The sequence below is a fragment of the Heterocephalus glaber genome, unplaced genomic scaffold, assembly GCF_053883595.1.
Source record: "Heterocephalus glaber isolate CG9 unplaced genomic scaffold, H.glaber_assembly_v1.0 deba00001523, whole genome shotgun sequence".
NCBI lineage: Eukaryota > Metazoa > Chordata > Mammalia > Rodentia > Bathyergidae > Heterocephalus > Heterocephalus glaber.
In genome coordinates, this window is record NW_028258327.1 from 23,323,803 (window position 1) to 23,578,734 (window position 254,932).

The 254,932-nt window shown below is 36.1% G+C and overlaps 1 protein-coding gene, 1 long non-coding RNA gene and 1 other non-coding gene across 7 annotated transcripts; 1 reads left to right on the forward strand and 2 right to left on the reverse strand.

The window, feature by feature from the left end:
* Positions 1–31,290: 31,290 nt before the first annotated feature.
* LOC110344992 (uncharacterized) lies at positions 31,291–152,578 on the reverse strand. Its single transcript, XR_015441559.1, has 6 exons — positions 152,420–152,578; positions 130,005–130,182; positions 84,046–84,119; positions 76,518–76,687; positions 42,287–42,350; positions 31,291–31,547 (listed from the first exon to the last, which is right to left on the reverse strand). It is a non-coding gene; the product is annotated as an uncharacterized LOC110344992 (long non-coding RNA).
* A 26-nt stretch (positions 152,579–152,604) lies between these two features.
* Cep162 (centrosomal protein 162) lies at positions 152,605–233,933 on the forward strand. Of its 5 annotated transcripts, none has more exons than XM_004860250.3 (27): positions 152,605–152,911; positions 153,932–154,038; positions 157,481–157,592; positions 161,731–161,874; positions 162,202–162,385; positions 164,543–164,610; positions 184,836–184,954; positions 186,360–186,390; positions 186,847–186,963; positions 191,601–191,792; positions 192,467–192,548; positions 197,476–197,758; positions 198,630–198,888; positions 203,482–203,615; positions 203,918–204,145; positions 204,641–204,781; positions 206,544–206,656; positions 207,624–207,729; positions 210,836–210,962; positions 212,338–212,501; positions 213,293–213,397; positions 216,227–216,439; positions 219,471–220,117; positions 223,676–223,817; positions 225,908–226,006; positions 230,386–230,520; positions 231,537–233,933. In XM_004860250.3, the coding sequence occupies exons 2-27, from the start codon at positions 153,982–153,984 to the stop codon at positions 231,732–231,734; spliced, it is 4,200 nt and encodes a 1,399-aa protein (XP_004860307.2). In that variant the 5' UTR covers positions 152,605–152,911; positions 153,932–153,981; the 3' UTR covers positions 231,735–233,933. The 5 variants fall into 5 exon arrangements, 4 of the variants coding, with proteins under 4 accessions (XP_004860307.2, XP_021096347.2, XP_021096348.2 ...); XM_021240687.2 differs by lacking the exon at positions 152,605–152,911 and adding an exon at positions 152,918–153,637; XR_002388004.2 differs by lacking the exon at positions 231,537–233,933 and having other exon boundaries at positions 223,676–223,830.
* On the reverse strand, positions 223,987–224,093 carry LOC147824999 (U6 spliceosomal RNA). The gene has a single exon (XR_015441610.1). It is a non-coding gene; the product is annotated as a U6 spliceosomal RNA (small nuclear RNA).
* Positions 233,934–254,932: the final 20,999 nt, after the last annotated feature.

The following is a 254,932-nucleotide window of genomic DNA, read 5'->3' on the forward strand; positions in this document are numbered from 1 at the left end:
CTCTTTGTGTTTGTTACATAAAATACAATTCTTTAAAAAATCCCAGTCATTGTCTCTTGCTGCAAATTTAATGAAAAAGAAGTAAACATTTCCTTCTCCAAGTGTTAAAGTTTGTTTCTCCAGTTTCTTTTTGGTGACCTTTCCACCATCTAAAGAATCTCTATAATAAGTAATTATAACCTTGGAAGACCCCATCCCATAGATCACCAGAAACCAAAATATAAGGAAAAAAAGAAAGAAAAGTCAACCACTTGTGGAAACAAAGTTACTTTGAATTTTGAATTTGTTGGGTTTTAAATGATTTCAGCCTCTACTTGTGTGCTCACTTAAAAAATATAGTTGATCATACTGAATTACTCCTGAAATAGAAACACAAACAGTACCTTTGTATATGCATTAAAATTGCAAAGAAAGATCTGCTAATTGTGATTTGAGATAATTTTTTTAATGACCAACTCTGGCCATTTTTTATGACTCCCAAATGAATTTTAGTCTGAAAAGTTTGGAAATCAAGGTGATAATACAACTAATTGCTGCATTAATATTTTACACACCCTTAAATTTTCAGTTTGACATTGGTTACTTTTTATTTTAAAATAAATAAATAATTGACCCCAAGGTCACTGTCAGTGCCAATGGTGTCCCTGTGGGAAGAAAGGCAAGGCACCTGCATAGCTGGCAGACCACCTTTCTCCACTTTTTTTCTGAGACCTGCTCCATTCCCTGAATCAGAGAAATATGGAAGGCAACCTTTGCAACAAAGCATTACTGTGTTTCTTTCCATAAGTGGTACATATATTTTAGCTTTCAAAATAATCTCTTTTTTGGAACAAAAACAATCTTCCTTTTAAATTTATGACCACCTTTAAAGGGCTTGATTGTCAAACTAAAAGTTAGTTAATGTCTTGGCTTCAATAAAATTTGATTAAAGCTGAAAGATATAAGAGTTATAAAATCAGAAAAAAATAGAAAAATAGCATTGGATTTTTAATCTAAATCTCAGCAAGTATCTGGGAAGTAGTATTTTCTAGAAAGAGCCAAATAGTAGTTATCCTTTATGCAATACATAAAAAGTGTTTTGTAATTCCCTTCCCCACCAGGGGAAAAAACATTTTTTAAGTTGAAAAAGTGACAAAAGGATATAGAATACATATTTTGTTAATATTAAAAAACTCAAGAAATCATGTTCTCTAAAAAATATTTGTTAAATAAGCCATTTTGAACATACCCTTAAACATGTATTACAAATGCCTATGCTTGTCAAGTAAATGCTGTATTATTTTAGAAGTTAAAACCAGAATTTAATTGAACACTGAATGAAGAACTGAGACTATTTTTTTTCTTTTGCTTTAATGAACCTATTTAAGTTAGAAAAATCCATCAAATTAAAAACAACCCTCAATTTAGGCCACAGTACAAAAACACCCCCAGACCTCAGGAAATCATCAGGCTCATTCACCTTGACCTTTGGCCTCTCACACATTCTAACATTCAGCTTTCTTCTCTCTGTCCATCTGCTTGAACCATTAGTAAAGTTCTTTTGCAACAGAGGTCACACAAGTAAGCCAGCTGTCATCAGAGCATATTTAAACTCTGCCTCTTAGTTTCCACTGAATCATGTGTTTGCCCACAGGTCTCATTAAATACAGGGAAGGTAGTAGAGCAGTTTCAAAATGCTCTGGGGGAACAAACCATCTATAGAAAAGGGTGGTCCAAAAGCCTTTGCACTAATTTGCTTGTTTGCTTGCTTGCTTGCTTTTCAATCTACAGAGAAACTTCCATAGAATAACAAGATGAGTGGAAAATGTTTGCCAAGTGAATCTCTAGCAAAAAGACAATAGATATATTAAGAAGCAAATCTTTCTTTTAAACATTAAAAGTCTTAAAATTAGTTCTAAATATAATAAAACTACAAAATACTCTTGCACAATCTCCCATTGCTTGATATGATTTAGATAAATGAATCATGAAAATCTCCAGTCTTACTACAAAGAGCCTATTAAAGGAGGATACTCAAGAAAATGGGTTGGATGTAAAGTCAGAATTGTCAAACCTACTGCTTGGAAGTTAATTGAACTGTCTTTAAGGTAACCCAGACAAGCAAATGAAAATGTGTCCACTTCAATACTATTGAAAGGATTAAAACACTGGACTTCCAAGTGAACAGGATATGAAATTTAAAGGTCCATTTTAATGGGGAATGCCAGGAAGCAATTAACACCAGGTAAACCAGGCAAATTAGAGTGGATATCAGGGCATTTGGAGTTCCGTTTTTCATAGGTCCTATATAGATATTTTGGCTAGTCTCCTAAATATCTTTCATTTTTCCTGCCATCAGCCCACTGAAACCAAGGTCAGAATATAAAATCAATCACACTGAATATTAACGAGGGCACACTCTCCTAAAGCCAGCCTATCAACAGAATGATGAGAAACACAAATCAACTAGCAAAGCTAAAGGACTTCACTAGTACATCATTGGAATACTCATTGTATTAACATCTAAATCAATATGGGCTATTCCAAAGGTAAAATTAGCAACAGCATTTCCTGTGTCTCTCTAAATAATACACAGCTTTGATGGATCAAGTCACACCTCTCAGGGTCTCTCTACATTTTGGTCTCTCCCTCCCTCCATTTGCTGGGCTCACTTATGGCTCCTAGCACTTTCTCCATCCAATCACCAGTTATTTTTAGTGAAGAAAGTTATTTCACATAGAAATCTTCTCTGTGTCATACACACTATTTAATTTGAACTCATTTTGTATGTGTACATTATTTTTCTTTATTACTTAAGGGATTCTCAACAGGAATTTTCAGAGGGCAAGGGGACTCTTTCTGTGCCCCTTTCCTCACAATTAAGCTTTTGCCATTTAAAGCTGTATTTGCATCTCTGCAAAAATACACAATGGTGGATGATTCCTTTGCCACAGCAAGCTCTAAATAAATAGCCTTTGCTTTTTCTCATTTGATCTGTATTTGTTTATTCAATACTTTAAAGAAAAAAAACAGCTAACCTGGGTATCCAGTTGTGTCTTGGAAAAAGCACATTGTTTCCAGTCTTTGGGCAATAATTGGACTCATACAAAAAATAAGATTCATACTCATTTCTCTTATCTCCATGAATTTCTATGTGTATCCTTTATCCGCCAAAACCCCAGAGGAAAAAAGGTTACTGACACATCCCATTGACTTGCCACATGCACTCCATTGAGTACAGATTCAGGAACTAGCATTTTGGAGTCAAAATATCCAATGGGAAAAATAAAAGCTTTTATATTCAATACAGACAGTTGTAGTGCTACAGGCCTAGCTGGCTCTAGACAGTAACTACAACAGTTTGCTTGGCTCCTGTAGGTTGAAATGGCTCATACTGTGGCCACAGCTGGTTTTGCATGCTGGCATTTGATTAACAGAATTTAAATACCAGAGTGCCAGGATATCAGATACCTAAATTTGATGAAAAATTCAAGGTACTAAGGTTTCATATTTAGGTACTTTAAATAGCCATTATCAAGTGTTTCATCCATACATGACATTTGGTGGCTCCTGGATTTATCTTGTTATCCACAGATTCCTGGGGTACTTAATACCCCATCTTGTGTATTCTCAAACTAGTGTAAGGTTATTCATTTACATAAAGGCAAGTCTAAATCAAAAAGAGGCATCTGTGACAACCCTTTTAATGTTTTATTTCTCACAAAAGATCTTATCAAAGGAAATCTAGAGGTGTATATTTAAAAATACTAAAGGAAAGTGTCTTTGTCATTTTGCTTGTCACTGAGACACAATATCTGATACCCACAATTTAAAGGTTGAGATGTTTACTTTGGATCATGGTTACATTCCATGGCTAGCTGGCTCCAAGACAGAACAGCATGAGAGGAGAGGCACAGCAGAAGAAATCTGCACATACCACAGTAGCCAAGAAGCAGAAAGAAGTGAGGACTGGGGAAGGGAGATACACCCTCACAGATGACCCTCTTCTCCCAACAAGGCCCCACCTCCCAATAGCAAGTCAGCTATATCACCATCATAATTTAACCACCTTCCACAACATCACCTGTGAGCTCATGAGGCCTTTGGTGGACATTCCAGATCCAAGCCATAAGAGAAAGGAAAATATTCTGATCCATAAACAGTGCCTTCCTTACCTGCAGTAGTAAATGAACAATGATCTGAAGAAATGGCGCTTTTTTAAACTTCTGCTAGACACACTTGAAAGAAGGAAAATATAACCAAAGATGTTTCTCTTAAGAACAAGTTTCCCAATAACTTCAGATAGATGAAAAGCAAAATATTGAGGAAGAACAACATGGCAAACAGCATACCAGACCTTAGTGGACACCTAAGGATGCAATAATTAGAATAACCAATAATGAATCTAGTCAAGACTCTAATAGACAACCTTCACCCATTCCTTACAAAATTGGATTCTTGAGCCAAAAAATATTCCAGCTAAACAGCAGTGAAAGCAGAAAACTGGCACAAATGAAAGAAGCCCTGGGATCCAGGATGGGAGGAGAAAGCAGAGGAATATCAGATAGCATATGTGAAGAAGCCTGCCCTTTCTTTCAGTAATGCTCAGAAAGGTGCCTGATATACCTTAGCCAAAAGAAAAACTGGCACCTATGGTCAATAAAGAGCAACTTCACTGGTATTCCAGGAACACACAGAGAAAAGGAAAAATGAGTAGGTTTAATTATGTAAATAAATTCTAAGGGTAAGAAGACAGCCTTGGGACTTAAATATGGATGATGTAATAATTTCATAGGAAGACAAGTTTATCTCAAATATCTTATTTCATGTAGACATAGAGTTTGTTTTCTTATATGGGGAATGAATAGGGACACTTACCACTTATTTATGGAAATTGGTCCCAAATTAACTTTATTTTTCAGGTTATAAACTCCAGAAGACTAAAACAGATTATTGTCTGTGTCTGCTCTAGAGTTATTAATCATGTTTTTCATTATGGATACAATCCATTTTCATCTGAGAAATTATTTCTGATTTCATTTTTTCAGATCCTCTTTTGTTGCCAATTCGGGGAGTCCAGGTAGTTGAGTTTCAGATTGATCCATCCCATTGCCTCTTGGAGTTGCCTTTGGTGATCCAGAAGTCTGGTTTTGATTCTTGTTTAGGTGTCTTCTGATTTCTATTTTTTGTTGTTGATGATGATCTTTATTGCTAGTATTTAGAATCCTTAGGAATGGCTACTTCTTGATTTGTCTTCCAAGTTTAGTTGCCCTTAGGGTTTTGAGTCTGTAACGGCCCTTAGGCAATCTCAGTCTTGTTATACCAGCAAGGACAACTGATTAGAACAATCACATCACCTTGGCCAAAGTAATACAATCAGTATCAACAATAGTGTCAAACACAGCCCAGAAAATGACAAACTGTGGTAACTGTTTTTTGTTCTTTTTCTTTTCTTTTTTGTTGTTGTTGTTACTTTTGTAGTACCAGGGATTGAACTCAGGACCTTGTGCTTGCAAAGCAGATGCGCCACCACTGAGCTAAATCCCCAGCCCAAATTGTGGTAACTGTTAACCTACCACCTGTGACCACATGAACTAGACTTGTGGTTATATATAAAAATCTAGAATGGCCAGAAACATATGTGCAGTAAATAAGCCCCGAAATATAGCAAATTTTCCCTCTGGGGAGATTTAGAAGAATTGGGGGGTAGAGAAATAGAAGGAGAGGAAAAGGTTAGAGTAAGGCTAGAGGACACAGAAAGATCATGCAAGCTTTGGGAAACTGGTGAAGACAGAAGGAAAAGAGAGAAGGAAGGAACAGAAACAAGAACAGAACAAACTAACAGCAGCAGAAAAACTAGAAACTGTATTCTCACTCCTATAAGAATAAAAATGATAGAGAAAAAAACAGAACAAAAACAGGGACAAGAAAGGTGAAAAATGAAGGAGAAAAGAAAAGAAAAAAAAATCTCTTTCAAGACGTGACTCAGTTGTCACCAGTAGACAATGTGGGTAGCATACAGATCTGTGTCAACTGATCTCAGTGAGCCAACTGTAGTCCACCGAAGTTCAGGCTGGTTTTTAGCTGCAAGACTGTAACTGAGCTCCCTGACCTCCTTGGGGTTTGGACTCTACACGTTCTAACACAGGTTTGAGCCACCCTTTCCCTACAGCAACCAGGTTCTGTTATTAGGTGTTGATCCAACAACTCACCAACCACTGCAGTCTGCTTCACATTTATTGAGTGACTCTTTGCTCTGCCAGTGGGCTTCAATTCTCATCAAGCCTCTTGGAAAGGCCCTCTATCTGTTGGTCACCACTGCAACAATTCCTGGGCTCAGAATGAAGGTCTTCTGGAGCCCTGCACTGTGCTGCTGTCTGGGCAAGGTTCTGGCTGGTGCCTGTGCACTCACGCCACAAACTGATTATTGACCCATATAACTCTGAAATTAAGATTTCTTTTGTCTGTTTTTTCTCTTATTTTTGTTTGGAAAATTGTTTTACTGGAAGAGCTACATTGGCTTTAAATTGTGTGGTTGTGAGTTTGCTTCTATGTATGTTGTATAAATGTTTTGGAACTATGAAAATCAAAACTAGAAAATGACAAGTAACATTAATTCACCTTTGGAGATGCTGAAGGAGTGGCATGTATTATTCTACAGCTACCTATTCTACTCCAGGCCACAAGCTGCAGAGGAACTAGGCATCAGAATGGAATACTTCTTCCTTCATCCACACATTCAGCAAATATTTATTGAACACATATCAGGTGCCAGGAATTGTTCTAGATTCACTGACCAAACCTATAGCTCAGAGATAGACCTGAACTAAATAATGTCCCAATGAATATATACTTTCCCATATAAATAAGAGTTCAAAAAGAAAGAAGCATTTATTATGTGAGAGGTTTTAATAAAAAAAAAAAAAACCAGCATCAAGGAAGGTGCTCCTAAGGAAGAACCATGAACTGTGATCTGCAAGAAGAACAGAATTTAACTATAGTTAAAGGAAAATAAAAAGCTCTTAAAACAAAGAGAAACTGCCACAGAGAGGGCCTGAGATTCCAGAGATATGGACATGCCACTGCAGGTGGAATGAAAAGAGAGATGATATGAGATGAAGCTGGAAGAGAGGAACAAAGAAGCTATGAGGGGTGCAGAGGGGTACATATTTTAGTTATTAAGACCAATATAAATCCACCAGAAAGTTTTAAGCAATGAAGTAACACGATCAGAATTGTTTCTGAAAAACTTTACTCCAAAAACATGACAAGATGAGAATGCAAGAAGAGAAGAAGGTGGAGAACAAATCCAGTGACTACTGAATAGTATAGAAGAGAGAAGTAAGAAGGTTGAAACAGGATGTTATATACATAAATGTTACAGACTTTAAAGAATAGTTGACAGGACTTGTTTATAGACTAGAGGTGAGATTGTGGAAAGTATCCAAGATTAATCTTTGATTTCTGAATTAAGTAATTGAACAGATGGGCATGGGTGTAATTCACTGAGACAGGGGAACACTATAGACAGGGAGCTTGAAGGGAAGATCACAAATTAAATCTTCACTTTGAGGAAGCTTTGCAGTGTCTAAGTAGATAAGCCAAGCAGTAATGATATATGAGTCAGAAGTTCTGATGAGAGTTTCTGCTTGAGAAATAAATTTACAACTTATGGCTGTACTATTTATAAGTAAGAAATCAAGCCACAGGCATGAATTATATTGCTTAGGAAAAAATTTATACAGTTGGAGAAAGAAGCATAGAAGTAAGGCTCCTGAAACTCTACATTGAATGTCTAGATACATAAAGATCAACTTCTAAAAAAGAGGAAAGGTTCAGAGAGGGAAGAGGAAAACCAAAGGAATATAGATGTCAAAGATGGAGTTCCATGGTGTGTTCATGTTTCAAATAGAAAGTTGACCCAAGCTTCCAATGTTTCTGGAAGATTATGTGAGGTGAGGATTCAAAACTTCCCTTTGGATTTAATGACATGGAACCAATAGTGACCACATGCAGAGGTTTTAATTTAAGAAAGAAGCCAGATTGGAGGAGTTCGGAGGTGGTAAGTGATGAAGTTAGGGCCTCCCAATGTGATAGCTTCAAATATTTTCTGTGAAGAAAGTAAACATATACAGAGAGGGGATGATGTAGTCTCATATTGAGCAAAATATAAAATTGGAAGACAAGAATCTTCAAAATACAAAATTAGAGAGAGGAGTTTTGAATGATGATTTACAGCAAAGTAATATCATTTTAGAGGCAGAATATTTCATTGTATTGTGTGAGCTTGTTGAAAATATTGGAAGAGCTTTGCTGGGTATTGTGAAAGAATGACTGGAAAGGAGAAATGTCACAGAGGATGAATTTTGGACCCAGATTGTAGAATATTAACTAAAAAGTTCTTTTATAATCCATTCCAAAGCTTTGGGGAAACAGATAAATTGCCCATCTCATTGTCTTAGAAGGTAGGAGAAGCAGAACCAGCATCAGTGAAGAAAAATACACATATAGGCCAACAGTCACCTCATAAACTACTGACCTTCTTTTTTACAGGACATGATTTTTCCTTAAGTTGGCTGGGGGTTTGAAAAAAAATTGGGCAGAGTCAAGAAACTGGGGAAATATTTATGACCTTCTTGTGTTCTGCCTCAGCCAACAGACAGAATTTCTATCCTCTCTTTCAATGTAGGGGAGAGTTTGGGAAGAAAGATCCCTTTCTTTTCTCCACACCCACCCATAGTCAGTTCTTCCCAGGGAGAGTGCCTTAGCCATTAAAGCTTTATGTCCACTGGGCCCCATTTCAGGGGACAGGATATCTGCACATAATGGGGGAAAACAGCCCCTTTTCTTTATCCATCTCAGCTTTCCTGTTTGCAGTGGGGGAAAAGTGAGAAGGGCATTGGACTAAACATTCTCTTATCTTCAGTTCACCAGTAAGTTGATAGGAGCCTCATTTAGTCCTCCTAGGTTCAACCAATGTTTTTTTATTGGAGTATTTGTCAGTTACTTATATTCATTTACTTGATTATTTTTCCCCATTTGGTTAATTGGCTCTGTGAGTTCCACTAATCAAAGCTTCAAAAGTAGTGATCAAATATATTCTATATAAATAAATTAAATGACAATCTCTCAGAATAAAGACAAAACTATTAGAACTGAAAGGAATATCAAAATCATCTATTACAAATTCCTCATTTTATGAAGAAATTAAATTGTAGCAGAGTATTTTTTCAAGGCACAGGTTGGAAAAAGGCAGTCATGAAATTAGTAGCCAATGTATGAGAAAATTTTACTATTACAAAGAACTGAATGTAAAATCTCTTTATTGGTTAGTAGTTGTGAACAATTTAGCTTCTCTGATACTGTTTTCTTTTTCTAAAAACAGAAGTACAAATCTACCTGCTGGAGCCTGAATATTTGCTCCCAAACTTCATATGATAAAATCCTAACCCTAAGATGATGGTATATATTGAGAGGTAATCAGGCTATCTGCCCTCATGAATGGGATTGGTACATTATAAAAGAAACCAAAAGAGAGCCCCTCTTCTCACTGTGTGAACTAATAAGGGAGGCCTTACAGACACACTGAATCAGCAGGTATCTTGAGCTCAGAATTCTCAGCACTCAGAACTGTGCACAAGAGATTTCTATTGCATATTTGCTCCCCATTTATATTTTATCATAGGCCTCAAAGACACTACCTCATAGTACCATTCTGTGGAATAAAAAATATAGTATTGAAAGTTTTTAGAAAAGTCTATGGCACATAGTAAGTTATTACTTGAAGTTAGTTTTTAATACTAATAACAGCAGCTTCACCATCACCCCCACCTAGTGATTCTTATAGCAAATCCTATCCCACTCCCATGATGATTCACATGAGATTCACACTTTCACTGCAATTTGGGTCAGGTGACACCAGCACAAGTAAAATGAGGTCAAGTGCTTTCTTTTCTAATTTCATTGAATTTTGACTTTTTGTTCCATGAGTAGAAAATAAAAGTGCACTTAGATCTAATATTGTTCTATCATTACATAGAATAGATAAGGAATGTGAATTTGAGTGACTTATTCAAAGCCACCAGGTCTAATTAATCACAAAGCCAAAACTACAATTCCTGGTTCTCAAGCTATTTCTTTTGGTCTGCTTTTTTAATAATAAACATTTTATTTCAATATAATTTTAGATTTAGAGAAACATTATAAAGGTAATGCAGAGAGTTCCCATATACCAAACACCCAGGATCACAATTATTAACATCTTACAATAGTATGGTATGTTTGTCATAATTAATGAGCTAATATTTATATGTCATTATTAAAGCCAAGACTTTATTCATGTTTCCTTAATCTTTACCTAATATCCCATACTTGTTCCAGAATTATATTTAGTCATCATGTCTCCTTATGCCCCTCCTGGTTGTGACAGTCTCTCATGTTTTGTTTTTGAAAACATTGATAGTTTTGAGGAATCTGGAAAGACACAATGAAAAAATCTCTAATTTACTTATTTGATGTTTTCCTCACAGTCTTACTAGGATTATGGGTTTTTGGGAGAAAGGTCTCAGAGTTGAAGTATCATTCTCAATACATGTATCCAGGGTATGGACACTGTTGATGTTAACCTTGATCACTTAGCTAAGATGCTGGTTGTCAGGTTTCTTCAATATAAAAATATCCTCTCCCTCACTCTTCAAATATTGTCCTCTTTAGAAAGAAGCTACTATGTACAGGTCACACTTAAGGAGTGGGGAATTTTTCAGCATGTCCTTGAAGGAAGAGTGTCTCCATAAATTTATATCCCCGATTTATGTACTATTGAATCATTTCCTTATATCACTATGGATACATGGATATTTATTTTATATATTGGGTTATAATCCAATACTGCTTTATTAATTATGTTGCTCAAATTTTCAGCTTTGGCCATTGGGAGCATTTTCAGTTGTTCCTCAATCCATTTGACATACCCCCTTCATCGTGGATTTTTCTTTTCTGAGCACTTCATCTTATACATTCCCAAGGTAATTTTTCTTCCCACATTTCCAACACACTAATACTGTATTTTGATATAGTAGTATATCCACACAGACTTCAACAAGTTAATAAAGTAGGGCATCTATTCAAATTTCTTGAAATTGTTTAACTTCACATATGGTAGCTGATAGAACAACAACAACAAAAACCCAGTGAAAACAAGAGCAACAAAAAAATTCATGAATATGATCCAAAGACATGCCAAGAATTGTACAAGTCTCCAGAAGACTTAAATACTAGGGAGCATCATTTCTGAAAAATGGATTCTGGAATTTGTTTGTGTATAGTTCATAAGAGATCCTGACAGACCTTTCTGCTATCAATAACTTAAAATGCAGGGTAAGATTTAAAGCATCTCTTAAAGTGCATCTATAACTTGCCAAGACATTTTGAGACTCTAGTAACTAAAAGGGAAAGAGGGAATCCAGAGAGATTAGCCAAGAACTAAGAACAACTTGCATTCTAAAGACTGACTCAAGATTAATTTGAGATTTGGTTTTCAAGGCCTACCAAGTTGGAGAAGACAATAAACACCACCACCTACCTCTAATATGTGTAGCTAAAACCCTAATAAGCTATACCAGTGATGGCAAAACTTTTAGAGACAAGTTCCCAAAACTGCAACCTCATTTATCATAAAGTCCCAACACTGTAATTAAACCTCAATACTGAGGCTTTAGTTTAGAAAAAACAACTCAATGTTTATATATTTTTTCTTAAAAGAAAAACAAATAACATGAGTACCATAGGTTGGTGACCACTGAGCTATACCAACCATACTATTGAGAGTTACAAATAAATATATCATTCTTCTGTTTCTTAAGAGGGAGTTAGGGTAATTGTCTCAGGTATTATTTCTGGGACAGAGTAGGAAAAAAACTACTTGAAAATTTATAACAACAACCTTGCCTTACAGACATTATAGCCCTAATTCACTCTACCTTGAAGGTATGAGGGAACTCATATCCAGAATTTAGTTTAAAGTGATTCTAAATGTGTAGTATATCCAGTTGATTGACAGACTAAAAGTACATTATTTTCTGGAGAAATCTACCTTGAAGCCAATTCTCAAATAATTTATTCATATAAAACTCCAAGGAACTGGAAATCATAATTTAGTAGATGCTTATTTTCCCGTATATATTTGTGTGTTGGTGTTATTTATTTTTTTATCATTAATTAGGTTTACTGGTACAATGTAGATATACATGATGATCACATGCATAGTGTGAAATTTGTTCCTGTACATTATATATCTTGATTCTTATTTTTTCTCATTTCTCTCTCCTCCCTTCTACCCTCTTCTCCTTCTTACTTACAAGACCTTTGCTTCCATTTTATCTTTCTCTTCTTGTTTACTTTTTCTTTTCCCTTCCTTCCTTTCCCTCTCCCTGCTCACTGTGCCTCTTTCCATTTGAACATTTTCTTGCTATTTCACAATATCTATTATATATTTTGGTCCTTATTTGCACTTTCAGTTTCTCACACCAGAGAAACAATGTGATATTTACACGTGTCTGATTTACTCACTTAAGAGTATGGACTCTAGGTGCATCCATTTAGCTATAAGTGTATTCATCATTATAGCTGAGCAGTACTCCATTTTATTTTTTAAAAAAAACATCTTCTTTATCCATTCATTGGTTGATGAGCATTTGGATTGTTTCCAAGATTTAGCTATTACAAGCTGTGCTGCTACAAACATGGGTGTGCATATATCCCTGTGGTATGATGTTTTTAATACCTTTGGGAAGATATCAAGAAGGAAGAGCACTGGATCAAATAGAACCAGTAATCCTAGATTTTTGAGGAATCTCCACACTGATTTCCACAGTGCTTGCACCAGTCTATACTCCCACCAACAGTAGAGAAGGGTTCCTTTTTCTCCACAGCCACACTGCATTTGTTATTGGTTGATTTCTTAACAAGTCATTCCTTCTGGAGTGAGATGGAAGCTCAGTATTGTTTTAATTTTCATCTCTTGATTAACTAGTGATGTTGAACTTTTTTCATGTATTTATCAGCCACTTCTACTTCTTCATCTGAGAAATGTGTATTCATCTCAGATGCCACTTTTGTATTGGGTCCTTAAATTTGGGGGAGGGTGATTTTTTTCAGTTCTTTATACATTCTAGATATCAGTCTTTTGTCTGAGAAACTGGCAAAAAAATTTTCCCACTCTGTTGATTGTCTCTTTACTCTGTTGATGATTTCTTTTGCTCTGCTAAAGCTTTTTAATAAGATAAGATCCCAGTTGTTGATTCTTTGTAATATTTCCTGTACAATTAGACTTTTGTTAATAAAGTTTTTGGCTACACCTATGTCTTCAACAGTTCTACCTACTCTATCTGCTAGCAGATTTAGTGTTTCTGCTTTAATATGTAGACCTTTGATCCATTTTGATTTTAGTTTATTACACAGTGAGAAAAATGGGGCTAATTTTAGCCTTCAGCATGTGGAAAGCTAGTTTTCCAATACTATTTATTAAAGAAGCTATCTTTCTTCTAGTGAAGGTGTTTGGCCCCTGTGTCAAAGATAAGGTGGTTGAGTATGTATGGGGTTATTTCTATATCTTCTGTTCTGTTCCAGTGATCCTTGGGTCTGTTTGTTTTTGTTTTTTGGCAGAACCATGCTGTTTTTATCATAGTAGCTCTGTAGTATAATTTCAAGTCAGGGGTTGTGATGCCCTCTGTCTGGCCTTTGTTGCTCAGAATTGTTTTTGCTATTCTAGGTCTCTTCTGGTTCCAAATGAATTTTAGGAATGTTTTCTTTAGTTCTGTGAGGTATGCTATTGGTATTTTGATTGGGATTGCATTAAATCTAACAATTTTGGGAATATGGCCATTTTTACCACATTGGATCTGCTTACTCTGAGACATTTTGTAGTACAATTTTTATATATAGCACATTGTGCACTTTTTGCTTTAGAATAAGAAGGGGTTCCCCAATTGTAACTATTTTTATACGTAAAATTTTTTCCTGGGATGTCTCCCCCCCCCATTAACTTTATTGGTACATTTTAGGTATAAAATACAGTTACATTGATCATTGGGATCTTGTACCATTACATGAGTCTCTTGGTTCTTATTTTTTCCCCCTCCCCTTGCCCTCCCTTCACCTCCTCCACCCTTCCCTATTTGCAAAGACCTTGTTTCCATTTTTTTTCTCTTCTCATATTTTTTTTCTTTCCCTTTTTTCCCTTCCCCTACCCCTCCCAATTCCCATGCTCTTTTAGACCTTTGGTTCCTGTTACACAATATCAGTTATACATTTTTTAAATTATATTAAGATCTGGGAGACATTACGACAGATTTTACAGAATTTAAAAGGATATAGAAAGCATATTACAAAAATCTGTTTTGAAATAAATTTGACAACTTCTAAGAAGTACCTTGGAAGACAAATTAATGAAACTAACTCTGGAGGAAATATAAAATTTGAATAGCACCTATTAAAGAAACTATATTCCTAGCTTGAAAACCTACCTACATGACAACAGCAGGCTCATATACATTTTAACTGATAAATTATATCAAAAAATTAAAGCAGAAAAAAGAAGGAACACTTATCCCCTCATTATAGGAAATCAACATTGTGCTAATACTAACACTGGATAAAGATAATAGAAGAAAAAAGTATGAACATAGAAATGTGTTTAACAAAACAAACTATTAGAACTCAGATCTGGCAGGATGTAGAAAGTGGTTTTGTTATAGGGATGGCAGTGTTGATTCAGCATTGGAAGATCCACCCCCAAAAGTCATCATTTTAACAGAGGAAAGGAAAAAGCCATATGATCCTGTCACTAGTTGGAGAAAAAGTATTGGACTAAATTCTACAGCTGTTCATGGTAAAAGCTATGAGGAGACTAGAAGTAGAACAGAACCTTCTCAACAGATTAAAGACATGTAATCCATACTTCCAGTGATAACACCTTATATGAATGGAGAAGATACAACGCTTTCTCCTTAAGGTGGGGAACAAGGGCAGATATGCCTACTCTTTATCTGTCCATCAAATTTTGAAACCTAGTCCCCACCAAAATAGTCTGGCAATAAAATGACACAATTAGGATAGGACTGGTGAGGTAGAAGCAAACTCTTTATATGTAGATGAAATGATCATCTACAGAGAAAATACTAAGAAATCTCTAGGAGCCCCTAGAACTTGCATTTGAATTTAGCAGGATTAGAAAACACAAGGTATATATAAAAATTCAGGTCTGTGTATACTTGCTATAAATGAAGAATTGGATATTGAAATTTAAAAGTTATGTAGGACTACAAAGAACCTAGAAAAGTTAAAAAAAAAAGTGCTGGAAGATGTTTAGTACCTAATTTTAAGACTTCTTCTAAAACTACAGTCATCAAGGCAGTGTTGGTGTAAGGAAAGACATAGCATTCATTTGAATAAAACAGAAAATCAAGAAATAGAACCACACATGTATGGTCCACTGAGTTTTGAAAGATTATTTAACATTAGCATTTTATAGAATATAAACTCAATTCAAGAGCTGAGGAAGAAATAGTGTTTTCCGCAAACAGCACTAGAACATCTGGTATCCATATATAAAAAATTAACCTCAACCTTTTTTTTCCATACATGAAAGTAACTTGAATGGATCTATGAATCTAAATATGAAAGCCTAAAAGTATGAAACTTTAAGAAGAAATTATAAGGGAAAATGTTTATGAATTCAGGGTATGCAAGAACTACCTAGGATACAAAAGACATGATGTGTAAAAGAAAAAAATTGATAAATGAGATTCCATCAAAATTTAGAACTTTAAATGACATCATTAAAATGAAAAGTAGTCCTTAAACAGACCATATTTACAATGCATATAACCTATGACCAGAATATATAAAGAACTCTTACAGCTCATTATTAGACAAGCCAATTAAAATGTAGACATAAGAAGATGATAAATAGCCAGTAGAGCACAAGGAATGATGTGCAACTCTAGAATCAGAAAAATACTAATCAGTACAATAATAAGATTGAATTATACACTCATTAGGGAGATGAAGTCAAAAATTTTAAAAGCCTTGTCATGACTTTTTCTTTTTGTTGGATTCTCCCCCTTTGAGTTTAATTTGTCATGACCAATAGATTCATTCTGCTGGGTTTCCTGGGGTTGTGATCCTCATTGTCTTTTCCTAGGGTATTGTCTAGAATTTTTTAGAGGGCTGGTTCAGTATTCATGAAGTTCCTGAGGTGCTCTTTATCATGAAAGTATCTTATTTCTCCATCAATTTTGAAAGATAGTTTTGCAGGGTACATCAGTCTGGGTTGGAGGCTGTTTTCCTTTAGGGCTTGAAATACATCACTCCAAGCTCTTCTTGCCTTGAGGGTTTGCATTGAGAAGTCTGCTGTGATTCTGATGGGATTTCCTTTGTATGCGATTTGTTTCTTTTCTCTCACTGCTTCTAGAATTTTATTCTTTTGTTGGATTTCTGGAATCCTACCTATTATATGCCTATGTGTAGATTTTTTTGATTAAGGCTAGCTGGAGTCCTATATGCCTCACTTATCTGTATGTCAAGTTCTTTTCCCCTCCTTGGGAAGTTTTCTGCCATCACTCCTGTGAACAGGTTTTTATGTCATCTGCACTCTCTCCTCTTTCTTCATTGACTCCAATCAGTCTTATGTTATTCTTCTTTGCATCATCTAGCAGCTGCTGGATTGATTTCTCATGTTCCCTTACAATTTTAAAGCAATTTTTCTTTTCCTCCTCACTAATTGCAATCTTATCTTCTGTATGTGAAATTCTATCCTCATATTGGTTCATTCTGCTGTGCAGACTTTCAGTGGAGTTTTTAATCTCTTGGAAATCTGTTTGTATCTGTTTTATGGATTCCATTTGTTTCCTATGTTGGGATTCCATCATGTTCCTCAGATCCTCTATTTTTTTATCTGTGTCCTCTCTAGATTTATTAATCATGTCTTGCACCATGAACAAAATCTTTGCTGTTATCTGAGTAATTATTTCTGATTTCATTTTTCCCAGATCCTCTTTTGTTGCCAGTTCAGAGAGTCCAGGTGGTTGAGTATCAGATTGTTCCATCTTGTTTCCCTTTGGGGTTACTGTAGGTGATCTGGAAGTCTATTTTTGAGGCTTTTTTATGTGTTTTCTCATTTCCATGGCCAGGGGGGGAGGTGCTTCTGGCACCCACATGGCTCACCTTCTTTGCCCTAGGAGCTTGGGATGGCAGTGGGGGAGCTTCCTTCTGGGTTCTGGGACTGGCTGAGCTTCTCTGCCCTAGGAGCCTGGGATGGAGGCGGGGATCTTCCTTCTGGGTGCTGGGACTGGCTGAGCTTCTCTTTTGGGATGTCTTTAAATAGAGTATAAGGCTGTATCAGACTCAAGGGAGTATACACTGGGACGAGACAGCTCCCTAATACATAATGTAAATTTATGTCTACATTTAAACAGAACTCAGACAAATTAATTGATTGTGTCAGCTGAATCCAAACATTACCAGTATGGTCTAATTGTTTTGGTGGTAATATTGCCAATGTTCCAGAAAATATTAACAAGAAGGGGATGTATTTCCAACCCATCCCAGTCTTAACTTTTTGTCACCTGGCTGACTGATGACCCTCCATTTGTCCTCCAGGGTGTCCTCAGGAGCCGCTTTGATGTGGCAGTGATGTATCCAGGGTGTTTTTTCTGTGATCTTTATAGTGGATGGCGTCATTAAAATCACCTGGAAAGGTCCCTCCCAATGTGGCTCCAGAGCCTTAGAGGAATGTCTCTTTATCAGCACCAGATCTCCAGGCTGAAATTTATGGTGGGTGACATCAGGTTGAGGGGCTGGCCTGGCCTCCTGAACTCGATTTTGTAGTTCCTGTTGGATTACCTGGAGGGATTTAAAGAATTTAACAAAGTATGATTTTTACATTCTGATACATTTTCCAAATTTACCCTGAGCAGTAAGGGAGGTGGGCTCCCCAACATAATTTCATAAGGAGTTAACTTTTTTATATAAGGAGTGCACCTAGCCTGCAAGAGGGCCAGCGGGAGGAGGTCTGGCCAGCTTTTTCCAGTTTCTAAAACAAATTTAGTTAATGTTTTTTTAAGGTTTGATTCATCCTTTTCACTTGCCCTGAACTTTGTGGCTGATAGGCACAATGAAGTTTCCAATCAATGTTAAGGGCCTTGGCCACCAATTGAGATAACTTAGCTATGAAGGCTGGGCTATTGTCAGACCCCAGAGTATGGGGGAGGCCAAATCAGGGGATGAGCTCCCGTAACAACTTTTTACTGACTACTGTAGCTGTCTCTCCTTTAGTAGGAAGGCTTTTACCCATCCAGAGTAAGTATCTACCCAAACCAACAGGTACCTATATCTAAGGCTGGGCTTGACTTCAGTAAAATCCAATTTCCAAAATTTCCCAGGATGCTCACCTCGGCATTGGGTTCCCTCACCTCTGGGTATTGTCTTGGCATTTACCTGGGTGCATGTCTGGCACTGAGCACAAACACCCTGGACCATGGCAGCCAGCTTAGGAATTAAGAACCTGGAACTTATCAATTGTCTGAGTTTCTTTTTTCTTAGGTGAGTAAACTGATGTATTTGTTGAATTAGCTGTTGGCCAAGAGCCTGAGGCAAGGAGACTCAGCTGTGGGATGACTCCACCATCCATTTTTATCTTTTATAGCTCCCATCCAGGCATTGTGTTTTTCTTTTTCTGATGAGTAATGTGGCTTAGTTGGCAGATTGGAAAACCCTTTAAGGAGAAGGGTGGGGGCCGTCCCCACTGGTTTTCTGGCAGCCAGTTTAGCAGCTAAATCAGCCTTTTGATTTTTTTATGGCCTCCAGTGTGTTGGGCCTCTCTTGTCCCTTTTAATGTATTATAGCCACTGATTTAGGCTTTCATATGGCTTCTAGTAAAGCTAGGATCTCATGTTTATTTTTGATGTCCTTTTCTCCTGATGTGAGTAGGCCCCATTGTTTATATATCTCTCCATGAACATGTACAGTTGCAAAGGCATACTGACTGTCTGTATAGATATTAACAACCTTTCCCTCACCCAGGTTTAAGGCTTGAGTGAGGGCTATCAACTCTGCTTGTTGGGCTGAAATTTCATGGCCTAGGGCAGTGGCCCATCTCGTTACTCCCTGGACATCTACCACCACCACCCCCACATACCTGACTCATTTTTTGACGAAGCTGCTCTCATCCATGAAGAATGTCTCCTCAGGGTCCTCCAGGGGCACATCCTGCAAATCAGGCCTGGTCATGGTTATGTCCTGGAGGGTCTCCTGGCAGTCATGTAGCAGAGTTGTCAGGTCTGAGGCTGGCAGCAGGGTTGCCCCAGTATCTACCAGGAAGTTGGTTGGTGTGTCCCCAATTTGTGAGACCAAAGTGAACCTAAGAAACGCCATCTTGGCCCGTGAATAAACTCCCCTCACACCCCTCCCCTTATAGAGTGCTAGAATTCCCCACAAGATAGCTGTTTTTCTGACTGCTCACTCTGCTTCTGTAAACACGCTTTATCGCTCTCTGGGAACAGATGGTGTCTAGTGCCTCCCTGTAACCACCGAACCCTGTAGCCACAGAATGTCCTATCTTGACAAGATAGGTGGGCTGAAAAAACTGGGTTGTGAGAGATATTTTGCAGCTGGCTGAAGGACATATTGGCCTCTCCCTGAACTTCTTTGTTTGAGTTACTTATAAAAGCTGTGCTGTCCCCTGCTTCTGGGCTTCACTTCTCCTAGAGGGTGGAGTCCATGTGCATGAATAAACTCCTTTTAGTTTTAACTCCATCTTTGTCCCAGTTTTTGGTTATTTCCTGGCTCGCTTGGCATAATATTTACCCACAAACAAGGGATATCTTTCCATTTTCTGATATCCTCTTCAATTTCCTTTTTCACAGTACTATAGTTTTCAATGTAAATATCTTTTATGTCCTTTGTTAGATTGATTCCTGAGTATTTCAATTTTTTGAAGCTATTGTGACAGGCATAGTTCCCTTAATGTCTCTCTCAGTAAGTTTGTCATTTGTGTACAAAAATGCTATTGATTTTTGAATGTTGACTTTATATCCAGCTACATGACTGAATTTGGTTCAAACTCAAAGTCTTTTGGTAGAGTTTTAGGGGCCTTCTATGTAGAGTATAATGCCATCCTCAAATAATGACAGTCTAACTTCTACCTTTCCTATATTTATTCCTTTTATTTCTTTCTTTTGTCTAATTGCTCTGGCTAATGTTTCCAGAACTATAGTGAACAGTGGTGATAGTAGACATCCTTGTCTTGTTCCTGACTTTAGAGTGAAAGCTTTCAGTTTTTTAACATTTACTATGATATTGGCTATTGGTTTGTCATACATGGATTTTATTAGATTGAGATAAAGATCTCTATTTTAATTTTCTGTAGGGTTTTTTATCTTGAATGGATGTTGGACTTTGTTAAACACTTTTTCTGCATCTACTGAGATAATTATGTGGTTTCTGTCCTGGGCTCTATTAATATGGTGTATTATATTTCTTGATTTGCATAGGTTGAACCATCCCTGCATCCTACTTGGTCATGGTGTGTAATCTTCTTGATTTGCTGCATTATGTTTGCCAGCAACTTATTGAGGATTTTTACATCTATGTTCATTAGGGAGATTGGTCTGTAGTTCTCTTTTTTAGTTGAATCCTTCTCTGGTTTTGGTATCAGGGTAATACTTGCTTCTAGGAATGACTTTGGGAGTATTTCTTCTCTTGTAATTTCATTAAAGAGTTTGAGGAGTAGTGGCATTAGATCTCTAAATTTCTTGTAGAGTTCAGCAGTGAATCCATTGGAACCTGAGCTTTTCTTTGTTGGTAGGTTTTTAATTACCTATTGTTATGGTTTGTGTCTAGATGTCTCCCTAAGCCTCATGTGGTCATAGGATTTTTCAGAGGTGGCTTAATCTAGAGTGTGATCTAGAATTGATTCATGATGCAATACTAGGCTCAAGGGCACTAGGATTAAAGGTGTGAGTGCTACCCACCCTAAGTAACCTGAATAAGATAAAAAGGACAGAAAGACACTGCTAAGTTCCCTTGTTTTTATTACCTTCTGTCTACCATGAACTGTTTCTCCTCAGCAAGACCTGTCTATCAAGCCAACCTGTCTTAGAGCTAGCCAATCATGGACTGAAACCTCTACAAACTGTAAGTTAAATAAACCTTTTCCCCTTTAACTTTGAGTGTTGGGTATTTTTGGCTCAGCAATGAGAGAAAAGTAACTAAGACAGAATTGGTACCAGGAGTTGGGTCATTGTTGTGAGGTTGCCTAGCATTAAGCTTAAAAGCCTTGGAAATCAATTTGGAAAGGTTTTGAGAGACTGACCAAAGAGGCATCCCTGGTACACTCTAAACAAATGTGAGACTCTGGTCAGAGCCCAGAAAATCAGAATACTGATGGAAATGCTGCCAGTTAGGATGAGGTACAGGAGGCTTCTGTTGAGAAGAACTGCATTGGCTGCTGGATCCCAGGCCATGTATGTTGTGTTTTGGCAGGAAGTTGGCCTGCATTTTGCTTGTGTTTAGAGACATTGCCTGGTGGCAGAAAAATTTCAATGCAGTATAGTTTTGGGATGGTGGCATGGTTACTGTTGGGGTCTTTTGGCTGGATCTATGTGGGAAATTAAGAGTAGAGAACCAGCAGCATGATTTGAAGCATTTGACCAGAAGGGAGGCTCCAATGGAGCTGTGGGTTATAAGGATGAAACAGAGGAGAACATGGTTGTTGAGAAAGAACAGGACAATGAAAAAATGACCTGAGAACTTTGCTGAATTGGTTGTTAAGGTAAATGGGAAGCAAGGATTATGATTTTAATAGCTCTCTCCTATTATGATTTTAATGTAGTAATATGATGTTGACACAACATTACAACAATGAGCCATATGCCATAGCCTGAATGTTGGGCTGACTTTGTATTTCCTCTCCCAGGTCAATTAGTCCATGACCTTAATCTCAGCATGCAAAGACTCAGGACATGGGCAAAAGGTAGACAAATGTTCTATCAGAGTGTAATACACATAGCCTCTAGTCAAACTTGCCAATTAAGTCCTTATTCCCAACTGAAACCTCCTGAACCTGGCATTTACTGTCTGTATTCCTATCAGTATTCTGGTATTGTGAGCTTTGACCAGAATCACACATGAAGCTCTGCTTATAGAATTCTAAATTCTCAGGAGCCCACATCACCAAACCTTTCCAAACTCTTCCTGCCAACCAGTTCAAAATGTTTCTAAGCCACATGGCAGGTACAATCACAGCAATAACTCCACTTCTCCAATACCAAATTTTCTGTAATAGTCAGATTGTTATCACTGGAATACAATACCCAACACCCACAACTTAAAGGTTAGAGGTTTAATTTGGCTCACAGTTTCAGAGACTGTCAGTGCAAGGTTGACTGGCACCAAGAAAAGAATGCCATGGTAGAAGAGTGTGGGAAGCAAAATTACTTAGTTCATGGAATCTGAGAAGCAGATCAAGGGAACAGTCCAGAGAGGAAAGAGTGAAAGGTCAGATATAGACCCAAAAGGCCACACCCCATGACTCATCTGGACACACAAAGTGTGCACCTCCAATTTCTCAGGTGAATCCCAAAGCCGATCAAGTTGACACTCAACCCTTACCTCCACAGACATAATACATTATTGTTAACTATTGATTATTAACTATAGTCACCATGAAATGCAATTGATCTCAAAAAACATAATCCTCCTCCCTAACTACAACTGTGTATCATTTAACCAACATTTACACATTTCCACCACCCCAGCTTCTATGAATCACCATTCTATTATCTGCCTCGATGAGTTTAATTGCTTTAGAATCTACCATATGAGATCATGCCATTTTTGTCCTTGGTGTCTGGATTATTTCACTTGACATAATGTTTTCCAGGTTGATCAACATTGTTGCAAATGACCAATATTCTTTTTTGAGGCTGATAGTATTCCATTGTGTATATATATGACATCATCTTTATCCATTCATCTATTGAATCTGTTGTAATCATTTACTATTTTAAAAATTCTCCATGTTAACAAGATCTTAAAATTCCTAATTATACTAAGAAATTGGAATAGTACACTCTTGTTTTGTACATATGTTGGCCTCCTATTAATTATATTTGCCATATATTTTTGGGGGGGTTGGTCTGTCTTTATTTTTTAAAAAAAAACTATTACTGGAATTTTTCAGCAGTGAACTCACATGGTAAACTGCTTCCTCTAAACTTTCTTATTTTACAATATTTTTAGTGCCTATTTAATGGCTTAGGGTGGTAAATTTAAAGTAATGTTTTTATTGCTCAACTATTATAACTTCTTATTAACCAAAGTTTACAAACATGTAGAGGCAAACAAATTTATGATCTCATGGACAATCCACTGATGTTTATTTATTTTATTTTATTTTTATTTTTTGGTACCGGGGATCGAACTCAGGTCCTTGCAATTGTGAGACAGGTGGCAGAACCACTGAGCTAAATCCCCAGCCCCACTGCTATTTATAAATAACATTTTCATAAAACTTTATATTATTTTAGAGACCGACTAAATTATCAGATCTCACAGATCAATATTTTGGGTTGTTGAAAAGAACAAGTAACTAGCTGGGAGCATTGATATTAAAAGAGGCAGGTGAATTTGGGTATATAGATCCCCATCAAATCATGCTGTGATTGCATCCTAATAAACCCATTTTAGGTTGAAAATATCATGAATCAAAAAGCATTTAATATACTAAACCTATGGAATATCATGGCTTAGCAACACAGTATATTTTCAAGTACCCATTGTAGCCCCTGATGATAGCATGGCTGACTTGAGCACTGATGCTTCCAAGCACCAAAAGGATGCTCTGCCTGAGAAAAAAAATTATAAGCTGAAACATTTTGAGTCAGGGACCCTTTGTAGTTCAAAAACAGCCTAAATTCTTCTCCAAGAACACCAATTACACAGGTCAGATTTTAAATGATTGTTCAGTTATAAATTTCTCTAAGAGAAAGTGGCAAAGAGCTAAAAACCACTGAGGGTAAATAGTTACTATGTGTTTGCTATGTGCCAGGCAGTTCACTGAGTATAATTTAAATGTAATAAAATTTCTAAGACAAAGATACAATTGTTGTTATAGATGAAGAAGTTGGGCTTAGGTTAATTAATTTATCCACGGTCAGAAAGTTCTAAGTGACAGAACTAGGATTGAACCCAAATGTATCTTTCAATGATGTTTATTGAAAACTTACTATGTACTACCCTTATGTTAGGTATGGGGAAATCTAAGATGAATAAGACAGACAAGGTTCCTATTTTTGTGTATATGTGTGTTTCTGACAGAGGGAAGCAAATATTAATAAAAATATAAATTTGCAAATATGTGTGTATAATTATTTCAAAAATGAGAGCTATTAATACCTACCTATTTCAGGGTACTAAGATAGAGCCAAAAATATGCATCTAAAATGTACAGAGTGAACAGGGATGCACATACCTAATTACACAAACTACTTCCAGAGTTAAAAGGAACAGAGCCACTGAAAACACAGATTATATTGTTTAAAAGAATGCTGACTGAAAATATTTCAAGGTGGCAATGTTAATTTAAATCATCTTCTAGAAACTATTAAAGAAAAAAGAAGATACATGGATAACCCTAAGAGACTCTAAGACCCAAGACCTACAACAGCTTAGTAAAGCTTCTGTAATCTGTTCTCCTCATTTGGGGCTACTTTCCCTCCCCATCCTGCTCCTTGTCTCTACACCCAATTCATCACTTCATAATAGTCCATCCAAGAAATGATGAGCATAAAAATGGCTCTGGCAGCCTTTCCTGGCAAGGTGAGGGTGGAAAAATAATTTGGTCATTAATGTCAAAGAAATACAGGAGTAAAGAATGATTCTAGTATGGAGTTAAGAAATTTAAGATTTCCATCTCAGCTTCATAATTTGGGAGTAAACTTCTGCACTCCACAATGAAGTCTTACCTCTTGGCAGTTATTAAAGTCCTTTCCCTTGTCAATCAACATCATTTCAATTGAATGCAAGCCATGTGGATTTCATCAGGACCTCTATTATAAATAGAAGATTGAGGAAATTGTTATGTTTGGGTTTAAAACATATACAGTGGATACTCTTTTAAAGAGTGACTCTCCTGTTCTGTACAAGGGAAGAATTTTGTTTTATGCTCTCCAGCTCTTTTATTGTTAGAGTGACAAGGTACAACTGCAGTAATAAACTTTACACTTAGCATAAGGATGATTTCTGACTTGGGTGTTCCATTCATATCTCAATGCCAGAAACCACTGCTGGCACTGCCCAGCAGGAAGCAGAGAGGGTCTGTTGTCCCCTTGAGGTAGCTTAGTTTTTGCAGAGAACTTTATTGAGTTTTACCATATTTGGATTTAAGATTTTTTTCTTCATGTGTGGAATGCCACAATGCCTTTAATTGTTCTTTCAGCAGCACAAAATCTCAGTGAACATCTCCTAAGGAAGGATACTAAATAAACCTGCTGTAAGTCTCTGCCTAATTGTGAGGAGACACCCCATTCCTAACTTAAAGAAATCAGTGGTATCTCTAGATAAATAAACTAACCAATAAGCATTAGCATAAATGTACGTTTGTCTACTCATCTGTATCTTCTCTTATTTCCAAAACTGATTTAAGATGGCTTAAAATAAAAGAACATAAAATATTATGACATTAGCCTTGACATTATTTAGTGTACTTTTATTAAGTCTATGCCAACTAATTTCATAGAATGAACAGCTATCATTGTATTTCTGGATGATGTAATTGTTTTCTTCTAAAATTCTAATTATTTACCTAAATTATTACATGTGTATTGCCTCAATATCTTTCAAAAATAAAATAAATAATAAAAGATCTTAGAATGAAAATTTTCTTTTCCTACCCCTGCCCCAATTCACCTAATTTCTTCTTCTTACTCTTAACTCATTCAAAATAGAATCACTCAGGAATTGCTTATATAACCTTTGTGAGTATCTTTATGCATATTAAATATATATTTAAATTATATTTATGAATATATATATATGAATATACACACAGGCAAAAAACATTTTTTTACTTTGTGCAGTCAATTTAACACCTTGCTTTTCTTCTGTTATACATACATTGAAGGTTTTCCTTCAGTAGTATATAAAAGTTATATCATTTTTTACACTTCAGTAGTATTTCATTCTATAGATGTACTCTAATTTATTTAACTACAGTGGACCCTCAAGTTACGACCAGCCTCACATACAAACAACTTGGGTTGTGACTGGAATTTTAGTTTTAACTTACAAACAAACTCTTGAGTTATGACCCAAATACTGGCTGCCTGTGTGATTGTAAACACAGACTCCATGCCAGAAAAGCATATGTAAGCATATATAAGCATTGGTCTGAGCTCAGAAGCAGGTGTTTGTGGATGTGATTTCAGTAAGTGCTTTATATAATTGCTATAATTACTACTATCAAAATGGCCACAAGAAAGCTAGAAAAATGCTAATGAAAGAAAGGAAGGTAAAAAAAAAAAAAAAGCAATCACAATCAAAAAGAAGAAAATTGTGGAGAAATATGAGAGTGACATCTGTGTGCTAATATGTACAAAATGTTGAAATCCACCATCTCCACAATCTTACAGAGAAAAGATTTGTATAAAGAAGCTAAAAGTATTACTCAAATTAATAAGTAATGATCAACAGTGTTGGATGAGGTAGAAAGGCTATTGTTAGTGTAGATTAAAGAAAGGCAGCTGGTAAATTCAAGCCTATTTGAGTCTATAATTTGTGAAAAAGCTAGGGCTATAAATGCTGATCTCATAAAGGACAATGCATCAATGAGTGATAATGGTGAAACATTTTGTGCCAGTAAGAGGTGATTTCACAATTTTAAAGCTAGAACTGTGGTTGATAGCATAACAAAGCATGGTGAAGCAGCCAGTTCTGATAAATGGGCTACTGAAAATTACATACACCACTTCCAAATGATGACACAGAGAAATGGCTTTTGCTCTCATTAAGTTTTTGAATGTGATAAACCTGGTCTTTTCTGGAAGAAAATTCCCAGGAGAACATACATTACCCAGGAAGAGAAGAAAATGACAGGCCACAAGCCTATGAAGGATAGGCTAACCTTATTGCTATGAGCCAATGTGAGTGGTGACCTCAAGATACAACCTCTCTTGTTTTATCACTCTGAGACTCCTACACTATTCAGAAAACATAAAGTTATAAAGAATAGGCTACAATGTCATGTGGAGATCTAACAAAAATGCCTGAGTAGCAAGAATACTTTTTCTTGAGTGGATCAGGGAATTTTTCTGTCCTACTATTAAGAAATATCTAGAGGACAAAGGTTTACCACTCAAGGCTCTCCTCATCATAGACAAAGCGCCTGTTCACCCATGTGATTTGGAAGAAGAATTGGCTGAAGAATTCCCATGGCTCTCAGTTGAGTTCCTCCTACTTAATACAACTCCCCTACTGCAGCCTGTGGACCAGTAGATTATAGCTGACTTTAAGAACTATACACAAGGAACTATTCCTGAAGTGCATCCAGATGGTCTCAGATACAGATTTAACCCTTAAAGAGTTCTGAAAGGAACATTACAACATCCCTTCCTGTGTGTGGTTAATTTAAAAATCCTGGGCCAATGTCTCTCTATGGACATTGAGATCTGCCTGGAAGAAATTGTGGCCTAAAATTATACAGGAGTGAGACTTTGAAGGCTGTGTAGAGGAGCCTGGGCCTTCAGTTGACACTGTATTTGATCACATTGTCACTATATTAGAGTCCATAGACTTGCAGGTAGACAGTGGTGATGTTGAGGAACTGGTGGAGGAATACTCAGGGGAATTGTCTACAGAGGAAGTTGCTCAGCAACTTCTGGCTGAGCAAACAAGAATGGCAGCTGAGGAGCTTTCTGAAGAGGAGGGGAGTGTCAACAATCAGTGCAGCAAGTTCTTCCTCTGAAATAAAGGAAATCCTGAAAAACTGGACAGAGCTACAAACATTTGTAGAGAAGACCCACCCAGGCAGAGAAAGAAACAATCATAACATTCACTTGCTTAATGACAATGTCAAGTCATACTACAGAATAGTTAAAGACAAGACAGAAACAGCCTTAGACTAGTTTTCAGTTCTGAAAAGATTGACACTTAGTGAGCCAGAAGCAGGTTCTAGTGGACTACAGACTCTCCCAAGGAGAGAAAAGACACCAGAGATCCAGATTCTTGATGTTCTTATGGAAGGAGACTCTCTTTCCAAATAATAACCACTTTCCATTTCATCCTTCCTTCCTGAAACCCAAAGATGTCAACTTGAATGGTGAGTGTAGTAGGAAATTGTTGTTTCTGGTAAATTATGCACATTTTGTAACTTTTTGGTGAATACACTAGAAAAATTATTGGTCTTTCTGCTAAATTATGTACATACCACCCCTTTTATTATTAAAAGGTTAAGAGGTGCTTAGGGAGGTTCACAATGCATTATATTTCCATTATTTCTTATGGGAAAAATAGTCTTGAGTTACAACCAACTTGAATTATAACCAGCCCTTGTAAACAATTATGTCATAAATTAAGGGTTCACTGTAGTCCCTTTTAAATGGACAATAAGTCACCAAATCATGTATTTTTAAAATAATTTATGCATGTATAATTTTGTTAGCTATTGCTGAGTTGCTTTCCATAAGTGTTTATCAATTGATACTCATATCAAGAGATGTAAGCATACTTTCCCCCCACAGATTTGCCATAATGCAGAATTTATATTGGATTGTTTGGTCTTCTTGATGATTTCTAAGAACCTTTGATATATCATATTTTCTTCCATGGTAAGAATTGAATTTTTCCCTATTTTGTTGATTTTCTTTTTACTTTGCTTTAGTGTTTGTTTTATGTTATTTTAATTTTGTACTGGGGATTGAACTCAGGACTTTGTGCTTGCACTTGCGAGGCAGGCGGTGGCACCACTGAGCTAAATTCTGGGCTGTTGTTTTATATTTCCCAGTCAGTCAGAAACCTCTATTTTTCCTTGTACAATTTAATTTCTCAATCTTCTTCTTATGGCTTCTAGATCTTTTCATAGTCATAAAGATCTTCTCTACTCCAAGATTATACATGTTCTGCTGCACTTTCTTCTATTACATTTATAGTTTCAATTTTATATTTAAATTGCTGATCCCTTTTGGAGTTTACACAGTGTATGATGAGAAGTATGAATTAAAACTTATTTTTTTCTATATGGCTACTTTCCCAATATCATTTAATGAAAATTTTATTCTTTGTCATTAATTTGAGATGCATCTTAGATTATTTCATCTATTCCATTGATTTGTCTGCCTGTTCATATGCCAGTTTGATTATTGAAGTTTTAGTAATATATCATCTGGGAGGGATAGTCTATCCTTATTGCTATTTATTTTTAAATTTTTCCTAGTAGTTCTTTTGTTTTGTTTTCATTCAAACATTAGAATGACTTTGTCGAGTTTCAGGAACATATTAAATCTATAAATCACTTCAGCATGTGCTGATGTCTTTTGCAGTTATTGAGGTTTATCTAAGAAAATGATATGACTTTGTATTTGTTCATACCTTTTCTATTCCCTTCAGAAGTACTTTACAGTTTTCTTTATATATCTTTCATATTTGCAAAATATATTTTAAGGTTTTTATATTTATTTGTTCCTACAGAAAATGGGATTTCTGTTGTAGCATCTACATTTATAAGCTGTTTGTTATATGTCAAATATAGTGATAAACACAAAGTACAACACAGAACAAAACAGAAAAGATTACTGACCCTCATGAAGCCTATGGCACTGACAAAGCAATGCTATAAGTAGATAATCACTACAATAACCATGTAATTACCATAATAATAAAGCCCACAAGGGCAAGTACTGTAATTGAGTATAATTGAAACATGATTTAGAATGGGAACTTCAGATAGTTCACTGAAGACATGCTATATTAAGGTCAAAATGACATGGATAAACCTGTCAAATAACATGGATAATTAGTAATACCTGAAAACTTCTTTCATGTTCAGCATGATACCAACTTACAGTGTGTTTTTATATATTTGAGTCTAAATTCTTAAAATAATTAGATATTCAAAGAACAAAAATCTGGGTTACATACCGTCAGTACTCTTCAAAATGCCAGGTTTTAGAAATGATCATCTCAAAATGAAGCACCTCACCTTCTACTAAGGTTACCAGATAAAGAATATACTTATTTAAAAAAATCATTTGTTGTGTATATAAAGTTCAAATTTTACTGATTTCTACATTTTCAGTTCCTAAATCTGACAACCTTAAACTATCACTGAGAAGTAAAAATAAGAACAAATTTTTATATAAGAAAAGCAAAGATATAGAAAACAGTGAAAAGGCATAAATTTTAATATATATTAAAATTAAGCATAGAATGTGCCTCTTTGCAAAATATTCTCACTCTTTAGTTATGTCTGTTGTTTTCCTGTGTTGTTAAGGATACTTATAGAAAATATTTCAATAATAGGTAATAACTTAAAAAAGGAATCCCTAAGGTGTGTGTTTATGTGTGTGTGTGTGTGTGTGTGTGTTTGTGTGTGTAAGCACCAAATTTAGGGAGAAATATAAGGAAAATGAGATGAAATGTTAAAATAAATAAGTAAAACCCAAGAAATTTATAAATTTTCTTAAACCATCCTCTTCTACATAGTAACCTCACTGATTGTGTCCTGGCTCATTAACAAGAGTAGAAAACACCTGTAGGGGGCCAATATTGATGGAAGGCATGAGGAGATGTCTTCAGGCTATTTCTATTAAGAGCATATTTGTTTCTTGATGCATAAAGCACCATCATAGGTATCATGGAAAATGAAACCAAGAGTTAAGAGCTTGTATGTGTTGTATTTGTAAAAAGAGACCACAGGGAAAAGGTGAGGCAGAGAAATTGATAAGGGTAGAGGAGAATGAAGCAGTGAAGAAAAGGGAGATAAATATGGCTGATTTAGAAACTGGATCAGGAATTAAACCAGGCATGTGATTCTATGGGGTGGGACAACCTCCAACAAGCCCACAGCATTTTTTTGCTGGGCCAAAGAGGCAAATTCAGACCACTTGGCTAAAGCTGGCTTCCCTCTAGGAAAGTCTGAATTAAGAGAATTTTTTTCAATAAAATGTAATTTTTATGTTCTTAAGTATATTAGTACATGGACTTCCATAATCATGTAAAAGAATATGTTCTCTAACACAATAAATCTTGTTTACCCTCATAATTTACTTAACATTTTTCACTGATAGGGTCAAAATTAACTGTAGTCCAACCTTATCCAAAACAGTTTTATTAGAGCAATGCAGTTCAGTGTTTTCCTCTGCTTTCCGGCTCTCTTGCTGGCACAGGCCACGGTCACAATCTCGCTGCTTGACACAGCTCCAGTGAAACCGAGACTATGGCTGAAACCCATGACTCCGTCTTTTGCTTTCGCTTTCCTCGGTGGTGATTACCTCGGTGCTGTACTCCCCAGGAAATCACTGAAAGGATAAAAGTCATTATTTCAGAAATGGTTACTAGGCCGGGATTACAGGAAGAAATTGTAAATCCATTTACAGAAAAGCCCCTCACTCATACCTGCATGAGTAGTGGGGATGTGCCATCCATATGCCCTGATTGTACAAAGGGAAATTGGGACATCAACAAATTCATGACGCAGTTACGGCTCTTGGAAATGCTGGGTACTTCCAAGACTCAAACAAATGGTGAGGCCCTGACTACTTTAAGCCCACAAATATTTGCAGCAAAACAGGGATCTCAGTCCATAGAAAATAAAGGAAAGTATGGGCCTGTCCCAACGGCTGAGCCCCCTCCCAATGTAGCTTATAGGTGGAACATTATGATACCCACCAAAAGGAACAAATTCCATACAGCATTTACCCAGATTAGATTTACCCCTCCCATATGACAAATATTGCTTACGAGAGAAGTTAAGGAAAGATGAACAAAAGAAAGGAAAAAATAAGGCGCCCCACTGTCTGGCACCTGGTCACCCTTGGCCAACACCCATGGGGCACACAACAATATCTGACAAAACTTGGCCTAATGAGGTAGCCTGACCTTTCTAAAATGCTTCTTGTTCCTCGAATGTAAATCTGATAAGTTAGCAAGAGTTCACGTAGCACCCGGAGGAGTATTTAGAACTGGGTGGTCTAAAATAGTTTTTAGGTGATATCAGCTTTTCTTTAACTCTGTATGAAGACACACTGTGTATGGACCCATGTGCTTACCAAAGCCTTGTGTAACCAAAACGTATATAAGTAAAGTGATTTTGGTATAACTCAGACAGACAAGCTGAGCTGCTGACCCTCCACTCAGTGTCTATTTCATTCTCTTGTCGCCGACTCCACACCTCCTCACAGGACCTAAACCCGCTGGAGCTGGACTCCGGCATCTTGCTCTCCCTTTTTTTATTCTAAAACGTAGTTATACTCTATTTCACCACTTCTAAGCCTAACCATCCTCTTCTCTGACTCAGCTGTACTTGGGCTACCCCAGAACAAAGTTAAGCATGGAGTCCTTTAAAGAATGGAGAGAAGTCTTTCCTTTCGCCTACCCCTTCCACTTCCCCTTCCCCTTTGCACCTTTTCTTCCAATTTCACATTATCTATTATATAATTTGATCCCTATTTACACTTTCAGTTTCTTACACCAGAGAAACTATTCAGTATTTACACATGTGTGTCCTATTTATTTCACTTAAGAGTATGGCCTCAATGTGCATCCATTTAGCTGTAAATGTCTCTCATTCTTTTCTTTTCTTTGTTTCTTTCTTTTTTTTTTTTTTTTGTGGTACCAGGGATCGAAAATGTCTTTCATTCTTATGCAGAGGAAAGGAAAGAAGGGAGAGAAATAAATATGAGAAAAGGAAAAAATGGAAACAAAGTCATTGTAAATAGGGAGGGGTGGAGGGGTTGAAGGAAGGGCAGGGGAATGGGGAAAAAATAAGAACCAAGATATATTATGTAAAGGTACAAATTTCCAATAATGAATGTCAGCATATTGTATACCTAAGATGTACCAATAAAATTAATGAATGAAAAATAAAAGAATAGAGAGAAATGATACCTGGTTTAAAAAGTCATAACAGCATGTGGTTAAGGTATTTACCAGACTCTCCTGCTGGTTCTCTCCTCCTGGCTACTTGGAATTGAAATTCTCTTTGGTTGGAAATTCTTTCCCCAGATATTACTTAGAATCCCTAAAGTCAAACACATTTTTGATTCAGGAATTTTGGGAAGTCAATATTTTCGAAGTCCCTTCCAGTAGGGGGAATGACTGTTTGCCTCCTTTCATCCAGAAGAGCTAGAGCCAGACACAACACCTCAGGCTGATGAGAGATGCTGAAGCTAAGGACTTATTAAAGATCTTCGTATGCCATCTCTAATGGGTAGTAGTTGCCTGGAGTATGCCAGGAGGAAGATTCCAAAGCATACCCCATTTGCATGAGATCTTCCAAGACATGACACATGTCTTCTGTAGACATTGAAGAGAAGGGACAGAAAGTGGGCTAGTGATGTGCTTTATAAGTCACAAGACTCTACCGGTTGGAGAAAAAAATGAGATTCTAGTATTCACACAGAAACAGAAAATAGGAAGGAGCTATGTCCCACTGACAGGGTATCTGCCCACTTTGGAGGAGGGCCCAGACTCTGAGGACAGAATCATTTTGACTTTTGACTTGGCACATATCTAAAGAGGGACATTTGATTAAAAGAGAAAAAAAATTCTTCTTTATAGGTTCCTGGTGCACAGAGCAATCAAACTAGGGGAAGAGAAATTTTTAGTTATTGAAATTAAGGAAGCCTGCCCCAAGCCAAGACTTTCCACTCCTGTAACAGTTTATGATAATTATGTGGGAAAAATCTACAAAGATGAAAGCAATAAAATCCCTAGTGTCACATGCTGCCCCCTCTTCTCTTCCTTGCTACCATTTGAAGACCTGTGCAAATGTTTGCTTATTGACTTCTCACCTCTGTAGTGTTTCCATTTTCTCTTGGTGCCATTCTCTTCAAATAGAATATATATTACTTAATAAAAGAATGAACAAAAATATCAGGATTTTTTAAAATTTGCAAATTCTAATAAAGAGTAGTGCTCCCTCCAGGCATGGGGCACCAATCTCTGAAATCAGGAATTGGGCTTGCACCTATGACTGATTCTATTGAAATACCACACCATTAATTCAACACAAAGTTATTGTGTGGGTGCAGCTGGTATGGATTGAACTCCAACAACAACACCAAAGCACCACACACTTAGCCCAATCCTCTTGCCACATGGCATCTGTAGTAAGAGGCAGTTGACAAATCACTGGATCTTTTTTCACATGCTGTGCTAATCAGTGTACTCAGTTACTCAGTTACTCAACTCAGTTGAAATCACAGCCATTTCAACACATTTGTTGGAAAGAAAATATGTGTTAAATATCTTTTTTCATTATGAGTTCTCATTTGTTCTTTTGCATTCTTTTAGGATTTCAACATGCTTTGGAGTGTGCAGCAAGGGAAAGAATGAAGAGGAAAAGGTAGAGACTTCATTTGATGCTGAAATCCATCATTGCTGAGTCAGCTAAATCATGCCATAAGTGGATCAAATACATCTCTTTATGGTATAATAGAGTCAGGACTGAGCTTAAAGACCCTGGAAAGTGATAACACAAGAATCACTTGTTAGTATTCAGACTCTGAAGGGCTCTTTTGAGATCCATAGAGTGACTTGAAAAAGAAAGAATCTACTACATGGTTAAAGCAAGAAGAAAAAAAAAGAGATTTGATCACAAATCCTGAAGCACAGATTTGATTTACAGGGACAAACCAAATGTGTGGAGAGATTTTAGGGCTTGAATTTTGGGAATTAGTTTGGAGGTTTTGCCTTTATCTGGCAATTCAAAAACACAATACTACAAATTTATAGGCAAAAGTGCATAAATAGTTTATGTTCTATATTTCTAAATTCTATATTTCTTTAGACTTCTAAACTAACTGTAATCCCTGGAGTCTAATAGTGTCAAATTCTGCTTCAAGTCAAGCAATGGGAGAGGTCTCCTAACTTCTGTCACACTTTTCACAGAAAAAATCTGTACTAACCACTCCCCAGATCTACTTTGCCTCTCCACAAACCAGATACATAACCCTAGAGTTAATCTCTTAGAATGTAAAATTAAGGGCAACTTCAAAGATTTTCCAAGGATTTTATTCAGCTATTACTTTCAGGTATCACTTGTAGATGCAGAGAATACATTGCATAACTCCATTCTAAATAAAGTCAGATCATCATAAACATCATAGTGTCTGGCCCATATTTGATGCCTATTATGCTTATTACAATAGCAATGACCATAATACTCATTATTTTATGAGAATGCCACTATAGCGTGAAAAGTTACCAGTTCATTTTGTAAATTTGAGACCGAAAACTTGTATTTTTTAAAGAATCTCATAGAGTTAGATAGAATAAAATCAACTGTCACCTTGCATGACAAGCTAACCCATCCAGTGCTATTCAACCTCAGCAATGTAAATTTATGTCACATTAAAAGTGACTCCACTAGGGGCTGGGGATTTAGCTCAGTGGTTGCACCGCCTGCCTTGCAAGCAGAAGGATCCGAGTTCGATCCCCGGTACCAAAAAAAAAAAAAAAGTGACTCCACTAAACCAGTGTCAGGGCTTGAAAGTGGCTTTGGCCTTGCTTATTTTCCCCTCTATCTAATTGTATCAGAACTATGTCAGAAATGAAACACCTTTTAGGGTAAAATAGAATAAGAAAAATGTCAACAATTGTATACATACAGAGATGTCAACTAAATTTAGGAAAACAAAATGAAAACCAAATAGCTATGGTCAGCTAGGGAGAAGGGATCATGTCCCTAAGGATACTTCCCTTATGGGGATGGAAATTTGAACATTAGTCATGCTACAGTGAAGCCAGAATGAAAAGGGCAGAGAGTTTTCAGGTGAGGAGCATGGTATCCAACTCTCTGGAGATGAGTGAATGTGTCCACTAAAGAATGGTTTCCATTCTACTTAATATTTTCTGGCTGAAGGAGACAAGTGTTTGGAACTTCTAAATGAAAACATAAAGAGGAGCCTTCCTTGTTTGCATTTAGCAACCTCCCAGAACAATAAGAAGGGATTCTCATCCTGTAGTAGGTGCTCCACTCAGCAGAGACAAGGGAATCCCTGTCAGCAGATTTCAGGCTCTGCTGACACTGAAAGCAGCATAGCCTCCTCTGGGCCATGACCATTAATGTGACAACAGAAAAGGGCAATGCAATCCAATACTGGAGGCACTATAACATACCTCTTTGTGACTCAAAGAAATAGTCTGAGGAAAGTTCTAGAGGGCCAGAGTTCTCATGTAATAGGATTTTTTAAAATGAATTTTATTGGTACATTTTAGGTATATAATGGCATTCATCATTAGAGACTTGCACCTTGACATAATCTCTCGCTTATTTTTTAGCCATTCCCCTGCCCTCCCTTCACCCCTCCATCCCTCCCTATTTACAAAGACTTTGTTTCCATTTTTTGCTGTTCTCATATTAATTCCATTCCCTTCTTTCCATTCCCTGACCCCTACCACTTCCCCTACCCCTTTGCCCCTTTTCTTCCTATTTCACATTATCTACTTTACCTTTTAGTCCTCATTTACACTTTCAGTTTCTCACACAAGAATAAGTGTTTGGTATTTACACATGTATGTCCTACTTATTTCACTTAAGAGTATCACCTCAATGTGCATCCATTTAGCTATAAATGTCCCTAATTTCTCATTTTTTCTGGCTGAGTAGTATTCCATTTTATTTAAAAAAAAAACCCACATTTTCATTATCCAGTCTCCAGTTGATGGGCAATTGGACTGCTTCCAAGTTTCAGCTATTACAAATTGTGCTGCTATAAACATGGGTGCACATATATCACTGTGGTATGATACTTTTAATTCTTTGGGGAAGTTACCCAGCAGGGGAATAGCTGGGTCAAATGGGACTTCCAGTCCTAGTTCTTTGAGGTACCCCCATACTGATTTCCACAGTGGTTGCACCAGTCTACACTCCCACCAGCAGTGGAGTAAGAGTTCCTCTTTCCCTAGAGCCCCATCAACATTTGTTATTGGTTGATTTCATGATGGCAGCCATTCCTTCTGGGGTGAGATGGAATCTCAGCATTGTTTTCATTTGCATCTCTTGAATGACCAGTGATGTTAAACATTTTTTCATATGTTTATTTGCAATATCTACTTCTTTGTCTGAGAAATGTCTGTTCATTTCAGATGCCCATTTTTGGATTGGCTCTTTAAATTTGGGAGGTCTTTTTGTTTTACTTTCTTTATAGACTCTAGATAAAAGATCTTTGTCTGAGGAACAGCAAGTGAAAATTTTTTCCCACATTGTGGGTTGTCTCTTCACTCTGTTGGTGGTTCTCTTGCTGTGCAGAAGCTCTTTAATAAGAAGAGATCCCACTTGTTGAATGTTTGTGCTAGTTCACGGGCAACTGAGTTTTTCTGCATAAAATCTTTTCCTACACCAATGTCTTCAAGCGTTCTACTTAAACTCTGTTCAAGCCAGTTCACTATTTCTGTTTTAATATTTAGATCTTTCATCCATTTCAATTTTAGTTTAGTGCATGGTGAGAGACATAGGTCTAGTTTTAATCTTTGTCAAGTTGAAATCCAATTTTTCCAGCACCATTTGTTAAAGAGGCTATCTTACCTCCAGTGAGGGGGTTTGGATCCTTTGTCAAAGATGAGTCTGGAGTTGTTTCTGCATCTTCTAATCTGTTCCACTGGTCCTCAGGTCTGTTTCTTTGCCAACATCATTCTGTTTTTATCACAGTAGTTTTGTAGTATAGTTTCATGTTGGGAGTTGTGACACCCCCTGTCGTGTCTCTGTTGCATGGAAATGCTTTTGCTATTCTGGGTCTCTTCTTATTTCAAATGAATATTTGAAGTGTTTCCTCACGGTCTGTGAAGTATGCTGCTGGAATTTCAGTTGGGATTACACTGAATCTATATAGTACTTTTGGAAGTATGGACATTTTTCCTTTGTTGATTCTTCCTACCCAGAGCAAGGGATGTCTTTCCATTTTCTGAAATCATATTCAATCTCTCTTTTCAGAGTGCTATTGTTTTCAGAGAAGAGGTCTTTGTTCATTAAGTTGATTCTTAGGTATTTCAGTTTTTTGGATGTTATTGTGAAAGGAATTGTTTGCTCTATTTCTATCTCATTGAGACTTTTATTCATGTAGAGGAATGCTATGGATTTTTGTGTGTTGACCTTGTGTCCAGCTGCTCTATTGAATTTGGTTATTAACTAAAAGACTTTTGGTGGAGTTCTTGGGATCTTCTATATAGAGTATCATGTCATCTGCAAAGAATGACAATTTGACTTCTTCATTTCCTAAATTTATTCCTTTTATTTCTTTCTCTTGTCTAATTGCTATGGCTAATGTTTCCAAAACAGTATTGAACAAGAGTACTGATAGTGGACATCTTTGTCTTTGTTCCTGATTTTACAGTGAAGGATTTCAATGTTGGACCATTTAGTATGGTATTGGCTATTGGTTTTTAATAGATGGTTTTTGTCACATTGAGGTAGATACTGTCTATTCTAATTTTTCATAGGAAAATGCATGTTGGATTTTGTCAAATGTTTTTTCTGCATCTATTGAGATGATCATATGTTATATGTCCTTGGCTCTATTAATATAGTGTATTACATTTATTGATTTGCCAATGTTGAACCATCCCTACATCCCTGGAATGAATCCCACTTGATCAGATTTTATGATCTTCTTGATGATTTTCTGCATTCTATTTGCCAGTATCTTATTAAGGACTTTTGCATCTATGTTCATGAGTGAGATTGGCCTATAGTTCTCTTTTTCGGTTGGGTCTTTCTCTGCTTTGGGGATCAAGGTGATGCTTGCTTCCAGGAATGAATTCAAGAGTATTGCTTCCCTTTCAATTTCATTGAAGAGTTTAAGAGTAGTGGCAGTAATTCCTCTCTAAATGACTTGATGAATTCAGCAGTGAAGTAATCAGAACATGGACATTTCTTCATTGGTAAGTTTTTAATTGCATTTTCAATTTCATTAATTGATATTGGGTCATTTAGAATTTTTAGGTCTTCTTCGTTCAACTTTGGTAATTCATATGTATCTAGGAATCTGTCCATTTCATCTGTGTTTTCCATCTTATTGGCATATAGGTTCTCAAAGTAGGTATTGATCATCCTCTAGACTTCTGCTGGGTCCCTTGTAATTTCACCATTTGCATTCCTAATTGCATGGACTTGGGCCTTTTCTTTCCTTTTGTCTATGGTTGGCTAAGGGTTTGTCAATATTGTTTTTCTTTCCAAGAGCCAACTCAGCTTCATTGATTTTTTGTATCATTCTCTTAGTCTCCACTGCATTGACTTCTGCTCTGATCCTTATTATTTCCTCCCTTATATGAGCTTTGGGTTTGTCCTGCTCTTCTTTTTCTAGAAGCTTGAGGTTCAGCATCAGGTTGTTTAATTGGGCTTGCTCTGTTTTCCTAATGTGAGTATTCACTGCTATGAATTTCCCTCTTAAGACTTTTCATTGTGTCCCATAGATTCGGATATGTTGAATTGTCATTGTCATTTAATTGAAGGAACTGTCTGATTTCTTCTTTAGTTTCCTCTGTGATCCATTGGTTATTCAGAAGTGTGTTGTTCAATTTCCATGTGTTTATGAAATTCATGTAGCTTCTTTTGCTACTGATCTCCAATTTCATCACACTATGGTCTAATAACATACAGGGGATAATGTAATTCCTTTGCACTTAAGTAAACATGTTCTATGAGTGAGAATGTGGTCTATTTTGGAGAATGAACTGTGTGCAGCTGAAAAGAATGTGTATTCTGATTTTGTGGGTAGAATGCTCTGTAAGCATTTGTTAAGTTCATTTGTTCAAGAGTTCAATTGAGTTGAAGTATTTTGTTGCTTGTTTTTTCTCTAGTTGATCTATCTATTTGTGACAGTGGGGTATTGAGGTCCCCCACTACTACTGTATTAGTCCTTATTTGATTTTTCATGTCTGTTAGTATTTGTTTTATATAGTTGGGCACACTAGTGTTTGGTGCATAGACACTTATGATCATCATCTCTTCCTGTTGGATCATTCCTTTACAAGGATGTAGTGTCCTTCTTTCTCTCTCTTAATCAGTGTTGGTTGGAAATTCACTTGATCTGCAAAGAGGATAGGTACTCCTGCTTTTTGGGGGGTTTCTGTTGCATGAAATATTGTTTTCCACCCCTAACTTTCAATCTATGAGTTTCTTTTTGAATTGTGTGTTTCTTGTATGCAGCATATTGTTGGATTTTGCTTTTTGCCCCATTCTGCCAGTCTATTTCTTTTGATTGGTGTATTGAGACCATTAACATTGATGGTTATAACTGGTACATATTGACTTATCATTGTCATGATTTTTTCTTTCTGTTGGATTCTCCCCCTTTGCTTTAATTTCTTGTCGTGTCCAATGGATTCATTCTGCTGGACTTCCTGGGGTTGTGATCCTCATTGTCTTTTCCTACAATATCGTCTAAAATTTTTTGGAGTGCTGGTTTGGTATTCATGAATTTCCTAAGGTGCTCTTTGTCAGGAAAGTATCTTATTTCTCCATCAATTTTGAAAGATAGTTTTTCAGGGTACATCAATCTGGGTTGGAGGCTGTTTTTCTTTAGGGCTTGAAATACATCATTCCAAGCTCATTTTGCCTTGAGGGTTTGAGTTGAGAAGTCTGCTGTGATTCTGATGGGATTTCCTTTGTATGTGATTTGCTTCTTTTCTCTAACTGCTTGTAGAATTTTGTTCTTCTGTTGGGTTTCTGAAATCTTAACAATTACATGCCTATTATATGTGTAGATTAACTATTATATGTATAGATTTTTTTTGATCAAGGCTAGTTGGAGTCCTATATGCCTCACTTATATGAATGTCAAGTTCTTTTCTTATGCTTGGGAAGTTTTCTGCCATCACTTCTGTGAACAGTTTTTTACATCATCTGCACGCTCTCCTATTTCTTCGTTGACTCCAATCAGTCTTATGTTATTCTTCTTTGCATTGTCTAGCAGCTGCTGGATTAATGTCTCATGATTGCTTAGTTTTAAAGAAATTTTTCTTTTCCTGGTCAGTAATTGCAATCCTATCTTCTATATCTGAAATTCTGTCCTCACATTGGCTCATTCTGCTGGATAAACTTTCAATGGAATTTTTAATCTCCTGTAAATCTGTTTGCATCTGTTTTATGGATTCCATTTTTTCCCCTATGTTGGCATTCCATCATGTTCCTCAGCTCCTCTATTTTTTTATCTGTGTTCTCTCCAGATTTATTCATCATGTCTTGCACTATGGGCACAATCTTTGCTGCTATCTGAAATTATTTCTGATTTCATTTTTTCCAAATCCTCTTTTATTGCCAGTTCAGGGAGTCGATGTGGTTGAGTATCAGATTTTTCCATCTCTTTTCCCTTTGGGGTTGCTTTAGGTGATCCAGAAGTTTGGTTTTGAGACTTGTTTATGGGTCTTATCATTTCAGTGGTTGAGGGAAAAGGGTGTGTGCTGCTCTCGCCCGTGCAGGTTACCTGCTGGGCACTGTGGGTGATGGTACGGTGGCCTGAAAGGCTCCTTCTGAGTGCTGAGGGTGTCTCTGCTCCTCAGATCTGGGAGTGGTGGTATGGCAGCCTGGAAGACTCCTCTTCAGCACTGGGCACAGCTCTGCTTCTTGGTACTGGGGGCAGTGGTATAGCAGCCTGGAAGGCTCACATCGTCCTCAGTGTTGGAGGTGGCTCTGCTCCTCACCACTGGAGATGGTGGTATAGTGGCCCAGAAGGCTTACCTCCTCTTCAGCACAGGGAGCACTCTGCTTCTCCATAATAGGATGTTTTGCATTGTAACCAATAGAAACACAATCCACGTTATTGTAATCAAAAGAAAGTTGTTAGCTTATGAAAAATCAAAAGGATTGGTGCTGACTTTGAGCATGGCTAAATATAGGGTTCCAATAAATGGCAGCATTTCTCTCTCTCTCTCTTTCACTTTTATCAAGAAGCATTTTCATGTTAACAAAATATGTACTGGACTCATCATTTGTGTAGCTGGTGTTCCTAAAGAAAAGAAGGATTTGAATGTATCTAGAATTGTTGTGGTCAAGGATTTGAAATACTCTTGAGTTTTCAGTCTGGTTCATGGAACCTACCCCATGGTTTTAGATAGGTGATGTCTTCTGGTTGAATGTAACTGGGATAGGAGCGGACACTTACCTAAGAGATGAGGAAAATAACAAAAAAAAATGTAAATCAACATAGTACAGGCAAAATTGGGTCTTGGAGCTAAATAATTTGAAGATTAACTGCTCATAATAAACAGATTTTAGATGTATCTTACTACCATCTTTGCACCACTTTTACTACAGTATTTTACTAATGATTATCTTAATTCAATGTTCCAGTCAGCATCTACTTGGGTTTCTTCTTGTTGTCCCTAGATCTAAATACTTCTTTTCTGTAAAATTCTTGTATTCACCAAAGCTCTCTTAGATTTAATATACATAATTTTTATTTTCTTTACCATGAGTAATGAAGCTCTAATCTGGCCTTTTTTATGTGAAAGGCAGCTTCAGACTGAAGGCCTTTCTAGTGGCATCTTCCTCTGCTGGGATTGCCCTCTCCTTCATCTCCAAATGGCTAACTACCCCGTCTTTTTTGCCTTTGTGCATCCGGACCAAGCTAGTCTCACCCCAGCCTACTCTCAAGTTTTTCTGCTGATCATTTTTTAAAACATTCACCTGTTCATTAGTTTTCTTATATATTGTTTGATCTTCACTCAAATGTAAGCTCCAAAGTATAAGGATCTCTATTTTATTACAAGAACTCAGAATGTTGCCTACTAAATACTTAGTATCTGATCATAAACACAATCTCACAAAGCATGGAAAGTATGATCAGATTGCTATTAATGTGTTGAAGACTTTAACAATTTGTAATTTAACATTAGATATATGTCCTAAAAATTCCTTGGGGAAAAATTCATTAAACAATTCCTGACTACAGGGAATTTCTCTCTTTGACGCTTAGACCTCAATTTATTATCCTTTTCATGGTCTTATTTCCTTTAAGCTTTTCAATCTCTCTTCTTTTCATCTTGTCAGGAAAACCTCAGGTTCTTTCATTAAGAGTAAAATTTAGCCCTCTCTTTCTCACCTACTTAACTATGGTATACCTTGAAGACTTCATCTTTAACCAAACTAGAAGAGCAAACACAAAATATTATGTTTCTTAATAAAACAATCCCCTTACTTTGAAATGACATTCACTTCCCAAACTTAGAAGTGAGCACTAAGGTTATTGTTCTAAGTACAATTTTCTTCTGCTACACATGTCAGTATATCTGGAAAAGTCAACACCAAAATAGTAATTTAAATGTTGAATATTTAATGACTATTTTGGTCTTCTTGAATCATGTTGTATCAATTAGGGCACTAGAGGAACAGATTTAAATATAGGCTTACAATTGTTGTAAGTCATGTATATAGGATTTACATGGTAGGCTTACAATGGCCGCTTGTGGAGTCAGGGGTAAAAGAATGCAAATAGATCATCTGTGCACTAGAAAGCCAAATGATTCAGTCAAAAGTCAAAGTCCTCACTACTGAGTCCAATGCAAGGTCCTTATTAGAAAACCAAAGGGGGCCTTTCCACTGCTCTCAGCCCAGAGGAAGGGGTTTTTGGGGCCGCCATTCTACTGCTCACAGCCCACAGGTAGGGGCTTCCAGGCCACTGTTCCATGGCTCACAGCCCAGAGGAAGGGCTTCCAGGCTGCCTTTCCAGCACTCCCAGCCAGAACGAAGGGTGTTCCAGGCCATTGTACCACCACTCCCAGCCCAGAGGTAGGGGCTTAAGGGCCACTGTTCCACAGCTCCCAGGCCAGAGGAAGGGGCTTCTGGGTCACTGTTCCACCACTCCCAGCCCAGAGGAGGTGAGCCATGCAGGTGCCAATAGCAACATGGCGCCACCCCCCCCAACAAAATGAGAAGACAGATAAACAAGTCTCAAAACCAGACTTCCAGATCACAAAGGGAAACAAGATGGAACACTCTGATACTCAATCACCTGGACTCCCTGAACTGGAAACAAAAGAGAATCTTGAAAAAATGAAATCAGTAATAATTTCTCAAATAACAGCAGAGATTGTGTCCATAGTGCAAGAAATGGTTAATAAATCTAGACATGAAGAGATAAAAAAAATAGAGGAGCTGAGGAACATGATGGAATCCCAACATAGGAAATAAATGGAATACATAAAACAGATGCAAACAGATTTCCAGGAGATTAAAAACTCCACTGAAAGTTTACAAAGCAGAATGAGCCAATGTGAGAACAGAATTTCAGCTGTAGAAGATAAGATTGCAATTAGTGACCAGGAAAAGAAAAATTGGTTCAGAATTGTAAGGGACCATGAGAAATCAATCCAGCATCTGCTAGACGAAAAGAAGAATAACCTAAGACTGATTGGAGTCAACGAAGAAACAGGAGAGAGTACAGATGACATAATAAAACAGTTCACAGAAGTAATGGCAGAAAGCTCCACAAGCAGGGGGAAAGAACTTGACATACAGATAAGTGAGGCATATAGGACTCCGAATAGCCTTAAACAAAAAAATGTGCACATAGGCATATAATTGTTAAGATTCCAGAAACCCAACAGAAGAACAAAATTCTACAAGCAGTTAGAGAAAAGAAGCAAATCACATACAAAGGAAATCCCATCAGAATCACAGTAGACTTCTCAACGCAAATCCTCAAGGCAAGATGAGCTTGGAATGATGTATTTCAAGCCCTAAAGAAAAACAGCCTCCAACCCAGATTGATGTACCCTGAAAAACTATCTTTCAAAATTGATGGAGAAATAAGATACTTTCCTGACAAAGAGCACCTTAGGAAATTCATGAATACCAAACCAGCACTCCAAAAAATTTTAGACGATATTGTAGGAAAAGACAACGAGGATCACAACCCCAGGAAGTCCAGCAGAATGAATCCATTGGACATGACAAGAAATTAAAGCAAAGGGGGAGAATCCAACAGAAAGAAAAAATCATGACAATGATAAGTCAATATGTACCAGTTATAACCATCAATGTTAATGGTCTCAATACACCAATCAAAAGAAATAGACTGGCAGAATGGGGCAAAAAGCAAAATCCAACAATATGCTGCATACAAGAAACACACTTAATTCAAAAAGAAACTCATAGATTGAAAGTTAGGGGTGGAAAACAATACTTCATGCAACAGAAACCCCCAAAAAAGCAGGAGTACCTATCCTCTTTGCAGATCAAGTGGATTTCAAACCAATACTGATTAAGAGAGAGAAAGAAGGACACTATATATTTGTAAAGGGAATAATCCAACAGGAAGAGATGTTGATCAAAAATATATATGCACCAAACACTAGTGTGCCCAACTATATAAAACAAATACTAACAGACATGAAAAGTCATACATGCATTAATACAATAATAGTGGGGGACCTCAATACCCCACTGTCACAAATAGATAGATCAAGTAGACAAAAAAAGTAATGAAATAATAGAACTCAATCAAACTCTTGAACAAATGAACTTAACAAATGTTTACAGAGCCTTCTACCCCACAAAATCAGAATACACATTCTTTTCAGCTGCACATAGGTTGTTCTGCAAAATAGACCACACACTCTCTGACAGAAAATGTTTAAGTAAGTGCAAAGGAATTGAAGTTATCCCCTGTATATTATCTGACCATAGTGCGATGAAATTGGAGATCAATAGCAAAAGAAACCACAAAAATTTCAAAAACACATGGAAATTGAAGAACACACTTCTGAATAACCAATGGGTAACAGAAAATTAAAGAAGAAATCAGACAGTTCCTTCAATCAAATGACAGTGACAGTACAGGATATCGGAATCTATGGGACACAATGAAAGCACTCTAATGACAGAAATTCATAACAGTGAATACTCACATTAGGAAAACAAAGCGAGCCCAATTAAACAACCTGATGCTGAACCTCAAGCTTCTAGAAAAAGAAGACCAGGACAAACCCAAAGCTCATACAAGGGAGGAAATTATAAAGATCAGAGCAGAAATCATTTCAATGGAGACTAAGAGAATGATAGAAAAAAATCAATGAAGCCAAGAGTTGGTTCTTCAAAAGAATAAACAATATTGACAAAACCATAGCCAATCTTATAAGAAAAAGGAAAGAAAAGGCCCAAATCCATGCAATTAGGAATGCAAATGGTGAAATTACCACAGACCCAGGAGAAATCAAGAGTATCATCAATACCTACTTTGAGAACCTATACGCCAATAAGATGGAAAACACAGAAGAAATAGACAGATTCCTAGACATGTATGAATTACCAAAGTTGAATGAAGAAGATCTAAAAATTCTAAATGACCCAATATTAATCAATGAAATTCAAAATGTAATTAAAAACTTACCAACTAAGAAAAGCCCAGGCTCTGATGGCTTCACTGCTGAATTCTACAACAAATGTAGACAGAAAGTACTGCTACTACTGTTTAAACTCTTCAATGAAATTGAAAGGGAAGCAATACTCTCAAATTCATTCCTGGAAGCAGGCATCACCTTAATCCCCAAAGCAGAGAAAGACCCAACTGAAAAAGAGAACTATAGGCCAATCTCACTCATAAACATAGATGCAAAAGTCCTTAATAGGATACTGGAAAATAGAATACAGAAGATCATCAAGATCATACACCCTGACCAAGTGGGATTCATCCCAGGGATGCAGGGATGGTTCAACATACACAAATCAATCAATGTAATATACTATATCAATAGAGCCAAGGATAAAAACCATATGATTATCTCCATAGATGCAGAAAAAGCATTTGACAAAATCCAATACACATTTATGATAAAAACCCTACAAAAATTGGAATAGATGGTCTCTACCTCAATCTGGTAAAAGCCATCGATAAAAAACCAACAGCCAATATCATACTAAATGTTCAAAAACTGAAATCCTTCACACTAAAATCAGGAACAAAACAAGGATGTCCACTATCACCACTCTTGTTCAATATAGTTCTGGAAACATTAGCCAGGGTAATTAGACAAGAGAAAGAAATAAAAGGAATAAAGATAGGAAATGAAGAAGTCATATTGTTATTATTTGCAGATGATATGATACTCTATATAGAAGACTCTAAGAACTCCACCAAAAGTCTTCTAGACTTAATAACCAAATTCAGTCAAGTAGCTGGACACATGGTCAGCACACAAAAATCAATAGCTTTCCTCTACACAAACAACAGACTCACTGAGAGAGAAATAGGGCAAATAATTCCTTTCAAAATAGCACCCAAAAAACTGAACTACCTAGGAATCAAGCTAACAAAAGAAATCAAAGACCTCTTCTCTGAAAACAATAGCACTCTGAAAAGAGAGATTGAAGACGATATCAGAAAATGGACAGACGTTCCCTGCTGCTAGGCAGGAAGGATCATATAGTGAAAATGGCCATATTCCAAAACTGCAATATAGATTCAATGCAATCCCAATTGAAATTCCAGCAGCATACTTCACGGACCTTGAGAAAACAATACAAAAATTCATTTGGAACAAGAAACCCAGAACAGCAAAAGCAACTCTAGGTAACAGAGACATGGCAGGGGGTATCACAATCCCCAACTTGCAACTATACTAAAAAGCTACTGTGATGCAAACAGCATGGTACTGACAAAGAAACAGACCTGAGGATCAGTGGAACAGATCAGAAGATGCAGAAACAACTCTAGAAACACTCAGCCATCTCATCTTCAATAAAGAAGCCACACACCCTCACTGGTGGAAAGATAGCCTCTTTAATAAATGGTCATGGAAAAACTGGGTTTCAACTTGCCAAAGATTAAAACTAGACCTATGTCTCTCACCATACACTAAACTAAAATTGAAATGGATTAAAGATCTAAATATTAAAATAGAAATGCTGAATTGGCTGGAACACAGGTTAGGTAGAACTCTTGAAGATACTGGTGTAGGAAAAGACTTTATGAATAAAATCTCAGTTGCCTGTGAACTACCACAATCAACAGGTCAGATCTCTTCTCATTAAAAGGATTCTGCACAGCAAGAGAAACCACCAACAGTGTGAAGAGACAACCCACAATGTGGGAAAAAATCTTCACCTGCTTTTCCTCAGACAAAGGTCTACTATCTCGAATCTATATAGAACTTTAAAAAATCAGTCCTCCCAAATTTAAAGACCCAATCCGAAAATGGGCATCTGAAATGAATGGACATTTCTCACACAAAGAATTAGAAATAGCAAATAAATATATGAAAAAATGTTCAACATCACTGGTCATTTGAGAGATGCAAATGAAAACAATGCTGAGATTCCACCTCACTCCAGAAAGAATGGCTGCTATCAAGAAATCAACCAATACCAAATGCTGGAGGGGCTGTGGGGAAAGAGGAACCCTTCTCCATTGCTGGTGGGAGTGTAGACTGGTGCAAACACTGTGGAAATCAGTATGGAGATACCTCAAAGAACTAGGACTGGAAGTCCCATTTGACCCCGCTATTTCACTGCTGGGGATCTTCCCCAAAGAATTAAAAGAATCATACCACAGTGATATATGTGTAACCATGTTTATTGCAGCACAAGTTGTAATAGCTATAACTTGTATGCATCCAAATGCCCATCAACTGGAGACTGGATGAAGAAAATGTGTTTTTTTTTTTATAAAATGGAGTACTACTCAACAATAAAAAATGAGAAATTAGAGACATTTATAGCTAAATGGATGCACACTGAGGTGATAGTCTTAAGTGAAATAAATAGGACACACATGTGTAAATACCAAATAGTTTCTCTAGTGTGAGAAACTGAAAGTGTAAATAAGGACTAAAATGTACAATAGATAATGTGAAATAGGAAGAAAAGGGGAAAAGGGGAAGTGGAAGTAGGAGGGGTAGGGGAAAGGAAAGAAGGGAATGGAATATGAGAAAATGAAGAAATGGAAACAAAGTCTTTGTAAATAGGGAGGGATGGAGGGGTTGAAGGGTGGGCAGGGGAAGGGGGAAATATAAGAACCAAGAGAGATTATGTAAAGGTGCAAATTTCCAATGATGAATGTCATTCTATTGTATACCTAAAATGTACCAATAAAACAATATTTTAAAAAATAAAACCAAAGGGTCTGCACTGGAAGGCTGAAGAGTCTGTGCTGGAAGACTGAAATAATAGGAAACAAATGTCCAAAGGTAATGGTGAAGACCAGAGTTCTTAAGAATCACTAAGACAGAATTTCTTCTTCTTTCCCTTTTTTTTTTTCCTTCCAAGGTATAAGCTTACTGGTTGGTGTCACTCATATCCAGGGAGGGTCTTCCCTCTTCAGTATACAGCTTACAAATCATTCATCCAGATAAATCCAGAACTGTGCTTCGATATTCCACTGGGTATTTCTTAATTCATTCAAGTTGACACCGTGATTAACTGTCACCCACAGAAAAGAGAAATTATATAGTGCTTTCAGGCCATAGAGCATGGTGTGAGAAACTCAGAGACCATCAGTTTCACTGAGTTGAAGAAACAGATTTGAAAATTTGGGGAGAACAAGTCAGCTAGAATTTTGATGATGGAGTACTGAAAGGAGATAACTTTATGCAGAGGGAAGAGAGATTCATGAAAAGGTAAGAATTACAGAGAACGAGTTGGAGATCTGCAGAATTCTCTGGAAATTCCAACTGAATATTGATGTATACATGTGAGGAAACTGCCTAGTGCTGAAGAAAGAACCACAGGAAAGAAATATAAAGAAAAATACTCAGAGTTTACACAGAGCTGGGGTTTGTGTTCCAGTAACCATAGAATGAATCTTCATAATCTACAAGGAATCAGGCAGAGTATTCAAAAAGTCATGGACTCAGCAATGTGTAAGAATTTGGCCTAGACTGAATATGAGTCTAGTCCACCTAAAAAAAAAAAATTAAACAAATCTTGAGTCGATAAATCTTTTTCCAAGTAACAACTATACCCTAGAACAATGCTTAATAATATTTTTAAGAATGTACAAAACCTTTTCAGATGTATAAAACCTGATAAAATTCAGCAGCAGAGCTTACAAATACATAAAAATAATGCATGCATGCACACATGAGCACACACAAGTTTAATGAAGTCCTTCATGCACAAAGAAATTGATACTAAATGAAAAGCTAGTTAGACAGGAGTGAAGAACATCAACAGTGGTAAGAATGGGGATTTTTTTTTCAAAAATGTCTTTAAAAACTGGCTCTTGAAAACAAAAATAATCAACAATGGAACATGTAGAAGTAAAATATATGAAAATAGCACAAATGCTGGGAGAGGAAATGGCAATATGCTGTCATTAGGTTCTTTTACTATATTTGAAGTGGTAAAGCTTTACTCAACGACACTACTACAAAAAATAAAAAACAAGCTATATACCGGAAAAAAGCATAACAACTGACATATTAAAATTTAAAAGAACTCATATAATAACCTAATAAAAATAGATGCAAATTTTGAACACAAATATCACCAAAGAAGATATACCAATAACAAATAAGCACATGAAAAGATACTCATTAGAAATTATGGAGAAGAGAATTAAAACACAATGAAGTGTCACTAATACCTAATAGGATGATAAAACTAAGAAGTTGGCTATGCCAACTGTGGGCAAGATTTGCAATAACTAATCCTCACATATGTGGGTGCTGGGAATAAAAAAAAGAATAGTAAAACCACTTTGGAAAACAGTTTTCAGTTTCTTAAAATATTAAATATAAACCTTCTATATGATCCAGCCATTTCATTCCTAGAAATGTACCCAAAAGAAATGAAGGATTTGTCTTCAAAAGACAGGAGAGAGTTGTGTATGAATGTCCATAGAAGCTTTATTTGCAATTGCCAAAAATTAAATGACCAAATATCCATCAGCAAGTCAGTGAATAAACAACAAAATACTGTTCAGCAATAAAAAGTAATGAATAATTAATATAGTAATATGAATGAATCTCTCAGGTCAAAAATAAAAAGAATATTAAAAATTGTGGAAAATCCAAGCTGGTCTGTAATTACAGAAATCTCATGTATGGATGTCTGAGAATAAGACTTGGGAGGCAAAAAGATTGATTAAAAAGAAAACTTTGAGGGATGAAATATATGTTCATCACCTTGATTATGGTTATAGTGACATGTATGTGTAAAAACTCATCAAATTTTACACTTTAAATACATGCAGTTTATTTTGTTCATTATACTTCAATAAAGTTGTTTCTTAAAACTTCAATCTGTTAAAATAAGAACATTTCTGAGTTATTGAATACTTATGACAACTGAGCATCTTTTCCTGAGATATCAGTGACCTCATTCTGCCAGAGATAAACAGGTTAAAGCTGTGGCTAGTCAGCAATTCCCAGTGAACTTCATTTTCCCACCTGCATGCTTTTTCCCTACATCTGTCCAACAGATCAAGTATGGTTAAGTATATGTTGGCTCCAAGACTTTCTGTACACTGTGCCCCCTTGCACACCCTCAGGCAGGGTGACCACATCATCAAAAGAGAAGGCTGATGCAGCAGATAAGCAGAGAGGACGCAGGAGTATTGCATTCCTCAGGCCCCAGGTGATGGGCTCTTCCACTTCTCTGGTTCCTATCCTAAGTCTGTCACTCTCCACCACCTTCGTCTCTTTGTTTCTCACTACGTTTTAAATTGATTCCATTTACTATGTGATTCACACATCTTCATTTGGTTGTGACTCTCTCTGTGTATGGTCTGTGAGATGACTGCAATGTGTTCTGAGGCTCCCTAGTGGGGTGGACATCACCAAAAGAGTGAGCTTCCCCAAATCTGTCTTGATTCATTTTGTCCTTTGGCCTATTGGACATTAAAATATATTTTACACACACAGTCAATTTCTTTCAAAAATATTCTGCTTTTTCAGATAAACTCCTTGTTAAGGTTTATATGTCCCTCAAGATTCTCTTGGCTTAAAGGCAAGGCTTTTGGTGGGTGATTGGATAATGAAGTCGCTATCCTCATCAGTGGATTTTCTGGAAGGAAGAGGCAGTCACTGGAGGCTTGACCTGGAAGGGTGTATCTCCCTCCTCAGCTCCTTCCTTTGCTCTCTACTTCCTGGCCACATGAAGTGAGCAGAATTCCCTTGCCAAACCCTTCCACCATTTCATTTCTGTCTTGGAGCCAGCTGACCACGGACTGAAAATATGAGCCAAAATAAACCTTAAGTTATGGGTATTGCGTATTTTGTCCCAGAAACAAGAAAAGACTAAGATGTTTCTCAGTGGGAATAATTTTTCTGTGGTGAATTGCTTCTTCATGGGCTGTACCTGAATCATGACTTTGAAAACAGAGAATGTTGGATTCAGATATATACAGTAATACTTTAGTTCATGAAAACCTGTTCATGAACAATTTGGTTCACAAACAAAAGCATTTGGCAAAATTTTGCTTCTCACACACCCCCCATCAGGTGATGAACACAACCACAACCATCTTCCCCAGAATCATGGGGAATTAAGTTGTGAACCAAGGTACCTCTGTATTACCCATACCCTCATTCTGATTACTAAAGTTCTCTGAAACTCATTATTAGTGCTATGGTGTGGATCTGAAACATTCCCCAAAGGGCCATGTGTTAAAGTCTTGGTCCTCAGCATGTGGCATTATTGGGAGGTTGTGGAGCTCATGGGAGATTAGTAGGTTATTAGGAGGCTGTCCTTGAAGGAAACTGTGGGACACCAGTGTGTTCCTCTTTTTCTCTTTCACTTTCTGGCAACGAAGTAAGCAGTTTTCTCCACCTCGTTCTCCGTGCCATGATGTGCTGCCTCTCCACAAACACAAAAGCAACTGGACCAACTGGACATCCAAAACTGTGAGCCAAATAAACCCTGTTTTATAAGTTGATTATCTCAAGTATTTGTTATAGTAATAAAAAGCTGACAAACACAATTAGAAAATCTGTTAGAAGTTTAGATTTCTCAAAGTAAAAATCTATAGAATGGGAAGTACAATCTTTGTCAAGTTGCAATTGCTAAATGACAACATTTTTCTGGTGCCTGGTATGGAGAAGCTTAACACAGAGTACATAATCAAAAACTGTTCACCGTCTTTGTCTTTTCTCCATTTCTCCTGCCTTTGCAAACATTTCTGCTGAGTAGCAATTCTCTCCTTTTCATTTCATCTCCAGAAGTGGGGCATAGCAGCTCAGGCCTGCACACCATGTGCATCACTTTCTGTCTTTAGTTAGCTTCTTCCTCTTCTTTGGACTTTGCCCTTCCACAACTTCTGCCAGGCAGGAAACCATTTCTGCCCACAGTTCTTAACTAAGGCCACTGAGAAAACACTGAGGCCCTGATGTTTTTCCAGGCTCCATTCTCATCCTCTCCTCCTCTCCTCCTCTATGGCTGAGCCAGGTATATTTTGCCTAATCCAAGAATTGAAGGCCCATTAAAGGCCAAGACCAATGGAACAACTGTAGGAAAAAAAGTAACAGAAGACCCTACAGTCAGTTCCAGTACTTCATTATCATTGTGAGATGATTTTCTTACAGACCTTCTAAAGTTCCAATACTTTAGCTAATGCCATCCAAGTACTACACAGAGAAACCCGTCCTAATTATACAGAAGCAACTGACAGGAAATGTTATAATCCTATCTGGAGAAAACTAGCTTAGATAAGGTAAGAGCCACCTCATGATAAATGAATCAAAAGCTTCGGAGAGTTCCATTTTACTAATAAGGTTTTTACCTCCAGGATCGCCTTTCCCTTCAGATACCTACCTCCCATTTTAAAATTTTTTCTCCTACTTAGGTGAGGGAAAGAGCTCATTTGAAGGGAATTTGGTGTTGAAGTTTCTATCCTTGTATGTGCACACTTGCCATTTGTGTTCCATTCTCTCCTTTTTTGTTTTTTTGTTTTTGTTTTTGTTGTTTTGTTGGGGGGTTTTTGGTGGTACCTGGCCTCAAATCCAAGGGCATTCTACCACTAAGCTACATCCCCATACCTTTTTTATTTTTTATTTTGAGACAGGATCTCACTAAATTACCCAGACAGGACTTGAATTTGAAATCCTCCTGCCTCAGCCTACCAAGTGCTGGGATTACAGGGATGCACCACTGTGGTTTATCATCCTTTTTGAGGCAATCAGATTCATGATGTGAAATTGTCAAAAGTGAGGGGTAAATAAACTTTACAAGAGAAGAAGGATTAGGAGAAGGAGGAGAAAAAAAGAAAAGAAATATATATGAAGGTAAACAATTTCCTCAGGAAATAAAATCGTATTAATACATTTTGCCCAAACTTTAAAATTCTCAGGCTCCTTTTGGAAGAGAAAACTCCTCAAGTCAGGAATTGCACACATAACTAGAGACCCATTTCCTTAATGTTTATTTTTTTTCACTGACTAGACTACCTTAGCTTCTAGAGACATAATAAAAGGTTGAGGTACTCTAGACATTAACAAGTTGGTTCAGGTTGTATATTAAAATATTTCTTTAGGAGAGAAGATAGGGTGTTCTACATGAGAAATCACATGTCACAAACTACCCAGTTTCTGGTTAAAATTTTAATAAAACTTGAAGTATGAAAATTGATATAACCTCAACTGTCTCTATGCCTAATACTAATTTAACTCAAAACCAGAAAATAAAAGAAAAATTATAAAAGATATCTGTAAACTTGAGTTTCACATTTTTTACTTGTGGGAACTGAAGAGTTCTTCCTTAATTTAATCTGATAACTTCATTTAACCCAGATTATCTATGCAATATATTTGACAATTAGTTCTCATATTAAGTAACTTACAAACTGAATTTATGTTTTCTCATCTTTTCTTTCTTTTCAAATAAAGTTGTATATATGAACTATACAGCATGGAAGTGAGATGAGATGGGAGGCCAGTCCGACCTCATGAGGTCCTGGGTAGATTTTTAATTCAGTGTACTAGTGATATTCCTTGGCAAACAATGCTCCTGGGCCTAAACAGAAACAGAGGCTCAGTCCAAACAATTCTTACCGACCTATCCATCTCTTTCTGTCTTGCTTTCTGGATATAAAAACAAAAATGAACAAAGGGGAGGACCACTGTCTTTATTCAGTCTAACAGAGACAATGGGACCCCAGAGCTTGAAGGTGAAACTGCATATATCTAGCTGTAGAATCAAGCTGTGTGGCAAATCTAATTGCTTGGACCCCCATCACCACCACTGATTTCAGATTTCAGAGAGCCTTCAGGCCAACATGGTAGCGTTGATACTGCTAATCATTTCAGCCCACTGCAATAGGTATCTACATGCATTTTTCTTAATAGTTGAAACTAAAATGTTGCAAGCTCTTGAAAATTAGCAATCATTACTTTTAAAGTTGAGCATATAACATTGCAGAAAGCTTAGAAGTGAAAAATTAATTTTGTGAGTGAATACTTTGTTTGATAGCCATGCTAGAAGCCAATTGCTTATAGTTGGTTTTTGTTTCTCCACAAGAAAATGTAGGGAAAAAAACTGTTGAATATAGATATGTTTGAGACTCACATGGATTCATTAGTCTGTTAGTAAAAGGGAAAATATATCAAGGGTGAGAGAAATCATAATAATTATTATTAAGCAAAATATGGTTGAGATTGTTAGTCTCTGTGTAGACTTTATTTTCCCATATTGTACATCAAGAGCAGCTTTTTCTCAGCTTCCAACAATCACAAAACAGGTTAAAGAAAATAAGTCAATAGGTTTGGCAAATATGGCAAAAGACACCAAACTACTTTAAGGGAAAATTGTTATAAGACAAATGAAGGCTCAAGGGTATAACTCAGGGGTAGAATGCCTGCCTAGCATGTGTGAGGCCCTGAGTTCAATCATCAGCACTGCAAAAATAAGGAGAAAAAAAAAGACAAATGAAAAGCTGCAATAAGACCACACAAAAAAAAAGAAAAAAGGTAGTACTTCAAATAAGATAATCCAACAGTTGGATGGCTTAACCATTTCCATCTTTCTTTCAAAGAAAGTTTATTTTTCTTCATTCCTTTAACATTTGAATAAAATTCTCAAAACTAGGAAAGTCTTACTGACAGAACCAGGAAAATCTTGTGAAACAAGAGCTTTCTAGATGCTCAGAGGTATTTAATGAAAAGATTTAAATTATGCATCATTTTCAGCATATTGATTGATTTTCACTTACTGTAGTATCTTCCTACATGACTTTTAACACTTATCAAAGAACTATCATGTTTTTTCTTTTCTTTGAGTTGAGATAATTTACCGTGTTTAACACTTTAGGCCAAACATATTTTATTTTAAAGCTTAATTCATGAGAGTTTGGGGAGTTTTTAAACTTTAAATCTTTTAAAGGCAATCTTACAAATAATAAGAAGAGCCACTTTCACAAAATACAGTTAATCTTACATGTATTTTGAGAGTTTGGAAGAAAAGCTTAGCTTTGTAACAATCTTACAAATTTTTATTATTTTCACCCACTCTTAAGGTTTTTTCTTTTTTATAGCTGAGAGTATTAGTAGTACTTGTTCTTTCTAAACTATTCCACTTCATGTTAAAAGAATGTTGATTTGGAATTCGAGATGTGTTTTTTAAGGAAAGGTATAACTTTGAATGACATTTCCTAAACTTTCTACACATCTCTTCCAAAAGTGTTAATCTCACATTCTCCTGGGTCACGTCTTTCCATTTGGAGCCACATCACTAATTTTGATTAGCCAAAGTGCATCTTAAATGGTCTTCTCTTTCAAAAAATACATGTCTTCAAATTAAAAGCAAATCCAAATTCAAAGTTCCAAATTCTATTGATTTTTTTCTCATTTTAAAAGATAAAACATGGTATTCTCTTTGAATAAAAAAATTATTGAAAAAGGAAGCAATAAGTAAAAAGCAAAATAATTATAGCTATTTTTTAAAGTAAAACATTTATAACTAAGAGAAATGCCATCTATATTTGTATTTCTTGCTAGAATTCCATGTTTTCAATTTTATTGTTTTTCAAATATTTTTAATGTTTCATGTAAAAAAAACCATGAAATTTCAAAATAAACAATATACTAAGTTAACTGCTAAACTTCCAGTGTTTGCTGTTATCTCTTGTTTATAGTTCAAATGCAGTAAAACATACCAATTTATGTACTCTGAAGATGATCGTTAAGGTATTTTTTTCAACTTAGCTAAGACTGTTAAGGATAAAAAAGTTTATTTAACATTAACAGGAATACTGACTCCTTGGCATCACAGAGGAAAGGAGGAGCTGTGCAAGGAAGAAAATATGCAGTGGACTCTGAGGAGCAGAACTGGCCATCTCAAATGCTCCATAACTTCCACAGGAAACACATCCTCCCGTGAGCGCGGGCTGAGAGGGGTTGCCCCACGTTATCCCAGCTGCCTCCTAAGCCTCCTATTATTATTGGAAATATCCTAAGCTACCCAGGCACTTTTCCATTTCCCCAGTAGTCTTCTCTGATAAAAGAGATACTCCCCAAAGACTAAAAGAGATCCTGACATTACCAGATACTCTATAAATATAATTTAAATGAATAATATGTAAGAAATGTGAAATATATATTTATGATCCCCTGCCTTTTGGTCCATTTGTGCCTATTACAAAGTAAACTCTCTTTGGGGACAAGAAAATGATATTCTCAGTATCTAGTATGTTATTAGTACATAATTAATTTTAAATAATATCTAAAGTTCTTAAGTTACAGAATAGCACTGTGGAAACAGGCAGTATAGTATAGTGGTTATATATCAGATATAGACAGGCTGGTTTCAAATCCCACCTCCACTTCATGTATGCTTTTGGATAAGCAAGTAAATTTCTTGCTCTCAAAATATTAAAAATGAGAGAAAGAGAAACAGTAATAGCACCTACCTAACCTGGTAGTTGTAAGAATTGAATAAATTAAAATATGAAAAATGTTTAAAACCAAGCACATAGTATTTGCTTTAGTATTATTACTTTTAACATTTATCCCAGGTTTGAAGTCTTCTAAGAAACTTTAGCTTCTAAGATTTTTCAACTTGTTTACTTGCAGTAAAACATAACTTCCTGTTTTTAAGGAAGGAAAGCCTTTTTAAAGTTATAAAAAGACTCAAAGACTTCGTGGACATCAAATAGTTTTTACAAAACAACATTTTGATGAGTTAAGTGTAAAGGAATCAAAAACATACGGATTAAATTTCCTTTATAATTCACATGGGCTTAAAATCAAGAGAAAAGTGCTTAGCAAAACACACTTCGGGTTTGCCAAACCCAGAACACTGAAAAACAGTTCAAGACATTCTCCAGACCCAGAGCAAAACCAGGTCCCCCCATGCACAGTTAAAATCCCCACTCATCTGGACCTCTGAACTCCAAACTACTCCACAGCTTGCCATCTTTGGATCCATCTTCACAAAGGGTAAATTTCCCCAAATTTATGACCAAGTATGCTGCATATCAGCAGTAACACATAAGCAGTTTATAATTTAGAAGACAAACAGGTTATCATCTGAAAATTATTTTCATTTTATTCAAGATCTATAACTATGTATTGCAATGCAATACATAGTTGCATATGCCAAATTTAAGATGTAAATTATGTTATATAAGTAGATATTATATTTTTCTTATTACAGTATAACTATGGGTAAGAGATGACTTGTACATTTGAAAGTACTCAGGACCAAATAATGTTCTAAAAATTATTTTGTGCATACAAGTGTTTTCTAATATTATTTTTGAGAGTATTAATAGCACTCCACCCACACACATTATCAAAATTGAGAAATATAATTGCCTGTCCTAGCTCTTTCCTCATGAATTAGGCCTATGAGATGTTCTATAGCTCTACTTTAAGAAAATTAAAATGTTCCAAATTTTAGATTTCTCCTGAATCAACTTTTTAAACTGAACCCTGTTATAGAGGTTTATAGATGAAGGGGGAAAGCAGCTTGCAATACTAACTGATACTCCAGAAAAGCAGACAGGAATCAAAAGTCCATGTTAATATCAATGACATAATCACATTTAAAGAAGCAACTTAAACACACACACACACACACACAGAGGAAAATATGTAGATGGTTTTCTTTCTGCTAAGTCCTACTACATTTAAGTATTGCCTGTAGTAAGTTAGATCCAATATCATAAGAGTTAATGCATCAGTTAATAAGTTTCTCCATAAATAAGGCAGTAGGCTAAAATCGAATTTTAACATTTCTGAGTATATCCTTTTTTTTTTTAACACTTCAGAGTTCGCAAAAAAAAAAAAAAAGGTATACACACTTCAGCAGTTTGACATACTAATAAATTTCTGGAAGCTAATAGCCACCACTTTGAGCACCTCTTGTAATTGTAGAGGCCAAAAGCAACTTGTATTAATCTCATGCTGTCTCAATAAATTTAGTATTAAAATATTAATGTTTTTCTTTTCTTAATATGCACATTTTTGGCAGACTCTGTATATGCCATAATGGTTCAAAACTGTATATTTTTAGTTTAGTGCATGGTGAGAGCTATAGAAAATAAATGGATTAAAGATCTAAATATTAAAACAGAAACACTAAACCAGTTGGAAGAGAGGTTGGGAAGAACTCTTGAAGACATTGGTGTAGGAAAAGATTTTATGAACAAAACCTCAGTTGTCCATGAACTAGCACAAACAATCAACAAATGGGATCTCTTCTTACTAAAAAGCTTCTGCACAGCAAGAGAAACCACTAACAGTGTGAAGAGACAACCCACAATGTGGGAAAAAATTTTCACCAGCAGTCCCTCAGACAAAGATCTACTATCTCGAATCTATAAAGAGCTTTAAAAAATCAGACCTCCCAAAATTAAAGTCCCAATCCAAAAATGGGCATCTGAAATAAACAGACATTTCTCAGACAAAGAAGTAGAAATAGCAAATAAATACATGAAAAAATGTTCAACATCACTGGTCATTTGAGAGATGCAAATGAAAACAATGCTGAGATTCCATTTCACACCCCCCAAAATGGCTACCATTCTTGAAATTAACAATAACAAATGCTGGAGGGGCTGTGGGGAAAGAGGAACCCTACTCCACTGCTGGTGGGAGGATAGACTGGTCCACCACTGTGGAAATCAGTATGGTGACACCTCAAAGAACTAGGACTGGAAATCCCATTTGACCCAGCTCTTCCTCTGCTGGGTATCTTCCCCCAAGAATTAAAAGAATCATACCACAGTGATATATGTGCACCCATGTTCATAGCAGCACAATTTATGATAGCTAAAACTTGGAAACAACCCAATTGCCCATCAACTGGAGATTGGATAAAGAAACTGTGGGTTTTTAATAAATGGAGTACTACTCAGCCATAAATGAGAAACTAGAGACATTTATAGCTAAATGGATGCACATTGAGGTGATACTCTTTAAGTGAAATAAATAGGACACACGTGTAAATACTGACTAGTTTCTCTAGTGTAAGAAATTGAAAATGTAAATAAAGTCTAAAAGGTATAATAGATAATGTGAAATTGGAAGAAAAGTGGCAAAGGGGAAGGGGAAATGGTAGGGGAAAGGAAGGAAGGGAATGAAATTAATATGAGAAAAGGAAAAAATGGAAACAAAGTCTTTGTAGATAGGGAGGAGTGGAGGGCTTGAAGAGAGGGCAGGGGAATGGGTGAAAAATAAGAACCAAGATGGATTATGTAAAGGTGCAAATTTCCAATGATGAATGTCATTATATTATATATTTTAAATGTACCAATATAATTAATAAAATATATATTTTTTTTAATTAAGGAGGAATATCTTCCAGAAATCTCCTGGCAGTCATCCTCTTGTGTCTCCATCAGGACTGATTCATATGCACACCTCTGGGTCAATCTCTTACAAAAAAGATTCAGCTTGACCTTTCTCATTGGACCCATTGTGTTTCTTTTTAAAATCTGCTTCTGAATTTTATTTTATTTTTGTTTAACTTTTATTAGTACATGTTTGCAATACATAATGATTAATTTATTATAGGGAGTTAGCACATAACACTTCTTACTTATTTTTTTGTGCCCTATTCCTCCCATGCCTCCTTAATCTTTCCACCTCTTACTTCTTTTTTTGTGTCCTATTCCTCCCATGCTTCCTTACTCTTTCCACCTCTTGGACTCCTTCACATGTGCAAGAGCTCTATTTCTGTTTGTTTTTCTTTCATTTTTTAATCCCTCTTCCCTCTTTTCTCTCTCCCCTCTCTCCATTTCTTATTCTTCTTCCTATTAGAAAAAGATCTGCCTTCTTCCTATTACCTATCTTTTATTTTGTTATTTATTTGTATTTTCTATTTCTCATATCAGAGAAACCAGACACATTTAAACTTGTGTGTCTGATTTATTTCACTTAACATTATGGTCTCAAGGTGCATTCATTTACCTACAAATGACTCAACTTTCTTTTTCTTTATTGCAGAGTAGTATTCACACACTATGTGTATGAATACTACTTTTTGTTATTCTCTCATTTGTTGATGGACATTTAGGCCATTTCCAAGATATATCTACTATAAACTGTACTGCTACAAACATGTGTATGCATGTATCACTGTAATATGATGACTTTAAATCTTTCAGGAAGATACCTAGACAATGAATAGCAGGGCTAAATGGAATTTCTTGTTTTAACATTTTGAAGAATATCCATACTAATTTTCATAGTGCTTGTGCCAGTATATATTCCCACCAACAACATGGAACAGTTACTTTTTTCTGCAGCCTTATCATCATTTCTTATTATTTGACTTCTTGATGATATCAGTTTTCTCGGGAGTAAGGAATCTCAAGTGTTGTGCTAATTCACATTTCTCTAATTTTTCTAATGGCAAGCAATGTTGGATATTTTTATGTATTTATTGGTCATTCTCATTTCTTCTGAGAAGTATCTATTCATTTCACTTGCCCATTTTTTGGCTGGTCCTTTTATTTGGAGGAGTGTCTAATGTTTTTGAGTTCTTTATATATTCTAGATGTTAGTCCTCTATCTGAGGAATAGCTGCCAAAAGTATTTTTCCCATTTTATATAGGTTGTCTCTTCATTTTGTTGGTTGTTTCCTTTGCTGTGCAGAAGCCTTTCAATTTGACATGACCTCATTAGTTGATTCTCTGTACTACTTCCTGTGCCATTGGGGTTCTGTTCAGAAAGTCCTTGCCTATGCCTATATCTTCAAGGTTTTATCGCTTTTATTTTCCTGCAGATTTAGTGTTTCTGTTTTAACACTTAGATATTTAATTCATTTTGATTTTAGTTTACTACATGGTGAGATATATAGCTCTGTATTCAATTGTCTGCATGTGGATATCCAGTTTCCCCGCCTCTGTTCATTAAAGAGGTTACCTTTCTTTCAGTGTATGTTTTTGGCACCTTTGTCAAACATCAAATAGCTGAATGTGCCTGGAGTTGCTTTGTACTTCATCTATTCTGTTCCACTGATGCATGTGCCTGTTTTTGTCCCAGTACTATGATGTTTTTATCACCATAGCTCTGCAGTATAACTTCAAATCTGGGATTGTGATGCTTCCTGCTTTGCTTTTGTTGCCCAGGATTGCTTTTGCTATTCTGGGTCTCTTTTGGTTGCATATGTATTTTAGCATTATTTTCTCTAGATCTGTGAGGAATACTGTTGGTATTTTGATTGTGATTGCATTAAATCTATATGTCAGTTTTGGAAATATAGCTATTTTGACAATATTGCTTCTGTCAATCCAGGAACGCAAGAAATCTTTCCATTTTCAGATTCCTTCTTCAACTTCCTTTTTCGGAGTAATGTAATTTTCATTGTAGAGGTCTTTCACTTCCTTGGTTAAGGTAATTCCTAAATATGTAATTTTCCTTGATGCTATTGTGAATAATATTGTTTTCCTGATTTCATTCTGTTCATTATTAGTGTACAGTGTGTTCATTATTAGTGTACAGGAATGCTATTTTTTGTGTTGATTTTGTATCCTGCTACATTGCTGAATTTGGTTATTAATTCTAGCAGTCTTTTGGTGGAAATTTTAGATATTATTTACAGGGGATCATGTCATGCGCAAATAATGATACTCTGATACTTCTTCGTTTCTCACACAAGTCTCTTTTATTTCTTTCTTTGGACTGAGGACTATGTTAAACAGGAGTAGTGATAGTAGCCAACTTTGTTTCTTGATTTCAGAGGGAGAGCTTTTAGTTTTTCCCCATTTAATATGATGTTGGCAGTATGTTTGTCATGAGTGGCGTTTAACACATTGAGATAAGGTCCTTATATACCTATTTTCTTCACTGATTTTTATCATGAATGGGTGTTGCGTTTTTCAAAGGCTTTTTCTGCATCTATTGAGATGATCATGTGTTTCTTCTCCTTTCTTCTGTTTATGTGATGGATTACACTTATATATTTATGTATGCTGAATCATCCTTGAATCCCTGTAGTGAAGCCTACTTGGTCATGATGTATGATCTTTTGATGATTTTTTTGCATTCTGTTTGCCAGTATTTTGTTAATGATTTTTGCACCTATGTTTATAAGAGAGATTGGCCTGTTGTTCTTTTTTTAGGCTGGACTCTTGCTTGGTTTTTGGAATCAGGGTATGCTAGCTTCCAAGGATGACTTTGGGAGTACTCCTCCCTTTCAGTTTCATTAAAGAGTTTGAGGAGTATGTGCATTAGTTATGTCCTGAAGTTCTTACAGAATCTGACAGTGAATCCATCAGGTCCTGCATTTTTCTTAGTAGGTTTTTTTTTTTTATTACTGCTTCAATTTCATTCCCTGTTATTAGATTATTGAGGGTTTTTAAGTCTTGTTGATTCAGTTTTGGTAATTCATATGTATCCAGGAATGTATTCATTCTTTTAGTTCTCCAATCTATTGGCATAAAGTTTTACAAAGTAGGTGTTAATAATCTTTTGCATTTTGGTAGTGTCCACTGTGAACTCAACTTTTTCATATCTAATTGCATTGATTTGCCTATTATTTTCTTATTTTTTTAATTGGCTAAGGGTTTGTCTATTTTTTATTCTTTTGAAGAACCAATACATGAATTCAATACATGAATTCTTCATAATTTTTTTAATCTCTCTCATTGATTTCTGCTTTAATCTTTATAATTTTTTTCCTTGTACTAGCTCTGGATTTGGGTTGTTCTTGTTTATCTAGGATTATTAGGGTTATCATTAGATTATTTATTGGGGCTCAGTTGGTTTTTCTATTCTGGACATTCACAGCTATATATTTCCCTTTTAGGATGGCTTTCATACCCATAAGTTCTTGTATGTTACGCTGCAATTATCATTTAATTCTAGGAACTGCCTTATTTCATCCTTAATTTTTTCTGTGACTCATTGATTATTCAAAAGTTTCTCATTTAATTGTCATGCATTTGGATAATTTCTGTGGTTTCTTTTCCCATTGATTTGGGGTTTCATTTTACTATTTTCTGATAATATGCCTGATAAAATATCAATTGTTTTGTACTAACTTAAACGTGCTTTATTGGCTAGTATGCAGTCTATTTTGGAGAAAGTTCCATATGGTGCCAAGAAAAATGTGTAATCTGTTGTTACTGGGTAGAACAATGTATATATCAAAGTCCATTTGTTCAAAGGTTTGGTTCAACTCTGACATTTCTTTGTTGATTTTCTGTCTTGTTTACCTTTCTATTTGTGATAGTGGTATATTGAGGACTCCCACTATAATTATAAATGGTTGTTTTATTAAGTTGGGTATGCCATTGTTTGGTGCATACATGTTTGTAATTATTTTTCCCTCCTGTTGAATTGTTCCATTAACCAAATTCAGTGCCCTTTTCTGCTTCTTCTGATCAGTTTTGATTTAAAATCCATTTTCTCTGAAAATAAGAGCTACTCTGCTTCTTTTCTGCTTCTTGTTGCATGAAACGTTATTTTCCATTCTCTGATTTTTAGTCAATGAATTTCTTTTTTGAGTTAAATGTGTTTCTTTCAGACAGCATACCATTAGATTTTGTTTCTTGATCTATTCTGCTAATGTGTGTTTTTTGATTAGTGAATTTAGACTATTCACATTGATAGTTATAACTGATAGGTATTGACATTCCTATCATTGTATTATTTTCCTACTGTGGATACCTTTTCTCTTCTAATTATGTTTGTCCTACTTGGTGCATTCATTCCACTGAAATTTTTGCCATTGGTATCTTCACTGTCTCTTTCTAGGATATTCTGGAGAATTTTTTGGAGATGCCATTTTATTGGCCATGAATTTACTTAGGTGCTCTTTAGCATGAAAATATCTTATTTCTAAATCAATTTTAAAAGATAATTTTGGAGAATCTATCAGTCAGTGTTGGAAGTTGTTTTGTTTTAGGGTTTGAAATACTTCAAGTTCTTTTGGCCTGTAAGGTTTGCATTGAGAAATCTGCTATAATTCTAATAGTTTTCCCTTTATAAATGATTTGTTGCTTTTCTCTAACAGCTTTTAAGATTCTATTCTTGTGTTGAATTTCTAGTATTTTGACTATGGTGTTTTGTGAGGTGATTCTTTTCAGATTGTGGCTATTTGGGGTTCTATACACCTCAATTATCTGTTAAATCTTTTTCCAGACGTGAAAAGTTTTCTGCTATTACCTCTGTAACAGGGTTTTTGTGCCCTTTGTACTATCTTCTGATTTTTCACTAATTCCAATTAATCTTAGATTAGTCTTCATTACATCATCCAACAGCTCTTGGTTCCATTTTTCATGTTCTCTTGCTGTTTTTAAGATATCTTTCATTAACTGGTCACTGACAACAGCCTTGTCTTCTACTTCTACATCTTTCCATTGGTCATTTCTGTTGCCCATACTTTTGATAGAATTTGTAACCTCTTGAATTTCTATTAGGACTCTTTTTATAAAGTCTAATTCTATCTATGCTGGTAATTTGTGTTTTGTTTTTTTGTTTGGCTCTGCTAGCTTTTTTTTAAGTGTCTTCTGTAGACTCACTGATCATTTTATTTAATTGCCCCAATGTTTGTTTACTTATATTTTCTGTGAGCTTGCCTAATCCTTTATTGATCTGTTTTGTTATCTTTCCTGATGTCATTTCAAATAATTCTGTAGTGTAGCTTTTGGTTGCCTCAACTTTGACACCCCATGGATCAGCTTTGTGGGACTTGAAAGTTTCTGGAGGCATTTTGTTGGCTTGTCCATTCATGTTTCTATTGGGAGGGAATGTTTATTTGTTGGTTTTCTGTGCTGCTGCCTGTGAGTAGTGGATAGCTTTGCTGCTGGTATGGATACCTCTTTAGTTAATGTCTACTATTCAGAGATATCCTCTGGACATGATTAACTCTTAGCCTTTGCCTCCGTCCCAGGATCCCACCACCTCTGTTTATTGGGAGGGGAGGTTGCAGCTTATTTGGCCCAATAGTTCTTCAGGAATGGGGTACAGTATTATTTATGATCCCTAGGCAACCCAGAAATAGTATACAGAGAAAACCAATTCACAGCAATGACTAGGTCACCTTGACTACAATAATAAAATCAGCATCAGCAATAGCATCCAATACAAACTGGATACTGACAAAGTCTAAGAACCAATAATGTTCCACCCTTAATCACAGAAAAGAGATCTATGATTATAATATATATCACTAAGACAAACTAGATATAAACTACAGTAAATACCTACTAAAGGGAATAACTTTACCGCCAATAACAATAGAACAGTATTCAACAATAATAAGACATAGTTAACTATGTAGAGTCATAAAGCTTAATGGTTATTCTAGTAAAGATAGAGAATATGGGAAATGGGAGTGAGAAAAAACTAAAATTTGAAAAATTAAGTGATGGAAGATGAGAAGGTAATAAAAGTGAAATAAAGGATCCTAGTAAGTAGTAAAGGGAAATTAATAGTATCAGATAAAAGTAACCAAAAAATCAACAAGAAAAAGATGAAATAAGAATAAATAAAGAGGAAATGGAAACTCAGTCAAAAGTTTTCTAGACCTAATTTTCAGATTCAGTAGAGTAGCTGGATACAAGGTCAACACTCAAAAAAAAATAGTCTTCTTATAAACAAATAGCAGACCCATTGAGAGAGAAATTCGGGAAATAATTCCTTTTATAATAGCATCCAAAAAAATGAAATATCTAGGAATCAACCAAACAAAGGAAGCAAAAGACCTCTACACTGAAAACTACAGCACCCTGAAGAAGGAGATCAAAGAAGATATAAGAATATGGAAAGATATCCCTTGTTCCTGGGTAGGAAGAACCAATATAGTGAAAATGGCCATACTTCCAAAACTACTATATAGATTCAATGCAATGCCAATTGAAATCCCAACAATATACTTCACAGAACTAGAGAAAACAATCCAAAAATTCATTTGGAAGCAGAAGAAGCCTAGAATCGGCAACAGAGACAAGGCTGGGGGTATCAAAAGCCCCAACTTGAAACTATACTACAAAGCTACTGTGATAAAAACAGCATGGTACTGACAAAGAAACAGACCTGACGATCAGTGGAATAGATTAGAAGATGAAGAAACAACTCCAGACATACTCAGCCACCTCATCTTTGACAAAGGAGCCAACCACCCTCATCGGAGGAAAGATACCCTATTTAATAGATGGTGTTGGAAAAACTAGATTTCAACCTGTCAGAGATTAAAACTAGACCCATACCTATCACCGTGCACTAAACTAAGATCGAAGTGGATTAAAGATCTAAATGTTAAGTCAGAAACACTAAACTTGCTGGAAGATAAGTTAGGTAGAACTCTTGATGACATTGGCATAGGAAAAGAGTTTATGAACAAATCTTCAGTAGTATGGGAGCTAGCACAAAGAATCAACAACTGGGATCTCATCGTATTAAAAAGCTTCTGCACTGCAAGAGAAACTACCAACAGAGCTAAGAGACAACCTACAATGTGGGAAGAAATATTTAGCAGCTGTAGCTCAGACAAAGGTCTGCTATCGAGAATATATAAAGAACTGAAATAAATCAGACCCCCCAAATTCAAAGACCCAATTCAAAAATGGGTATCTGAAATGAACAGACATTTCTCAGACAAAGAAGTAAAAATAGCAAATAAATATATGAAAAAATGTTCAACATTACTGGTCATTCAAGAGATGCAGATGAAAACAACACTGAGATTCCACCTCAACCCACAAAAATGGCTGCTATCAAGAAATCAACCGATAACAAATGCTGGTGGGGGTGTGGAGAAAAAGGAACCCTTCTGTTGGTGGGAATGTAGATTGGTGCAACCACTGTGGAAATCAGTATGGAGATACCTCAAAGAACTAGGACTACAGGTCCCATTTGACCCAGCTATTCCCCTACTGGGAATCTTCCCCAAAGAATTGAAAGAATCATATCACAGTGATATATGTGCACCTATGTTTATAGAGGCACAGTTTGTAATAGCTAAAGCTTGGAAACAGCCCAAGTGCCCATCGACTGGAAACTGGATAAAGAAGATGTGGTTTGTTTATAAAATGGAGTACTACTCAGCCATAAAGAATGAGAAACTAGAGACATTTATAGCTAAATGGATGCATATTGAGGCCATACTCTTAAGTGAAATAAATAGAACACACGTGTAAATACTGAACAGTTTCTCTAGTGTGAGAAATTGAAAGTGTAAATAAGGATGAAAATGATTAAAATGAATAATTGATAATTTGAAATAAGAAAAGGTCCAAGGGTTTGAGGATGGTGGGAGGGGAAGGGGAAAGCGAAGAAGGGAAAGGAAAAATTATGAGAAAAAAGATGGAATCAAACTCTGTGTAAATAGGGAAGAGTGGAGGGGGTGAAGGGTGCACAGGTAATGGGAGAAAAAATAAGAACTAAGATACATCATATTCTGGTACAAACACCTAATGATAAATGTAAATGTATTTTATACCTAAAATGTACCAATAAATAAATATGTGTGTGTGTGTATATATATATATATATATAGAGAGAGAGAGAGAGAGAGAGAGAGAGAGAGGGAGAGTAAATGGAAGGAAAGAAATTATAGGGAAACAAAATAAAAGAGTGAGAAAAGAAAAGATAGAGAAAAGAAAAAAGATCAAAACAAATTATTATTATTTAATTAAAATTATAATTTAAAAAGGAAATTGGAACTAAAACTTAACCACACACAAAAATAAAACAAGAGAAACAATAAAGGAGAAAAAATGGGTCAAAAATTTGTTCTGTGTATTTCCAACTGAGTGGTTTCTTTCCAAGGCCTGCAGTCTTTGGAAGCCAGCAAGTCAAAGTTCTCTCCACCCCCACTTCTGGGTTTGTAATGTGTCCTCCTTGTTCAAGAGGATCCCCAACTGTAAACCTCAGACTGAAACTGCTATCCAAGCTGAGTCACATCCCCACTCACATTGGTATACCAGGAAACAATCAGACCAACCATCTGCATTGGATGTAGTCAGTAGAGCAGGGGATCAAGCAGAGTTCTGAACAGAATGTTATTGCCTTCAGTTCCCACCACCTCTAAAATTCATACCCACTGAACCTGGCCTCTCACCACAGAATGCAAGTCCTGTGCCTTTTCTGCCCTGAACTTCTCAGGGGATCTCAGGGGATCTATGTCTAGCCCTCACCCTCTCCACATCTCTCATGGCTGTCTCTCACCCAGTCTCTGTGGTAGGGTAACACTTCAGTCCTGGAGTTAAAATGTAGTATAGGTGTTCTGTGACTCAGTCTCACACAATCAACCCCTTCTCCAAATGATGCATGACTAAACTCTCTCTGGCAATATGGCCAGCACTACACTGGATTTCTTCTTCAACTCTATTTTGACATGAAGGCATTCTTGAGGTAAAACTCCACACTAGTTTTGCATTTTACAACAGGCATGGACTTTACATGCAACTAGCTCTGCCGGATTACCCATTATTTTTCCCTGAAGGAGCCAACTCTTCTACGCTTACCTCTTCTCCAGGAAGTTGGCTTCATCTTTAATTGGGTTGGTTGCTTGGTAGTTGCCTCTGTAACCCTATGCTGAGAGAAACCAAGGTGCAGAGCCAGCTAAGGGTTGACAGTTTGTAGTGCAATGATGGTAAGTTCTCCTCTTTGTGGCATGGTGACAGCAGGTCCTTTTCATATTTCTGAGTAAATCTTAAACTAAGATTAGAAGGTAGTAAAACTAATTTAAGACACATTTCTCTATTTTGAAATGTATTCTTTTAAAAATGTTATAAATTACTTAACTAAAAAGACACTGCTGTTAAATGTATTTTTCCTGGTTAAGACTAAGGCAATATGGGTAACCCTTTCTTTTAGGAACCATCAGGTTTTAAGTAGGAAGTTTGCTGCTAAAAGAACTGTCTTAACAAAAAATGTTGATTTTATATGTATATATATTGTCTCTCATGTTTAGGGCTCATTAAAATTTGATAAATATAGACACTGGATGCATTTCACTGGTCTTATAGAAATGTCAATGAAAAACTCAGTACAGGATCTATTATAATCCACACCAGTCCTTACCATCCACATTGCTCTGGTTTGCCCAAGAATGTTTCTAAGGAGTAAAAGATTAGATATCCCACAAATATATTATCTTGGCTCCAAAGGGACTCAGAGGCCCTTGATTATCATAGAAATTGTTCCAGTTGTAAAATAAAATATTATTCTTCAAACAGAAGATTTTATTATGACTCATTCCACTTACTATAAATTTTGATTCTGATTGCCAAAAATGAACCTATCCATAATGTTTGCAAATTTTGTTCTAGTAAAACATGCCAAAATTTTCAAAAATTTCAACCCATAGACAAGAGGACAAATTGAAATTAATGGAAAGACTATATTATAGATAACTTTTAAGACAATGTATTTGAACTAGTTTAATTTTTTGAAATAAATAAAAATAATCTAATAAAATTAGCTTGCAAATGTCTTTTGGGGACAATACTTCAGTAATGTCTATTTCTTATAATTTGTATATATGTAAGAATTTCTAGAATTATTTTATTTGCAAATTATTTTAATCAACATTTTCCAGGAACCTTAATTGTAATGCTAATCACTTAAGAAAAACTTGTTTAGCAAGGAAAAACTTCAGCCCAACCACTGCCTAACCCATCAAATAAATGAAAATTAAATGAATTAAGCTTTATCAAAATTAATGTACATTATGCGAAAGAAATTCACATGGGTGAAATCTACTCCTAGGTAATTTAAATATTTTCTCTGAAATTTGCTTACATATCATTCATTAATGTTGGTGATTTTGTCTTTACATACTTTACTAAACTTTGGTACAACTTTTGTAAAAAGTTTTTGAAACACTACCCAAATCTCAAGTTCTCACCTTTTACCTGATCCACTGAAGTGAAATTTCTCAGATTCCTACGTGTGATGCCCAGGGAACTCCACTGTCTATTTGCACATGCTTATCCCAGAAATGTGAGAAAATTCTACAGCAGAACCACCCCTGGTTAGTTGGTGTTGAAACAAGTATAGAAATATTTTGTTCTTACATCTTCCATAAATCTCTGTGAAAGGTTCCAGACTCAGTTACCTATAATGTAACTATCTCTATAACACACCCTTGTTTTGTTTTCCCTTTTCCATTTTACTGTACCTGTCCTATATGTCTGCTCCTGGGATCACTTTCAAGTCAACTACCTATCTGGCAAGATGTTGCCTAACAGTTTGTCTTACAAACACTGTTTTTATTTTACAAATGGAACAATTTGGTGCTTAGAAATAGAAATTTCTATTTCTAATAATTTTTTATTTCTATTTAGTAATTGGAATATTTCTATTTTTTCATTTTTGACATCCATTTGCATTTTAATCTTTAATAAAGTTGAAAATTTAGTAATGATGAAATGAATTATGAAGGTGCCAGAAAATTAGACCTAGTAGTAGTTTGGGGTCTTTGTAAACTCCTAGATAAAAACAGAGAGAGAGAGAGAGATAGTTTTACAAAAAAGGTAAGCAAGGTATCTTAACATCAAGATACATGCAAGTAGAGACAAACCACAAGTAGGCACAAAATATGACTGTTAGCATTTTTGTGGGAGAAATCAGAGGGCTACAACAAGGCGTTTCACTAATTCAAGAAAAAAGAGAAAAGGTATTCACCTTAAAGTGCAGCAGGACAAGTCAAGGAGAAAGCAGAAATTCCATCAGTATTCAATGCAATCTACCTGTGTGCATTCTCAAAAGAGACCAAGCAGATCCTTTCAGGACAGGACTTCACAATAAGGAAAACCTGCTGGGAGTGGAATCAAATTGAGAAGGACAGGGACAATGGAGATAATGGAAAGGAAAGATTCAGATAAAGGGTAGGAGTGGAAAAGAGCAACAAAGTCAAAGACAGCATGAATGCTACGTGAAAATAGCAAAGTGTGCTCAGCAAAGTTAGAAAATACAGCTGAACCAAACCACCTACTAAAGTTACAGGAAACAATTCACATGAAAAGAAGCAGCAGAAAAGTATTAAGGTAAAATTCCACAGAAAGCTATTAATAAGAAAATAGAAAATAAAGAAATAGAATCACACTTCTATAAATAATTACAACATTCCAGAAACATACGTAAAAAATCAAAATTACAATATTTCAAAATGAGCTAAGAAACACTGAGTAATATGACAATGTGTTTATCAGAGAACATAAATCAGAAGTAGAAAAATGCATGAAGAACATGACAGAATTAAAGAAAAAATTTAAAATAAAAAAACTATTTTACAAATGAAGACTAAATCATAATTATCACAAAAATAAATAAACATATGTCACATTAACAGAATGAAGGATAAAAATCACACAATCATCTCAGTAGGTGCAGAAAAATCATTTAACAAAATGCAACACAGTTTCATGATAGAAACTCTCCACAAATTAGGTATAAAGAGAATGCATTCCAACAAAAGGAAGACCAAGTATGATAAATCCATAGCTAATATCATATTCAGTCATGAAAAGCTAAAAGCTTTTCTTCTAACCCCAGAAACAAACGGGTGCTGACTCCACTTCTGTTCAACATAGAATTGGAAATCCTAGCCAGATCAATTAAGGAAATAAAAGGCATCTAATTTAGAACTGAAGAAGCAAAATTGTCTGTTTGCAGATGACATAACCTTATATAAAGAGAAAATCCCGAAAATGCCACAAAAAACTATGAGTATTAATTAATGAATTTAGGAAAGCTTCAGACACAAAGCCAACATGCAAAACTCCAGTTGGAATTATATTCACTAACAACAAACTATCCAAAAAGAAATTAAGAAAAAGTCCTATTAACAATAGCATCAAAAATAATAAAAATACTTAGTAATTAATTTAACCAGGAAAGCTAAAGTACTGTACATTTCATCAGTACTAAAACACTGATGAAAGAAATTGAAAATAGAAATAAATGGAAAGAGATCCCATGTTCACAGATTAGAAGAACTAATATTGCTAAAATGTCTGCACTATCCCGTGAGCTATAAATTTAATACTATCTTTACCAAAACTCCAGTGACATTCTACACAGAAACAGAAAAAATTCTAAAATTCATATGGTGTCACAAATAGCCTGATTTCAAAATAAACTATAATTACAATAAAAGAATATAATACTGGCATAAAAATTGACATATAGATAAATGCAATATAGAGCTCAGAAATAAATTCATGTACCCCTTGTCAACTGATCTTTAACAGGTGCCAAGAATGCACAATCAGGAGAGTGTAGTATTTTCAGCAAATGATGTGAAGAAAACTGGATATACACATCAAAAAAATGAAATGGACCCTTATCTCAGCCCATATGGAGAAATCAAAGTAGATTAAATACTTAAATGTACAACTTGAAACTATTAAACTATTAGAAGAAAACATGGGACAAAGTTTCTTGACTTTGATGTGGGAAATAGTTTTTTGGTCATGACAAAAAAGCACAGGCTTCAAGAGCAGAAATAAATAAATTGGATTTCATCAAACTAAAGAGATTCTACACAATGAAGGAACCAATTAAAAGAGTGAAAAGTCAACTTACAGAATGGGAGAAAAAACTTGCCAATTATACATCTGATAAAGCATTAATATTGAAAATGTACAATGAATTCAAACAACTCCCTAATAGAAAACAAATAATCCAATTAAAACATGAGAAAAGAACCTGAATATTCATGGCTCAAAAGAAGAGATAAAAAGGGCCACCTGGTATATGAATTGTACTAGACATCACTAGTCATCAGGAACATGCAAGTCAAAATATGATGAGATACATTCTCACATTTGTTGGGATGTCTATTATTAGAAAAACAAAATATAAGGCTTTGTAAAAATATAGAGAAAATTGAACCCTGGTACATGGTTGGCAGTAATATAAACTGATATAGACATTATAAAAAACAGTATGGAAGCTCCTCAAAAAATTAAAAACAGCTTTTCATATAGTACAGCAATCCTATTTCTGTGTATATATGCAAAGAAAATGATACCAATATCTCAAAGAGACATCTATATTCTCACATTCATTGCAGTATTATTCATAATAACCAAGATATGGAAACAATCTATATGTTCATCAATAGGTAAGTAAACAAAAAAAATATGAAAAACCCCAACTTTAAAGACCCAATCCAAATACAGGCATCTGAAATGGATACTTCTCAAATGAAGTAGAAATGGCAAATAAATATATGTAAAAATGTTCAACATCTCTGCTCATTCGAGAGATGCACATTAAAACAATCCTGATTCCATCTCACTGCAGAAAGAATGCCTACTGTCAATAAATCAACCAATAACTAATGCTGGTAGGACTATGGGGGGAAAAGGAAACTTTCTTCATTATTGGTGGGTGCAATCACTGTGGAAATCAGTGTGGAGATTTCTCAAAAAATTAGGACTACAGGTTCCATTTGACTCAGTTATTCCCCTTCTTGGTATCTTCCTGAAAGAGTTAATAGCATCATACCACAGAGATATATGCACATCCATGTTTATTGCAGCACAGTTTGTAATGGCTAAATCTCAGAAAGAGCCCAAATGTGCATCAACCGATGAATCAGTAAAAAGATGTGGTTTTCTTATACAATACAGTACTACTCTGCCATAAAGAAGGATAAACGAGATATTTCTAGGTAAATGGATGCACCCTGAGACCATACTCTTAAATGAAATAAATTGGACACACATGTTCCAATACCACATTGTTTCTCTGCTGTGAGGAACTAAAAGGGTAAATATGGACCAAAATATATAATAGATATTGTGAAATAGGAAGAAAATGTTCAAATGAGAAGGGGAACTAGGGAGGTTGGAGGGGGAAAGGGAGGATGAAAAAAGTAAAAAAGGAGAAGAGAAGGAAAAATGGAAACAAAGCTTTTGTTTAAGGAGGAGATGAGGGGTTGAAGGGAGGAGAGGAAAGGGAGAAAAAAGACGAATAAAGATATATTATGTACAGGTACAAATTCCATATGATGAATGTTATCATTATGCATATCTAAAATGTCCCAATAAAATTAATTTTTAAAAATGATATCATGTTGTATACCTAATACATACAATTTTTATTTGTTATTTAAACAGCAATAAATCTAAGGAAAAAGTCAACAAACACAACAACAATGCCTTTATAGAAATCAGTGAAAACTTTCAAAAGCCAAAAGTAAATGAAAAGTGGGGAGAGAATATGAAGTTGTTTAAAGCTTGGGGGGATGAAAATGTTCTAGAGCTGGATAATGATGGTGGTAGAGGATTCATAACACTGTAGATGTATTTAATGCTATTTAGTTGTACACTTAAAATGTTTAAACGACATATCTAATATTACATACATTATTTTATCTCAACTTAAAAAGTGAAGACTATTAAAGTAAATGAGGAAAAAAGAGAAAATGACAAATATTGATGGTAGTCCAGCAATCCTCAAAAAAACACAAGAAAATAAACAAATATAAATGCTATGATTCAAGGAAATTTTCCTAAAATTAAAAAAGAAACAATATATTAGAACACAAAACCTGAGAATATTGACCTATACAAGCAATATATACACATAATTTAGTAAAATTAATAGGCTTTATAAAACAGGAAAAAATTATTTTTCATCTATGCAAAATTAGTACATGACTTACATGACAGTTTTTAAAAAGTAGATTATCATCAGGGCTTTTCAAAAATGTTTTAATTGACAAACAAGAATTGTATGTACAAGTATTTACAGTTAACAGCATGATGGCTTAATACATGTATTTACTATGGACAGACTAAATCTATTTAATTAACATATGCATTACCTAACATACTTTGTCATTTTTTATGATGTGAACATTGAAATCTACTCTCTTCCCAATTTTTTAAGACTATAATACCTTGTTATATTGTTACACTTTGATAACTACATTGTAAGATTGATCTCCTGAATTCATATGCTGTAATCATCATCTCCCCAATCTCACTTACCACAGACTCTAGTAACTGCCATTCTAGTCTTTGCTTCAATGAATTCAACACTTTTGGATTCCACGTGTAAATGAGCTCATGCAGTATTTGCTTCACGTGCCTGCTTTATTTCACTTAACATAAATGTCTCCCAAGTTCGTCCATGTTGCCATAAATGACAAGATTTCTTTCTGTATTTGACAGCAGCACATTAATGCCAATAAACAATGAAGCCAACACACAAAGACACATAAGGGAAGAAAATGAAAAATGCATAAATGCCATAGCCTTTAAAAAGTAATCAACCTGTAGGAACTCAGGAAATGTCATTCTCATTGGTCCTTCCTCTGGAATTTACTAGAGAACAAGCTTCAGACAACTGAAATGACTAAGGGGACACTGACAGAAAAATTAGGGGGATCATTAGATGTACATTAGATTAACTCATAGAATTAATTAATGCAAAAGGTATTCTAGACTTTAATGACTGTCCAATATGGAAATATAAATATTGCACAATTCTATAAAAATAGGGGAAGAATGGAGACAGCGTATGAAAACATATCTGACCTCTTTCAGATATCAAATAGAATCTCTTAATTTTGTTATTCTGGGACCGTTGTATATATAACTTTAAAAAACAATAGAAAGTGAGTATTCTGGAACATTCTATTACATCACTTTTTAAATCCATGGGAACCAGGATTCTCAGTGTAGATGGAAAAAAAAACACAGATGTAGTATGGAAAAGGAAAGTAAAATCATAAATTAGAATGAATTTACTGTGATAAAAACTAGAATCCATGTCAAATGCAAGTCCAATGAGTAATTATGGAGCCTGGATTTTGTCCTTTATATCCCATTTCTTACAAATACTGGGTCATCAGAGAAAAATGGCTGATTCTAGGTCTGGAGTGAGAATTGTGCAGGACAATTGGCAATATTTGGACATACTAGAATTCAAAAAGGACCATTCTGTAAAGTCAAAAGATTTCAGAGGCAAATTGGAAGAAGCTCACGTTGACCAATGATAGCACAAAATAAAGTATTACGGAGAATAAAATTAACAATTCCTTTAAATCTATCAAAATTTTTTGTGTATTAAATACTTTTATTGGTACATTGTAGGTATACAACACAATTACATTTCTCACTGGGAATTGTACCTTTACATAATGGATCTTCGTTCTTATTTTTTCCCCATTCCTAGCCCTCCCTTCATGCCCTCCACCTTTCCCTATTTAGAAAGACTTTATTTCCATTTTTTCCATTTCTCATCATTTTTCCTTTCCCTTCTTTCCTTTCCCCTGCCCCTCCCACTACCCCTACCCCTTTGGACCTTTTCTTCCTATTTTACATTATCGATTATTCATTCTAATCATTGGTACATTTTAGGTATACAATATAATGACATTGATCATTGGAAATTTGCACCTTTACATAGTCTCTCTTGGTTCTTATTTTTCACCCTTGCCAGCCCTCTTGTCAGCCCCTCCATTCCTCCCTATTTACAAAGATTTTGTTCCTATTTTTCCATTTTCTCATATTAATCCCATTCCCTTCTATCCTTTCCCCTAGCCCTCACACTTCCTTCCCCTTTGCCCCTTTTCTTCCTATTTCACATTACCTATTATACATTTAGTCCTTATTTACACTTTCAGTTTCTCACACCAGAGAAACTGTTCAGTATTTATACATGTCCTATTTATTTCACTTAAGAGTATTGCCTCAATGTGCATCCACTTAGCTATAAATGTCTCTAATTTCTCATTTTTTATGGCTGAGTAGTACTCCATTTTACTAAAAAACCACATTTTCTTTATCCAGTCTCCAGTTGATGGGCATTTGGGCTGTTTCCAAGTTTTAGCTATTACAGACTGTGCTGCTATGAACATGGGCGCACATATATAACTGTGGTATGATTCTTTTAATTCTTTGGGGAAGATCCCCAACAGTGGAATAGTGGGGTCAAATGGGACTTCCAGTCCTAGTTCTTTGAGGTATCGCCACACTGATTTCCACAGTGGTTGCACCAGTCTACACTCCCACCAGCAGTAGAGCAGGGTTTGTCTTTCCCCACAGCCCCGCCAGCATTTGTTATTGGTTGATTTCATGATAGCAGCCATTCTTTCTGGAGTGAAGTGGAATCTCAGCATTGTTTTCATTTGCATCTCTTGAATGACCAGTGATGTTGAACATTTTTTCATGTAGTTATTTGCTATTTCTACTTCTTTGTCTGAGAAATGTCTGTTCATTTCAGATGCCCATTTTTGGATTGGCTCTTTAAATTTGGGAGGTCTGATCTTTTTAAGTTCTTTATAGATTCGAGACAGTAGACCTTTGTCTGAGGAAGAGCAGGTGAAGATTTTTTCGCACATTGTGGGTTGTCTCTTCACACTGCTGGTGGTTTCTCTTGCTGTGCAGAAGCTTTTTAATAAGAAGAGATCCCATTTGTTGATTGTTTGTGCTAGTTCACGGGCAACTGAGGTTTTGTTCATAAAATCTTTTCCTACACCGATGTCTTCAAGGGTTCTACCTAACCTCTGTTCCAACTGGTTCAGAGTTTCTATTTTAATATTTAGATCTTTAATCCATTTTGATTTTAGTTTAGTGCGTGGTGAGAGATACAGGTCTAGTTTTAATCTTTGGCAAGTTGAAGCCCAATTTTTCCAGCACCATTTATTAAAGAGGCTATCTTTCCTCCAGTGAGGGTGTTTGGCTCCTTTGTCAAAGATGAGATGGTTGAGGGTGTCTGGCGTTGTTTCTGCATCTTCTAATCTGTTCCACTGGTCCTCAAGTCTGTTTCTTTGCCAGTTCCATGCTGTTTTTATCACAGTAGATTTGTAGTAGAGTTGCAGGTTGGGGATTGTGATACGCCCTACAATGTCTCTGTTACCTAGAATTGCTTTTGCTATTCTGGGTCTCTTCTTATTCCAAATGAATTTTTGGATTGTTTTCTCGAGGTCTATGAAGTATGCTGCTGGGATCTCAATTGGAATTGCATTAAATCTAGATAGCAGTTTTGGAAGTATGGCCATTTTCACTATATTAATCCTTCCTACCCAGGAGCAGGGGATGTCTGTCCATTTTCGATATCATCTTCAATCTCTCTTTTCAGAGTGCCATAGTTTTCTGAGAAGAGGTCTTTGATTTCTTTCATTAGGATGATTCCTAGGTACTTCAGTTTTTTGGATGCTATTGTGAAAGGAATTATTTGCCCTATTTCTCTCTCAGTGAGTCTGTCACTGGTGTAGAGGAAAGCTATTGATTTTTGTGTGTTGACCTTGTAACCAGCTACTTGACTGAATTTGGTTATTAAGTCTAGAAGACTTTTGGTGGAATTCTTGGGGTCTTCTATATAGAGTATCATGTCATCTGCAAAGAATGACAATTTGACTTCTTTATTACCTATCTTTATTCCTTTTATTTCTTTCTCTTGTCTAATAGCCGTGGCTAATGTTTCCAGAACTATATTGAACAAGAGTGGTGATAGTGGACATCCTTGTCTTGTTCCTGACTTTAGTGTGAAGGATTTCAGTTTTTGACCATTTAGTATGATATTGGCTGTTGGTTTTTCATAGATGGCTTCTATCAGTTTGAGGTAGAGACCATCTATTCCAATTTTTTGTAGGGCTTTTATCATAAATGCATATTGGATTTTGTCAAATCCTTTTTCTGCATCTATGGAGATAATCATATGGTTTTTGTCCTTGGCTCTATTGATATAGTGTATTACATTGATTGATTTTCATATATTGAACCATCCCTGCATCCCTGGGATGAATCCCACTTGATCGGGATGTATGATCTTCTTGATGATCTTCTGCATTCTGTTTGCCAGTATCTTATTAAGGATTTTTGCATCTATGTTCATTAGTGAGATTGGCCTATAGTTCTCTTTTTCAGTTGGGTCTTTCTCTGCTTTCGGGATCAAGGTGATGCTTGCTTCCAGGAATGCATTTGGGAGTATTGCTTCCCTTTCAATTTCATTGAAGAGTTTAAACAGTAGTGGCAGCAGTTCCTCTCTAAATGTCTTGTAGAAACCAGCAGTGAAGCCATCAGGGCTGGGCTTTTCTTAGTTGATAAGTTTTTAATTGCATTTTCAATTTCATTGGTTGATATTGGGTGTTCAGAATTTTTAGGTCTTCTTCACTCACCTTTGGTAATTCGTATGTATCTAGGAATCTGTCCATTTCTTCTGTGTTGTCCATCTTATTGGCGTAGAGATTCTGGAAGTAGGTACTGATGATCCTCTGGATTTCTGCTGGGTCTGTTGTAAGTTCACCCTTTTCATTCCTAATTTCAAGGATTTGGGCCTTTTCTTTCCTTTTTCTGACAAGGGTGGTTAAAGGTTTGTCAATTTTGTTGATTGTTTTGAAGAACCAACTCTTGGCTTCATTGATTTTTTGTATCATTCTCTTAGTCTCCATTGCATTGATTTCTCCTCTGATCTTTACAATTTCCTCCCTTGTATGAGTTTTGGGGTTGTCCTGCTCTTCTTTTTCTAGAAGCTTGAGGTTCAGCATCAGGTTGTTTAATTGGGCTCATTCTGTTTTCCTAATATGCGTGTTCACTGCTATGAATTTCCCTCATAAGACTGCTTTCATTGTGTCCCATAGATTCTGGTATGTTGTATTGTCATTGTCATTTAATTGAAGGAACTGTCTGATGTCTTCTTTAATTTCCTCTGAGACCCACTGGTTATTCAGAAGTGTGTTGTTCAATTTCCACGTGTTTATGAAATGTTTTGAGTTTCTTTTGCTATGGATCTCCAATTTCATCGCACTATGGTCTGATAATATACAAGGGATAACTTCAATTCCTTTGCACTTCCTTAAACATGTTTTATGTGTGAGTATGTGGTCTATTTTGGAGAATGACCCATGTGCAGCTGAGAAGTATGTGTATTCCAATTTTGTGGGGTGGAACACTCTGTAAACATCTGTTACGTTCATTTGTTCAAGAGTTCAATTGAGTTCTAGTATTTCATTACTTATTTTTTGTCTAGTTGATCTATCTATTTGTGACAGTGGGGTGTTGAGGTCCCCCACTACAATTGTATTAGTGCATATATGACTTTTCATGTCTGTTAGTATTTCTTTTATATAGTTGGGTGCACTAGTGTTTGGTGCATAGATATTTATGATTGTCATCTCTTCCTCTTGGATTCTTCCCTTTACAAGGATGTAGTGTCCTTCTTCGTCTCTCTTAATCAGTGTTGGTTTGAAATCTACTTGATCTGCCAAGAGGATAGCTACTCTTGCTTTTTTTTGGGTTCCTGTCGCATGCGGTATTGTTTTCCACCCTTTAACTTTCAGTCTATGAGTTTCCTTTTGAATGAAGTGTGTTTCTTGGATGCAGCATATTGTTGGATTTTGCTTCTTGACCCATTCTGCCAGTCTGTTTCTTTTGATTGGTGAATTGAGACCATTAACTGTGATGGTTATAACTGAAACATATTGACTTGTCATTGCCATGACTTTTTCTTTTTGTTGGGTTCTCCCCCTTTACATTGAATTTCTTGTCATGCCAGATGGGTTCATTCTGCTTTGCTTCCTGGGGTTGTGATCCTCAATGTCTGTTCCTAGGATATTGTGTAAAATTCTTTGGAGTGCTGGTTTGGTATTCACAAAGTTCCTAAAGTGCTCTTTGTCATGAAAGTATCTTATTTCTCCATCCATTTTGAAAGATAGTTTTGCAGGGTACATCAATCTGGGTTGGAGGCTGTTTTCCTTTAGGGCTTGGAATATGTCACTCCAAGCTCTTCTTGCCTTGATGGTTTGTGTTGAGAAGTCTGCTGTGATTCTGATGGGCTTTCCTTTGTATGTGATTTGTTTCTTTTCTCTCACTGCTTGGAGAACATTGTTCTTCTGTTGTGTTTCTGGAATCTTAACAATTATATGCCTATGTGTAGATTCTTTTTGATCAAGGCTATTTGGAGTCCTACATGTCTCACTTATCTGTATGTCAAGCTCTTTTCCCCTGCTTAGGAAGTTTTCTGCCATTATTTCTGTGAAGAGATTTTTTATGTCATCTCCACTCTCTCTTGTTTCTTCATTGAGCCCAATCAGTCTTATGTTATTTTTTTTTGCATCATCTAGCAGCTGCTGGATTGATTTCTCATGTTCCCTTATAATTTTGAAGCAATTTTTCTTTTCCTGGTCACTAATTGCAATCTTATCTTCTATATCTGAAATTCTGTCGTCACATTGGCTCATTCTGCTGTGTAGACTTTCAACGGAGTTTTTCATGTCCTGGAAATCTATTTGCATCTGTTTTATGGATTCCATTTGTTTCTTATGTTGGGATTCCATCATGTTCCTGAGCTCCTCTCTAGATTTTTTAATCATGTCTTGCACTAGGGGCACAATTTCTCCTGTTATCTGAGAAATTATTTCTGATTTCATTTTTTCCAGATCCCCTTTTGTGGCCAGTTCAGTGGGTCCAGGTGGTTGAGTATCAGAGGGTTCCATCTCATTTCCCTTTGGGGTTGCTGTAGGTGATCTGGAAGTCTGGTTTTGAGACTTATTTACGTGCTTTCTCATTTCGACTGGGGTGGGGGCCTGTTAGCACCTGCACGGATTACCTCCTCTGAGCTGGGTGAGGTGGGATAGGGGCCAGGAGCAGCGGTAGGGATGGTGACCCAAAAGCCCTTTCCTGTGGGCTGGGAGCAGCCGGAGGGATGGTGGCCGGGAAGCCCCTTCCTCTGGACCAGGAGCAGTGGGACTCAGTACCTTGGTCTGGTGGTCTGGTGTCCTCTGTGTCTTGTAGTATGGAATCAGGTGGCTGCCTGTCTGAATCGGGGTGATTTGGTGTCTTCTTCAGGACTCAGGACCTCCGCAGGGCGTGCACAGACCCGCCTGTCTGCAGCGGGCTGATTTGGCATGTGTTCCGTGCAACTGGGGACCTCGGTAGGGTGTGGCCAGACCTGCCTGTCTTGGGCGTCTTCTGCGGGACTCAGGAACTCGGTAGAGTGTGCACAGACCTGCTGGTCTGCAGCGGGCTGATTCAGCGTGTTCTGTGTGACTCAGGACCTAGATAGGGCATGGGCAGACCTGCCTGTCTGCAGCAGGGTGATTAGGCATCTTCTCTATCAAATATTTTTAAATCCAAAAGTTTTCAAGGACATTAAACTAAAACTAATTGGTCATCTTTTGAGAATGACTGAAAACCACTTTATATAATCTTGAAAATTGAATAAGTAAAAAAATCAAATATTTATACTTGCCTCTACTTTAGGAACTGTATTACTAGATAATCAAATAGGAGATGAGAGGAAACATTGTCTTATGGAATTATACCAGCTAATAAATAAAAATGAAGCAAGAGATTATATTACCTTTTTTGCAACCCTGGTAAATTAATGTATGTGTGTTTTGAATAATAACTGTTGTAAACGTTTAAAAAGAGCAAATAACAGACATTACATGCCTCCTGATGAAAGCTTAAAGTTTTGCCAAAGGGACTGAACTTGAATCCAACTGAGTGTCTGGATCCTGCTACAAATTTGCAGGAAAGACAAAGCATAGCAAAACATATGGAACTTCACCATAAGTAGGGAGTCAGCAAAATCCACACTGTTGACTCTGGAAGGTCAAACCTTCTGGATTTTCCATAGATACACTGTAAGAAAGAGAAAGAAATGACAAAAAAACAAATACCTTGTAGATTAAAAGAGGTATAAAAGATACAGTAAGTTTTCTTTTTAATAAGCAAGACTGAACTACATAGTATTTAAGGAAATCCACTGTGAAAAATCCATAAGGAACTGCTTACTGTGCACACCAATATCACAGTACTCTGCAAGCAGGGTTCTGCTATGACTGGGACAGATTTTTGGGAGTACTTCTGGAGAGGCTGCCAATATTCACTTATTAAAATCAGCGCTGGTTAGAAAACTGCCTTATAATAATTTTCTAAACTATATATTTGTTTTGCATGTTTTTGTGTAGCTTTGTTTTATTTTACCTAAAAAGTAATAAAATATAAGCATATCTCATTTCAAATATAACTTATATATCTACATTAAAGGTACATTTTGTAGGCAGGAATACTTCTTAAATGAGTCATGTATAGTTTTCTAACCCACTACACAGGGCCTAGAGTTCTTAAAATAATATATAAAATATTCTTAATATTGAAAAACAGTGTATTAGACCTTTTTTGTTACCTTGTGGTCAGAATACAATAGATACCATTTATTAAGAATTCACCAGAGCTTGGCTGTGTGAGCAGGCAGAGCAGGTGCGGGCTAAGTGCACCCTGCTGAGTCCAGCTAGCTCTGCCCACTTTCGACCAGGAGACCAAGCCAGAGACCAAACTGGTAACCAAGCTGGTGAGGACCCCCAGGCATGTCCACCATCCTCCAGCTTGGCCGCCCTCCCCCAGATGCCACCCCCCAACCACCACCACCACCACCACCACCCACAAACACACACACACACACACACACACACACACACCCGCCTCTTGGCTGTACAGCTTCTTGGATCCACACTACAGAGGCACAGGGGGTCATAAAGGCTATTGTCCTGAGCTGCAGAAGGGAACAACAGAGAGAGGGCCTCTCTCAGCCTCCCTGATGAAGACTGAAGCCCACTGGGAAAGTGAAGAGAATCTCTGCAATAAAGGGACACCAGAGCACTGTGCTTGGTAATTTGAGGGATCATCACCTCCCATCAGAACCTGGACTATCTTCAGGAGAAAGGCAGCTGGAACCTGCAGTAGAACCTTTCAGAGTTCAACCCTGCAGGAGGTCAGGGAGCTCAGCTTGGGACTTGCAGCCAGAAATCTGCCTGAATCTCATGAGTCTGTGACTAGCTTACTGAGAGTCATTGACATAACTGCACACTGCTGCCCACGTTGTCTATTGTGACAGCAGAGACATACCCTGAAGGAGGCCCTTCGTTTTTATCTTTTACTTGTTATTTTCAAAATTACTGCTATTTATTTTGCTCTTATCTTTAATTTCTTTCTTCTTTGCTACTCTTTTAAAATTTTTACTTTTCTTTTTTCTTTCTTTTCTTTCTCCCTCTCTCTGCCTTGGTCCCTTGCTGTCCCACATTGTTCTTCATCTCCCTTTGTGTTCCTGTTCTGCTCCTAGTTCATATTTCTTCTTTATCATTCTATTCTTCTCTTTCCTTCTCTTGCCTGTGCCATCTGGCCTAACTGCCAATCTTCCCCTACCCTTTTACATACATATTCCTCCCTCCCCAACTCCTTCTAACTCCCCATCCTGAAGGGTAAAGTTGCTATAATGAAGAGTTTATTCACCATAAACATATGTTGGGTTGGTCCTTGATTTTGATTTAATTTACACAGTTAAAGGTGATAGATTAATAACTACCACAAATTGTCATTTTCTAAGAGGTACTTGATGTTATGGTGTTGCTGATTGTATCACTTGCGCTAAGGTGTTGTGATTGATCTAATCAGTTGTCCTTCCTGGTATAATGAAAATGAGACAGCCTCAGAGTCATTAGAGACTCAAAACCTAAAGACCAGCTATATCTGGAAGACACCTCTGAGAAGCAATCATTCCATAAGTGTTCTAAATACATCAGAAAGATAAGCAACTTGAAAGTATCAACCCAGGAATTAAACCAAGGACAGTACCAAAAACAAAAATAAGAAGACATTTAAGTAAGGCACAACCTCAGACTTCCAACCCACAAAAGGCAAATTCTGGGGGAAATAAGGTGGAAAAGTGTGATAATCAACCACCTGGACACCCTGAACTGATAGCACAGGAAGTAACAAAACAGATGAATGAGGCTCTAGAAAAATTCAAAACAGAAATAATTTCCCAGGTAACTACAGAGATGGTGAGCAGGGTGAAAGACATGATTACAGGCTCTAGAACAGAAACAGGTAAAAAAAATAGATGAGCTCAGAAACAAGCTGGAAGTCATGAATGCCCAGCATAAGAAAGAAATGGAAACCATGATCACCCAACATAAAAAAGAAATGGAATCCATGAAACAGATTCAAACAGATATTCAAGAGATTAAAAACTCCATTGAAAACATGCAGAGCAGATTAAGGGAATCTGAAGATAGAATATCAGATATAGAAGACAGGATTGAAGTTAAGGTCCATGAAAACAAAGATTTCTTCAAAATAGTAAGGAACCACGGAAATCAATTCAGCAGGTGCTAGATGATGCAAAGAAGAATAACATAAGACTGATAGGAGTCCACAAAAAAACAGGAGAAAGTACAATTGACACAAAAAACTGTTCACAGAAGTAATAGTAGAAAACTTCCAAGACAGAGGTGGAGAATTGGACCTACAGATAAGTGAAGCATATAAAACTCCAGCTAGCCATGATCAAAAAAATCTACACATAGACATATAATAGTCAAGATCCCAGAAAACCAACAGAGGAACAAAATCTTACAGACAGTTAGAGAAAGAAACAAATCACTTACAAAGGAAAGCCCATCAGAATCACGGCAGACTTCTCAACACAAACCCTCAAATCAAGGAGAGCCTAGAGTGAAATATTTCAAACCCAAAAAGAAAATAACTTCCTGCAAAATTATCTTTCAAAATCAATGGGGAAATTAGATACTTCCACAACAAACAACTGAGATATTTCATGAACACCAAACCAGCACACCAAACAATTGTCAGCAATATCCTAGAAAAAGACAATGAAGGTCACAACTCCATGAGGCTCAACCGAGGAAGCCACCAGGCAAGGTAAGAAACTAAAGGGAAAGGGGGAAAAAATAAGAAATAAAGGAGCCAACAAGAGCAAAACATCATGACAAGGATGAGTCAATATCTATCAATTATAACTCTCAATGCTAATGGCCTCAATTCACCAATCAAAAGAAATAGACTGGCAGAATGGATTAAGAAGCAAAATCCAGCAATATGCTGTAGACGAGAAACACACCTAACTCAAAAAGAAATTCATAAACTGAAAGTAAAAGCATGGAAAACAGTTCTCTACATGACAGGAACCCAGAAAAAAGCAGGGGTAGCAATCTTATTTGCAGATAGGGTAGATTTCAAACCAAAACTAATTAAGAGAGACAATGATGGTCACTACATCCTTGTGAAGGGAACAATCCAAGAGGAAGAGATGACAATCCTAAATATATATGCACCAAATATGAATGCTTCCAACTATACAAAACAAATATTAATGGACATGAAAAACCAAATAAGCACTAGGACAATTGTAGTGGAGGAACTCAATACCCCACTATCTCAAATAGACAGATCATCTAGACAAAAAATTAACAACAAAATTTTAGAACTGAACCAAGCTGTTGAATAAATGGACTTAATAGATGTTTACAGAGTGTTCCACCCCATAAATTCAGAATACACATTCTTTTCAGCTACACACAGGTCATTTTCCAAAATAGACCACATGCTAGCTCATAGGACATGTCTAAGTAAAAGTAAGAGAACTGAAGTTACCCCCTGTATATTATCAGACCATAATGCAATACAACTGGAGGTCAATAACATAAGAAATCACAAAACTCCCACAAACACCTGGAAATTGAATAACACCCTCTTGAACAACCAATGGGTCACAGAGGAAATTAAAGGATAAATTATATAGTTTCTACAAGTAAATGATAATGCCAAGACAACATACAGGAATCTACAGGACACAATGAAAGCAGTTCTACAAGGGAAATTCATAGCAGTGAATGCCCATATTAGGAAAACAGAGAGAACTTAGATAAATAAACTAATGCAGAACCTCAAGCTCCTAGAAAAAGAAGAGCATAACAAACCCAAAACTTGTACAAGAAAGGAAATTATAAAGATCAGAGCAGAAATCAATGCAGTGGAGACTAAGAGAATGATACAAAACATTAATGAATCAAAGGGTTGGTTTTTCAAAAGAATAAATAAAATCAATAAACCGTTAGCCAACCATATCAAAAAAAAAGAAAGAAAAGGCTAAAATCCATCCAATTAAGAATGAAAAAGGGGAAGTAAAGACAGACCCAGCAGAACCCCAGATGATCATCAATATCTACTTCCAGTACCTGTACTCTAATAAAATGGAAAACACAGAAGAAATGGACAGATTCCTAGATACATATGAATTACCAAAGTTAAATGAAGAAGATATAGAAATTCTAAACATCCCAATTACAATGAGTGAAATTGAAAATGTAATAAAAAATTTACCAACAAAGAAAAGCCCAGGTCCTGATGGCTTCACTGCTGAATTCTACAAGACATTTAAAGAAGAACTATTGACATTATGCTTTAAACTCATCAAGGAAATTGAAAGGTAAGCAAGGCTTCCAAATTCCTTCCTGGAAGCAAGTGTTACTTTGATTCCAAAACCAGGGAAAGACCCAACCCAAAAAGAGAACTACAGGCCAATCTCCCTAATGAACATAGATGTAAAAATCCTCAACAAGATACTGGCAAATAGAATATAGACGGTCATCAAGAAGATCATACACCCTGACCAAGTCGGATTTATCCCAGGGATGCAAGGATGGTTCAACATTCGTAAATCAATAAATGTAATACACTATATCAACAGAGTCAAGGACAAAACCCATATGATTATCTCAATAGATGCATAAAAGGCATTTGACAAAACCCAATACCCATTCATGATAAAAACGCTACAGAAAATTGGAATAGAAGGTCTTTATCTCAATGTGATTAAGGCTGTTTATGAAAAACCAAAAGCCAACATCATACTAAATAATCAAAACCTGAAAACTTTCATGCTAAAATTAGGAACAAGACAAGGATGCCCACTGTCACCACTCCTGTTCAATATAGTTCTGGAAACATTAACCACAGCAATTAGAAAAGAGAAAGAAATAAAAGGAATAAAGATAGGAAAGGAAGAAGTGAAACTGTCATTATTTGCTGATGATATGATACTTTACATAGAAGACCCAAAAAACTCGGTCAAAAGTCTTCTAGATCTAATTGACAGATTCAGCAGAGTAGCTGAATATAAGGTCAACACTCAAAAAACAATAGTCTTCTTATAGCAGACTTACAGAGAGAGAAATTTGGGAAACAATTCCTTTTACAATAGCATCCAAAAAAATGAAATATCTAGGAATCAACCTAACAAAGGAAGCAAAAGACCTCTACACTGAAAACTACAGCACTCTGAAAAAGGAGGTCAAGGAGGATATAAGAAAATGAAAAGAAATCCCTTGTTCCTGGGTAGGAAGAACCAATATAGTGAAAATGGCCATACTTCCAAAACTACTATATAGATTCAATGCAATGCCAACTGAAATTCCAAAAATATACTTCACAGAACTAGAGAAAACAATTCAAAAATTCATTTGGAACCAGAAGAGACCTAGAATAGCAAAACCAATTCTAGGCAACAGAGACATGGCTGGGAGTATCACAATCCCCAACTTGAAACTATACTACAAAGCTACTGTGATCAAAACACCATGGTACTGGTAAAGAAACAGACCCGAGAATCAGTGGAAAAGATTAGAAGATGCACACACAACTCAAGACATACTCAGCCACCTCATCTTTGACAAAGGAGCCAACCACCTTCATTGGAGGAAAGATAGCCTACTTAATAAATAATGTTGGAAAAACTGGATTTCAACCTGCCAAAGATGAAAACTAGACCCATACCTATTACCATCCACTGAACTAAGATCAAAGTGGATTAAAGATCTAAATATTAAGACAACACACTAAACTTGCTGGAACATAAGTTAGGTAGAACTGTTGAAGACATTGGCACAGGAAAAGACTTTATGAACAAAACCTCAGTAGCATGGGAACTAGCACAAAAAATCAACAACTGGGATCTCATCTTATGAAAAAGCTTCTGCACTGCAAAAGAAACCAACAGAGCTAACAGACAACCTACAATCTGGGGAAAAAATTTTAGCAGCTGTACCTCAGACAAAGTTCTATTATCTAGAATATATAAAGAATTGAAAAAAATCAGACCCCCAAATTCAAAGACCCAATTCAAAAATGGGCATCTGAAATGAACAGACATTTCTCAGACAAAGAAGTAAAAGCAGCAAATAAATACATGAAAAAGTGTTCAACATCACAGGTCATTTGAGAGATGCAGATGAAAACAACACTGAGATTCTACCTTACCCCAGAAAGAATGGCTGCTATCAAGAAATCAGCCAATAACAAATGCTGGCAGGATGTGGGGAAAAAGGAACCCTTCCCCACTGCTGGTGGGAGTGTAGACTGGTGCAACCACTGTGGAAATCAGTATGGAGATACCTCAAAGAACTAGGACTAGAAGTCCCATTTGACCCAGCTATTCCCCTGCTGGGTATCTCCTCAAAAGAATTAAAAGTATCATATCACAGTGATATATGTGCACCCATATTTATACAGTTTGTAATAGCTAAAGCTTGGAAACACCCCAAGTGCCAATCAACTAGAAACTGGATAAAGATAATGTGGGGTTATTTTATAAAGTGGAGTATTACTCAGCCATAAAGAATGAGAAACTAGAGACATTTATAGCTACATGGATGCATATTGACGCCATACTCATAAGTGAAATAAATAGGATGCACATGTGTAAATACCAAATAGTTTCTCTAGTGTGAGAAAATGAAAGTGTAAATAAGGATTAAAATGATTAAAACGAATAATTGATAATTTGAAATAGAAAAAGGTCCAAAGGTATAGGGGTGGTGGGAAGGGGAGGGGAAAGGAAAGAAGGGAAAGGAAAAATTATGAGAAAGAAAAAAATGGAAACCAAATCTATGTAAATAGGGAAGGGTGGAGGGGGTGAAGGGCACACAGGTAATGGGGAAAAAAATAAGAACCAAGATACATCATGTACAGGTACAAGCACCCAACGGTAGATGTAAATGTATTGTATACCTAATATGTACCAATAAAAGAATTTTTAAAAAAAGAATTCACCATATAGTAGGTACTGTGCCAAATACTTTACATGAATTGTCTCAATTAATCCTCCGTATGACCTTGAAAATAGTGTAATTATACTAAGGACTATTTCAGGTAAGGAGACTGAAGCTTAGAAAAGTTTAGTCCTATGCCTTAGGTCCCCTAACTCCAGTGACACATCTAGAATTTGAACCTAAAAGTAGGATTTTAGAGTTAAGTTTTTACCTCCAAAACTGATGTTCAATAAATACTGCCTAATAGTTTTTATAAAAGTAAAACATATCTTTTTTTTCTTGACTACTTACTTTCTGTTCATTGCATCATTCTAGACAAAAAAATCAATTGTTTGTAGTTGACTGAATAAATTATACCAAATTAATATAAACATTGTATTATATCACATTAATCTGACAATACATTAAATCAACATTTGGTAATTTTTGAGAAGAACCATAATTCCCACATACAGTGAGTATTTAGGTCTGGCAGTCAAAAAACAGAAAAGAAAGAAACTCCATTCCCAAATTTATGAATCTTGGGGGTCATTTATTTTCCAACAGCCTGCTTCCTCACCAGCTGTTTAAATTTCCCAGTGACTCTCTCAACTGATACTAAATAAGCAATATGATATCATACAGTGATCAGAAGAACCAATGACCATGTTGATCATTAAAGGAAATTTAAATGGTAAAAAATTAATAAAATATTGTTCTGCTTTGGTTCCATTTTATACATTGTTTCAGTGTTAATATCAATCTTTGACACAAAAGGTTTTCACAGTTTCAGATTATGGAGGTGTATAGGAAATCAGTATTGCATAGGAAAATTAATGTAATTATTTTATGAAATTAATGAACATAACACTTTTGAGTGGGAGCATATTAAAAAGTTGTTATACTCAAAACAACACCATTCATTCAATTTACCCTTATGTGTTCCAAGAACAACTCATACAGACAAAATTACTGAATTAGGAATAACCACAGAGGCATGAAGACTGCTGAAATATTTTGATTTGCTGGTGCCTAAAGATAGAGTTAACAACATTACTGCAAAAGGTAACTCAAGGACTTATGAATGTCAATCCAACTTCTTCATTTAACAAACATCTGATGCTTTGTCTAGTTATGTTAAAGAGGGAGAGTAAGAGAGAAAAGTCAGTGATAAGAAAAATTTCACTCCAATAAAAGCCATAATTGAAATTGTGGGTCAAACTGCAATATCTGAATTTCAATACAATGTATTACTTTAATAAAATAGCACACAAATACTACATTTCAGAATCTCAGTTAATTTTAAGGGCACTTAGAAATTATACACTTAAACTTTGATTTTTTATTTTAAAATGGGGTCTCACTGCGTAGTTTAGGCTGGCCTTGCACTCACTACATACCCCAGGCTGGCCTCAAACTCAGAGATCCTCCTGCCTCAGACTCCCAAGTGCTGGGATTACAAGCATGTGCCACCATGCCTGGCTATACAGTTAAACTTTGAAATCCACATAAGTATCAAATGGTCTTTATTTCACAATGAAGTGGTTATAGTTACCTTATCTGTTTGGTATGCTTTTCAAATGTTATTACTAATTTCATTAGAAACAAATTTGTTGCTATTACTTCTACTGGGTTATAACCACTAATGCTGTGTGAATTTTGTTACTGCTACTATTTCCAGATTCTGGAGTAGTTTAAAAATGTACTTATCTGAAAATATCAATCTACCCATCTGTTATCCCTTTTTCTTTGATTCTCTTTTCTTTTTTCTCTTTCTTTTTTTCTTTTCATCTACTAAACAATAATTATCAACTGCTTATAGTGTCCTAAAACCTACATTAGATAGACACAACATGGGCTTGTGTCCTCCTTATGTCTAGAAAGACAGAAAAACAAATACCCAGGTGACTATCCTAAAATATAATACTTGCAAAATAAGACTAAACACTAGGCAGCCTAGGAGCTTGAGGACTGGCAGGTGACACGGAGAGCAATACTTTGAACATCAGCGTGACCAACAATGAGGAAAACTGCTCCAAAGCCAGAAAGTAGAATCAAATTTTTTTTCCATAAGATTGTCTGCAGCCAGACATGTTTCCTTCCAAAGCCCCTGACTCATTGCTCTCCTGAGCTTGTCTTCCCTATTTAAAGCACCACTTCAAAAAATGTTGCCCTTAACGCTCTAAGATCAGGAAATTGACAACTCACAAAGCAGTCTGCTGGCACCAGTGCTCAAAGGAACAGGCCCTAAAAGCAGAGGCTCTATTTGTTAGCCCAAACACAACTTTGTTATAATCCCTCTTTGCCTTCTGTGCTTCTGTAATACAGCCCTTCTTCGATTACAAAACACTTTGAAGATCACACCTTCTCCCATTACTTGTCTTCCACATAAAATGCCCACAGATGTGAGACTGTTAGAATGTGTGAGAACTGCAGTTGATAACTTATAAACCAATACTTTCTCTGGTTTGAAATGTTAGGATTCAGTGACCTGAGAAGGCCTATTGCTGCAGGAGCAGCCCCTACTGACTACAAGAAGTATTGTAAAAGGGAGTGAAAAGCCGACAGGCCTGATAGCAACACTCAACACTTACTATCTAATGATAAGCCATTATTGACTGACGTTCTATGATTGACATAAGGGGACTGAGATTACACATTCAAGTGGTCAAAGTAATTGTCTTTTTTAATTTTAAAATTAATACATTTAACAATTCAACCTCTTCTAGAACAATAAAAACAAAAGGAATTGTGGCCTTAACATCTTGGAGATGTTCTGATTTTTTTATTTTGTTTTGTTGTTGTATCTTCTCTCAATGTGGTCAAATCAGTTTGTGTAATGGAATGTAACAAGAATGGAATGACACACACAAAGAAACGCCTAAAGAGACCTTGTTCTTGCATGAGGACATATGATAATGTAAAATTGGCAATTTTCCCGAATATGTCTATAGATTCAGCATAGTATTAATCAGAACACAAATAAAATTCCTTAATAAATATAAGTTGATTCTTAAATTCATCTGTAAAAGGATACACAAGGTATATTTTATCTGATATACCAAATGTCAAACACAATATAAAATTACAGTAACCAAAACATTACGGTACTAGCAAAGTAAATGTACTAAAACAGATCCAGGTGTTTCAGGGAATATATAATTTGATAAAGGGTCTTATAAACCAATTAGAAGAGGATTAGATGTGTGATGTTGAGATAAGTGGACATAATGCCTACCTTAAGATATATACAAGAATAAATTACAGAAGGGGTAAGAATCTAAGCAAATGTAGTAATAAAAGCAACAGAAGAATATGTACGATAACATTTTTGTGATACTAGGAGAAGGTAGGCTTTCCAAAAACCAACATAAAACTAGCCACAGTTTCAGGCTCCAAAAACATGCATTATCTTACAAGTTTATTTAACATGTCCCTAGTTTATATTCCTCCTGTTCAGTTCTGATCTCTGTATGGTTATTAACACATATGTTGCTATTGTGACTAATTGGGCACCTTTTAGTATTCTTTTTTCTATCTTTTCTTTTCTTTGCAATAGAAAAAATGAGGCACATAGAAATGAAATTACTTTGCTAACAAGTATGAAGCCATGGAGACATTTTCAGGAGTTCAGGAGCATTAAATGTCTTTTCAAATACTTGGACTTCATCAAACCAGTTCAAAATTCACAGACACCACCTAGAGCATCTAGGTGTCTGGGGCTTATTTTCAATACCACAACAACTACAAAAATAAACACCAAGGAGAAAAAACTAAATCCTCTTCCTTCCTGGAGAAAGAAGAGGTGAAAGATAACAAATTTCTCTGCAAGAGAACACATTTAAAGCTAATATGAACAGGCACATTAATGACCATGATGATGTTGGAAGAAAACAATTTTAAATGCCTAAAACTTCACTGTCGGAACCTGGTATAATCTGCTGAAGAAGCCACTACTTGCAATTTAATGTTCCAGTAATTGTTCCATAAAAAGACCCTTGAGCCACTGTATGAAGGAAATGGTCTAGACAGCCACATTCCAAGAATGTGCCCTTGTGTGTGTAGCTGATTGAGTTTACACTCTCCTCCTGATTCACAAAGAGGAGCCAGTGTGCCAGTGGGCCCAGGGCCAGAATGTGGGTGGTTAAATAAGTGCTTTTGGAGGGAGTGGTGTTCTGGCAACCACATCACCACACCAGCTGATCAACAAATGCAGAAGTTCTGAATGAAATTGGACAAGAAGACAAATTGGACATGCTCTTTCCAATATGTGAAGAGTGGGCATCCACCAAATTTCAAAAGTTTTCCAGACTGTCAAATTTCCAGGCAATTCTGACTATCAGTGTTTCTCTGTGAACTTCACATGGGGAAGACTTGTCGATACCAATTATATATAGGAATTTTGCAACTATGCACACACTACTATATTTTCTAAACTACCTTGGCTGCACTTACATAATTACCGCTATATTCCATTTATTGTCAGATGGGAGGGCAGAAAATGGGGACAGGAAATAATCTAGATGTTTCTAATAGATTTTCAATACATTAGAGAAAAAGAGCCTCCTGCCAAAATATTTTCCTTAATTCATTATAAAAGAACCTTATATATCACTTCTTTCATGAAGAATTTCATTACTTAATGAAAAACAGTTGGCAATTTCTCCCACACCCAAATCTGTTCAGATTCATTCCCCATGATTATCTGTTTGCTTTAACACAGTGTGATTAAAAGAATGTATTATTTGCCTATGAGTAATGTGTTTTATATTTAAAATGTTTAATCTCATAATAGCTCTATATTTTTCATATTGAAGCCTAAATTTTAGAGAATAAAATTATGAAAGTGTGGATATAAAAATTTCCTTACAATCTATATTTTTTCTAGCAATAATGCTACTATTACCAGCTTCAGTAACACAAAGTTCTTTTCTCCATCAGGCAGAAGAAATGATTAAATTTTGAATAACATGATTTGGCAGCTTGCCTCAAGCTGGTACTGAAAGAGGAGAGAGCCAAACAACCAAGCAGAGCTTATCTTTTGCAATTATGCCTTTTGTCCTCAGGCCATTGCCCCTCATTCCCTTCTTTTTCACATATTTCTCCCTTGTCTTGTGGTAGACATTACTATTATGCATTGATATCAGCTTCTCCTTTATTTCCAAGAACGCAAGAAATTATACTTCCTGCCTCCGGAAATTAGGCATGGTCATGTGACTAGTGAGTAAAAAATATGAACATAAGTAATGAAAAAAGGAAAGTGAGAAATGGCCCCTATAGCTAAAATTATTCTGAACATAGACTTTGTCCTGCTCAATCTCTAACTTTCAATAATCCTGATGACATCAGTGTATTTCCCTTACACCTACAGTTACCCAAGGATAAATTGTACACTATATCCATTTTTTCAGAGATGCATAACCACTAGGTATCAGACAAATGAGAGACAGATGGATAGATAAACAGACACATGGATATAAAAATGCAGAAAGATATTTATTACAGGGAATCTGGCTTAAGCAAGAATAAAGCTGATTAAGCAGTCTTTGAAAAGTTACTATCTACAGCTGATGCTGGATCTTGAAGTCCTCAGGAAAAGGACATGGCTACAAAGTGGAAAGAAATAAGAACAAATTGAAACCACAAGCACAAGATAGAATCACCCCCCACCAAAACACCTGAAATCCACGCCAGTTCTTGTTTCCTCTGACCTGGATAATAACATTGAGGTAAACAGAATAACAGAACCCAAAGAAGTCTTAATCCCTGAAACCTGTGAATATGTTCTATATGTACCAATGAGAAATTAGAGTTTCAGATGGAATTAAAAACAACTAGGTTGATTTGAAATGTGAGAGTGATATTTTACTTAAGTAAATGATAGAAACTGTCTCAGTTTCATTTAATCTAAAAGGGGAGCTGAAATGTACAGCATGTGAGTCTGGTTTGAGTAAAAGTTTAACTTTTAGAAATAGAATCATATATAATCCCAAGCAATAGCCTGAACAATTAATTACTTGTTGGTGGAAATCAACTAACCTTAGGATAAAGTGCATATCCTGATTTATCTAGGTGGTTCGATGTAATTACAGGATTCCTTGAACATAGAATAGGGAGGCAGAAGAGTCAGGGTCAGAGCAACGACCCATAGGAAAAACTCCATCAGCCATTGTTGCCTTTGAAGACAGAAGAAGAGAACATGAGCCAAAGAATGTGAGAAGTCTCTAGAAGCTGGAAAAAGCAAAGAAAATGGCTGCACTTCTATAAAGCCTCTAGATATGAAGGTACCTCTGCAGACTTGATCGTATCCTAATGAGATACATGACAAACATGTCTAGCCTGTAGGGCTATAAGATAATAAGCCTCCCTGATTGTGATCATTTGTTATAGCAGGAACAGAAACCTAATTTAAGTGTTCTGCTGAAACCAGACCCTCCTTCCCAGAACTGTACATCTGTAGCAGAAGTTGGAAGATCCAGAATTCAGTACAGGAGTTTCAGGCCCAACTTCTAATTCATGATGAGGTAAGACCACAAATAAGCTATCATATGCAAGAGCTACAAAAGACCTGCTGCTTCTCTGCCACTTTCCAAATCTCCCAAGAATCTCACCATTCTGAGAAATTTGGTTTAACCTAATTAAATTGACACATTATTAAGCCATCACTGATCTCTTCGATGCCATTTCTTTGCTTCCTTTTTTTGGAGAAAATTAATATCAAATTGATTGATTTTGAAATTTATTTTTCATTTTGTTTTAATTTTTTGATACAGGTCATACTTTGTAGCTCAGTCTGGCCTTGAATTCAAGATCCTCCTTCCTCAGCCTCTCAAGTACTGTCATTACAGGTGTAACATTAAAATGTTTAAATAGATTCAGTGTATTTTCTTTAGAACATATGTACAAAACAAAAATAATTACTCATGACTTTAGTGTACTATGTGTAAATATTAATATGTATTTTTCATATAAATTTACTTGTTCAGTTACTTTAAACAGATAAACTTTGACTAAGCTAACATCAGGTTCCTAAAGAAGAACTATGAAGTTTCATATTGGGCATTTTATGAAAATGCATGGGCTCCTGCAAACTGTCACTATTCCATATTTTTTTTAATTACTGAAAGATCCAGTATGCCCATATTGCAGTGTGGGAAGTAAGTTCTTAAATAGAGGAAGTATTTCTAGGTTCTAGTACACGCTCCAATCTGACTGGATCTTGAAAAAATTATCTTATTTCTCTGAAATTTTAATTTCCTTATCTGTAAAATAGAAATTATTTCATCAGATATCTTTAATCCTATGAAACTCATAACTAAATTATCTGTGATTTTATGAAGCCAAAGGAAATATAGTAGAGTTGTTCCAATGCTCGACATATTCAGCCTCTGTCAATGAATAAAACAACCATGAGAGTAAACAGATCAATAGCAGCCATCAATATCTATTTTTAAGAACTTATTTGAGAAGAATCAGTAAAACCCCTGAACAAGATAAGGTTGCAGTACTCACTTGAGGCAATCATAAGCCTTTCTAAAATGTGGAAAGGAAACTAACTCTTCCTTAAGCTGAAAAAAGGCATAAGAGGACCAGATATGTAGTAGATCAAAAGAATGAACTCTTTGAATCTTCATTGTTTTACCCTGAGCCATACTGGCCTCAGTCGGGTATGTGCTTTTCTGATCCACTGTCTGAAAAATGCAAATTTGACTGCAAAATGTATTAAGAATGTAACTTATTTGCCATATGTGTTATCTGAAAGAAAGAAAAAAATAAAAACTGCTGTGAAAACATTAAAAAAAAGTTTGACTGCATTAGAAAAGTAAGACACAAAAGGATAATTATTTTCCCCCCTAAACTCCTCTCCTAAACATAAGCGCTCCAAAAGTCCCCTTTACCAGATGGCTAACCCAGCTGAGGGAAAACAGCCAACTTGATTTCAAAATGTGAGGATGATTTTTTATTTAAATGAAAGATAGATACCGTCTCAACTTCGTTATGTTTAAGAGGGGAGCTCAAATGCTCAGCATGTGGGTCTGGTTTGAGTAAAAGTTTGTCTTTTTTGAATAGAAATCATATGTAATCCCAAGCAGTGGCCTGAACCATTTGCTAATACTAATTGTTGTCGGTTGAAAGCAGAGTAGAGGATTGTTAAAAGTCTTCCCTGGCAGAAACCTGATCTGTGGAAATGTACTTCACAGGAACTGTGATGAGGTTTGCAGCTGGCAGAAGGGTATGACAATGTGGCCACATGCGTCTCCATCTTCACTTTGGCAACAGAATTGAAACTCATATGAAATGACTCAGGGAGGGAGATGATGGCCCAAAACTCAGATCTGGCATTCTTTTCCTCCCTAACCCCACCCCAGGCCCCGATTTGGCAACAAAAACTGAAGCGGGTGTATGTACCATTTCTAAGAACATATACTTTTCAAAAATTTTATTATTCAATGATGTGGCTATTTTGAACTATATTTAATATAAGCACATTGAAGGCATAACATTGGCAAGTTAGAAAAACACCAAGTAAGGCCAGATATACAAACTGACTTGATGTTTTAGTTTAAAACACCAGCACCACATTGAAAGGTCTGTTATGAGCCAATTCACAGCAAACACAAAAACAGTTTACCTGTTATCCCAGGTACATAAAAATTATTGCCCTTTGCAATTATTATTAACTAATCCACATAGGATTAGTTAAAACATTAACATTGTTAGTTAAAACATTAAATTACAAAAGTAAACCTTTGATCTTATTATTAGACATGACAATATTTGAGAATTCAGTAACGTTCTACAAGTTACAATATTAACTATCTTGTGTTTTAAATTGTTGTGGGACATGTAAAATTGTTATAAGTTATTGGGACATTCTTTTTAAATTCAGCTTTTGTTCACTACTATAAAGAAATTTTCCCCACCACCCACAATCAACACTGGAAAAACTAGGTATGAACCTGTCATTCCAGCTTTATTGAGCATTACTGTGCCTTCTTCCAGATCATGGGCAGAGATATCTGAGCACAGTTCATTTGAAATAATCAGTATTTAATATTATGTAGCTATTCTACATGTACTTTAGAGACTAAAGAGTTATGCATATCTTAGCTATCCATACAATTATTAAGCATTTATTTAATAAATATAAACATCTGCACATTTTCCTTTCACATTTATTAAAATTAGACCTCCCAATAGTCTTATTTTTCAACCAAACTTTCACTATCACAATTTCACAGATAAGGAAACACAGGCCCCAAAATCCTGAGCAGAAATGGGGCTCCACACCATGCCTTGTGACTATGTGATAAGAAGAAAGTCACAATTATACATCCTGATTTGGGAAAGGTTCAAAATAATCCAATTCATGAAAGAGATCTAAAGTAATTTACATTTTTCTCTTGTATTGAAAGAAAAATCTCTATGGTTTATTAGTCAAAGGTATTGAAAATTATAGCTTGTTGTCACTGGCTTATAAAATAAACATCTGGATACCTGAGTAGAGCTCTTTAGCTCTAAACTTTTATGAGAAAAATATTTTATTTTCAAGTTAACGTGTTTTTAACCACATATTTCAAACACATTATACTGTCTAAGTTTTATCTAATAATATATTGTAGTCTTTAAGCAATTTTATGAAAATAGCTCCTTAATTTATCTTGAAAATAACTTCCTATTTCTATATAACAGGTAATCCTACTAATAAACCAGTGGTTTGTAAACAGTCATTTGGGAAATTTTTTAGATTTTGGAGCTTGGCTCCCATTTCTAGAGATTCTGATTTAATTTCTCTGGACTATAGCTTAGGCATCAGAATTTTTTATCATTCCCTAGGTGATTCTAATGAGCAGCCACAATTGAGACTCACTAGATGCTCACAAACTGAGAAATACTCCAAGCAATACCAAGTTTATTGGGTAAGGCTTTGTCTTGGGTTACATCCCTCTAGTCTTTTCTCTTTTTTCTTTTTTAGAATAAAGTTTTTTTGTTTTTTTGGTTTTTTAGTACAGGGGATCGAACTCCAGACCTTGCAAGGGGCAGGCGGCAGAAACATTGAGCTAAATCCCCGGCCCAGAATAAAGTTTTTTTAGAATAAGTAAAATTACTACTCTTTAAATATTGGCTTCCAAACCAATAGTTAAATGAATACAGTATGGAATATCCCGAGACTTTCAATGGGATGCGTTGTATTTTAAATTGTCTTTGAGAAATTTTACTTTTAGAAAAACAACTCATCTTACAAGCAGGAAACATAATCTGCAACTCTTACTGCCTCTGATAAAAATATTAGTAATCTGAAAAATATTTGTATGTCCTAGAAAACACAACACACATGTACAAATTTATTTCTCCAAGTAAACTGTCATTATTCTTGAATCGATACATAGTATTTCTGTGAGTTCACTGGTCTTGTGTGTTACAATGAAGTTAGCTCCTTGGCAGCTGTACAAGAGAGGCCAAGTCCCTTGATATGGCTGACAAGATCCTGTGGATTCTGGCTCCTGCCTGCCCCTGTCTCCATTCCTAAACAATCTTCTCACTTGCTCCTTCTCCTTAGTCCTCCACTCTCAGCTGTTTTTACTCTGAGAGGCCATCACCTCACAGACTGCCTGTGCTGCACTAAGCCCACTGGGCTATCATTGCTTAATGCATTCTTAGCTCCATCTCTACATTGTAAGCTTCATGTGGGAGGATCCTATGTCATAAGTATCTTATATTGTTAACACTTGGAACCTAGCAGATATTTACAAAAACTTTGACCTCCTGAAATGATTGGTGTCCAAAATCTATCTGCTTTCTAGTACCTTTTCCAAGTTCAGTCATGGAAGATTGTAATGTAGATACCTGATCTAATGAACCACAACTATAGTATGACTTGAACATCCAGGCTTGAATCCATTTGTTAAATCGTTCAAAGAAAGAGAAGAACATAGAAGTGTCTATGTCTTCAGACAGCACCGGTATATTAAAATACTGAAGTTAATTTATATTATTAAATTTGCCATTTTAAGCTCTTTCCTGGTAAGGGGATATTAAATGATCATTTATACCAAGAAGTAATTTGTACCAATAAACAGCTACTCAGCACCTTTACCCTTATCCTAGACTAACACTGTTAGCTGACTGCCATAATGATACCCCAAGATGATATTTTCTAACTTTTGCAGTTAGATGCAATTGTATGATGCTTACCAATGATCTATGAGTAGGAATGATAGGAACCCCTTCCAGTTCTGACCCATAAAAATGTGTGACCACACAGAATCTTATGATAGTACTTGTTCTTTTTCTCTTCCAGTAGCTTGATGACAATTCAAGAAGAGCCACAAGAGAGAAGGAAATTGCATCACTGAAACACCATCAGAGGAAACATGCCTGTGTGATTTCACATGAGTGTGAGCAAGCACTAAATGTCCACTGTGCTAAGCAACTGAGATGTGGGGGATGTCAGTTAGTAACGGTGCTAACAAACAAGTGGCATTGGTTCCTTTATCAAATTGATGTCCACACAATATTAATGCAGAAAAACAAATGTTGATGCTGCCACTGTTGTCCAGGAGAATCAGTACCTGGGCATCCTCAATATGATCCCACTTGGAACTGGCTTCTCACCAAGGGAACATTCATTCCCCCATCAGAGCATCTCCTCAGCTCTGACCCACCAGTTACCATTTTGAGCATCCATTATGTGTGTACTGTGCTACTTGATCTTTCATATATCATCTCATCACTAAAACCACAAAACTCCACAAGGCAGGTATCATTACCCTCCCTGTACATGGGAAGAGACAAAGCACAAAGTTACCAGCTGGTGGGTGGCAGAATCTAAATTCATACTCGCTCTTCTCAATTCAAACTCACCAGTGACAGCTCAGCTTAGCTCACCTCAGCTCAGCTCAGCTCTACACTGACCTATACTCATCCTATGTCCTTGCTCCCATTTTATTTTATTTTTTTCCATTTTAGAATTTTCCTTGGAGTGATTGTTTATAGGAAGGGCAATGTGAGAAACTCTCCTCTGTGGAAGCCAAGCCTTTTCACTGAGACCAGAGTGGGTGGAGGATGTGTAACTGGCCTCCACATTTAATACTTGGAACACATTTTTTCCATGGAAAAAATATTATGCAGAGATGTTTCATGTTTCAAAATGTATGCAAAAGCACTTTTCAAACCATCAAGAAGTATATAATATGCCTATAAGGAATTACTATTCTGCAGTACATTAGCACTGTAATTCCAACACTTTGTGGATTAAATAGCCTTTTGTAAAGTAGTTTGAGAATTTAACCACTGAGTGTTACATTGTCTCAAAGGAAAAATACATTCCAATAGCTAAACAACTGACTTGCAACAGAGTTTTGGAACTCAATCTATTTATAAACTGCAAACTGCCTGGATTAACATGAAGAGGACACATCATCACCATCTTCATCAAGTATTATTTATTAAGGATAGTGTATGGGGTGAAGACTTCAGGGTAAAGAAAAAAAGAAGGGAAGTGTTAATCTAATTTTTAAACAGCTAAAATTCCACATCTCTCCTTGTGAATGAACTCAAGCTGTTCTAAACTTCCTTCTCATCTCTCTTCTCACTTCCTTCCCCATTTTCACTTATCTTTTACTCTTTTTCTCTCAACTTTCCTCTTTTTATGCATATTTACTCAATATTTTTTCATGTATTAAGCACACTCTTTTCAGAGGTTGACTATACTCCCAGACTCCAGCCACTCCAGTGTGAACCTTCATTACTTCTCTTTTGAGCTGCTCTACACTTGTCCTCACCAGTTTTCCAGCCTCTGTGTCTCCCTCCTGTCATCCAGTGAAAATACTGTGGCCGAATCAGTGTTCTTCCAGGACAATATATTGTGCCACTGATACTTTTTGCTCATGGAATGTGGAAATTCTTCACATTGCATTTGGAGGCCCCTACAAAACCTGGGTCTGTAACACATCCCTAGGTAAGCTCTCTTACTTGTATCCTCTTAGGTCAAATTGATCTGCATGTTACTCCCCAAACATGTTTCCTTATAATTTACTATACTGCCTTTCTCTACAGAGCCCCTCAAATCACTAGTATGCAATTCCATGCATCCTTCAATGCACCCCTCAAAGCCCACTTAGTTTCAGAGTGTTCACTTATCTCCTCAGCTACAGATCCTTTATTGCTTCTTTGGAGAAGAACCAATGTCTGTTGAACACCTTTTATACATTAGATACAGTGCTGGGCACTTTTCATGTAGAATTCTATTAAGTATTCACAAAGTGATTACAAATTTCCCCACTATTCAGACATGGAAACCAACAGAAAAAGGATGTGCTTTAAGTCAAGAAATGGCAGAGCCTGGTAGTTAGCTCAGTGGTTCTGCCGCCTGCCTCGAAAGCAGAAGGTCCTGAATTTAATCCCTGGTACCAAACAAACAAACAAACAAAAATTAGGGCCAGGGATTTAGCTCAGTGGTTCGAGCTCCTGCCTGGCAAACACAAGTTCCTGAGTTTGATCCCCAGTACCACGAAAGAAAACTGCAAAGCCCATGTTTGCCTCCTTCCACCAAGCCTTACTGCCTCTTTTACTATTTCTCTTACAGCAAGGAGTGAAATATAACATATGTACTCATTAATGTCTCCATAATATCAAAGATAATTTCAGGTCAGAAAATTAGTTTCAAACATATTGCATCCTGGAGTACCTACAGTCATTACCTGAATAGTAGAAATTTAATGTGACATTAATGTTAAAGTGCCCCAGGGCATGACACTGAGGGGGTTAAATCAAAAACCCTGTCTTGGGCTGCGGATTTAGCTCAGTGGTTCTGCCACCTGCCTCACAAGTACAAGGTCCTGAGTTCGATCCCTGATACCAAAAACAAAAACCAAAACCCTGTCTTGTTGCCATATGCAACACCTCATCAGGAAACAACCATGGAATCATATGTCCACAGACACATTAATACAAAGAATCAAGTATGGGATTCTTACCAATATAATTCTCTAAAGAGATTCTGAACTGAACAGAAACTAGAATAATTGGCTCTTATTGTTTACATCTGGCAAAGTTTGAGAAGAATGGGATATTGACTATCAGCAGATCCTGAAAATATTTTGTTTATTTGTTTAGATATTCAAAGTGAGCCATTTGCCAAGTCTGAAGACCCAAGTACAAGACTGGGACACAAACAAATGTTTCTTCTCAGCCAGTAATAGCTTCTAATACCAGCTGGAACCCTACACCAGTTAAGAAAGAAACAAATATGCCTTTTGCTTTCCTTCTAAAATCTCAAAGCTTATAAATCTGGGATCTGTTGTGTATGGAGAAGAGAGTTCCAAAACTGGAGATTCTCCATAAAACTCAAACTCCCTGGCAACTGAGACTTCAGATCATAGAGACAATCAGAGCTCATGTTTATTCTGATCTCAGTGGCCCAGGAACAAAATTAAAATTGCTATTAGCTCTGAAAGACCCTCACTGTAATTCAATTTAGGGTTCAGTTCAACCCTGTAAATTACTGTGATATTTTTATTGATACCATGAAAATGTACCCTCGATTCTCTATTGTCAGAAAAGCATGTTGTTGAAACACTTAAAATGCCTTGGCACACTTTAAAAGTGCTTTTTACAATGGAGACATGAAATTAATGGTGCATTTCAGTCAACACATCCAGCACAACCCACTTTCTTTCCCCTTCCTCAAAGCCACAGAATAAAACAAAGTAGGTCCAAATGAATCCTCTGAACATGACTCTAATGGTAATAACATCTGGGTAGTAAGGGATGGAAATCAGGGGTACGATCTCTTCCCATATCGTAATGTACACATGAACAACATTAAGCTAATTTTTTATCATCAGATTTTACTTTTCAGTGAAGTTTGAATTACCAACTCTTACCATTTCATTTCTACAAGGGAGTTTGGTAGTTTACCTCCCATCTCTAGCTTTCCAAATCTTTCTCTTGGAAGGTTCTACTCTGCAACTTTCTCTGCCCCTTCTTTCCATGCCCCCATTCAGAAAGCTTCATATCCAACAAGAATTCTCACCACTTCACCAGCAGCAGTTTTTCTAAACCCTGTATTATCCTAACCACACAACAGTTTCCAGCCATCAAGCACATAATCTTAGTTGCACATTAGCCTGAAACACCCCCCCCAGGTTATCTTATCCACAACATGTGCAAATATTACCTCATTCATCCTTGTGCTGGTTCCAGAGATTAACCCCCAAACTGTCATGATAAATGTACAATTTAAAAAATAGTTTCCTCAAACTTTATTTTGTCTGTCTTACTTTAAACTTCATCCCTTGTTATGACGTGGCTACTAGAACTTGTCATCTTTTATACTTTGTCATTTCCAAACATTAGAGCCAAATATGATGTCATATGTTGTGGTAGCACAGCGCTTATCTAAAGGAAAAAGCTTACCCAGGGCTTTTAATAATGTTTTTATTTGTTATAATAACACGGAGAGTACAAGTTGGAAAATATATTTTTAAGGGAAACCAATCATTCGGATTTTATCCTTTAATCATGAATAAGAGTCTTTAAATATCTCAAAAGAAAGATAAATTCTATTCCTCAGACAGATTAGGTATTGATCAGTAGAGATTTTATTCATCAGTCTTCAATACTGACAAAATCTATTAGTCAAGCCACAATTTTTTGTCACTTTGACATAAGAATTATGTATTATACAAAGTGTTTCAAAACAGTGAAAGATTTTGTTCCTATCCAAAATAATTAAATATTTAATCATTTTAAGGGAAAATAAAATAGCACTAAGATTCTCCCATTTATAATTATCACTAGTTGCATGATATTTAAATGCATGAATGGAAGATTGTGTCATGGAAAACATAATGGATTTGAAAGCAGAAGACCAAGGCACAGATCTAGTTAAAATGATATTGGGCAAATCTCTTACTTTTCTTCACTTATTAGAGATAGTCAATTCTAACTCAAAGTGCTTGGGGACCATTGAACAAAGAATTTATGTGAAAATGCTTACAATTCCTAAAGAACTATCCAAATATATCCTCTCTGCCAATTTTTACTCCCCACTTAAATGTTAAAGTTACTACAGCTGGTGCTAGACTCCATGTGTACTTGTGTATCCTTGTCTCCCAGCATTGACTGCACTGCACAATAATTACATCCCCCTCCCACTGGTCTGCAAGCTTCTTCAATTCAATTCCTCTTTATATCTCAGGATGCTGGGGCAGTTCTGGTACATACACCTTTTGAATGATGTACCTATGAAATGAATACTGACTTCAGACCCCCATTTTTTAATTAATTCATTTCCCATTTTCCCTTTTATAATGAAAGCCCAAGGCTGTTGTCTTTGCCTCACTGCTAAACTGTCTACACAAAATAACCTTAATTTTTGTTACCTTGTAAACTTTCCTCTACTTCTATCTTTCCATGCAGTTTCTCCTTAGTCACAATGAGGAAATCAGTAGTATAACTGAAGAAGTGACCTCAAGTAGGAAATTTATCTGAAGTCTTAGAAACTAATCTTTAAAATTCATAAAATTTTAAATGGAAATCTGTAACTCTATTTAATAAAAATAATATTCTAAATATTTGAGAAAAATTGGTGCTCTGTGAAAATAGGTCAAATTTGTCTTGTGCATTCAAAAACCCAATAATTTTCAATAATTGGCTGAACAAAGGAATAGAAAAAACCTATATTAAAAGTTTTATTGATATGTTAAATATAAGGATGAAATTTGACCTCACAAATAAAGCCAATGTAAATGCATATTGTGAGCAAATCATTACCATCAAATAAGTGAACTAAAAAGTCCAGAAAACATTGCCATTGTGTGTGGATATTGAAGAAGATGATATACAGTATATTAGGGTAAGCTGGTTTTTATATTTAAATCACCTGGAGATGTGTTTTGTTTAAAACAGGGTCTTATTTATCCATCACTAAGCCTCATAACAGTATTTTTAAAAAATTCCAATGTTCTCCTACTGTGCAGCTAGTGTTGAGATTTTCTGAAGCATTCTTAAGATCGAGAATACAGGAGGAAGCATAACTGGAAGGAATGAAGAACAAATTATTTTCTGGAAGTTAAATTCCAAAAGCCGACCTAACTTCACTATCAGAATTCAGACGCCTAACTCCAAAAGATGGAATAGCTTTCAGACACAGACTTTACTGTATCCTAATCTATCTTAATCAGGGTCATTGATATAGCCAAGACATGATGTTTCTGTTAAAATGAGGTACTGATCTTCAGTGGAAGCACAGGAAAGAGAATCGCTATTGATCACTATTGACAGAACAAGGATAGCGCTATTAAACAGAGAGCAACTCTTTCCTACAAACACGCCCTCCAGTGGAGGAGCCATCATCCTTGGGTAAGTAAGGCAGTGTGAAACACATGATTCTTAGATTTAAAATTAATTAGTCTTAGATTTTAAATTTTAAAATGACCTCTGGGTAAATTCTGGCTCTGTCACTTGTTAGCTGTATGATCTTATATAACTACCTTAACAACTCACTTAACTTCTCTGACCTTCATAACTTCATCTGCAAAATACTTTTATCATGTATTAGTGTAAACCCATGTAAATTAACACAATGCCTGGCATGTAGTAAGAGCTCAATGCTGAAAGATATTGTAATTATTAGCCACTATAGCTGTTGATAATATAGTCTTTGGAATTATTCAATTTACACTCTTTCTTTTGTTTTCATACTCACCAAGAAACTAATTATAATTTTGTTTCCCATAAAGATGGAAAAAAATGTAATTATTACTGACCAAAAGTGGCTGTTCTATGAAATAGTTCTGTCTCATCAGAAATTAAAAATTTGGAATTATTGTTCTTATATATTAGTCTTGTGAATAAGATTAGTGATTTTGTGAATAGGATTAGTGATTTTCCCATAATTAAATTACTATACTTATTTTAACACCAAATGTTTTTCCCTAGTGTTGGAAACTAGCTCCTGGGATACAGAAATCCTACCAGAGACTTCTTTCAATGCAATACCACTGGGCCTATCCCAGGCAGTGACCCTTCTCTTTCTTATTGCCTACTTCTCCAAACTGCAATACAGGGGCTTAAATTTTTGTTTCATTGTTTTGTTTTTAAAAAATTAGATGATCACAATAAAATAGAGAACTAATTAAGATTTGGGAGGACTAATTTGAAAGTATAAACTGCAAAGCACTGTTAGGTGTTATTTATCCAAAACATTGAATTATTGATTGTCTAGTACCTGTCAGGCATTGTAGTAGGCATTATGCAATACAGAAAACTGAACCTTCACTTCACTCTGATAGGAAGAAACAAGTAACAAAAATAAATAGATTCTTGTAATATGATCCAAGTACTGTGAAGAAAAACAAATTACACTAAGGGGGAGTTACAGTGTGGAGGGGGAAGACCAAGTGATATGATATTATTTGACCTGAAACAAGTGAAATAAGAAGCCAAGCAGATAGATATAGAAGTAAAAGAATAGACATGTGCAAAGTATTTGGGGAAGGGATTGGTGTAGGACTTAACATGCTGATAAACTATTAGTCTTTTTTAGGAAGTGAAAAAAAAACTATATCATTCTGAGCATTTTATGACAGTGGGGCCTTGTAAAAGAGTCAAGAAAAAGACTGAGAAAATGATAAGGGAACATGATAACCCCATGTACTGGATCTTGGGAAGCTATCATAGTTGGAGAAGAGATGGCACACAAAATGAAACAAAAATGTCTTACTTTAATCTTTTCCCCTTTTCTCACAATCAATGTATACCTGTCCCAGAGACCATTGGATGCTCATCCTAGGGAGGTAAAAATTGGAATATCAGGAGAATAGTGCAAGCAGGAGGAAAGGATGGGCACAAAAGTAAGAAAATGCCAAATGATTATCACAAAGAGAAAAGATCTTGGCTAATGAGATTCAAATGGATCTTCATTTACAAATGTACAAATTGCAGAATATCTGAGTTATATTTGAGGGGTTTGGGTTTGATTTTTTTTTGAGAAAGGCAGAATTCTTACATTGTTCAATTCTATTTGGTGTATTTTTATCTGTACCCTTATGAACACAATCAATATTTTTTCCTCAAGTAGATAATATCTTGTAGAATTTTAGTTAACTTTAATAACTTCAGGAGATGTATCAGTCCACTTTCCACTGGTATAGTATAATATTTGAGAATGAATGACTTATAAAGGAGAGAGATTTATTTAGCTCACAGTTTGGGTGGAAAAAAGTTCAAACAGTATGAAGTGTCATTGGCTCTGGTGAGGGGCTCATGACAAATGGTGTCATGGTAGGAACACATGGAAGAGATCACATGGTGAGATAGGAACCAAAAGACTAGGGAAGGGTCTGTTTTGCTCTTTTATAACAACCTTCTCTCAAGAACTAACCCATGAAAACTACCTTAATCTCTTCTAAAGGCAGGACCCCAATGACCTAATTACCTCCCACTAGGCCCCACCTTTTAAAGCCTCACCACTTCTTACCATCACACTAGAAAACAAACTTCTAACACATAAACCCTTGGGAAATAAACTATATCCAAGCCACAGCAGTAGTAGCTTTTTATGAATGATGTGTGAAGCATTTGAAATAGTTTTTCTCAAAAATATCATTGAATATGTTTCATTTCTGCCTAATAGGTAAAAGATTGTATGCATTCTACATGTTATGTATTATTGTCATAATTTTGTGATGTTAGCCTTTGCATATCAAAAGGAAGTCAACATCTCCTTGATAAAATGCAAAATAGCATTATTGATGAAGAAAACTCTTTTTTTTAAAAAAAGAAGCTTGTACATTTCTTTTATTGCCATGTTGTTTTCTATCTAATAGGTAGAAATAATTCTGGCTGAGAAGAAGATAAGATGAATGAAACTTCTATGTATCTCTCAGTCATCTCTTTTTTGGAGATTGCAGACTCTGAAGAATGGTTCCGTTCTCCCACAATTAACAAACACAAAAGTTTGCATTCAGTTTTAGAGGTTGATGGAACTCTAGTAGTTCGTCTATGTGTTGCAGATCCAAAGTCAAGTATTCTGCCGTAAAAGATTTCAGAGTTGTCCATGGTAGGTTCATGAGTCTCACACTATGGAGCAGATTCATATCACCTAACTTATGAGCATTTCCTAGATTCCAGTTGTAGATAAAGTTACATTAATCTTTACCTGTAAGAGAGGAAAGACTGGACACTCCATAACTGAGATAATTCTTCCTAAGAAAAACAATTAGGGACAACAAACCCTATAGTGGTCATGAATTTGGAAAGTAATGCAAACTTGCAGGACCATTTTGGCAAGATGTACATTTGCTTCACAAAACAATATGAATGTTAGGTGTATTTTATTGTATTTAATAATTATAAGCCCTGAAGTTGATAGAAAGTTTCAGAATATAAAAATATTACATCTATGCAAGTGATAGATAAATTTTATTTCTAAAGACTAGAACATCAAGAGTCTGGAATATGTCTTTTCTCTTTAACCTACATCAATAAGAACAGCAGGCTGATTTTTTCACTGGTCCTTACTTGTTGCTTCTAATATGTAGCTAAATCTGAAGGGACATAGTTAGAACTAGAGAAAAATATTCTGACATCATAGATTTTTACTTCCCTGCAAAGGATTCTGTTCTCATACACTCTTGTGACCTTATGGAAATGAGAACCATGAAAATATTTTCTGGCTTGAGGGTTAATCTATAGTTCACTTTCTCCAATGTGATCCACCAAAGACCAGATGGGATTCTAAAATGAACTAGGTTTTAACTACAAAGCACCCTTGTAGCCTGAGGCAGGAGAAGGCATTACAAATATGTATGCTATGTGGAAGTCCCAGTGGGATTCCATTAAAGAGCCTGTCATGAAGAGCATGTCTACTCTGGGAAGCAAACCATTCTGAGATTCTCAATTCACTCTGAGCGCTGACCTTGTAGCATGAGCAAGGAGGACAATTTGAACCATCTGTAGAGGATACAGTTCAAGGAAGGTTGCAATGCTTTTGCCACATGGCTTTATGGTCATGGCCCCAGACCATTCCCACCTCCAAGCTTGTAAGATATGCTCTCTAAAGGTGATGACTTAGCCTTCTACCCATTGTGATGGATAAACATGAGCTTTGGAATCACTTAGTCCTGGCTTGAATTCTGGCTCTACTATTTCCCAGCTGCTTAACTTTAAGCAAGATACTGAACCTCTAAGCTCCAGTCTACTCATTTGTAAAAAGGGAATAATTATGCCTAGCATTGTAGGCTATTACAAGTATTGAGTGAGAAAGCAGTATAGGGATGCAATGTAGTTAAGAGCTCTACATTCTGTCAGCTTCAGATTCCTCATCTATAAAATGAGAATAACGAAGTGCTTTCATAATCTTTATGAAGATTCAGTGAGTGAATATATGTAAAGGGCTTCAGTCAGTTTGATACAAATTAAATGCTCAATAAATGTTCATATTATTCGATAATGCACTAAAGATATTTACCAGAATGGAGTGATAAAGTAGGAGCTCAAAAATAGTAAAATTATTACCTTTTATTTTATTCCTGAACACAAACTCTTTTTATATTGTTCTACAAATAAATTAAGAATGCTTAGCATTTTTAAAATCATTTCTTTTCAAATGCCCTAAAGCTTTTCACACCATGTCTAGACTGCCTCTACCAAATGCAGTACATGTCAGTTCTCCATATAAAATATAGGCTAAAGGAAAGAATACCCATCTGGGATCAAATATGTATAGTGGAAAATTTTGGCAATGTCTACCAAAACATGTGCTGGTATTTCTTGAAATCTCAACAAGAAAAGAAGTTTTTAGTCACCAATGAAAGATTTGTACAGTATTAGACTCAAAATAGCAATTTTCATCCTGCAGCCAGCACACTTTAAAGAGGAGAAAGCCCATTTGTATACACTACCATGAAAATGATTCCAGGTGCAATGAGCTCTCAAGATTTATATTACTCAACTCTTAATTTATTTCCTTTAATCCACCTGATTTTTCCCAGCTTCTCAATTACCAGCCACATGTTTTGCAATAAAGACTGTGGTAACACCAAACTTTCAAATTAGATGTTGTTAGTGCATTTCCTCAGTGTCCAACAGAAAAACAATGTTTTTAACAATCATTTCTCTTGTGATATTTTCATAGAGGAAAAAATAAGAACCTAATGCCTAATCTTGGTCTTCTTCCTGAGACTTTCCAGTATTCACAGTTACTAGAAAACAGGGTTTTCCAGTTTTGTTGTTAAGTTCACTCCCTGTATTTCAAAACACAGCTAGGAGATGCACTGAAATTCCAAAGCTCCTATCTCAGAGGTGTGGTACAAACAAGGAGCACAAGGTGGAGGCAGCTAATTAAAACAAAAGTCCATTACAATTACATACAGATACATTCTTTGAAAAAATGATAATATACGAATAATGTCTATGGGGTGTTATGGTATCATGTTGTCTGTTTTAAAAAAATGATATGAATCCATGCAGATAAGCTTAAGAAAAAGAATGAAAATCTCAGTGAACAAAAGCTCAAACTTGGTGACTAAAAATTAATCTTTTTACAGGTAGAAAGAAACTTTCAAAAGTTCTTTTCATTAGCTTGCTTACTTATGCTTCTTCACATGCAAAAATGACTTCTTAAAAGTAATTAAGGAGACAGAGATAACTATGCATACAGAATAATGCCTATTATGGTTGTTTTAAATTATAGCTATAGAAAATAAACTGTGAAAGCTCCACCAAATTGATACTACTAATGCTTTCCTTTAAGATGTGTGAGTAAGACTTCATTAGACTGGAAAGGTAATATGTGAAAATTTTACAAGAAAAACAATTAAATGACTTTTCCTTTTAATATTAATACTAATTTATAACTTCCTCTTTAAAAAATTTTAAAAAGTATTTATTCTACACCATCTGTTGTCACTGAAAACTGCAGAAGAAGCCATTTTGTTATCATCTCTGTGATGTTTCAGAGGCTTTGGATATATAAGCAGCAGTCACTTTTCATTGTGCAATCTGTGATGATGATTTATTTTTTTAAAACACAACATCCATCTTAGCAATTTTTCACACTGTGTGTATGTGGTGTCCACATCAACATCAGACAGAGCAAACATGCCTTATGAGCAGAGGTTAAAAGATCAATAAATCATTTCATGAGCAATGTACATTAAAACTATCCTTCATGTATATTATTGCCTTGATGTTGTCTTTACCTTTGCTACAGCTTAGCTTCTATTTCTCTTCCTTTCTCTTTAATATGAGTCCCAGTGTTTTGATGTCATGTGTTTTGCCTTATTCGGCCATTTGGAGTACAGGTGTGCCACTGTGTTTGTGATGGAGTGTTGCTATTCCAGAGTGCCCCATCCAAAACACAACCCCACACATGTAATCCACACTCAAGGATGAGTCAACCATTGCATTTGCTCTGGTGCTTAAGAGAACTCCTTACTACCTCTATAGAATGTAGAATTAGTAACATACACAATAGTTAAAGAATAATGGTGAACTTTAAAAGACCTCAGGCTTCCTCCAGGAATTTTCAAGGAAGAATTTTTCTGTGTGCATCCTACTAGAGTTACAATCAATATTGTCAGATTGCAAAGGTCTTTCCTTAGCAAACCATTTTAGAAACTGCCTTAGGTTTCCTTAGAAACCACCCTATATGTGCTTCATAACCACTTTCAAAATGGAAACATTCTACAATACAGTTAAATGATTTTTGAAGTCAGAACAAAAAGCTTGAAGGAATTTCTTGCAATAAAAGTACTCCCCTAAATTCTGGTCAAGATTGTATTGAGCCCAACAAACATATAACAAAATTCATATTTCCTTGAAAATGTTTCAGTTTCTTAATATATTAAGGAAGTGACCACTTTCAAAAAGCTTTCAACAACAAAGAGAACAGCCTGGTTTGGGGGCTTAATCTGGGTATTATTTTCAAGGCACATTTTGGAAGAGTGGTCTGTTGGAAGCTTGTCTCTGCCAGTGCTTATTTCTTAAACTGGTGCAGTTAAGAGGTGATTAGTGGGAGGAAAAAAAAGAGACGCTGAAAGAATGGGAATCAATGGAAGGACAGGTGTCATAGTCTTTGTACTCTCCTTCAGCATTTGCACAAACCTTTCCATGGTGGTGAATTTGGTGCTATGTGGGTGGCTGGCTAAAGTCAAATGCTCAGCTGCTGTGACTCCCAGGGCACTGACAGACTGTCTCCTCCACTTCAAAACTCTCCCATGATGAGTTTCTAACCCTTTAAACAAAAAAACCTGAGCACCATATGAGGATTTAAAAAGTGCTATCTAACAATACAAGGACTTTATGAACCACATTCATGGTCACTCTGTTGAGTGGCTTAGTTTGTTCTATTGTTTCAGTTGTGAAAAACCATCTTCCAGTCTGTATCCTTTAATAAAAGAATAGCCTCAAACTAATACACATCTTGAGCAGAGGAGAGTATAAACCATTTAGTTTACAAACCATCTAGCCCAAACTTCTTAGAAGATGGAAAAGTTAACATGTGTGAAAATACTTTATAAATTGAAAAATTCTCCCTAGAATTAATGTTTTTTTATTTTGAAGATAGGGAAACCTATGACTAGAAAGTTATGATTTTCTATTATACCTTGGATTATACCTGGAAAATCAATTTTAATACTTTTATGAAGTTATAATTATGCAGTTAATATATATATGTATACATATCATGTTTAGAATGTATTTAGAATAAGTTAATGAGTTTCATGATTTCTATTTTAACTCCATATATATACACACATATATATACATATATATATACATATATATATTGAATTAGAATTCAGGACTTAATTTAAATAGTTGATCTTACCAGCAATGCAAGATGACACTTTAAACAAAGAGTTTGTCAACCACAGAAACATTTCTGTATAGGAGTTTCTGCAGCCAATATTATATATTTCACAAGACAGACACATTTTGTACTAGTGTTTTCCTCAGATAAAAATGAGAGTACAATATAAAATTTTTAATATTTTAATACCGGAAGCCTCTTGAAACTTTTGTCTACAAGTATCTGTAGTCAGACAGCAGACATGTATAGTGGAACCATCTAATTGCATGGTCAAATTCAAGGATCCCTAGATTGACAGAGCCACAGTGGCACTGAGAAGCAAGTGCCAGGTCCCCTTCTCACATGGCAACAAACAGGCAAAGGACAAAGACAGAACTGCTTAACCAGTTTGGTCTTAAATCAGGTGCTTGATGCTGCCATAGCCTTTGAGCCTATTACTGATGCTCTCGGCTTTGTATAAGCAGAGATGAAACAATCATTCATTAACTCTGGATGCCCCAACAGCACCCTCAATGGATCTGGGACTATACACAAAAACAGGGAACAGCCCAAACAGTCCTGGCTAACAAGTGGAATCTGGTAGAGTTACAGAACTTGCTGGTATGTCGGCTGAGCCCACCATACTCCCTCACTCTTCCTCCTACATATCCAGAATGTCTCCCACCCTCCCTACAGACTGTAGGAGTTCCTGGTCCAAGCATACTCCAGCCCCTCCACTAAAACTTGCTCACACATCTGCCTCAGCTGCTCATGACATATTAAAGAATCAGAGTGTTGATAAGTGAAGTTGAAAAACTCAGGAAAAAACCAGAAAGTTTATCTTCTACCTAAGAAACATTAAATGCCTTAAGATTTCCCTCTTTGTAGCTTCTCCACAGTTTTAACCATGGACATAGGAAATGAAATAAGTAAGAATTTGGAGTGATTTTCAAGTTATCAAATGAATGTGAAATGTAAAACAATCCCTACATTTTAAATAGTGAAGCTGAAATACAGGACACTTTAGTGTCTTCCAAAGCACTGAAGATGCCAGATGGGCTGTGTCTTATATTTCAGTACCACATCCTCTTTTTATTTGTTTTCCTTTACAATGTAGTGAGGCTGGACACGCATAATGTCACTTATTTGAGCACGTCAAGAGCTTTTGATGTCAACTGTTGGCACATCAGCCACTCCCACCTTCTAGGTCAGATTTTGCTTGGTATTTGCCAGGCTAACATCTGACACAATGATCCCAAAAATCAAGTAGCAGAACTGATACTGACTTTATTTCTTAACCCTGCCTGGGGAGTGAATGTCTACCCATATGTTTATGCCCATGATTCTCTTACATTTTAATATCCAAAGAAAAAGACTGCAGTTAAGTTAGTCCAGTATCCATTTTCATAAGTAACAGTGTGTCCTGATTTCCCTTCTAACTCCTAAGAGGGATGGAAACTGTTTAATACAGGGCACAAACACTACTAGAGAGCGAATATCTCTCTCAGTGTGGTGCTTAGGATAAACATACATTCACATACTGTTTATTATACTTCAGAAATCATAAAAAAGTTTAGTGTGGGGAAAATTTTTCTAGCTGTATTTAGAGAGTGACCTGAGATGTGGGAAAGTTGTCTATTGCTTATGTTTTCTTTTTTCACCACTTTTGAATTCTTTGAGGCTCTACTTCCCCTGAGCTAAGTAGAGATTGCCACCCACCTTGGCTCTTCCTGCTTCTGCCCCAACAGAACTTCTTTGTTGTTTTATCTAATCAGATTCAGAGGCCTTGCTATGGTTGGCCCACTTGGACTTTTCAAGGCGGTTATATTTCTTATTTCCCAGGCTTCAGAAGGACTAAAAATAACTGGGTGAAAATCTGAAAGGCAAAGCTACTCAATCTGCCAGCATTATAAGGAGATAGGATCAGGCATAACAAAAAAACTGTATATCTGTTCTTCTGAGACAGTTAAAGCAAACGTATGTCTGATGCTAGTTTGGTGGCTAGAGCGTCAGATTATTTCTTATCCATATTTAACACATTGATTTTTTTTTCTTATTTCTGTCCACTAAAATATCCATATTAATACGTATGCTTGCAAACCATCTCAAAAATGAAACTTCCCTAAAGCCATTGTGGCCTCTGCCTTTGTGCATCTAATATTTTTTTAAATGAGTACATTTTAAATGATACCAAAGGAACATGTTCTATTCAAATGGCCAATATTGCCATGTATATACTTAAAGTTGCTTCTTACATTTTAGCCTCATGTTAATTCTTCTATTATTCAGCATAGAATCTCATCAAGAAACTTAAACAGCATATGTCCCTAACTTTCATTATGAAGGATTTTCTAATCAAGACAAACAGTCTTCTTTTCATGAGGCACTGCCGGTAGAAAAACCCATTTCTATGTTTTCTAAAGATGGATTATGCCCATGAAACATGGGTGAGGAAACATCTGTCATACATGAAAGATAAAATATATCTGGCTTTGCTTTTTCATGTCTTATATTTTAGAGCCATAAAAAATTAAGAGACTGCATAAGGGGGAAAAGTTCAAAAAAAAAGAGTTTGTACCATTAACTTTTTGAAGGCATCAGAGGAGATATAGAATTTCAGTTCTGAACTTAGAAATATGTGAAACTAGAGATTATGAAAATAAATATTTAGCCATATTCCTAGTTGTCTTTTTGTAAAGTTAACAGTTTCATACTGAATTGAAAGCAAACAAACAGTGGTGAATTAAGAACTTTGTTCAAACTGCTTTCTTTGTCATGTTCACAGTAATAAACCTGTCTTACAAAACTAAGCAATAAAAATAGATTAAAGACTTTCCAGGATAGTACTAAAAAGTCTCACTGTTATTGGAAAGTATTTGCATGCAAAGTGCAAATTGTAATGTCATCTTAAATATGAAAGAAAGAAAGAAAGAAAGAAAGGAAAGAAAGAAAGCAAACCCAGTCATCGAGTTTGCCGAAGTGCTTCCCATATCTGAGCTAAGTTTCAATCAATAGGTAAGAATAATAAAACTGACTTTAGTGGAGAGCAGGAAGATAATGAGTAAGACTGTCAGTCATCTACAGGAATACGAAAGACATCACTTCCAATGTATTTGGAGCTTCTCATACTGAATGGCAGAATCACTGGTAGAGAATCTGTGTTTATTTTTCCAATTCTGATCATTTTTAAGCACCATTAGTGCAAGTGAAGTGTGAGCTCTGGTTAGTCATAGCTCTCTAGGGCCTATAAGTTGCTGTCACACAACAGGTACTCATGAAATATATGTTGAATAATTAAGTGAGTGATTGTATGAACAGCCTGAGTAGATATGGCCTTATTCCCAGTAATACTTTAAGTGAGAAATAGGAAAAACATGCACAACTTTTTGTTAGCATTGTCAACATTTTAATTTCTTTCTCAACTCAAAAACTTTTCAATCTAAATCTTTGCAAAGAATTAAATCAAAAATTCAAGCCATCATCTGAAAAACTGAAGCCTTCTTCTGTTTAGAATTACTTAATCGAGGAAAATTTTTGGATTAAAAGAAAAAAAGGATAAACAGATTAGCAGGGAGCAAGAAATTTCTTTGAGGAATTTTATGAGTGATACAAAGTGGAATGAAGAGAAGAATATATGGCATAAAGGTTCACAAGCAACTGACAAAATTTTACAAATGAAAATAGTCTAGTGTCCATTTTTTGCCTGGTTTAGTAGCTTATTGTCATTCCAAATGCTTGCTTTGTTAAAAAAAAAATGCTTTTAAAGCAGAAAAATTTGCTCCAGCCATGTTAAGTGTTTGGGGACAAAAGGACAAACAGTTTTGCAAAATATTTCCATGTGTCCACCCTTGTTCACAGATTATTAATTAGGAATAGTTTGAAAATATTTCATGCAGCTCAAACTGTTTTGAAATGGGATCTTCTCACACACAAGAATTTTAAAACACTATTTCCATGATAAAGAAAAGACATAGTTTCCCAAACATATTAAATGATTTCACATATTCAAAATCTCTCTTTTGTGTATATGTATATATCTCTTCTATAAAAGATATCTGTACACACAGATTTGATTTTGAATGCAAAGGATAAAAAGGAGAAAGTGGAAAGGCACTGCAAAAAGCATGTGCTAACTGAAATCATTTTAAATATCTAGGGGAATAAATAAGACCCATTTTTTAAATTTTCCAAGCACATTCTACTGTCAAGTACATTAGCAATGCTATCTTGTATTTTAACAATCCCAAGAAATACAGTTCTCCCAATTACATGTGCATTAATTCTCAGTAGATGAAGTAATTTAAAACTCAAGCTACACAACTATGTAACATAAATAGGATTTTTACCATGTTCTGGTGACAATCATTGTTTGCAAAATAGGTTGGTGGTTTTTAAATTGTATTCCATGTTTAGCAGAACATTTTTGGATACAAGGTTATGGTTTAGATATCACCCATGTGATAGTTAATCTTGATTGTCAACTTGAATGGCTTGAGAGATGGCTTGGAGATTAGTAAAGCACACTTTTGGATGTGTCTGGGTGGGCCATGGAGACATGACCCTGGCAATCCTATCTGGTCCCTGGCCCTTTCCTCTCAGGCTCTTCCCAACTCTCTGATTCCCAGATGTCATGAGCTGAGCCCCTTTTCTCTGCCACACTCTTGCACCACTATGTCTCTGCATTAGAGACAGCCAATAATACACTAAAATCTCTGAAACTGTAAGCCAAAATAAACCTCACTTCTTTTAAGTTGCAGGAGTCATATATTTTGTCCTAGCAATGGGAAAGCTGACCTATACACCCTGCATCCACCACCCTCCAAAACACACGTATGCATACATACACAAGCACGCTTTAAAAACATGTCTGTATGACTCCATTTATTTACTTTTGTTTTATATTAGGGTGAGTGAAAGTATAAGAAAGTATAAATGGAATGGATTGTGTGTTATCATTCCCATCAGAATCACTGTACTTGATTTATTTAAAAGGCAATGGTCATAATCAGATGGAGATATTCAAATGTGCTTTGGGCTATGGAGAAAAGCTGTTAGAGCATGGGAGAGATGTTTATGCCAACGTACTGGGGACTCAACATGGTTCTGGCACCCCAGATTAGGTGGAGTGTACTGAGACAGCACCCTTGGCATGGACATTGATGTTTTCATGATGGGCAGTGGTAGCTATGTACCTACTCCCTGTGGCTTTACAGGGGCCAGAGTAGCAGAAGAGGATCAAGGCATTCCCACTGGTGAGTAAAAGTAAGGAACTGAGGGACATTTTGGAGGAAAGTTATGTGGAATCTACTGGGTAGATAGAGATATATACATTACATCTGGAGCCTTGGATTCTCAGGAAATGCCTCAAGTGCTATCTGGGGAACACAGGTAAGGCTCAGCAGGAATACTGCAGCTCTCCATATCTGTTTCTTTTTCTTAACATTTTATTAACATCCATTAATTGTACATCATTAATGGGGATCAATGTGATATAAATCCACATAGTCATTCATGCCTGTTTCAATCAGAGCACCTCTATTTTCAAGTGTTTAATAAATTGAGGATCCATTCAAAACATCATTTAAACATAATCTGCTGTTTAATAAATGTAAATAATAAAACTAAACCACAGTACCTCTCTTTCCTCCAAACTTGAATTTTAATACATTTTCCAAAATTGTATAACAAAATAACCAATAATTAATGAAAGAAGATCTAGAGTAGATTTGAGAGTGGTTACTGTTGATAGTCCTAAGGATTATTTTCTTGAGCAGTCTATGCCTATAATGCTCAAAGACACTTTATCTACTTGAGCAACCTAAAAAGCAGACCATACCTTCTCATCTTTCACATCTTTGCTCAAATTCATCCCTCCATATGTATCTACATTCCGAACATTGCCAGCTGTACAATACGTCAGTATAACAACATAAAGCTATGATTTTCAGTATGTATTATAGCTATTAACTTCTAAAGGCAATAAATTACATGGCAAGTATTGAATTTTTAAATCGATAATTAAAGGTAACAATTTGTATTATTAATATTAACTTATAGGTAACAAAGTACTCATTAATAATGTTCGTTGGTTTTAGGAATGATAGTTTAAAGCAATGGTTCTTCCACAAACTTGATCACTGGTTGTTAGCTAGATGTCTCTTAGATGCCTCTAGGTATCTGAGAGATGGTGAACATGATAATTATACTACCAACATGAACCTAACTTGCTATAAGGAAATTAAACTGAAATAGCCAATTTTGGAAAGAAAAATGATACCACAGTTAAAATGAAAAAATTGTGTGAGGAATAAGTATGCCTAAATTCAGGAAGAAATGTAATTGCTGTATTGTAAAAGGCAGTAATATCTTGTTTTTCCATGCACAAATGTCTTGTTTCATTGTATAAGTTACAACTTTCTTCACGTGCCTGGAAGCTTTGGCACTCCAAGAGTCCTCAGAAATGTATTTTGGTAGGATTTTTTAATCTGGGTTTTTGAGAAATTTTATATTCCATAGTTTTGCTTAGATTCTGTCTTATGTCCTGCCAATGCAGGTGTGAACAGTGCTTTTATAAAACTATTGAAGTGCATTTTTGCTTGAGTACATTAATGATTATTCTAACTCTTTTCCCTACTTCTGTATCTAAATAGGATTTTCATCTTTACTCTGGGCCCCTGTACTTGGTACAGTACACCAAAAATTCAAATGATATATGAATTTCCAGCCTCAGGAAGAAATATTTTGATTCACTATGACTCTGATACAGAAATAAGAATGGAAGGAGGAATAAGTCTCAACCTGCATTTCTGCCATTCTTATTTTGATATTTACTTTATTACTACAGTATTACTTTGAACTCCTTCCACAATATGAATTTTTATTGCAAATATAGCATAACTTATTTTCATTTAACCTATAAATACTTTATATTTGCCAATTGTTCTGTACACTGAATATTTAAAAATATAATGGTCTCACATTAGGAGTTATCCAGGGAATATGCACTCACATGTGAAGTGCAAATGTACTGACAACTTCTCAAAAAATTAAAGTTTTTTTAAAATTATAAGTGTATTTTAAAATAGAAATAAAATATAGAAAACTTTAATTTTATCTCCAGTGACTTATTTCTTAAAAACTAAATCTCAATTTCCATTTCACCCCAGTTACAGTGGCTATCATCAAAAAACAAAAACAAATAATAGATGCTGATGAGAATGTGGAGAAAAAGAAACTTTACACCATTGGTGAAAATATAAACTAAAACAGCCACCATGAAAAATAGTATGGAAGTTCCTCAAAAAGCTGAAAATAGAACTATCCCATAATCCATCTATCCCACTCCCTGGTATATACCCAAGGAAATGATGTCAGCATACAAAAAGGATATTTTCATACCCATGTTTATTGCAGCATTATTCATGATAGCTAGGATATGAAAACAACCTAGATGTCTATCAACAGATCACTAAATAAAGAAAACGTGTTATATATGCACATGGAGTATTACATTTGCAGGAAAATGAAATAAGCCAGACACAGAAAACAAGTATTATATGTTTCTGTCATGTGTGGGGAAAAAAAAGATGACCTGAAAGTAGAAGAGAAACTGTAAGGGACTGAGAAGGAAGACTGGAAGAGGAGAGATGGGAGGAGGGAGAGAGCAAATGTAGGAAGGATGAATACAATTAACACATACATGCATTATGGAACTATCACAATAAATCTTATTAATTTATACAATTAATAACCATTCCTAATTATAATATAAAATGAAATAAAATAAATCCAGGCAAAAATAAATTGCAAGCAAGGGTGATATGTGCTTTGATGTTTTATGTATTAGTCTTAGTAGTTTTATTTTTATCAAGCTTCAGAAGAGATTACATGATCAATACAGATAACTAAAAATATAAAGAAGTATCAAGAAAATAAAAGAAATCAAATACGATCCCCCATATTTGATAATCAGATAATTTTGATTTATGTCTCATGCATTTTTCTACAGGGTTATATATAAATTAATATAAAAGATTTGAATTACAATTCCAAATTTGATATTTGAAATTCTACCATATTCTAACATTTCAGTCTGTAAAGAGTAGGGAGCTTTTCAAGAAAGAAAATTGCTATATGGCCTTGAAAAACTGCCAGAACTAAAAACATTAAACAAACTCAGATTAACAGTATATTCTGGTTGTGTTACCCAGATCTGAAAAAGCTGCTGATCTGAGCCAAAAATATATAAATTTCTTCTAAGGTTCAGATGCTACTGTTCCCAGTAGCCTGTTTGTAATTAGTTTTCTTTCCATTTCCTGTTAGCTCCTGCCAATCCTGCCTCTCCAACCAGTGTGATTCACCAGGCCTGTGACTCCACCACAGGCCAGGCTGGGAGTTCTCAAGCATTTTGCCTTAATCCTCCATGACAGTTGACATCTCTGGTCACTTGACAGTCATATTCCCAATTTTAAAACAAACTCATTAGGTGTTTAGGTTCAAACCAACCATGTTCATGATGGTAACATTTCCAAGCTCCATGAAGTTGCTGTCCACAGTTGAACTGTAGCTGGGACTCTCCCTTGAGAGGATGTCCCCATGAATCGGCCCACTTCTTAGAGCTACCCAAAAAAGTGTATTTTTAAAACTCAGGATTAAATCCATAATGTTAATATTTCTTCTTCACTCCATTTTGCTAAAATAAAATCAAATTTATCTCCTTTAAACGAGTATCAAAACTCAGAAATAACTTCTAAATATGGAAATAAGAATTTCATAGATTTTATTCTCTTTTTTAAAAAATAAAGCATTAATATCCCTGTTCCTCAGGGGAAAAAGAGGAGTACATAAATCATACACCTTTACCTATGTATTGTAAAATACCTTTTTAGAGTAAGTACGTAGCCTAAATGCATTGATTGTGATAAGAAGAAAATGAAATTGCTAATGAAAGTTACTTTATGTCAATTTACATTAACTTACAAGAAAACTGTGGTAAAAAGAGCAAGGCTTCTTCAGGCTTCCCAAAGACCTGAGGACAAGTACCTTATCCTGAAGGTCATCATCAATAGTCATCTTCACTCCATTCTAAAAGACCCTATTCTAGAGCAATACACAATTAGTCAAGATTTTTTAATTCTCCCAAATTCTTCAGGATTAAGACTCAAAATGAAATAATTTTATCCAGATCAAAAGAATCAATTTATTCAGCCAATGACTAGATCCTGGGCAGCAAGAAATTATGAGCAACTTATGTATACATGGAGAAGATTCTATAACTTCCATGACTGTTATTGTATTACCTTAGACATTTGGTCATCATCACTACCACTGAAACTAAAAGAAGTAGTAATGAATCAAAATGTAGTTACACTTGCTTGATAAGAACTTGTTTGCCTGTGCTCAAAGAACAATGTCTTTACCTAAGACACGGGGGTAGGTTTGAAGGTGGTGGCAGCCAGAAAAAGAAAGAAAAACATCGTTCTATACATATGACAAACATTCAAGATGTATTAACACACAAGTTTTAATTTATAAGTCAATCTATGAATAATAAAATTAGACCAACAGACAAGAAAATCATTAGTTTTGTTCCATCTTCAGCTTTCTCAAAGTTAAATGCATTCCTTTAACAAGGCCGTAGTGTTACAGAACAAATGCTACTCTCAATATTGCTGATTATTGGATGTGAAATAATGCAGGTGATGGATTATTCAGGATTTTTCTTCCTTTGGTGCTCACCCTTAGAACCAGATGGCATATGGCAAACAAGGGAAAGGATGGAGTTGGAATTCATTTTGGAACTTGTTAGAAGCATTGGTGAAAGGTCGGGTAGAATTGTAGGAAGTCTCCTTATAGTTTCTTTTTCTTTCAAAGAAATCTTGTTTTTTCATCAATGAGATTTATATGGTGACTAGAAAATGTATGTGTACCTTGACTTTCTTAATAAAGGAATTATTCAAAGAAAGATTTCATGAAAAAATCAAAATGTTTCCCATTTCATATCAAATATTAATTTGTGTTTGTCCTGTTAAAACTGACAATTTGTGTCATTTGTAGGAAAATAGATGCACCCTGAAACCATAATGTTAAGTGAATAAATCAAAATAAATTAGACACACAAGCTTAAATATTGCCTGGTTTCTCTTATATGAAAAACCCAAAGTATAAATAAATTAAAGAGCAAAATAAAAGATAATAGGAAATGGGGAGAGAGAATTTTAGAATTTTTTTTTAAAGACAGGGTCTCACTACATAGTTCAGGCTGGCCTGGAACTCATTATGTAGCCCAGGCTAGCCTCAAACTCATGGCAGTCCCCCTGCCTCAGCCTCCTGAGTGCTAAGATTACAGGCATGCACCATCATGCCCAGCCAGGGAGATAGAACTTTTGAAAAAGGGAAGGGGCCCAAGAAATGGAAAGAGGGGGAGGGAGGGGAGAGAGTGGGAAGGGGATAAAAAGAATTAAGATGTGTATTGTACACCTACCAGCTTTACACGAAGAATGTAGTTACTACATACTATAAACATGTAGTAATAAAAAATAAATTAAATAAATAAAAATTGACTGCATAACTACAAACAAAAAATTAAGTAAAATATTTTTCAGCTAACAGTAAACATGTATATATATATATATATATATATATGTATGTACGTATGTATGTATACAGGTATCTGAATCTGTTTTCATGTCTAAATGACATTTCACATAAAAATTGATAGAATCCTAAAACACTAATGAATTATGTGTAACACAGGTTCAAAGCTCCTTTTTAAAATATACAAAGAATTACTTTAGAATATTTATTACTACTAAGAAAGGAGGATGAATTAAATAATAAAATTTCTGGTGAGAATTTCTCAAATTCCAGGTCCTGATAGGAACTTATCAGTCCCCTACCCCCATTATACCTGATTGGTCAGTGCATGTGAAGAGAGTGATTTTGGATAGGAGCAGGTTGTACTTAGGATCAGTGTGGAGGCTTATAAAACCTGAGAGCCCCCAGATCAGAGAGCAGACCTTCTAAAATAAAACTAACTCAAAAAAGAACACAGAATTGAAGGTAGGGATAATTATAAGGTACTGGGGACTGAATGAGCTACCCTATATACCCAGCCCTTTTAAATTTTTTTAAAATTTTGAGATAGGGTCTTTCTAAATCAGTAAGTTGCCGGGCTGGGCCCAAATTTATGATCCTCCTGCCTCAGACTCTCAGAATGCAGGGATTACAAGGGTGTGCCAATGTCCCCAGCTGAGTTTTGACTTTTAAACAAATAGTCCATGGAAACAAATTCCCCTACTTAGTTGCAGAGTTATCCTTTTATTATTATTTTTTTTCTACCAGGGATGGAACTTGGGACCTTGTGCTTGCGAGGCAGGCGGTGGAACCACTCAGCTAAATCCCTGGCACCTTTTATTATTTTTAAGCCCTTTTAATACCAGCAGTGCCTTCCGAGGCTCCATAATAAAAACAAAAAAATGTCTTTTTATATTCCCCATACTGGAAGAAAAGTACACGATAAATATGATATTAATGGTAATAGATATTGAATTATTGTTTACCACATATGGTAGAGGATGTGCTTCACAAAGAAAAACAACAGTACAATAACCATTGCGTACAGGACATTGTGTACAAGGCACTATTCCAATTTTTCTGTGTCTTAATTCATTTAGACATCACAACACAATGATGTTGATGTTATTGCCCCCATTGAATCAATGAGGAGTTTGAGATGAATGCTGTCACATTTTATTCTATATGTTTTGCATAAGTCAAATTGAAATTTCTGTTGGCTAGGTCCAAGCTCTACCAGGGTTCTTTTGATCCCCTGGTATCTCTGTGGGCTGGGCAGAGCTCAGCTGGCCTTACCCAGTGCTATTGGTAGGTGACACAGGCAGATCACAAGTGCTGAAAACATTGCACTTCAACTCACTGGGAAGGATTCTGGTTGTCCAATGTCAACTCATGAATATGTTAAACTCTTCATTTTAAAAAAATTTTCATAAAGAACATATAACAGAAAGTTTACCAGGTAAGTCACTTTTTATTTACCCACTTAAGTACTGTTAAGTACATTCATATGGCTATGCAACTAATCTCCAGGAATCTTTTCATCTTACAAAACTGAAAATCAGTGCTCATTAAATAACTCCCCATTCTCCCTTATCCCTAGGCCTCCAGCAACCACTATTCTACTCTCTGTCTCTATAAATTTCAGTATTCCAACTATCTCATACAACAATCATACATTATTTGTCTCTTTGTGACTCACTTATTCCTGTTCCACAGTATTTTTGAAATCCTAGCTATGCTAATGAAAAAATATTAACGATCATTTTATAAGTTTTTAAATTATTGTATAAAAAAGAGTATTGACAATGGATCACTTTGTGTTCTTAATACAAAATGTAAATTATTGGGGCTGGGGATTTAGCTCAGTGGTTCCACTGCCTGCTTTGCAAGCGCAATGTCCCAAGTTTGATCCCCGGTACCCAAAAAAAAAAAAAATGTAAATTATTTTAATTTATCGGGATATTTTTCATTTCAGGTAATTTACCAAGAGCAAGAAAAGTTTAAAATCAATACATATTACTTATGACAAGCAAAATACCTATTGATAGATATTGGAGACACACTCTATGCTTTATGAAGTATCTGCTATGTTCCCTAAAAAATATATCCCAAGACACTTCTAAATTTAACTTCACTTATTTTCCTTCTTTTAATAAAGAATACTTTTGTCAATTATAGGCTCTATAAAACTAACTGAAATTAAACATATATTTATATTTCCAATCCAAATGTCATTAATACTTTGCATTTTAAATTTTATTCTTAAAAACTGAGAGCACCAAAGTCAAATAGCCTGATGTTCTTGCAATCCATCATATTATCTTATTCCTACAAATTATTTTTTGATTTACAAATTACAATATATCAGTCATAAATTTTCTTTTTAAAAAGCCAAAAATAAACAAATAAAAAGCCTTCTACAAATAAGTTACAGTTCACAGTTCAAACTTAGCTCAACAAAGCTCCAATTTTCTGCTCTACATTGTCCTTTCATGACCTCTGATGGTCAAAGTGTAAACTGACGTTGGAAATACCAACAAAAATACTACAAATTTCATTTACTTTGTTATTGAAGAATCTTTCCCTTCTTTTTGTTATTTGTTTACCTTGAGAATGTAATAAACCAATTATTCAATAATATAGAAATAATGTTGGGTAATTTCATGCTATTTTAAAGTGTAAAAGAAGCTCTCTTGTTATTCAGCATATAAATCTCTAAATATGTGTGCACTTCACATAAAAGAATGAACATTTTAGTGATATAGCAACTTGCTACTTACTATCGCTACCAGTTCCCAAATGTAAAATGAATAAAGAATAAAGATAAGTTGAAAAATTGTATTAATTTATAAAATGATCACTCTCCTAAATCTCTATATATGTGAACTATGAAGCATAATTTTACATTAAGACCTGAATTACTTATATTTATTTCAATTTAGTTAACAATATTCTGTCTAGGCCTGAATTTTATCCAAAAAGGCACTCCCACATTCAATTTACCTGAGAATATGATCCTAGAAAACAGAAATAATGAATGCAGAGAGTAAAAACAGGGAGGAAAGACAAGCAGAAACAAGAATGCATTCTCAAATGATAACAGCTGTGTCCTGCAAGATATGGCGTTAGCTACCATCCCTTGCTGTTTCAGCTGATTCTAAAACTTTATTGATCATCATCATAATCTCTTTCTTGCACTACTCATTCTGATTTTTCTCACCCTTGGCCAACACCTCAGCTGATCTAAGTAAGGTTTCTTACCTGCTGTAGTGACCCAGACCTTCTTTCTCTAGGTTTGCTTTGCTCTTCTCAGGTGATAGTTGCTGTAACTGTCCATTCAATGTCATCACCTACCACAAAAACACCACTCACTAGAATGGTGGTGGGGCATTTTCAGGGCCCTCCATTTAGCCCTTCCTCTCACAGCAGCTCCACAGATCTAGGAATAAAGGAGATTTTTTTCAATTACAAAGTATTTTGTAATTTTATACATCCTGATTATTCATTTAGACTTTAGGAAAACAATAAGAGGGCCACAGATCCATCGCAGGCCCTATGAGATATAGTTGGTCTAGAACTCAACTTTTACTTATTCTCAACATCCCTCACCCTAACTAGAGAACCATGGTGGCTTTTCATGTCTCCAGGTATTAGTGTCTACTCATATCCATTATCCAACAGTCTTCAAAAAGTCGAACTACTACCTTTTCCTCAGGTAGTATTATTTTGGTTATCCATACATCCTTTTGTAATAGATAGGGAGAAGGTTGACAATTATTCTTGTAATTAGCAGGGTCATTACTCAAGGGCATGCACCCTCCCTTCTAACCAACAAGATCTGGGTCTATGAAATTATACAAATCTATATCCTGAGTCTTTGTCAACATATCTATCCTGGGTACAGGATCTGGATCTTCCATTGTGATAGCTGATGTTAGTATTCTGTTCACCAAATCTTGTTTGTTTTATATACACACAAGTAATCACCCAACCATCCATAGATCTCATGATTTAAAACATCATAATGTATTAGTGATTGCCATGGATTCCTGAACATCAGGGTAGTCTGACTGCTATGATAGACTTCTTCCCATTTCAGTAGTAATTGCAATTCTTTTGTCTCTGGAAGTTCAGTATGGCTGCAAATACAGTCATTTAGAAATCCCATTATCTCACTGATACTCGTTCCTTTGCAGTGTCTCCTGTTAAAAACTGTCACCTGTGGGCCAGGCATTTAGCACAGGGGAGCCACCACCTGCCTTGCAAGCCTAAGGTCCTGAGTTCGATTCCCAGTACCAAAAAAAAAAAACTGTCACAGACATCAAGTTTTACAAAGACGCTGACATCTCCCTCATAAGTAGTTTATCTGCCTTAAAGGGATTTTTTTGGATCCTCCAAGGGATCAGAGTCAGATGTTAGTTTCTAGATATCACATAACAAATCCACTCTAACATTCCCTTCTTTTATGAGACTTCTCATGTCTTCCTTAATTCTAGGCCAAAGTAATCTTAGCATCTCTGCCTCATTTTCCTATTGGCTACCACCACATCACAGGCTTCAAAGAAACACTCCAGCTGAAGTTTATTACCAGCTTCAGGTGTCCTCAATAGGGGTTAAATTCCAAATTATGCCTGAGTATGTATTGCTGTCAATAAAATTTTCCCTACCCACCTTCATTGTATTCCCCCTACCAATCAACACTCTCAAAATCCACTCCTACATGTGTTCCTCTGGTTCTTTTGCTGTATGTAACTTGGGACCTGAAATTTGTATAAACCATTTCCTCCTGAAGAAAGAGTTATATTTCTTTGGATGTTCTGAAACCTTACCAGAGTTACTGGTGAGGAAATAATGAATGGTGGCACAATAGGTCTGAGGGAGAGCAAACATCATCTTGTGAATTTCCTTCATTGTATATGACTCTCTGGATCTTTGTAAGGACCCCCAACAAGCATGGGATGGTCTCTATTAGGAAGGAGAATGTGCCTTCTTGTACCAGTGTGGAGAATTCAGGGAAAACTGAAACTTCAAGATTTTCAGACTTATTCACCCAAATATCCATATGGAGAGTTCAGGGTTCCACTGTTTTCTCCCAGGGCCCAGACCTAGGAAACCCAAAGAGGCTGTGACTACAGTCTTCTTTGCAGCTGTGTCCCTCTTACAATTTGATTCTTGGCCTGACATTCACCACAGACTCTCAACACAGACTCTCCTGCAGTTGCAGAAAATGGTATCCTCAAATGCCAGTAGAGGCCACTGGTATCTATGGTGCTACTTGAGTTGATTTTGGCTGAGCCATTTTTTTTATTTCAAAGCATTAACAGAAATTAATAAAAATCTAGTCATTTCACAATCCTTGTGATTACCATTGCCACCTTGCAATTCAATTATAACAATGATTCCACCTGTATCTCTGCCCAAATAACCTCATGTGGGAACCTTATTAATTACATGCTGCTGCTTATCACCTCCCCATTTCACACCAGAGCTGGGGTCTTTATTGCTATTTGAATGATGAACCATCAGTTCTAAAATCTCATTTGTTATGTTTTAGATCTTAAATGTCCCCCAAAACCTCATGTGTTGAAGGTGTAGTGCCTAGCTGGTGGGGCTGTTGGGAATTGGTGGAAATTTTAGGAGGTGGAGCCTAGTTCAAGACAATAGGTCACTGGGGTTATGCTCTTGAAGGGCATGGTGGAGCACTGACCCCTTCTTCACTCTCATTTTACTTTCCAACTGCTATGAGGTAAGCAACTGTGCACCACCAAGTGCTCCTAATCATGATGTTCTGCCTTACCACAAGGCAGAAACCAAGTGAGCATGGGCTGAAACCTCTGAAACTGTTAAAACAAAGTAAAGCTTTTCTCCTTCTAAGTTAATTGTTTCAGGTATTTTGCCACAGTGATAAAAAATGACTTCCAACCCAATCAAATAGTCTGCTTTCCAATATTTAATTCCAATACTATTTATTTTTCCCAAGGTTCCCCTGAAAACAGAACACGAAGCATAGACATAAATAAAAGAAATCCATTTGGGAATGGGTTGACAAGTAGTACAAGTCACGAATAAGGACAGGGGCATAGAGAGGAGTAATAATGCATTATTAAGTCATTTCTCAGAACTGGTTCTGAATCACATAACGTCCTGAGAAGTCTTATGAATACTTATCAATACTTTTCACCCATTAGTTCAGAGTTACTCATTCACTGACCAATGACCCTGCATTGGTAAAGGATGGGCCCACAGCTTTGAAGTTCCCTACATTTCCAAGGGGCAAACATTGAGTGCTTTATGTTTCCCTTAAGGACCAGAGAAGCCCCAGGGAACAGAAAACATGAGATCCATGTGCAGCCTCAAGGCAGGAACACTGTCGACTTATACTTGGGTGGCACCAGTCAAAGTTTGAGTAGAATTCACTCCAGAAGCAGTGGCTGGAACAAAAGATGAGCCCAAGAAGATGTGAATGTGATGTGCAGGAGGACCCAATAAGTCACAGAGAAACAAAGAGTATCAAACATGAAAATTTGAAATAACGATATAGCAAACATTAGAAAATGATCATATATGTCCTATCTATGTGTAAGACTACAGATTGTGACTAATACTTGTTCCTAACTACAAGATGCACTTTATTTTTCTTCTTTAGGATCTCTTAAGACATCAAAAGAGTGCTATTTTAAAATCCAGAACATTTATAGGAAAAAAAATACAACTTCAAATTTTTACTTTGTCAGCATACTTTAATATAGTAAGCCTAACAATTCTACGAGTCCCATTCAACAAACCATTGATATTGCATATACCCATCAGAAAAAAATTAAGGGAGGCAAACACCCTCAACTTATGCATATTTTAAATTAGTCAACACATTTAAATCTATTAACTCATAGTGTTAGATTATAATTGCTCACTTTTGAGATAAAAAGAAGTTCAAAAGAAGTTTTAATATTTTCCTCTTGTATCAAATGGAACATCTTGCTCTCTACCTCAAATATGTAAAAACGACTTTAGAGACTCAAAAACATAGTCGTAGACAAACATTGTTACACATGTATAGCCCAATAATTTGTCAATAATTAGATGAGTTTAAATTGCATTTAAATGTGCTTTAAAAACCACAATTTGAGCCAGCGGACAGTGAGGACCTTGGCCTCTTGGAGCCAGGCTCCCTCCCTCCTGAGCCTGGACCCCACCTTCTCGGGCCCAGCCCCTCAGGGACCAGATTAGCCACGGGCTCCTGCAGCACACAACCTGCCCTCCCCCACCCCACCTCGCCTCGCCTTTGGTCTCCTGGCTGTGCCACTACCTGGTTCCACAGTACAAAGGCACAGGGGGTCATAAAGGCCATTGTCCTGAGCTCCAGAAGGTAGAACAGAAGTGAACAACACAAAGAGAGCCTCTCTCAAGCTCCTTGATGAAAACTGAAGCCCACTGGAAAAGTGAAGAGAATCTCTGCAATAAAGGCGCACCAGACCACCATACTTGGTAAGTCGGAGGGATCATCACGTCCCATCAGAACCTGGACTATCTTCAGGGGAAGGGCAGCTGGAACCTGCAGTAGAACCTTGCAGAGTTCAACCCTGCAGGAGGACAGGGAGCACAACTTGTGACTAGCAGCCAGAAATCTGCCTGAATCTCCTGGGTGTCCTACTGGCTTGCTGAGATTCATTGACTTATATCTGCACACTGCTCCCCACGTTGTCTACTATAACAGCAGAGACATATCCTGAAAGAGGCTCTTCATTTTTATTTTTTATTTCTTATTTTCAAAATTATTTTTTACTCTTATTGCTAATTTTTAATTTTTTTTCTAGTCTTCAAATTTTTTTTCTTTTTTCTTTATCTCTCTCTCTCTCTCTCTCTCTCTCTCTCTCTCTCTCTCTCTCTCTCTCTCTCTCTCTCTCATTCTCTCACTGCCCCATATTGTTCTTCATCTCATTTTTTGTTCCTGTTCTGGCCCTAATTCGGATTTCTTCTTTATTTTTCTTTTCTTCTCTTTTTCTTTCTCTTGATTGTCATTAGTTTTAAAGGAAAGTAAATACAGTTTCTAAGCTCCCTATTGCTATTAGGTTCTTCTGTTCTCGTCTTTGTTCTTTCACTCTGTCTTTTCCTCTTGTCTTCAACAGTTTTTTAGAGTTTGTGTGATCTTCCTATGTCCTCTGGCCTCACTGCTAACCTTTCCCTATCCTTCTACCTATCCCTCCCTCCCAAACTCCTTCTAACTCCCCAACCCAAAGAGTAAAGTTGCTATATTGAAGAGTTTATTCACTATAAATAAATGTTGGGCTGGTCCTCAATTTTGATTTAATTCACACAGTTAAAGGTGATAGATTAATAACTACCACAAATTGTCATTTTCTAAGCTGTGCTTGATGCTAGGTGTTGCTGATTGTATCACTCGGGCTAAGGTGTTGTGATTGATCTAATCAGTTGTCCTTCCTGGTATAATGAAAATGAGATAGACTCTGAGTCATTACAGACTCAAAACCTAAAGACAAGATATATCTGGAAGACACCTCTGATAAGCAATCATGCCATAAGGATTCTAATACAAGCAATGGGATGCCCTACTGAGGTTGCAAGTCACGCGGAACACGCCGAATCAGCCCGCGCCCTGGCAGCAATCCACTGGACACCACCCCCACCCCACTCCTCTGTACAGCAACCTGGTTCCACACTACAAAGACCCAGAGGACACCGGACCACCAGAACATGGTACTGGGTCCCGCTGCTCCCGGCCCAGAGCTCCTGGTCCAGAGGAAGGGGCTTCCTGGCCACCATCCCTCCCACTACCCCCAGCCCAGAGGAAAGGGCTTTTGGGCCACCTTCTGTCCCACTGCTCCAGTCCCAGAGGAAGGAGTGTCTGGGCCACCATGCCCACTGCTGCTTCCAGCCCCTGTCCCACCTCTCCCAGCTCAGAGGAGGTGATCCTTGCAGGTGCCGACAGCAACCCCTGTCCCCCCAAGTACAACTGAGAAAACATATAAATAAGTCTCAAAATAAGACTTCCAGATCACCTACAGCAACCCCAAAGGGAAAGGAGATGGAACACTCTGATACTCAACCACCTGGACACACTGAACTGGCAACAAAAGAGGACCTGGAAAACATGAAATCAGAAATAATTTCTCAGGTAACAGGAGAAATTGTGCCCTTAGTGCAAGACATGATTAATAAATCTAGAGAGAAGCTAAGGAACACGATGGAATCCCAACATAGGAAACAAATGGAATCCATAAAACAGATGCAAACAGATTTCCAGGAGATCAAAAACTCCATTGAAAGTCTACACAGCAGAATGAGCCAGTGCAAGGACAGAATTTCAGATATAGAAGATAAGATTGCAAGTAATGACCAGGAAAAGAAAAACTGCTTCAAAATTAAAAGGGAACAAGAGAAATCAATCCAGCAGCTGCTGACGATGCAAAGAAGAATAACATAACACTGATTGGAGGCAATGAAGAAACAGGAGAGGGTACAGATGACATAAAAAAAATCCTCACAGAAGTAATGGCAGAAAACATCCCAAGCAGGGGAAAAGAACTTGACATACAGATAAGTGAGGAATACAGGACTCCAAATAGCCTTGATCAAAAAAAAATCTACACACAGGCATAAAATAGTTAAGATTCCACAAACTCAAGGGAAGAACAAAGTTCTACAAGCAGTTAGAGAAAAGAAACAAATCACATACAAAGGAAAGCCCATCAGAATCACAGCAGACTTCTCAACACAAACCATCAAGGCAAGAAGAGCTTGGAGTGACATATTCCAAGCCCTAAAAGAAAACAGCCTCCAACCCAGACTGATGTACCCTGCAAAACTATCTTTCAAAATGGATGGAGAAATAAGATACTTTCATGACAAACAGCACCTTAGGAACTTTGTGAATACCAAACTAGCACTCCAAAAAATTTTACACAATATCCTAGGAACAAAAATTGAGGATCACAACCCCAGGAAGCAAAGCAGAATGAACCCATCTGGCATGACAAGAAATTAAATGTAAAAGGGGAGAACCCAACAAAAAGAAAAAGTCATGGTAATGACAACTCAATATGTTTCAGTTATAGCCATCAATGTTAATGGTCTCAATTCACCAATCAAAAGAAACAGACTGGCAGAATGGGTCAAGAAGCAAAATCCAACAATATGCTGCATCCAAGAAACACACTTCATTCAAAAGGAAACTCATAGACTGAAAGTTAAAGAGGGGAAAACAATACTCCATGTGACAGGAACCTGAAAAAAAGCAGGAGTACCTATCCTCTTGGCAGATCAAGTGGATTTCAAACCAACACTGATTAAGAAAGATGACGAAGGTCACTACCTCCTTGTAAAGGGGACAATCCAACAGGAAGACATGACAATCATAAATATCTATGTACTAAACACTAGTGCACCCAACTATATAAAACAAATACTAACAGACATGAAAAGTCATATATGCACCAATACAATTGTAGTGGGGGACCTCAACACCCCACTGTCACAAATAGATAGATCAACTAGACTAAAAATAAATAATGAAATACTAGAACTCAATCGAACTCTTGAACAAATGAACTTAACAGATGTTTACAGAGTCTTCCACCCCACAAAATTAGAATACACATTTTTCTCAGCTGGACATGGGTCATTCTCCAAAATAGACCACATACTCACACATAGAACATGTTTAAGTAAGTGCAAAGGAATTGAAGTTATCCCCTGTATATGATCAGACCATAGTATGATGAAATTGGAGATCCATAGCAAAAGAAACTCAAAAAATTTCATAAACACGTGGAAATTGAACAACACACTTCTGAATAACCAATGGGTCACAGAGGAAATTAAAGAAGAAATCAGACAGTTCCTTCAATTAAATGACAATGACAATACAACATATTGGAATCTATGAGACACAATGAAAGCTGTCTTATGAAGGAAATTTATAGCAGTGAATATGCATATTAGGAAAACAGAACGAGCCCAATTAAACAACCTGATGCTGAACCTCAAGCTTCTAGAAAAAGAAGAGCAGGACAACCCCAAAGCTCATACAAGGGAAGAAATTATAAAGATCAGAGCAGAAATCAATGCAATGGAGACTAAGAGAACGATACAAAAAATCAATGAGGCCAAGAGTTGGTTCTTCGAAAGAATCAACAAAATTGACAAACCCTTAGCCAACCTTATAAGAAAAAGGAAAGAAAAGGCTCAAATCTATGCAATTAAGAATGTAAAAGGTGAAGCCACAACAGATCCAGCAAAAATCCAGAGGATCATCAATACCTACTTTGAGAACCTGTACTCTAATAAAATGCAAAACACAGAAGAAATGGACAGATCTCTAGATATATATGAATTGCCAAAGTTAAATGAAGAAAATATAGAAATTCTAAACATCCCAATTACAATGAGTGAAATTGAAAATGTAATTAAAAATGTACCAACAAAGAAGAGCCCGGTCCTGATGGCTTCACTGCTGAATTCTACAAGACATTTAGAGAAGAACTATTGCCATTACTCTTTAAACTCATCAGTGATATTGAAAGGGAAGCAATACTTTCAAATTCATTCCTGGAAGCCAGTGTTAATTTGATTCCAAAACCAGGGAAAGACCCAACCCAAAAAGAGAACTACAGGCCAATCTCCGTAATGAACATAGATGCAAAAATCCTCAACAAGATAATGGCAAATAGAATACAGAGGGTCATCAAGAAGATCATACACCCTGACCAAGTTGGATTTATCCCAGGGATGCAAGGATGGTTCAACATTCGTAAATCAATAAATGTAATACACTATATCAACAGAATCAAGGACAAAAACCATATGATTATCTCAATAGATGCAGGAAAGGCATTTGACAAAATCCAACACCCATTCATGATAAACACCCTACAGAAAATTGGAATAGAAGGTCTTTATCTCAATGTGATTAAGGCTATTTATGAAAAACCAACAGCCAAAATCATACTAAATGGTCAAAATCTGAAAACTTTCACACTAAAATCAGGAACAAGACAAGGATGCCCACTATCACCATGCCTGTTCAATATAGTTCTGGAAACATTAGCCACAGCAATTAGAAAAGAGAAAGAAATAAAATGAATAAAGATAAGGAAGAAGTGAAACTGTCATTATTTGCTGATGATATGATATTTACATAGAAGACCCAAAAAACTCTTCCAAAAGACTTCTAGACTTAATTGACAGATTCAGTAGAGTAGCTGGATGCAAGGTCAACACTCATAAAACAATAGCCTTCTTGTACACAAATAACAGACTCACTCCGAGAGAAATCCGGAAAACAATTCCCTTTACAATAGCATGCAAAAAATGAAATATCTAGGAATCAATCTAACAAAGGAAGCAAAAGACCTCTACACTGAAAACTACAGCATTCTGAAAAACAAGATCAAAGAGGACATGAGAAAATGGAAAGATATCCCTTGCTCCTGGGTAGGAAGAACCAATATATTGAAAATGGTCATACTTCCAAAACTGCTATATAGATTTAATTTGATGCCAATTGAAATTCCAATGATATTCTTCACAGAACTAGAGAAAACAATTCAAAAATTCATTTGGAACAAGAAGAGACCTAGAATAAGAAAAGCAATTCTAGGCAACAGAGACATGGCAGGGGCTTTTACAATCCCCAACTTGAAACTATATTACAAAGCTACAGTGATAAAAACATCATGGTACTGGCAAAGAAACAGACTTGAGGATCAGTGGAATAGATTAGAAGATGCACACACAACTCAAGACATACGCAGCCACCTCATCTTTGACAAAGGAGGAAAGATAGCCTTTTTCATAAATGGTGTTCCAAAAACTGGATTTCAACCTGCCAAAGATTAAAACTAGACTCATATATATCACCATGCACTAAACTAAGATCAAAGTAGATTAAAGATCTAAATATTAAAACAGAAACACTAAACCAGCTGGAACATATGTTAGGTAGAACACTTGAAGACACTGGCATAGGAAAAGACTTTATGAACAAAACCTCAGTAGCATGGGAACTAGCACAAACAATCAACAGCTGGGATCTCATCTTATTAAAAAGCTCTGCACTGCAAGAGAAACCACCAACAGAGCTAAAAAACAACCTACAATGTGGGAAAAAAATTTTAGCAGCTATACCTCAGACAAAAGACTGCTATCTAGAGCATATAAAGAACTTTAAAAAGTCAGACCCCCAAATTTATAGACCCAATTCAGAAATGGGCATCTGAAATGAACAGACATTTCTCAGACAAAGAAGTGAAAACAGCAAATAAACATCTGAAACAATGTTCAACATCACTGGTCATTCATGAGATACAGATGAAAACAACAATGAGATTCCATCTCACCCCAGAAAGAATGGCTGCTATCAAGAAATCAACCAATAACAAACGTTGGTGGGGTTGTGGGGAGAAAGGAACCTTTCTCCATTGTTGGTGGGAGTGCAGACTGATTCAACCACTGTGGAAATCAGTAGGGAGATACCTCAAAGGACTAGGATTAGAGGTCCCATTTGACCCAGCTATTCCCCTGCTGGGTATCTTCCCAAAAGAATTAAAAGACTCATACCACAGTGATATATATGTGCACCCATGTTTATAGTGGCACAGTTTGTAATAGCTAAAGCTTGGAAACAGCTCAAGTGCCCATCAACTGGAAACTGGATAAAGATGTGGGGTTTTTTATAAAATGGAGTACTACTGAGCCATAAAGATTGACAAACTAGAGACATTTATAGCTAAATGGATGCATATTGAGGCCACACTCTTAAGCAAAATAAACAAGACACATATGTGTAAATACCGAATAGTTTCTCTGGTGTGAGAAACTGAAAGTGTAAGTAAGGATTACAATAATTAAAACAAATAATTGATACTTCGAAATAGGAAGAAAAGGTCCAAAAGGATAGGGGAAGTGGGTAGGGAAGGGGAAAGGAAAAATTATGAGAAAAGGAAAAAATGGAAACAAACTCTTTGTAAATAGGGAAGTGAGGACAGGGAATGGGGAAAAATAAGAACCAAGATACATCACGTATAGGTACAAGTACCCAATGATAAATGTGTATGTATTGTATGCCTAAAATGTACCAATGAAAGAATTTAAGGAATAAAACCCCACAATTTTATATATGTACACAAAGACAAATGTATATTTATGCTTAACTATAGCTCCAGCCTTCCAGTAATTCATATATATGACATTAATATGTATGTGAATATATATAGAAAATATATGATCATCTTAATTAAGAATTATGATATGAATTTAGAATTATGATCCAGAAGTGCAGATTTAAAAAGCACTCTGTAGTTCTGGGGACATCCTTCAAAGGCCAGAAAAAATGTGAAGGAAGAAGAGTCAAAAACATCCATTGCCTAAATCCCAACCATAGTAACTGTGCTTTTATCTATTTTACTTACAATGAACCCTTGACTTACGAACTCAATTTGGTCTCGAGGGCTGGTTGTAGCTCAATCTGTTTGTAAATGAAGACTATTTTCCCATAAGAAATAATGGAAATATCCATAATGCATTCTGAATCTCACAAAGCACCCTTTAACTAGTTTTTCATAACAACAAAATGTTGTATAATGTGCATAATTTACCAGAAACACCAATAATTTTCCTAGTGTATTCACCAAGAAGTTATAAAATGTGCATAATTTATCAGAAACAACAATTTTATACTGTACTCACCATTCAAGTTGACATCTTTGGCTTGCAAGAAGGGAGGATGAAATGGAAGATGATTATTATTTGGAAGGAGAGTCCCCTTCCACAAGAACATGAGGAATCTGGACCTCTGGTGTCCTTTCTCTTCTTGGGAGAGTCTGTAGCCCACTAGAACCTGCTTCTGGCTCACTAGGTCTCAACCTTTTCAGAACTAAAAATGGGTCTAAGGCTGTCTGTTTCTGTCTTTTCTTTAACATTGTTCAGTAATATGACGTGACATGGTCATTAAGCAAGTGAATGCAATGATTGACTTTTTCTCTGTCTGGGTGGGCCTTCTCTACAAATGTTTGTAGCTCTGTCCATTTTTTCAGGATGCCTTTATCTCAGAAGAACTTTGCTGCACTGATTTTTGACACTCCCCTTCCTCTTTGGAAAGCTCCTCAGCTGCCATTCTCGGTTGCTCAGCCAGAAGTTGATGAATTTCCTCTGTAAACAATTCTCCTGAGTGCTCCTCCACCAGCTCCCTCAACATCACCACTATGGACTCTGCTATAATGACATTGTGATCAACTACAGTGTCAACTGAAGGCTCAGGCTCCTCTACACAGACTTCAAAGTCTCACTCCTTCCTGTATAATTTTAGGCCACACTTTCTTCCAGGCAAATCTCAGTATCCGTAGAGAGACATTGGCCCAGGATTTTTTAATTAACCCCACATAGGAAAGGATGTTGTAATGTTCCTTCCAGAACTCTTTACGGGTTAAATGTGTATCTGAGGCCATCTGGAAGCACTTCAGGAATAGTTCCTTGTGTATAGCTTCTTAAAGTTAGCTATAATTTACTGGTCCATAGGCTGCAGTAGAGGAGTTGTATTAGGTGAGAGTAACTCAACTGAGAGCCATGGGGATTCTTCAGCCAATTCTTCTTCTAAATCTCATGGGTGAACAGGAGCTTTCTCTATGATGAGGAGAGCCTTGAGCGGTAAGCCTTTAACCTCTACATATTTCTTAATAATAAGAAAGAAAGCCTCTTCAATCCACTCAAGAAAATGTACTCATTACCCAGGCTTTTGCGTTCAATCGCCACATAACACCTAGCCTATTCTGCATGACTTTTATGTTTTCTGAATATTCTAGGGGTCTCAGAGTGATAAACCAAGAGAGGGTTTATCTTGAACTCACCAATCACATTGGCACATAGCAATAATGTTATTAGGTTCATAGGCTTGTGGCCTGGCATTTTCTCTTCCTGGGTAATGTATGTTCTCCTGAGCATTTTCTTCCAGAAAACACCAGTTTCTGGCATTTGATGAGAGCAGAAGCCATTTCTTTGTGTCATCATTTTTTGATGTGGTGTATGTAATTTTCAGCAGCCGATCTATCAGCACTGGCTGCTTCACCATGCCTAACTATGTTATAAACCCTAGTTCTACCTTAAAAATTGTGAAATTATCCCATACTTCCATGAAATGTTTCACCATTATCACGCATTGATGGATTATCCTTTATGAGATCAGCATTTATAGCCCTAGCTTTTTCACAAATTATAGACTCAAATAGAGTAGAACCTGCCATCTGCCTTTCTTTTATCTACACTAACAGCCTTTCTACCCCATCTAACACTGTTGGTCAAAACTTACTAATTTGAGTAACACCTTTAGCAACACTAGCTTCCTTATACATATCTTTTCTCTGTAAGATTGTGGAGATGATGGATTTCAACATGCTGTGTATATTAGTGAGATCAGTGACACAAACATCACTCTCATATTTTGCCACAATTACCTTCTTCTTTTTTATTATGATTGCTTTCTTTACTTTCCCTTACTTTATTAGCTTCTTTTCTAGCTTTTGGGGGGCCATTTCGATAGCAGTAATTGTAGCGATTACATAAAACACTGATCAAAATCAGATCCACAGACACCCTGACCTGGGCTCAGACTGATGATTAAGTATGCATACATACGCTTTTCTGGCATCTTTGCTAACAACTGCACAAGCAGCCGGCATTCAGGTTGTAATTCAAGACTTTGGTCATAAATTAAAACTAAAATTCCAGGTTGCAGAAAACAAGCCAAATCAGCCCGCTGCAGACAGGCAGGTCTGTGCACGCCCTAGCGAGGTCCTGAGTCACACAGAACATGCCGAATTAGCCAGCTGCACACAGGAAGATCTGTGCATGCCCTACCCAGGTCCTGAGTTCCCCGGAAGACATCAAATCACCCCGCTGCAGAGAGGCAGCCACCTGGTTCCACACTACAAAGACGCAGAGGACACCAGACCACCAGACCAAGGTACTGAGTCCCACTGTTCCCGGCCCAGAGGTAGGGGCTTCTGAGCCATCGTCCCACTGCTCCTGGTCCAGAGGATGGGGCTTCCCGGTCACCATCCCTCCCGCTGCTCCCAGCCCAGAGGAAAGGGCTTTTGGGCCACCTTCTGTCCCGCTGCTCCTGGCCCACAGGAAGGGGCTTCCAGGCCACCATCCCTCCCCCTGCTCGCACCCCACAGAAAAGGGCTTTTGGGTCACCATCCCTACTGCTGCTCGTGGCCCCTGGCCCACCTCACCCAGCTCAGAGGAGGTAATCCGTGCAGGCAATAACAGCCCGCTGGACCAGTCAAAATGAGAAAATATGTAAATAAATCTCAAAACCAGACTTCCAGATCACCTACAGCAACCCCAAAGGGAAATGAGATGGAACACTCTGATACTCAACCACCTGGACCCACTGAACTGGCAACAAAAGGGGATCTGGAAAAAATGAAATCAGAAATAATTTCTCAGATAGCAGGAGAAATTGTGCCCTTAGTGCAAGACATGATTAATAAATCTAGAGAGGAGCTCAGGAACATGATGGAATCCCAACATCAGAAACAAATGGAATCCATAAAACAGATGCAAATAGATTTCCAGGACATGAAAAACTCCATTGAAAGTCTACACAGCAGAATGAGCCAGTGTGAGGATAGAATTTCAGATATAGAAGATAAGATTGCAATTAGTGACCAGGAAAAGAAAAATTGCTTCAAAATTATAAGAGAACATGAGAAATCAATCCAGCAGCTGCTAGATGATGCAAAGAAGAATAACATAAGACTGATTGGGCTCAATGAAGAAACAAGAGAGAGTGGAGATGACATAAAAAATCTCTTCACAGAAATAATGGCAGAAAACTTCCCAAGCAGGGGAAAAGAGCTTGACATACAGATAAGTGAGGCATATAGGACTCCAAATAGCCTAGATCAAAAAACTCTACACATAGGCATATAATTGTTAAGATTCCAGAAACACAACAGAAGAACAAAGTTCTCCAAGCAGTGAGAGAAAAGAAACAAATCACATACAAAGGAAAGCCCATCAGAATCACAGCAGACTTCTCAACACAAACCATCAAGGCAAGAAGAGCTTGGAGTGACATATTCCAAGCCCTAAAAGAAAACAGCCTCCAACCCAGACTGATGTACCCTGCAAAACTATCTTTCAAAATGGATGGAGAAATAAGATACTTTCATGACAAACAGCACCTTAGGAACTTCATGAATACCAAACCAGCACTCCAAAGAATTTCACACAATATCCTAGGAACAGACATTGATGATCACAACCCCAGGAAGCAAAGCAGAATGAACCCATATGGCATGACAAGAAATTCAATGTAAAGGGGGAGAACCCAACAAAAAGAAAAAGTCATGGCAATGACAAGTCAATACATTTCAGTTATAACCATCAACATTAATGGTCTCAATTCACCAATCAAAAGAAATAGACTGGCAGAATGGGTCAAGAAGCAAAATCCAACAATATGCTGCATCCAAGAAACACACTTCATTCAAAAGGAAACTCATAGACTGAAAGTTAAAGGGGGGAACACAATACTCCATGCGACAGGAACCCAAAAAAAAAGCAGGAGTAGATATCCTCTTGGCAGATTAAGTAGATTTCAAACCAACACTGATTAAAAGAGATGAAGAAGGACACTACATCCTTGTAAAGGGAAGAATCCAAGAGGAAGAGATGACAATCATAAATATCTATGCACCAAACACTAGTGTGCCCAACTATATAAAACAAATACTAATGGACATGAAAAGTCATATATGCACTAATACAATTGTAGTGGGGGACCTCAACACCCCACTGTCACAAATAGATAGATCAACTAGACAAAAAATATGTAATGAAATACTAGAACTCAATTGAACTCTTGAACAAATGAACGTAACAGATGTTTACAGAGTCTTCCACCCCACAAAATCAGAATACACATTCTTCTCAGCTGCACATGAGTCATTCTCCAAAATAGACCACATACTCACACATAGAACATGTTTAAGTAAGTGCAAAGGAATTGAAGTTATCCCCTGTACATTATCAGACCATAGTGTGATAAAATTGGAGATCCATAGCAAAAGAAACTCAAAAAATTTCATCAACATTTGGAAATTGAACAACACACTTCTGAATAACCAATGGGTCACAGAGGAAATTAAAGAAGAAATCAGACAGTTCCTTCAATTAAATGACAATGACAATACAACATATTGGAATCTATGAGACACAATGAAAGCTGTCTTATGAAGGAAATTTATAGCAGTGAATATGCATATTAGGAAAACAGAACAAGCCCAATTAAACAACCTGATGCTGAACCTCAAGCTTCTAGAAAAAGAAGAGCAGGACAACCCCAAAGCTCATACAAGGGAGGAAATTATACAGATCAGAGGAGAAATCAATGCAATGGAGACTAAGAGAACGATACAAAAAATCAATGAGGCCAAGAGTTGGTTCTTCGAAAGAATCAACAAAATTGACAAACCCTTAGCCAACCTTATAAGAAAAAGGAAAGATAAGGCCCAAATCCATGCAATTAGGAATGAAAAGGGTGAAATGATAACAGACCCAGCAGAAATCAACAGGATCATCAATACCTACTTCCAGAACCTATACGCCAATAAGATGGAAAACACAGAAGAAATGGACAGATTCCTAGATACATATGAATTACCAAAGTTGAACGTAGAAGACCTAAAAATTCTACACAAGCCAATATCAATGAATGAAATTGAAAATGTAATAAAAAACTTATTAACTAAGAAAAGCCCAGGTCCTGATGGCTTCACTGCTGAATTCTACAAGACATTTAGAGCGGAAGTACTGCCATTACTGTTTAAAATCGTCAATGACATTGAAAGGGAAGCAATACTCCCAAATGCATTCCTAGAAGCAAGCATCACCTTGATCCCCAAAGCAGAGAAAGACCCAACTGAAAAGGAGAACTATAGGCCAATCTCACTAATGAACATAGATGCAAAAATCCTTAATAAGATACTGGCAAATACAATGCAGAAGATCATCAAAAAGATCATACATCCTGATCAAGTGGGATTCATCCCAGGGATGCATGGATGGTTCAATATATGCAAATCAATCAATGTAATACACTATATCAATAGAGCCAAGGACCAAAACCATATGATTATCTCCATAGATGGAGAAAAACATTTGACAAAATCCAACATGCATTTATGATAAAAACCCTACAAAAAATGGGAATTGATGGTCTCTACCTCAAACTGATAAAAGCCATCTATGAAAAACCAACAGCCAATATCATACTAAATGGTCAAAAACTGAAATCCTTCACACTAAAATCAGGAACAAGACAAGGATGTCCACTATCACCACTCTTGTTCAATATAGTTCTGGAAACATTAGCCATGGCAATTAGACAAGAGAAAGAAATAAAAGGAATAAAGATAGGAAATGAAGAAGTCAAATTGTCATTCTTTGCAAATAACATGATACTCTATATAGAAGACCCCAAGAGCTCCACCGAAAGTCTTCTAGACTTGATAACCAAATTCAGTCAAGTAGCTGGTTACAAGGTCAACACACAAAAATCAATAGCTTTCCTCTACACCAATGACAGACTCACTGAGAGAGAAATAGGGCAAATAATTCCTTTCACAATAGCATCCAAAAAAGTGAAACACTTAGGAATCAACCTAACGAAAGAAATCAAAGATCTCTTCTCTGAAATCTATAGCCCTCTGAAAAGAGATTGAAGATGATATCAGAAAATGGACACACATCCCCTGCTCCTGGGTAGGAAGGATTAATACAGTGAAAATGGCCATACTTCCTAAACTGCTATACAGATTTAATGCAATTCCAATTGCGGTCCCAGTAGCATACATCATGGACCTTGAGAAAACAATCCAAAAATTCATTTGGAACAAGAAGAGACCCAGAATAGCAAAAGCAATTCTAGGTAACAGAGACATGGCAGGGGGTATCACTATCCCCAACTTGCAACTATACTACAAAGCTACTGTGATAAAAACAGCATGGTACTGGCAAAGAAACAGATCTGAGGACCAGTGGAACAGATTAGAAGATGCAGAAACAATGCCAGACACACTCAGCCATCTCATCTTCAATAAAGGAGCCAAACACCCTCACTGGAGGAAAGATAGCCTCTTTAATAAATGGTGCTGGAAAAATTGGGTTTCAACGTGCCAAAGATTAAAATTAGACCTATATCTCTTGCCATGCACTAAACTAAAATTGAAATGGATTAAAGATCCAAATATTAAAATGGAAATGCTGAACCAGTTGGAACAGAGGTTAGGTAAAACTCTTGAAGACACTGGTATAGGAAAAGATTTTATGAACAAAACCTCAGTTGCCCATGAGCTAGCACAATCAACAAGTGGGATCTCTTCTTATTAAAAAGCTTCTCCACAGCAAGAGAAATCACCAGCAGTGTGAAGAGACAAACCACAATGTGGGAAAAAATCTTCACCTGCTTTTCCTCAGATAAAGGTCTACTATCTCAAATCTATAAAGAACTTAAAAAGATCAGCCCTCCCAAATTTAAAGACCCAATCTGAAAATGGGCATCTGAAATGAGCAGACATTTCTCAGGCAAAGAAGTAGAAATAGCAAATAAATACATGAAAAAATGTTCAACATCAGTGGTCATTAGAGAGATGCAAATGAAAACAATGCTGAGATTCTACCTCACTCCAGAAAGAATGGCTGCTATCATGAAATCAACCAATAACAAATGCTGGTGGGGCTGCGGGGAAAGATGAACCCTGCTCCACTGCTGGTGGGAATGTAGACCAGTGCAACCACTGTGGAAATCAGTATGGAGATACCTCAAAGAACTAGACTGGAAGTTCCATTTGACCCCACTATTGCCCTGCTGGGGATCCTCCCCAAAGAATTAAAAGAATCATACCACAGTGATATATGTGCACGCATGTTCATAGCAGCACAGTTTGTGATAACTAAAACTTGGAAACAGCCCAAATGCCCATCAACTGAAAACTGGATAAAGAAAATGTGGGGTGTTTTAAAGTAAAATGGAGTACTACTCAATCATAAAAAATGAGAAATTAGAGACATGTATAGCTAAATGGATGCACATTGAGGCGATACTCTTAAGTGAAATAAATAGGACACACATGTATAAATACTGAATAGTTTCTCTGATGTCAGAAACTGAAAGTGTAAACAAGGACTAACACGTATAATAGGTAATGTGAAATAGGAAGAAAAGGGGCAAAGGGGAAGGAAGTGGGAGGGTTTGGGGAAAGGAAAGAAGGGATTGGAATTAATATGAGAAAATGGAAAAACAGGAACAAAATCTTTGTAAATAGGGAGGAATGGAGGGGCTGACAAGAGGGCTGGCAAGGGTGAAAAATAAGAACCAAGAGAGATTATGTAAAGGTGCAAATTTCCAATGATGAATGTCATTATATTGTATACCTAAAATGTACCAATGATTAGAATGAATAATCGATAATGCAAAATAGGAAGAAAAGGTCCAAAGGGGTAGGGGTATTGGGAGGGGCAGGGGAAAGGAAAGAAGGGAAAGCAAAATTGATGAGAAACAGAAAAAATGGAAATAAAGTCTTTGTAAATAGGGAAGGGTGGAGGGGGTGAAGGGAGGGCTAGGAATGGGGAAAAAAGAAGAACCAAGATGCATCATGTAAAGGTACAAGTTCCCAATGAGAAATGTAAATGTGTTGTATACCTACAATGTACCAATAAAAGAATTTAAGAAAAAAAATAAAAAAATAAAGTGCTACCACATCAAGATATAGAACTATTACATTAACATAAGGATTTCCTGTGCACTTTTTCATATCTAAACTTATCCAGTAGTGTTTAATTGTTGTTTTAATTTGCATCTTCTGATTGACTAGTGATGTCGAACATTTTCCGAATATGCTTGTTTGTCATTTTTCATATCTTCTTTGGTGAAATGTTTGTATCTTTGTACCATTTTCTAATTATTTTTTTTAGTTAGTCTTTACTATAGAGTTTTGAGAGTTCTTCATGTGTTTGATACAGTAGCACTTTAGCAAATATTTTCTCCTTGTTTTTAGCTTATCTTTCCCCCTTCTTACAGGATCTTTCATAGAAAGATACATTTTCTTTAATTGGATGAAGACCTATTTATCAATTTTTGTGTTTTTTCATTTAAATAATAAATATAAAACCATGTTGTTAATTATCTTATTTAGATGCAAAGCCAAATTTTTATAATTCCTGACATTTCTCCAGTGTCCATTTACTGGATTACTGGAGAATTATTTTAAAAACAATTTCATAACCTGTTACTAATCAGCATTCATGTCCTTGAGCTACAATTCTAAATTGCCAGCTCTACATAGCCAGGAAAAGAGCATGTGCCTATACTTCAGAAACATTTAAACCCTTATAAAGATGACTGCATAATTTCTCGATATTCTATTTTGGATAGTTCCTTTTCTTGAGAAAAAAAATGTAACATCGACTAAATCTTTAAACACTGTTTCATATGCAAAAGAACTAAGTTTAGAATAATTAAAACAAAAGAAATCAGGAAATGGACAAATGGGAAAAAAATAAACAATAACAATAACAAATGCAAACCAGACTATATAAACCACTAAATTTAATTTTCTTATGAACAGAATAACACAATTCCTTCAGTGTCATTCTAATTATCTACATCAATAAAAAGAATCCCCACATCTGAGAAAGAGGTAAAGAAGCAAGATTTTGTTAAATTGGACAACTGTGTAACTGGATCCAATTCTGTTCACCTCATTAATTCAATCCCAAAATGACCTGTGTTTACATCCCACTTGACACTGCAGGTCTATGTTGTCAGTGTTGACCAAGTTCCTACACTGTACCCCGTGCTATGAGAAAATGTAATAAAGACGTTTCTCACACCCTAGCCCCTCACTGGGGATCTGAACAAACATAAAATATCTATCCAAGTTCATATTATTCCAGGAATCACAAAACACATGAGAAATTATAAAGAACTATCAAAGTAGAAATTTTTTATCATATCCAAAGTAACATAATTGATTTAATTACTGAAGTAGTTAATTTACTTGACCATTACATTTACATTTTAGCTAGAGATAGCTTATCATGAGAACATCATGAAGTTCTTAAAATTATGGGCTATAGGGTCAATATGTCAGAGTTGGAATCTCTGACAAAATGGGTTTAGTAGGTTGGTGTGAGTAGAAACTGGATTAGAAAGTCCAATAAGAAAAAAGTGGAGTGGAGATAATTCCCCAGAAAAAGACTGGCAGACAAGAAAATAAAACTAATTTCAATTACAGGGAAATACAAAATGAAGAGTATTTTGGAAGTGGCATTTTAGATTAAGCATCCAAGAATATATTTGAATGCTGTTTGGAAGAAATCCACACAGCCAGAGACTGAAGATATAAGAAGAGGAAATTACTAGCAGAACAAGATCATTGAGAAGAACAGGTAAAGGTTCCAGATCATATGTAAGAAAATAGATTTCTTAGAAGACAGTACACTTCCTCTACTGGAACATGTAATCAATTAGGATGAATGCAGATGCAGATACAGTTTATAGATTTAGTGGCAAAAGAGTGACAAAATTCCAGCTTCGTGTGACCTGTTTTTAAAATAAGATATGAAGCAAGACCATCTGCACACAGTGGATGTGTGATGTCAAGGGATGGGACAAAAAAGAAAAGGACAGGGTACAATGAACCAACTGTCCTAGTTTTCATGGAACAAGAAGATTCCTGTGACTACAGACTCTCAGTGATAAAATCAGAAAAGTCTCAGCAGTTGGTAGAGGTTGTTCATTCCAAAGTCTGAGGAGAGTGGAAAGGATATAAAATACTCTGTACAGAGTAGGAGTAAGTTTGCTAGTAAAAAAGAGTAAAATTACTTGTGTTGAATGCCCAGGCAATGTTGGTGGCCACGAATTTATAGCATAACAGTATACTGAGTAAGACTGAAATCTGATTGTGCCACAGGCAGAAAGTATCCCAAACTTAATTTGTTCGTGGTACATTGTTGGTATTTTTTCTATTGTACCTCCAAATTTTCTGGCCTACTTGTCCGTCTGTTCTACTAGACTAAAGATTCTATTAGGGCTGCTACGACGACTGCTTTGTTCATTTAACACATCCTAGCAACAAAAATGTAGATTCAATTGAATTTATTTTAAATTTCAATAATTAAGTTAAATAACGCGTGTGAAGCTCCCATCAAATGCTCAGTAAGTGGAAGCTAAAAATGTCTTTATCTTTACTCCTATTTTTTACAGTAGGGCACAGGTCCTGGTTTGTAGACATTTACATCTCAATAAACACTTGTTAAACAAAAAGCTCAAGTTAGAGCTAGGATCTTGAATTATACCTGACAGCGGCAAATCCCTCAATCGTTTGTTGACTTTACTTCCACTACCCTAATTGCTGCCTTCTGAAATTCCAGGTTACGTTGTGTTCTTTAAAAAGAAAGTAAATAGGTGACAAAAATCCAAGAAAGTAATTGTAAATTGTCACCATGGAATGAAACGTACTTTAGCGGGAAACCACAGATGCAGTAAAGTCTCAGTGCTTGTGTATTTTCAATTTCTTGACCACTAGGTGGTGAAAGAGTCCCTATTCTAAAAACACAGTTCTAACAAGTTTGTGTTTTTCTCTCTCAATACTCACACAGGGCTTTGTACGTGAAGAAAATCCAATAAAATTCTTGAAAACTTCCGCTTGGGAGACACAGCGTTTAAAAATAAAGGCTGTTGTAAAACTGGTAGGAGGAGAGAGGAAGGGCGGAAATACAGTTCGAGTCCTGAGGAAGCTAAACTACAACTCCCAGGAAGCCACGGGCTGGGCTTCACGTTACGCCTGCGTTGCGACGCTTCAGGACTCGGTTCGCGGCCACACACTTTTTTCAGCAACAAAGAGAAACCCAAGGAGCGCAAACTGGCGAAGCAGCTACGCCTTGACGACCACGGTATCTTCCTGAGGGTGGTGGTTCCAATCTTCGCTTCTAATGGACCAAGGAAACCAATAGCTGCCCCGTTGTACCCGTTAGCCACGTGACCATCCCGGGTCCTGTGACTCTGGAGCTCAGCTGCCGAAGTTTGTTACCCTGACAACCGCTGGCCCATGGGGACCTTCGGGAAAGCGCGGGATTCAGAGGCAAAGGTAGGTCAGGCGTGGACGCTGGCTCGCCTTCTAAAATACCTTAGCCAAGGTTGTGCCTTAAAGCTTTCATTTGTCGGGTCATTACCCTCTCCGCCCGAACTCCACTGCAGATGCGTCTTCGTTTACCTGCCAGCATCCAAATTCGCGCTTTCTGGAGCCAGGACGCCGCCAAACTGAAGCCCTTTTGATGGGTTCCGCCTCTAATCAAGCTTTGGGCAAGACTTTAACCGCGGCCACTCAGACCTGATCCAAAATGCTGATAAAGGGAGGGGGTATCGTTCTGCAGGTTAGGGAAAGTACGGTCCGGGGAGCTGGCCGACTTCCTCTCTAGCATAAAAGAACGCTGGGGTTTGTGGAGCCTCAAGGAGTTAAAATCCAGAAGCTAGGGCAGATCTGAAATTGGGTTCTTTATGGGGGAAGAGGATAGCTTTGCGTTGCAAACCACTGGATTCCACTTAAAGTGTTCAGGGCCTTGTTTTTGTTGGCTTCCGTTTCCTTGCTCCCACCCCCATAGCGCTAACTTGCATACTATAAAAGTAGTCTTTTAAGTACTGAGTCTGTTAAATCTGATTGTCTATATCTGGAAGTGAATTTTGCAAAAGGATTAACAAGGATTGGAAAATAACTAGCCGAATCCGGGAGCACTGACTGGTCTTTACAAGAAAAAAATGGTGGTTCTTTCAGTTTGCTGAGATTCTCTTTGAAGACCTGGATTGTGTCTGAGAGGTATTAAATAACATGCAGATATATGTAAGTTTAGTGAATATTGCAGATTCCACCCTTTACCAACTAGATGTTAACAGATGACAGTGTAATTCTGGACCCTGAGTAGAAGGTAGACTTTTCAAGCTGCTTTTTCAAATCAGTTTGCTTATTGAATTAGGAATCTCTTAAACCAGCTTACTAGTTATAATTGTGCGTGCAGACTAAGGTATAATGAAATTTCTAAAGTTTGACAGTTTTTATGATGTGATAGAGTTCCTCTATAAATGTTTTTCTTTTGTCCTTTACTGTTTCCAGTGTTGTAAATTCTTTAGAATGTTTGCTTTGGGAAATTAAAATTATTGACAATGGCTCATTACTCTAAAGAGGAGCTGGATGAAGAATTTGAACAGTTTATGAAGGAGGTAAGTTTATGTCTTTTAAAAGCAGTATTGTAAATTTGTCTCATCTAGTTCTCTTCCATTTCAAATGCTGCTCCACCTTCTAATTGAATGCCATCATTTCACCTGGCCTCCTGCAACTATTCCCAACCAGTGGCCTTCACCACAATCCAGCCAGATGAGCTGTCATTTTTCATCTGACACTCTTCATCCCCAATATAAAACCATATGTCTTCCTGTCTCATGTAGAATAAAATCCAAACTCCTCATGTTGCCTTATGAAGGCCACTATAATTTTACTCATGTCTACCTTACAGGGTTTATATCACTCTTTCCCTTTGTCCACTTTATTTACAGTGGCCTTGTTTCCCCCACCCTTGTCATACCATTTCACCTTAAGGCAGTGGTGGTGAACATTTAGATCTTTCAGTGATAAACAGCCCACTGCAGTACATGTGCCATAGGTTCGCCACTACTTCTTAGTGGCTGTGTAGTGCCTGTTCCCTCCAACAGGGTTGTCATGTTAACTAATTCTTCACTTGGTTGGTGAAGATCTTTAAATGTCAATACCTCAAAGAAGCTTTTTGTGATAACTCAGTAAAAAGTAACCCAGTCACTTCTTAGTATACCATGTATTTAATTCTTTTCATAGCACTTAGCACCATTCATTATTTTTCTTGTGTGGGTCTATTTTCTACTTTATAAGAACATATGGTCCATGACATTATAGCTAACCTCATTGTCAAGTATGCAGGACCTAAAAGATGCTTGCTAAATATCTGCTGAATGAGTAATGGGCTATGCCACATTCTGTATATTTACATGGATGGAGGGGACTTGTAGAACATTCAGGAAAGTGCTTGTTCTTAGAGTGGTTAATAAGCTTTTTAAAATTAGCTTTGAGATATTGTTGACTCATTTAAAATATGTGTTTGGGGCCACGGATTTAGCTAAGTAGCACTGTGCCTGCCTCACAAGCATAAGCTCCTAAGTTCAATCCCTGGTACCAAAACAAAACAAAATTAATAAAATGTGTGATTTAGTGGTTTTACAGTTATAAAACCAATGTCACCACAGTCAATTTTTAGAACATTTTTGTCACCTCAAAAAGAAACCCTGTGTCTGTGGCAGTTATTCCCAATTTCTCCTGTTCCTCAGCCTCAGACAATATTCATCGCTAAAGATTTGCCTATTGTGAACATTTCATAGAAATAAATTATGCTGGATATGCCCTTTAGGGTCTGGCTTATATTATTTAGCATAATGTTTTCAGGGTTCATCCATGTTGTAACATGTATTAGTACCTCATTTCTTTTTCTAGAGGAATAGCGTGCTACTGTATGTATATGCCACATTTTGTTTATCACTTACCAGTTGGTGGATATTGGGGATCTTTCTACTTTTTGGCAGTTTTGAATAATGCTGCTGTGAATAATCATGTACAAATTTTGTGTGGATGTATGTTTTAGTTTCTCTATACCTGGGAGTAGAATTGCTGGGTTGTATGGTAACTGTGTGTTTAGCCTGTGAGGAACTACCAGAGTATTTTCTAGAGTGGCTGTGCTATTTATATTCCTACCAGCCAGGTTCTACTTTGTCCATATCCTTGTTAACACTGTTACTGAGGACCAACTTTTTGGTTTGTTTTGTTTTAATGGTAGTAATTTGGAAAGCAATGTGAAAGGTTTTCAAAGTCAGAACACCTACAATGTAAGAGAAAATAAAGTGGGTACTGTATTTCTTTTTCTGCTCTTTCTATAGTCCTGCAAGATTAGTGGTCCTGTGCCTATGTTATAGATAAATGAACTGGAAAAATTGGGGGAGGAAAGCAAAAGAGGGAGCATTTTAAGGTAATAGTGATGTTTAGAGTTTAAGTGGAAAATGATGCAAACTAGCTAACAAATTCAGATGAAATGATATTTTTTCTTCCCTCCTCTTTTCCTAAGTAGTTGTCAGTGAAGATAATGAGGTCTTTTTGAACATTTTAACATGGACAGTTTTGCAGGTTACTGAGGTAGAGTTTTTTGTTTGGCAGGTAGGAGTGTGTGTGTGTGTATGTGTTGTCATCTTAGAAGTTACTGGTAACCATATCCTAGTTTGGAGGCTATATGGTATAGTAGAATATAGACAGGCTTTAGTAGTAAAGATAACCTGAATGCAGATCCTGACATAGATCGGGCATATACAAATGTGTATATTGTCCCTAGAAAAAAAGTGTGCAGAGTGAGAATGAAAAAACCACCAAGAGAATAGTCTCATGCTGAGGAAATGAGCAAAAGAGCCCAAAGCTATTAAAACAGATGGTTGGGAGAAGCCACAGAGCTGAGGAGTCACTGAGTGAGAGTGATGCAGATGAAGCCAAAGAGAGTTTCAAGAGTCTCACCAGATTCAAATTCCATGATGTGACCTAGGAAAATGACTGACAGTAGTCCTTTATTTGTGGTGTTTAGGAGGCCTTAGGTAGGTACCTGGAGGAAAGCCAATTTGGTTGAAACCAGATCTTAAGGGGTTGAGCAGTTTATTCAAAAATTGGTATATAAAGGAGAACTGATAGGTAGAGTAAAAGGGAAATAAGAATAAGAAACTTATCCTGTTGTATTTTGTTTTCAAAGTAGAGTAGACTTGAGTATTCTTTTATTCCCCAGACTTGCCCACAGCTATGCAAGGTGCTGGATTTGCAGTGCTGAGCAGGTTACTAATCTAAGAAAAGGGAGTGAAGGTACAGAAATAAAATGGAATAACCAAGGAATAACCTGGAGAAGTGAAGTGACACCTCCACAGATTCTACTGGGAATGGGGGAAAGAATTGTCCCTTAAGTAAATTTAGAGGTGAAGTAAGGGCATGTGGTGTAGTACTTTACTGAGATCTTTATTTCCTGAATGAAGATAGAGGCCACCTTACAGAATAAGGGAGGAAAATATTGGGATAAGAGTAGGGGATCTAGAAGTGTAGTGAAATTTAGACCAGATGGGTAGATGACAAATACAAGTTTATCACAGTTTATTAATCATTGTTATAAAACACTAATTTCTGTAGTCAACACCATCATCCTCTCTACCCACTGAAATTCAACTCTTCCTTGCCTTGCAATTCTGTGTTCTTCTGCCGTGATTCTTGGTAATTTTGTTTAATCTCTCCTGTTTCTTAATTCCTAGACAGTGTCTAAATACGATTGTATCCTTCCCTTGTGTTTCTTTTCCTAAACAAATATCTTGATCAAGTTTTCCTTTTGTTCTAGTTTACTCTTTTAATTCTGGATATGAAATCAGTGTTCAGAGACACATGCTTGATGTTTAAGTTAGTTGGCCACCTATGCCTAGAGATAATGAATGTATACATTATTGTTGAAAATCTTATATGATAACTGAAAGGTGAAAGAACTAATAGAGAAATACTATTCTTAAATACTAAATCTGGAATTCTTTGCACTGTATTTTATAATTTAGTAATTTGTGTCTGATTTAGCTTTCAGATGATTCTTTTGACAAGTCAAATAAAACACCTAGACAACCTAAAGAAGTAAAGAAGAAAGATACTATGCCTTGGTGGTTAACTGAAGATGACTTTGAAGATGGTGGTAAATATTGCTGATGTTTAGTTTTAAATTATTTGACCACAAGGGGTCAGTCAAGACTTATAATTCTTGATGATATACATATATACGTATATATGTGTTTATATGTATATATGTATGTTTATATGTGTTTATGTATGTATGCTTATATGTATGTTGATAGTATAGATTCTTGAGATTTGAATTGATTTTCATATTGCAGTACTTTATTACATATCTGTTATGTAATTGACAAGGTGTTTTTGCATCAAGTTATTTTACATTGAGATCATCTAGATTTGCTCATATTAAGGTGATGAATAATATAGATATATTATTTTATATTTAATGGTAAATTGATTTAACAAAATCCTGGCGATATGTTAATATAAACCCATGGGAACAGTTTTTTTAAAATCTGTTGATTTTGGTATTATATTAATACTGTTAAAAGTAGATTATTGCTTTAATGATAAAAAAGAAGAAACTCATTATTGATCTTCTCTGGCACATTTGTATCTTTTCTGGAATAGTTCCAATTACAGCTTTACAAATCTAAAATTACTTTGAGTGTTTTGTTACACTTGCATTTAGTTAGTATGCATTCTGTGGTACTATGACCTACAGTAAGTATGTCATAAATGGTACCATATATGTTATATTTACTGTATATGACCCTACCATATCTGTAAAGAACCCAAGTACTTCTGTTTAACTACCTATGTTTCCAGGGTGTGTGGATCAGTGTTAAACACCATTTTGTAAACTGATAGAATTTCTGTATCTTGGGCCGGGGATTTAGCTCAGTGGTTCCAATGCCTGCCTCGCAAGTGCAAGGACCTGAGTTCGATCCCCAGTACCACACACACACACACACACACACAAAGAATTTCTATATCTCTTCTCTATAGAGAATAACTTACCTGTGGCCTGTTTTTGCCATAAAATTAAGTCTGAAGCTGAGTATGGTGATACGTGTCTGTAACCCTAGCACTCTGGGAGGCCGAGGCAGGAGGATCATAAGTTCAAGCTTAGTATGGGCAATTTAGTGATTTAATGAGATTCTGTCTCAAAATAAAATTTCAAAATGAGAGGCAGGGGAGTGTTCTGAGGGTGTAGCTCAGTATGAAGGCCCTGGGTAGTATCTTCAAAAAAATTGAGTCTGAATTTCTTAATGTAACAGTTGAGGCTCTACATAATCTGACTGGAACCTTCCCTTTCTACCTCATGTGCTGCAATCATGCTCATTTATCCCATATATCCTAGAAATACCTTGGCTCCCATTTCTCTGTGCCTTTGCCATGCCATTATAGTACCTTTCCTGGTGCCTCAGCCTCCAAGAGTGTTTGGATTATAGCCATATACCACCACATCCAACTCCATACATTGTGTTTTTTTTTTTCTTTACAACAAATATTCATTTATCCCTCTGTATCTATTTCTAGGACCCACTGATACCAAACTCTTGAATGTTCAAATCCCCTATGTAAAAGGCATACGTAGTATTTTAATGTAATTTTTTTCTTTTGGTACCAGGGATTGAACTCAGGATCTTGTGCTTGCAAAGCAGGCAGTGAAACCACTGAGTTAAATCCCCAGCCCTAATGTAATTTAATGTCTACCCATATACTCTACTTTAAGTCGTCTCTAGATTACTTATACCTGATACCATGTAAATGCTATGTAAATAGTTATACTGTATTGTTTAAGTAGTGATGACAAGAAAGAGTGTGTATGTTCAGTAATCATCTTTTCCAGAAATTTTTGATCTGTAGTCAGTTGAACTCTTAGATGTGCAACCCACAATTACAGAGGGCTGTGATATAAAGAAGTTTTGGTATTGTATAACCTGCTGTGATTTTGGAATAAAGAGTATTGGTCTGTGAGGATGAGCGTGGTAGATCATTGACTTCTAGCTTTAGGCTTATTTTCTCCCACATGCACCCTCTCTTACTAGGTCCAACAAGGTCCCATCTTTTTGCATCCTCAACTGGCCTGCTTTTCCCATTGTTAAGCCTTTGTACTTACTATTTCCCCTGCCTATATGTGTCTCCCTTTCCCAGTGTACCTGGTTGTCTGCTACTCTTTCTTTCCATTTTAGCAAAAGTGTTACTTCCTTGCAGAAATAGTCTTGGCTTTTCCAGTCTTGGTAAGACCTGAACCTCATTGATATAGCTTTCCTTCAAAGTTCTAGGGTTGTAATTCATATTTAGTTCTCCTCTGCAGACCCTGATGCTTCCTCGGTAACCTCCAGTATTTACTGATTTCTTTCCTTCTTTTCTTCAGGTGCATTAGACCTGGAAAAAGGATGGTTTGTTCTTCATTGCTTTTTCTAGACCTTTCTCCTTGCAATCTCCTTACAAAGCATGTCATCAGAGCCGTCAGTATTTGTCATTATTGTAGTTGTCTGCTGATGTCCAAGTTATTCCTTCTTCTTCAAAGAGACTAGCTCTTGTTTTACCATCAGTCTCCAATTCTCCTGTCTGATTTTGTTTGGCTTTATTAAGCACATAGTTAATCTCTCCAGTACCCTGGCTTTTGAGTTCCTTGAACCTTTTTATACCAAAAATCTGGTCATCCATAGTATTGCCCACCTAGTCCCTCTAATAGCTTTTCATGTCACTAATCATGAAGTCCAGTGACCAGCAAGCTGTAACCCTAGCCCTGTACTGTGCTCTCTGACCTTTCATCTTTCCCTTGCTCATGCCAGTGTGAGTCCTGGGCTTCTGATGTAGAGGGTTTATACATGTTTCCTTTTATTTCAACACTTCCTCTAAGATTGCTGTGGATTGGCCCCTTATCTCCATCAACTCTTAGCTCAATTGTTAACTTTTCCATGAAGGCATGGAATTTGCAGTGTCCTCACTCTTGCATTCCCTATCCCTCTTGTTTTAATTTTCTTCTTTGTACTTGCTGTTTTCTAATGTGCTATTACTTCTTTTACTTTTTTCCTGTCTCCATCTACATGAATATAAACATCACAAGGGCAGAGATTTTTTCCTATTGTATTCACTGATAAATCCCCAACATTTAAAATAATATCTGGCATGTAGTAGGCACCAGTAAATATTTGTTGTTGATAGCCTGCCTCTCCAAACTTTGTTTCGTAATGGTAAGGTGCTGCCTTGTATGGGCGACACTAATACTTTTCTAGGGACACAATTTAACAAATCTGAATAAAATAGATAATATTTAAAACCTATGTAAACAAAAATTGTAAGTTTTGCCCGGGATTCATTTTTTAAACTTTTTATTTTTAAAAAATTGTTCAAACCTATTCAGAAAGAAGTAAAATGTACCCATTGCCTTCCTACAACAACTAGTAACTCATGGCCAAACATGTTTCAAGTGTATCCTCTTTCTCCCCCTGCCATTATACTGAAACAAATCTCTAGCACCATATCACTTTTAGCCACAGATATTTCAAAATATCTCTTAAAGTCTCTATTTTTAAAATATTATGCAAGAAATATTAATAATTCCTTAATATCATCTGATACCTAATCAGTCACAGAACACTCAGTATGTTTAGTATGTATTAGCTTTTGAGAAAATTTCACATTCCAAAGTGCTGTGAGAGATTTTGATAACCTTTCCTCCCTCAACAACAGACACTCCTGCCATGGTGAGAATCTTTCCTGTAGTAAGCCACAGTTTCCAATGTTGTTGAAATAAATGATTTTTAAAGGTTTTTTTTTTTATATTTCCATCTTTTTAAAGTGAAGTTTATACTGACAAAGGATCTTGTTTAGGCTCTCTATATTAATTATTTATATCTGCTTTACGTTTTGTGTTAGGCTGCTTCATGCTATTATATTCCTAAAAAAGTTGCAAGTCAACAAAAGCTTTGTAACTAAAGCAAAGAAGAGGGAATAAAACCAAAGAAAAGTGGTGTGGCCAACTGCATTAAGTACTTATGCTTCAAAATAGTCTTTTAAAATCATGCAAATTTTTGAAATACTCCACTTATAAAAGATACACTGCAATCAAGTGAAATTATAGTTTTTCTTTTGTGAATTTTATATATGATGGATTTTTATTTAATATATTCATTTTGTAGCTACTGTCCACAAATTTAACATAATAGTATTATTGTGTTGGCATACTGACCCAAACAATTCTCTGAACACAAATACCAAACCATGTTAAATCCTATTCCTAGGACTGCTTGGAACAAACGTAAGCTATTTGAAAACAAAGACTTCTCACCAAGTGATGGAAATAGAAGATGAGTCTGCTGAAAAATCTCAGCTTCTTAAGAGCAGTGGAACCTCTATCTTAAGTGTTGACAGCTTGGAGACAAATGGTAAGAATGTGAAGAATATGAGTTGACAAATTATTAATATGCTTATATTTACAATTTTTATAAAAATTTACTCATAACTATCTTGGAGCCTCTTTTACTAAGGCATGTAGACAGATTTAGTATCTTCTCAGAGTTTTAGAATTACAACTCCTGAGAAGCCTTAAATTCTATAATATTGATTTCAATTACAGAGTTATTTGCTAGATGAGAGATTAGGAAAACTATTTGTAAAAATCTTCATTTTACTATATAATGCTGATAAATGTCTCATTTAAATTTTATCAAAATTCCATGTATTAATAAAGTATATTTTTGCTTTCTATTTAGAACTAATAGTTTCTGAGCTCAATCATAGTGTTCTTGGATTGGGATTGGACACATTAGAAGAACAAGAAGAAAAAGAGCAGTTTTTTGACAAGCTTGAGAAAGGTTTGACCTCTTCCATTGATTATTCAAGATTAAACAAGGAATTGGATTCCAGTGACTCTACACATTTTAAAGGTTTAAGCAGGTAAAGTAAATACAATATAAGCTATTAACTGACTTTTGTGTTTTTTTCTGTATTTTTGGAAACCTGATGCATTGACTCACATAGAAAAACCTAACAGACAAAATTAACTCTGTTCTCTGTTCTTTATTATGGTTAGGGTTTTTCTTATGTATGAACAGAATATTTTGATTTGTCGGTAGAAAACCCACTCTACCTATAAATACTACCTGAAATTTCATACCTAAGATACTATTGAAACTTAGTATATTGTAAAGTCCTACTGAGAAAAAAATGAAGTGATTTTCCACAAATAAAGTAAAATAATGAAGTGCAAGTTGTTATTATACATGGTTAATTTTTTTTTGAGACAGGGTCTCACTATGCAGTTCAGGGTGGCCTTGAACTCCTATGTAGCCCAAGCTAGCCTCGAACTCGTGGCAATCCTCCTGCCTCAGCCTCTCAAGTGCTAGGATTACAGACATGCACCACCATGCCTGCCTCAGGTTGCTATTATAAACGCAGGAGAAAATAGAAAAAAAAAAAAAACCGAAGTCAGTAGTAGGGAGTCTGACCGCTATGTATGGTTGACTCTATTGGTTATCAGGACAGCTCATTAATCCTAGAAATCCTCCTAGTTGACTGAGTTGGTCATCTCTCAAGAATAGTAGACCATTGCCATTCTCAAAACCTTTGTGGGCCCAGGGATTTAGCTCAGTGGTTTCGCCACCTGCTGCGCAAGCGGAAGGACCCGAGTTCGATACCCGGTACCACAAAAAAAAAACCTTTGTGATAACTCACGTCTTTAATGTCCTCACATTAGTCATCCATGTAATTGTTTTGTTATAAATGAAAAGCAGATTATGATTTTATTTTAATTTTGAGAATACAAAAGTATGATTGAGAGTAAAGAGAAGCATAACTGCTAGTTATTAGAATGCCTAGTCCCAGCATGATTAGTTTCTTACAGAAAATAGATAAAGCAATACATTTACTAGCATGAAATGTGCAGGGTCTGAAACTGATACCCTACTTGCAAACTTTGTGGATATTGGCAATAAACACAAGATTCCTCAGTCAGAAGCAGAAGGCCTTACTTCTCAGTGCAAAACTAATACCCCACGGTCATGTTTATCTGCATCAGTTCCTGTACCCCATGAGTTCTGCCCAGGCCAGGCAAAGGATCCACAGTGGGTGTCTGCACATGCAGTGGGTTGTGTTACAGGAGAGATACACTGAGCTTGGGGAATCCATTGCTGCTTTTATAGTAAATGGAAACAAGCTTGCTTCTGGGGTAGAAACATTTCCTCACAGCTCAAGATTAATTGCTACAAACATCACACTGAGAAAGGCTAAGGTAAAGAATGGTTAGGGCCTTGCATTATTGGGATACTTGGAAACAAGGTGCAGGGATGTGCATTGCCTATGGCCATTGCCTCTTAACAGTGATATCACAGATTAAGCATGCATAAGCTTTATGGCCACAATTTGTCTCTGAATATTTCTTTACTTTTTCTTATCAATAATATTCTTAACCATTTGTATGTTTGCTCCAAAATAGGCTAGTCAGAGTGCAGCATGGCGTGGAATATACATTTTGCTGCTATTATCATTGTTACATTTTTATAGTTTGTCAGGTCTGCTAATGATTTCACTAAAGACAGAGTTAATTGACTGGAAAAGGTAGAATTGATTCCTTAGTTTGAAAGAACTAATTAGTATATGAACTAATATGTCCTGTATAATCTAAACATGCTCAAGCTCATTTGTCCCCTTGCTTTTAAGTTTTTCTTGAACTAAGGCTTATATTTGCTTCTGTTTCAAGATTAAATTGGGTATTAACATGTGAATGCTGGGGGTAATTTTTCTTGGTCTTTATGTAGATTTCATTGGATCTCATAACTTGAGGTCAGTTGTTAATCTTTAGAGAAGAAGAGATTTCTGGGCTATAAAATAATGTATACACATAGAAATGCACACATTTATGTACAAAATAGTTTGTGTTTATATGTAAATTTAAGAAAAGTTGGTTTTTTTAATTACTTTTATACCTAGAGTTGACCTTAGGCTTTGAGGATCCTTTATTTTCAAAACATTTTTCTTAGATTTCCAAGTTTTTAGTTTTTAATAAAACGAGTACTTGAAACATAATTTTACAAGTTAATTAAATGTTTTTTCCAGTTATCGGGCTAATGTAGGACTAATTGAAGATGAACATGAGAATGAATCAAAACATGAACAACTCCCAGGTAATTTCATTGGCTTTAGATTTTACAATATTTGAGAAAGTAGTACAGGTACAGCTTTTAAATAAAGGCATTTATAAGAAAATAATGAAATATTTTGGAAAGAGCTTTGACCAGGTAGAATGGAGTTGACCTATATTATAATCTGAGCTGCTAATTAATTATCAAAAGTGAATTTCGGTCTCATTTGTTGAAAGTGGGCAGTGGATCGATTAGAAAGACAGGAGAAAGGGTTTTTTTGTGTGCCAAGGCTGGAAATTGAAGTCAGGACAAAGAGCTGCAAAGAACATGGCAGTGGGCATATACGTGATTTTTCATATTTTGACTTTGAGCATGTCTCCACTATTTATACTTAGAATGATTTTCTTGTAAGGATGTATAGCTAACTGGGCTTTGCTTTTTAGTTTAATATGGCCATCTCTGACTTTTAATTGATATGTTTCTACCCTTTACAAAAATGTATGGGTTGATATGGGTTGTTGCTGCTTTGCCATTGTTTTCTATCTTTTCATTATTTTTTGTTGCTTTTGTCCTGCATTCTGTTGAATCACATTCCATTTTAAAAATTTATACATATTTGTAGTACATAATGTTTACAATCTTTGTGGAGAATTGGTACATGTACATAATCCATCTTTTTTTCCCAAGGTTTTCTGTTTTTTTTATTTTATATTATTTTATTAGTACTTCTTTGAGGTACATGAAATTTACATTCATCTTAGGGTGTAGGTACATGTACGTAACATAGCTTGATTCTTTTTAATCCTTTTCCCCTCCTCACCACCTCCCTCCCTCCATCTCTGAATCCTCTTTTCCTGTTTTCATTCTTATGTTATTATTATTTTTTAGTTCGTGTCATATAATATTTACATTAATTGTGGGTATTTGGTACATGTAATTGACACATCTTAAACCTTTTTACTTCCCCTTCTCACCCACTCCTTGCATTCATTTTCCTGGATCCATTCCCATTTGCAAAAGATTTATCTCCTTGTTTCCTTTATAAATCCTTTCTTTTGCTCTTTATATGTACTTTGCCGTATTCAAATAAGATCCCATATGGTATTTAAGTTTGTGTGTGTGATGTATTTCTCTTAACATTTTATTTTTCAGTTGTATCCACTTTCCTACAAATGTCTAGAATTTGTCCTTCTTTATAGCCAAGTGCTCTGCTATTCTATTATGTATGCATGCCACATTTTTTTATCCATTTATCTGTTACTGGGCATACAGGCTGCTTCCAGGATTTAGCTATTATGAATTGTGCTGTAGTAAACATTGGTATTCATGTATCACTATAGTATGATGCCTCTAGCTCTTTGGGAAGACACTTAAAAGGGGAATAGCTGGGTCAAATGGAATTTCTAGTTTTAAGTTTTTTGAGGAATCTCTATTTTATTTTTAGTTTACGGGGTGAGAGATATAGGTTCAGCTTCAGTCTTCTGCAAATAGCCAGTTTTGCCAGTACCATTTGTTGAGTAGACTATCCTCCAACTTACGTTTTTGGCCCCTTTGTCAAAGATCAAATACCTGAATGTGTCTGGGGATTGTTTCTGTAGTCTCTGTTCTGTTCCATTGCCCCACAAGTCTCTTTTTGTGCCAGTACCATGCCATTTTTATCACTGCTGCTTTGAAGTTAGGTATTGTGATGCCTCCTGCATTACCTGGGATTGCTTTTACTATTCAGAGTCTCTTCTGGTTCCTATGAATTTTAGGATTGTTTTCTTTAGTTCTGTGAAGAATGCTGTTGATTGGGATTGCACTGAATCCATGTATCAGTTTTGTGAGTAGAGTCATTTTGCAAATATTCATTCTGCCTATCCAGGAGCAGGGGCCATCCTTGCATTTTCTGCTGTTCTCTTCAGTCTCCTTTTTCAGAGTACTGTAGTTTTCTTTGTAGATGGCTTTCACTCCCTTAATTAGGTTAATTCCTAGGTTTTTTTTTTTTCTTCTTCTTTTTTTTTTTCTTTTTTGGTACCAGGGATAGAACTTGGGTCCTTGCGCTTGCTCAGCAAGTGGCAAAACCACTGAGCTAAATCCCCAGCCCTCTTTTTTCTTGATGTTATTGTAAATGGTATTGTTTTCCTAATTTCTTCCTCATTGAATTCATTGTATTGATTTTTCTGTGTTGATTTTGTATCATGCTACATTGCTGAATATGGTTATTCTGAGTTTTTTGGTAGAATTACTTTGGGTCTTCTATGTAGAGTATCATGTCATCTGCAAATATGATAATTTTATTTTCTTTCCTGTATATATCTCCTTTATTTCTTTCTCTTGCCTAATTGCTCTGGCTAATACTTTTAGTACTGTATTGAATAGAAGTGGAGATAGTGGGCATCCTTGTCTTGTTCCTTAACTTTAGCTTTTAGTATGATGTTGGCTATTGATTTGTCATAAATGGCTTTAACCAGACTCAGGTAAGGTCCTTCTGTACCTACTTTCTTCAAAGTTTTTATCATGAAGGGGTGTTGGATTTTGTCAAATACCTTTTCTGCATCTATTGATATGATCATATGGTTTTTGTCCTTTTTTATGTGGTGTGTTATATTTATTGATTTGCATGTATTGAACCATCCTTGCAGCTCTGGGATGAAACATACTTGTTCATGATGTATGATCCTTTTGGTGATGTGTTGCATGTTATTTTCCAGTATCTTGCTAAGGGTTTTGCATCTGTGTTCATTAAGGAGATTGGTCTGTAGTTTTCTTTTTTTGTTGTTGTATCTTTGTTTGGTTTTGGGATCAGAGTTATGTTTGCTTCCAAAAATGAGTTTGGAACCACTCCTTCCTTTTAAATTTATTTAATAGTTTGAAGAGTATTGGTGATATATCATCCTTAAAGCTTTTGGAGAATCCATCAGGTTCTGGCCTTTTTTTTTAGTTGGTAGTTTTTTTTTTATTACCGTCTCAATTTCATTGCTTATTATTGGATTGTTTAATATTTTTATGTCTTCTTGGTTTTGTTTTGGTAATTTGTTTGAGTCTAGGAATCTGTCTGTTTCATCAAGGTTTTCCAATTTGTTGGCATACAAATTTTCATAGTAGTTACTGTCTTCTGGATTTCACTGTATCTGTTGTGATTTCACCTTTTTCATTTCTAATTGCAGTAATGTGAGTCTTCTCTCTCTTTTGGTAAGTGTGGCTAAGGCTTTATCTGTTTTGTTTATTCTTTCAAAGAACCAGCTCTTCAATTTGTGGATTCTCTGTATTGTTTTTAGTCTCAATTTCATTAATCTCCACACTGATCTTTATATGTTCCTTCCTTAATTTTAGTTTGGGCTTGGATTGTTGTTGTTTCTTAAGTATCTTGGAAGTTCCCCATTAGGTTATTTATTTGGCTCGCTGTTTTCCTAATATGAAAAACAATTGCAGTGACCCTCCATTTTAGGACTGCTATCTTTATGTCCCATAGTTTCTGATATATTGTACTGGCATTGTCATTTACTTTCAGAAATAGCTCAATTTCTCCCTTGATTTCTTCTGTGAGCCACTGAGTGTTCAAGAATGTGTTACTGTTACAGAAATCTGGGAAAGAAATACATAGAGACACAGAATTTGGATAAAGTAATAAAAATCCCCCCCCCCCCCCCAGCAGGCGGGTGTGGGAATGCCAGAAACCAGTCTGGTCAGTATCCAGCCCCCTTTGTTCAGTTTCCCTTTTTATATCCTTTTTAGCCATTATCTCATCCCTAGTGGTCTTTGATGTGTAAATACAATTCCAGTTCCTATTTACAAGTTAGAGACACAGGATAGGCACATATACATTGTAAATTTACCTTGGCATGATAACTTTGTTAGGTTAATGAAGTTACCAGTTAGAGTCAGATAATAGTCACCTTAAACAAGGAATTACAGGAAAAGCAAATCTTAAAAGAACACATTACTTACTTTGTTTCTACAACTACCTTAATATTCAATTTATTAAGTTAGCTGAAACTTTTTTGCATCATTCCTCCCTCTGTATACTTCGGGATAATTCTTTTATCCATTACAAGTTTTATCCAGTTTATCTGCATTTTTTAACACTAGCATTTTGTAGTCCTGAGCTGTAGCACTGTGCTACTGTATAAATTTTGAAATCCATTGGATGACACAAGGACCAAACATTAATATTAATATTATAACAAGAAGGGGACTCAGAAGAGGTCCTATCCAAGTTTTTTTATCTTGTCCAAGTAAAATTAATCTCATAGGACAGCTCTCCTATACCAAATTTCTCATCAAGAGCCTTGATCTGATCTTTTAATTTGTCTAATGATTTTTGTATTATAGCAGATTTATTAGTATATTAACAACTCTTTTTACCAAGAAATAAGCAAGTCCCTCCTTTCTGGGCTGTGAGCAGATTGAGAGAGAGCATGCCTATTTTGTAATGACATTGGCCAGTGAATGTAGTTAGGTTTTTAAAGCCTGAAGTGTGTCTCAGATTTCCTCAAGATCTTTTTAAATTTCTTGTCCTAATGAAATATATTACTCCTTGTAGCCAAATAAGATCCCATGGGGCTGGCATATACATAGATATAGGATTACATTGACCTTGTTTACAATTGTTACAATTACCAGTGGCTCGTCCAGCAAAGGAGCCCTTGATCCAAACTTGGGTTTTTTCTTTGTAATATAATTTTTCATTGTGTAAGACCGCTGTCCTTACCAAACGCTCCGAGAAGCTGACTATAGCGAAGCACACCCAGGGGTCCCAGCGGTGCCTCCTGAATGTAAGGCCAAGGGCCTTACCAAATGCTCCAAGGAGCTGAAGTGGAGCACACCTGGGGATCCCAGCGGTGCCTCCAGAATGTAAGACCAAGGGCCTTACCAAGTGCTCCAAGGAGCTGAAGTGGAGCACACCCGGGGATCCCAGCAGTGCCTCCAGAATGTAAGGCCAAGGGCCTTACCAAATGCTCCAAGAAGCTGAAGCGGACAAGTTGGAAAGTGAAACAGACCTTAGTCTGGCCAGACAGCACTCTCAAAGCAAAGTAGTTTAGAGAGGCAATCAGTCCAGAGTCCGAGGCTCTTTTTATAGGGGCTTGCAGGAAAGTTAACAGGCGAAATTTACAGAAGAAGGAACAAAGGTTAGTGGTCTTACATTTGTATGTTAATTAGCCTGACATGTACTGATAGTCAGCGGATGCTTTGTAGATTGTTCTATAGATAGTGGTGTCCGGAACAAAGAGTTGGATAATTATGGCTGATAGGATCTTATCTAGTGTCCTGGAACTAAGAAGCATCTTTATCTATTTACTCACATTCAATCACAGTTGGGGCTAGGGGAGTTTTATGATTACAGAGTTATGCAGTCCTACAATTAGAATAGCCCCCCACAGTCAGAAGTTACCCCAGATCCCCCACAATGTTTTTATAAAGAATATTGTAAACAGATAGCCTTCCGTTTCTCATTTTACTGTTTTAAAAGTCACATATTGTTCATCAAACTTTTTATAACTAGGCCTAAACACCCATAGTTCAAAAACAAACGTAAGGCAGTGGTGATCTGGCACAACACAATAATCCATGTCATCCTTGTTGGTATTCTTCAGCTGTGCGTTGACTCACCAGCCTCCGGTGTGGTGAGAGCAGGGCTTTGAGTGCGTTGCCTTTTTTGGCTTTTAGCATAAGCTTTATTGTTACCTTGTGCAACAAAGTCTTTGCCTTTTTGATGTCCTGAACAGTATATTACTGTGCCTTTGCTAGGTTTTCACACTGTCTCTAGCAACTGTATAATTTTCTGTTTATTTTTAATTAGCTTCCCTTCTGCCATGAGAAGACCTCACTCTCGGTAAATCATGCCAATGATGTATAATGTAGCAAATGCATAGCAAAAGTCCGTATATATATATATATACCTTTTTTACCCTTTGCCCATCGGAGTGCCTGTATGAGTGCCCAGAGCTTAACACATTGAACCGACGGCCCTGGCTAGGACCACCTCATCCTTCATGGTTATTGCATATCCAACATGATGAACCCCATTTTTTACGAAGCTGCTCCCATCCATGAACAGAACGAGGTCAGCATCAGACAAGGGTGTCATTTGCAAGTCAGGGCGGCTGGAAAAGAGCTCATCAGTGACACTCAAGCAGTCATGATCGGGAGGGCCTGTCTCCGTGGTCAAGAAGGTAGCAGGATTTAAAGTTTTTGTAGAAATAAACCACATGTGGGGATTCTCACAGAGAAGGGCTTGATACTGAATAACCCAATTATTTGAGAACCAATGATGCTGCCTTGTGTTCAGCAGTTCTGGGACCTGGTGTGGAACCTGTACAGTCAGTTCCTGACCTAAAGTCAGCTTGTCTGTTTTTTTGAATCAACAGAACTGAAGTTGCTAAGGCCCAAAACCATGAGGCCATCCTTTTGTTACTGAATCTAAATTTTTAGACAAATATGCCACCGGTTGATTCTGTGGGCCTACTTCTTGGGTCAGCATTTCAAGGGCCACATGTTTTTGGTTTTTTTTCAGTCACATATAGAATAAAAGGCCGCTTTACATCTGGTATGCCTAGGGCTGGGGTAGCTGTCTAAGTCAATTTTAAATTTTTTAAAAAGCTTTTTCCTGTTTTACAGGCCAATGTAGATGATTTTCCCCTTGTCCCTTTAGGGCTCCATAAAGGAGTTTAGAGATTTCTGTGCAACCCGGAATCCAAATTTTACAGAAGCCTGCTGCCCCAAGAAACCTTCTCAGCTGTTTCTTTGTTTGGGGTTTAGTGATGGCTCTAATAACCTGTTTTTTTATTTTTTAGGCAACACATGCCCTGTGTTATTTGAAATTTTAAATATTTAACATGTTGTACACAAATCTGGGCTTTTTTCCATGATACCTTATATCCAGTTTTCCTGTAAGTGCAGCAACAACCTTTTGGTGCCTTCCCAGCACTGTTCTTGGGTTAAGCTACATAACAGTAAGTCAGCCACATACTGCAGTAGGACACAGCTATGTTGTTCCACGGGGAAGGCAAGCAAGTCCTTGGCTAGGGCTTCCCCAAAAAGCGTGGGTGAGTTTTAAATCCCTGTGGCAATCTAGTCCAAGTAAACTAAGTATTTTTCCCATCACTCCGGTCTTCCCATTCAAATGCAAAGATGGGTTGACTGAGGCCAGTGATGAGAAGGCAAAAGAAGGCATCTTTTAAATCCAAACAAGTAAACCATGCTGTTTCTGGAGGTATCAGACTCAACAAAGCATAGGGGTTAGGGACCACTGGGTGCAGCAATACTGTTCTGTCATTTACAGCCTGTAGATCTTGCACTGGCCTGTAGTCCCCATTCGGGTCTCCGAACAGGCAGCAAAGGGGTGTTCCAAGGTGACGTACATTCTCTAATAAGTCCAAATTCCTTTAATCTCATGATATGGGGTTTAATTCGGGCTTGCCTGGACATTGGGTATTGTTTTACAGCAATGGGGCTGAATTGTCTTTTAATTTTATAACTGTGGGTGGATGATTCTTAGCTAAGCCTGAGGGTGATTTCTCTGTCAATACTCTAGGAAACATAGTTTTTAATTCTTGTGGAGCCTGGAAAACATCATCTGTATTGTAACACTGCCATTCACCCTCTTTTAGTTGTTACCATCATGATGAGTTCTCTTCCTGGGTCTAAATGCAGAGATACATTTCCTCATTGGGTGAAAGTTATTGTAGCTCCCAATTTAGATAATAAATCTCTTCCTAGTAAGGGGCTAGGACATTCTGGCATATATAAGAATTCATGTTTCACTTTATGTCCTCCAATTTCACATGTCCTTTCATAGCAAAACTGCCGTTTTTTTGAAATCCCAGTGGCACTAATCACTTGGATGCGCTCTCTGCTCAGAGGGGCAACTGGAGCTGTTACTACTGAATGTTCTGCGCCACTCTCCACTATTAAGGACAGATTTTGGCCCCCTATCTATATATCCACCATGAGCTCATGGGGGCCTAGCTGCATTGAGCCCGGTCTGTGTCAGTAACTGTCCTCCATCACAGCCAACAATGTGCCAGTATCCTTTCTTTTCTTCAAGTCCCACTTTTTTTTCCCTTGAGTCTTGTCTTTTTTTCTTTCTTTCTTGGCTCCCATAGTTACTGCTATCTTTCTTCCTGGCTCTCTTTCTCTTTTACTGTCTCTATTCACAAACACTTTCCCAGCTGATTGCAACAGTTGTGTTATATTCATGTCTTCCCAAGTCTCCTGTCTTTGGATTTTTTTTTTCTAATGTCTGGTGCTGACTAGGTTACAAAAGTTGTATTAATTAGCTGATGGTTTTCAGGAACAGTAGGATCAAAAGGTGTATACATTCTGTTAACTTTACAGAGCTACTTATAAAATCTCTCAGGGCTCTCATTGGACTCCTGTTGTGTTTCTAGCACTTTAATCATATTTGTAGGCCTTTTATTTGCAGCCCGCATTCCTGTTAAAAGGGCTGTCTGATAATTTTTCAAGTTTTCCTGTCCTGCTTGGGTATTAGGATCCCAGTTGGGCCGCACATTTACTGGGAATTGCTGTTCATATCAAGCATCTGGATTCTGCATAGCACCCGGTATTCTAGTGGCATTAACTTTTTAATTTTTTCTAAAACTCTCTATATTTTTTAGAGGTTAAAAAAGTTCTACAAAGTTTTTTACAGTCCTCCCAATTAGGACAATGGATAGCAAAGATGGAATCAAATAATTGAAGCATTTTGGAGGGGTCTTGGCAGAGAATAAATGACTTTTTTCTCTGGACCAAGCCTCTTTTTTTATCCTTTTTAAAGTCAGATCTCAAATATCACACCTTGGTCTGACATATTTGTCCCTTTTTTCAACAGTTTTTTTTAACTCACTATAAAGCAGGTCATATTGTAACCTGTTGGCTCTTAAACCCTTTGAAGATGGCCAATGTACACATGTTATACTAACATATTTAGAATTTAACCCTTTGATGACAACTAATGTAAACATTTAAACCTTTTATAACATAGTTGAAACCAACAAACATACATTTTTTTTGATAAATCACTTTCGCACATCTTTTGACATACCTAGGCCTTCTGGTCTTGTATATCTTTTTATCTTTTTAACAAGACAAACATACAAAATTTTTTTATATCACAATTATATCTCTTTTACTTATAGCTTTTAAATATATATTTTTTATCTCACTATAGACCTTTTATTACAAACTAGTCTTTAGCTGTTAAAATTTTAAAGTGTACCTTTTTTCATTTTCAGACTGTTACACTTTAAATTTGGTTCACTGCCAATAGAATGGTAGTAACCGTGAGGGTTTTTTTTTTAATCAACAAAGTACAGACAAGAGCAAGTTAACCTTATAATTACAATTGAAGAATTTGCAATGTACAATACTTTAAGCACACCAATTAAACATCAACTCAAACTGAAACACAGATACATTTATCAATTAACTAAAATTTGTAACTTTTTAAACTGAAACATTTATCAATTAAAATTTCTAACTTTTCCAAACTGAAACACAGATACATTTATCAATTAGCTAAAATTTGTAACGCTTGTAAAATTTTTTACTTTCTCTGGCTTTATGTCCTTCAGAGCTATTTTAGCTGTTTTTAATCCATTACTTTTTTTTTTTTACTAATTTTTCAAATTTGAGTGTAAGCCCTGTTCGATCCTCTCTGAGTCTGACCACAGCATGGTTCTCTGAAACCAAGCAGTTTTCATGCTTTTGTCCCCACCTCCTCCAAACCCGTGAATTTAGCAACTCAAAAAGAGGGGGAAAGTCTAAATTCTCTAGGTCTGGATCTGAAAGGACCGGTTACTTTTCAGCATAGTCCCCTTTCTGACAGAGGACCAGGATGTTGCTTTTCGCTTCTGGGGCGCACATATGAAGCCAAGGAGGCATTTTGTGGCACAATTTGAGCCATAAATCAATATAGGGAAATTGATCTGGATGTTCCTGTCCAGGGGTGGTGACTGTTAGCCAGACAGACCAGACGAGACTCTCACCTAGGGATCTCTCAGTTGGCCAAGCTAGGCAAAGCTTGGGCCATTTTAATTCACAAAAGGCTCTAAGTTTTGGGGTTTCATCTTAATACCATAATTTTCAGTAAAACCTTTTTTAAAATTTCTAAGCATGCATTCGAAAACAGTAGGATGAGATGTTTCTGTCTCCACGATCGATCGGCAGATCAGAGTGTTGGTGTGTGTATGGGTACCCTTGTATGGAGATGCAAGACAAACAAAGGTGGGGGATCACTCGCTCGCCTGTCTGGCTGCGGGCTTCTCGGCCATTTAAGGTCCATTCAGGCTAAGGTGGGCTATCGCCTAAGCTCACCATTGTGCCTTTGTTAAAGGCGACCACACACAAATTCTGCGATTCAGGGAGGACTCTAAGCACAAGCACTTCCTCCATCTGTCTTGTTCCGCAGCTTGTTTCACACACTCTCCTATCCAGAACTCTTTTACTTACACATTTATTCAGAAGTTATCACATTCCCTCCCGGTGAGCCCCTAACCGTAACCAAAACAAATGAAAGAAGCTACCTCCCCAAATGGCAAAGCACAGGGGTGATCAGGCCTCTGTACTATGTTTGCCCAAAGTTCACAAAGTGAACCAAAACAAATGGGAGGAGCTATCTTCCCAAATGGCAAAGCACAAGGAGTGATCAGGTCCCTGTGCTGTATTTGTCCAAAGTTACAAAATACAAATTCACAAGGTGAAGCCGAAAGTTTAAGGACTAGGAGGTTTCCCGGGGATTCTCACCCAGCAAAGGAAAGAGACAGATGAGACACCAAGAGCAGCAGTCCTCCTTCTGTAGTCTCTTAGGGTTCGGGCAAACCTCCGCCCGGTGAGCAGATCTCTGTGTCCTGTTGGGGAGCCTAGGAAATTAGTCCCAGGGGCGCACCTTTCCTCTCGCCTTTCCTCTCCATGAGACAGAGAGCCACTCCCTCCAGTGGGGTTTGGGCCCATCCCCAAAAAGGCTATTTCATTCCCAGTTCCCAGCCAACACACCAAATGTTACAGAAATCTGGGAAAGAAATACATAGAGACACAGAATTTGGATAAAATAATAAAATTTTTTTCTCGAGCGGGTGGGAACGCCAGAAACCAGTCTGGTCAGTATCCGAGCCCCCTTTGTTCAGAGTTTCCCTTTTTATATCCTTTTTAGTCATTATTTCATCCCTAGTGGTCTTTGATGTTTAAATACAATTCCAGCTCCTATTTACAAGTCGCAGACACAAGATAGGCACATATACATTGTAAATTTACCCTGTGTAAGACTGAGGGCCTTACCAAATGCTCCGAGGAGCTGATTGCAGTGAAGAACACCCGGGAAGGAACACACTGGACAAGATGGAAAGTAAAACAGACCTTTATTAGTCTGGCCAGACAATACTCTCAAAGCAAAGTAGCTTAGAGAGGCAACTGGCTCAGAGTCTGAGGCTGTTTTTATAGGGGGTCGCAGGGGAAGTTGGCAAGCAGAAATACAGAAGTGGAGGAGAGAGATAAAACAGACCTTTTACGTATTGTCCTTAAGATAACATATTCAGATATGGAGATGGGCAAGCATGACAGAACACTAAGCACACAAAACAGACCTTCCTGGCACAACAACAAGCACATCCCTGTAACTTGATGTCTACCTGGTGATCCGTAACAGAAGCAGACAAGTTGGGGCCCTATTTCAAAGATGGAGTAACTGTTGTTCAGTCTTACACCTGGTGTGGTAACTTTGTTAGGTTAATAAAGTTACGGGTTAGAGTTAGAAAATCGTCACCTTAAACAAGGAGTTACAGAAAAAGCAAATCTTAAAAGAACACATTACTTATTTTGTTTCTACAACTACCTTAATATTCAATCTATTAAGTTATCTAAAACTTTTTTGTATCATTACTGAGTTGCCAAGTGCTTCTAAATTTTCTGTGATTTTTTTTTCCTTTGGTTGGTTTTTATTTTCATTGGTCTCATAGTAAACTTGATGATTTAGGTTCTTTCATATTTATTTAAGCAGGCTTTGTGGATATCTTAGTTATTGTTCTCATTGCTGAAACAAAATACCCAACACCCAAAGTTAAAGAAGGAAAAGATTGATTTGGAAAAACAGTTTGTAGAGGTTTTAGTCCACAGTCAGCTGGCTCCAAAGTAAGGGGCATCACAGAGGAGAAATAGTCCATGGCAACCAGGCAAGCAAAGGCAGCAAGCAGCGAGTCCTTTAGCAGCTTCTTTCTACCCCTTTTTATATTCTATTTAGGCTACCAGGCTTACAGTGGTGACGGAGCCCACCGTCACCTGTCGAACAGTACCTGAATGGGGGAGTGAGGATGAAGAAAAATAAAGACAAAGAGATAGAGTCGGGAGGGCTCCCAGAGACTGAGCGCCCAAGTTTATTTTTCACCTTTCTTTTATACACTAGGTGAGTTTGGTCATTAATCATGACCCTTATGCAGAGACACCTGCTTCCTTGTTCTCTAGCTCTTTGGAAATTCCCCACCTTCATGGGCTTTCTTGTTTCTCAGGGTTACAGAACGTTCATCATGTTTCCAGGACAATTTCTAAAGGTAAACATCTAAGTTGGCAAGGACGCGGTTCCTCATAACATAGTCTCCTAGCTCTATACAATGGAGGGTAAGATTTAACATGGGGCCTCTGTGGCTAACACCGCTCTCCACACAGTGGGTACCAAACTAATCAGTGGACTGATTTAGTAATCACACACCCTTAATCCCAGCACCCTTAATCTTAGCATTACACCATGAATCAGTCATACCTTGGGCTAGTCTAGATCTAGCCACCTCTGAAAAAGCCCCATCGATGACCACATAGGCTTTGAGGGGACAGGTAAACACAACCCATAAAAATGGGCTAGTGTATGATCTACTTTAAAGAAGGTTCCATGTACTGCAAAGAATGTATACTCTGTAGTGGGATAGAACACTCTGTAGATTATCTATTAAATCCATGTGTTCAAGGGTATGGTTCAGCTCTGATATTTCTTAGTTGATTTTTTTGTTTAATTAATCTGACTCTGTGGAAGTGGAGTATTAAGATTCCCCACTGATTATGTTAGTATTTATTTGTTCTTTGATGTCCAGTATATTTGTTTTATGAATATAGCTGCTCCAGTATTTAGTACATATATATTTATCAGTGTTATCTCTTCTTGTTGGATTATTCCTTTAACTAGTATAATTAGTTTAATTGGTATATAGTGACCTTCTTTGTCTCTTACCAGTTTTAGTTTGAAGCTTACTTTGTCTAAGATTAGACTTGCCACCCCTGCTTGTTTTCAGGGTCCTGGTACATGAAAAGTTTTTTTCCATCCTTTGACTTTTAGTCTGTGAATATCTTTTTGGATTAGGTAAGTTTCTTGCAGACTGTTGAATTATGGTTTTTGATCAATTCTGCCAATGTTTGCCTTTTAATTGAAGAGTTTAGTCCATTAACATTGAGTTATTACTGAGGGGTGTTGATTAATTCCTTTTGCTCTTTCTCTGTTCTTGACTGCTTTATTTTTCTTTTCCTGGTTTTTGTTTGTTCATTTGTTTGTTTTTCTTTCTATTGGCCATGCTTTTGTATTCATTCTGTCTGGATTTTTGGCCTGGTTGCTTTAGTAGTTTTTATCTAGGATATTCTTGTTGTTTTTTTTTCTGGAGTACTGGTTTGGTACTCATAAATCCCTTGAGTTGTTCTTTTTCATGAAATGTCCTTATTTCTCTATGTATTTTGAAGGAAAGTTTTGCCAGATATGTTAATCTGGGTTGAAAGTTGTTTGCTTTTAGGGTTTATACCTAGCTCTTCTGGCCTTTAAAAATTGTGTTGAAAAAGTCTGTAATTCTAATGGATTTACCATTTATATGTGATTTTTTTTTTTTCTCTGAATGATTTTAAAATACTGGGAGTTTTTTGTTGACATCTGTCATTTTAATTATGATGGATCTTAGGTAGCTTCTTTTTTCATCATGCTTGGGATTCTATAAGGCTCACTTATTTGTAAGCTGAAGTCTTTTCTTATGTTTGGAAGGTTTTCTTCTTTGATTTCTATAAATTAATTATTCCTTGTGTGTTATCTCCTAGTTTCTCTCTATTCCAGTTAGCCTTATGTTGGTCTTCTTTGTGTCATCTAGTTGCTGACAGATGAGTTTTTCTTGTTTCCTTACGGTTTTGTAGCAGGCCTCTCTGCTACGTCATCATAATTTATTATTTTATCCTCAGTTTCAGGAACCCTGTTTTCACATAAATTTCTGCAATTTATTAATTCTATAGTTTTATTTTTGGAAAATTTGTCATTCTTGTTTTAAATTGCTTTGGTCAGCTCCTCCAATTTTTTGTTTCCCCCAAATCTACATTGATCATTTTGTGTGATAATTCCATAAACTTTCCAGTCATGTCCGCTTTGAACTTTCCAAGTTTCTTTATCTCTTCTTTAAACAATGCATAGAGCTTTGCTTCTTGGTGTTGCTTTCCTCTCCATTTATGCCCCATAGATCTGCCTTGGGGGAATTGGGAGACATTGGGGGTCTTTTGTTGCTTTGTTTTCCCATGGATCTATTTGTGGGGTTTTTTTCCTCTTCGTCCTGTGGGTTGAGGTCCTTGTAATATGAGAAGAGCTTAAAATTCATATGAAGATATATTTAATGAGATACTACTAAATATAGTATTATAGTATAGCCCTCCTGTGATGCATTTTCAGCTTTTATTTGTCCAGAAATAGTATTTGTCTCTTCAGCTAAGTGATTTGGATTCTGTGTTTTGAGGAAAGATTTTTTTCTGGTTATAACAGCATAAACAGATCCAATCATACATTGCTTATATGTGATAGACCTTGCATTTACTGCCTTCCATTTTATTTCTTCTTTTGGCTTTTTAGTTATGCCTCTTTGTTGTATTTTTTTCTATTTGTCCTATGATTAACAATACCCTGTATACCTACTTAGAACCTACTTATACCTGTTAGAGCCTTTTAAATACTACTGTATCACTTTCATGAACCTTAACAGTATTAAACTCTGCGGATTTTCCTATTTTTGTCATTTTTCTTCTACATTTCTCAAATCTCAAAGTATATTATAATGGTTGTTAATACAGTTTTTTTGTGTTTTTTTGGTACTAGGGATCGAACTCGGGTCCTTGCGCTTGCACAGCAGGTGGCGAAACCACTGAGCTAAATCCCCGGCCCATTAATACAGATATTTTTATTAAAAAATTTATATTTATGTGAAGATTCGTATTTCTCCACATATTTACCTAGGGCTTTATATTCTTTTGTATAGATTGCAATTTCTAACTTAAATTATATTTTAAGATATATTTTACAAGCTTCCTGTAACATTTCTTGTACTTCAGATTACTACTAGGAACAAATTCACTCAGCTTTAATTTGTCTGAAAGTGTATTTTGCCTTCATTTTTAAAGAATGCTTTTGCTTCATATAGAATGTTTACAGTTTTTATTTTAATTTGAGCACTTTGATTCCATTCTGTATCTTGTGACCGTATTTCTCATGAGAGGTCACTGATAATTACTGTTACTTAGTATATACAGTCATCATTATTTGTGAGGGACTGGTTTCAGTGCCATCTACAAGTGCTGAAATCTTAGATGCTCAGACCCTTGAATAAAACAGCATAGTATTTGCATATAACGTATGTATATCCTTCCATACACTTTATCTCTAATTTACTTATAGTACCTAATATAGTGTAAATAATTCTTATACTCTACTGGGTAAGGAATCATGAGAAGAAAGTGCATATTCAGTAGAGATACAATTTCTTTCCTGAATATTTTTAATCTATTATTGGTTAAATCCACAGATGTAGAACCCACAGATACAGAGGGCTGAGTATACAGTATTTTGTTTTTTCACATTTTAAAGATTTTATCTTTTGTTTTTGACAGTTTTAATTATTGATGTATGTTGGTGTGCCTTTTTTGTATTTGTCCTGTTTGAAGTTGACCTATCATCCTTGAGTTTATAGGTTTCATTGAAATAAAAAATGATTAAACCATTAATTCTTCAAATATCATTTCTACTTCTTGGCCCCTGCCCTGTGATCCTAATTACAAGTGTGTTAGGAAACTTTAAGTTGTGCTCTAAAAGTCACTAAGATTCTGTTACGTCTTTCAGCACGTTCGTGATGGGGCAGTAATTCATATGTCTCACTGCCAGGCAGCTTGAACCACCAGTGGTATGTGCATGACTGTACCATTTGTATGATCAGTGGTACAAGTCTGTTGTACCACTGATGAGTCAATCTGGCAGAAACATGTTAAAGCTTTCCTTTTTTACTTTCTGTGCTTCAGTTTCTATTGCTGTGCCTTCAAATTCACTGATCTTTAATCTATTGTTTATATCACTCATTCTTTTTTTTCTTTTTGACTCTAGAAATTCCTTTTATATTTCAAAAGAATCTCTTTACTACCTTTCCTACGATATTTTGATATATTCAGAAGTACTTAATATTAAGTATATTCTGCAAATCACATTTGTTCAATTCAGTATCTCTTTGTATTACCTGCTTTTATTTCTGGTTGGGGATACTTTTCCTTGCTTCCTTTCATTGGATATTGTTAATATTTAATTGTTGAATGTGCTAGATTTTATTTTCTTTTTAAAATATTGAGCTTTGTTCTCATAGATAGTTGAGCCTGCCCCTTTGATCCTTTCAAGGCTTTTCTTACATTTGTTAGGAGACAGCTAGAGTAGCCACTAGGTGTCTAGGTATCATTTAACCCTACTACTAAGGCATGTCCCTCCTAAGGTTTTTGTTTTATTTTTGTATTTTGTATTTTATTTTATTTTTTTTGCACTTTTTAAAATTCTTTTATTGGTATATTGTAGGTATACAACACAATTACATTTCTCATTGGGAATTGTACCTTTACATAATGCATCTTGGTTCTTATTTTTTCCCCATTCCTAGCCCTCCCTTCACCCCCTCCACCCTTCCCTATTTACAAAGACTTTATTTCCATTTTTTCCATTTCTCATCATTTTTCCTTTCCCTTCTTTCCTTTCCCCTGCCCCTCCCACTACCCCTACCCCTTTGGACCTTTTCTTCCTATTTTGCATTATCGATTATTCATTCTAATCATTGGTACATTTTAGGTATACAATATAATGACATTCATCATTGGAAATTTGCACCTTTACATAGTCTCTCTTGGTTCTTATTTTTCACCCTTGCCCAGCCCTCCCTTCAACCCCTCCATTCCTCCCTATTTACAAAGATTTTGTTCCTATTTTTCCATTTTCTCATATTAATCCCACTCCCTTCTATCCTTTCCCCTAGCCCTCCCACCTCCTAAGGTCTCTATTGAATGCTTCTGGTGATCCATAAAGACCTTCTGCTCAAGCAGATTAGAGCTTGAAAGTCTCCCTGCCCTGTGTGAACTCTGGGAATTTAGCCTACAGCTTCCCAGTTGTTCTTGTCTCATCCAATGCATTAGCATTTACTGAAGCTTTACTTAGTAGTAAAGCTCCCTATTCATATTTCTGTTTTATATATACTTGAATTACTACCCTAGAACTTGTGAATGCCTTATTTTTTCTGAACTCTGTCCATTTCAGTGAAACTGTCCTCCCCCTCCTTGTCAGGACTCCAGAATGGACATCAGTTGTTCAGTGTCTGAAAAGAGTGTTGTCAGATATTTTGTCAAATTTACTGATTATAGAAGAAGTTAAATACAGTTTCCTTAACTCCAGCATGACAAAGAAAGTTCTCTAGATTGCATTATACTTAGTCTACAGCTAAATTTGCCAACAGAGGATGAAAAATATCTCCAAAAATGATCTTTCAGATCTTTTACATTGAATATAGTTTACTTTTTCTATATTTGAAGAACATTTTGTTTATATAAATAGTTCAAAGTTACAAGAATAGAGAATATCTTGAATTATGTAATATCTTCCTGCCAAAAACGTCAGACTGCTACAAGTTAACATCTCACTTTTTCCGAACAATGTGGTACAGCCTGGCTTTTAACTGCCATACTTCAAATATAAAAATCACCTCAGTTGGGCTTTACTTTCATTTTCATATCAACTAAATTTGCTTTAGTGTACTGTTGTACTGTTTTCTTTCCCTTTATTTCCTGTCCCTTTCATTTCTTTTGATGTCTACCAGTGGCATTTTCTTCTTACTTCCAACCTACTTTACTCGTGACACATTCCCTGGGAGGAGGTTGGATGGTAGAATTTGCCTATAGGCTGTTCACTAAATAAAAATATTAAAATGTAATTTGGAATAATGCACATTAGACTGGCAGTTTTCCCAATCAGAGATAGTATTTGGATGGCTTAGAGCTGTAACTCAGTTGTAAAGTACTTGCCTGGCATACCTGAGGCCCTAGGTTCTATCCCCACAACCACACAAAAAAGAAAAGGAGAAATACTGACTTTAAGTGCAAGACTAGTTATAATCACATTAACAGCAATAATTACTAGTATTAAGTATGCTTGTGTATATCAACTGTGCATATCAACTGTTTTAAACACTTTAACTCTTAATCTCAGCAGTCATTTGAGCTATTAGTGTTATCCCCATTTTACTGATGAAAAGAGCGAGGTCAAGAGAGTTTATGACCTGCCATTAGTTCAGTAGTAGAACAAGAAATTGCATCCAGGCTGTCTGTCTCCAGGTCATACTGTTAAGCACTATGCTATATACCTGAACTATTTCTTACACTGCTTTTATCCAATCACATGTGCTATAACCCCTTCCTTTCCATTTTGAAATCCCAACTTCATCATTTCTTAACTGTATAATCTTTGGGGTTACTTAAAATTCAGTGATCCCCACCTAGAACATGAAAATTTCAATCACCTAGCACCTAGAAGTATGTCTAATACAAAGCATCATTAATAGTATTAGCTCATTACAATTTTGCAAATTTAAGTATGTCCACTGATACTTTGAGAATCCCAAATAAGTGTTCTTCTCATGTAGAGAAAAAAAAAATTGGGTCATAGAATATAGATACTGTTGTATTTAACCAAGTAACTTAGCTTATCTACTTACAATACAGTACCCGTGCTGTTCTAAACATATTTTTTATGAATTAAAATGGAGATGTCTCTGTTGCCAGATTTTACTGGCATCATCCTTATTTTAACTTGAATGCCTTCCAAAATTCATTTACAGACTTCCAGTTGATTACATCCAGCTTGTCCCCTCAATGTAAACAAAAAGAGTAAAAGGCTTTTGTTTTTTTGTTTTGTTTTTTTTGATACTGGGGATCAAACTCAGGACCTTGCACTTGGCGAGGCAGGCGCGGTGCCACTGAGCTAAATCCCTGGCTAAAAGGCATTTCTAAAGTGGACATTTTAGTTTTCATGCAATTTGTTCCCCATCAGGCCATCCTGTTTCTCACTGTGATGTAATCTGTAAAAATATAATTAAGATTGGGACCAGGGATATAGCTCAGTGGTTCCACTGCCTGCGTCACAAGCGGAAGGTCCTGAGTTCAATCCCTGGTACCAAAAAATAATACATATATATAGATAGATAGATAGATAGATATTTTAACTAAATGGTCAGTGCCACTCTGAAAAAGTTGTTCTTCTTCAGCCCACAGATTTCTACCAGTCCTTTGATGTAAGAGCTATAAACTTAAAAATTGTTGAAGAGGTAACTGGCCAAAAAACCCGTCTCACTCTCCCCATAAATAGACCAATGAAATCATTTCACAGGGAGATAGCTTTTCTTTCTGCTACAGTACCATTGAAATATAATTTAGAAATCTCAGCCAAAAATGCTAGGATTTGGGAAACAGTAAAGGTCACATGGGACCAGTATTTACCTGACAGATCACAGATAGATCTTTCAGAAGTACTACTAAGGCTTACACCAGAGGTACCTGAAGAGAATTAAACAATCAACTTAAATTAAGAAAAATCCAACCCTTTGGAGAATATCAGAATTTCACAAAAGTGCTGCTTTTTCTGAGTAAGCGATTGGAGATTAATGTCTTTGAAAAAGCTAATCTTAGGGTTTTTCTTGAAAGGTAAAATAAAGTCTGTTGGACAACTCTAGAAACTTTTAGTTGGGTAATAAAAAGATTAAAATATGAAACTTTTCGAACTATCTGAAAGCACAAAAAAGTGAAATAATCCCAAGATAGTCATAAATTGAACATTTGTTAAATTTTTGCAAAAAATATGGTATCTAAAAGTCTAAAGGTTCCCTTATGTTACTATCTTAGTAAATTCTTATGCTGACGTGTGCCTTTGGAAATTAGTTTTCCCGGAATTTGACTTATTTTGACAGTATGATTCTTGTACTTTTTAAAATTATTTCCTTCAGAAAATTACAGTGATGATTTTGAAGATGCAGAGGATGTTGATGTACCTTTGATTACTAAAGATGAAGAAGAAATTCATTCCAAAGAAAAGCCCAGATCAGAAATAAATATACCCAAACAGGTATAAATCGATTTTACATTTGAGAGTTTTGCAACTTTTTTCATCAGTTATAGTGTTTCCATCAGAAGAGCTTGAAATACAGAATTCATGTCTAGCTCATTGTTTTAAAAATAGGTTTCCTTACACTCAGTTAAACATTTTCTTAACTCAGGATGTTTAACATAAATCTTAAAGGAAAAATAACAATCAGTGATTTTATAAGATATCCTTTGCCAGGTGATTTCCTAAAATTCAGCTTTAGAAATGGGAAATAATTAAAATTTTAAAAGAAACTGGTATAATTAAACTTTTCTTTGGTAGGACTTGTCCTTGTGAAATATAATAAATTTCCCCTTTTTAGTATTTATGCTAGTGATTACATTGGTATCTGAAATTTAATTGGCTGAGATAACCAGTGACATTATTACATTTAGGTCTGATTTCTCTCATTTCTCAGTTCTTATTAAGACTTCTTAAGAGCTATTATTTATTTTGCTAGTGGGATATATTAAGAAAGTATGTACTGCACAAAAATGTACCACTCTAAATGTAGAAGCTTCAGAGAGAGCTGTTTGATAAGACCCTACACACTGCCTAGCCAAGTGAGGAATAAAGATGATACTATTCTAAGGCAATCTATATTGAAGAACATTTATCTGTTGGTGACTTCCCTTTCTGAAAATTACCTCTTTCAAAGTATAGATGAAACTGTGAGTACAGTGTACATGTAGTCGGTCATTAATTTTGAACAATATGGGAAAATTGATAGGTAATTTGTAATTGCAGAATCTCCTGTGAAGTGGCCCTGTTATCTTTTTTTTAAAATTTTATTGGTACATTTTAGGTATACAGTATAATGACATTCATCATTGGAAATTTGCACCTTTACATAATCTTGCTTGGTTCTTATTTTTCTCCCTTCCCCTGCCCTCCCTTCAACCCCTCCATCCCTCCCTATTTACAAAGACTATTTCCATTTTTTCATTTTCTCATATTAATTCCATTCCCTTCTTTCCTTTCCCCTACCCCTCCCACTTCCCCTTCCCCTTTGCCCCTTTTCTTCCTATTTTACATTTTCTATTATACCTTTTAGTCAGTGGTGAAGCAGTTGCCCTGTTATCTTGATGTACAAAATAACTGGAGAATTTTTTAAGCAAGATAATGAGTAGCTGGCACCTAGATATTTTAAGCAAGTCTTTTTAGACTAAATTAATTTTGATGATTGCCAAAGTTCAGTAGAAGCTCCTTGAGAGCTCTGGTCTCTCTGGGTGTGAAGAATATTGGTGAATGAGAGTAGTGAAGGAAACCTGGAAAGCACAGTTCCGGATCTTTGGAGAAAAGCACTGGTTTTCAAATTTGTTTCAAATTATGTAACTAAACATAGTTTTGGTTTCAAACATATAATTAATCATTTTTTCCTTTTTAGGCAGAAGAAAAAACTAACATGCTGGCTAATGGTAAATATTACATATTTTCATGATTTAGTTGGCAAAATATCTGTTTCATCTAAATAATTTTGAGTGAATCACTGTCCTTGTCTTTAAATCTCTCTAAGGAATTATAGTTCAGAACTTAGTGTGTCCCTTGTGCCCATCTTTAATTCATCCTGTTATATTTTACTATATTTCCTTTGTTATTTTTCTTAGCCCCTTTGCCATCCAAGTACACATGTATGTTAGACCTGTATATAATTATAGATATGTCATAGATACATTTGTTGGTGTTAGCCCAGTCTCTTGTACATAGAAAGGAAATCAGGTTTGTTGAATATATAAACTCATATGCATGTAACATACCACTTACATATAAAAACTCACTTTTATATATTATATATGAATAAAATAACTTCATTAGATCAAAAGAACCACAGATTTTTCTGCATTCCTTGTACTTTTTCTTTTATATTCTTCTAGTTGTGCTGCTTGATTCATTGGACTCCATTGAAGGTACCAATCTTGATGAACAAGATAAAGCAACAACTAAGCCAAAGGCCCTACCAGATATGACCGATAATGAAATGACAGGAACAGGTAAGGTTGTTTGAAAAATGGCTTATTCTTTAGTTATGGACTGCTTGAAGACTAATTGAATCTGTTTCTAGGGAAATACATAAAATTACTGCACTGACAATAAAAACTTAAAACTTGCGCCTTTCTACCACATATAAAAATTTGAATAATCTGAATTTGAGCTGGACATGGTGGCACATACCGGTAATTTCAGCACTCTGGGAGGCTGAGGTAGGAAGATCCAAGTTCAAGCTCAGCCTGGGCAACTTAGCAACTTAGTGAGACTGTGTCTCAAGGAGGGTGGGGTTGTAAGAAGACCCTGGGTTCAATCCTAGCACTGAAAAAAAAAAAAAAATCATAATTTGGTGGCACCTGATGCTTATTAGTAGTCCAAGCCATGTGTGGTTTTTAAATAAATACTAGTAAATGAACAATGTTGCTGAAACAAAGTAGAGTATTGTAGATAGATATTAATTTGTCCTTCCAGAGAATTTAGTATATTTTGTCATATGTAGGAAAAATAATACTTTGGTTTTATTGTACTTTCTCACAGTTCCCCCTCTTTATGCCCCAGTGTTCTGAAATACTTGAGACTACCTAAGCCATTCTTAAAGCTTGTAATGCTTTTCACGCTTTTTAAAGCAAGCGGGACCCTTATATGTAATTGAATCTTACGTAGAACTCTATATTGATAATATTCTGTCAGCCACTATAAGTATATATTATCACACATTTGTAACATTTACCTATAATGTTAGTAAGAGCATTAGTCCCTTGAAAAATATGGTACATTCTCACGTCACCATTAGCTTTCCACTGTGTTTATTTTTTGTTGTGATTTATAAATTACTGATTTAGCACAAGCTGCAAATAGAGACTTTTGTTTTGTTTAGTTTTGTTTTTTGGCACCAGGAATCAAAGTCAGGACCTCACACTTGCCAGGCAGGTGCTATGCCTCTGAGCTAAATCCCCAGCCCAAATAGAAACTTTTAAAACTGCTTGCTTTGTAGTCTCAGGATGCTGGTCAACTGAACAGACCCACACACTTGAATAGAAAGACCAGTAGGCATCACTGATCAACTCTATACCTCAGCTTTTTTTAAAATTTTATTATTGAAGTATTGTATACCAATAGAAACCAATAGTTCATGGATACTGAAGCTTGATGAATTTTTAAATACTGAACAACCACTATAATCAGCAACCAGATCAAAAACCAAAAGAAGACCAAACTACAATCTCCTTTCAAATGTCTGATTTCTTATCACTGTGGTGGTCTCTTTGGGTGTACAGTTTGTAGTAAGCACATGTGAATTCTTTTAAAAGACCAATGTAGAACTACAATTTTCCTAATCAGTAATGTATTAGAATATACATTAGTATATGTGGGTGGAATGGCCAGAGAAACCTTTAAGATGTGCATGAAAACAATTAAAGTTGTCCAAAAATATTACAATTGTGTAATGTCTTCAAAATACTAAAATTACAAAGTGGCACATTTGATTTTGTAGATAAGGTTATTTTACAGTTTTTAAGTTTTAAAGTATGATTTAAAATGGAATTTCAATCAAACATCTCTGGAACCCATAATTTTTTTCTGAAAAACTATAATTTTGTAAAACAGTAAGAAAACCGCTGCTGCAAGTTATAAGAAAAACTCAGAAATCAAAACTGTTACTGAAAGTAATTCTGAGATGATCCAAGCTACATGTGAAACTACAGTTTGGGGTGGGGGGAGGGGGGGTGGTTTTATTTCTTAAATACTCTTAACTCTGAAGTAATTTGATTAGTGAATTATTAGATGGTAATAAAGCATGAGTTTATTTTCAGATAGACCTGGAATCATACTTCCATCCTTACCACTTATCAGCTGTATGACATTGGACAACTAACGCCTCTAAACTTATTTCTTTAAAATGAGGCTTTATAATGGTCAGCTGAGATGATGTATAGTGCCTAGTACATTGTTAAGATTCAGTAAGGAGTAAGTAGAAACTGTATGGTGGTAGTTATCATTTCTAACCCTCTGTTAACAGTTCAAGCTATAATACCTGAAGACATATAGTATAAACATTTATTGGCTGTGAGATAAAAAATTTACCTAGTATTTCAAAAGTACACCTGTAAGACTTCAAGTGAGCATCTGAACTTGGTATAAGAACTGAAAAAGTTTAGTGGGTTTTATTTGTTTTGCTTTGCCATGTTTCTCCTAGTAATAAGCAGGCTGTTTAGGTAAAACATTGTCAAAGGTTATCTTTTGTTCATAATATCATTTTTGGAATTCTTTTGCTGCATTACATTAAAGAAGTTATTAAGTATAAATATGTGGTTTACTTAACACCAGGTGAAAGCTAGCTTTCACTTACTTTCATTTGTCTTCCAGGCAAGTACTCTTTTGTGGTATGGCTGCATGACTGAAGTAGTCACAGAGTGACTATTGCTTCATGAATCTTTTCCCTTTCCTTTGCAAAATAGGATTCAACACTTCTCAGCTTTCTAAAGTTGAAAAATATAAGGAGCTTTCAACTTAGTATAATAAATGAAACAATTACATAGCGTCCTCACTTAAATGTAAAAGGCAGGCAAGTAAGCCCTTTTTTTCATGAAATGCATGAGAAAAGTTAATTTACATGATTGTAGAATTATTCATAATATAGCTTCGGTTAATGACTAAAGTTATGAAAAACGTACATTTCTTCTCCCTGTTTTCTTAATAACCCTTGATACTTATCCCCAACTCTAATTTCTAACTTTTAGGTCATTTATAAAGCCTAGTGTCTCCTCTTTCTGACACCTTACACCTATAAATTAGGTATGAGCATTCAGTACTGCTCTACTGCTTACCACTGAAGTCATTTCTTTTAGGTATGCTCTGCAGATACTTAAGCTTCATGACATTTTTATAAAGGAAAGAAAACAGCTTGTGCCTTTCCTTTTTCATAATAATTCTCTCCTTTTGTCATGCTGCTCTGAATCTGGCTGGTAGTTAGGGGAAATAGTTAAGCCCACCTTAATAGGCACCTTTTTTTTCAAGTCCTCTTGGAAAGTTCCTGCCCCTTAACTGTTGGCAATTGTTTTCTAACAGTATGCTCCACTTTCTTGTTTTTACTCTGTTTAAGCATATTTGTTATTTATTGAGTGTACTCCAAATAGCCCTGGGTACCTGAAGCATTAGCTAGAAAGAAATGTATTGTAAGTCATTCTTACACACGCATTTTCACTGCTCAGCACCTCTTAGGTTTTGAGTTACATATATCCTCAGAGTTGTACACTATACAGTTTTTGGTGTATATAGAAGAAAATGAGGCTATATAGTCTATTTTATCTTTAAGCATTAGTTAACCGTAGTTATCAATAGTAGATTGATTGGTCACTGCTGTTTCTCTTCTTTTTTTACATTCTTCCATTATTCATTCTTTAATTTTGAAAATTCCACTGTTAGGAATAAAAGTTACAAAATGATTGAGAAAATACTGATAAATATCTGATGTTATTAATATCATTAGGAATTGTTTTCTCTGGAATTTATTTGTCTGCTGATGAGAGAAGGTTAATTGGGAAGGAAGAGTGAATGACAACATCATGATCTCTATTTTAGGTAACTGAGTAGTGATGCCATTAGCTAAAACACAAAATGCTGAGTAAATAGAACAAGTTTTGGTGGGGAATATAATGAATTTAGTTGGGAATATATTAGGTGTGATTTACTTCTAAGACAATCTAAATGTCTGTTTGAGACTTTGTTATTCATAAAAGAGATAAGGACAAAAATAACAGCTTGGGAATCATGAAAATATGAATACAGTGGTACCTTGGTTTATGAACTTAATTTGTTTTACTGTTTTAGGGAAGAAGCAAAATTTTGCTGAATGCTTTTGTTGGCAAACCAAATTGTTTACAAACAGAAGCATTCGTGAACCAAGGTATTACCGAAATAAAGTTTATGGGTTTGGATTAAATTAGCCAGGTTTAAAAAAATAAGAGGATTAAAAAAGAGGGCTAAATGCAGACCCCTGGGATAAGAGTATTGGCCATAAGAAATAGAGAAGCACCCATCACAGGCAAGAACAATAAGAAAAAGAATGGATGTAGAAGAAAAGTAGGAAAAAGATACCACATGTCTCACGGAATTGACAAGAACGAAACGTGGATTTAGTTATAAGAAATTGCTTCTGATTGCAGCAGCTTTAACAAGACACTGGAATACATCTCTGTCACAAAGTTAGAGGAGTGAGTTGCTGTTGAAAAAATGCACACTACAAGATGGTATAGGACAGCAAAGAGTGAAAGAAGGGAGTGGTAAGGGAAAGATAGAATTCTTCAAAGGACTGTGTTACTTTGGGTAGTCTAAGAGTAGTTTTATCCAATACAGAACAGTCAAGGATAATAGGACAGTAATTGGTAAGATTAGACTGTACAGTTACTGCATCGAGACCATCTCAACTTGCTAAATAGTTCTTGGGCCTGCTGTGATTTCACACTGGTAGGCTATAGCCATTAATTACCTAGGTTTCTACTTGACTCTGTTTATAATATTACCACTGTGCTAAATAGAGCCTTGTTTGTCAGTCCTAACAGATAAAGGGATGACATTAGGACATTATATTTCGCCTGTGTTTATAATGGGATTATACTAGGGATTATATTTATTTCAACAGGTATTTCTTATGGGCAAAGCAATAGTGACATTGAAGCCCTACATCAGGCATATTGTCGTGTAGCTCATTCTTTAGGAGATGCAGATGAACAAAGAGCTGAGAGTAACTCAGTGGAAATGATCAAGAGCTCAGTGAAAGATCATCCTCAAGAAAATGAGGAGTCTTCAAAACACATCTCTACTACTGAATCTGGTAAAAGCTGATAGATAAATAGAAATTTTCAACTATTTGAGATCTAAACAGTTTCCAGTGTTATAATTTAAATACATTTGCTGTGGTGATTATTTTTCAGCCTCTGCACTTAAAAAGGATTTGCTTCAAATGGAATGTTAGAGCTGAACATAGAATAAAATTCAATTCTTCTAATATACTTTGACCAAATTAATAAATCATATTAAGTTGACTTTTTTTACTCTCTGCACATACATATGTATTAAAGTATTTTAATAAAGGATAATGCTTTGACATCAGTTAAGGTACTCAACAAATGTGTGTATTGTATAAATGTAAATATTTGCTGTTGATATTTGAGATGTGTATTTGATGTTGATATTTGATTGTTTTGTTCTTGTTGTTTTGTTTTGTTTCGTTTTTTTGGTGTCAGGGATCGAACTCAGGACCTTGCGCTTACAAGGCAGGCCCAGTGTCACTGAGCTAAATCCTCGGCCAGATGTTAATATTTGATAAATATCAAAGGATGCCTTTTTGGTACAGACAGTTATATGATGGGAAGCCAGGTTTATTGTGCTTGCCATTCTGTTACTTTTGTCAATTAAAGAAAATGTTAATTCTAGCGATATTAAACACATAATTAAGCAATTTGCAAAACATTTTTGGCTTGTGCATTTAACTTTTTTTCCTCTTAGATCTGCCCACAGTGGAGGAGTTGATGAAACCTATCAGAATAGATTCCGTTGGAGTCAGTAGTTTTGATTTACAGCCTAAAAGGTATAAGTTTTTTGGGGGAGAGTATTGTGCAGGTTTAATTGGTTGATTGTAGGTTTTGTTTGCTTGTTTTTTTTATCATTGGAAACTTTTATAATCGTTTGTTCTGTGTAATTTGTATTGAATGATTAATAGTTAATATTAGCTTGTGTGCATCTACCTGTGAGTCACTAAATCTTCAAAATTCTTCTAGTGCTATTAAAAAAAAAAGATACTACTAAAAAATTTGCTGCCATTAATTAGGCCTAATGCTTTTCACTGAAAAATATCTCTTCAGCTTTGAATAGTTGATTCATAGAGAAGGGAAAAGTGTATTTTTTACTTTAAATGAATCATACATTTGCTCATAAGCCAGTTAGTTTGACTTAATCACAGGGTAAGTTCTGTGGTCACAAGAGAAACAAACTTTATAAAAATGCTCCCACTCCAATTCAGTTTAGTGGTAAGTGTATGTGATTCTGATGAGTAGCATATCACAGTAGCCCTGTCAGACAACTCTGCATTTATGTAGCACTTACAGTGTCACAGCCATGTCACATCCTGATTCTCACATGATCCTCATGACATGGAGGGCAGGCATTTTATCCTCATTATTAAAATGATGAATCTAGATTCAACCAAATTTAGTAGTGAATCTCACAAGAACCAGATGATGCTGATAAGTGCTCGCATTCATCACATTTACTTTGGACAGGTACTGTGCAAAGTTCTTTACATACATCGTTTCATTTAATTCTTAAACAACTCCATAAATGCAGTCCATTATTTCCTTGTTTAATAGACAAGAAAACTGAAGCTAAAGGTTAAAATAATTGTCCAAGATCATATGACTGTAACCAGGGAACACAGGCAGTCCATGTGCTTGAACACTTACCTTGTCAGAGCTTTGCTACCCATAAAATATTTGTTAGATAGCTTATTGTCCATTCATCTAGTCATTTGCTCACTTATGCTTTCAAGAGACACAGTTTGAGCAGCTTCTTGTCTTGATGTTCTCATTACATAAGTCCAGTTGCAGTGATTTTTTTTTTTTTTTTTGGCATTGTTTCCACATCTGTGTTAGCTGAGAGAAAAAGATAAGTTGACACCAAAACCCGTCTACTTGATGACTCCTAAGACTTGTATTCTTCCCTTGATCTATACATATTAAAGTATTTTAATAGAGAACATGATTTTGACATCAACTAAGTACATAGTGCTAGTTAGTTTTTTTCGTTGTTGTTGTTTGTTCTTTGTTTTTTGGCCCTGGGATCAAACTCGGGTCCTTGCGCTCTTGGGGCAGGCAATGGAACCACTGAACTAAATCCCCGGCCTGCTAGTTAGTATTTTTAAAGAGTAGATTGTGTGTGCTGGTCATTGTTGTTTTGGGGGTATGTTAATGTTATTGAAGGGACTGTCTTGTACATCTTGTGTTTTTGTTACAAGTGAAACCATTTTAATAATATAAATTCTAAATAGGTTTATATGTTTGTATTTAAAAGCTGGAAACAAGTATACAAGACAGACACAACAATAATTATAGAATGTCAGTAATAAAACCTTGAGTACACACATGCAAAAACCTGCCTTTGTAAGCTGTCAGATAAGTAATCCTAGCTGCTATAACAGATAATCCTTGATATTCTAGTAGCTAAATACCAAAAAAAAATTTCTTGCTTACATCACCATATGTACATCATTGGGATTAGGTTGAAGCTCCACTCCACACAGTTAGTGGGCCAGGCTAACCTGAGCATAAAGTGAGCAGCTTTCCTCCATAGACCCTTCCAGCATGCCTTCCTACCGTGGAGCTGGCCAACTCTGAATTAAAAACAGGAACCAAATAAACGTCTCCTTTAAGTTGTGGGTGTCTGGTATTTTTTCCCAGCAACAAGAAAGTGACTCAGACACTGTTCTCTTACCAGCCTGTAGTTTTAAGGTTGGCAAGGCATCATCCAAGCAGTCAAGAAGAAAAAGAATGGTTTTCTTTTAACCCACTTAACACAGAAGTGCCTCATCACATTGGCTGTCATTCTTTTGGTAAAAAATCAGTACATCTAGATAACCAGTCTTAGGAAGCTGGGAAATGTGGCTTGCTTGTGTCCCTAGAAAGAAAAGCAAATTAGTTTGGTAAGGATCTAGCCAGTATCTTCCTGAACATACCCTTGTAATAACCAGATATCCATTTCAGTCTTCTTTATATATAGTCTTTCCATACCATCCCCAAAGCAGATAGTCCAAAGACCCATTCAGGACTCTACCTGAATGCCCGGGGTTTCCAGTTGAAGTACTGTATAGTCCTCTTCTTCAGGTTTAAGTGTGGCCCATCTTTGCCTACCAGTAGATAAATAGAAAAGACAAGTTGTATTCTTACCCCACCCATATAATGATGGAACTGCAACAGATACTCCCGTTCTGAAAGGAAAAGTATGAGGAAAAAACAGCAGTTATTGTTGCAACTATGAAAACACTGGAAAGATCTTGGGAAGACCCTTATAATGGAGATGGAGATTTTCCTTGATTGGGCTATTATTCTACCCTTAAAGAGGAACTTTATAAATGCATTGCTCTTTGTGTAGCCCCCAGTTCCATTCCTTGACAATTTGTCTTGTATATTATCACCATCACAACAATCAAAGTGGATTTTGTGAAGAGGTTATGCCCATCTTTAGAGATATGCTGCTGTCCACTTTCTGCCTGTTGGTAGTTTTAAGGCTTTCATTTGATGGCTTTGAAAGTTCTTTTGTTTTCATATATGGTTGTGGGCCTTCAAAAAGTTGAGTAGCTTTCCAATTTGTTTGGTTCCAGTCAGTTCCTTGTACCAGTAACCAAACTTAAAAGTTATTTGCAAAAAAAAGTTATTTGCTAAGTAAAGGTTTTAAATCTGCAATGTATCTTTGGTTCTTGAACCTTGTAATTTTTCTCTGCATGTACTTAAAATTATCTGTACATTTTGGAGAACAGTAACCATAAGTGTGAAAAGGACACCTTTTGTGAAGGGACTGAGTCACTTTTCACCTGAGAAGCCTCATGGAATCTTATTTCTCATTTTTTCCATTCTGAGTCTTATTGTGTGGTTCTAGTCTAGACACAGAGAGTGAACCTGGTGAGCCCTGAGTTTCTAGACTTTTTGTTCCCTTCCAATTATACTTATAGAACAGCCATCCAATCTTGAGCTTTTTTTTTTTCTTTAATACTGAAAGCAGCCAGTGGTAGCCAGCACTAAAAAAATATCCATTCTTTTCAGCTCTTTTTCTTAGTACTCCAGGTTCAGTGGAAGGCTTTATAAGTTCTTACAATAGCTTAGTAAATGTTTTCACTGTAAAATGTCAATTGCCCTCTCTGGCTTCTGCTGTCAGTTTCCTGACACCCAAAACTTGACCACTGCTAGTTACAGGATTTTTGGGTTCCTGTCATCCTAACACTCAACATTTTAAAGGCAAGATGACCCCATCTACTGGAAAGGTGGCAAGGAAAGATAGTTTAGTTGATACCCAGCAAAGATGGGAAACTTTCTTGCATTTACCGGGCATTGAACCCAGGCCCTTCACCTGAGCTACATCCCCATCCCCTTTTTATTTTTTATTTGGAGATAGAGTCTCACTAATTCATTGAGTTGCACTGACTGGGCTTGGTCTTAAGATCCACCTGCCAGTCTCTGGGAGTCCTGGGATTATAGGCGTGCACCATCATGCCCAGCATCTAGCCAGGTTTTGAAATAATTGTTATATATTTCAGTGATTCCAACTACTTTATATATATCTAATGGTTACCGAGAACCCAATCTATGGAATATGAAAATGGAGCTTATTAAATAACTGTTCTTTAATCTTTATAAAGTATAAAATCAAATGACCTAATTGACCATGATTAAGTAAATTGCGAATAATAGTTTGCATATTTTTGGAGCCCCTGTAGTTTGCTTGTATTAACCAAATTCAGGGCATTTCATTGAGATATATTTTCTAGATTTTTCAGTACCTAATTTGTCTGAATTGTTTTATTTCATTTAAGTAGTTTAAACCATAAATGATTTATTTTAAAATCCTAATGATTTCTTTTTACTTTAAAAATTTTTTATACTGTGATTATATTGGTGGCTTTTAGTATTTAGACTCTTAAATACTATGATGATTGATTCTGAGTCTATAGCATAAATTATAATTACTTCTTTACTTTCTTACAGAATTGTGTAAGTTGCTTTTCCTGCTTCAAATCCAGGTTGACTTAAGAAAAAATGGATAAAAGATATATTTAAAAGGTTCATTTAGAAATTTGTTTTATTTTCTTACACAAAAGTAATTCTCAGTCTTATTTGGTTTGTCCTTGCTTTAAAGTTAGGTCTCAGTGTTATGTGTAGGTTATGCTGCATAATCCTTTATTAAACTGCATTAAAAATATCTGAAGTGGGCCGGGAATTTAGCTCAGTAGTTCTGCCACCTGCCTCGCAAGAGCAAGATCCTGGGTTCTTTCCCCTGTACCAAAAAAACACACACAAAAAAAGTCTGAAGTTAGTGGAGTGTTGTGGCACACACGCCTATAATCCCAGCATTTGGGAGGCTGAGGCAGCAGGGTCATCATGAGTTCAAGGCCAAGGTGTGCTACATAGTGAACATAAAGCCAGCCTGAACTAGAAAGCAAGACCCTATCTCAAAAGCACAATGGCAGCTTAGCTCAGTGGCACTATGCCTGCCTTGTAAGCACAAGGTCCTGAGTTTAATCCCTGGTACTGCCAACAACAACAAAAAAACACAATAGCCACAAAAAAATTTTATCTGAAATTAAAAGCAATTATATATACTGTCAGTATCTTGTATTAACCAGAATTGTAAGTGTATTTAACATTAGTAATTTAATTTGAATAGTTACAACTCAAATATGTATGTGTGTGTATTTAACTGATACTTGGGAACTCATACCAGTTTATTCTGTGTCCTGTTTTGTTTGATAGTGCTCCAAAAGAGGCTGATAGTAAAGACACTGTAAATGTTCGCTCTTTACCCCTTAAGATAAATGCAAATGTTATATGTCAAGACCCAAGAAATGTGAACCAACTTTTTGACAAAAATGATGAGAATGTGATTTTACAAAAGACAGCCAATAAGGATATGGAAAATAGCTGTCCAACAGTAACTGCTACAGAAGAACATATTGATAAAATGTACCTTGATATTTTGAGGAAAAAAATATCTGTTAATTCTTCAGTATTATCTGAGGATGACAGAATTAATCAAGTAAGTGCTTATACTCTAAATTGATTTGTTATATTGAAAAATAAAGTTATGTAAAGTACATAAGTACTATTAAAAAATATGTGCTTCTTAAGCCGGTAGGATTGGTTTACATAATTAAGCTCTATAGTAGATTCTGGATATTTGTGGATGATACTTTTAACCATACTGCCTAATCCCCAAATTCAGAAATAACACTGTAATACTAGCTTTCTTTTAGAAGCCATTGTTTGCATTTTTATTTCTTTTTCTTTCAGTAAACAGAATCCAGAATTTGTATAGTTTAAGAAAAGAAAGCTTAATCATCATTGTATTGCTTATTGTTCAGTCTTTCCAACAGTTTGCACTGTAGGTGAGTTGGCATTTTTATAGGAATGCCATTAGCAACCATGAAGAAATTTGTATTTCACCATTCCTTTTTCCCGAAAATTTTGTGTGTTTTCTGTTGTATAGTACCCGTGGTCCACTGTTGTTTTTAAATCATCTCTAGTTCTTTGTGGAATAAGGCAAGGTATTAATAAACATTTTAAAGAATCTTGAGAAGTCTAGAGAAAAGGATTTCAAATGTGATTTCAAAATATATTCCTTGATCTCTTCTATGTTCATTCTAATAATCACACATTTTTAGATTTTGGATAAGTTTATTTTGTTTTATTAATCTTTGTTACTGTCTTGTAATGTTAATTTTGAAAGTATGCTTCAAAATGCTAAAATTCTAATGAATTAGAGCAGTTTTGTTGTCTGCCTTTTGTGAACCACATTGTTTGATAATCACTATCATTTTACTGTATGATAAATCTTCATTTGAAATTCATAATGCTAAAGAGTTTGTTGCATACAGACTTTTTTTTTTTTTTCTTGTGTTGTGGTACAGGCTTTTAAATCTCAAGTCTCTTCTGGAGAAGAAGGGACTATAATTAGTAAACAGGCACCATACAGAAAGGCCAGAAGTGTACCACCTTTGTTTAAAAGAAAACCCCAGAGTGGATTATATGCATCAGTTAGGAGCTCAGGCTATGGTAAATGCAGTTCACCACCTAAGTTGTTCTCTACGCTTGAAAAGAAAACTTCAAAGGATATGAAAAGCAACAATTTGAGACCCATTCCTACCTCAAATCAAGCTAAGAAAAAAGGTAATGATATACTCTTTTTTTGGTACCGGTGATCAAACTCAGGACCTTGCACTTACGAGGCAGGCAGAACCACTGAGCTAAATCCCCGGCCCATGATATACTCTTTTCAAAACAGAATTCTGTGCATATAATATATTACTTTATTTTTTTCTTAATTTTGCGGAAGAGAATCATAAGAAACTACATTCCTTTCTGGAAGATGCAGTTTTTAATAGATAACAGGCTTGATCCAGGGAGGTAACAATGGAGGTGATAAAAAGTGGTTGGATGTGGTTATATTTAGAAGGTGAAACCAAAAATATGAAGAACTGGTTTGGTATTGCTAAAGTTTTTGACCCAAGCAACTAGAAGAATAGAATTACTGCACTCTGGAATGAGGGATGGAGTAGATTTTTAGCTGGAAGAAAGAGTAGGAGTTTAGTTTTTGAGATGATGTTGAGATTTGTATTTGACAAGGAGGCAGTTAGATTTAAGTTTGGAGTTTAAAAGGGATGTTTAGACTCCAGGTATAATTTGGGAGTTGTTAAAAACTAAGAGATGTTTTTTGAGCCATGAAACTCATTGAGAATACCAAAGAGTAAGGCCAGCTAGAGGGAAAAAGGCAAAGGAAAGCTGTAGGCCCAGACATGCTAACTTAAGGAGTCAGGCAGAAGAAGAAGAATGTATAAAAGAGACAGTAGTTGGGAAGAAACCTGACAGCATAGAGAATCCTAAAACCAGCTAAAGAAAAAGGATTTGCTCTTTTTCTTCTGACAGGTAAAGAAAGATGAGAACTGAAAACTGACCTTTGGTTTTAGCATTATCAGTAAAGCAGAAGTACAGTTTCCATGGAGTAGGGATATTGATGGTTCTCAAGTAATAGAATGCCCTAGAGCAGTAATGGTGAACCTGCACACTGTGGCACATGCGCCATCAGTTCACCACCACTGCCCTAGAGTAATGTTGCTGTAAAAAGGCAGCCAAAAACTGGGGCAGCAGCTGACTTGGGAAGTGGGGTGTTAAGAGAACCTTTGTGTTGTCAATGGCTTTCCTTTGTTTTTAGCAGAAGTGATAGTACGTTGATGGGCTATTAAAGATCCAGTAGAGAGGAAAAGAATTAACAGTGTAGTAAAGGGAAGAATTGCTGGGGCAATGTCCATGAATAGAAGAGGAAGGACTAGCATTAGATAGGAACATGTGTAGTTCTACATTTGGGGAGCTGTGGAGGCAGACAGGAAAGAATAGTATATGCTGGTAGATGGATAGATGTGGCAGGGAGAGAATATGGATGCTTGCTTCTGATTCAGTTTTCTCTGAGAAAGGGAAAGCAATATCATTAGATGGAAGTGAGGATAGGGCAAAGGAATTCGAGGTTATGAGAGAGAAGAGAAAATGTAAAGCAGCCATCCAAGAGGTTCCTAAAACAGCAGGAAGTGGTTAAGTTTACTGCTAGTGTAAAGACCTATATTATACTGCTGCCAGTGGGAATGAGTAGCTCAGGTAGAGAGAAAGTCAAAGAACCAAAATCTAAGGGTTTGACAGGGTCACCTAATCATGTTTGATCATTAATCCTGGCTTGTTGACTTGATTGGGTTAAGAAATACCTAACAAGTTAGTGAAGCACACTTCTGAGTATACTTGATTGTGTCACAGGGGCATAATCTTGAGTACTGTATGTGGTTCCTGGTCCCTTCTTTGCCACTGTTTCCCTGTTCTGCTTCTCATCCCCCATGAACTAAGCCTCTTTGTTCTTCCATGCTCTTCCACCATGTTTCTGCATTGGAGCCAGCTTACCTGGACTGTAGGCTTGAACTCTAAATTAAACCCCCTCTCTCTTTTTGTTTTGGTACTGGGGATCGAACTCGGGACCTTGCGCTTGCGAGGCAGGTGGCAGAACCACTGAGCTAAATTCCCGGCCCCCCGTCTTTTAAATTATGAGTGTCGGGTGTTGTGTTACAGTGATCAGAAAGCTACTGATGTACCATGAATGAAAACAGAAACAATGTGACAGGGAGTGGAAAAGAAACAATGGGAATGATGTAGAGAATGATAAATGAAAGCAACAATATTTTTATTAGTAAAGTTAATATTCTTAAACTAATTTTTCCTTTTATTTCAAAATGTTACAGCAGTTGTGACTATAGAATTTTTAAAACCAACTTACTGAAATTTGTATTAAAGTGTTAACGGTGGACCATGACTTTATTATTATACTGAGCTACTTTTTTATTATACTATTAACTAGGATTTTTAATCTGGTTTTTTAATTGAATAATTGCCCACAGCAGTTTTAGTTTACTGAGAACTAATTCCTTTGAAATGGTTACTTGCCATAGGCTGGGTTCTCGAGGGAGCAGACACAGACAGAGATTAGTATACAAAAGTTCAGAGAATGTATTTGGGATCAACCTTAGAACAAGAAAGAAGTTACTGGGGTTTTTCATATAACAGCCTCCAGAGATAGGCAGTTTCAAAGCTGGTACAGCTGTGCAAGAAACCAGATTCCCGCTACTTTACTGATGCAAAATCTATAGTATGTGACTTCTATCTCAGTTCTCCAAACTCTGTCCATGAAGTAGGGTGAAAGGTAGATGATAGCCAAACCATCAGCTGCTTAGGAAGTACTGTAATCAGTTTTCTGGAAGCACCATGAAGGAAACTCTTGGTTCCATCCTGTTGACCAAACTTTGATCTTGCCAGCCCCCTTTGCATAGATATTGTAGAGTCAAATGTATTTAACAGCACATTGTCTTCCTGGACAAAAGTAGGTCTCTGTTTATAAGGGAGAGGCAAAGAATGGAGGACTTTCCATGTAACTGTTCTTTTCATTCTAGATTAATTTTCTTCAGCTCTAACTTCTGTGTTTCTATTTTTAGACTATTACACTTTATAAGTTCTTTTTTAAATAATAGATTTAGGTTTACTTAAATTTATAAGACAAAGAAATTTTATCTTAAACCTTTTTTTTTGGTACTGGGGATTGAACTCAGAACCTTGCACTTACAAGGCAGACGGCGGCACCACTGAGCTAAATCCCCATCCCTATCCTAAACTATTGTTAAGTCTCAGAAGATCCTTTTATGAAAATAGAGTGGAAACTACTCAAAGGTTGCAACAGCCATACTTTTTGTGTCCCAGCTACATTTTTCAACTTTCATCATTATCAATTCCTTCTCTTCTATGAAATATAAAGTAATATGTCCCCCACTCAGATGTCTGCAGTTTTGCTAATTTTACTTATTCAAAGTATATTTATTATATTCCCTCCTACAACAGTAACTCCCCTCATTCCTTGGTCATAGTAATTAATCTCCAATAATTTGGAAGGATTAAATTGCTGTCTACAGTGAATCATTTTAATGGTTTAAGAAATTTCTCCAGAAAACCCACACAAAACAGCCTAATTATGATCATGACTATATAAGGGAAAACCTTTGCATGCCTGTAAAAAAGATTGAAATAAAGATTTTTGGAAGACACAGTTGATAAATTGTTTCTTTTGACTTTTCTATATTTTGTGTACTTAATAACCAGGTATAACTTTCTTTTTAATTTGTTTTTCAGTACTGGAAATTGAACTCAGGGTGCACTGATGCTACATCTCCATCCCTTTTTTATTATTTTATTTTTTTGAGAAAGGATCTCACTAAGTTGCCCAGGCTGAATTTGAACTTATTGTTGTTCTGATTCAGCCTTCTAAGTAGCTGAGATTATAGGTGTCCACTACTACACCCACCATGTATAACATTTTAATGAAAAAGTAAATTCTGCATTTTGAAAGTTACCATCTTGAAGAAATTGTTTTAAAAATATAAAATTTGATCTCTAAGACAATCAGAACCTGTAATATTTGAATAAGGGCTTTAAAATCCCTTGTATATATTTCCCCAAGGCCTTATTAACTGAATAATAATTAATAAATAATAAATTAATAATATTTATTAATAATAATTAATAAATAACAAATAATTCTGACCTTAGAATTATTTCTACTCTTTATGGATTTATAAATTACCTGAAAAGTAGAAAATTGGACCAGAATGTACATTTATCACATTTTTTTCTAATTTAACATATATTGCCATTATATGATAATAGCATTATTAACCTCTTAAAGTCAAATTTAGGTTAGCTCTTATGAAGTCCTGTGTAATTCATATTATTCCACTATACTATGTATCTTATTATTTATGAAAGTATGCTTTGAAATCACACTTAATCTGAACTAAAATATTTCAATAAAGTTATCAGCTGCTTTTTGAGGTTTGATTCATCATTTATAAATTCTTATAATTGTGAACAGATAAGGAATAATTTGTTTCCAAGTAATTAAATAAACCCTGAAGTTACCCCAATTCAGTCTTCTCGCTTTTATTTGGCTCCATTTGTTATTTGATATGGGTCTTGAGTCGATTAGCCATCTGTGTCAAATTGAGTAGAATATTGATTATGGGTAGTAGTTCTTCTGATTGCAATTATAGTGAAACAGCTGTGTTGTAGTGTCCCTCAGCATTTTTAAGATCCTCATTTTGTGTTAGTATTCCTGTTATTTTATTACTTATTACATAATTGCTGAATACATAAATACTTTCATCCATTGTTTTTAATATTTAGAAATATTATCTGGAACAAAACTCATCAAGCCTGAACCTTTGAGTAAAGCAGCTCCCAAAAGTGAAAATTACCTGGCTACTCCTAAGAAGTCTGAAGATCCTATAGCAACTGATTCTTGTGTTCAATTTCAGACTGTAGGTATTAAATTTTACATTAATATTTATAAATTTTATGTTCTAAAATTATATTAAAACTAAATTATAAATATATGATCAATGCATGAATTAATGTGTGGAAAGATCATAAACCCCATTAATATGTAAAATTATGTATCAAAAGACAATTAATAAAATATAACAGATGTGAAATTTCTTTTCTTTCTGATAGAACATTATTAACCATGTCATTTTTATTCTTTATCTTTTTTTTTCCTAACACCTATATTTGAACTTTATATGAAAAATTACTATAATAAAATAATGCTTTTCTTTAAAAGGATTCTTCAGGATACAGTGGTGAGAACAAAGAGAAAGAGTTATTTATGCTTAAAAGGGCTCAAGAAGCAGAAGAAAAATGGAGGGGTGCAGAAGCCCTAATCGAGCAAATTAAAGTCACATTCTCGGAAAAAGAGAAAGAACTAGAAAATAAATTGGAGGAACTAAAGCGACAACAGGAAAAAGAACTGTTCAAGTTAAGTCAAGAAAATTATATTCTTCAAACCAAGGTACTAAATACATCGTTCTGTTTTTCCTTTTATTTAAAAAAAAAAAACCTAGAAGAACAACAGTAACAAAACCCCTTTACTCCCTGCTAATACCATTGTCATCCTTATTTCTTGGAGTTGACTGACCTATTTGCTGTATAAAATATGGGCATGGTTCTGGAGAATAACTTCTTGCAGAGAGTAAATTGAAGCTCTGGAGTGAAAATCTAAACTTAAATTGGTTGATGATTTCTGTTAGCAGTCCTTTTTAAATTAGATTCAGTAAGAACTGCTATATAGAAGGTCTAGACTCAGTGAATATCACTAACATGTGAGTTCATGTACTCACCAGAGCCATCAAAACAAAAGTCATTGTACCTAACTATAGTTACATCAAATTCCAGTATTATATTATAAAATAGTTTGGGTCTCACCATTTGAGTTTTCTATTACTCTTTCTTTGTCTCACTTCATCATTTCCTTCCCCGAATGACCGATTTCTGCCTTTTCTTAAAGTTAACTAGCTTTGAAGAAACAAACAGAAAACAAAGGTGGTTACATTTTGGAGAAACAGCTGATCCTGTCACTGGAGAAAAGTTGAAGCAAATCCAAAAGGAAATACAGGAACAAGAAACACTTCTTCAAGGTTATCAACAGGTGTGGCATTTCTTCCACCCGTGGCAAATTTGTTTTTGATTCTTTAATTATAAAATTAAGGACTATTAAAATATTCTGTGTAGATGTGAGACCGTAATAGTTTGACTGGTCTGCACATTTCTCATTGGCAGATTAAAGAGCATGGGTTCTGGATTCAGAAATCCTGGTTTTGAGTCTTAGCTCTACCACCTGCTGTGCAGTAATGGGCAAATGACTTCACCTCTCAAAGCAAGTGTCTTCATCATGAGATGGGGATAATAATAATAGTGCCTCTCAAAAGGTGAAGGTGAAATCAGAATACAGCAGTGCAGACCAGCTTCTTAGCAAGTACTGTACAGTCTTATCCTGGCACACAGTTACCAGTTAAGAAATGACGCCTGTTATGAATTTAATAGTTACAGTCCTTGGAAACTATCCTGTTTTTCTTTAGTTTTCTGTGATGCTCTATAGTAGATAGTATTGGCTAGTTTTGCTATTATATTCAGAAATGTGAATCTGAAATCAATTGCTAACTCCATGAAAATGAACAATTTTTAATTTAAAGTGTGATGTATTTACAGTCAGATGTTTATCATGTGTGATGCTTTATCATCATAGTGATGCTTATCTGACAGACAGGATGGGTTTAATAATCTTCATCATATTATCTTCATTCCTTGCCTCCCACACCCTCTTTTTTTTCTTTTTCCTCTTCTTTTCTCTTCTCTCATTATGTTCTTCTCTTTTGACAACTTTAGTCTGAGCCTTGAGCCTTTGTTAGCTGAGGACATTCAGATAAAGCATTTGCCACCCCAATGATTGCATCATTTGCTCTAAATGAAATAGCCTGATTTTGCAGAACATACTGCCCTCAAATTAGAACTATTCTCACTCTTTATCTGCTATCTGGTCTTGACCTGTGAAGCAGGAGTTTTTAAGATTTCATAGGCCCATAAATATGCCAACCCCTCTTGTAAAGATAATACAAAAGTTGTGTACCTAGGTATGTGGGGTGATCATTAATTCTGTATGTGCTGTATTTAAGTGCCATCTACCAGGCACCATTCCAGCCATGGTGAGATAATCCACTTTTCATTAGCTCCTCAAAAGCCCTTGATTTTCATCAGATTCTTAATTTTAAAAGGGGTTAATAAGCAAAGCATCTGAACACAAATTAGTACTTTCTCTTCTCCTTTGGTCTTAGCTAGATTTAGTCTCTCAAGCCCTGAGATAAACTGGGTCTGTGCTCTGCCTTGTCTAACAACTTATATAGACATTGAGTGTTTAACTCCTTGCTTATAGTCAGTTTCATATACAACCATGAATACCATGCTAAATCCTGTCATCCCACTCCTAAGGCCTAGTTTCCAGAATTTCCTCCAGTAGTGATTTTTTTTCACTTTCAGGTCAGAACAAAAGAGGGTAGAGAGTCCCACTGGGCACTCCCACCGCTGGCCCAGATAGTTGAAATGTGGTGATTTCTTCAGCCCCTTTCCCTCTGAAACACAGTATCTTAAACTGACATTAGGCCCTTTGGCTTTGGAAATGTTTGCAACTTCTTTTTCACCTGAACATTTTAAGCAATTTTGAAAAAAAAAAAATTGTTTTTAGTTACAAAGTTTTCTTCTATGATGATATAAAAAATTTGAAAATGGTTTTGCATACTAAAAAAATAAAGAAATTTAAAAGATCTTTAAAATATTTAAAAGATAAGTCTCTTGCAAGCATGTTATATCAGTGCTACTGACTTTTAATTGAAATACAATTTTGTGTTTTTAAAAAGGAAAATGAAAAATTATATAATCAAGTAAAAGATCTCCAAGAACAGAACAAGAAAAATGAAGAGCGAATGTTTAAAGAAAACCAGAATTTATTCAGTGAATTGGCTTCCTTCAAGTAAGTCCTTTTGAAATTCTTACAATCAGAAATACTTGGAATATTTCTAAGCATTTTATCATTACACTGAAACATTTATTTTTACTTAGAAATTTTTTTTTACATTCATTTTCATTTGTACAGTGATTTCCAGCTTAGTAACTTACTTAATATTTAGTGGGTTTTTCTTTTGTTATTGGATGACTAGTACATGCTTTAGTATTTTCAGCACATTCATATTTGAGTTTGCTTTTGGTTTCAGGACACTGAGTATATACTGTTTCTCTTGATACCTTATATCCTGTTAACCTCCAGGTTAGGGATTGCTGTTTGACTAGAGCATTTCTCCAGAAAAGGAAACATTTGTGAGTAGTATCAACCAACACTCACCACAGGGCACGAGGGAGGACCATCACCTACTCATATTCCAGACTATCAGGTCTTTGGGATGTTACTACCTGTGTTCTAAAAAGAACTACTCCAGCATCCAAAACTAATGTTTATGATGAAATAAATATTTTCTTTAATATAGTAGGTCTAGATGATCTTGGGTATACCTAAACTTTTTGTATATTGTCTCTTGGGGAAAAAAATTGAAAAGGAGAGTTTGGTTTTGCTAGTTTCCATGCATAAAATTGGCAGTTTGAGTTTCCCAAGCATGTAGATTTGAAATAAGAAATATTTTACTACCACAAAAAAAATCAGCCAGCACATTTTTCTGCACCGTTGATTTTTTTTCTCTGAGAATGGGAGGAATTATATGTATATTACAAATAAACCAGTAACCTTAGGATTTCAATTCTTTTAGATTACATATAAACATTTCCTTTAAAGTATACTTCTTTTATTACAATAGTATTTTAATCTTTAGGATAAAGATTCTGTCTTCAGTGATTCATATAGTTCGATGTTTATTAGTCTTGTTAAGAATATTTTATATTGAAAGGAATATCTAGTAAAAGTATCCTTTTATTTTCAAAATAATCAGAGAACAAATGCACAAAAGTCGTTTCCTATCTCAAGTAGTTGAAGATTCAGAGCCTAACAAAAACCAGAGCTTTACAGATCTGTTAGCAGAACTACGGGTGGCACAGGTAAGTTGCATAAGGATTGTAATTATTAGAGAAAATAAAGATTGTTATAAAAATCTCCATAAATGTAAAAATCTGTTTTTGTAATACATGTATGAGTAAGCTCTGTTTTTAAATTTCATACCATTTAAAAACTAAGAAGAAATATCTAAGATTAGCATTTGGTGTACATTTGACCTTAATATAGTGAAAATGATGTCATACTGGTTTGAGATGGTATCCTATGTCAGATTCAACAGGCATTTATCACGTGGACCCCTGACAAAAGTTTAACTTTTTTTTTGGTACCGGGTATCAAACTCGGGACCTTGCGCTTGCGAGGCAGGCGCCAGAACCACTGAGCTAAATCCCTGGCCCAAGTTTAACTTCTTTAGGACATGTATGTAAATTTTACATTGGAAAGCATACAGTATGCAGCTAAATAGGAAAATAATTTGAAGGTAATTGTTCACCTTAAAAAATTACTAGGCGTGGTCCGCTTGGTCACTGGAACAGTGAAGAGGAGAAAAGGAGGGTAAGGGCTCTTTGTTAGTTTCTGTATCTGGAAGATGGTTTTAGATTACAACCACAGCTCTTTCTATATGTGCATTTTTGGTAAAGTACTTGGGCTTATTGTGCACAAAGTTCATACTCCATTGTATAACATCTATACTTTATAGATGTCTTAAGGTGACAGTGCATAGTAGATAAAAACTAGAGCTAGTGAGTTAGCCAGCTTGTAAATGCTTTTGTGTTATAAGTAATAGAGAAGGTGTATCTTGGTATTGTTGTACCACCCCTGGGCAGTATGTATTGGGACCTATTATTACACTGGCAGCAGAAGGATGGAAGGAAGCAAACAGGAGAGACATGTACATTTTGTTCAGATTTACATTTTTCTGAGAGACATTTTGATGTGTTTGCACCTTCTGGGTGAACTGTAGAAATATATTAGTAATTCAGTGGGAACATACCTTCTTGCTAATATTTTAATAATGATTAGATAACTCTTAAAAACATGCTTGGTATAATCTGTTGCTTTATTTCTCATTTTAAATTAAGCTATAAGGAAATTAGTAGTTTAATTGTAACTCTACCAATTCTGTAGGTCCATTACCATTTTTGTCCTCAGTGAAATTTTTATCCCAAAAAAACCAGGATTACAGTTTTTTCTAACAGACTGAATTGGTGCAGTATATTCTGATTATCAGACTCTTGTAGCTTTGGGATTTTGAATTGTTGAATATTCATGATGTGTGGGAAATCATAACACACTGAATGATCTCAGCCACAGAAAATAGCAGATTGTGCATTTACATGTAGGACCTAGCAGGACACTTCCAGCTAAGGTGATTATGACTCCAAATGACTTTATTCTTTGTTTCCTGTGCTTTTGTTTCCTGTAATGCACATATTAACTTTTAAAATAAAGATTATTTTTAAACAAAATATTAATTGGCTATTTACTTATCTCCCGAAGTAGACAGTATACTTCTATACAGCAGAGATTACAAATATCTTACAGATACTTGTGTCCCAGATAGCTACTAAAGCTGAAATGCAGTGTTTCTCCATTTCAAATTGTATGATAAAGAACATAGCCTACAGCTTTCTAAAGCAGTATTTATCAGTGGGAGGAGGTTTGGAATTTTGAGCAAGTTAATTCTGTTTTAAGCAGATGTGTTTTATACATTACATGATTTTTATATTTTTGTTCCCCAGTACTATATGCTCATATCACCCACCAGACATTGTAACAGTCAAAACCACTCTGCCACAGATGCATGTGGGTATGTATATGTAGAATTAGACATATAGGTAGGCAGATAGGTGGAAAGAATGGTTGGATAGCTCCCTCCTTATCAGTGGACCTCAAAAATGAGCAAGTTAAATTAATTTCGCCGTATTTTATGAAAGCTTGAAAGAATAAAGTTTCAAGCATAACATATAACATTAGCTTCATTGAAGTTGTTAGTGACCTTTTAAAAGTTATATTTTTAGACCGGGGATTTAGCTCAGTGGTTCTGCTGCCTGCCTCGCAAGCACAAGGTCCCAAATTTGATCCCTGGCAACAAAAAAAGTAAAAGTTCTATTTTTATGACATAGAAAATTTGGAAACTTTCACTAATAACACCAAAAAGCACTATATAAACTATAAGAAACATCTTTTGATGATTAAATTTATTTAGGATTTGCAGAGCATTACAGTGCATATTATGTATGCTAGTAAACAATGTACATAATTCAGAGAGGCCGAGGCTAGGGGAAGTTTTTAAAATCACAAAGGGAGAAATCTAAGAAAGTCACTTGGATGCAAAGTTCATTGGTCTTACAGACCAGAGGCAGAATTTGGCTTCAGCTCACTGGTGGAGATGCCATTGCTGGGCAGATGTTCTACTCAGAGAACCTTATCTGGATTGTTGAAGTGTTTAAAAAATGTTAAATATAAACTTTATTACAGACATGTGTGAATATGTGTCAGGCTTACAGAAGCATGAGGCATACATACAAAGTGAAAGAATTTCTTATTGGTTGTTTAGAAAGTCCTTGCAAATAGTACTTAATTCAGACAGGCAGGCATGAACCCTCCTTCTGCATGTATAGTAGTTGTCAGTCATGGTAAAGCCGGAGTTATTCTAAAAGTCATTGTAAGGACTGGCTTAACTCAGAAGAGCCACCAGAGAGTTTCACACGGAGGGGTGATGTTAACTGACTGCAACAATTCCTCTGACTGCTGTGAAGAAAATAGACTGTAGGGGCTGAGGATGAAAGAGGCAGACTAGCTAGGAGATTACTACAGCAATCCAGGCAAGAAAATTAGTACCAGTATCGTTAATAAAGAGAAGATAGAACAATAGATTTAGTAAGTCTATAATAGCTATGTTGAGATGTTTAGAACTAATTCTAATAGGCTATGGGGACCTATTGCTTCTCAGCCTTTTGGCTAAGATCAAGAGTAGGCTATGGGGAGCTACTAATGATCAGGAATGGGGCACATAGTAGTCATAAAATTAGGTCTAAAATATAGGAAAATATTTTACAACGGTATTTTTGATAGATTGAGTGGAGAGACTGTCGTAGTTTATTGTGTTGGAAAGTCACTTGTCTTTGTATTTCTTTGACTATCAAGAAAGAAAAAAGCAGTTTGTTGGAAGACATCAAAAGACTGAAGCAAGACAAACAAGCTCTTGAAGTAGACTTGGAAAAAATGAAAAAAGAGCGAGACCAAGCCAAAGATCAAATTGCTTATGCCACAGGTAAAACATTGAGCTGAAAACATCTTTTATACTTATACTCACAATCTTTTACGCTTATCCTCTTATATGTAAACTCTTTATACTCAGAACTGTTCTAATTTTGAATTTAAGTAATGAAAACCGAATGACATAATTAAAATTCTGTTCCTTGAAGTGTGCTGTGATTTTAAAAGATGTGTACCTTTATTGGTTTAAAGGAATGCTTGCAAGATTGAAAAAAATCAAAGATTATTTTGAATTTATGGCATTTTATGTTTAGTTGCATATATATCTGTCGTCCTAGCTAGACTGTGAACTTCCTTAGGGTAAAGTCTTTTTATCCCTGGATCTCAAACATGGGTTGTTAAGTAAATGAACAAGTAGTACTACACTGTATTTTACTGAGAATGTAAAGATAAATCTGACATGGTCCCTGCCAGGAAAAACAAAAGGGAGTAAGATAAGAATGCAGAAAACTTGAAAAATTACAAATAAACATGAGAGGACAGGAGATGGATGCTAAAAGTTTCAGAAAAGAGGGGCATTCAAGCTGGGCTTTAACAGTAAGATTTTAAAGTAAAGGAATAGGGGAGGCTGCTCACGTATGTCCCATGAGCACACCATTCAGTGCACTTGTAGGTTGCAGTTTAGGATGACAGAACACAGGGCTAGGAAGATCAGAGAAGCCCTGTTGGCCAAAGCTGGGACCTTTCCTGTACAGTATAATCAGCCTCAGTAAGATAGGAACAGAACATTTTGTTCCTAACCATTTGTTTGAAGAAAAAAAAAAAAGCCATTTGCTTTCTTCATCTGTGAAATAGAATGATAATTTTTAAAAAGAAACGTTTTCCTCACAAACACAAGGTCCCAAGTTCAATCCCTGGTACCAAAAAAAAAAGAAACTTTTTAAGAAGTGTTAAAACTGTAAGTTTGTTGTGGTAAAAAAAAAAAAAGCACTCATGAATCTCTGCCATTTTTTTCAATATAATTGTAGGCAGTCTTCATTTTATTATCTCTGAATTCATTTATTTTCCCATGGAAACAACTTCAATTTTATAATGAATGTGAGTGGGAAAACAATTACCAAAAATTTCTAGAAAGCCAACTTTGCTATGTTCACTGGTTCATTATTTTGATTATGAATATAATCTCTCATTCTCGTAGATTAGACACTATATTATGTATCAGTTGTTTTATGCCTTTATTTCTTCATAAAGTAGACACTGAGGGCTGGGCCTTTGGCTCAACAGCTGGGTGCCTGCCTGGCAAGCGCTAGGTCCTGAGTTTGATCCCCGCTACCAAAAAAAAAAGTATACATTGATTATTATTCAAAATTTATTTTATTTCTGTATTTTGAAAAATTACAGTCAGATTAGTGTGTTACTTTATCATACAGGTGAAAAGTTATATGAAATAAAAATTTTGGAAGAAACACATAAACAAGAAATCAGTCACCTGCAGAAGAGATTACAGTGGTATGCTGAAAATCAGGAACTTCTGGATAAAGATGCAATTCGGCTTAAAGAAGCAAGTGAAGAAATTGTGAAGTTGAAAGTCGAGGTAACATCATTTCAGAATGTATTTCTGTAGATGAACCCTGTTGTCGTCATTATCAGTTCTGCATAATCTTGTATCATGGTACCATTACTCTAAAGTCTCTTAGTTTAAATAGCTGGTTTGGGTTTTCCTTGGTATTTAGATATGTATTATACTTGAGATTAGACTGAGAATAATACAAGCTCTATCAAAACCTGTCAGGTCTGCATATAGTCTGAACCTTGCCTGCTTCCTCAGCCTCATCTGGAACTACACTGTCCTGGGTTACTCTTCTCTAGTCATATCAGAGCACCTCAGATTTTTATCCTGCCAGGCTCATTCCACTTGTTGCGCTGGTGGGGAATACTCTGACCTTGGTTCTTCCCATAACTCGCCTCTTATTGAACAGCTCAACTTGTTCAAGCCTCAGCTCAGAGACTTTTCCTGAATCACTTCTGATGTAGCTGCCACTCCTGCCCTTACTAACTTTTTATTCCTGTTCTTTCACTCTGTTCTGTTTTCTTCATGACACTTGTCACTCTCAAGTAATTTAATGCATTTATTGATATACTTTATGAGCTCACCAGCCATCTCCATGACAGCGTACACACCATGAGGTCAGGAACCTACTTTTTCTTGCTCACTCTCCTTATCTCTAGCAGTTTTGTGCTGTACTGTGGAAGTGCCTGAAACTAGGGAAGAGCTCAGTCAGTGTTTGTTGAGAAATTAACAAATCAGTAAATACACTTACTTCTACCCTGGATCTTTTCTTTTATGTTTTAAATATGCTTCTTAATGTCTTTATTTGTTGGCAGATTGAGAAACTGAAAGCACAGTCTCGGAATCCATCTGCTGAGCAGAAGTTACGGTCAAAAGATAGAGCAACTGATGCCAAAAAAATTCAGGATCTAGAGCGACAAGTATGTGTTACGGGTAAATTTTTATTAAAGTATTTTTTATATGGTGTGTTTTTATTTCAAGGGTTCCCACAAGATGTAGTTAACCTGGAAAATGCTCTTTTTACAGTAAAGTTAATAAAAGTAATAAGCAACTTTTATATAATCTATAACTATAAAAAAATTTTTAGACCATGCCTCTTACTAATACCATTTTATTAAATATAGTAGAACTATTGATGAAAGGTGTTTTGCATCCCATCTCTATTAGACATTTAGGAAGAAGGAAACAAAGTTTTGAAGCTCTGCATAGAGAGTTAGGATTTCTTTTTCTAAGCCAGGCACAGTGGCATATAGTATCTTTAGTCCCAGTTACTTAGGAAGCTGAGATAGCAGTATCTTTTGACCCCATGAGTTCAGGGCCAGCCTTGGCAACATAGTATGACCTCATCCCCCCCAAAAAATAAAAGAGTACTAACCAAAGATAAGTGAGAAAAGAGTGCAGGAAGAAAGATCTTTGAGTTGGGAACATGTTGGTAATCGTTGGGAAATGTTAGAAATACTCTAAAAATAGAACATTTAGCCTCCCCAAAAGCTGGTCATCATCTTGAACTCTTTCTCATCGTTTAGGGTTAGAAATACTCATTCATGGCCAGTGTGGCTGGGAGACTCTTAATTAAAATCATGTAGTGACGGTTATTAGAATAAAATAAAGTATTTGGGGAGAAGCAGAATTAGAATTATTTTTTCTTTATTTTAGAATATTCTATAATGCACCATTCATATTTATTACTGAATATTAAAACAGAAAAAGAATTTCCAATAGTGTTTGTAAGGGAGCATAATTCTATACTCAAGTCATAATACTTAAATGTATGGCTATTATTCCATCACAGTTCGAAAATTCGGAGGTCATCCCTGGACTGAATATTATTCTAGTTTTATGAGGAGGAGGGAAACTAAGCAAAAAATTAACTGTTACTTTTACAGGACAGTGGTTTGGGTCAGAGGCTGAGAAAATAATAGGATAAAAGTGGTTTGAAGAACTAGAAATATTCTAAAGTGAGTGTAATCCAGGATTTTGCTTAGATTTTCGTCAGTGCTTAGATTTACATTACCCAATGTGGAAGCCATCAGAATTGTGAAAGAAAAAAAGACCAAAGAAACTGTTTCTCCAATGGATGACTTTTTAAAAGAAAAGTGTAGAATTGAATGTATGAGAGCAAAGAAATAAAGCGTGCTTAAGATGAAATTAAAGAGTTCAAATAGTGATCCATATTGACCAGAAATACATTTTATAAAATTAATATCTCTTTTACTTTTATTAAGTGTTTATTGATTTTTATCACATTAGATTATATCTTTTATAATATAGTAATCATTCAGTAATACTTTGTGTACTTGGATCACTGCATGTACATTTCAGATCTTAATTATTTTTTCCACAAGAATTCATATCCTAATGACTTTAGACTTGAATGTATATTTTATAATCAAGATACAGAATGGCGTAGTCAGTCGTTTTTAAGCCATATTATAAAATAGATTATATGAAGAAAATATTTTTCTAAAGAACATAAGTAAAAGTGGGGCAAATTAGATGCATTTTATAATAAAAATTTCAGATTATAGCCGTGTATTCATACTTTTACTTAATTAAATATTTCATAGTTTAATTTTCTATAAAAGTTTTTTAAAATTTTACTTTGTATATTACTGTCATTGACCAAAGAATATTTTAAAGCAAAATTAAAGATACAAATAAAATTTAATTTTCCCTCAAATTAATATATTTCCAAATATTAAAATTAGAATGAAAATATGTCTTAAAATTTTTAAATGAACACATTAATTATAAATATGTTAAATTCATTTTTAAAAATCTTTTTAGGGTGTATTTTGTTGCACGCTTATATGCTAGAAGACTGTTTAACAAAGAGTTTAGAGTTTTAATATATGTTTTTAAAAGATAATTTAAAAATGCATGTATACATACATAGGCACATACACAATGGTACCTCGGTTCAGGAACTTAATTTGTTTTATGATTTGGGCTAAGATGGCCACAGTTGTGTTTGTCACCCGATATGGAGTTTGTGAATGGAAGCAAAATTTTGTCAAATGCTTTTTTTGAGAACCAGATTGTTTCCAAACAGAAGCATTTTTGAACTGAGGTATTACTGTAATTCCAACCTATAATTTCTATGGATTCCATTCAAGTTCTCTCTTACAGAACAACCACACCATGGGTCATTGTTTTATAGACTAAATGAAAAGTATTCTTTTATGAAGATTTCATTAAATGTCATAGAATATTCCTTACTTCCTAATTTTAAAAAATTAAAGTAACTTATGCTTCATTTGGAGAGAGCCTTTGGGAGGGGGCAGGAATGGAGACTGTTCCAAACAAGAGCAGGTGCCTAGAAATTTCTATGTATATTGCAAAAAGTTTGTTCGTGTGTATATAAATAATATTTCAATAAGTAGTAGAAGCACTATCATACAAGGAGATCTATGAAAAAGAAGGATGGAGGAAGAGCTTTGTACTCAAGAAGACTGGTTATTAATAATACAGCAGAAAACCTGAAGGTATATTTCAGTGACTATAAGAGGACTTCTGTAAGTTAGTCAGTTAATTAGACCATTATACTATAGGGTTTTAAATCAGATAATCAAAAATAAAAAAAATTTCTTAAAATTCAGATAATCTAGAATTGTAAAATTTTAAATTGATTTGTACTTCTGTGCCATTGATCCATTCTGGAGACATGCTCTGGACGTCTGAAATTCAGATATGACTGATGTAGCATAATTAATTTTATACATTAAACTGTGTTATTTATATTTTAATAGGTTAAGGAAATGGAAGGAATTCTAAAAAGAAGATATCCCAATTCTTTACCTGCTTTAATATTGGCTGCCTCAGCCGCTGGTGATTCAGCAGATAGAAATACAGTGGAATTCATGGAAAAAAGGATTAAAAAGCTAGAAGCTGACCTGGAGGGGAAAGATGAAGAAGCAAAGAAAAGCCTTCGTACTATGGAACAACAGTTTCAAAAAATGAAGGTAAGTATGCTATAGCTATGGAGTTGGCATTCAGAGATGGACCAGGGGGCCAGAGCCTTCTTGGATCTCATCTTAACAAACAGCTCTAAACATCCTTGCCCACAGACCTTTGCCAAAACTGCACCTACATCTATCCTATCTTGTCCTCTTTCAGCAACTCCTTTTTGTTTCAGACATAAAATGAACAAGCACAGGATAATCTTCACATCGCCCCTCTCAGTGTTAGAATTAGTAGAAATTAGGCCAAGGAAAAAGCAGGTAAAGCACCCTTGATACATAATTAGCATAAGATGAAAAAAGAAATCATCAAGGTTGACCATTATTTCACTGAAACTTATCCTAGATAGGTGTGAGAGTGATCTGAAAATTAAGGTCACATCAAAGCAGGTTGTGTTTCTGTTATTAACCCTCTTTATTAAATCTCAGCCCCTGCCTGGTGGTTTACTTTCTTCTCCTACCATTCTACATCCTAATGTTTACTCCTTTACCACCCAGCTTCACCTTGTGCCCCAGTTCACTCTGTCTCCTCCACTCATACTGCTGTGTGTCCAAAGAAGACTGCACAGTTGAGAGAGACAAGGGCTGCTCAGGTGCATGAGTGTCCAATTTCATGAATCCCTTCAGTGCTACTTGGCAAGCCTGTTGTGGATGTGGCTGAGCAATTCCTTTCAAGTTTTTAACCATTCACTCTGACTCTTTGTCAAGTTCATCTTCCCCTACCCTTACCCCATTCTCCTTTCAGCAGACCTTGCCCCCTTTATATATGAACTGTAGCGTAATGGGAAACACAGCACTCTAGAGTCAGACCCTCCGCCTAGGACCAGTTCTACCATGACTGAGCTAGTTACTGTACCTCTGACCCTTAGTTTTCTCACGTTTGCCAGGAATAATAACTGACTTCTTGCCAATTACCCACTTTTATTTCAAATTATTTTTCGAACAGTCTCTTCATTAACATGTCACTATATTACAATCATTAATAAAAGGGCTGGGGCTAGAGATATATGGTACCTCAATAATAGAGAACCTGCCTAACCTTCACGAGGCCACTCGGGTTCAAATCCCAGCACCACCATCAAAAAAAAGTATGTGTGTGTGTATTTGTTTGTTTGTTTGTTTGTTTTTTGGTACTGGGGATCAAACTCGGGACCTTGCGCTTGCAACGCAGGCAGCAGCACCACTGAGTTAAATCTCCAGCCCCCTGTGTATTTTTTATATTACTACAGTAATTTCCTGACTAGTCTACACATATCCATCATGCCCATCTTACAACTCTTGATACTAAAGCCAAAATTCATATCCCTCTGTCTTCTATACACGCATACATACCACTTGTTGATATCCTTTCAACAACTTCTTGCTGCTCTTAGGATAAATAAATGGCATTTATCCACAAATGACCAAGCATTTCCATCCTCTTCAATGTTTTTTTAATATCATATTTGTTTCTTTAAATCATACTGGCCTGCTTGTCTTATTTCCTGTAGCCACAGAAATGTGTATGCTTTGTTGCCTCTGACTGGTATCCTTTGAGCTCCCCTTTCGCACAACAAAAGTGTTCCTGTGATCCAGATTTCAGCCTAAACATTGCTCCAGTGAAACGCAAAGAAATTTTTAAACAATAAGCAGTGTTCCTGGGACCTCTTGGTAAATGAATTACCTTGGTATGCACCCACCACGCTCAGCCCCATGCACCCACCACAAGTGCAGACACTGGATTGCACTGCTAGTTGTCTCTGCCTTCTAGATTCTGGACTCTATGGTGGTAAAGTCCATTCTGCTCTCACTCATTGTTGTATTCTATCATTCAGCAAGGTGCCTGGCACAGAAAAGATACTCAGTGCTTTATTCCCTATATCATAAGGTATTGGGAGTATTGAATGTTGTATGAGGCCCTAGTACCATGCCTGGAATATAACAAACAGTAAATGATTACACTTATTATTCATATTCTACCAAGCAAAAAGTTCAGATATAAACTCCAACCCCCTTCCCCATTTTTATATCTAAATCTACTAACCTAACCTCACTTTTCCCCTTTTTACAATCCCCTATCCCATCATCCTACTCCTGTCCCTGCTCATTACATGTCACTTCCTCCCTTTGTTTCTAATTCTCAGAATACACCAGTCACTCTCACATGTTCTCTCCTTCTAAAATGTCTGTGCTTCTACTCATCCCTTCATCCCCAAATTAATACTTATCCCTCAAGATCAAACTTGAATGCACTGTCTCAGTGCTGTCTCCCACCTTTAGGCCTCCAGACTGTCAGGGCTGCCTCTCCACCTCTGCACTGTGTTCATAGGCCCATTGCCACAGGTATCATAGCACATTATAACTTGCTCTGTCACTCTCTTCACCAGACTGTAAACTATCTGAAAGTAAAAATTGAATCTCCTCTTATCTCTAGAACCTACCACAGTACAAATTTGTGGCTTAATAAACATCACTGATTGAATAAATAAAGACTATTGGTGCCTCTCCATAGAGTAAACTTTTTATTTAGTATACCAAGGCTCCAGTATACAGATTCTAAGCTGACTTAGTCCCTGTAAGATTAATAAATTGATGTTAGAAGGCTGAAAATGTGCTGTTTTTCAGGCTTCAATACCCACAGATAGTTTACCTATTTATTCTCAAAGAATATGTTTGACAATTTGCAAGGAAACGGCTGCATAATAGGTTGAAATTAACCTATTAATGTTAATAATTTGTTGGCAGTACATTAGTAAATTAATACTATTTAATAAGCCTTTATTTTTAAGGTTCAGAATAAATTTGGGGGTATACAAATTACATGTATATTTATGAAGCAACATTATGAAATTGTATGACATGTCAAGATTATATGATATTGTACCCTTCAAACAATAAGGCTTTTATACATTTGGCTCACAAAGAGAGCTGGATACATCAGAATATATAAGAAATACCTGAATAAAGGACTAGGTAAGACTGGAGAGAATGCAGGGCTTAAGTAACTAATGAAATGTTCAGCAAGGCTTTGATACTACATGAATTCTTTCTTTAGATTCAGTATGAACAAAGACTTGAGGAACAGGAGCAGCTACTTGCCTGCAAATTGAAGGAAACAACCCATAACCAGAGTAACAACTCCAGGGTTAAAACACTAGAAACAGAACTCAAGGACATTAAGGAAGCCCATCAAACCATTGTAAGAAACCTTGCAGCAGAAATAGATATTCTTAAACATCAGAATGCTGAATTAGAACTCAAGAAAAATGACAAAGATGATAAAGATTTCCAGTCTATAGAATTCCAGGTGGAACAGGCCCATGCCAAAGCTAAACTAGTAAGACTAAATGAAGAACTGGCTGCCAAAGGAAGAGAAATACAGGACCTTTCAAAAACTGTGGAGAGGCTTCAGAAGGAGAGAAGAATGATGCTGTCTCATCAGAATGCAAAGCGAAGAGAGGAAGTGAATGCCAAAAGGGTGAAGAAAGATGTTTTGCACCCAAATAAAGGAAATGCAAACTTCTCTGGAACCCTGGGTGGCAAGCTGTACCAACCACATACTTTTACTGATTCCCATATTTCAGAGGTTGTACAAGAAAACTACAGATTAAAAAATGAGCTAGAGGAATTAATTTTGGAGAGAAATAAACTAAAGATGGAATCTGAAGCAGCAGTGAACCAATTTGAAAACTCCATGAAAAGGTAAAGTGTTGAATTGTTTATAAATACTTGGAAACCTAAAACATTTTTTTTTAATCCTAAGACATTTTGTCTGGATAACCAGTTCGACCTTGAATCAAATTTATAACTAGATTTTTAAAAATTGTATTACTTTGCCGATCATTGATACATTTCAAAGTACCATTCTGAACCTGCCAGAGGCCCAGATTCTGATGAACAAAAATCTGTGTCACCTCTAGCCATGTCTTTGGGCTGACCAGTCTTGGTTTTCTGTATGTATCCAAGTGATGTTAATAATTAATAAGCAGGCCACTTGGGCCTTTCTTGTGAAAGAAATGTCATTTATGACTGCTGTAGGCAGACTGCTGTCAGAAAAGAGCTATTATTAAAATTAATTGACCATCTAAGAGGAAAAGATTTGTCTTTTGAAAAGTAACTTTCGAACTACCCTTATGATCCATGCATGACTTGAGGAACTTTACACATTTCTTTGTAGAATCTCCATCTGCTACCAACTGTCTCTTTTCTCTGTGCCTTCTGACATCCTCAGAACTTTCTTTCCCCTAATCAAACCAAGTTCCAGTCCTCTTACTGTCTTTCAGTGCCAGTTTCCCACAAGTAGCCTCTCCTGTTTCCACCCCACCTTGTCTTAAGCATGGCTCTTACTACTCTATTTACAACCTGTTCTCTCAATAATGACTATTCTCAGTCCAATGACATTTTCTGCATCCTCATTTTTCTTGACAGCGTTGACCACGAAGCCTTTCTTCAAAGGTTTCCCCCTTAACCTCCATAACTTAGCAGCTCTAAATTTTTTTTTCTGACTTGTAGTTCCATTGCCTTTCCTGCCCCCAAATCTTTCTACAAAAGCTCAGTTCTTGGCCTTCTGTTCTTTCTCTGTTGCTAAACTTATCTATTCTTATGGCTTCTATGAATCATGGCTTCTAGATTTATTTTTCAAGGCTTGCTCTCAGATGTCAAACCTACAACTACTGGTTTGGATTACTTAGAATCAAAAGTACCTCAAGTTTTCTCTTTTTTACCTATAAACTAGTTCCCCCTCCTGAGTTCTCCATCCTTGTCTATGTATATATTAATTCCAACTGCCAGGCCCAAATTTACTTCCTTTTTAACTAGGGTTCATGGTATATAGGGTCTTTCCTATAAATATTCATCATTTAGCTTTCTTCCTCATTGCTAGGGCATACTGCCTGATTTACTATAGTTTTCCCACCCTGATCACCCTTTGTTTGTACCTCCCCCAATCATCATGCTTAAAAATATTAATATTCTTTAAATATTTCCATATCCATGTCTCTGTGCCCTCCAGGACTCCCAACTTCCATAAATATCAAGACTAAATTTCTCTGCCTAGTATCTTAGATCACTATTCTAATAGTATTCTATGAGGTGTGATAGAAAAAGAGTGTTTTAAGATTTTTTTTTAATTCATTATGATAAAAGATACATTGTCTATCAGTCACCGTCAAAGCATTCCCTTTTCCTTCCATCCTTCTTGCCACTTTCTGAAGCAATTCTAGTGAGTTTTAAGTATCTTTAGTTATACTGTGTAAGATAAATGGTGATGACTTAGTAAAGAACACAAAAGGTCTGAGTTTAGGGGTTCTGGATGGGACCTCCTTGAGTAACTCCAAAGCAGAAGCAGAGTCCAGTTTATTGAGCTGGGTCTTTTATGGATAGGTTTGCGGGATGGGCTTAGGTGGGGTGATGTGAAGAGGAAGGAGAGCAAGAGACTGAGTGAGTGAAAATGGCTCAGAGTACATGTCTATAACAACAGCCACTGTAACCTAGCAGGGGGACAGCCATTGTTCCCAGGCTCAGGCAGGGGCTGTAGGCTAGGAACAGGCTGTAGTGTTTTTGGAGCTCAGGAACTTGGACAGCTGGGGGTTGGGCAGGTGAGGGTCAGACCTATAATGCTCCTGTGGCTGCTTTGATGTCCTGAATCTTTATACTCACTTTTAATGGTCATTTTGACTTTGGGGAAGAGCCAGAAGTTGAACAGTGCCAGATCTGGTGAATAAGGTGGATGAGAACAATGTTTTTACAAGCCTGCCTTTTCTTTGGATGGCACTTGGCAGCAGCATTCACCTTACTGTATTTTTTGACATGAAAGAGAACTTCCAGAACTGCTCCAGAAATTGGCAAGAATGATGGAATAAATGTGTTCAAAGGCGAGGGGGAGTATTTTGAGGGAGATTAATAGCAATGTGTCTCTCATGGTATCTTTTTTTTTTTTTTTTTAAACTTCATGGTATATTTTGATCACCTAACCTGCCACATTTCCTAATCCCTTTTGCTCATTTGTGTTTCAAGTCTTCCTCCTCCGCAAAATATTTCTTGGAGCGTCCCAGGAAATTGCCTGCTCCTGCCCCCAACTCCTACACAACTTATAATATGTACCAAGAAAATGTTAATCATGCACAGCCTTAAGAACAGGTGTTCAGTTATGTCTTTGCATCTCCACAGAAACCCAGTTTAACAAGTCCTTATTGATGGACTGTGAGCCATGGCAGAGATTGAGTCATCATGACAGCCATGCTGCTCCAAACTGAAACCTCATTTCTGCATTCCTGAAGCTAATTAGGGAGAATCACATTCTTTCCTAGAAATAATTTCAAATCTAGGTTTTTCGTATGAATTTCCCTGTGTATAATTTAAAATGTTCTTTTGTTGTCACTGTTTCTCAGATAGCTCTAAACCTGAAAACTAAACTTTCCCAGTCCCAGATTTAGGCTGTTTTTTATTATAGTTCAGTTCTATCATGTTTTTAAGTTTTTGTGCTTTCTCTAGAACTCTAACCATACTGTTTCCATAGAGAAATACTCATATAGTGAAATAAGCATATGATAAACTTGTCTATAATTTGTAAATTGTTATATTAGTATGTATCGACAGTGATTCATAACTTTTCCATTTATTAAACTGCCTTCAAATGAATAAATTTTTGTCAGACAAATGAATAGTCTCACATTTATAGTCCAGATGAAATCAGATTCCCTTATATCCTGAGAATTACCATAAAGATCATCTTATTCTCACAACATACAACTAGGCCTAGAGTCATATTTGTGCACCAAAAATTGGTAAATGCTGCCTAGACATAAAGCATTGAAGATTCCAAAATGAATACCTGTGATTCTACAAATAAGAATCTGAGCAAGAAACCTGAATTTATCTTAAAATATCAAGCACTTTCCTTTAAATTCAAGCAGATATTTTGAAGCTTTGGATTTCCTTACAGAATATAGGCTCAGACTTTTTGAAATCTAACTCTGCTTGACTTGAACCCCGGCTCTACAATAGACTGACTGATCTGGGTCCCTAGATATTTCACTTTTTCTAAACTACAATTTTCCCTTATAAAATGTAGTAAGTAATAATGAGTTCATGAAGTGTTGTAAGAAAACCATAGATAATAATGTGTAAAGGCCCTAGCATGATAACAGTTAATAGATACCCTCTCTCCCTTTGTTTCTTCTTACACTAGTTTTGTGCTAACTCTGAGTTAAAGGTTGAAAAGTCACTATTGTGTGTGAATTTCATTCATTTGTTCTATAGGGTCAAGGAAGACACTGCAGCACATATTGCATCCCTCAAAGCATCCCATCAGAGGGAAGTAGAGAAACTCCTTTGCCAAAATGCAGTTGAAAATTCTTCTTCCAAAGTAGCTGAACTGAATCGTAAAGTAGCAACTCAAGAGGTGGATCACAAATGTATCTTGATCTTTCTTTGGTTCTAATATTTGTTTTCTGACTGTTAACAGAACATTAATTTGGATTTTTTTTTTTTTTTTTTTGGTATGGGGATCAAACTCGGGACCTTACACTTGTGAGGCTGGTGCTGGAACCACTGAGCTAAATCCCCGGCCCAAAAATATGGAATGCTTCACGAATTTGCATGTCGTCCTTTCACAGGGGCCATGCTAATCTTCACTGTATGGTTCCAATTTTAGTATATGTGCTGCCAAAGCAAGCACAATTTGGAAATATTTTAACTTCATTTTTTAGGTTGATGGTAGAAATAGGAAATTATTATTAGCTTGTGTTTTTTATAGAAAACGATGTCATTGCCATATATTTAATGTTTCTACTTTAAAATTATGCTTTAAATGAGTAGTTTTAGTTGAGTCCCTACCCTTCTCAAATCTACTAAATACTTTATAACAGATGGTTGAGGTACATGTCTAATGTAATTGTGACTTTAGTCCTTGAATACTGAACCACTTCCCTCCCCACAAAGTCCCAAATGACAGGTGATTTACTCTCAGGCATTCTTTCTGCCCGCTACTTTTTATTTATTAAACAAATGATGATTCAGGTCTATAGACAATCAGGTTTGGGAACTAAAATAATGAACAGAGATATGCATAGCACTAGCCCTTATGAAACATAGTCTTCTAAGAATTATGACAAAGACTGCTGACAAGTTACCAGCATTTTCTTGAATAAATGTGTCTTCCTTTTTGGATAATAGTTGTATCTACGTAGAATATCCAAAAATATTCACTGTGTAGTCTGTCTTCTCTGATGTTAGTAGGTTTTAAAAAAGAGCATTACAGGGAAGGGTATTTAGCTCAGTGGCACCGCACCTGCCTCGCCAAGTGCAAGGTCCTGAGTTTGATTCCTGGCACACACACCCCCCAAAAAAAAGCATTACAATAGAACTTTTGTCTGCAACTTACTCAGAAATGAGATATATCCAAGAAAAGAAAATGAGTTAAGATGTTAGCAGTTGGGGAATCAAGTGGAAGAATGTGTGAATGTTATTTTTTCTCTTCATCCTTTCTGTAGGTTTTAATCTTACTAAAATGAGCCTTACAGAAAAACTTCAAGAAATAATTGTCTTACCATGATGTATCCCACCTATAATTACTTCATACCATATTAATTAAAAAACAAATCCCTCAATTGAAGAAGCTTAAATATGGACTTGCTATTAAATACTAAGACATTATAAATTTTCTTAGGTATGGGCTGGGGATTTAGCTTAGTGGTTCTACTGCCTCCCCTTCAAGTGCAAGGACCTGAGTTTGATCCCCAGTACCAAAAAAAAATTTTTTTTCTTAGGCATAAAATTGTAACTGTGATTATTATAAGGAGGTGCCTGTTGTAGTATTTAGGAGGTAAAATGTATTGAAGTTGCAATTTAATTTCATGTGGCTCAGAAACAGAACGATTCTTTTAATTTAGTGAGAAGTATTTAAAGTGCCTTTCAAAAGTAGTAATCCATACAGCCATGCATATAACTTTTCTAGCTCTTTTCCCCTTAGGAGGTATCAGAGGGTAGGTGTAAGCCTTGTATCATGTGATTCTGTAGTATGAAACAATCTGGGAGAAACGGGAACAGTAATGTCATAATACCACAGTACCATAAATAAGTCATTTCCCAGAGTTATAAATGTAATAGTGTGAAATTATGAGATAAATGGAAGAATAGTCTGATTGTTAAGAGGAGTACTGTATCAGAGATAATATGCATTTTTCAGTTTCTTATTGGAAATATCTTCATATATTTGTTTCTTTGTCTACAAACATGTCTAAAAACAACTGACATTTCACAAATTTTAGAAGGCTTATTATATTTAGTTAATGGCTCTTAAATAAAAACTATCATCCTACCTGATCACAAAGTATAAAGACAGTATTGTCCACTTTCCTCCAAATGCTTAGAATTTATAGAGATGTATGTTCAAAGATTTTTTTTTTCCAATCACAAGTTGGCTTTCTTAGATGTTTCAGATAGTGTTCAAGGGAGAACCTTATTAACACAGTATTTCTGATAATTTTCTAGATCCTTATAAAACATTTCCAAAGTCAAGTTAATGAGCTACAGGGTAAGCAAGAGTCTCTTGCAGTTTCTCAAGTTCGAGAAGAAATCCTACAAAAAGAGGTAAGAAGTACAAATCTTTCTTAGGCATTTCAATCATATATTTATATATAAAATGTTTAACTTAAATACACATAGGCATAACCTGAAAGTATCTATTACACATCAAGAAAATATTAGTAACTTATTGATGTAAAGTTCTCCCTAAATGAAGTTCAGCTATTATCATTAAATTGTATTTGCTCTTGAGGTTTTGTGTGCAGTATAGAAATGGGTTGAGAGGGCCAGGGCTTTAGCTCAGCAGTGCCCCTGCTTGCCTCACAAGCACAGAGTCTTGAGTTTGATCCCCGGTACCAAAATAAAAAAGAAATGGGTTGAGATATATTTGGTCCTTTGATTTTTTTTTTTAAGAAGTAAAATTGGATACTCAGAGCCATGTCTGTGCTAAGAGGAAAAACAGTTTTTTTCCTCACCCTCGTGAGTTGTCAGAATGGACCCTACAACAAAAGACAGATTAAGAAAAGGAAAACAAGTTTATGAACATATATGGCACATAATGCAGGAGAAACCTCACTGCTAAATAAATCAGAACAGTGACAGAGAGCTCTCTAAGGCAGTAGCTTTGGTGATTGGGGTTAGAAGTTACAAAGTGGCCCATCCAAGTTAGATCTATACAGTGATTTAAGTAGAGGTGTTTTTGTGGGAAGGGAAAAAAAAAGATTAATGGTTAGAACAATCCATAACCGGTTTTTGAATCGGGGAAAGCAGTCAGTCAAGAAGACCTATAGATGTTGGTCTCGAGCACCTTTTGCAGGTTGAATACCTCGTGTTCAGAATAACCCTCACTGGAGCAGACACAATTTTTATAGAAGTGAGTTGTTTTGATGATTCTTTTGCAGTTTATATAAAGTCATTTGGCTTGTTAGGGCTTGAGGAAAAGGGAAGTGTTAATTTTAAACGATTCCAAACCAGAAGGGTAAAAGTTGGTAATACTAGTTTGATAAATTACAATTCATTATTGTAGGAAAACAGAATTTAGGATCCAGGCCAGAAGGCAGGTAAAAAACAAAACCTCAGGGCTGGGGATTTAGCTCAGTGGTTCCGGCACCTGCCTGGGAAGAACAAGGTGCCGAGTTTGATCCCTAGTACCAAAAAAAAAAAAAAACCCTCAAAGATGATGAGAAGGGTTAAAATCTGACATCCACAAGGGTGTTATAATTTTCTACTGAGGAAATTTTTTTTTTCTCTCTACGTCACTCCCATTTATGTCAAAAAAAAAGTCATATAACCAAGTTGTTTCCAAAAATTGGTCTGGTCTTAGGAAACTTGCCTTAATTATCCACATGAATACAACAAGAATAGTGATTGACTACATAGGCTCCTTTTTAATCTGCTTGGCTAAAACTTTCAAGAAACAATCTCAGATTGTTCCCTTAAAAGGCTCTCTAGGGCCGGAGATTTAGCTCAGTGGCACTGCACCTGCCTCGTAAGCGCAAGATCCTGAGTTCGATCCCCGGTACCAAAAAAAAAAGGCTCTCTAGTCTAGGGAGACAAACCATCAGATTTTGCTTACAATACCAGGTGTGAACTCCCTGAGCCCATGTCAGATTTATTTCCTGGTTGCTGGCTTTTACCCAGCATAAGTACAAGTAACCTGTATGCTTTGATCCTGACCTTCTTGCTGAGTGATTTTTATAAATCCTTCAGGGAAAGGGAAGTTAAATTGGGCAGCTGAGCATTAATCAGATTTTTCTGGGGAACCTGGAAAAGTTTTAGAATTAAAGGAATTTGTTGAAGGGGTCAGACCAGATCTTGAAGTAGGCTCAATTCAGGGATCCAGAGATCCAGAAGATCTTCACAGAATCAGAGTGAGGGAATTTGGAAGCAAACAGGATTATTAAGGGGGTAAAGAAAAATTTATAGCAGGTGTATATTTTAATTTTGATCTTAAATCAAACTTGTAATTGGGGGGTTGTTAATCTTACTAAGGGAATCTGTAAGATGAGCTTTGACACTCCTTAATGTTCTCCTTTAATTTTTATCTTCTCTTAGTAACAGGACATTTATTTAGAATAAGAGCTCCCCAAAAGTAATCATTTCAGATTTAAAGTCCCAAGTTTTTTAAAAAGTATATTCATTTTAATGTGACTCTAGACAAGTAAACTACATACTGGTTTTAAGCCATAAAAAGCCTTAATCATGGATGTGACATGACAGACTTCCTCAGAAAACCTGCAGAAGATGCAGTCTCAAAATGTAAAGTTTCTCCCCAAAAATAGCTAAGAAAGCAGAGTGTTTCTGTACGAACAGTAAGAACAGTGTTTCATGTCTCCCACAGAATGTGCAATGGTCCAGTCACAAACCTAATCTGTAATGACACCGAGCAGGCACTACTGGGAGGGGACTTTGCCAGCCCTAACCAAGCAACAAAGGTTTAGAAGCCAAAGGCCCCCTTTGACTTCCCTGAGATCTAACACAAAAAGGGAATGCTGCTTGTCACTTGAACCTTAGGTCCTTTCAAAAAAAGTGTGCAGAAATTGAAATCGTATTTAATTTGAATATTCTGTGTATACATATGGCACCATCGTCTTGATTTAGTAACTGTGATTTAGTTGTGTTCTAAATAATTCTTTAAAAATCATCATCTTAACAACAGGTTTTCATGCCCAGCTCCACAACATGTTCTATAAGGTACCTCTCTGAATTTTCTCAAACCATCCGAAACAAAGTCTTTATTTGGTGGCTATTGATAAAATTGAGGATGTTCCACATTTAAAATACTTAAGTTGTCTCTGATTTAATTGCTTTTCATTTCACTTTTCCCCCCAACTAATTTAGGTAAGATGTGATTTTTTTTTTTAGAAGAATTATTGTTACTAAGTAATGTTCCCATGTAAAACATGATTAAATTTATTAATTTAATCAACTTGCATTTTCTTGTGTTTTAGTGCCTTTTGATGTTAACAGCAAAATCTGATTGATGAAATTTCTTTTAGAATCATTATATGGTATGAAGAAAATGCAATTAATTGTTGTATTAAGCCTTAAAAAAAAGTCCTGCAAGGGCTGGGGATTTAGCTCAGTGGTTCTGCCGCCTGCTGTGCAAGTGCAAGGTCCTGAGTTCAATCCCCAGTACCAAAAAAAAAAAAAATTCCTGCAATTCCCCTCCATTTTACTCCAAGGTGCTTAATCACCATTTTCTTTGTGGACTATGCTGTGAAAATGGAGGTTCTACACTAGACTGTTACCTTCATGAGAACAAGGACTGTCTTATCTCTGCATACACAGGTCCTGAGGCACCAACCAACACAGAAAGAGCTCAGTACTTTGTTATCTCTCCTTTATATTCATAATCTTTATTTGTGGAATAAGTTACTAAAAATTATGAAGTGATAAGGGCCATAAGAGTTACAAATAAAATTATGGAGTGTTGATAAAAGAAATATATATTCATTGAACTCTTTCTGTGCATCAGTCACTATTGTTAGGTGCTTTAACACATTCATGACAGGGCAGTAATTCATATGTCTCACTGCTGAGCAGCTTGAACCACTGATGGTCCATGCATGACTGTCCATCAGACAGCTTGTACCACTGGTGGTACAAGAAGATCTAATCACTTTAATCAATCTTTTTACTAAAAATAGAAATTGTCACATTTATTTCAAAAAAAGATTTTTGTAATGTGCTTTCTGTATCCTTTTAAATTCTGTAAAATCTGTGGTAATGTCCTCTAAATCTTGATATTGTAATTTTAAGAAAATGTATAATTGATATTGTGTAATAGGAAGAAAAGGTCTAAAGGAGTAGGGGAAGTGGGAGGGGTAGGGGAAAGGAAAGAAGGGAAAAGAAAAAATATGAGAAAAGGAAAAAAATGGAAACAAAATCTTTGTACGTAGGGAAGGGGGTGAAGGGAGGGCAGGGGAATGGTGAAAACATAAGAACCAAGATACGTCATGTAAAGGTACAAGATCTCAATGATGAATGTAACTGTATTTTATATCTAAAATGTACCAATAAACTTAATGGAAAAAAAATCGCCCAATGGAACAGTTACGCGTGTACCACCGGTGGTTCAAGCCAGCAGGAACATGTATTCTTTTTAAATCCTTAAAGTAATTACCTTATTACAACTACCTCCTATCCAAGCTGATCCTATCAAAGAAAGATCCCAACTTCATGTTGAGCCTCATACCAGATAGGTTATGTGGGAGGGAGAAGTTGTGGTCCATCTGGAGCTTCTGAGAATGTGAGGTGAATTTTGGAAAGAGAACAAACCTTTACTACCTGTCCATGGGGAATGGAAACTATTAATGACTCAGAGAATCCAAGATACTGCTTATCTAGAGAAATTTTATAGAAATACTTATTTTTAACATTGCCTATTTAAAAAGAACTATCTCCTTGTGATCTTAGTTTTTCACTTCATACTTCAATTTTAGATTACAAAACTATTAGAAGAATTGAGAGAAGCCAAAGAAAACCATACACCAGAAATGAAACATTTCATGGGCTTAGAAAAGAAAATCAAACAGATGGAAATAAGACATAAGCAGAGAGAACAGGAACTTCAGCAGGTAAAGTAGATCACATGTGCATGTTTTATAGTTCTTCACTTTAAGTACCATTAATTTTCTGTAGTTTTGACCTACTTACCAAGTTTCTTCCTAAAGTGTTTCCAGTGTATTTAAATCTTGTTAAAAATAATAATAGCATTTAAGAGGAGATAAGACTTTTAATTCTCAAGTACTTGCAAATGAATTTGTTTTATACTTGGAGGGAGAAAAAACTTGCATCATATTCTTATTGGTAGGTGCCTAAGTTTTACATCTTACCTTGGGTGCAGGGCTTTAAGAACAGTGTTCTGTATTGCAAGTCATTTCAACAAATGTGTATAAGAAAATTTAATATTGAAATATGATTATGAAAATATTATATACTTAGCACTAGTAATATGTTTACTATGATTACAAACATTATCTGCTATTTTAAACTTCTACTAATAAGGACATGATGTGTACGTGTGTTGTTGCTGATATTTAGCTTTGCTTTAACAGTGTATTAGTCTGTTCAAGCTGCCATAACAAAATATCATAGACTAGTTGGTTAGAACAACCAAAACTTATTTTTCATACTTCTGGAGACCAAAAAAATAGTCAAATTGGTTCCTGGTAAGGGCTGCCTTCCTGGTTTGCATATGGCAGTCTTCTCTGTATTATTACATCGCACACCAAGGATGAGGAGAAAAGATGAAGTTCTCTAACATCTCTTCACAGGAGGACACTAATCCTGTCAGATCAGGACTCCATCCTTATGATCTTATTTAACCTTATTTCCTTACTCTACATCAGTGGTTAGGGCTTCAATGTATGAATTTTCAGAGGTCATAGATATTCAGTCCATAACTGGATTTAATACCTTTTCAAGACAGAAAATACTATATACAGGCAGAACTTTATGGTTGACCTGAGTTCTGCAGAGAAACCCAGGTGTGCTTTCTCAGCTTTGTCCCACCTCAGCCCTTTGAGACTGTTAAATATTCTTCACTCCCACTATCAACTATAACAGCAATGTGTAATTTTTGTATTTGCAGATAATACAGCAGACATACCAAGTAGTAGAAACTGAGCAAAACAAAGAAATTGAGAAATGGAAAAGACTTGCACAGTTAAAGAATCATGAGCTGGACAAGTTCCGCACAGAATTAGACTCAATATTAGATGTTCTTCGGGAGCTGCACCGGCAGGGGGTAGTAGTGCCAGTTGCTTTTGCAGGTGAAGTGAAATTTTAGTAGAAACTCAGACTTCAGATGACCTTGTTGGAAGCCCTAAAGATGGATAAAGTTGTACCACTTTCAGGACAGATTTTGAAAAATGAGTTCCAGTATGTTGCCAGAAGGAAACAACGCAAACACCACCATTTCAGAATAAATTACCCTTAACCAACAACGAAATAAAAAAGCGTCATGATGTGTTTTACTGAAGATCATTAACTAGTCACATTTTAATTGATTTATGGACAGGTTCCTATTGTCAGATGATTATAACCTTGTAAGATTTATTATAAAAGGTCTCACCTATATGCTGGAAATGGGAGGAAAATTGTACAAACTCTACCACATTATTTTGACCAAACGTGTATTCTTAATTTTCTTTGAGACAGGAAAGCAGCTTCTCTTTCTTGTGAAACTGGATAGAGGAATGTGAGCCCAGTGGTGTAGACAACCTCATCAACGCAGCTGAGTTATAGAGCTTTCTCAGTAATTTAGATGAAAATTCTCAACTTCCATGCCGGTACATGATTAATTCTCCTGTGTTCTAGTTTTCCATCCCTTCCTCTAGGTGACTCTTTTTTGTACTTGATATAAAGTGAAAATTATTAGGGAAATTTGACATGGCCACTGTTTTAATCTTTTAGGCTATGGTACATAAATGTTAGCCCTAATTTTTTTTGTAACTTTAAAATTAAAAGCAATACAGTGACAAAACTTTTCTATTGAAAAAAAATCCATTAGAAAAAAATACAAATATGCATGAGTAACTGCTTTATTTTACAATTCCCATTTCTAAAAGCAGATAGGAACTGTGTGAGATAGCCAGTTTGTTTTCAGATGTTCTAGCCCAGGACCATCTAATAGAAATATAATGAGACCCACATCTGATTTTTTTAATTTATAGTAGCTCCATATAAAAGATAAAAATGAAAAAGTACAAAGCTCAATTTTATATTTTTTCTTAAGTCTTCAGAATATAGTTTACATTTAGAGCACATCTCAATTTGGATTAGCCACATTCCAAGTGCTCAGTGACTATCAGTAAGTGCAATTCTAGGGTAATAATTACAAAATAAAAGTACTCTATAAAAGAGAGGAAAATTAAGTCTTAGTGGAATTGTGGGCAACGGATGTGAGGAAATGTAAGGAATGTAATTATTGTCTTAACGTCCAGCATTTTTAATGTACCTTTTCTAAGAGGATAGTACAAGGATTGTAGTTTGCTATTTTGTAATATGAAAGCATTTTAATTTATAATATAACTTATTTGGATTATTTGTATGTGCTTTTGTGTATCTTTTTATTTACAAGCCTATGAATTCAGCTGCACCCATCACTTCCTTTGTCCTTTTGACTCACTATACATGTACTCATCCCAAGCACAAATATAGCTGGTTCTGAAACACAACAAAATGCAAACATCAAATATTTATATACAAGGTACATTAGACTTTGATGAGGATTCTGTACTCCAACTATAGTATTATGTTTTGGAATAAGCTATGCACGTGTTCTGTTAACAGATTAAAGATTCATAAGTACCATCAAAGATATGGTTACAACTAAAAACCTCAAGAACTGTATTTCATTCCTTAATGATTGACCTTGGGACCAGATGAGAACACAGAAGATGGATATATTTAGGCTATTTTGAATAGAAAGGCATTCATGAAGATTTAAGCTCCAGAGATGATAATTCTTTTCCACTATGACGGTTTTCCACTGTGATGGTTAATTTTAGATGTTGGTTAATTTTAGGTGGTTTTTAAGCCATATCTATAGCTAGGGTATATCTGTAAGGTTCTTTCCAGAAGAGATTGGCATTTGAATCAGTGGTCTGAGTAAGAAAATCCACCCTCACCCAGTGAAGGAGAATACTACTCAAATGGTTGAAGAAGGCCTGGATAGAACAAAATGGCAGAGAAGAAAAGCAAGTTCAGTCTTCTGGAGCTGGGATAGCCCTCTCCTTCTCTTGGATATCAGAGTTCAGGTTCTTGGGCCTTCAGTCTCCAGGACTCGTATCAGCAGCCCCTCAGATTCTCACACCTTGGCCTTGGATTGAGAGTTTCACCATAAGCTCCCTTGGCTGTCAAGACTTCCTCAGGACTGAGCTATGCCACTGGCCTACCTAGTTCACCAGATTGTGGACAGCATATCATGAAATCTACCCTCCATAATAGTGTAATGTACATTAAATGTCCTCCTTTCTTTATCTTGTATTGGTTGTTTTTCTTGAGAACCTAACACAGGTTTTGGTACCAGAAGTGGTTTTAGTGGAACAGAATTGGGGGTCGGGGGGAGATTGGTACCAGAGAGCGAACTCAGGACTTTGCACTTGCCAGGCAGGCACTGTGCCACTGAGCTAAATTCCCAGGCCTGGAACAGAATTTTTATGAGTTTCTTCATTTGGTCTTGGGGTTTCACGAATTTGCTTTATAAACTGATTAGACTTAAAAAAACTAAAGACTATTTTCAACAATAGCAAGAATCCTGAACTGTATAGAGATACAAAGTATTTGATCAGATACTCCTGATCATCTGTTTTAAAAGGCAGCTAACATAGTGACTGAATATGTGGAATATAATGACAGTTGGTACTACTGTCACCAGAGATAAAAGAATGAGCTTGGGAATTTGAATTCCCAATTCAAGCACTTCATAGAAACCTATGAACTTGTAGGTGTGCCCAGCTGAAGAATCTTATTCCTATAGCCACAGGGCTAAAATCATCAAATCAAATACAAGTCCTCATCATGGAAGTGGAGATATCCTGTAATCCTGTTTTAGCCTCAATAAAGGGTCTCAAAATCTTAGGGAAATTGGAATGTTACCATATATAGTATTTGTCATTTAAAAGCCTCAACTCACATGACGAGACATAACTTTCACTGGTAATATTACTTAGAGAAAAATTGATTTCTGAGGGAAGCCAGCATTCCGAAAGAGCTCTATAGTGTAGACTTTATAGTAGGTACCACAACCATTCCATTGCAAAACTTAAATGCAATGGATTCCAGAGCTGTCAGCAGACAGGTCCAAGAAGCCCCTCCCCCAAAGAGGAGACGGGGACCTCAACTTGCCCCTGGCTAGGTTTTTGACTCACTGTCACAGGACAGCACTTCAGGATAAGTTATGAAAGGTATAGACACATTTATTAAGCAGAATCAGTAAGCACATAGACCTGAGATGAGGGTGGGCCTTTTGCAGGCATTCAAAATGTAAGGTGCCCTATGATCTGAGGTTAGGGATATTTATGTAGCCTGGGAATCTGAAGACTTTGCTGGGACAAAATACCCAACACCCACAAATTGAAGGAAGAGATATTTATTTTGGCTCACATTTCAGTCCATAGTCAACTGGCTCCAAGGTAGGACAGCATGGCAGAGGGGCATGGTGAAGATGAAGCTGCTCACTTCAGCACAGCTGGGAAGCAGAGGGAAGGAAGCATTCAGGGAGGGACACCTTACAGGTCACACTCTCAGTGACCCGCCTCTTCTCTCCAAATAACAGCTATAGCACCATGATAATCCAGTCCCCTTCCAATACTCCACCTCTGAACACAGGTTTTGGGAGAGACGTCTAGAAACAAACCATAACACTGATGATCTGAAATATTCATGTCTTATTTATCATTTACAGTACCTAGCATCAGTTTCCTTAAGGTCAAGTTGCTCATCTGTGGGCTAAAGCAAAAATTGGCTTTATCAACTAGGTTAAAATGCAAGCTGTATTTATTTGTTTGAAATTTGGAGAAATGGTATCCAATTAGTACTGTTTGAGAGTGGAAATCTTTGAAATTTACTGATTTGTAGTACTGGAAGAAAAACTCGCTAAATTTTTGGACTTATTGTACCTTCACGCTTAGAAATCTAGGAGTGAGGAGCTGGAAAGAAAAATGGGCCTGGGTGAAAAAGGCATTGTAACCTTGGGTAAATTTGAGTGTGTTTTTGTAACCAAGAAATTAAAATGGATCTTTTTAAATTAGGACTATTTTTTAGAGAGGTGCTGCTCCTCCAGCTTCCTCATGCTAAGAGTATAAACTGCCATCCCCAGCCCTGATGAGGACTCAACACTTGAGGAACAGCCATCTCCTGCTGTTGGATAGCAGAACTCCAGGTTTTTGGGGCTTTCAGACTCTAGGACTTGCATCACCAGCCTCCCAGGTTCTTAGGCACTTGGACTGAGCTATACCACTACCTTCCCTTGTCCTCCAGCTTGCAAACAGAGTACAATGGGACTTCTCAGCCTTCATAATCATATGACCCAATTCCAGCAATAGTTCCCCTCTCATACATCTATATATATATTATTGGCTCGGTTTCTTTAAGCCCTGACTGACACAACCTCCAGTTCCATTCTCCTCCCCAAGTCATGAGACCCCTGCATCCACAGTGCTTCCCTTCAGGAACCTTAGTAGGATTAAATAGGTTGCTACGTTTTTTCCTCGTGCGATGCATTGACATATTTCAATTATAGACCAAGTTAAACTATTCATAAAATGCCTCAGTATTTTTATGCAAAAAATGCTCCGATTCTAAAAATCAAGAAACCAAATTTGTTAAATTAAAAATAAATTAAACTTTAACTCTGTTCAAGATTAATTTTCATGATGATAGCCACTGTAGTACAAATTTGAATTAGTATACTTTTTGGTGAAAAAAATATATATATATGTATAAAATCTTGGATATCAATTGAGATTGTCCTCCTTTTGAATGGAAATGTACAAACTATCACAGTAACACCAAAAACAATCAGGGCTCCTATCATCAGCTATGAGGGGTTTGCCATTTTCTAGAATATGAACATTTCCAAAGATTCTTTATTTAAATTTACATGAGAAAGCTATTGGAGTTAGATTTTACCAGAGCTGGGTCAGTAATATTGTCTATGTCGACATCAAAATTATTCAGATCGTGCTCAGTTTTAAAGCCATTTCAGCTGGACAAATAATCAAAATTTCTGTTGTGATTCTTGGGTTTAAAGGCATTTTCATGGAAGAATTTGACAAATCTTTGTTGTTATCAATCATAAAGAAGCACTTGTTTTTATTGAAGCATATTAGTAACAGAATAATGAGATTTATTTTGGTGTATTGGTATGGGCAATAGCATTTTCATTACTTTCCATTTCTGTTACCCCCTCTCCATTTGGTTTGCTGCTTTTGTGCAGAGACACTTATGATTAAATCTGCTTGTGAATCCATAGCATTTGTAGCTAGTAACTACTTATAAAATCCCCAAAATGCAGATTTTATTACTGGGGTCCTATTCCATGTTACAGAACCCTACATGTCTTTCTATGCCAAACAAGTGAAAAAAAAAAAATAGATTCCTCTTTTCTCTTCATACTTTCTAAGAGCTGTAATTAGGGCCAAGATTCATAGGCACATTGTTCAACAGAGATAGACAAAAGTAGAGTCATAAGGGAAAAAATTTGAGCCCAACCTAAGAAATTCAGCAACTGAGGAAGACTCTGTGTCAAAATTTTTAAAAAAATTAAAAAGGGGCTGGGGATGTGGCTCAGCACAAAAACCTTGAGTTCAATCCCCAGCACCAAAACAAAAAACCGCCCAAAACAACTCAGTGATGAAACAAATACCCTAATAATACAATGAACCAAAGACTTGAAAAGTACTTCACCAAAGATAGATGGAAAATAAGCATATGAAAAGATGCTAAATACCATTAGTCATTAGAGAAATGCAATTGAAAACCAAAATGGTATTATTGTTACACTCGTTTTAGCAAAAAGAATCACTGGGAAAATGTCCAGATTAAGTCTTTTATAGCCAGCGACCAAAAGGCGAGCCCCTGCTCCATAACCTCTTTTTGGTACCAACTAGCTGGGGAGCCCCAGTTTTAAAGGGAAAAACCACACAAGAGAATGTCATAATCTCATCTTTGAGCAAGCACAGGGGTACAGAAGCAGATTACAAGTTAGATTAAAATCCAATATTTGGGATCCAGCAGGAAATTCCTATCTTTATGGTTAGGGCTGCAGTATAACATGTCCTGTCCTTTGTTCTTAACTACAAGACAAGGTATGTCCTGTCCTTTGTTCTTAACCACAAAGTAAGGTAGGTGCTGGTTAACTTATAATTTTGAACAAGCATTCCAGGGAGGAAAAGGAGTAAAGTACAGGCACAGGCTGGGGGGGTGGGGGTGGGGGTTCTGGTTAACTCGCTTACTTCAATATACTCCTACATGTTCATTTAAGAATGGATAAAATTTTTAAAACTGACATTACAACACATCTACAAAAAAGTAGAGCAACCAGAATTCATGTACACTAAGGAATTTAAAGTGTTCTACCATTTTAGAAAACTAGGAGTTTCTTTAAAAAGGAAACACTTATCATATGAACTCGACATTGCTTTACTTGCTACATAAAAAAAATCCATACAAAAACTTGTAAATAAACACTCATAGCAATTTTATTTGTAATAGCCAAAATTATAACCCATAAGTTTTTCAACAAATATATGGATAAACAAACTACAGTATATCCATACAATAAAAAACCATCATCAGCAATTAAAAGGAATATAACACTGATGTATCTCAAGATAATTGTACTGAATGAAAGGAACTAGGTAAAAGTAATACTGTAATTTTCCATTCATATAAGTATCTTGAATATACAAACCAGTATACAACAACAGAAAGCAGATCTGTGGTTTTGGGGAAGGAATAGGGAGGGGATTATAAAAGAACGGTAGATAACTTTTATACATGTTGGACATGTTCATTATTGTACTTATGGTGATGGTTTCTTGAGCATAAAATATCAAAATGAATTAAATTGTGCACTTTAAATATGTAAAAATTATTTTGTTAAGTATTCCTCAAAGTTTTTTTTTTTTTTTAAATACAACTCAGACCTGATTCACCTCAATGCTTAATTGTAGTGAGATGAACAGCTTCTTACTGTCTCTGCATAATAGGGAGCGAGGGAAACTTCTCTCATGGAAGATTAACATATATATAGCATCAATATGTTTTTTGTGTACTATGTCTGCTAAATAATAAGAAATGAGTAGACCTGCAGGATCAATATTGATGATGAGAATAAGAAATATTGACTAATACAGTGGTACCTCGGTTCACAAACTTAATTCTTTCCACAATCCTGGTCACAAACCAAATTTGATCAGAACCATATCAAATTCAGTGGTTAGGTTCAACGTTGCCCTTATGGGGAACTTTGATTCAGTTTTTCTCCAATTCAATTTTCGACCAGAATTGTGGAAAGAATTAAGTACATGAACTGAGGTACCACTGGAGATGCAAATCCACAGATGATCTAAGTTTAGAGTTAATATAGTCTTTTATAGTACTATAAAATGATTACTTTTAATATGTTCAAGAAATGGACATTTTCACTAGAGAAATATGGTAGAATGTGTTTTTAAGAAGAATCCAACAGATATTCTATAATTGAAGTAATTAGTATACCTCAGGTAGTTAGATAGAAATTAATATTGAGTCAGAGAGAGACTGGGCTCTCAAGGAAGTAAGCACAAAAATAAAGACATCAAAATTGTGGCTGGAGGTGCATCTAAAGAAGGCCAGGCCTCAAGATGAAGATTCAGTGGCCAAGCCTACATGCCTCCCTAAGGAATAAACAGTTACTTGAAATTATATTGTAATTAATACCACCTGGTAAGTGCACATAGTCATCATTTGCCCAGGTGGGTGACCACAGCATCTGGACCCATTCTTTCCCCAAAATGACTTTGTTCTTTCCATGCACCCCTGCTACATGACTCACTTCCCTATTGGATGAATATTAGCTATACTTGTAATCCTATAGGTTGATGGTAGTTTGACCCATGTTTAACTCATATTATGAAATTAGCCCTGATAAAGGGCCTCAGTGACCAATTTGGGACCCCTCCTGGAAATCCAGGAACTATTCTTCTTCTCTTCACTTCCAAAAAAAGTCTCCTAATTTCTTCCTTTGGTTCACAACTTCATTCCTCAATGGTGTGGGACCACAAACTCAGCACATCTAACTTCTAGCAGTTGGGAGTTATGTTTCCCTGTATCATTTCCAGTTATGCAAGCAGTGAACTGGACTAATTTGGATCTCTTTCAAATAAAGATTTTAGTAATGTTGGATAGAATACAACAAAAATGACAGTAAGCATAAGGGAAAGAAAACTTCCCAAATGACAAAAATAAAGAGGAATCTTAAAGTGAAAAGAGTAATCTTATCAGCGGACTCCACATTTCCCTAGAGGGGATGAAATTTTACTATTGATTCAGAAAAGGGGGTCATCTTGAACCTAAACCCTCTAGGTTTACTGAGACTCCTGGCATAAAAGTTGTTGGAAGGGGTGCCTCTTCTGTGATGAGAGTTGGGAAGATATGGATCACATAGGGCTTAGAGGTCATTGTGAGGACTGGTTTCTTCACTGAGTGAAGTGAGAAGTCACTACAGGATTTTGAGCAGAGAAGTGACTCTACTTAACAAAATGAAAAGGATCACTTACACCTCTATGTTGAGAGTTCTCATAGAAGGGTTAGAAATATCAACCTAGCACAAAGGCAGCTTAGTGACAAAGATACATTGCCCAGTATTGTTTGCAGTGGCTGCTGAAGTGGCCCATCCAGATTCCTTCACTAGCCAGTACCCATTCGCAGCTGCTGAGTATGTTGATCAGTGCTCCCTTCCCTCAAGAACTGCCCTTGATCAATGCTGAAGCCACCTCCACCTTACCATAACAAACAGTCATGCCACCTGCCCAAGAAGGGTGTGAGTCTATAGAGCTGTTTGTGCCAGAGAATTTCCTGTGAGATCAGAATGAGTCTTCAGTGAAATGTCATTCCTGGAAGCTTTCCCCTGCCTGGGCTGCTTCCTAGTCACTTTCCTTCTTGTAGTAGTTCCCTACCAGTAAGTCACTTCAACAGTCCTCAGGTCAGGCTCTTGTTATAATAGTCTTTTCATTTATATCTTTAATGCAATTCATCCTCACACATTTCTCTCAGAATCAAAGATTGGTGCTTCCAAACTCCTTATGCTAGCTCCTAGGCTCCATGGATATTATTCAGACAGATTTGTGTGCACAAACTCTCCAACACTTATACTTGGCCCTATTCTGCTATCAAAAAAGATGGTTTTGGGATGAAATCTATATTTAAGCATAGAATGAACACTATATTTAAGTTTTAATATTCATCTATTATAATTTTATTATGAATGTACACCACAAGTAATCTGGGTCAGATCATATTTCATTATTCATTTAAAAAGCAAACCATAACCACACGATCCTCCAAACTCCAATTCTTAGCCCTGAAATGACACAATGAAAACTTGGACAAAAATCTCCTAAATATAAAAAATATGTGTCCTAGGTGGACAATGAAGAAAAATAATTCCTCTACTTATATACAAGAGATAAATAAAAAATAGAAGGAAGAAAAACGTTTGCTCCATAGAGAACAGAGAGAAAAGATCCTGGAAAGGTAAATACATTTCTCCTGTATTTCTGGACTTCAGTGATCTAGAGATGTCTCCAAGACCTAGCACTTATTTTCCCTTGAAATGTAAACACATAACTTGAGTCAGGCACATTTCTCTAGAGTTCTCTTCCTAGCTATACAGTTATACATTAACTTTGCAAGGCTTGCTTTTAGCCCAGAATAAGAAATTTTCAGCAAAATTTATTCAAAAGCCCCAATTCTTAGATAAACAAGAATATTCTCTCTATACTCCAAATATATCTGCCTCAAATTTCAGCAGAAGCTGCCAACTCTACCTCTGATTACAAATTCAGTGAGGTCACCTCCTTGAAGACATCTATATGCCTGACCTGGACATAAAGACTTTCTTTTTCCACATTAAACTATTTCTGGGTGGCACTGTCACCAAACTGGGTTTGAAGAGTTCCCTGGAACTGAGATAAGGAAACTAAACACCCTAAATACTGAATGTTCGAGGTTAGCTGACTCTATCACAGAAAAAGAATTTTCAGGACTAGTCAGTAAGAGGCATGGGAAGAGTTTTATTAAGCAAAAATTAAAAAGTACACAGTCAAAGAAATAGAGTGTAGGCCCTCAAGAATGAGAAATCCATTATGGGACAGAATTGGAAAAATTTATGGGGATTTGGAAGTATTTTTAAGATGAGTGATCTAGGATGTATATCGCTACTGTCAGGTTACCCATTTGGCAGGCTATGTCAGAGTTCAAGACATTTACATGTGTTTGGAGTTGAAATATGGTGTCTACTAATATTGCTGCTTCCTTGAGGATAGAGGAAGCACAGTTTATAGGTGAAAAGGACAGATCTAGAGCCCAATATATAGGTTTAGTGTGTCTTTAAGACCTCTAGGATTTTTTTTAAAGTGAGTTTCCTGTAGGCGGAAAAAGTTTGAGTAATTTTTGGTGTCCTGAAGCTGTAGTTTTGTTTTGTGTTTTGTTTTGTTTTGTTTTGTATTGTTTTCTAAGTACAGTTTTAAAATCCTGAATATCTTGTTTCTTTTTTGCCTATTTTAAAAAATTTCTTCTAGCAGGACAACCTCAAAGCTCATACAAGGGAGGAAATTATAAAGATCAGAAGAGAAATCAATGCAATGGAGACTAAGAGAATGATACAAAAAAATCAATGAAGCCAAGAGTTGGTTCTTTGAAAGAATCAACAAAATTGACAAACCTTTAGCCAACCTTGTCAGAAAAAGGAAAGGCCCAAATCCATGCAATTAGGAATGAAAAGGGTGAAATGACAACAGACCCAGCAGAAATCCAGAGGATCATCAATACCTACTTCCAGAACATATACACCAATAAGACGGACAACACAGAAGAAATGGACAGATTCCTAGATACATATGAATTACCAAAGTTGAATGAAGAAGACCTAAAAATTCTGAACAACCCAATATCAACCAATGAAATTGAAAATGTAATTAAAAACTTATCAACTAAGAAAAGCCCAGGTCCTGATGGCTTCACTGCTGAATTCTACAAGACATTTAGAGAAGAACTACTGCCACTACTGTTTAAACTCTTCAATGAAATTGAAAAGGAAGCAATACTCCCAAATTCATTCCTGGAAGCAAGCATCACCTTGAGCCCCAAAGCAGAGAAAGATATAACCGAAAAAGAGAACTATAGGCCAATCTCACTAATGAACATAGATGCAAAAATCCTTAAGATACTGGCAAACAGAATGCAGAAGATCATCAAGAAGATCATACACCCTGATCAAGGGGGATTCATCCCAGGGATACAGGAATGGTTCAATATACGCAAATCAATCAATGTAATACACTATATCAATAGAGCCAAGGACAAAAACCATATGATTATCCCCATAGACACAGAAAAAGCATTTGACAAAATCCAACATGCAATTATGATAAAAACCCTACAAAAAATTGGAATAGATGGTCTCTACCTCAAACTGATAGAAGCCATCTATGAAAAACCAACAGCCAATATCATACTAAATGGTCAAAAACTGAAATCCTTCACATCAAAATCAGGAACAAGACAAGGATGTCCACTATCACCACTCTTGTTCAATATAGTTCTGGAAACATTAGCCATGGCAATTAGACAAGAGAAAGAAATAAAAGGAATAAAGATAGGTAATGAAGAAGTCAAATTGTCATTATTTGCAGATGACATGATACTCTATATAGAAGACCCCAAGAATTCCACCAAAAGTCTTCTAGACTTAATAACCAAATTCAGTCAAGTAGCTGGTTACCAGGTCAACACACAAAAATCAATAGCTTTCCTCTACACCAATGACAGACTCACTGAGAGAGAAATAGGGCAAATAATTCCTTTCACAATACCATCCAAAATACTGAAATACCTAGGAATCATCCTAACGAAAGAAATCAAAGACCTCTTCTCTGAAAACTATGGCACTCTGAAAAGAGAGATTGAAGATGATATCAGAAAATGGACAGACATCCCCTGCTCCTGAGTAGGAAGGATTAATACAGAGAAAATGGCCATACTTCCAAAACTGCTATATAGATTTAATGCAATTCCAATTGAGATCCCAGTAGCATTCTTCATAGACCTCGAGAAAACAATCCAAAAATTCATTTGGAACAAGAAGAGACCCAGAATACCAAAATCAATTCTAGGTAACAGAGACATGGCAGGGGGTATCACAATCCCCAACCTGAAACTATACTACAAAGCTACTGTAATAAAAACAGCATGGTACTGGCAAAGAAACAGACTTGAGGACCAGTGGAACAGATTAGAAGATGCAGAAACAGCTCCAGACACACTCAGCCATCTCATCTTCAATAAAGGAGCCAAACACCCTGACTGGAGGAAAGAAAGCCTCTTTAATAAATGGTGCTTGAAAAATTGGGCTTCAACTTGCCAAAGATTAAAACTAGACCTGTATCTCTCACCATGCACTAAACTAAAATCAAAATGGATTAAAGATCTAAATATTAAAATAGAAACTCTGAACCAGTTGGAACAGAGGTTAGGTAGAACCCTTGAAGACATAGGTGTAGGAAAAGATTTTATGAACAAAACCTCAGTTGCCCGTGAACTAGCACAAACAATCAACAAATGGGATCTCTTCTTATTAAAAGGCTTCTGCACAGCAAGAGAAATCACCAGCAGTGTGAAGAGACAACCCACAATGTGGGAAAAAATCTTCACCTGCTCTTCCTCAGACAAAGGTCTACTATCTCGAATCTATAAAGAACTTAAAAAGATCAGACCTCCCAAATTTAAAGAGCCAATCCAAAAATGGGCATCTGAAATGAACAGACATTTCTCACACAAAGAAGTAGAAATAGCAAATAACTACATGAAAAAATGTTCAACATCACTGGTCATTCGAGAGATGCAAATGAAAACAATGCTGAGATTCCACTTCACTCCAGAAAGAATGGCTGCTATCATGAAATCAACCAATAACCAATGCTGGCGGGGCTGTGGGGAAAGAGGAACCCTGCTCCACTGCTGGTGGGAGTGTAGATGGTGCAACCACTGTGGAAATCAGTATGGAGATACCTCAAAGAACTAGGACTGGGAATCCCATTTGACCCTGCTATTCCACTGCTGGGGATCTTCCCCAAAGAATTAAAAGAATCATACCACAGTGATATATGTGTGCCCATGTTCATAGCAGTGAAGTTTGTGATAGCTAAAACTTGGAAACAGCCCAAATGCCCATCAACTGGAGACTGGATCAAGAAAATGTAGGGGTTTTTTTATAAAATGGAGTACTACTCAGCCATAAAAAATGAGAAATTAGAGACATTTATAGCTAAGTGGATGCACATTGAGGCGATACTCTTAAGTGAAATAAATAGGACACAGATGTGTAAATACCAAATAGTTTCTCTGGTGTGAGAAACTGAAAGTGTAAATAAGGACTAAAATGTATAATAGGTAATGTAAAATAGGAAGAAAAGGGGCAAAGGGGAAGGAAGTGGGAGGGGTAGGGGAAAGGATAGAAGGGAATGGGATTAATATGAGAAAATGGAAAAATGGGAACAAAATCTTTGTAAATAGGGAGGACTGGAGGGGTTGAAGGGAGGGCTGGGCAAAGGTGAAAAATAAGAACCAAGAGAGACTATGTAAAGGTGCAAATTTCCAATGATGAATGTCATTATATTGTATACCTAAAATGTACCAATGATTAGAATGAATAATCGATAATGTAAAATAGGAAGAAAAGGTCCAAAGGGGTAGGGTTAGTGGGAGGGGCAGGGGAAAGGAAAGAGGGGAAAGGAAAAATGATGAGAAATGGAAAAAATGGAAATAAAGGCTTTGTAAATAGGGAAGGGTGGAGGGGGTGAAGGGAGGGTTAGGAATGGGGAAAAAATAAGAACCAAGATGCATTATGTAAAGGTACAATTCCTAATGAGAAATGTAATTGTGTTTTATAGCTACAATGTACCAATAAAAGAATTTAATAAAAAATTTTCTTCTATCTACCTCAGCAGGATGTATCATTTTCCTACTAGTAACACTATTGCAATAGAAAAAAAATATCTCGTGTACACAATATATGCTTTGGCAAACTCTTGGCAACTTTAATTGTGAAAAAATCCACTAAATTTAACCTGAGATGGTTATACATTTCAGAAACACAAATTTAGGCATTTAAAAAAATCTTAATTCTTTTTTGCAATTTCTTCAAAGCTGTCTCTTTTGTAAAATCCCAGATGACTTATACAATATACTCTTTGGTAATTTCAGGTTTGCAAGATATTTCTCCAAGGACTTCTCAGTTTCTGTGTGTCTTATTAATAATGGAGACACAAAGCTTTGTCTCAAATGATATTTGGAGAGAGAATACCTTTGGAAAATGGAGATCATGTTTTTCTCTGGATCAGAGGACAGGCTTGCTTGCTGACCAGTATAAAAATGGTAACACCTTCTGGGGCAAAGATTGGACAAGTTTACTTGGAGTTCCCTGACAAACACAGGGTTGCCTGATCTTGGGGTTCCTCAGCTGTGACTGTCAACTCACTGAGTCTATTGCATCTACCGAAGTCCCATCCACCTCCAAGAGACTTGGAGTTTAGGAAAATTACATTGGTTTTCTATTGCACTTGTAACAAATAGCTAAAATGGTGGATTTTAGCAATGGTCAGAGGCTGGAAAATTTTTGAGGTACGTGATAGAAACTGCCGAGATTGCTATAAGTGACTTGTCAGTAGAGGAATGAGTATTAATGCCTGTTAGTAGGGCTCATACAGAAATGAGAAGCATTGTAGAGGAAGAATGTCTTATAGAAAACCTAAATCATCATGAACTGACTCTTGGTAGAAATACAGACTTTAAAGGCACTGCAGGTGAGGGTTCAGATGGAAATGAGTAAGATGTTATTAGAAGCCAGAGAAAAAGGGATCCTTGTTACATAGTGGCAGAAAGCTCAGGTGAATTGTGTTCTGCAGTTATGTAGAAAGCAAAACCCATAAACAATTAACTTGGGATATTTAGGTAAGTGGATTTCCAAACAAACTGTTAAATATGAGGCCGGGCTTCTTCTTGCTGCTTATAGTAAAAGTCAAGAGGTAAGAGACAAATTGATGAAAGAGCTGTTAAATAAAAAAGAATCAGGACCTCATGATTTGGGAAATTATCAGACTGTTCAGACTGCAAAACACTCTAAAATTAAAACTTTGAGGAAAAGCATGCTCTGGAGAAGTGAAAAATGTGACTGAACAACTTTTGCTAGATTCTTGAAAGGAACAAAAGTTAGAGATTCTAGTCAGACAGGGGTTATTTGTTAGCATTAGGAGTATGATTTATGATCCCTTCAATTGAGAAACTTTAGGACTAGAGATAAGATTTTTCAGGGATGGTCTGTGGAAAAGCCTCCCTTCTAATGGAATGAATCCCTGTTGCATTCAGGAGTCCCATAACATTTATGAAAATGATACATTGTAACACTACAACTTGAACTGAAAGGGACAGAGGGCAAAAAAAGGCTGTCAGACTCCCAATATTCTACATGCAGGAAACAGACTGGTAAAACTACTCAGCTAAAACACATTCTACCCTTTAGTACAAAAGAAGGGTGATTCTAAAAGCAGAGCTTCAGCCTCAGGAGAAGGAGCCACAAGGTATAGAAGATTATTTCCAGGCCTTGAACCCAGTAGAATTTTTTTCAGTTGAATTTTAAAATTTCTTGGGACTGTTAACTTTTTTCTTTTCTTTTTTGACTGAGAATATTTATAACTATTATCTTACACTTGTCACACCATTGTATTGAGGGAGCAAATAAATAGTTTTCTTGCTTTACAGGTTCATAGGTGGAGATAACTTTTCCCCAGGTTGGATAATATGCAGGACTCACCCTTCTTGACTTATAGGTTAAGGTAATGAGGTTTGGGAGTTTTTAGCTGATAAGACTTAGATAATATATTGGACTTTGATGCTGTAATACATTGAGACTTTGGAGTATGGTGGGATGGGGTAAATATATTTTACATGTGGGATGGACATCAACCATTGGAGCCAAAGAAGACTGTATGTCTTCCCAAATGTCTCCATACCCTAATCCTTGGAAACTGTGAATATGTTACATTATATGGCAAAGACACTTTTCAAACGTGATCAAGTGAAGGATCTTGAGATGGGAAAATTATCTCAGATAATCCAGTGTAAATCACCACAGTCCTTTAAAGAGGGAGGAAGAGCAGACAGAGACAGACCTGGAAAGCGGAAAAAGATGTCATAGTAATATGAGGCCATTATCCAAGGGGTGTGACAACATCTGGAAATTAGAAAAGGCATGAAAATGGCTTCTTTTCTAGAGTCTCCAGATGGAACACAGTTCTGCTCATCCCTTGTTATTAGCTCATGACACTGATGTTGGACATTTGTACTTGGTAAGTATAAGGGAATAAATTTGTGATGCCATTAAGTTTGTCATAATTTGTTACAATAGCAATAGGAAACAAACTGAGAAACCAACATGTACAGGAAGCACATGCAGCCTACTATGCTCTCATAAATGCTTGGAGTCTTGTATCTTCTAGCAAATGTATTTTTGAGACTGTGACAGGCTGCCTACCTTGCAAGAAGCACACAGTTTTAGACCCTTCACAATTCTTAACCTTGAGTTCATTAAGGTGATGGCATAGTCAGGCATGTTTTTCCAACTTTTAAATATCTTTCAGTTTTCTGATGAATCTACATCTAAATAAGGTACCTCTTATATAGCTTTGAACCTTAATAAGAAATAGCCCATCATTTATGTTTGGTTAAATAAATTATGAATAATAATAATACTCATACTGTAAGTTAATAAAACCAGCATTCTTGCTCTTGTTCTACTGAATAAAATATTCATGAAAATAGCAAGTATCTATTTATAAGAATTTGTTAAAGTATTTTTTTTTCTTGGTATGTATGGATATTGAACCCAGGGAACACTGAGCTGTATCTCCTGCCCTTTTTATTTTGAGACAGGGTCTTGCTATATTGCTTAGGCTGGCCTTGAACTTGGGATCCTCCCCTCCAACCTCATAGGTAGCTTGGATTACTTGCATGGACCATTATGCCTTGCCTCTCATGCTTTGTTGTACTGCTTAGACTCTTTAAAAATAATACTTTCCTCATAAGACATTACGGGAAAGGATTTCATTTTGGTAAATAATTCCTACATAAAATCTCATGCATGATTGTGATTACCAGGATCTCAGAAATGATAGCCAGTACTTCCCACTCAAAGAAGTTAAGAGGAGATACAGACATGGACTAGTTTCAAAAAGAAAAAATTAGATTCTGAAAATAAAGAACCAGAGAAAATTCTTATACAGTCATATATATTTATTCTGTACCTTAAGCAGATAGGTGGTAAACAAATTCATAATGAAAATTGCCCACCCCAGATTAGCAGCTGGCCATGCATACAACTGTACATGTAAAACCAAGTTGTTTCCAGTGTGTAGGTTTGATCGCTTCATGAAATTAACTCTGTGATGCTCTCATGTTAACGTAGTCCAGGGCACTCTGAGAATCTGTTAGTATGGTATGTAAAACTCACTGACCATTCAGTTCAGAGCCACATGACCATCACCTGCATAGACAACATGGCAAATAATATTTTCCTTATTCTAAGCCAATGGCACAGCAGTGTGGCACCAATACACCAACAAAAAGACACACAGAAGCTACCCCTTCGTTCAGATGACAACCTTCCCTACATTTCTTGGGGACAGAGGTGTCATGTTATATACCATGAATTGGTATTCAGTCTGAGGGGGACAGAGCTATACCTAAGTTTGAGCATGGGTGGTTGGAGGACCTCTAAAGAACTGTTTCAGCAAAATCCAGTAAAAATGTTCACTACAGTGAGTATATGAGTCCTGAGTGAGTAAAGATCTCCTCACTAAAGTGTGGTTCAATTAAGGATTGAGTTGAAGATACAGAGATTCAGGGATCCAACAAGAGATAGGAGTCAGTGCCTCATTTATACTGCTCTATGTATATCTCAGCTTTCCTTGGCTGCAGTCATACATTTACCAAGTATTAGAGCTAGGGGAGATAACCTACTCCAGACATCATTGACCGCTAAAACTGTCACAGCCCAGAGAAGCAAAGCAGTTTGCTAAAGGAAGAGCAAGAGGGTAACAGAGCCAGATTAGAATGCAATATGCTAATCCTCATTCAAGAGTCCTGACATATTTGGCCAAATTTTCAACAAGGAAGATGACAGTGTAAATACTTAAAAAAAAGCAAAACAATGTGTTAAAAGGCAAACAAAACACAATAAACAGACTGCTCCCAGTGCAGAAGGGGCTTCTGGGTCAGCGTGCCACAGCTCCCAGTGCAGAGTAGGAGGCTTCCAAGCCAACCTACCACTGCTCCCACAACAGAGGAGGTGAGCTGCGTGGGCTTCAGCAACAAAGCCCCCACCCCCACTCCCACCCCCGTCTAAATGAGAAGACACAAAAACAAGCCTCTGAACCCAACATCCAGATCACCTACAACAACCCCAAAGGGAAATGAGATGGAACACTCTGATACTCAACCACCTGGACTTCCTGAACTAGCAATGAAAGAGGATCTGGAAAAAATGAAATCAGAAATAATTTCTCACATAACAGCAGAGATTGTGATCATAATCATGATTGTGATCATGCAAGACATGATTAATGAATCCAGAGAGGACAGAGATAAAAAAATACAGGAGCTGAGAAACATGATGGAATCCCAACATAGGAAACAAATGGAATCCATAAAACAGATGCAGATTTTGAGGAGATTAAAAACTCCATTGAAAGTCTATGCAATGCAGCAAAATGTGCCAATGTGAGGACAGAATTTCAGATATAGAAGATAAGATTGCAATTAGTGACCAGGAAAAGAAAAATGTCTTTAAAATTGTAAGGGAACACAAGAAATCAATCCAGCAGCTGCTAGGTGATGAAAAGAAGAATAAGATAAGACTGATTGGAGTCAATGAAGAAACAGGGGAGAGTGTAGATGATACAAAACAATTGTTCACAGAAGTGATGGCAGAAAACTTCCCAAGCAGGGGAAAAGAACTTGACATATAGGTAAGTGAGGCATATAGGACTACAACTAGCCTTGATCAAAAAAAACTACACATAGGCATATAATTGTTAAGATTCCAGAAAGCCAACAGAAGAACAAAGTTCTACAAGCAGTTAGAGAAAAGAAACAAATCACATACAAAAGAAAGCCCATCAGAATCACAGCAGACTTCTCAGTACAAACCCTCAAGGCAAGAAGAGGTTGGAGTGATGTATTTCAACCCCTAAAGGAAAAAAACCTCAAACCAAGATCGATGTACCCTGAAAAACTATCTTTCAAAATTGATGGTGAAATAAGATACTTTCATGACAAAGAGCACCTTAGGAACCTCATGAATACCAAACCAGCACTCCAAAAAATTTTAGGCAAAATCCTTGGAAAAGACAACAAGGATCACAACCCCAGGAAGCTGAGCAGAATGAATCCACAGGTCATGACAAGAAATTAAAAGCAAGGGGGGATAATCCAATAAAAAGAAAAAGTCATGACAATGATAAGTCAATACATATCAGTTATAACCGTCAATGTTAATGGTCTCAACTCACCAATCAAAAGAAACAGACTGGCAGAATGGGTCAAGAAGCAAGATTCAACAATATGCTGCATACAAGAAATACACTTAATTCAAATAGAAACTCATAGACTGAAAGTTAAAGGATGGAAAACAGTACTCTGTGTGACAGGAACCCGAAAAAAAGCAGGAATAGCTATCCTCTCTGCAGACCAAGTGGATTTCAAACCCACACTGATTAAGAGACACAAAGAAGGACACTACATACTTGTAAATGGAGAAATCCAACAGGAATAGATGACAATCATAAATATATATGCACCAAACACTAGTGCCCCCAACTATAAAAAACAAATACTAATGGACATGAAAAATCATATAGGCACTAATACAATAGTAGTGGGGGACATGAATACCCCATTGTCACAAAGAGATAGATCAACTAGACAAAAAACAAGCAATGAAATACTAGAACTCAATCAAACTCTTGAACAAATCAACTTAACAGATGTTTACAGAGTGTTCTACCCCACAAAAATCAGAATACACATTCTTCTCAGCTGCACATGGATCGTTCTCCAAAATAGACCACATACTTACTCACAGAACATATTTAGGTAAGTACAAAGGAACTGAAGTTATCCCCTGTATATTATCAGATCATAGTGCGATGAAATTGGAGATCAATAGCAAAAGAAACCACAAAAATTTCATAAATACATGGAACACACTTCTGAATAACCAATGGGTCACAGAGGAGGTTAAAGAAGAAATCAGCCAGTTCCTACAATTAAATGACAATAACAGTACAACATACTGGAATCTATGGGACACAATGAAAGCAGTCTTACGAGGGAAATTCATAGCAGTGAACACTCATATTTGGAAAACAGAGTGAGCCCAATTAAACAACCTGATGCTTAACCTCAAGCTTGTAGAAAAAGAAGATCAGGACAAACCCAAAGCACATAGAAAGGAGGAAATTATAAAGATCAGGGCAGAAATCAAGACAATGGAGACTAAGAGAATGATACAAAAAAATCAATGAAGCCAAGAGTTGGTTCTTCGAAAGAATAAACAAAATTGACAAACCCTTAGCCAACCTTATAAGAAAAAGGAAAGAAAAGGCCCAAATCCATGCAATTAGGAATGAAAAGGATGAAATTACAACAGACCCAGCAGAAATCCAGAGGATCATCAATACCTACTTCCAGAACCTATACGCCAATAAGATGGAAAACACAGAAGAAATGGACAGATTCTTAGATACATATGAATTACCAAAGTTGAATGAAGAAGACCTAAAAATTCTAAACAACACAATATCAACCAATGAAATTGAAAATGTAATTAAAAACTTATCAACTAAGAAAAGTCCAGGCCCTGATGGCTTCACTGCTGAATTCTACAAGACATTTAGAGAAGAACTACTGCCACTACTGTTTAAACTCTTCAATGAAATTGAAAGGGAAGTAATACTCCCAAATTAATTCCTGGAAGCAAGCATCACCTTGAGCCCGAAAGCACAGAAAGACCCATCCAAAAAAGAGAACTATAGGCCAATCTCAGTCATGAACATAGATGTAAAAATCCTTAGTAAGATACTGGCAAATAGAATGCAGAAGATCATCAAGAAGATCATACACCCTGAACAAGTGGGATTCATCCCAGGGATGCAGGGATGGTTCAAAATACACAAATCAATCAATGTAATACACTATATCAATAGAGCCAAGGACAAAAACCATATAACTATCTCCATAGATGCAGAAAAAGCATTTGACAAAGTCCCACACTCATTTATGATAAAAACCCTACAAAAAATTGGAATAGATGGTCTCTACTTCAAACTGATAGAAGCCATCTATGAAAAATCAACAGCCAATATCATACTAAATAGTCAAAAACTAAAATCCTTCACACTAAAATCAGGAACAAGACAAGGATGTCTACTATCACCACTCTTGTTCAATATAGTATTGGAAACATTAGCCAAGACAATTAGACAAGAGAAAGAAATAAAAGGAATAAAAATAGGAAATGAAGAAGTCAAATTGTCATTATTTGCAGATGACATCATACTCTATATAGAAGACCCCAAGAACTCCAACAAAAGTCTTAATAACCAAATTCAGTAAAGTAGCTGGATACAAGGTCAACACACAAAAATCAATAGCTTTCCTCTACACAAACAACAGACTCAATGAGAAAGAAATAGGGCAAATAATTCCTTTCACAATAGCATCCAAGAAACCGAAATACCTAGGAATAAACATAACAAAAGAAACCAAAGACCTCTTCTCTGAAAACTATAGCACTCTGAAAAGAGAGATTGAAGATGATATCAGAAAATGGAAAGACATCCCTTGCTCCTGGGTAGGAAGGATCAACATAGTGAAAATGGCCATACTTCCAAAACTGCTATATAGATTCAATGTAATCCCAATTAAAATCCCAGCAGCATACTTCATGGACCTTGAGAAAACACTCCAAAAATTCATTTGGAACAAGAAGAGACCCAGAATAGCAAAAGCAATTCTAGGTAACAGAGACATGGCAGGGGGTATCACAACCCCCCACCTGAAACTTACTGTGACAAAAACAGCATGGTACTGGCAAAGAAACAGACCTGAGGACCAGTGGAACAGATTAGAAGAAGCAGAAACAACTCCAGACACACTCAGCCATCTCATCTTTGACAAAGGAGCCAAACACCCACAGTGGAGGAAAGATAGCCTCTTTCATAAATGGTGCTGGAGAAATTGGGTTTCAACTTGCCAAAGACTAAAACTAGACCTATATCTCTCACCATGTACTAAACTAAAATCAAAATTGATTAAATATCTAAATATTAAAACAGAAACGCTGAACCAGCTGGAACAGAGGTTAGGTAGAACTCTTGAAGACACTGATACAGGAAAAGATTTTATGAACAAAATCTCAGTTGCCCGTGAACTAGCACAAACAATAAACAAGTGGAATCTCTTCTTACTAAAAAGCTTCTGCACAGCAAGGGAAACCACAAGCAGTGTGAAGATCCAACCCACAATGTGGGAAAAAATTTTCACCAGCGGATCTCTCAGACAAAGGTCTACTACCTAGAATCTATAAAGAACTTTAAAAAATCAGACCTCCCAAATTTAAACACCCAATCCAAAAATGGGTATCTGAAATGAACAGACATTTCCCACAGAAAGAAGGAGACATGGCAAATAAACATATGAAAAAATGTTCAACATCACTGGTTATTCGAGAGATGCAAATGAAAAGAACGCTGAGATTCCACCTCACTCCAGAAAGAATGGCTGCTATCAAGAAATCAACCAATAACAAATGATGACAGGGCTGTGGGGAAAGAGGAACACTGCTCCACTGCTGGTGGGAGTGTAGGCTGGTGCAACCACTGTGGAAATCAATATGGAGATACCTCAAAGAACTAGGACTGGAAGTCCCATTTGACCCAGCTATTCCCCTGCTGGGTATGTTCCCCAAAGAATTAAAAGAATCATACCACAGTGATATATGTGCACCCATGTTCATAGCAGCACAATTTGTAATAGCTAAAACTTGGAAACAGCCCAAATGCCCATCAACTGGAGACTGCATACAGAAGATGTGGTTTTTTAATAATATGGAGTACTACTCAGCCATAAAAAATGAGAAATTAGAGACATTTATTGCTAAATGGA

What these genes read in the sequence shown, in the direction of transcription:
- Cep162 (XM_004860250.3), top strand. Translation starts at nt 153,982, where the DNA reads ATGGCTCATTACTCTAAAGAGGAGCTGGATGAAGAATTTGAACAGTTT. An exon ending in TTCTTCAAGGTTATCAACAG is followed by an intron (nt 204,782 to 206,543) that starts GTGTGGCATTTC and finishes GTTTTTAAAAAG; the next exon opens with GAAAATGAAAAATTATATAA. An exon ending in TTTGAAAACTCCATGAAAAG is followed by an intron (nt 220,118 to 223,675) that starts GTAAAGTGTTGA and finishes TTTGTTCTATAG; the next exon opens with GGTCAAGGAAGACACTGCAG.